This window comes from Poeciliopsis prolifica, unplaced genomic scaffold (assembly GCF_027474105.1).
Source record: "Poeciliopsis prolifica strain line A6 unplaced genomic scaffold, Auburn_PproV2 SCAFFOLD059, whole genome shotgun sequence".
In the NCBI taxonomy this organism is placed as follows: domain Eukaryota; kingdom Metazoa; phylum Chordata; class Actinopteri; order Cyprinodontiformes; family Poeciliidae; genus Poeciliopsis; species Poeciliopsis prolifica.
In genome coordinates, this window is record NW_026562434.1 from 2,388,315 (window position 1) to 2,676,672 (window position 288,358).

The 288,358-nt window shown below is 39.7% G+C and overlaps 2 protein-coding genes, 2 long non-coding RNA genes and 3 pseudogenes across 4 annotated transcripts; 6 read left to right on the top strand and 1 right to left on the bottom strand.

Moving 5' to 3' along the window:
- Positions 1-10,112: 10,112 nt before the first annotated feature.
- LOC129379612 (NACHT, LRR and PYD domains-containing protein 12-like) lies at positions 10,113-24,896 on the top strand. The gene is made up of 11 exons (XM_055060425.1): positions 10,113-10,127; positions 10,887-10,990; positions 12,998-13,154; positions 14,086-14,151; positions 14,313-14,535; positions 14,677-16,468; positions 16,916-17,089; positions 17,293-17,466; positions 18,809-18,855; positions 18,999-19,513; positions 24,795-24,896. Exons 1-11 carry the CDS (start codon positions 10,113-10,115, stop codon positions 24,894-24,896), a joined length of 3,369 nt encoding a protein of 1,122 aa, XP_054916400.1.
- Positions 24,897-33,618: 8,722 nt separating this feature from the next.
- On the top strand, positions 33,619-45,840 carry LOC129379613 (NACHT, LRR and PYD domains-containing protein 12-like; annotated as a pseudogene).
- Positions 45,841-50,248: 4,408 nt separating this feature from the next.
- On the top strand, positions 50,249-182,507 carry LOC129379580 (NACHT, LRR and PYD domains-containing protein 3-like; annotated as a pseudogene).
- A 10,341-nt stretch (positions 182,508-192,848) lies between these two features.
- On the top strand, positions 192,849-194,975 carry LOC129379581 (ribonuclease inhibitor-like; the record flags this gene model as incomplete). Its single annotated transcript, XM_055060401.1, has 3 exons — positions 192,849-193,018; positions 193,226-193,399; positions 194,780-194,975. Coding segments are annotated over 3 exons (501 nt in total), but the record flags the coding sequence as incomplete, so codon positions are not given.
- Positions 194,976-211,431: 16,456 nt separating this feature from the next.
- On the bottom strand, positions 211,432-212,387 carry LOC129379659 (uncharacterized). The gene is made up of 5 exons (XR_008608224.1): positions 212,319-212,387; positions 212,155-212,236; positions 211,941-212,053; positions 211,657-211,698; positions 211,432-211,514 (listed from the first exon to the last, which is right to left on the bottom strand). It is a non-coding gene; the product is annotated as an uncharacterized LOC129379659 (long non-coding RNA).
- Positions 212,388-217,117: 4,730 nt separating this feature from the next.
- On the top strand, positions 217,118-221,627 carry LOC129379614 (NACHT, LRR and PYD domains-containing protein 3-like; annotated as a pseudogene).
- A 55,481-nt stretch (positions 221,628-277,108) lies between these two features.
- LOC129379645 (uncharacterized) lies at positions 277,109-279,785 on the top strand. Its single transcript, XR_008608217.1, has 3 exons — positions 277,109-277,209; positions 279,371-279,502; positions 279,637-279,785. It is a non-coding gene; the product is annotated as an uncharacterized LOC129379645 (long non-coding RNA).
- Positions 279,786-288,358: the final 8,573 nt, after the last annotated feature.

Consider the following 288,358-nt stretch of genomic DNA (forward strand, 5'->3'; position numbering starts at 1 on the left):
GGTGAATAATTAATACAACTGATGCGAAGAGGTTTGTTGATACTGCTATTTATTGCAGTGGCAATAATAATAATAATAATAATAATAATAATTCCAAAACAACAGGGAAAAAAAAATAAAGTTCTCAAAAGAAACAGAAAAAGAGAAAACAAACCAACAAAACAATTATACTAATAATCAGTGACACTTCAAAACCTAATAGAGTCCACAAGAGGTCCAAAAATGAAGGGAGAATAGTTATTTTCCCTTTTTAATACTCCTTAGAGCACATGTGTCAAACTCAAGGCCCGGGGGCCAAATCCGGCCCGCCGTAGCTTTTTATGTGGCCCTCCACAGTCTATACTAAACACTAAGTGTGATTAAATATTATATTATCAATCATATCAATGCAGTTTTTATTTGTTTACTGCCAATTTATATCAATCAATCCCTCCAGTTTCTTGAGAATTTAGTTGATGTATGATTATAGTCCATGATTTATACAGCAAGTAAATAAACAGTCGCATTTATTATTAGTTCCTGAAGGGACTGAAAAAATGTTCAGAAATATGATGTAATTTTAAGAATTCATTGACATATTAACAGTTTGTGAACAGGTTTTATCAACATGTTCTGGCACAACCGGTCCTTTAAGAGCCTTCATGATCTTGATTTGGCCCAAAACAAAAATGAGTTTGACACACCTACCTTAGAGTCTGTTCAGTTCCTATATGGAAAGTGTAGTTCTGATTCCTACCACCAGATGGTGGGTGGGTAGCTCGCCATCTTCCGTCATCCAGTGTGTCCGTGAAGGGGTCCGGAAGAAAAAAAAAACCTGACCTAAAAGGCCAGCAAACACACATTAAGTTCATATATAAAAGTTATATTTATATGAAAAAAATAAATACATACTTGCTATGTTTTGACAACTTCATAATAAGAAAAAAAAAAACCTTTTAAAAAGTGCACTTCATAATTAAAGTTCAAATTTGCTTAATTGACATAATTAGCAGTCGTTAAACAACAACTAATTGAATCAAATCAATCAATTTAAAAATGTGATTGATCAGTGTAGCTACAAACAAGATCATGTTGGATACCAAACTTCATTGCTGCACCAGCATAGAAAGCAACACCAACAAAAAATCCTGAAAAATAGTCAAATCTAAAGTTAAAGCCCTTAAGTATTAAAGGTTTGGTCTTTAATTTGGCTGCAACAGTTTGACTTTTCCTTAAGTCAGTAATTCATAAATAGACTAAACTGATGTGGCCGCTGATTGTGGAGTTGGTAGCTAATGCTAACTGTCGGGGCGTAGCAAAAATAATGCCCTACTATATATAATACTAATATACTACATATAACTGATATTTACTCTCCGTCGAGTAACGGATTGTCTGAGGAGGTAGATGCAATGGTAACTTGTTCAAATCAAGTTACCATTGCAGCTGTTAATGAATCAACCAGGCAAATGTTGCAATGGGAGGGAAATATTAGCGGCGCTATTATTGCAGATACAACACAACGTCAAGTCAACATGGTATTTAACAACTCACCGCAAATCTTCAAAGTTTAGGGATTAAATGAGTGATGAATCGATTTAGAACTTCAAGTTGTTTGATCAACAACTGACGCGTCAACCAACAGTGAGCAGCAGCCAAACAGGTGTTATGCCGAGAAATGCATGCCTGCCGAGAATTCCATCCCCTGTCGCGGGAGCGCGCATCGCTCTAAACTCTCGCATCCGACCGAAGAGGAAACTTGTATAGATATTCGTAACATTATTACGTTTGTTAATCATGTAAGCCCTGAAATGGTGGGTTTTATTAAGCAAATTAATTGAAATACACACTGATTTTTTTCACGTTTATTGAGCCATATTTGTCGAACGTTCTTCAGTGTCTGATGAACAAGTTCTCCGCAGCTGGTTAGAAATTCCCAGATTTTTCTTTTAACACCATAATAGCTTAAAGCTTTACAAAACCGAGGCCCAATTAGAACATTTTATATCACGCTTAACTGTCTAGTGTATTGATGTAGGGGAGATGCATTTTAATTTCTGAGCCAGCTAATATTTGCATCCCCTGTCTATTGTCCTGTTCATATGAAACTTATAGTGGTAACTCAGGGAACAAGTGTCATTATGTAGAAAAAGTGTAGGCTAATTTCCAAGTTAGCAGGGGATGCAATTTTTGGCAATATGGATTTCTAGCTTGCCAAAATTTGCACCCCCCCTGTTTTCATCAAATATGATCCAATTGAGGTGAAACTCATACCAGCAGTTCTTACAACTACTCTGGTCATGTAGAAAAGGTCATTTCACTCTTAACTCGTTATTTATCCAAGTTAGCAGGGGATGCAATTTTTGGCAATATGGATTTTCAGCTTGCCAAAAATTGCATCCCCCCTGTTTTCATCAAATATTTTTGAAATGATATTAAACTAATACCTGTAGTTCAAAGAACTACTCTGGTCATGTAGAAAAACGTATTTCACTCTTAACTCTTTATTTCTCCAAATTAGCAGGGGATGCAATTTTTGGCTATATGGATTTTTAGCTTGCCAAAAATTGCATCCCCTCTATTTTTATCAAATATGATCCAATTGAGGTGAAACTCATACCAGTAGTTCATAGAACTACTCTGGTTATGTAGAAAAGTTGTTTCACTCTTAACTCTTTATTTCTCAGAGTTAGCAGGGGATGCAATTTTGACAATATGGATTTTCAGCTTGCCAAAAATTGCATCCCCTCTATTTTCATCAAATATTTTCAGAATGATATTAAACTAATACCAGTAGTTCAAAAAACTACTCTGGTCATGTAGAAAAACATATTTCACTCTTAACTCATTATTTTTCAGAGTTAGCAGGGGATGCAATTTTTGGCAATATGGATTTTCAGCTTGCCAAAAATTGCATCCCCCCTGTTTTCATCAAATATGATCCAATTGAGATGAAACTCATACCAGCAGTTCTTAGAGCTACTCTGGTGATGTAGAAAAAGTTATTTCACTCTCAACTCTGTGTTTCTCCAAGTTAGCAGGGGGATGCATTTTCCGGCAATATGGATTTTGCTCCTGCCAAAATTTGCATGTCCTCTCTATTTTTCTCAAATGTTATGCTAATAACATGGAACTCATAGCAGAAGCTCATACAACTATTCTTCTTATGCAGAAGATGTTATTCCACTCTTAATTTTTTATTTGTACACGTTAGCAGGGGGATGCGTTTTATGGCACAGCCTATTATCAACCTGCCAAAATATGCTTTCCCTCTCTTTTTTCCTCAAATGTTATCCTATTGATATGAAACTCATACCAGCAATTGAGGGAACAAATGTGATTATATAGAAAAAGTTATTTCACTCATAACTGTTTGTTTTTTTAAGCTTGGGGGGATGCATTTTTTGGCATAGCAAATTATGAGCTGCCAATATTTGCATGCCCTTTTTTCAGCTCAAAAGTGTCGTACAGATTTGAAAGTCACTCTAGTAGCTCAGAGCATACGTGTCATTGTCTACAACATTTCATATAACACATTACTATCCTAATTCTCCAAATTGCAGGACATGCATTTTCTGACAATTTTCATTTTGAGCACATTCTCAGATGCATTCAATAATATTTGATGACAATAGCGGGGATGCAGATTTTGGCAACCTGAAATTCCACATTGCCGGAAAATGCATCCCCCTGTTAACTTGGAGAAACACAGAGTTGAGAGTGAAATAACTTTTTCTACATCACCAGAGTAGCTCTAAGAACTGCTGGTATGAGTTTCATCTCAATTGGATCATATTTGATGAAAACAGGGGGGATGCAATTTTTGGCAAGCTGAAAATCCATATTGCCAAAAATTGCATCCCCTGCTAACTCTGAAAAATAATGAGTTAAGAGTGAAATATGTTTTTCTACATGACCAGAGTAGTTTTTTTGAACTACTGGTATTAGTTTAATATTATTCTGAAAATATTTGATGAAAATAGAGTGGATGCAATTTTTGGCAAGCTAAAAATCCATATTACCAAAAATTGCATCCCCTGCTAATTTGGAGAAATAAAGAGTTAAGAGTGAAATACGTTTTTCTACATGACCAGAGTAGTTCTTTGAACTACAGGTATTAGTTTAATATCATTTCAAAAATATTTGATGAAAACAGGGGGGATGCAATTTTTGGCAAGCTGAAAATCCATATTGCCAAAAATTGCATCCCCTGCTAACTTGGATAAATAACGAGTTAAGATTGAAATAACCTTTTCTACATGACCAGAGTAGTTCTATGAACTACTGGAATTAATTTAATATCATTTCGACAATATTTCATGAAAACAGGGGGGATGCAAATTTTGGCAAGCTAGAAATCCATATTGCCAAAAGTTGCACCCCCTGCTAACTCTGAGAAATAAAGAGTTAAGAGTGAAATAACTTGTCCTACATGACCAGAGTAGTTGTAAGAACTGCTGGTATGAGTTTCACCTCAATTGGATCATATTTGATGAAAACAGGGGGGATGCAAATTTTGGCAAGCTAGAAATCCATATTGCCAAAAATTGCATCCCCTGCTAACTTGGAAATTACATTTTTTCTACATAATGACACTTGTTCCCTGAGTTACCACTATAAGTTTCATATGAACAGGACAATAGACAGGGGATGCAAATATTAGCAGGCTCAGAAATTAAAATGCATCCCCTACATTAATACACTAGACAGCTAAGCGTGATATAAAATGTTCTACGTAATTGGGCCTCGGTTTTGTAAAGCTTTAAGCTATTGTGGTGTTAAAAGAAACATCTTGGAATTTCAAAGCAGCTGCGGAGAACTTGTTCATCAGACACTGAAGAACGTTCGACAAATATGGCTCAATAAACGTGAAAAAAATCAGTGTTTATTTCAATTAATTTGCGAAATAAAACCCACAATTTTAGCGCTTACATGATTAATAAACGTAATAATGTTACGAATATCTATACAAGTTTCCTCTTCAGTCGGATTTCAGCCTGTTTACTCATCAATATGCGAGAGTTTAGAGCGATGCGCGCTCCCGCGACAGAGGATGCAATTCTCTTCAGGCATGCATTTCTCGGCATAACACCGGAAACACACATGATAATGAACTTAAAGGGATGGGCTTAAAGGGAAGATGATTGGGTCATGTCGGTCACATGGGTTACAACAATGCGCAAAAATCAGCACAAACTTAACCACAAGAGCAGGGGACTTTTTTCCAGACGATGCTAAATAATAAAGACATGGAGGCGAAGCCTCCCCATGTGGTTCAAGGAAAGAGGTTCAGGTGTTGTGATGTGCGCTACGAATAAAATGTTTTGGCACAATTTATTTATTTTTTTCTTCACATTTTTTAAATAGTAAATATGGTTAAGTAATAAGAACTCCAGAAGTTATTCTTTTCTTTCTTTACTTAAAGAAAAATGTGAAGGTACGCAGAGTGCAGCTGCAGGCGCTGCTGCCCTCTGATAGTTTCCTGCAGGCGCTTGCACGCAGTTCTGAACTTTAACTGCAGGAAAGAGTTTTATACCTGTGAGGACAGATACAATGTGAGCTCACTGGCTTCCATGGATCTACAGAATCCATTTTAAAATCCTCTTTATAACATCCAGGAGAGGATCCCACATGGACACACCCACATATTTCAGACCTCCTCCATGTGTAACCTTTTTAATTATTATGCCTTTTCGTCATTACTCTGCGTTGTGTGAATATGGACCAGGAGACAGGATGATACAAGATGAAGTTTATCTGGATGAAACAGGATATAAAATAATCAGGGACCAGGTTCATCACCGGCAGTACAGCACCTTGCGACCATCTCTCATGAACTGGCCAACGCCGTATTTTATACAATAACATTAGACAGAATTACAAGGAAATAAAACAATAAATAAATGAAACAATATGTACCTGGATGAAACAGGATATAAAATAATCAGGGACCAGGTTCATCACCGGCAGTACAGCACCTTACGAGGAATAGTACTTTATGTTAGCAACAAACTAACAGAACATTCCACAGGACTGTTACAATGTTCCCAGCGAACCTACCTCGCGCCCATCTCTCATGAACTGGCAACGAGATATCTATGTTCACTATAGTTAACGTTGCCAACCACCAGGAGGGGGTGCTGTTTCACCCATTACATCTGAACCCAAACTTGGAAGTAAAGACAAGTGGAATTCTGTACAATATTAACTATGTTACACTCCCTCCTGCCGAATTCCACTTGCCCCATTACAACAAACAAAACTACACAACAATAGAAAAAAAAACTAGAAAGAGAAAGAAGAAAAAAAAGTACAGTAACACTGGGCAAGGTCCAGGTACAAAAGCACAAAATCGGCTAAGACCACTATTCAAATGCACAGGAAACCATTACACAACCACCGTTTCCAAAGTCGCTTGTGAGGTACAATCACATCAAATTCACAGTTACAAATATCCAGTCACTTAGACTATCCCATGGGGATCAGTATGAGAAAAGGTTGGCCAAACCCTCCCTACATACATAGGAAAAAATAATATGCCCATTTACATATTTTGTTAATAAGCAACTGCAAATGCACCTCCCAAATAGCAAAACAGACATGACATATCAAAGTTGTTACAACACATCAAGGTCAAAATTGAAACAAACAGAATTGTAGTTTTACCATGAAGAACTCATCAAACTAATGCTGTTCTTTGGTGATCATTTCAATTAGTCTAGTCACTGGCTTCAACAACCGCCCAGCTCTAGATCTACGGGTAGTCGCACTGTCAACTACTGCCACTGTAGCAGTACGAGTAACAGGTACATCAGTAAGAGTGTCAGGAATAGGATTCAGAGAGGTCTCTGGGCAAGCCATTCGGACTGCTGTGCAACCGGGGTCTGCTGAACTGCTGCCCATCGAAACAGATCCATCAGAGGGTTGTAACTTATCAAGGATTGGCTGGGCTAATGGCAACACCCTGCCCTCTGATAGGGCATTAGTAGGTTCCACGCCTCCCTTCGGCACAGTGCCCTCCACCTGCTCGGCATTTTCTGCATCTGTCTTGCTGCTTGCTCTCAAAGGTAGGTCAGATACCCACGCTCTTGTTCTAAACTCTGCTGAGTCAGAAATGACATCACTGATTGGTGACCTCCCAACACTTAGGTCAAGTGAACTTGATGTTGGAGACAGAACAACCTCCTCCTGGTCATCCTGAGGTAAAGGCAGAAAGTTTATTGGCATTAGCAGGTTGCGGTGGACCACTTTTACGTGGCCTGTAGTGGGATTCTGGATCCTGAAGGTGTGACTCTCATCATCCTTTCCAACCACCACATAGACCGTGCTATCCCAGCGATCAGCAAGCTTCCTTTTTCCACGTTCTCCTTTGTTGGCCAGCAGCACTCTGTCGTTCACTTCCAATGGTACACCTCGAACTCTCCGGTTGTATAGCTCAGTGTGACGCTGGAGCTGTTTAGTCACTGTTGACTGAGCTACAGCCATAGCCTCTCTCATGTCCCTTTGCAGAGACTCAACATAGCGGTCATAGTCCACCACCTCCGGATCACTGAGCACTGAGCCAAAGATGACGTCCACCGGAAGACGTGGCACCCTCCCAAATATGAGCAGGAATGGTGCATATCCTGTCGTCTCATGCACTGTGCAATTGTAGGCAAATGTCAGAGATTTTAGGGTCTGAGGCCAACAATGTTTAGCTCTTGGTGGCAGTGCTCGAATCATGTTGCCTAGAGTCCGGTTCATTCTCTCACACGAGCCATTCCCCATAGGGTGATAAGGCGTAGTGTGGGACTTTTGCACGCCCGCCACATTCAGCAACTCTGCAATCAGCAAACTCTCAAAACTGGCCCCCTGATCAGAATGCAGTCGCTTGGGAAACCCATAGATGCAGAATAGTTGTTCCATAGCTGGTGTGCGACTGCTTTAGCTGACTGATTGGGCACAAGAATGCATGTGCCATCTTTGTGAAGTGGTCAGTAACTACGAGCACATCCAGTGAACGGTTTGAAGAATCCTCAGCAGTCCAGAAATCAATACTGACAAGTTCCAGAGGTTCAGAGGTCCTTATGTTTGTCAAAGGAGCTCTAGCTTCTGGCTCTGGTGACTTGCTGACAACACACTGTGTGCAGTGTTTTACATACTCGGTCACATCGTGCATTAGGCCAAGCCAATAAAACCTCTGTCTTGTCAGGTACAGAGTCCGTTGCTGACCCTGGTGACCAGCCTCATCATGAACGCCTTGTAACACCTTCTGATACAGTGAGCTGGGGACAACAAAAAGATAGGACTTGTTCTTCGTGACAGGGTTTTTAGCTACCCGTACAGAACTCCATCTCTTATTGCAAACTTTTCCCAGCCTTTCAAAAGCTTGAGGACTTCTGACGACTCTTTGACACGTTCCCTCCTGGAAGGTCTCCATTTTCTTTCTACAAAGAAGATCACCCTACTTAGAACCGGGTCATTTCTCTGCCTCTCCTGCAACACTTTAAGGGAGAGCACCTCCGAGTTGACCTGTGGGGTTGTCAGAACAGTCTGTGAGAACTGTGGCAGGAGAAGAGCATGAGGGCACACCACAGGACCATTTTCACTGCATCCCTGGAGTACAGCAGCAACCTCTAGTGATGATACTGCTCCTGTCTTAACAACTGCCACACCCTGACATATCTGTGGGTCACACTCAGATGCTGCAGGAGGGTTGGCTGACCAGCGAAACACCTCCTGGATTCCATTAGCACCAACCACTGCAGCCTCTGCCAGCAGCTCGTCATAAGGCACTCTCGTCAAACGGTGAGACGTACTAGACTGTACGAAGGGCTCTCTGCTAAGGGCGTCAGCCACCACATTCTTTGTTCCAGGGATGTACTTGATGTCAAACTGGAATGGTGCCAATTTAGCAATCCACCTCTGCTCACACGTGTCCAGACGAGCTTTGGACAGGATGTAGGTCAGCGGATTGTTGTCCGTCCATACGGTGAATTTGTGACCTCTCAACCAGTGATGGAACTTCTCACACACCGCCCATTTTAAGGCGAAGAATTCCAGTCTGTGGGCTGGATATTTAGATTGGGCGTAGCTTAGCGCTTTACTTGCAAACGCAATCGGTCTGGCTGTTGAACCACCAGCAGGCACTTGTGACAGGACTGCACCAAGTCCGTTAGTAGAAGCATCCACAGATAGGAGAAAGGGCTCATTGAAGTTTGGGTGGGCCAGCACCACACGATCTAGCAAAGACTGCTTCAGTTGATGGAAAGCCTGCTGACAATCTGCAGTCCAATCTTCAGCACGGAGCTGTTTGCGGATTTGGCGGCGTTTTCTCCCACCTCCACGCGGACCTTTACAGCATGAGATCAGCTGAAACAATGGTTTGGCCATAGCAGAACACCCCTCAATAAACTGCTGGTAGTAGACTACCATGCCAAGGAAGGAGCGGATCTTCCTCTGTGAGGGAATATTCGTGCCAACCTCCATAAGGTCTGACTCAGTAATGGCGGTGATAGCAGTCACTTTATCAGGGTCAGATTGGATCCCATCAATGCTGATGAAATGACCGAGGAACTTCACTGACCTTCTCAGAAAGTGGCATTTCTTTGGGGCGAGCTTGAGGTTATGGTTCTGGAGTCTCTGGAAGACCATGTGTAGACGCTCAAGCGCTAGCTCTTCTGTTGGAGCAAACACCAGGACATCATCCAGATAGCACAACAAGCTCATGAAGTTCTGGTCACCGAAGATGTTTAACATCATTCTCATCAACGTCGCTGGGCTATTACAGAGTCCCTGAGGCATCCGATTATACTCGTACAATCCAAATGGCGATGAAAAGGCAGTGTACTTTCGGTCAGCCTCATGCACTTCCACATTGTAATAGCCAGAGGTCAAATCCATAGTTGAGAAAAAGGCATTGCCCCCCAGGGCTGCTAGAGCATCAGCTGGATGAGGGAGTGGGTGTGCATCCTTGACAGTGCGTGCATTGATCCACCGGAAATCATTACAGATCCGTAAGTCACCAGACTTCTTCCACACGATCACCAAAGGAGATGCAAACTCACTGCTTGACTTTTGTATGATTTCACGCTCCTCCATCTCATCCAATGCTTCTCTCAATTTTTCATACTGGGTTGGTGGTATGCGCCGACATGGCAATCGGAATGGTTTTCATCCATGACTCTGATGCGATGTAGAAAACCTGTGGCTTTACCACAATCCAGCTTGTCCCTTGAAAAGATTGACTGGTATTGGACAATGAGCTCAGCTAGTTTAGCCTTATATTCAGGGGCAACGTCACATGAATCAATGTCCACATCTGACAGTCCCAGTCCTCTCAGCTTTGCCTGAGGAGTGTCAACTGTGCACGGTGTCACAAAGTGAGGATGATCTGGCAAGGTGGAGTCCTCTGAGACGAGGCTGTGTTTTGTACTGTTGTCCAATGGCACTTGTATTTGTTGATGGATGCCGAGTTGAGAACCAGCAAACATCTCCACTGAATCACAAGTACACACATCAGCCAACTTAGCATTACGTCTCAAGGTAACCGGCTTGTCTGATGGGTTAATTACCTTTAATGGGAGCCACCCATCTGCTCTAAGAATCGACACCGACCTCCCCACTAAGACTGTTCTTGGTTTACATCTTACTGTTGTTGGCTCCACCACAACAGTACATCCAGCCAACAGATTATTCACTTGTGGCAACTTGCCCCAAATCAGATGCTCTGTCATGGGTTCAAGAGTAACAGCTCGCTTGATTTTGACAGTTCCAACTGCATCATGGATGTTTTCATCGGCAGCTTCCACCTTTGCCAACAAACCTAGCAGTTTCTGCTCTGCCTCACTACTGTCACAGAGTGCTGTGGGGCCCTGGTCCTGGAGATCTTGCCTTTGCTTAAACCTGTTAATAATGTATCTCAACAGGTTACTGCCAACAATCAGTTCTTCATTCTGATTTTCAACAATCAATGTCGGGACAATCACTTTGAAGTCATAAAGTCCCATCTCCAGATCGCACATGCCAGAAGGTAAGGTCCTGGAACCCCCACAACCAATCAACACAGTGGCTGTTTGCTCAAGAGTGGGGCTCCTTAAAACATGCTGATGTATCAGTTGAGGTATTACTTTAGAGCTCAGTGTGCATGCCATCGACCCACTATCCAGCAAAGCTCTGACTGTAACCACTCCTCCCAGTGTCACATCTTCATAGAACAAGTTGTCATGCTGTTTGAGTCTCTGAGTCTTTTGTAATATTGGTGTATATCCCATTTCTCTCACTTCACATGCACTTTGACAAATAGACTCCATGTCGTCTTCTACATTTAGAACAGGGGGATCACTTTTAGGCCAAACACTTGCCCCCACCACATGCAGGCCAGTCAGTTTTCCTGAGACTGCACTACCGGCTTGTCACTCCGAGGCTTCCTCACAACCCCTGGACACTCTGCTCGGGTGTGGTCAGGTGCAAAACAGCTGAAGCACAGGTGGTTGGACCTGCAGTGGTACTGAGTAGTGTGTCCGCCATCACTGCACACAGCACAAGGTCCAGCAGGCCTTACTTTCGTCTGTTAGGCCCTCTGGGTGGGTACATTGACCCTACTTTGAAACATGTGTTGTTGTGGTTGCTGCTCCAGAACACGTCCGAGCAGAGCGATGACCTGATCCAGGCGGTCCGGCGAGCTCTCAGCTGACATCCCAACAGGTGGTGGAACCACAGCAGCTGGAGGCAGTACTTCAGCACTAAGTGTCGCACTTTGCACAGAGGAGGTAACTTCCTGGTGTTGGGAATTCAGGAAACTTGACATTCTGTGTTTGGTTAGTCGCTTGCGATTTCTGCAGTGTTCAACAAGCTTCTCATGAATGTCAGCCACTGTCCAGTCTTTCAGCTGCCTACATTTGAATATGAGTGACAGTTCAGGGTCAGGGCAGTTCTGAATAAACATAGCGGCTAGATCACAGGACAGAGAGTCAAAAGCCTTATTTTGTCTCTTTAAAGAGTCCTCTGCCACATCCAAGGCTTTGTTGAGTCTCAGCCAATAGTCAAAGGGATGTTCATTTGGGTGGGGCACAGTAGCATAAAAGTCCGCTAAGAGCAAACTAGAGGACATAGTATCACTGAAGTGCTGCTTCAGTATTTCAAAAATGGGCTCAGGTCCTGTAGTCACATTTAAAACTGGCTTACTGCGTATGCCAACTTTAACTACGTCATGTGCCCTCCCGACCAGCTTAGACATCACCTCATCAGCCTGTTCAGCAACCGGAGTGCCTTTCTTTCTCATGTAAGATAACATCAAAACCTCCCACTCTTGGATTGAACATGAATCATGATCCCCTTTAAAACTCACAGGTTCTTTCACATCAGGGTGAACAATGACATTTAACATGGCAGACTCGTTAGCTTTAGCTCCACCCACCCCTGGACCCATTGTATTATTGAAACGGGTCTCAATGGATGATGCAATACTTTCACCTATAGAAACTCCAATTCGTGAAGCTATGTCATTCAAAAGTCTTCCATCAACATCACAAGGTGGAGCATCTACACTGTCGTTAACTCTTTCATCCAAATAAGCAAAGTTTGGTTTTGGTGTAGAGGCTTCTGGGGTATTCAAAAACCAACCCCTGCCTGTAGCAACTGCAGGCATAGGAGTAAACATTCTAAGACCTCTTCCTCTACCAAAATAATTGTTGCTTGCCATAACTCACAGTACTTACTGATCAAAAGCAAAAATCAATAATAAATAAATAAATAAAAACTTTTTTTTTTAAGACTTACAAATTAAACACAGTGGCAAAAGTGCGCCTTCAACAGATCAACAAGTAAAACCCGAGTAAAATAAAACTGTAACATTAAAAGTAACTTTGTTTCAAAGTGCTCTTCCTTCCGAGAGAGCGAAGAAAAAAAGAATTCCAGTAATAACCAGAGCGCAGCCTAACGTTAGCTCCTAACGTTAGCTCTCCTCGAGACACAAATGTTAAAGTAATAATAAAAATAATTCCACACTTTAAGACTGACCACCGCTACACCACCGAAGCGGCGAAGAGTTCACACGGAGCACCGTGTCTGATAACCGGGACCGATGCGCCGCTCACAATCCGTTGAGACGTCTGGAAGTAGACGCAGCCCACGTTCCGGGAAGTAGACGCAGCCACCGCGCTGGCGTAGTTGAAGAACGGGTCACGGGCACCAATGTAACCTTTTTAATTATTATGCTTTTTCGTCATTACTCTGCGTTGTGTGAATATGGACCAGGAGACAGGATGACACAAGATGAAGTTTATCTGGATGAAACAGGATATAAAATAATCAGGGACCAGGTTCATCACCGGCAGTACAGCACCTCGCGCCCATCTCTCATGAACTGGCCAACGGCCGTATTTTATACATTAACATTAGACAGAATTACAAGGAAATAAAACAATAAATAAATGAAACAATATGTACCTGGATGAAGCAGGATATAAAATAATCAGGGACCAGGTTCATCACCGGCAGTACAGCACCTTACCAGGAATAGTACTTTATGTTAGCAACAAACTAACAGAACATTCCACAGGACTGTTACAATGTTCCCAGCGAACCTACCTCGCGCCCATCTCTCATGAACTGGCAACGTTATAGTTAACGTTGCCAACCACCAGGAGGGGGTGCTGTTTCACCCATTACATCTGAACCCAAACTTGGAAGTAAAGACAAGTGGAATTCTGTACAATATTAACTATGTTACACATGTCCACATCACCTCAGATCTAGTCATCAGAACCTGATGGATGTCCCACACTGTCCTAAAGACCTGTGTGGACAGAGCCTTCACTTCCACTGTCCCCAAGCTCTGGGAAACTATCTCCACCAACATCAGATCTGCTGACAGTTTGGACTGTTTGAAATCCAAGTTCAAAATAAACTTTTTAAAATGTCTACTGGATTATTCTGGTGTTACTGGTATTCATCAGTATAGATCATCTTCCTCTTTCTAATTTTGAATTGTGTTCATGTGATGCTCTGTTTTTCTATGTTAACTTTTAATGTGAAACTCCTGGTGATTTCCTCTGTGAATACTGCTGGATGAATATTTCCTGACTTCCTAATTGTTCCTGGTTCCTCCACAGAGTGGACCAGCAGAGCTCAGAGGTTCCCAGGGGTCCATCTGCCCAGCAGCATCAAACACAGCTGGACTCCCTATTTATGGTCTGTATATGAACAACAACTAATTTTCTATGGGTTCTGTTCAAAGTCACCTTCATGCTGCACTTTGTAGACCAGAGGACTGTCAGTCTGTCCAACATCCATCTGGTGTTTGGCTCCATGATTTTACTCTGATGTTTCCTTCATCTATTATTCTGTTCCAGCATCTGGAGGACAACATTGTCACTTTTGTGAAGAAAGAACTGAAAATGATCCAGAAAGTTCTGAGTCCAGATTACCCAGAACATTCAGAGAGTCAGAGAGATGATGAGGTGTTGGAAGGTGATGATGAAGAGCAGAGGAGCAGCAGAGAGGCAGTGATGAAGATCACACTGAACTTCCTGAGGAGGATGAAGCAGGAAAAGCTGGCTGACCATCTGCAGATAAGTAAGAGAATTTCTTCAAAGATTTGATCTTTGTAGAATCAGACATTTCTTGATGTCTGAAGAGACATAATCATATTCACGCTAATCATCTTCTGAAGATGATTTTATTTAATTGCTGATTTTCATTTTTGTGTTAATTTAGGATATTTTGCTCCAGTTTGTCAACATCAACTTAAATCTGTTCTGAAGAAGAAGTTCCAGTCTGTGTTTGAGGGAATTGCTAAAGCAGGAAGTCCAACCCTTCTGAACCAGATCTACACAGAGCTCTACATCACAGAGGGAGGGACTGGAGAGGTCAATGATGAACATGAGGTCAGACAGATTGAAACAGCATCCAGGAAACCAAACAGACCAGAAACAACAATCAGACAAGAAGACATCTTTAAAGTCCCACCTGGAAGAGATCAACCAATCAGAACAGTGATGACAAAGGGAGTGGCTGGCATTGGGAAAACAGTCCTAACACAGAAGTTCACTCTGGACTGGGCTGAAGACAAAGCCCACCAGAACATCCAGTTCATATTTCCATTCACGTTCAGAGAGCTGAATGTGCTGAAAGAGAAAAGGTTCAGCTTGGTGGAACTTGTTCATCATTTCTTTAGTGAAACAAAAGAAATCTGCAGCTTTGAACACTTCCAGGTTCTGTTCATCTTTGATGGCTTGGATGAGAGTCGACTTCCACTGGACTTCCACAACAAGGAAATCCTGACTGATGCTACAGAGTCCACCTCAGTGGATGTTCTGCTGACAAACCTCATCAGGGGGAAACTGCTTCCCTCTGCTCTCCTCTGGATAACCACACGACCTGCAGCAGCCAATCAGATCCCTCCTCAGTGTGTTGGCATGGTGACAGAGGTCAGAGGGTTCAATGACCCACAGAAGGAGGAATACTTCAGGAAGAGACTCAGAGATGAGAAGCAGGCCAGCAGGATCATCTCCCACATGAAGACATCACGAAGCCTCCACATCATGTGCCACATCCCAGTCTTCTGCTGGATCACTGCTACAGTTCTGGAGGATGTGTTGGAGACCAGAGAGGGAGGAGAGCTGCCCAGAACCCTGACTGAGATGTACATCCACTTCCTGGTGGTTCAGACCAAAGTGAAGAAGGTCAAGTATGATGGAGGAGCTGAAACAGATCCACACTGGAGTCCAGAAAGCAGGAAGATGATTGAGTCTCTGGGAAAACTGGCTTTTGATCAGCTGCAGAAAGGAAACCTGATCTTCTATGAATCAGACCTGACAGAGTGTGGCATCGATATCAGAGCAGCCTCAGTGTACTCAGGAGTGTTCACACAGATCTTTAAAGAGGAGAGAGGTCTGTACCAGGACAAGGTGTTCTGCTTCGTCCATCTGAGTGTTCAGGAGTTTCTGGCTGCTCTTCATGTTCATCTGAACTTCATCACCTCTGGTGTCAACCTGATGGAAAAAACACAAAGATCTAAGAAATCTATTTTATTTAATAAACCTAAAGTAAAGTCTCTCCATCAGAGAGCTGTTGACCAGGCCTTACAGAGTCTAAATGGACACCTGGACTTGTTCCTTCGCTTCCTCCTGGGACGTTCACTGCAGACCAATCAGAGACTCCTACAAGGTCTGCTGACACAGACAGGAAGTAGCTCACAGACCAATCAGAAAACAGTTCAGTACATCAAGAAGAAGATCAGTGAGAATGTTTCTGCAGAGAAAAGCATCAATCTGTTCCACTGTCTGAATGAACTGAATGATCGTTCTCTAGTGGAGGAGATCCAACAGTCTCTGAGTTCAGGAAGTCTCTCCACAGATAAATTGTCTCCTGCTCAGTGGTCAGCTCTGGGTTTCATCTTAGTGTCATCAGGAAAGGATCTGGATGTGTTTGACCTCAAGAAATACTCTGCTTCAGAGAAGGTTCTTCTGAGGCTGCTGCCAGTGGTTAAAGCCTCCAACAAAGCTCTGTAAGGACATAGATTGTTATTGCATTTATTGTTGATCAAGTGAAAACATTTAATGATGTGCTAAATATTGATTCATGTTTTAGTTTGTTTATTGATGCCAGATGTTGCCCATAGGGATACATTGGGAAGAAAGTCTATTAATATGAAACATTATCACCATAATAACCCCATCATCATTATACATTGTTAGAGAAGTTAAACTCATCTTTCAGCTAAAGCTGGATGAATTTAGTTTTATTGTGAAATTTAAAAGTTTTGTTGCCAGCCTCTTTGTTCTCAGACCTTCAAAGATTGTGACCCAACCACTGACCAAATCAATTCACAACAAAAGGCAAAATAAATATTTGCAACAATAGATATTTCCTTCAATCATTCAAAAAAGAACATAATTGGAAAGTAACATATTTTTTATGAATTAATAACAAATTTTCCTCCCTGTCTCCTCAGACTGAGTGGCTGTAACCTCTCAGAGAGAAGCTATGAAGCTCTGTCCTCAGTTCTCAGCTCCCAGTCCTCCAGTCTCAGAGAACTGGACCTGAGTAACAACAACCTGCAGGATTCAGGAGTGAAGTTTCTCTCTGCTGGACTGAAGAGTCCAAACTGCAACCTGGAAACTCTCAGGTAACTCTGGGCTCTTGACAAGTTGCTGCATCTTAGGTGCAAAAAGAAGCATAATTACAGATCCATCCATCCATCCATCCATCCATCCATCCATCCATCCATCCATCCGTCCGTCCGTCCGTCCATCCATCCATCGGTTCAGACCTTGGTTTCTACCTCGATGTTCTCATTTTCTCATCATGTGATGAATTGTGTGTCTGCAGCTTATCAGGCTGTTTGGTCTCAGAGGAAGGCTGTGCTTCTCTGGCCTCAGCTCTGACCTCCAACCCCTCCCATCTGAAAGAGTTGGACCTGAGCTACAATCATCCAGGAGACTCAGGAGTGAAGCTGCTGTCGGCTGGACTGAAGGATCCACACTGGAGACTGGAAGCTCTCAGGTATGGAGGAACCTGCTGCAGGAGCAGAGAAGGTCTGATAGAGGAGGAAGAGGGAGAAATGTCTTTAGTCAGTCTGCTGGTTTTCCCAAGGTTTGTTCCTGGAAGCTGCCGCTGGTTCCTCCAATCCAGGCTCCGCCCCCTTTAGAGGAAATCTGTCCATATATGGCGCTAAGAGTCACCTTGATGCTGCAAAGCTTTGTTCAGGGATGAGATGTCAGGATGTTGGTGTCAGTCTGTTCGAGGCTTTAGTTGTTCTCCTCATGAGGAGCTAAAGTCTCTGACAGGAACGTGGAGCTGAACAGGAGAAGAACTTGAAGCTTCTTCTTGGCCTCTGATTGCAACAGCAGGACAATCCAACATTTTAGTCTGACTTCATCTGGAAATATTTCTTTGACCCTCAATCAGTGTGAAGGCAGGCCAGCTCCTCATCAGAGCTGAGATCTTCTCTGTCCTCCATGCTGGAAATGTAGAAGTCCAGCAGCTCCTGATCAGTGACATCAGAGCGTGACATCATCAGTAGAGTGATGATGTAATTTTCCTCTCAGAGCAGCTTGGAAATCTGAGAAGAAAGATGCAAACAAAGACTCTCTGGACTGTTGGATCTGCTGGTTCTGGTTCCAGATGCTCCTTGGACACTTTCACAAGCCATTACTGCAGCTGCTGGGTTCAGGATGCTGCTTCTTCTTCTTGGGCTCATTGTAAATGTGTGCAACGCCACCTGGTGGTGCTGGTTGGTAGAGGAAGTGCTGAAAGGTTGGAGGTGTTTGTCAGAGGTGTGTGATGATGGAAGCCTCTCCCTGGTTTGTGAGTCTGAGCTCAGAGATCAAATCTTTGATTCTTGTTGAATCTTTGTTGAATGTGATGCAGCTTCTCCTTTTTAATGTTTGTATTTCTGGATATTACAGTGAGGCCACAGCAGGTTTTCAGCAGCAGGGCTGTTTAGTGTTTCATTCCTTCATCTGTGTGTGGGAGTGTGGATGGATCAGGTATCCAGGTGTTGATCAGAGTTTAGATTGATTGTATTTTAATGCTGATTATTAAATCAGGTTGAGCTTCCAGAAATGTTTCCTTAGTTTCCTGATGTCCTTTTAGGCTTCAGTGAGTTTCTTCAGGTTGTTACTGAGGGATTTCCTTTCTCCTCTCTGTTGGAGCTTTTCCTGTGTTTGGAGAAATGAGTTGTGCTGCAGCAGCACCAACTGTCCTTCCTACATCCACTGCAGTTTGCAATCCAGATGTTGGACTGTTCCTGTCTCAGTGGAGGACAATGTGTGTCTGAGAGACATGTAATGTCCATATTTGCTGCTGAAAGAGACTGATGGTCTGACCCCCCTCCTCTTTTCAGCTTGGAGCCTGCTGGAGTCCAGTTCTTGACTCCAGGTCCATGGAGATGTAAGTGTGTTTTTCATTTGATTCATGACAACAAAGCAGCTCACATTCAACCATCTTCAAACTGTCACATCACTCATTCAGGAGTCAAAGTGTCAATAAATGATCAATAACTGCAGCTGGATTGTGTTTGTTCTCTCCATCAGATTCCTGTCAACTCACCATCGACACAAACACAGTGAGCAGAAAACTCAAACTGTCTGAAGACAACAGGAAGGTGACATGGGAGGAGCTTCAGTCATATCCTGATCATCCAGACAGATTTGATCTTCCTCAGCTGCTGTGTAGAACTGGTCTGACTGGTCGCTGTTACTGGGAGGTCAAGTGGAGAGGATATGTTGATATATCAGTGAGTTACAGAAGAATCAGGAGGAAAAGAGGCAGTGAAGACTGTGTGTTTGGATGTAATAATCATTCCTGGAGTCTGAGCTGCTCTGATGTTAATGGTTACTCTGTCTTTCACAATAACATAGGAACTCGTCTCTCCTCCTCCTCTGTCTCTAACAGAGTAGCAGTGTATGTGGACTGTCCTGCTGGCATTCTGTCCTTCTACAGAGTCTCCTCTGACTCACTGATCGTCCTCCACACCTTCAACACCACATTCACTGAACCTCTGATTCCTGGATTTAGGCTCTTGTGGTTCAGTTCTGGTTCCTCTTCAGTGTTTCTGAGCTGATTTGAGTCTAAAAAGTCTAAAGTTTTTCCTCCTGTCAGAGAAACTCTCTCACTGTTGAACAGATAGTTCAGTCTCTACATCTATTTTTTGGTGAAACGATTCTAATTGAGTCCGTGGAAACTTTTCTTCTTCCAACCTTTTAAACATGGAAGCTGGGATTATTCCAGGATTATTCCAGGATTATTCCAGGATCCTCATGTTTTTCTGTCTGTTTCCAGTCAAAGCTTCACACTGAATATCAAGATGTTGTTTGTCTTATTTTTTTCTTTAATTCATCAGATTTCATTGAAATATTGATCAGTTTTTCTCAATCTGATCATTTTCTGTTCTATTGGCTCCTATTTTTCTCAACATGTCAGATTTGAATATTAAATCTTATTGTAAATTTGCTGCAGTTTTTCTTCATGTGTTTTAAATAAAAACATTTTTCTTCTGCATTTGGTTCATTTGCTGCTCATTCTGTTCTTTTCCTGTTCAAATTTAAATATTTGCATTAAAAAGATTTTTCATCAACTCTGCCTTTCAGAAAGTCCTAGTTAAAGTAAAACATTCCCATCCCACGAAGGTCAGAGGTCAATGCTTTGAAGCATAAAGTGGGAAAATCTTAATATTTTCTGTTTCATTCAGAACTTCTACCTGAAACTCAGAACCTGCAGAACATTTTTCTCTTTGGAGAAAAAATCCAAAAGCCAATCAGAACCAGCATTAATTAGCTAACTTACCAGAACCTGCAATAATCATTAGCTGCTCTCAGGAAGTTTTGATTCATTAACTTTTGATTGTTGATTTTGGTTCAACCTGCATTTTTACTTTGAATGAATGTTTCCCTGTTTTACTGGACATTATTTGATATAATAATGTTGTGAGATTTGGCTCATGTATAATTTATGCTACAGAGAACTTTACTGTTCATGTTGTTGAACTGGTTGCAGGTTTTTCACTTCTTTTGACTCAGTAGCTGCTGTTTTGTGCCTGCAAGTTTGTTGCATGTTTACGTTAATGAGGTGAATTTATAAGCAGATCCATTTTTAATTTTGCCACATCACATAGTATCATTTCTAACTAAGATGAAAAATAATCAGCGGATCCAGGCGATCAGCAAAGATGGGCCTCATGGTGATCGGTATCGGAATCGGCAGCAATAAACCGGATCTTTTCCTCCCTACCAAAGACCTTTCTAAAAAGTCCGTATTGACTTTTGGCTGGTATCAAAGCCAGTCGGTTCTGTTGCTGTTAATATTGATACGCACCCTGCTCCTTTCTCTGAACGTGAAATAATCCCGTTAAGCCTTTGGCTCTGGACGCCCGGCATTCCTAGAGCCGTCTGTTGGAAGAGGAACAACAGTCTTCTCTCATATGAGGATGTTACTGAAAGCATCAGATCCCTGATTAAATCCCGCTGGGAGGAAAAGCCTGGAGACAAAACCTTTAGTCCTTTTTGGGAACTGTTCAAATATGACAGAGGAAAATCCAGCAGATCCTTCAGCAGGAACCTTGCAGAAAAGAGAAGGCAAGAGGAAGAAAGTCTTTGCTCTCAGACAGCTTATTTATCCAGGATCAGCCATGATGACCTCCATGAGGATGACCTTTCTCTCCTTAGAGAAGGTCAAAACTAAACTGGATGAAATATAGAAACAGAAGCTGGAGGCGCGTTTGTCAGGTCTGGAGCCAGATGGTTGGAGGAAGGGGAGCAATGTTCTTCCTACTGTTTTGGTTCAGAACAATCTAAACTTCATGAGACTTTAGACTCACTTAAAGTTCATGACAAGATTGTATCAGACCATAAAACTCTTGGTTCATTTGGTTCCAGTTCCTACAACAACCTCTACTCCTCTGAAGACTCCCATGAAAAAGCTTCTTTTCTGATTGACTCCATGAAACATTGTGAAGTTGATCTGAGAGCAAAATGTGTGATGCTAACCTCACGCTACAGGAAGTAGAAGAGGATATTTGAAGCCTTAAAACAACCAATCAGCAGGTAGTGATGGGCTGTCAAGTAGCTTTATGAGAAATGTGTCAAAGATGTGAGTCCCTTTATTCTCAGGCTCTTTCAGAAAGTATTGATGGTGGAGAATTGCCTCCTACTTTAACACAAGGCCTTATTACTCTGATCCCAAAGGCTGGCAAAGACAAGTTACCCATTGACAACTGGAGACCTATTTGCTGACTGAAACAATGACTGGAAAGTTTGGATTTGGCCAGAAGAATGAAACAAACGCTCAGTTCTATTATTGATGAATCTCAATCAGGCTTCATGTCCCACAGACACAAACAACCTGAGGCTTGTGCTGGATCTACTGGACCCTTCAGAACCAATCAATGATAACAGCTTGATTTGCTTGTTGGACTTTTATAAGGCTTCTGACTCTAGAGGACGGCTTTACGTATGGGAGCTTAGAAACATTTGCTTTCAGGCCATATTTCATATCCAGCCTCTTTACTAGAAGGTAACTGCTGTGTTAAACTGGTTCCTGTCCCAGATTCCCAGTATCCAGAGGAGAGAGACTGGGCCGCCAGTTTCCCCTATTTATTCCTGATGGCAGCCCAACTTCTTGCAAACATTTATTCTGGAAAACAAAATGCGCCGCATCCCAGTTGCTGATGGAGAAATGTGTATCAGTCCAGTTGCTGATGACACGACTCTGTTTCTGAGAGATGCCGACCAAATTCCTGTTATCCGTCTCATCCAAACTTTCTCTGATGCTTCAGGCCTCAAACTCCATTTAAACTCATGTGAATCGCTTCCCATGTCATCCTGTCGCCAATCCCATCTTTACAACATTCCTGCTGCTGAAACACAAGTTCTCATCTTGCTGTAATTATCACAAAAGATGCCAAAGAAAGACGCTAGCTTGACCTTTGACCCTACAGCCGATGAAAGCAACAAGAAATGAAAGCAGTGGCTTCAAAGAGATTCATGTTTAAGAGGAAGAAAACTGTGATCTAAAGCTGCAGGAAGATCCAGACTAACTTGTGCTGCACTAGCATTAAATGTCCATATCAGTAAAACTATTGATAAAATGCTCCACAGTTTTACCTGGAGAATAAAACTCATGACATCAAAGACTCTGAGCTCCTGGACCCTGGAGACTCAGGAACTCTAAACTTTTTACATTTATCATCTTTAAATCAAACATTTCAAATCAACTGGACCAGAAGGTTTTTATTGAACCTCCACTCTTTGTGGAATTTGATCAATAATTAGATTTAAACTGGGTGGCCTTTCATTTACTAAAGTCTGACTATAATATAGTTAACTAACCTATAGTACTAGTTAGTCTAACTAAAACCAGCCCATTATCAGATGCTTCTTGCTTGGTCTCTAATTATAAACATTATTTCTCTCTCACACATTTCTCCTCTGGAATAACCAGAATATTCTTGACAAAAACCAAAACTCTGTTTGTCCCCAACTGGTTTTACAATCAGAGAACTTTAGTAAAACAATGACTAAACTCTGACGCTGCCTAAAGTCTTACTGGGAATTTCTATCCAGCTACTGGATCCCAGTTCCCTCCAGGGAATTTGCTCTTGTTCTGGACGCCGTTCCTAAAGACGTTCTCCTTTCTTTAAGGGCGTCGTGGTTCTGGGGAGGACAGAGCTGCAGACAGACATTGTTCTGTTTGTGAATCTGCTGTGGGTGAAATGAGTTCTGCTCTAAACCCTCCAGCAGAACCAGGAATATAAGATCCTGATTTCAGAAGGACGTTGCTGCTGCACCTTATGTGTCCCACTACTGGAGACACTTTGTTCTGGTATCAGATGGACGACGGTTTGGACTGCCCTCCAAATACTTCATGACCAACAAACCTGGCCAAAGCTTCAAACGCCTCCAGTGGCGCCGCCCTGCAGGACAGAACCTGCAGCAGCAGGATCCAGAACGTTGCTGCTCTTCCTGCAGCTTCTGGTCCAAACCAAGCTGCTCCTTTTAATTTAAGGAGGAACGATAAGGTGGTGATGGACGGCAGCCAGCAGCCATGATGCCTGGCGGCTCTCGCTGCCACCAGGGATCAGGGGCGCAACTACAGATTTCTGAGGTGGGGGCCAACATGCCCCCCCTGGACATAAACTGAAGAACAGCGCCACCTGCTGTCTCATGCAGCTTTCCTCCCTTAGTCATGCACTTAGAAAATACATATTATGGAACCTTTTTAATGCTCCATATTATATCTGGTGATCAATTGGATCCAATCAGAAGTTTAACAAGGAACAAAAATATAACAGTGATGGAACTCAGTGCTCAACATTTCCTGCAGCGGAAATATGAAATCTTAACTGTCTGGACTCCATGTCAGAGTTTTAACATGTATGACCTTTGAACCGTTACATCCCGTGACTTTGCACTCGCCCATTTGTCAAGTGCAGCATCAGATGAAATGGACCGGGCCACACTGGGTCCAATAGAGGTCCCTGCTAACTGAGACAGGCCGTCGTTGCTCATGTTTGAACCAAGGTGTGTTTGGATGAGCTTCAGCTAAATGATCTCTCTGCAGATGCCGCTGTCAGAGGCCTGGTTAAAATACTCTTAGGGCTACTGTCACATTTGGAAATACCAAATCCAGATTCTGCTGAGTCATGAGGAAATGTCCCTTTTCTAGAGCCTTGAACCTGTCAGTAGACGGCTTGCTGGCTAGATTTCTTGAATGATGTCTCTTGACACATCACAGCTGGTCAGGGCAAATGTGGTCACTGATTCCTGCAGCTTTTGCTCCATTTTAATGGTGAATTTCAATTCCTCAGACACCAGTTGGAAAAGCTCTCAGACAGCTCTTGCAGGAGTGTGTCAACAACAACATTGAAAACCTGAAGTGGCTTGTGGCTCCTTTTCATGATGAGCAGTGCATGAATTGCCATCTGGGAACTTGTTTTGCTTCCTGACTCGTTTCTCTTTGAGTTCAGGAGAAGCATCCATTTCCACGGCCATCTTGCCTGCAATGCCAAGTGTCTTCTGAAAGCCCTCTTCTCTATACTGGAGCAAAACCTCTTTCAGAGACTCCATCAGCCTAATGGCTGTGTCCATTCACACATCTGCTTCTTGTAGTGCCTTGCTTGCAAAGTTGATCTCACATAATAAGTCATAGCAAACTGTGAGGCACACAAGGAGCTCCATCCTAACAATGTGATCAGATAGTGACTTTGCCTCTGAGACAGTTTTGCTGTCTCCTGCCACTTCTCCAAGTGTTTGCAGTGCATCTAAAACTCCCCCCATCTGGAAACGTGGAGCTTTGACAGAGTCTAGCTTTGCTTCCCACCGGGTGTCACTCAGAGGTTTCAGTGTGACGGCGACAAACTCTGTGAGAACGTCCCGCCTCTTCACAGAAGACCCAAAGATGGTGTCCAATCTTTGGACAGTGCCAAAGACAGTTAGACTCTCTGCTAGATGAGGCTGCATCACATAACAAAAGGTTCAGGCTGTGGCTACAGCAGGGGATGAATGGAGCCTCTGGACATCTTTGTTGTATTAAAGCTTCAGCAACCTTGTTTATTGCCCTCATATTAGAGCCATTATGGTAACTTTGCCCTCTACAATCAGCCAAATCCAAGCCCAAACTCTCCAGTACCCTGTTAGTGTGAGGCCTTTCCCAGTTGTGTCCTTCACAGCAGTGAAACCCACAAAAGACTCTGCAATAGTGACTTTTTTCTTCCCATCTGTATCAATATATGGAATGATGACTGAGGCCTGCTCTTGCTTTGAAATATTCCAGTTCCACTGCAAAGTCCTTGGAGGCTTTGGTCTGGGCAGATATTTAGCCCAAACTCTCTGATATTGAATCCAGCAGTTCATTCTGAGCACCATGTCAGATATCCAGGGGTTTGTTTGGAGTTTGCAGCCTTTCTAACATGTTCTGCCAGTGTGACATCAGATCGTGCTCTGAGCTCCAGGTTTCACAGAAAAGCTCCAGTTTTAGGATTTCCTAGCTGACAATTTTCCCCCTTAGTGGCAAGTTTCTCTCTGCAAGGAAGAGGATGCAGCCAATAACTGGAGCCAACACACTTCTCCAGTTGCTTTTCCAGCTGCTGGTTCTCTGCAGTTCACTATCAATAGTCTTACCGAGGCGTAAGCCACATTTCTTTCCACATCAGAGAAGCGTTTATGTGACAACTACTGGTTTCATGGGGCTTCAGTGTTTTTGAAAGACATGGCCAGTTATTATTCCCTCCACAAGCCACGTGGCAGGAACTTTAGCTTCTCCAAAGAGCTTTCATGCAAAACAATAGACTTTGTTAGTATTTCTGGAATACAGTAACCAATCTCCTTCAACTTTCTCTCCATTAGACAGTAAACCAAATCAGTAAGCTTTGGGAAAACACCTGTTACTCTCCTCTGGTCTTGGATTTGGGCCATCAGAAACTTTCTGTGGGCCATTTTCAGCCATGATGCCTAAATGTGGCCCGTTTTGTGTGGTAAAGGCCATTAGATGGATCTTGTGAATAAAGCCTCGTCTCAACCCTCTCTGCAGCTCTGCTCCTCTCTCTCCATCATCTGCATAGAAACATTTCAAGATCAACATTTTTCTTCTCTTTCCTTTCTAAATGGGTTACATGTATTTGTAAAAATGATTGTTGGAGAATAATTGATCAAAAATGAATGCTGCATCCTGTAAGACATTAAAATGTATTTACCTAAACAGATATTATTGTCCTCAGCTTTATTTCAGCACAAAAACATGCACTAGCAGTGACATTGTAGGAACACGACTGATGATGATGATCAGCCCTTATCAATATGTTTTATTATTTTCTTCATACATTCTGCTGCAGGTGAATCTGTGGCTGTTATTTTGAAGATGCTATTGAATTGGTTGCATCTGTGTCTCTGCTAAAGGTGCAGGAACATGATGAGGTGCAGCTTGTGAAGATGTGTGTAATGGGGCTGGGTGTATGTTTGGCATATGTGCAGGAATGTGGCTGGCAGCAGCTAAGATGTGTGTGTGCATTTAAATTGTCTTTTTCCTGAGCTTCATATATGGCATTCATTATTTTCCTCTTGTCTTGTTTTTACCAAAGGGTTTGTAAAGGATTGCAGCTCCTCAGCTTCCTGATCTCCAAAGCAGCATCACTATCTGCATCATGTCTGCTTCTACCTGCCTGCAAAGTCGAGGACATCTGCTGCAAAATGTTTAATTTTTCCATTTCTACTGCATCTGCAGATTGTTTTTTTTTTTGTTGTTGTTGTGAAATTGGTTCAGTTGGAGAAAGATTATGGTCAGTATGAACTACAGATGATTCTTGTTCATGTTCTTTCACAGGCGTTTCCTCAGATACTTGACAGACAAACCTTGGGAACCTCTGGAGGAGAACATGGAGATGAGATTCCTGCTTTAATCAGTGGATTCATTGATAGAAAACATGAAATATCTGAGATCTGCAGCTCCATTTTCTACAGATCTGCTGGAACATCAGATAGAAATGAAGAATTTCATCATTTCACATCAAATCTGTTCATCTTCCACAGATACAACTGAATTATTGAGAGCTGAACTGGTTCTAAAGGTCTGGATGGTAAAAACATCCATTGTTTTTCTGTCTCATTAGTTTCCAGAAAGAGTTGAAATGTTTCAGAAGCTTTTATCCAGCAGCTCAGTAAAGATCTCTCCTCTTTCCAACCTGATTTAGTCCATGAAGCAGAACATCTCTGCTGCTGCAGCAACAGGAGGAAACTTCTCCAGATCTCAACTTCTACACTCTGACTGCTTGGAAACAGATCAGGGAGGATCAGCCTTTTCTCCAGGCTGCTCCTACTGACTCTAGCACCACCTACTGGCTGTTCACCTGACATGACAGCTGAGGAGAAAAGAAGAAACAAGGAAATAAAAACTAAAACAGCGACCGGTTCATCCAGTCTGAATGTCCAGGTTATGACTCAGGGACATTCTGTTCCAGTCTATGAGGGAATATTCAGTTTGAAAGCAGGAAGTCGTGTCTTTCCTCTCAAAACTTTTAATGCTTGAAATCAAAACTTCTGCTCTCTTTCAAATATTTACTGTTTTTTCCTCAAATCTTTTTTCTTACGCTCAAAACTTTTCTCTCCTTGGATCAAATCTCCCCTTGCAAAACTCTCTGCCTTCCTGCGAATCATTTTCTGATCCATCTTGGAACAGAATATTTGCAATGGGTTGGTTTAGATTTCAGAGGTTAGTTAAACTTTAAAGAGTCACAGGATTCTATCAAAAGAATGGATGTTGATTTTTATCAGCTTTTCTAACATTTATCTATCTAGATTGTTCCTGTATTGTTAGAATAGACAGAATCTCTCTATCTAGACAGATTCATCAGCACACAGACACACTCACTAGAAGGAAACAATGGGTTTTCTTTCAGCCCGTCTATAACACGTCTATAATCCAAGAGTTATAGAATCTAATGTAACGCTTGGATCCTATTGGCTGAGCGGTTGCTAGGCGACGGTTCTTTTCTGTGGGTCCAGCAGCAGTCGTGTGGTGATATTAAGGATACAGTTGAGTTTGTTCCTTTGTTTCAGTTTTCACATTATTTTCTGTTAGTTTATATTTTTAATAGATTCTTGTTTCTTATTTTTGTTTAGATATTTTTTTGATGCCATAATTGCATTAAACCATAAACTTTTAGTTATTTAGTGTCAAAGGGATAAAAATAGTTAGATTTCCATCTGACCAGCAGCTTCTTGAAGCTGATGACCTTTGACCTGCTGTGGAAGCAGAAAGGATGGACTTAGTTTTTCTCTCAATGCTTCAGAACTTTGGTTCTGATTCATTAAATAAATTATGATTGAATATCATGTTTACTGCTGTTGCATTGAGCTCATTTCAAAAGCTGCAGAGGAACAGATGATCTTTTATTAACATCCTGATTATTGAAACATTAGAACTGGTTCTGGTTCTGATCTGTTTTTACCATCACTGACATGTTTGGATCATTTAAAAAAGCTGCTTCTGGGTTTAATAATCAGATATCATGCAGGTTGTAGTTTCACCACCAGGGGGAGATAAATTTCCTACCACTGAAGAGTCCAGTTGGTTCCAAGTTTAAACAGGTTTTGGTTCCATTAGAGCTGAACAGAACCTGGATCAGAAAAATAAGAGGAGCAAAGTCTTTGTGTTCAAACTGGGAGTTATGAGAAGGGTTCATGTCTTCACAAGTCAGCAGGTAAACTTTCCTCTGACTCCCAGTCTGACCAGTTAAACCAGTTTGGGTTTGTTTCTAATCATAAAACTTTCAGTTTAAACTCACCTCTTCAGGTGTGGTACCAGTCTGGCTCTAATGTGGTTCTGTTGGGTCTTTTTTGTTGTTCATAAATTCTTATTCAGCTGTTTGGATCATTTGAACAAACTGTAAGTTTTATTTGATTTTTACTTGAAATTTGACTTCAGGAATTTTACTGATTCTTATTTTTCTCTCTGATGTTTAGAGAACAGAAAACTAGTGACAAGAACTCAAAGTTTAATATCTGCTGTTTGAAGGTTAATCTAAGGGATTATTACATTACTGACAATCTGAAATCCAACAGCTCTTGATGAAGAGCTGAATGTTCTTTGAGCTATCTGCTTTGTTTGTTTTCCTGGAGTCAGATTCTAGTCTTCACCATTAAAGTTAAACAAATAAGTTTCAAAATAAAATATTGTTCTTAATATGTGTTTAATTCAGTCAGATTATTAAATAGTTGAACTTTGATGGAGCAAATAATGGAGCAAATAATCCACTTGTATAAATTACTAATTGTGAACTATAAGACTTGTTCAGGTTGAATCAGTGAATGTAAATGTTGCTCCATGTCTCCATCTAGTGGACTGATAGTAGAAGTGCAGCAGCTGATGCAGCTTCCTCTGCCTCTCTGCTGTCTGACTGCATTCACCTGACACTGATATGAAGCAGAGAAGAAGAGCCAATCAGAGGAGGAGCAGCTGATCTTTTTCCAGCACTAATGATGTAAAGGATGATCAGAGTTGATGATGTGCAGATGAATGATGTGTGTTTCCTCTGCAGGTGAAGCTAGAAAGTGTGTGTGAGCTGATGTGGATTCAGCAGCATGGATCAGTGTGAGGACAGAGAGGAGGGAGTCCCTCCCTCTAAAACCACTCTGTGTGGGGAAGATGAGAGCCAGAGCAAAGGTCAGAGGTGAGGTCACCATCTCTAACTGTCCACAGCCCTTTTCACACAGCGTTCACTATATCAGGCCAGAACAGACGTGGTGATGAAGCTGCTGCTGCTCCTCTTTGCTGATTAAGTTTTTAATCATCATGTTTCTGTCAGGATCCATCAGAGATGCAAACCAGAACCAGAACCCAGCTGTGTGTCTTTTAAGAGCGTCTGGTCAATGTTTGAACCCATTCACTTTAAATCTGCTGGATCTCCACCATCAGAGAGGTGAGCTGTTTCTAACTGCTGTAACTTCTGTTTATATCTGTTATTGTGGCCATGTGATGATAAGTTCTGTTGGGTTCTGTTGTCATGAAAACATTGAACTGAATTTCAGGTTATTTTTCTTTTAATACGTCACATCAATGACATTGATGTCTCTATGCTTACATGGTCCAATAATCAACTTAGGAACTTTGTATCATGGACTTTATTGGTCTCTATAAGAGCCAAATATGAGTATTTTAGGGTTTTATTGAATAGATGGGACAATGGCCCCCAGTATGTAAACCAAGAGCTGATAGGTGTTGAACCCAGAAGCCCATACAAGTTATTGACTGCTATGGTTGAGTAATTCTTAATGCTGTTGCCATGTAACTGGATCAATTGGATTTTGTTCACAAATGGTTCATCTAACTGGAACAAATTTAAGAACAAAAATAAGATCTCTGGGATTGACTTTACATGCAATCAACAGGTATAAAATTAGCTGCTCACAACGTCTTAACAAAGCCGCAGTGGATTAACTATTAATTAACTATTACTTACTACAGCCAGTTTCATCCTGGCTACCAATGGCTGCAATGAAGTCCAACTAGATTGTTGGTAAATTAATAAAAGATCTTTTGAGTATTAATCAGGTTCGTTTAGATCCACAGTCTCTATCCATAGCTTTTCCAGGTCCATCTAGTTAACATAGGTCTAGAAATCTCATCTGATTTTCAGATGTTTCCTTGATATCAAATAAACAATCATTCATGTAGTGATAATCCTCCCTAGAGGCCAGAACTAAATCATTACTGCTGATGAATAACAGGAAACAAAATATCCAACCAGAATAAACTCACTTTTTTTGCTTTAACCTCTAAAATATAAAATATAAAGAACAAGAAAATCCTCCATCAGGACAAAAATTATGCTGACATGACCTTTGAACCTCACGTTTAACTGCATTTTATTCTATTTTTCAACTTAATTTTTCCAAATGAAACCTTTTACATTTATTTAATCAAATATTATTAAGACAAACAAAGAGGCAGAAGTGAATTTAATGTCAAGGTTGATATTAATATTGTTGTCCAAATCTGATGAATGATTAATGTTGAAAGAAAAATATTAACATGTATTTTGTGATTCCGATTTTAAACATCATCCAAAATTTTAGAAACAAATCTTTCTGCTCTTTAAAGAAGGCTGGACATTATTTAGGAGGATCAATGATCAGGAACATGTTGGAGGATTGGACCGGTTCTGATAGGAATCATTTAGAACATGAAGTTGATGAAGTTCTTTTGTGTCTCAAATATCTTTATTTTACAAGGAGACAAAATAAAAGTGATCTTTAAATTAAACCTCCACAGAAAATTTATAGTGGATGTTTTTCTATCAGGATCCATCAGGGAATAAATCGAGAACCAGAACCAGAACCCAGCTGTGTGTCCTTTAAGAGTGATGGGTCAATGAATCATCCCCCTGACTTTAAATCTCCTGGATCTCCACTATCAGAGAGGTGAGCTGTATCTAATTGCTGTAACTCTGGAAACTGAACCAGTAAGAACTCAGATGTTTCCAATTATATTTACAGAGTTTTGATCGATTATTTACAGAAATCAGCTGCTCTGTTCTCATGAAAACACCTTCATATCTTTATCTCTGGATGTTGATGATGATGTTCTGTTGCTTCCTGGCTCCATGTCAGACTAACAGTGGATCACATTTCCACTGGGAAATACCTGGTAAAGCCATTCTGGTCCATCAGGACTTGGTTCCTGTGTGCATTGTGAGAGCAGTTCAGCAGGGAAGGAAAGCTTCATGATGTGGTTGGTGAGATCTGCTGGAACTCAACCAAACTGAGCTGATGTGGACCATCAGAGGTTCTGCTGGTTCTTAATGGGATCAGCAGGAACATTAAATCTTTACAACAACTTAGACAACCTGGTTCACTGCTCACATCCAGATATCACTTCATGGACCTTTACCTTCTGATTGTCTCTGTGTGGACAGATACAATGTGAGCTCACTGGCTTCCAGGGATCTATAGGATCCATTTTAAATCCCCACTACAACATCCAGGAGAGGATCCCACATGGACACACCCACATATTTCAGACTTCCTCCATGTCCACATCACCTCAGATCTAGTCATCAGAATCTGATGGATGTCCCACACTGTCCTGAAGACCTGTGTGGACAGAACCTTTACTTCCACTGTCCCCAAGCTCTGGAAAACTGTCTCCACCAGCATCAGATCTGCTGACAGTTTGGACTGTTTGAAGTCCAAGTTCAAAATCAACTTTTTCAAATGTGTATTGGTTCAATCTGGTGTTAATATTTTTCGTCTTTGTGGTTCGTCTTTTTTCTCTTTCTAATGTCTTTGAATTGTGTTCATGTGAGTTTTTGTGAAACTTTTGATGATTTAATGTTAACTGCTGGATGAATATTTCCTGACTTCCTAATTGTTCCTGGTTCCTCCACAGAGTGGACCAGCAGAGCTCAGAGGTTCCCAGGGGTCCATCTGCCCAGCAGCATCAAACACAGCTGGACTCCATATTTATGGTCTGTATATGAACAACAAATACATTTCCATGGGTTCTGTTCAAAGTCTCCTTCATGCTGCACTTTGTAGACCAGAGGACTGTCAGTCTGTCCAAACTTCCATCTGGTGTTTGGCTCCATGATTTCACTCTGATGTTTCCTTCATCTATTATTCTGTTCCAGCTGCTGGAGGACAACATTGTTACTTTTGTGAAGAAAGAACTGAAGAAGATCCAGAAAGTTCTGTGTCCAGATTACCCAGAACATTCAGAGAGTCAGAGAGATGATGAGGTGTTGGAAGGTGATGATGAAGAACAGAGGAGCAGCAGCAGAAAGGCAGTGATGAAGATCACACTGAACTTCCTGAAGAGGATGAAGCAGGAAAAGCTGGCTGACCATCTGCAGCTCAGTAAGAGGATTTCTACAGAGATTTTGAATTTGAAACAAATTCAAAAGATGATTTTATTTAATGTCTGAATTTCATTATTGTGTTATTTAGAACATCTTGCTGCATTTTGTCAACATCAACTTAAATCTGGTCTGAAGAAGAAGTTCCAGTCTGTGTTTGAGGGGATTGCTAAAGCAGGAAGTCCAACCCTTCTGAACCAGATCTACACAGAGCTCTACATCACAGAGGGAGGGACTGGAGAGGTCAATGATGAACATGAGGTCAGACAGATTGAAACAGCATCCAGGAAACCACACAGAAACAACAACAAGAAGACATCTTTAAGGTCCCACCTGGAAGAGATCAACCAATCAGAACAGTGATGACAAAGGGAGTGGCTGGCATTGGGAAAACAGTCCTAACACAGAAGTTCACTCTGGACTGGGCTGAAGACAAAGCCCACCATCCAGTTCATTTTCACCTCTGAGAGGAAAGCTGAATTGCTGTGAAAAAAGTTCTTGGTGGAACTTGTTCATCACTTCTTTAGTGAAACCAAAGAAATCTTCAGCTTTGAACACTTCCAGGTTCTGTTCATCTTTGATGGCTTGGATGAGAGTCGACTTCCACTGGACTTCCACAACAAGGAGATCCTGACTGATGCTACAGAGTCCACCTCAGTGGATGTTCTGCTGACAAACCTCATCAGGGGGAAACTGCTTCCCTCTGCTCTCCTCTGGATAACCACACGACCTGCAGCAGCCAATCAGATCCCTCCTCAGTGTGTTGGCATGGTGACAGAGGTCAGAGGGTTCAATGACCCTCAGAAGGAGGAGTACTTCAGGAAGAGATTCAGAGATGAGGAACAGGCCAGCAGGATCATCTCCCACATGAAGACATCACGAAGCCTCCACATCATGTGCCACATCCCAGTCTTCTGCTGGATCACTGCTACAGTTCTGGAGGATGTGTTGGAGACCAGAGAGGGAGGAGAGCTGCCCAGAACCCTGACTGACATGTACATCCACTTCCTGGTGGTTCAGACCAAAGTGAAAAAGGTCAAGTATGATGGAGGAGCTGAAACAGATCCACACTGGAGTCCAGAGAGCAGGAAGATGATTGAGTCTTGGGAAAACTGGCTTTTGATCAGTTGCAGAAAGGAAACCTGATCTTTATGAATCAGACCTGACAGAGTGTGGCATCGATATCAGAGCAGCCTCAGTGTACTCAGGAGTGTTCACACAGATCTTTAAAGAGGAGAGAGGTCTGTACCAGGACAAGGTGTTCTGCTTCGTCCATCTGAGTGTTCAGGAGTTTCTGGCTGCTCTTCATGTTCATCTGACCTTCATCAACTCTGGTGTCAATCTGATGGAAGAAAAAGAAACATCTAAAAAATCTAGATTATTTAATAAGCCTAAACTAAAGTCTCTCCATCAGAGAGCTGTTGACCAGGCCTTACAGAGTCCAAATGGACACCTGGACTTGTTCCTCCGCTTCCTCCTGGGACTTTCACTGCAGACCAATCAGAGACTCCTACAAGGTCTGATGACAAAGACAGGAAGAAGCTCACAGACCAATCAGAAAACAGTTCAGTACATTAAGAATAAAATTCGTGAGAATGTGTCTGCAGAGAAAAGCATCAATCTGTTCCACTGTCTGAATGAACTGAATGATCGTTCTCTAGTGGAGGAGATCCAACAGTCTCTGAGTTCAGGAAGTCTCTCCACAGACGAACTGTCTCCTGCTCAGTGGTCAGCTCTGGGTTTCATCTTAGTGTCATCAGGAAAAGATCTGGATGTGTTTGACCTGAAGAAATACTCTGCTTCAGAGGAGGTTCTTCTGAGGCTGCTGCCAGTGGTTAACACCTCCAACAAAGCTCTGTAAGCACACAGAATGTTAATGAATTTATTTTTGACAGACATAAAATGATGTAAATGTATATTCATGTTTCAGTTTATATATTGGTGAATTGTCTCTTCAAAGTGTCTCACTGGGGGATATATAAATGAGATACAGCAACAGAGAATACTATTACATATTAAGGCAGCAAAACTCCTCTTTATACTAAAATGTATTGTATTAATTTAGTTAATTGTGGAATTTTATAATTCTCTTTCCACCCTCCTTGTTGGCTGTAGTTCTAAACTGTAAGGCTGGAGGACCAATTATAGAATGAACCATTTCACAATGAAAGGCATCATAAATTTGTATAAAATAAGATAGATCCTTCTCTGTCCACGAGAAACATTAAAAAATATTAATTTTTATGAATTGTTTAATAGCAGATTTTCCTCCCTGTCTCCACAGACTGAGTGACTGTAACCTCTCAGAGAGAAGCTGTGAAGCTCTGTCCTCAGTTCTCAGCTCCCAGTCCTCCAGTCTCAGAGAACTGGACCTGAGTAACAACAACCTGCAGGATTCAGGAGTGAAGCTTCTCTCTGCTGGACTGAAGAGTCCAAACTGCAACCTGGAAACTCTCAGGTAAAATGTTCTACATCCTGGTGAAACCAGATTTCTGTCCATTTCATTTTATCAGTTCTGATGCAAATGTTTTTTTCAATTGTAGAGTAAAATAATAATAAATGTCTTACTGTGAGATGGGTAATCATGCTAAGTCTCAACAAACAAACATGGCTGTTTTTCCTTTGCTGCAGCCTGAATGAACCAAGAAGAGAGAAATTTAGAAAGGTTGGGTTCAGGCTAATATTGATAGTGAAACTCTGGATATTTGACAGGTTGCTGCATCCTGGTGCACAAGGAGCATTATTGCAGATCCTTCCTCCCAGCAGTTGTTAGACTTCCTCATCCATTGTATATGTGACTGATGTTGATTTTTATTTCCTACTGAACTGGAAGCTCTCAGGTATGGAGGAACTTGCTGCAGGAACAGAGAAGGTCTGATAGAGGAGGAAGAGGGAGAAATGTCTTTAGTCAGTCTGCTGGAAACATTTAGTTTGAAGCTAAATTTGTAGTTTGACAATTAAATATTTAGTTTGGAACAATGGGATTTATAAGTGAATGAATAACATGGTGAAAATATAACTTGATATTCTGAACATCCTTTTGTCTCTTATTACAGTTGAATAACTAAAATTATTTCTATTAATTTTGACTGTGTAACTTTGCAAAGAACAGCCTATTATCACCTATTATCACATGGTTCTGAATGAACCTGGGAAACCAACCCATCTACTGGAACCACAATAACATAGTATTCAGAGCAGCAGGGGGCCAAATATAGCTCCATGTGGAACCAAGAGGTTGGAGAGAGAAAATCAGTTTAAACTGTTTCCTATCAGAGTTCAGTTTCACAACTCTTTAATTTAAATACTGGGTTAAATTTTAATGTTTGGCTAATGCTTGTTTTTGGATTAGTTTAGGAGCAAATTTTTTTGTTTTTTCCAACATTAGTTTTGTTGTAATTTTTCCTCAAACAAGAGGAGATTTCTTTATACAATTTTATTGAGTAATTTGATTCTTGTTCAAATAATAATTGTTGTCAGTCACTGCTCAGTTTTCCATCTCTGTATCCAACAGTTAAAACATGTAAAGATGAAACTGGAGATTTGCTCTGCTTTGATTCAAGCTGCTTTTTTCCCTCAAACCAGCTCTGATGCTGATCCTCAAACTGAGCCTGATGCTGATCTTCAGCCCAGCCTTGATTCTCAGGCTTCATTGGACTCTTTCTGTTGAAACTGACATGGATTCATTTAGTTCATAGAGGAATTTAATATTTCTCTTGCCAGCCTCCTTGTTGCCTTAAGTTCAGTCCTTCATGGCTGGAGACCCAAATATAGACTGAACCAGTTCACAACAAAAGGCAACATGATTATATATAAAACAGTCCATTAAATCAGTAAAGAGGAACATTGTTGACTGGAAAAAAGACATTTTTATGAATTGTTTAATAACAGATTTTCCTCCCTGTCTCCTCAGACTGAGTGGCTGTAACCTCTCAGAGAGAAGCTGTGAAGCTCTGTCCTCAGTTCTCAGCTCCCAGTCCTCCAGTCTCAGAGAACTGGACCTGATTAACAACAACCTGCAGGATTCAGGAGTGAAGCTTCTCTCTGCTGGACTGAAGAGTCCAAACTGCAACCTGGAAACTCTCAGGTAACTGTGGGCTCTTGACAAATTGCTGCATCTTAGGTGTAAAAAGAAGCATAATTACAGATCCCAGCGGTTGGTTGGATTTAATTTTTATTCCACATATAAATCCATCCATCCATCCATCAGTTCAGATCTTGGTCTCTACCTCAATGTTCTCATTTTCTCATCATGTGATGAATTGTGTGTCTGCAGCTTATCAGGCTGTTTGGTCTCAGAGGAAGGCTGTGCTTCTCTGGCCTCAGCTCTGACCTCCAACCCCTCCCATCTGAAAGAGTTGGACCTGAGCTACAATCATCCAGGAGACTCAGGAGTGAAGCTGCTGTCGGCTGGACTGAAGGATCCACACTGGAGACTGGAAGCTCTCAGGTATGGAGGAACCTGCTGCAGGAGCAGAGAAGGTCTGATAGAGGAGGAAGAGGGAGAAATGTCTTCAGTCAGTCTGCTGGGAAACATTGAGTTTGAAGCTGAATGTTTAATTTGATAATTAAATATTTAGACGCCTCATCTGGAGGCAGAGATCATCACCCAGTTTTCTGGAATATTCTCCAGACTAAGAACGGCTCACAAGGAAAATTAAAGAGTTGGATGGTTTAATCATTTAATAGGGACTCTGACTAAATTAATAACAGAAGTTCAGTTAGATTTCTATTACCATCTAAACTGTCACAGAGAGAAAACACAATAAAACATGATTTATCTGCAGCATTGATCATTAAATGGCTCATTACTGATGTATTAAAATTAAATATGATCAGTGCACTTAATGATATTATATTAGCCATTAGGTAATACATTCAGCAAGTACTTTTACTTTAATAACTTTAAGTATTTATAAAAGCTAGTGCTTCATTACTTTTACTCCAGTGAAACTGTTATTTGGTTCTTTTACTAGAGAACATTTTGTCTGTTTCTTTGTAGTTTTACTTCAGTTCATTGTTTGAGTTCTTTCTCCACCTCAGGTGAACAGCCAGTAGGTGGTGCTAGAGTCAGGAGGAACAGCCTGGAGAAAAGGCTGTTCCTCCCTGATCTGTTTCCAAGCAGTCAGAGTGTAGAAGTTGAGATCTGGAGAAGTTTCCTCCTGTTGCTTCAGCAGCAGAGATGTTCTGCTTCATGGACTAAATCAGGTTGGAAAGAGGAGAGATCTTTACTGAGCTGCTGGATAAAAGCTTCTGAAACATTTCAACTCTTTCTGGAAACTAATGAGACAGAAAAACAATGGATGTTTTTACCATCCAGACCTTTAGAACCAGTTCAGATCAATAATTCAGTTGTGTCTGTGGAAAATGAACAGATTTGATGTGAAATGATGAAATTCTTCATTTCTATCTGATGTTCCAGCAGATCTGTAGAAAATGGAGCTGCAGCTCTCAGATATTTCATGTTTTCTATCAATGAATCCACTGATTAAAGCAGGAATCTCATCTCCATGTTCTCCTCCAGAGGTTCCCAAGGTTTGTTCCTGGAAGCTGCTGCTGGTTCCTCCAATCCAGGCTCCGCCCCTTTAGAGGAAATCTGTCCATATATGGTGCTAAGAGTCACCTTGATGCTGCAAAGCTTTGTTCAGGGATGAGATGTCAGGATGTTGGTGTCAGTCTGTTCCAGGCTTTAGTTGTTCTCCTCATGAGGAGCTGAAGTCTCTGACAGGAACATGGAGCTGAACAGGAGAAGAACTTGAAGCTTCTTCTTGGCCTCTGATTGCAACAGCAGGACAATCCAACATTTTAGTCTGACTTCATCTGGAAATATTTCTTTGACCCTCAATCAGTGTGAAGGCAGGCCAGCTCCTCATCAGAGCTGAGAACTTCTCTGACCTCTGTGCTGGAAATGTAGAAGTGCAGCAGCTCCTGATCAGTGACATCAGAGCATGACATCATCAGTAGAGTGATGATGTCATTTCCCTCTCAGAGCAGCTTGGAAATCTGAGAGGAAAGATGCAAACAAAGACTCTCTGGACTGTTGGATCTGCTGGTTCTGGTTCCAGATGCTCCTTGGACACTTTCACAAGCCATTACTGCAGCTGCTGGATTCAGGATGCTGCTTCTTCTTCTTGGGCTCATTGTAAATGTGTGCAGCTCCACCTGGTGGTGCTGGTTGGTAGAGGAAGTGCTGAAAGGTTGGAGGTGTTTGTCAGAGGTGTGTGATGATGGAAGCCTCTCCCTGGTTTGTGAGTCTGAGCTCAGAGATCAAATCTTTGATTCTTGTTGAATCTTTGTTGAATGTGATGCAGCTTCTCCTTTTTAATGTTTGTATTTCTAGATATTACAGTGAGGCCACAGCAGGTTTTCAGCAGCAGGGCTGTTTAGTGTTTCATTCCTTCATCTGTGTGTGGGAGTGTGGATGGATCAGGTATCCAGGTGTTGATCAGAGTTTAGATTGATTGTATTTTAATGCTGATTATTAAATCAGGTTGAGCTTCCAGAAATGTTTCCTTAGTTTCCTGATGTCCTTTTAGGCTTCAGTGAGTTTCTTCAGGTTGTTACTGAGGGATTTCCTTTCTCTCTCTGTTGGAGCTTTTCCTGTGTTTGGAGAAATGAGTTGTGCTGCAGCAGCACCAACTGTCCTTCCTACATCCACTGCAGTTTGCAATCCAGATGTTGGACTGTTCCTGTCTCAGTGGAGGACAATGTGTGTCTGAGAGACATGTAATGTCCATGTTTTGCTGCTGAAAGAGATGGTCTGACCCCCCTCCTCCTTTCAGGGTGGAGCCTGCTGGAGGCCCATTCTTGACTCCAGGTCTGAGGAAATGTAAGTGTGTTTTTCATCTGATTCATGACAACAAAGCAGCTCACATTCAACCATCTTCAAACTGTCACATCACTCATTCAGGAGTCAAAGTGTCAATAAATGATCAATAACTGCATCTGGATTGTGTTTGTTCTCCATCAGATTCCTGTCAACTTATCATCGACACAAACACAGTGAACAGAAAACTCAAACTGTCTGAAGACAACAGGAAGGTGACATATGAGGAGGATTTTCAGTCATATCCTGATCATCCAGACAGATTTAATAACTGGCCTCAGCTGTGTAGAACTGGTCTGACTGGTCGCTGTTACTGGGAGGTCGAGTGGAGAGGAGATGTTTTATATCAGTGAGTAACAGAAGAATCAGGAGGAAAGGAGACAGTAGAGACTGTTTGTTTGGGGATAATGATCATTCAGAGAATGATCATTCCTGGAGTCTGCGATGCTCTGATATTTATGGTTACTCTGTCAGGCACAATAACATAGAAACTCATCTCTCCTCCTCCTGTGACTCTCACAGAGTAGCAGTGTATGTGGACTGTCCTGCTGGCATTCTGTCCTTCTACAGAGTCTCCTCTGACTCACTGATCCTCCTCCACACCTTCAACACCACATTCACTGAACCTCTGATTCCTGGATTTGGGTTCTGGTTTCATGGTTCTTCAGTGTTTCTGACCTGATTGGAGTCTAAAGAGTCTAAAGTTTTTCCTCCTGTCAGAGAAACTCTCTCACTGTTGAACAGATAGTTCAGTCTCTACAATCTATTTCTTAGTGAAACGATTCTGATTAAGTCCTTGGAAACTTTTTCTCCTTCCAGGCCTTTAAAGATGGAAGCTGGGATTATTCCAGGATTATTCCAGGATCCTCAGTTTTTTCTGTTTGTTTCCAGTCAAAGCTTCACATCAAGATGTTGTTTCTCTTATTTTTCCTTTCATTCATCAGAGTTTATTGAAATATTGATCAGTTTTTCTCAATCTGATCATTTTCTGTTTCTATCGGCTCCTATTTTTCTCAACATGTCAGATTTGAATATTAAATCTTCCTTTTGTAAATTTGCTGCAGTTTTTCTTCATGTGTTTTAAAAAAAAAACATTTTTCTTCTTCATTTGGTTCATTTGTTGCTCATTTTGTTCTTTTTCTGTTCAAATTTAAATATTTACATTAAAAAGACTTTTTCATCAACTCTGCCTTTCAGAAAGCCCTAATTAAAGTAAAACTTTCCCATCCCATGAAGGTCAGAGGTCAATGCTTTGAAGCATAAAGTGGGAAAATCTTAATATTTTCTGTTTCATTCAGAACTTCTACCTGAAACTCAGAACCTGCAGAACATTTTTCTCTTTGGAGAAAAAATCCAAAAGCCAATCAGAACCTGCATTAATCAGCTAGCTAACCAGATCCAGCATTAAACATTAGCTGCTCTCAGGAAGTTTTGATTCAATAACTTTGGATTGTTGATTTTGGTTCAACCTGCATTTTTATTTTGAATGAATGTTTCCCTGTTTTACTGGACATCATTTGATATAATAATGTTGTGAGATTATTGGCTCATGTATAATTTATGCTACAGAGAACTTTACTGTTCATGTTGTTGAACTGGTTGCAGGTTTTTCACTTCTTTTCACTCAGTAGCTGCTCTTTTGTGCCTGCAAGTTTATTGCATGTTTATGTTAATGAGGTGAATTTATAAGCAGATCCATTTTTAATTTTGCCACATCACATAGTATCATTTCTAACTAAGATGAAAAATAATAATTTTTGATTGACTCCATGAAACATTGTGAAGTTGATCTGAGAACAAAATGTGTGATGCTAACCTCACGCTACAGGAAGTAGAAGAGGATATTTGAAGCCTTAAAACAACCAATCAGCAGGTAGTGATGGGCTGTCAAGTAGCTTTATGAGAAATGTGTCAAAGATGTGAGTCCCTTTATTCTCAGGCTCTTTCAGAAAGTATTGATGGTGGAGAATTGCCTCCTACTTTAACAAGGCCTTATTACTCTGATCCCAAAGGCTGGCAAAGACAAGTTACCCATTGACAACTGGAGACCTATTTGCTGACTGAACAATGACTGGAAAGTTTGGATTTGGCCAGAAGAATGAAACAAACCCTCAGTTCTATTATTGATGAATCTCAATCAGGCTTCATGTCCCACAGACACAAACAACCTGAGGCTTGTGCTGGATCTACTGGACCCTTCAGAACCAATCAATGATAACAGCTTGATTTGCTTGTTGGACTTTTATAAGGCTTCTGACTCTCTGGATCAGTGTTTTTCAACCACTGTAAATGATCAAATTTCACGTAATTGGTCTAAAAAGACTTTTTGAAAACATTATCTGCAGGTGTCTGTGTTGTCATAGCGACTAGCGGTGTAGTCATGTAATGTCCTGAACTCTAGGGGGCAGTAAGTACATAGCGTTGCGCGTTAACACCAGAGAATTAGTGATGGATGCATGATGAGGGTCGTGGTGAGAACATTCTGTCCAGCAATACTGTGATGACAGTGATGGAGAAGTTTCTGAAAATGAAAAATCTAAACTCTGATCTGGTATCTGGACAAAACTCGGACCCAGATGAAGGCTGTAGTATGAGTAGAGATCAACAGAAGGCAAATCCTGTGAGCTGGAGACAGTATCGCGAGAGTTCCATTTCATTTGGATTTACTTTGACCGGTGTTAAGAATTAAAGAGGAATAACTTGATTTAGCTCGTTAATTTTCCTCTTTTGTCTCGGATTCTTGATTCTAAGCGTGCGCAGGGAGAAAGAGCAATCATACGACATCAGACTTCAGATTTCTAGAGCTTTTATCGAGAGAAAATCAATGCATACAGAATGTTACAATAGGCATCTCACCCAGATTATCAAAAGTCCAAGACGTGACAAAACAGAAATAACTTACACAAGTTGAAAGAAAGAAAGCACAGAAAATGCATTTTCCTGGAATTGCGGACTCGGGAGAAAGCAATTCGAATTCTCTGTTGCAAACGAAAACTTTTATAAGACTGTGCCTTTCTCTAAATTTAAATATAAGCATTAGGAAGTGTGTTTTTTCCCTTTGTGGGGGCTGTCTTAATGTTACTTTTATCACCTCTGGGGCCTGCTAAAACACCCAGCTCTTCTCGTACCAGCCTCTTGCCCAGGCCATGATTTATGACGTACATCTGGAGCGTTATCTCTGCCTCAAAATGATTCAACTATAAACTAGTTTGTATTTTTAAACAAAGTCGCACAAAATCTAATGCTAAATAATAACTAAAATGTTTGGATCTAAGAACTAAAATGTTTTTCCATTTAAAGAAAAAACTCTTTTTAGTCCTACTGAACTTTTGTACCATACTAAAGGAATTTGTTAATTGCCTAGCAGCCAAACTCCCTAGCAGTTAAGGGAGTTCCACTATAAATCCTCTCTATAGATTTATGGAAGTTCAGAGAGTGAGCAATTGTCCCAGTTTGGATCTTTATCTAAATTTATAACATAGTGTACTTTAACTTTCCATGGTATATTTCATATGCATCAAGGTTGTCCTGTGTACTATTGTGCTAATTTAAAATTCTTATTTTCAACACCGGGAAGCAACGACACCGACTCCGTTGTGCTCGGTGTGCGGTGAGAAGCGATCCAGCGGTTCTACGGTACCGAGCAGCTTAAAGTCCATCTCCAAACGAAACAGCCTTCGCTTCAAAACAAGAATAAAGACTATTTTACTCTCCTGCATAAACACACTGAGAAACAGGCACTTTTAATGAGAAAAAAAGAAGTAAATGAGAGAGCCTGAAAGCTAGCTAGCTAGCTAGCATGTAGCTGAACCTGTAGCTAAATCAAAAAGGTCCCACACTGTGGCAGAGACATTCATATTACCCGCCTGTAAAGCCATTGCAGATGAGATGCTCGGACCTGAAGCGGCTCCAGAAATAGCAAAAGTTCCTCTCAGATAATTTCTATTGATGACATGTCTGCACACATCCAAAGTGGTTCTGGAAAAGATCCACATCAGAGAGAAATTTACGTTGCAACTTGATGAATGTACTGATATTAGTGGACATGCTCAACTCTTGGCCAATGTGCGTTTTGTGGATGGAGACGCAATCAGAGAAAACTTCCTATTTTGCAAGGCATTGCCAGAAAGGACAACAGGAGAGGAAATGTTTCAGGTCCCATCAGAACATCTTGAACAAGGAGGACTTAAGTGGGAAACTGCAGAGTCTCTGCACAGATGGAGCTGCAGCCATGGTCGGGCACCAAAGGTTCTGTAAGCAGAGTGAAGGAAAGAAACCCAGATGTAATCATTATGCACTGTTTCTCACACCGTGAGGCCCTCATGTCCAACACTTTACCAGCAGACCCAACACCTGTGTTGAATGATGTTGTGCAGATAGCAAACTTTATGAAAGTACGACCTGTGAAAAACCACATATTTACATCTTTGTGTGAGGAAATGGGAGCGGAGCATCAAATCTTGCTGTTTCCTATGGAGGTCCGATGGTAACAAGGTACTGACTCGTGTGGATGAGCTGCAGGAGGAAGTCAGAGTATATCTGACAAATGAGGGTCCAATTACGCAAAGCTGCTTGCAAGTGATGAGTGGTGTGCAAAGCTGGCAAACCTGGCGGATATTTTTCATCATCTGAATGAACTGAAGACCCAAATGAAAACCTGCTCAGAAGTACGGATGAAATAAAAGGATTCTGCTCAAAGCTGCAGCTCTGGCAACAACATGTGGAAAGTGGCAACCTGGAAATGTTCCCACTAACCAAGAAATGGTAAAATGTTCACACTGTTGCTCTGTGTGAAATAGGGACACATTAAACATTCTGGAGGAGAAGATGTCATTTTATTTCAGCCTTCACTGAAGGCCTTGACTGGGTTAGGGACCCAAACAGCTCAGCAATTGTGGAAAGAACATGACTTTCCAGGAGCAGGAGGAACTAACTGAACTGAGACAAAATGGTGGTTTAAAGCTGAGCTCTGCTGATCGCCTTTGGACAGTTTTTGGTTCACTGCTGCCAAGGAGTTCCCTGTTCTGGCAAACAAAGCTACTTTGACATTGCTCCCATTTTCCACACCATATCTGTGTGAAGTGAGCTTCTCAAGCCTGGCTATTATAAAAACAGAGAGAGAGCTGTGGAGGAAGAGCTTCGTGTGTCTTTCTTCAACTCCTGCCAGGATTTCAGCCCTGTGTTCATCCCAACATGCACAGGTTTCACACTAAGTGACTAAAATATTCACATATTGACGTTTTGTGCTTCAACTCTTCATATGGAGTTATTTTCTGTATTCTGGCCAACAGAAAGCTTGTGGACAGAATTAGTTTGTAAAACACTGAAGTTTTCTACAGTGTTTTATAACTGCAGTTTAACCTCTTTAACTTTAAGACCACATTGTTGTGCCTCTGTTCAGCTGTATTTTTGAAGTGAACATGTTAAGTGCAATTTGAAATAAAAAATATAAAATATGACAAAACATAAATATTTGTGTTTATTTGATTTCTATTCAAGACACTTTGATAATAATTACTATAAATTTAATATCTGCGGCTATAGAGTATTATTTGTTTATGTTTTTGGTCGGTGGTTTGCCTCCTGATTCTTTCAATGAAAACAATGAACCTTGGCTCAGAAAAGGTTGAAAAACCCTGAGCTGCAGAACCGTCTGGGCCAGAACCATCTCAGAATCTAGCAGGTTCTGGAGGGAGGGAAGCCAGAAACAGGACATGATCGGCTTCGTAAAGGAATGAATCAGAACCTCGCTTCTTCTGCAGGAGGATTTCCGCATTGAAAAAGCAGACCGAGCGCCGGGACCGAGGCCCGCTGACACCAACCCGCCTCGCTCCATCATTGGCCGCTTCATGGATTACACCAGAAAAGAAGCGCAGCTGCAACGGGCCGGGTCACTAAAACACATCGTTCTCCAAGGGAAAACAATATACTTTGACTAGGACTTCTCTCCAGAGCTCCAAAAGAAGAGAGTGAGACTGCGAGCTTCATCAAGCAACTTAAAGGAAAACAGGCAATATGTGGTTTTCCGGCGCAACTCAGAATGGACTTGGGAACGAAAAGCTTCCCTCCTCTTGTGGACGCGGTACCGACGTTGGAGAGGTTGGACGTCTCGGTGCAGATGAGTGAGAGAGAGAGGATGGAAGCGGAGCCTCCAGAGAGGCCTGGACTCCAAGACATGGAAAAGGGGGACAACCTGATGCACATCTAAAAGTTTACATTGAAGACTGAGGAGAACAAAATGTTCATAAACAGAGGAACTCTGGAGGATATAAGGGATGTTTTAGCAACAATTATTAGGGGAGAAGAAGACGTTATGGAAACAGCCAATGTTACATAGTTATATAGTGAATCTGTATTTCAAATGTTTCTGATCTCACGGGTCGCCAATATCACCTGGTTACTATCGTTCTCCCAATTGGGTGGAGATCTCAGCAGGGAATTATTGCTGTTCTTTGTGATCTGGAAGCACTTAGTGCTTTTTCCCCAGAGCGACTACGGGCACACGGCGCTCTGCCTTGGTTACATCGGGGGCTGGTCAGGAGGCCACCACAGATTATATGTGGTCTTAATAGAACCAGGCGGGTTGATGGGAGTCCTTGGGGCTTCATGTGTTCAAACTATTTCTGTGTTACTATGTTCTTGTTCCTTGACATGTTTGTGGCCACACTGAGTGACCAACAGGAGGCAGAAACACATCAGATGCAACATCCAGAATTAAGGTCAAAGGGTCAAAAAGTAGAGGTCGAGGTTGACATGATTAAAACAACTATATATTATGAGTGATTTAAATATTGTGTGTTATCATGTGAGAGGACTGGGTCATCTGATAAAGAGGAAGAAAATATTAGCTGAATTAAAATGGCTTAAAAGTTCAATATCTCTATTGCAAGAGACTCATCTTAACGACTTGGAGCAGCAGAAATTAAAAAGAGAGTCGGTGGATCAAGGGTTTTTAGCCAGCTGTCCAAAAAGCAGAGGGAGGGGCAATTTTATTATAGAAATAGTTCAAATTACTGTTAATGGCAAGAATACAAAGTGTAGACTGAAAAAAGTCCAGATAGAAAAACAAACTTTTCAAACTTTCACTCTTTTCTACATAAATCATCCAAATCAAAGCAGCAAAATATTTCCTGTTTATTTTTCTAAAACATCTTCAAGGATTTCCAGCTAAGTTTGTAGAGAAACTAAAAAACATCATAAATCTTATTTTATTTGTTTAGCAAATATTTTAAAGAGAGAAAAACACTTTTATCTCCTCACTAAATTATTGCAAACTAGAAATCCCTCTAACTGAACTACAATTGTTTTAATATTCATCCTAAATAAATCATTTTCTATTAGTTTATAGTTTCTTTCATTTCTAACAATGTTTCTTTACACCATGAAAGTTTATTATAGACTTTGTAAATAATCAATGTTGTTCTGATCTCTACTAAATCATAACATTTTAAAGTTTGCACTTTCATTTATTTATTTTCTTGTTACTACATTAAAATGTTTCCATAATTTAGTGTTAATCTATTTTTGTCACATCATTAATATTTGTAATTCTCCTTCCATTAAACTGTTGCTGCTCCAAACTGACCAGATCAAAATAATGAATCAGCAAATAAAGTAAATGTTAACAAATTAGATTCATTGCATAAATCATTTATGTAAAGTAATAAAGTTTAGGATCCAGTTCTGACCCTTGTGGTTTTCCACAGGTAACTTCTAGTAAATTATAATTCATATTATTTGTACATTTTGATGTTTTGAGTAACTTTTACCCAGGAATGTGAAATGAATCATGATTTAGAAATAAGAGAATAATTATATAAATATATATTGGAGACAGTTTATATGAGCTATAGTAATAATCTGTATTATAATAATGTTATTTCAGCTGCAGTAGTTTGGTGATATCAGGAACTACTGATTATTTTGTTGGATCTTTCTGATTATTTTCAGTTTGTATTTATAGTCAGTTCAGTTACTGCTGCAGGAATCAGCTGTTATTTTTCTCTGGACTTTTTTCTCCTCATGATTCCATCATGAAACATTTTCATCAGAACTTCTCTTTTCCTCATGAAGGTTTTATCAACACGTCTCTAATTTCACTGCAGATTTTCTGCTGCTCTGAAAGAAGAAACTAAAAATCATGTGAGTTGTGATGTCATCAGTCCCACCACATCCCTCACATTTACTTTCAGTTTTAGAGTCAGACTGTTGTTCATATATTCTTCATCAACTCTTTGGATCATTTGATCAAACTGTAAGTTTTCTTGTTTTTTTCTAATTCAACTTTGATTTTCTTGTTTGTTTTTTCTCTCATGTTTTTAGAAAACATCCACTCTGATTTCTGGTCAAAGTTTCATCTCTCTTCCTTTTAAAGTTTAATCTTCAGGATTATTAGATTAGTGATGAACAGCTGATGTTTCTTTGGTTTTTCTCTGAACAAATTATTTCATGTTCTATTTCCTGGATTCAAACTTTGAGTTGTTTCCCAAAAAAGATAAAAGATTAAACCATGATTTATCAGATATCCTGACTTTATAACCCCTTGATTTGGTTTCTCAAAAGCAATAACACATATGTTACATTTATCCAATTATCCACATATGTGACAATTTATCCTCTGCCAATAACCTGGCAGAGGATAAATTGCTGTTCTTAGTTCATCCTGGTTCCCCAAACCCATCAGAAACCAAAGTGTTTATCAGTGATTCACCATCTTGTCTGCATGTTTTGGTCTTTTTTCCCTCCTGAAATAAAATGCTGCAAATTCATGTTGATATTCAGTCATGTACTATTATTATTTTTAACATTATGATGGTAGAAAATACTATTATCAGGCTTAAAAAGATTTATGTTACAGTTTGTTTCTGAAGACTGATGTTCTACCTTTGTCTAATTACACAATGAGGTTGTAAAAAACCTCTACATATGAAAAGCAACATGTTGACAATATAAAAAACAGGACATGTGGTAAGAGAGAGGGAGAAATGATGGAGAAATGAGGTGAGCAACGCAGCAACCTGGTGCATTGCAGCAACCTGGTGCGTTGCAGCAACCTGGGTTGCTCTGTGGGGGATGAGGGAGGGGAGCCGGCGACGCCAGCATCTCAGTGGGGAGCCAGATTCAGATGACAATAATTGTTCTCACTATTGCACCTCAATGCCAACTCCAGACAGACAAACTTATGATCGGTTCTGCTGAGCAGAGCTTGCAAATTCTCCAAGGTTTATTCCTGAGGTTTCAGGAACTGCAACTGAACTCTTCGTCTCAGAAAGAATCAGTTCTTGTTTGTGGTTCTGCTCACACAGCATCTGAGTCTGATTATTCACAGCAAGGCATTTCCTTGTATAAGACAGGCAGCCTCTCAATGGGCAGAACAACTGCCAATGTTTTCTGAATTGTATGATATACCAGATAACTGACAAGCCCAAAAAGCAGAAATCCTGTTATCATACATTTAATTATATAACATCTTAAAATACTGAACCAACAATATGGACAGACACAGGGCTTTTCACATTTTTATATTGTTGTTTTTCTAAAAAGGGAGAGGAAATGAGAAACCTGTAACAGGTGCTTTTTGCCGTTTGTTTATTGTTGACATGGTTATCTAGACAAGTCGCTGTTTGTGGTCAGTTTTGGTCACTTAATGTCAGTCAGCTGTCTGTAAGATGTTTCTTATGATTTGTGTAGATTAAAACAATTAGTTTGATATAACAGCAAACCTGAAGTGGACTGAAAGTCCATTAATCCATAGAGCAGCGCGGAGACGGAACCGGGGGGATTTCATCAGGACAGGTCCATAAGGACCAGAGCTGGAGCTGATTTTCTTCAGATTCCTGTTCTGCAGCTCATCTCACAATGACTGTGTTTAGATGCTGCATTAATGCTCCAATATGGTGAAGATATGTTTTATTTTCCTGAATGTGAATAAATCAGGGATGTATTTTCTTACGAAGAGACCATATTGACACCCTCATGACAAAATTTAATTGGTGGACTGATTTATAACCCTAATCATTAATTGCTTTCAATTTCCGGTGACCAAACTTTAATCTCTGCTGTTTGAAGGTTAATCTACAGGATTACTGATGAACTAAAATCAAACATGATGAACATCTGATGTTTTTTCTTCTCTGAACAAATTAATTCATGATTTTTATTTTTTTGTATCAAACACTGGTCTCCACCATTAAAGTAAGAAACAACAAGTTTGTCCTATATGCTGTTACAGTAAAATGTGTTCAATTCAGTCAAATTACTACATAGTTCATCTTTAGTGGCACATTTAATCCACTTGTATAAATTACTAATTGTGAACTATAAGACTTGTTCATGTTGAATCAGTGAATGTAAATGTTGCTCCATGTCTCCATCTAGTGGACTGATAGTAGAAGTGCAGCAGCTGATGGCAGCTTCCTCTGCCTCTCTGCTGTCTGACTGCATTCACCTGACACTGATATGAAGCAGAGAAAGAGCCAATCAGAGGAGGAGCAGCTGATCTTTTTCCAGCACTAATGATGTAAAGGATGATCAGAGTTGATGTGCAGATGAATGATGTGTGTTTCCTCTGCAGGTGAAGCTAGAAAGTGTGTGTGAGCTGATGTGGATTCAGCAGCATGGATCAGTGTGAGGACAGAGAGAGGGAGTCCCTCCCTCTAAAACCACTCTGTGTGGGGAAGATGAGAGCCAGAGCAAAGGTCAGAGGTGAGGTCACCATCTCTAACTGTCCACAGCCCTTTTCACATAGCGTTCACTATATCAGGCCAGAACAGACGTGCTGATGAAGCTGCTGCTGCTCCTCTTTGCTGATTAAGTTTTAATCATGTTTGTCAGGATCCATCAGAGACTCAAACCAGAACCAGAACCAGAACCCAGCTGTGTGTCCTTTAAAAGTGACTGGTCAAACCCTCGTCTCATTGACTTTAAATCTCCTGGATCTCCATCATCAGAGAGGTGAGCTGTATTTAATTGCTGTAACTCTGGAAACTGAACCAGTAAGAACTCAGATGTTTCCAGTTATATTTCCAGAGGTTTGATCCATTATCTACAGAAATCAGCTGCTCTGTTCTCATGAAAACACCTTCATATCTTTATCTCTGGATGTTGATGATGATGTTCTGTTGCTTCCTGGCTCCATGTCAGACTAACAGTGGATCACATTTCCACTGGGAAATACCTGGTAAAGCCATTCTGGTCCATCAGGACTTGGTTCCTGTGTGCATTGTGAGAGCAGTTCAGCAGGGAAGGAAAGCTTCATGATGTGGTTGGTGAGATCTGCTGGAACTCAACCAAACTGAGCTGATGTGGACCATCAGAGGTTCTGTTGGTTCTTAATGGGATCAGCGGGAACATTAAATCTTTACAACTACTTAGATCACCTGGTTCACTGCTCACATCCAGATGAATATTTCCTGACTTCCTAATTGTTCCTGGTTCCTCCACAGAGTGGACCATCAGAGCTCAGAGGTTCTCAGGGGTCCATCTGTCCAGCAGCATCAAACACAGCTGGAATCCATTTTTATGGTCTGTATATGAACAACAATGACTTTTCCATGAGTTCTGTTCAAAGTCACCTTCATGCTGCACTTTGTAGACCAGAGGACTGTCAGTCTGTCCAACATCCATCTGGTGTTTGGCTCCATGATTTCACTCTGATGTTTCCTTCATCTACTATTCTGTTTCAGCTGCTAGAGGACAACATTGTTACTTTTGTGAAGAAAGAACTGAAGAAGATTCAGAAAGTTCTGAGTCCAGATTACCCAGAACATTCAGAGAGTCAGAGAGATGATGAGGTGTTGGAAGGTGATGATGAAGAGCAGAGGAGGAGCAGCAGAGAGGCAGTGATGAAGATCACACTGAACTTCCTGAGGAGGATGAAGGAGGAAAAGCTGGCTGACCGTCTGCAGAGAAGTAAGAGGATTTGTAAAGACATTTGATTTGACGGATAAATTACACATTTACTGAAATTTGAAAAGATAGTATCACATTTATCTAAAACATTTGAGAAATGATGTAATCAAATTCAAAAAAGGATTTACTTTCATGTATGATTTTAATTATTGTGTAATTTAGGACATTTTGCTGCAGTTTGTCAACATAAACTTAAATCTGGTCTGAAGAAGAAGTTCCAGTCTGTGTTTGAGGGAATTGCTAAAGCAGGAAGTCCAACCCTTCTGAACCAGATCTACACAGAGCTCTACATCACAGAGGGAGGGACTGGAGAGGTCAATGATGAACATGAGGTCAGACAGATTGAAACAGCATCCAGGAAACCACACAGACCAGAAACAACAATCAGACAAGAAGACATCTTTAAAGTCCCACCTGGAAGAGATCAACCAATCAGAACAGTGATGACAAAGGGAGTGGCTGGCATTGGGAAAACTGTCCTAACGCAGAAGTTCACTCTGGACTGGGCTGAAGACAAAGCCCACCAGAACATCCAGTTCATATTTCCATTCACGTTCAGAGAGCTGAATGTGCTGAAAGAGAAAAAGTTCAGCTTAGTGGAACTTGTTCATCACTTCTTTAGTGAAACCAAAGAAATCTGCAGCTTTGAACACGTCCAGGTTCTGTTCATCTTTGATGGCTTGGATGAGAGTCGACTTCCACTGGACTTCCACAACAAGGAGATCCTGACTGATGCTACAGAGTCCACCTCAGTGGATGTTCTGCTGACAAACCTCATCAGGGGGAAACTGCTTCCCTCTGCTCTCCTCTGGATAACCACACGACCTGCAGCAGCCAATCAGATCCCTCCTCAGTGTGTTGGCATGGTGACAGAGGTCAGAGGGTTCAATGACCCTCAGAAGGAGGAGTACTTCAGGAAGAGATTCAGTGATAAGAACCAGGCCAGCAGGATCATCTCCCACATGAAGACATCACGAAGCCTCCACATCATGTGCCACATCCCAGTCTTCTGCTGGATCACTGCTACAGTTCTGGAGGATGTGTTGGAGACCAGAGAGGGAGGAGAGCTGCCCAGAAGCCTGACTGAGATGTACATCCACTTCCTGGTGGTTCAGACCAAAGTGAAGAAGGTCAAGTATGATGGAGGAGCTGAAACAGATCCACACTGGAGTCCAGAGAGCAGGAAGATGATTGAGTCTCTGGGAAAACTGGCTTTTGATCAGCTGCAGAAAGGAAACCTGATCTTCTATGAATCAGACCTGACAGAGTGTGGCATCGATATCAGAGCAGCCTCAGTGTACTCAGGAGTGTTCACACAGATCTTTAAAGAGGAGAGAGGTCTGTACCAGGACAAGGTGTTCTGCTTCGTCCATCTGAGTGTTCAGGAGTTTCTGGCTGCTCTTCATGTTTATCTGAACTTCATCAACTCTGGTGTCAACCTGATGAAAGAAACACAAACATCTAAGAAATCTTCATTATTCAATAAACTTAAACTAAAGTCTCTCCATCAGAGAGCTGTTGACCAGGCCTTACTGAGTCCAAATGGACACCTGGACTTGTTCATTCGGTTTCTCCTTGGACTTTCACTCCCAACCAATCAGAGACTCTTAAAAGGTCTTCTGACAAAGACAGAAAGTAGTTCAATGACCAATCAGGAAACAGTTCAGTACATCAAGGAGAAGATCAATGAGAATGTGTCTGCAGAGAAAAGCATCAATCTGTTCCACTGTCTGAATGAACTGAATGATCATTCTCTAGTGGAGGAGATCCAACAGTCTCTGAGTTCAGGAAGTCTCTCCACAGATAAACTGTCTCCTGCTCAGTGGTCAGCTCTGGGTTTCATCTTAGTGTCATCAAGGAAAGATCTGGATGTGTTTGACCTGAAGAAATACTCTGCTTCAGAGGAGGTTCTTCTGAGGCTGCTGCCAGTGGTTAAAGCGTCCAACAAAGCTCTGTAAGGACACACATTGATCATGCAGTTATTTAATAAATAGAAATCTGCTGATTATGAGGTAAATATTCATGTTTTAATTTTTTTTTGTGGTGCATCGTTTCTTCAAAGTGTCCCATTGGGGGGTTGTGCAAAGGGGAAACAGACTTTCTTCAGCAGCTGGACAAAGTGTTACATATTAAAGCAGCAAAACTCCTCCACTGTTAAGATAAAAATTGTATTAATAAAGTTAATTGTGGAATTATATAATGCTCTTTTCAGCATCCTTGTTACCTGTAGTTTAGTCCTTCAAGGCTCAAGGTCCTACTGTAGAAAGAACCCATTCACAAGAAATTCAAAGGTTGAGTAAAATAAGACAGTTCCAACTATAGAATGGACCAGTTTACAATAAATGCAAAGTTTTTATTGTACTTTTCTTTCTAATGAAATCTTTGTTTGAAAGATCATACATTTTATACATTTTTTGGAATTGTTTAACAACATATTTTCCTCCCTGTCTCCTCAGACTGAGTGGCTGTAACCTCTCAGAGAGAAGCTGTGAAGCTCTGTCCTCAGTTCTCAGCTCCCAGTCCTCCAGTCTCAGAGAACTGGACCTGAGTAACAAACAACCTGCAGGATTCAGGAGTGAAGCTTCTCTCTGCTGGACTGAAGAGTCCAAACTGCAACCTGGAAACTCTCAGGTAACTCTGGGCTCTTGACAAATTGCTGCATCTTAGGTGCACAAAGAAACATAATTACAGATCCATCCATCCGTCCGTCCGTCCGTCCGTCCGTCCGTCCGTCCGTCCGTCCGTCCGTCCGTCCATCCATCCGTCCATCCGTCCATCCGTCCATCCGTCCATCCATCCATCCATCCATCCATCCATCCATCCATCCATCCATCAGTTCAGATCTTGGTCTCTACCTCAATGTTCTCATTTTCTCATCATGTGATGAATTGTGTGTCTGCAGCTTATCAGGCTGTTTGGTCTCAGAGGAAGGCTGTGCTTTTCTGGCCTCAGCTCTGACCTCCAACCCCTCCCATCTGAAAGAGTTGGACCTGAGCTACAATCATCCAGGAGACTCAGGAGTGAAGCTGCTGTCGGCTGGACTGAAGGATCCACACTGGAGACTGGAAGCTGTCAGGTATGGAGGAACCTGCTGCAGGAGCAGAGAAGGTCTGATAGAGGAGGAAGAGGGAGAAATGTCTTTAGTCACGACAATGTGTCTCCAATTTGTTCATTACTGATTGTTCCTGTCTCAGTGGAGGACAATCTGTGTCTGAGAGACATGTAATGTCCATGTTTGCTGCTGAAAGAGACTGATGGTCTGACCCCCCTCCTCCTTTCAGGGTGGAGCCTGCTGGAGCCGATTCTTGACTCCAGGTCTGAGGAAATGTAAGTGTGTTTTTCATCTGATTCATGACGACAAAGCAGCTCACATTCAACCATCTTCAAACTGTCACATCACTCATTCAGGAGTCAAAGTGTCAATGAATGATCAATAACTGCAGCTGGATTGTGTTTGTTCTCTCCATCAGATTCCTGTCTACTCACCATCGACACAAACACAGTGAACAGAAAACTCAAACTGTCTGAAGACAACAGGAAGGTGACATGTGTGGAGGAGCTTCAGTCATATCCTGATCATCCAGACAGATTTTACTGGTATCAGCTGCTGTGTAGAACTGGTCTGACTGGTCGCTGTTACTGGGAGGTCGAGTTTAGAGGAGGAGTTTTTATATCAGTGAGTTACAGAAGAATCAGGAGGAAAGGAGACATTATAGACTGTTTGTTTGGATGTAATGATCATTCCTGGAGTCTGAGCTGTTCTGATATTGATGGTTATTCTGTCTGGCACAATAAAAGAGAAACTCGTCTCTCCTCCTCCTCTGACTCTAACAGAGTAGCAGTGTATGTGGACTGTCCTGCTGGCATTCTGTCCTTCTACAGAGTCTCCTCTGACTCACTGATCCTCCTCCACACCTTCAACACCACATTCACTGAACCTCTGATTCCTGGATTTACAGTCAGGCTCAGTTCTGGTTCTTCAGTGTTTCTGAGCTGATTTGAGTCTAAAGAGTTTAAAGTTTTTCCTCCTATCAGAGAATTATACTTGGATTATTCCTGGATTATTCCAGGATTATTCAGGATTATTCCAGGATCCTCATGTTTTTTCTCTTTGTTTCCAGTCAAAGCTTCACACTGAATATCAAGATGTTGTTTCTCTTATTTTTTCCTTCATTCATCAAATTTCATTGAAATATTGATCAGTTTTTCTCAATCTGATCATTTTTTGTTTCTATCGGCTCCTATTTTCCTCAACATGTCAAATTTGAATATTAAATCTTCCTTTTGTAAATTTGCTGCAGTTTTCTTCATGTGTTTTAAATAAAAACATTTTTCTTCTGCATTTGGTTTATTTGCTGCTCATTCTGATCTTTTCCTGTTCAAATTTGCATTAAAAATACTTTTTCATCAACTCTGCCTTTCAGAAAGTCCTAATTAAAGTAAAACTTTCCCATCCCATGAAGGTCAGAGGTCAGTGTTTTGAAGCATAAAGTGGGAAAATCTTAATATTTTCTGTTTCATTCAGAACTTCTACCTGAAACTCAGAACCTGCAGAACATTTTTGTCTTTGGAGAAAAAATCCAAAAGCCAATCAGAACCAGCATTAATCATCTAGCATCCCAGAACCATCACTAATCAGTAGTGATGGGCAGATGAGGCCTCATTGGGTGTATGGCACATTTCCCAAACTGTGTCAAAAGTGTGTTGAAACTGTGTTGTTGTATCACTCAATGGTGATATGGCTGGATTTAAAAAGTAATTGCAGGCAACTTCAATAAAGACTGGAAACAGACTGAACAAGGTTCATTCACACATTTTTATTTAGAAACATCAACTGCGTTAACATCTTTGGGCCAAGGTCGCCAATGCAATCAGCCAATTGCCAAGAAAAAACAAACAAAAAAAACGACTTGTATTTTTTATTTTTTTTTTATAACTGTTTACAAATCAGCCGAGATGAATGCAGCAGTTTCTTCCTTATGACGTATTTCTATCTTGAAAAATTGAAAGTGTAATTAGATCATACATAAATTCCTCATGCAGACATTCCCATCAGAGAAGCGACACATTAATAGTTTCTGCTCCTTTTTATGAAACTTGAATATAATGCGATTATTCACTTTAAAGCATTTTCATTTTGCCCGAAAGCTTTAGGGAATTATCTCTTGCACACACAGAGCCACTGCTTTTGCTAATCCATATTGGCTTTTCCTTCTTGACCTCAAACTGGTTTAAAAAAAAGTAGTTGCAGTAAAGCGTAATATAGTAAGACGTTCAAGAATGGACAATTTGAACCTTTTTGGTATTAAATTTTTTTTTTTTTTTTAGGACGACAGTGCAATTTTATACAACGTGTTGTATAATCACATTGCTGTATACATTTCACCTACAATAGAAATAAAAGTTAATCCATGTCAACTAATCAAAGTATTCTTCAGAAAGAAATTGGAATAACCTGACAGAAGAATGATCAATAGTGGAAACGAGAACGGAATAATAATTGATCTTTTACTCCGTGATAAGATCCAAATGATCCCACGGGAGAAAAACTTCCTCTTTATTGGTTGATTCATAGTTTTTGATGATGAGCCAAACACCACAAACTATCTCCATCCAACAAAACCCACAAACGTGTTGATTTATTTTCTGTTTATAAATACAATTTGGCGTGTTCGCAACCAAACGACACAGGAATTGTATCGGTCACATGGTTTTCCTTAAAGCGATACGCGCACCAACACGGAGCTTCACCTTGTTTGCTCGGTGCATGCGCCGAGGTTTCAGTGTCGTCAGACCCATCACTTCTAATCCGCTGGCAAACAAGAACCAGCACTAATCAGCATTAATCAGGTAGCTATCCAACACCTGCATTATTCAGCTAGTTATTGTTGACTTACAGGAATTAAATATACCTGGCTCGTTAATTTTACTCTAGTCTCCCAGATTCAGGGACTCCGTATGTACAGGGGAAATCATAAAGAAACAACCATTCGACATCAAACTTAAGATATATATAGCTTTATCCAGAGAATTCAATGCATACAGAATGTTACATCAGCATTACACCCAGATGGTCAAGTAGACCAACACATAACAAAACATAGAATTACCTGCAACGAGTTGGAAAGGAAAAACAAAAATGCATTTTTTGAACTGCTCGCTCGGCCAAAAACAAAGCAATTCGTTCTTCTGCTGTAAAACAGACCTTTATGTGGATGTGTATTCCCTTAATTTAAATATATGCATTAGAAAGTGTGTCCACCCCTTGTAGGGCTGTTTGAAGTTAATTTTATTACCTTCTCTGAGATATGTTATAAAACCCAAAAGCAAATATATGTAGAGGACAAAGGTCATCCTGAACCAGGGTCTTCCCGTACCAGTCTCCTCCTTTTTACATTCCAGACCAGAATTTATGACCTGGTAGTTTTCTGCCTCAGTGATTCAACAAGAAACTGATTTCTATTTTAAACAAACTGGCACAAAAATCTAAAGCCAAATTATAACTATGAGTTTTAATCTAAAAACTGCAGGGTTGTCTACTTTTAGAAAAGCTCTTTTAGAATACCTGAAATGTTTTAGAAGTAAAATAGTTTCCCTATCGTGTCCTATTTTAGTAATCTAAGATGCATGCAAATAGTATGGTTAGAGACTAATTCAGAACATGCTGATAATTATTCAAGGAACTATCTTCATACATTTGCTTATACTTTTAGAAAACTTGTCTTAAAGGTTTTAGTGTTTTACTGAACTTTTAAACAAAAACCAAATAATTTATTGATCCTGATAATAGTTTGACTCCCTGTGCCTACTGTTGAGAATATAAGTCTAGTTAGCATAACTATAGACATTACATCTAGCATAAACATTTTGGGTAGACTTTACGATAAGGTGACTCTGTGAACTTATATAAATCTCTAGGGAGGGATTTTAGATAAACAGTGTTGCACTCCCTTAGTCTGTCTGCTATTAGAACAATACAATCTTTGGTTCAATAGTTCAGTGAAACATTAAAACTTTAAGTCTTCTCCAAAGTATAATCAAACATACTAAGATATTTCCTTAAGCATTAAACAGCATGCTTTGAGTTAGTTACTTTTTAATCATATTATTTGCATGCATTTTATATTACTGAAATACCATAGAATTAAGAAACTATTTTACTTCTAAAAATTTCAGATTTTCTAAGAGAGCTTTTCTAGAAAGTGGATAACCCTGTTATTGTAGACCCAAACTTATAGTTATTATTTGGCATTATATTTTTGTGCCAGTTTGTTTAAAATAGAAATCAGTCTCTTGTTGAATCACTTTGAGGCAGAGACGACAGTCCAGCTGCACGTCACAAATCAAGGCCTGGAATGTAACAGGAGGAGACTGGCATGAGAAGAAGGTGTTTTAGCAGGCCGCAGAGGTAATAAAATTAACACTAAGACAGCCCCACAAAGGAAGAACACACCTACTAATGCATATATTTAAAAGGGAATACACATTCTTGTAAAAAGCTTTGTTTTACAGCAGAAGATCGAATTGCTTTTTGCCCGAGTGAGCAATTCCCGGAAATGCATTTCTGTTGTTTCTTTTCAACTCGGTTGCAGGTAATTCTGTTAGTCATGTGTTGGACTTTTTGATCATCTGGGAGTGATGCTGATGTAACATTCTGTATGCATTGAATTCTCTGGTCTTCTAGATATCTGAAGTCTGATGTCGTATGATTGTCCCCTGCGCACGAGGAGACTCAAGAACCTGGGACACAGAGGAAATTAACGAGCAAAGTGAAGAAATTCCTCTAAAACTTAACACTACATAAGGGAGTACAACACTGCCTGTCTGAAAACCGTCCTTAGAAATTTATGAAAGTTCAGAGAATCAGCAGTTGTTTTACTTTGGATCTTTATCTAAGTTTAACTTAACGTAGAATCTACTCAAAATGTTTATGCTGCATCTAATATTTCATATGCACAAAGGTTAACTTTTTCTAAAATTAATCTAACCAAACTTATACTCCCAACATTAGCTAACCAGAACCAGCATTAATCATTAGCTGCTCTCAGGAAGTTTTGATTCATTAACTTTTGATTGTTGATTTTGGTTCAACCTGCATTTTTACTTTGAATGAATGTTTCCCTGTTTTACTGGACATTATTTGATATAATAATGTTGTGAGATTATTGGCTCATGTATAATTTATGCTACAGAGAACTTTACTGTTCATGTTGTTGAACTGGTTGCAGGTTTTTCACTTCTTTTGACTCAGTAGCTGCTGTTTTGTGCCTGCAAGTTTGTTGCATGTTTACGTTAATGAGGTGAATTTATAAGCAGATCCATTTTTAATTTTGCCACATCACATAGTATAAAATATGAAATCTTAACTGTCTGGACTCCATGTCAGTGTTTCAACATGTATGACCTTTGAACCGTTACATCCCGTGACTTTGCACTCGCCCATTTGTCAAGTGCAGCATCAGATGAAATGGACCGGGCCACACTGGGTCCAATAGAGGTCCCTGCTAACTGAGACAGGCCGTCGTTGCTCATGTTTGAACCAAGGTGTGTTTGGATGAGCTTCAGCTAAATGATCTCTCTGCAGATGCCGCTGTCAGAGGCCTGGTTAAAATACTCTTAGGGCTACTGTCACATTTGGAAATACCAAACCCAGATTCTGCTGAGTCATGAGGAAATGTCCCTTCTCTAGAGCCTTGAACCTGTGAGTAGACGGCTTGCTGGCTGGATTTCTTGAATGATGTCTCTTGACACATCACAGCTGGTCAGGGCAAATGTGGTCACTGATTCCTGCAGCTTTTGCTCCATTTTAATGGTGAATTTCAATTCCTCAGACACCAGTTGGAAAAGCTTGTGTCTGACAGTTTTCTCACTGAAACTATGTTTTGTTCCGGTTCTTCATACAGGATAAAAATAAGTTGTACTTTCAGGGAATTCAGCTCCAGTCACACTTCACATCCACATTCATATAAACATTTGGACCTCATCAAGGTCAGGACTCCAACCCTTACTTTTATTAATTTTATATTATTTCATATTATTTTAGGGACTTCAACCCAATTTAGTAGCGCCATCTACTGACGTTTCTGTCGGTTGGTCTTGTCTGGTCGGATCTCGTCGATCCGTCATTGGCAGAATCAGGCGCTGGCCCGGCCAAGAATTCACTTCCCAGGACTTTGTAATCCAAGTCCTGTGGACTCTGGCCGTGTTCGGTTTCAGTGGGCCTTTCATCGTCTGTCAGCGAACGGATATGTTGGAGATCCAGGTCATGGCACCATTTGATAGGTCTTTTTTGATTCCCTAAATAAAAGAAGCAAAAGCAATGTTAATGTTGATCAGTTGTTCTGTTGAAGGAGACATAGAAGAGCTTCTTGTTCCAGCAGCTCTGCCATGTGTTCTGCCCTTTGTTTTCAGATCTGATCTTTTATTGAAGGAAAGAAAGGGGCTCTGCTGATAAGGAAAAGGGGCGGCACAGGAAGCAAACAGAGATTTACCACTGAGACGTTTCTCAGAAGTTCTCCTGAGACCAGCTGCTAAAACATGCTGGAGGTTAAAGGTCAAACACTTTAGCAAAATCCTTTTCTCTCTGGGCTGAGAGAAAACTAAACTAACATTTCAATAAAAAACAAACTGGTAGCTACTTATGTAAGAATGATAATAAAACATCATTATTGTTACAAACATGTTTCTCTTATTTTTTCCTTTCATTCATCAGATTTCATTGAAATATTGATCAGTTCTTCTCAATCTGATCAGTTTCTGTTTCTATCGGCTCCTATTTTTCTCAACATGTCAGATTAAATATTAAATTCTTCCTTTTGTAAATTTGCTTCAGTTTTTCTTCATGTGATTTAAATAAAAACATTTTTCTTCTGCATTTGGTTCATTTGCTGCTCATTCTGTTCAAATTTAAATATTTGCATTAAAAATATTTTTTTATCAACTCTGCCTTAAGTCCACAGCCAAATCATATTGATAAAAAAACTTCTAAAAACGTCTCATTTTAAAATTTAATTACAATTTCTGTGTGCACAACATTTCAAATGCTCTAATAATTGCAATGGATAAACACATTCTAACATGTTTAATTTCCCCTGATGGAAATCCTGATACATCAACGACCCTGAAACAGATTTTCCTCCAAAATCTCAGTGATTTCCTTTTCTTTCAGTCTTGCATCCACATCAGCAGAAAGAGGTTTTGAAACCACTGAAATATCATCAGTAGCAACAATTTCAGCATCTAAAAGCTGAACTCTGACTTCATCTAGTTGAGTATCAAGTCGTTGAATGGAGGTTTTAGACTCCTGGGTAGTTTGAGCAGTGAATGTAACAAACAGCCATTGATAGAAAAAGCTGCTGTTCCTGTAAATGACGTCAACATGACAGTTTGGTTTGATATGTCAGCCTCCTCTCCATCAGTAGAAGAGGCGATTGATGGATCTGATGATCCAGAGCAGTGCTTGCTTCAGATCAATACATTTAATCAGCTGGGATTTTCCACTTCCTGCTCCACCGCTGACATAGAAGTAAAATGGATGAGGGTTCAAAGCCCAGAAACACTGAATACACCAGTCTCTCACTGCACAGAACACACAGGCCTGGTTCTGGTTCCGGTTCTGATCCATTGTGCGTAACACAGCTGGACCAATTGAAGGCTGTTCCCTGATGACTCTGACTTCTGTTCCAGCATCAGACTGATGACTGGAGTCGGGGCAACATCCTGTTGTTTGTCATCATCAGATTATCTCAGATTCTCATCACACTGTAATCTCACAGCTTCAGATTCAGGAGCAAGAATCCACCATTCATCATCACATTGTCTCTGTTTGGTTCTGGTTCTTCCACTGCATCTGAATCTCCTCACTAAAGTTTCTCATGTTTGTCTGTCTTGATGCTTTTCACAGACTCAATGTCCTCAGAACCAGGAAGTTGTTTGCAGCCAGAATAGTAGAAGAACTGATGGGTTTGGACCATCATAGTGTTGAAATAATAATGGTGCCGACTGAATACCAAAATGAATCGGCAGCATTTTAATGCTGGGTGAAAAAAAGAGCCAACCAGCAGACAAGAAGGTGAAATCAGAGACAAACAGTTTCTCCACAGCAGAGAGATGGATCACGGCGCTCTTCCTCCACCTCCTCGCCACGCCCCATCCTCATCCTCCACCACCTCCACTGAGTTCTGATGGGTCGGTTCAGATCCTCTCTGGAGATCAGACACCAGAACAGAGGCGGATCAGAACCAAAGCCAGCAGCTCTGCTGAAGTTCAGGAGAACTCTGAGTCCAGATGTGGACCCTGGTCTCCTCCAGAACCTCCTCTGTTCTGCTGGAGGAACTGTGTGGCTCCAGTACTGCAGAAGGACCTTCTCAGCTGCAGCAGAAGAAGAAAGGACTTCCTGTGTTCAGGTTGGATAGAAACCTGGATATTTAGCTTGGGGTTCTGCTTTCAGCGTAGATGTTCTCCAGGGTTCTGATCTGGATCTAGTGGACTGTAGAGCTCATCAGGTTTCCTCTCATCCACTTTGAGATCTTCAGCCTCCTTTAGATTCAACCTGAAGCTTCTTCTGACAGATTAGCTGCAGCTGATATTTAGCATGATGTTTATTATTCTAGCCTCAGTGTTCTGTTCTTCGTGTGACTCCACTGAATCCAACTCTGATGTCGTCCACTTCACAACTGATGAAGATCCATTTTTCTTTCACTTCCTGCTGATTTCTTTCCAAAGCTCCATTTTGTCCAGGAGGATCTTCAATGTTCTCTTTATATGATGAAGGAACTCAGACTGACTCCACCCGGCTGGTGCTCCAGGTGAGCAGAAACAAACAAACCCTAAAGTCATTCATAATGAAACCTTAGAACTGGTTCTGGTTCTGATCACTTTTGACCGTCTCTGACATGCAGCTCTGGAAGAAATGAAGAGGCCACTGCACTGAAGCTCATTGAAAACCTCCTGGTTATTCAGCAAATATTGATTTGATCTGAGAGTTCATATTAGTATTGTTGTTTCTAAATCAACTTGTTTTCTTTGCATTATTTGAGGTCTGAAGATCTTTTTCCTTATTTTCACCATTTCTCATTTCTACTAATAAATACTTGGAATTTCTGAGAAATGTTGTCAGTAGTTCATAGAATAAAAGAACAAAGTTCATTTTATTCAAAGAGTTCATTTGGTTCCAAGTTAAAAAGGTTCTGGTTCAATTGGTGTTGAACAGAACTGGATCAGCAGAATAACAGCAGATCCAGTTTTATAAGAAGTGATTCTGTCTTCAGGCGTCAACAGAATAACTTTCCTCTGACTCCCAGTCAGTGAGACCAGTCCTGACTTGTTTCTTCTCTTAAGACTTTCAGTTTAAACTAACCAGTTTATTTGTGGCACCAGTCTGGATCTACCGTGGTTCTGTTGGGTCTCAGCTTGTTGTTCAGATTTCCTTCATCAACTCTTTGGATCATTTGAACAAACTGTAAGTTTGCTTTGTTTCCTACTTGAACTTTGACATCAGGATTTTCCTGCTTGTTTCTGCTCTGATGTTTGGACAAAATGTTTCTTCTGATTTCAGCTAAAAACTAAAATCTCTGCTGTTTGAAGGCTAATCTACAGAATTAATAGATTATTGATAAACTGGAATCAATCGACATGATAAACAGCTGATGTTTCACTGTTTTCTTCTCTGAACTGATTAATGTTTTTATTTCCTGGTACTGAACTCTAGTCTCCACCATTAATGTCAGGAAAAGTTTTGTCTTGCTTCCTTTCAAAATAAAATATTATTAAACTGGGTTTGATTCAGTCAGATGATTAAATAGTTCATCTTCAATTAAGCGAATAATCCACTTGTATAAATTAATACTGAACTATAAGACTTGTTCAGGTTGTATCAGTGAATGTAAATGTTGCTCCATGTCTCCATCTAGTGGACTGATAGTAGAAGTGCAGCAGCTGATGGCAGCTTCCTCTGCCTCTCTGCTGTCTGACTGCATTCACCTGACACTGATATGAAGCAGAGAAGAAGAGCCAATCAGAGGAGGAGCAGCTGATCTTTTTCCAGCACTAATGATGTAAAGGATGATCAGAGTTTGATGTGCAGATGAATGATGTGTGTTTCCTCTGCAGGTGAAGCTAGAAAGTGTGTGTGAGCTGATGTGGATTCAGCAGCATGGATCAGTGTGAGGACAGAGAGGAGGGTCCCTCCCTCTAAAACCACTCTGTGTGGGGAAGATGAGAGCCAGAGCAAAGGTCAGAGGTGAGGTCACCATCTCTAACTGTCCACAGCCCTTTTCACACAGCGTTCACTATATCAGGCCAGAACAGCTGCTGCTGCTCCTCTTTGCTGATTAAGTTTTAATCATTATGTTTCTGTCAGGATCCATCAGAGACTCAAACCAGAACCAGAACCAGAACCCAGCTGTGTGTCCTTTAAGAGTGACAGGTCAAAGGGTGAACCCATTTTCTTTAAATCTGCTGGATCTCCACCATCAGAGAGGTGAGCTGTTTCTAACTGCTGTAACTTCTGTTTATATCTGTTATTGTGGCCATGTGATGATAAGTTCTGTTGGGTTCTGTTGTCATGCAAACATTGGACTGAATTTCAGGTTATTTTTCTTTCATACGTTAAAGATGTAATACGTATGATGTCTCCACAGTAACATGTACCAATAATGAACATGTTACTATGAAACACAATAAAGTTCAACTGGATCCTTTGTATAAAAATCAAACAGGTCCGTTTGGATCCACAGTCTCTACCCAGAGCTTCACTAGTTAACAGAATCTCTAATCTGATCTGATGTTTACCTGACATCAATTTAACCATCATTCATTGGACAGTTATTGACTCCATACAGAAAGAATCTTATAAATCCTCAGTCAGGACTCACTCTTATAAACTATTATGTTGACATGACATTTGGACCAGAAACATTTAACTGTGTTTTATTCTGTTTTGTTTAAGCCTAATTTTTCCAAATGAAACACTCATTTATTTTGTCTGATATTAATATTAACACAAGAACAAATAGACAGAAGTGAATTTTATTTCTAGGTTGATATTTGCATCTTTCTCTAAAATCTGACAAAAGACAGATTCATTCTGAAATAAAACATTTTCTATGAATTATTTTTATGATTCCACCTCTGTTCAAACATCATCCAACATGGCAGATTATCAACCATTTCTACAGTGAAACTAAATATTTAGTGGATCTGATTGAGCAGTGGCTTCAGTGTCTCTAATGGACCATCTGGTTCTGATTGAAGCTCCATCAGATCCTCCTTGGATGGTGTTAGGGTTAACACCTGTTAAACATACATTAACAAAGACAGAAAAGACAAAAGAGTTAGATTCTTTTTTACTCGCGAGGAGAACGGACAGAGATGTGCTTCAGTTACAATCTCCTACCGCTCTGAAGCACATTTTGTCTGCTCCTCTATTTTATTGTTTCTAGGATCCCTAATCACAAGGACGCTGTAGCTCTAAGGGGGGGCAAACAGCTACAGCGTCAAATGTTATTCACTAACTAACACACAATCATTCTGTACTAGATAATGTCCTTCCAGGCACAAAGATTAATAAAATATGTAGTGATCTTAGCAATGATGGTTTTATTGGAGGCCAGCAAAAGGCAGAAGCAGAGCAGAGGTAAACCTGCAGGAAGATTTTGTTCTGCTCTCTGTCAGTGAGGCCTTCTGAGAAAGGAATCAGAGCAAATCAACAATACAAGAAACATTCTTAATTCTATAATGAGATTAACTTTAAGGAAAGCATCAATTAAAGATACATTATAAAGATCAATGAGAATAACAAATAATTGATTAATAATATCACAATTTCTCCAACATTTCCCCCCTGTTTATCAAATATTTGTTCTAATTCTCATATCTCTCCTAAACAGCCACTTCGAACAATTTTCAACTAGGAGTTCATTTTTAAGAAAGCAAACATGTTTACACTCAAGGTTTATACTCAGTCCAAAACTTAGAATCAGGATACAGATCTAGAGAGTCCTCATCAGAGCTTTCTCTGTCAGACTCAGGATCTTTTACTAGTAAAGGATACATCGGCGTCATCTGGTTCCCCATGGGCTAAATTGCTGTAGTGATGAGACGATTAAACAAAGAACGCAGGCAAGGAATACAACAGCATCCACACAAGGTTAGAATGGCAGCAAAGACAGCCATCAACACTAAAACAGAAGACACAAGGGTTCGGTTCTTTCCAAAAACATTCATCCAGTCGTCCCACCTGGAAGTATTCACTCCAGAGAACTCCTTCATCTTACCATTAAGGGTACGGAACCCCTCAATGGCCTTCGTCAGGCTGCCACCAGCTGCTATATTGTTGGGTAAAAAGTGCAGCATCTTTCACCAAAGACTGCACACACTCCCCCTCGTTCAGCCCAGCACCATGTCAAGTGCATTGCGGTTCTGGAAAGCCATCAGTGATGTAGCGGCCAGCTGCTCGTGTACCGCCTCGACGCCTGCCTGTGTCCAGTTGCCCAGGTTTTGTACATTGTAATGGATGTAGTTGATTCTGTCAACGTTTTTGTTTAATGTGCACCACCAACAGAGTGAAGATTCAAAACCTGCTGCAATTTGGTCGGCCAATTTATATTCATCAGGTACACCACGGGGAACACCAATGGCATCGATGTATGTAGGATCATTATTCTTCCAGGTCAGGTCTCGCTTCTGCAAATGATGCCACTGCTGAGGCACAACATCAGTTAAAGCATGAATTAAATGATCAGCAGTCATAGGATAAACAAAAACAGGCAATAATAAAGAAATTAATGCAGACATCCCTGTTACCTTCCTAGGTAATCTATTAAAGTTTTGTCACCACTGCACCACCAGACATCCGCACAAAAAGACAGGGTTAAATTCATTGTTCACAGAGAGAACAGTCCAGTGTTAAAACATCATTTGTCATACATCAAGTTTAATCTCTGTATTTTGCTGACGTCATACTTGCCCAGGAGACTAAAACAATGATAACAGAACTAGGTGGAAAACATACCTGAATACTCATCCTCATTCTGTAAACAGTGCTACAAGAATACATTTTCATTTATGACATGAATTGTTCCCAGATGAAAAACACAAAATAAACAAAGATATATTCGCTTGTTATTTTCATTAATGTGCAAGTCCGTTCTGCTCCTAAAGACACTACAGGGTTGTGGACAATCTTCACCAGTTTTGAGACGGAAAAACTATTTGGTTTAACCCCCTTTGTAACCTGGACTTTGCCCTGTAGGTCGGTGAGCGTCCTGAGCTTGCTTCCCAATTACTTTTGAAATTAAATTACTTTTTGCAGTGTGTTAAATGTATCCAAGTTGGCTTTTCCGCTGCATCTGGGTTTTTAGTGAAATGTTCAATCCATTAGAAAAGCATCAATTATTTCTAAACAATATTTCACTTTTATTCAATTCTATGAAGTCCATGTGCATTACTTGAAATGGATATTGCAGAGTAGGAAACTTTCCTCTAAGTGATCTTAGATTGCCCTGAGAGTTGTGTTTTGCACATATCAAACAGGTCCTACAGAATTTTTTTAAATAAGAAATAAATCCATAAGTAGTGTAATGTTGATGTATCCTAACATCCCCCCTGTTGAGACATGCGAAACGCCATGGCTCAATATTGCAGCCCACTTATACAGATTTTTTTCTTGGTAAAATAGGTTTAGTTTCATATAATTTTCCAATTTTGCTCCATTTTTTATCCATAAATCCTTTTCATTTTGAGGATTTAATTGTTGCATGTCTTAAAGTTTCTTTCATAAATTTAATTTTACGTCCACATGTAATACATTTATCTCTCCCTCAGCTGCTTTTTTTTAATTTTTTTTATTTGTCTTCGAAAGCATTCCCTAGGGACACCTTATCTGTCACTGCAGTGTGCGCCGCACATTTACAGATTGCTAGTTTGTTTTGGTAGGTGCACGACTTATAATAATTCTTTTAATAATTCTGCATGTGTTACTTTTGATGTTAATGGGTGAAAAAGAACTATAGGAGCTCTAACTTCTACTGCCATAGAAGCAGCAACTACAGCTCTCACACAATGTGGTAAGGCACACGCTACACTATCAAGTTTTGAAGAAAAATATGCTATTGGTCTCATTTTATCACCATGCTGTTAGACTAGCACCGAGGTCATGACATGACCTTTACAATCCACCATCTGAACAAAAGGTTTTTTTATTGATAATCTGGTAATGCTAACGCAGCGCTTGACACGAGGGCCTGTTTAGTTTCCAAAGTGCTTCTTCTGCTTCATCTGCCCACAACAAAGAAGAAGACATTTTAAAATCTTTTTTACATTAATTTATTCAGAGCTGCCACAATTTCTGCATAATTAGGCACCCAGTTTCGACAATAGTTAGTCAACCCCAAAAAGGACATCATCTGTTTTTTTTGTTTGTGGTTTGGGAGCTTGGAGAATTGTCGTTTTTCTATCCTCCGCTATGGTTCGTCCTCCTTCACTCAAATTATGACCCAAATATTTTACTTTTCGTTTACACAGTTAAAGTTTATTTGTTAACCTTATGACCTTCTTTAGCTAAATGTTACAGAAGCGCTAAAGTGTTTTGCTTACAGGTTTCCCTGTCTGGAGAAACCAATAAAACATCAACTATGTACAACAAAACTTGGCTCCCTCCTGGGGGTTGAAAAGTTGACATACTTGCACTCATTACTTGAAAGAGAATTGTAGGGCTTTCACAGTAGCCTTGAAGTAGTCTGGTGTACGTGTATCTTTTCCCTTCAAAAGTAAAAGCAAACCAAAATTGGCTCTCTTTCTCAATTGGTATTGAGAAAAAGGCATTTACTGATGTCTACAACCGTGAATACTTTTGCATCTGATCTAAGAGAATTCAACAATGTGTGTGGATCAGGCACATGTTTTGTGTCTGTGTACAGATAGGTCACAGTTATCTTGGCTGGGGTGACCTTGTTGAGTCTCGCTTCGTAGTTCCTATCAGGCCCAGGAACTGTTTTGAACCAAAGTGTGACATGCAAATCATCAGGAGACATTTGATCCTGTAGGGCAGAAATGGCTTTATGCCCCTCTGCCAGAAGTGTTTGTGCAGTGTTGTGTGGGGTTTGTTGGGCACATCCATGAATAAAAGTAATACAGTTCCCTGTGTCCCTGGACAACAAAGAAGTCCCCTTCTTTTATTCCTGTAGCTGATCTTGACATTTTCACCACAAATATTTTACCCCAAGAATGTTTTCTCTACATGTTGTTCTACATGCACCCGTCACAGAGGAAATTTACAGGTTTGCCATTTATTAGGAGAGTTATTTCAGGTCTTATGCTGTCCATAGAAAGTAAATCCTGAAGATTTAACTGGACCTCTTCACTCCCCAATTTCTCTGATCTTAATCATGCTGACTGTCCTGTGTTTTTTTGTTTTCTTTTCTTGGGCAATTTCTGGCTAAATGTCCTTCCTGCCCGCAACACCAGCACCCTGAGTAACTGTGCCTGTAGTTTCCTCTCCCCCGTCGCCCTTTTAAACCTCTAAGGTTCTGACCTCTGCCCTAAAGCCTTCTCTTCCTCTCCTCTCCTGATAGAACATTTGTTCCTCATCCTGGAAAAAGACTCCTAGATCCTTTTCCTTTTCTTTTGTAATTTCTTTCTCCCCACTATCTCCTTTTTGCGCTACTTCTAACCAAAATTGTACATCATCATACCCTTCCTCGTACAATTTTTATTTGAATTTGTTTTTTGTTTTATTTTATCCTGATCTTTAATAACCTTCCAGTTAATTGATTTTAGACTGTCTGTTGGCTTAGTTTTACTTATTCATTTCCCCATTTTTTTTTTTTATTTAAATTTGGACCAGTTTTTGCCGACTCCTAGGGAGTCCTAGAAACTGGAGATCTGATTCAGTAGGCCAGCAATTGAAAAGACCTGTTGTGGTAACTCTCACTTCAACTCTTTCGAGTGGAGAGTTCTTGCCTGTGCATCCACAAGAGGTTTGCTGCTCACAATCCTACTGTTTTACATGAGATAAAATACCAAGTGGTATTTATACCTCCAATCACGCTCACATACACACTTTTTTTTTGTTTCACGGATTTGAAGCGCCTGTTATCGCCGTCCGTTTAACCACGGGTATTCGTCGGGCCCCGTTCCCACAACAGGTGGGGTTCGTAAGATCTCAAACCACGTGAGGTTGCAAAACCCCGAACCAGGTGAGGTTTGCAAGTCCTCGTCCCAGTAGGGTTTTACAAGACCTCCAGCGAGGTAAGGTTTACCAACCCTTATTTTCTAGTTTATTTTATTTTTTTTGTCTTTCATTTTTAATTTTTATCTCTTACATACTGATACGGAACTTAAGCGCCTGTTTCGCCGGACTCCGCAATCCGTTTAGCCTGCAGGTACTAGTTGAGCTACTGTTACTGCTCACAATAGTACAATTAGTAATTGGGCTGCTGTTACTGCCCAAAACAGTGCAGGTATTTTGTTGGGCTACTGTTACTACCCACAATAGTACAATTGTTATTTGAGTTGCTGTTATTACCCAGAACAGTGCTGGTATTAGTTATTTGAGCTGCTATTACCCAGAACATTTCTAGTATTAGTTGGGCTGCTATCATTGCCCACAATAGTACAATTGTTGGTTCCCCAGAACAGGACAAGGCCTCCAGCCTTGAAGCACCAGGCTCCGTTAGCCTATCCACGGATTTTGTGCATTACTTTTACCTGTTAGAGTCTAGAATTGACAGGGTTTTCACTTGTGCGCGCAACAACCTTCAGTCAAAGAAGAAGCCACTCTTCTCTCACACAGAAGAATGACTTACTCTCTAAAACGTCATTCGCCACTTTTTAAAGAAGAATCACTCACCCTCTTGTCTTTCCCTGGAGTGTCGTCAACCTTCAGATCCCAGCAGGCAGGCCGAGCCCAGTCCTTTAACAGGTTCTCTTGCCGTGCGCACGGTCTTACTGGGATCCGCCACACCTGCCGGAATCTTTCCAGTATATGACATCCGGCTCGAAGGACCAAAATGTTAGGGTTAACACCTGTTAAACATACATTAACAAAGACAGAAAAGACAAAAGAGTTAGATTCTTTTTTACTCGCGAGGAAACGGACAGAGATGTGCTTCAGTTAACAATCTCCTACGCTCTGAAGCACATTTTGTCTGCTCCTCTATTTTATTGTTTCTAGGATCCCTAATCACAAGGACGCTGTAGCTCTAAAGGGAGGGGCAAACAGCTACAGCGTCAAATGTTATTCACTAACTAACACACAATCATTCTGTACTAGATAATGTCCTTCCAGGCACAAAGATTAATAAAATATGTAGTGATCTTAGCAATGATGGTTTTATTGGAGGCCAGCAACTCAACCGAAGCAGAGCTCTTCACCAAGAGGTAAACCTGCAGGAAGATTTTGTTTCTGCTCTCTGTCAGTGAGGCCTTCTGAGAAAGGAATCAGAGCAAATCAACAATACAAGAAACATTCTTAATTCTATAATGAGATTAACTTTAAGGAAAGCATCAATTAAAGATACATTATAAAGATCAATGAGAATAACAATAATTGATTAATAATATCACAATTTCTCCAACAGATGGTCAGAGTGGAAATGATTCCTGGTTCTGCTCCATGTCAGAGCTCAACACTAAGATCACCAAACTGTTCTCTCAGTCATTTCAAACCAACATGTTGGTCTCAGAAACAAATCTTTCTGCTCTTTAAAGAAGGCTGGACATTATTCAGGAGGATCAATGATCAGGAACATGTTGGAGGATTGGACCGGTTCTGATAGGAATCATTTAGAACATCAGGTTGATGATCTGTCTGGTTCTGGTTTTATTTTACAGTCATAAAAAATTATCTTGAAAGCAAAAAACAGAAAGTTTCTAAAGAGATTTTTTCTTTCAGGATCCATAAGAGATTCAAATTAGAACCAGAACCAGAACCCAGCTGTGTGTCCTTTAAGAGTGACAGGTCAAAGGTTATTGGGATTGACTTTAAATCTCCTGGATCTCCATCATCAGAGAGGTGAGCTGTATCTAACTGCTGTAACTCTTGAAACTGAACCAGTAAGAACTCAGATGTTTCCAGTTATATTTCCAGAGGTTTGATCCATTATCTACAGAAATCAGCTGCTCTGTTCTCATGAAAACACCTTCATATCTTTATCTCTGATGTTGATGATGATGTTCTGTTGCTTCCTGGCTCCATGTCAGACTAACAGTGGATCACATTTCCACTGGGAAATACCTGCTAAAGCCATTCTGGTCCATCAGGACTCGGTTCCTGTGTGCATTGTGAGAGCAGTTCAGCAGGGAAGGAAAGCTTCATGATGTGGTTGGTGAGATCTGCTGGAACTCAACCAAACTGAGCTGATGTGGACCATCAGAGGTTCTGCTGGTACTTAATGGGATCAGCAGGAACATTAAATCTTTACAACCACTTATATCACCTGGTTCACTGCTCACCTCCAGATATCACTTCATGGACCTTTACCTTCAGATTGTCTCTGTGTGGACAGATACAAGGTGAGCTCACTGGCTTCCAGGGATCCATAGGATCCATTTTAAAATCCTCTCTAAAACATCCAGGAGAGGATCCCACATGGAAACAGACATATTTCAGTCCTCCTCCATGTCCACATCACCTCAGGTCTAGTCATCAGAACGTGGTGGATGTCCCACACTGTCCTGAAGACCTGTGTGGACAGAGCCTTCACCTCCACTGTCCCCAAGCTCTGGGAAACTGTCTCCACCAGAATCAGATCTGCTGACAGTTTGGACTGTTTGAAGTCCAACTTCAAATCCAACTTTTTGAAATGTCTACTGGATTATTCTGGTGTTACTGGTATTCATCAGTGTAGATAATTTTCCCTTTATAACTTGGAATTGTGTTCATGTGATGCTCTGTTTTTCTATATTAAGGACATTTAATGTGAAACTCCTGGTGATTTCCTCTGTGAATACTGCTGGATGAATATTTCATAACGTCCTAATTGTTCCTGGTTCCTCCACAGAGTGGACCAGCAGAGCTCAGAGGTTCCCAGGGGTCCATCTGTCCAGCAGCATCAAACACAGCTGGACTCCATATTTATGGTCTGTATATGAACAACAAATACTTTTCCACAAGTTCTGTTCAAAGTCACCTTCATGCTGCACTTTGTAGACCAGAGGACTGTCAGTCTGTCCAACATCCATCTGGTGTTTGGCTCCATGATTTCACTCTGATGTTTCCTTCATCTATTATTCTGTTCCAGCTGCTGGAGGACAACATTGTCACTTTTGTGAAGAAGAAATGAAGAAGATCAAGAAAGTTCTGACTCCAGATTACCCAGAACATTCAGAGAGTCAGAGAGATGATGAGGTGTTGGAAGATGATGATGAAGAGCAGAGGAGGAGCATCAGAGAGGCACTGATGAAGATCACACTGAACTTCCTGAGGAGGATGAAGGAGGAAAAGCTGGCTGACCATCTGCAGATCAGTAAAAGGATTTCTTCAGAGATTTGGAATGAAAATTACACATTTACTGAAATTTGAAAAGATGGAATCACATTTATGCAAAACATCTTAAGTGATGTAATCAAATTCAAAAAAGGATTTTCTTTTGTATCTGATTTTCATTATTGTGTTAATTTAGGACATCATGCTGCAGTTTGTCAGCATCAACTTAAATCTGTTCTGAAGAAGAAGTTCCAGTCTGTGTTTGAGGGAATTGCTAAAGCAGGAAGTCCAACCCTTCTGAACCAGATCTACACAGAGCTCTACATCACAGAGGGAGGGACTGGAGAGGTGAATGATGAACATGAGGTCAGACAGATTGAAACAGCATCCAGGAAACCACACAGACCAGAAACAACAATCAGACAAGAAGACATCTTTAAATTACCACCTGGAAGAGATCAACCAATCAGAACAGTGATGACAAAGGGAGTGGCTGGCATTGGGAAAACAGTCCTAACACAGAAGTTCACTCTGGACTGGGCTGAAGACAAAGCCCACCAGAACATCCAGTTCATATTTCCATTCACTTTCAGAGAGCTGAATGTGCTGAAAGAGAAAAAGTTCAGCTTGGTGGAACTTGTTCATCACTTCTTTAGTGAAACCAAAGAAATCTGCAGCTTTAAACACTTCCAGGTTCTGTTCATCTTTGATGGCTTGGATGAGAGTCGACTTCCACTGGACTTCCACAACAAGGAGATCCTGACTGATGCTACAGAGTCCACCTCAGTGGATGTTCTGCTGACAAACCTCATCAGGGGGAAACTGCTTCCCTCTGCTCTCCTCTGGATAACCACACGACCTGCAGCAGCCAATCAGATTCCTCTTCATTGTGTTGACATGGTGACAGAGGTCAGAGGGTTCAATGACCCTCAGAAGGAGGAGTACTTCAGGAAGAGATTCAGAGATAAGAACCAGGCCAGCAGGATCATCTCCCACATGAAGACATCACGAAGCCTCCACATCATGTGCCACATCCCAGTCTTCTGTGGATCACTGCTACAGTTCTGGAGGATGTGTTGGAGACCAGAGAGGGAGGAGAGCTGCCCAGAACCCTGACTGAGATGTACATCCACTTCCTGGTGGTTCAGACCAAAGTGAAGAAGGTCAAGTATGATGGAGGAGCTGAAACAGATCCACACTGGAGTCCAGAGAGCAGGAAGATGATTGAGTCTCTGGGAAAACTGGCTTTTGATCAGCTGCAGAAAGGAAACATGATCTTCTATGAATCAGACCTGACAGAGTGTGGCATCGATATCAGAGCAGCCTCAGTGTACTCAGGAGTGTTCACACAGATTTAAAGAGGAGAGAGGTCTATACCAGGACAAGGTGTTCTGCTTCGTCCATCTGAGTGTTCAGGAGTTTCTGGCTGCTTTCATGTTCATCTGACCTTCATCAACTGGTGTCAACCTGATGGAAGAAAATCCACCTTCATTTTTTCTAAATTTTATTTCAAATCAAATATAAATGATCTCCATCAGAGAGCTGTTGACCAGGCCTTACAGAGTCCAAATGGACACCTGGACTTGTTCCTTCGTTTCCTCCTGGGACTTTCACTGCAGACCAATCAGAGACTCCTACATGGTCTGCTGACAAAGACAGGAAGTAGCTCAGAGACCAATCAGGAAACAGTTCAATACATCAAGGAGAAGATTAATGAGAATGTGTCTGCAGAGAAAAGCATCAATCTGTTCCATTGTCTGAATGAACTGAATGATCGTTCTCTAGTGGAGGAGATCCAACAGTCTCTGATTTCAGGAAGTCTCTCCACAGATAAACTGTCTCCTGCTCAGTGGTCAGCTCTGGGTTTCATCTTAGTGTCATCAGGAAAAGATCTGGATGTGTTTGACCTGAAGAAATACTCTGCTTCAGAGGACGTTCTTCTGAGGCTGCTACCAGTGGTTAAAGCCTCCAACAAAGCTCTGTAAGGACACACATTGTTAATGCATTTATTATTGATCAAGTGAAAACATTTAATGATGTGCTAAATATTGATTCATGTTGTTTTAGTTTATTTATTGATGCATTGTCTCCCAGATGTTGCCCACAGGGATACATCAGGGAGAATGTCTATTAATATGTAACATCACCATGACAACACCATCATTATACATTGTTAACGAAGCAAAACTCATCTTTCTGCTAAAACTAAAACTGGATGAATTTAGTTTTATTGTGGAATTCAAAAGTTTTGTTTCCAGCATCCTTGATCTTTTTAGATCAGACCTTTAAAGGTTGTGACACAACCATTGAACAAATCAATCCACAACAAACCAAAAGGCAATATAAACATGTGTAACAATATTTATCTAGCACTTTCTGGTATCTAAGGCTAGATTTAGCGCTCTGGGTTCTAATTATTTAATGTTACACCCCAAGAAACTGGTTTCACTAAATTTCCCATGAACCACCAGGAATTTTTTTGTCATTCAATTTAGTTGAACGGCCTATGTCTGGCCCATAAATGATGAGACTTTATTCAGGTAAAGTATTTATTTACCAAACTTCAGAGTGAAAATAATGTAAACTACATGTGAAAATATACCCTCACACTGAATATGGTCACCAGCAGACCTTATGTCTGGCTGTTAACCATCAAATAACCAAAACATATAAAAACAAATAAATAAAAATACCACGAACTTTCTCAACGACCTGGTTTATAAAAAGGGACTTTCCCTTTCTAGTCCCAAATTAGATTATTTTGAACAGTAGAACACATCGGAGTCCTTTAGTCAAACACAATAACATAAAATAATTGACAGTTTAATTAGTGGGCCCACCAAAAATAAAACAAATTAAATCCGGCAAAATAGTCTATAAACCCCGTTGCAGGCCTGATACTGAAGACACTCAGCCTTGGTCCTCAATCCACAGTGACGGGTATATGTGGGGTCCTGACGACTCATCTCATCAGACATCAGTCGGTTAATCCGCGCCCTTTTAGGTAGAGGCGGAGGAAATCGCAACCAAATCCAAACACAGTGGTTGAGTGGGTCTCCTCTCCACAGCTCCGGTGCAGACCTCCGCATCCAGCTCACCGCTCACTTCTTCCTCGGTCCATCTGCTGTTTCTTGGCGCTAGTGCACTGCTAAGTTGTGGCACTTTTTTAGCTGCTGTTCCACAAAACGGCTCACAAACGTTTCCGCTAACTCCACCGAGTCTCAGCGTCTTCTCTTCCTTGTTCTGCTCTTTCTCGGTACTCCCGTTAGTCCCGCCTCCCAGTAAATCAGAACTCAGGAAATCACCCAATAGTAACTGACCTTAGGCAGAACAACCAAAAAAACATACACAGCAGTCTAATCCGTCACACCTCGTATTGAACTGTACTTTCCATACAAACTATCCAATAATTGTTCGTTCTTAAAGTGACAGAACACAATATTTTAATAGACTTTTTACTTCAGCTGTTTTTCTTTTTAATGAACTCTTAACTCAGACTTTGAAATTATTATATCTTATTTCAAGATATTAAGTTGCAAATATTAAATTTGTTATTTTTCAAAACAACAATAATATATATATTTCTGGGAACCCAGGGGAATACATTAAAACAAAAGAACATAATTGATTGGAAACTAACATATATTTTCAGGAATTGTTTAATAACATATTTTCCTCCCTGTCTCCTCAGACTGAGTGGCTGTAACCTCTCAGAGAGAAGCTGTGAAGCTCTGTCCTCAGTTCTCAGCTCCCAGTCCTCCAGTCTCAGAGAACTGGACCTGAGTAACAACAACCTGCAGGATTCAGGAGTGAAGCTTCTCTCTGCTGGACTGAAGAGTCCAAACTGCAACCTGGAAACTCTCAGGTAAAATGTTCTCAATCCTGGTGAGACCAGATTTCCGTCCATTACATTCTATCAGTTATGATGCAAATGTTTTCTCAATAATAGAGTAAAATATTAATAGATGTCTTACTGTGTGAGATGGGTATTTCCCCTACATTGGGTTTCTCAATGTTTTTTTTGTTTTTGTTACCAAACATGTGTTTAGTTTTGGAGGAGTATTTAATACAATACTTTTACTGAATAATTCGATTTTTGTTCAAAGCATAGTTTTTGTCAGTTTCTGCTCAGTTTTCCATCTCTGTATCCAACAGTTAAAACATGTAAAGATGAAACTGGAGATTTGCTCTGCTTTGATTCAAGCTGCTGTTTTCCCTCAAACCATCTCTGATGCTGATCCTCAAACTGAGCCTGATGCTGATCTTCAGCCCAGCCTTGATTCTCAGGATTCATTGGACTCTTTCTGTTAAAACTGACATGGATTCATTTAGTTCATAGAGGAATTTAATATTTCTCTTGCCAGCCTCCATGTTGCCTTTAGTTCAGTCCTTCATGGCTGCAGACCCAAATATAGACTGAACCAGTTCACAACAAAAGGCAACATGATTATATATAAACAGTCCATTAAAAAAGTAAAGAGGAACATTGTTGACTGGAAAAAAGACATTTGTATGAATTGTTTGATAACATATTTTTCTCCCTGTCTCCTCAGACTGAGTGTCTGTAACCTCTCAGAGAGAAGCTGTGAAGCTCTGTCCTCAGTTCTCAGCTCCCAGTCCTCCAGTCTCAGAGAACTGGACCTGAGTAACAACAACCTGCAGGATTCAGGAGTGAAGCTTCTCTCTGCTGGACTGAAGAGTCCAAACTGCAACCTGGAAACTCTCAGGTAACTCTGGGCTCTTGACAAATTGATGCATCTAAGGTGCAGAAAGAAGCATAATGAAGCATAATTACAGATCGATCCATCCATCCATCCATCCATCCATCCATCCATCCATCCATCCATCCATCCATCCCCATCCATCCATCCATCCATCCATCCATCCATCCATCCATCCATCATCCATCCATCCATCCATCCATCCATCCATCCATCCATCCATCCATCCATCCATCCATCCATCCATCCATCCATCCATCCATCCATCCATCCATCCATCCATCCATCCATTCCATCCATCCATCCATCCATCATCCATCCATCCATCCATCCATCCTCCATCCATCCATCCATCCATCCATCCATCCATCCATCCATCCATCCATCCATCCATCCATCCATCCATCCATCCATCATCCATCCATCCATCCATCATCCCATCCATCCATCCATCCATCCATCCATCCATCCATCCCATCCCATCCATCCATCCATCCATCCATCCATCCATCCATCCATCCATCCATCCATCCATCCATCCATCCATCCATCCATCCATCCATCCATCCATCCATCCATCCATCCATCCATCCATCCATCCATCCATCCATCATCCATCCATCCATCCATCCATCCATCCATCCATCCATCCATCCATCCATCCATCCATCCATCCATCCATCCATCCATCCATCCATCCATCCATCCATCCATCCATCCATCCCATCCATCCATCCATCCATCCATCCATCCATCCATCCATCCATCCATCCATCCATCCATCCATCCATCCATCCATCAGTTCAGACCTTGGTGCCATCCATCCATCAGTTCAGACCTTGGTTTCTACCATCCATCCATCAGTTCAGACCTTGGTTTCTACCTCCAAGTTGTCATTTTCTCATCATGTTATGAATTGTGTGTCTGCAGCTTATCAGGCTGTTTGGTCTCAGAGGAAGGCTGTGCTTCTCTGGCCTCAGCTCTGACCTCCAACCCCTCCCATCTGAAAGAGTTGGACCTGAGCTACAATCATCCAGGAGACTCAGGAGTGAAGCTGCTGTCGGCTGGACTGAAGGATCCACACTGGAGACTGGAAGCTCTCAGGTATGGAGGAACCTGCTGCAGGAGCAGAGAAGGTCTGATAGAGGAGGAAGAGGGAGAAATGTCTTTAGTCAGTCTGCTGGGTTTCCCAAGGTTTGTTCCTGGAAGCTGCTGCTGGTTCCTCCAATTCAGGCTCCGCCCCCTTTAGAGGAAATCTGTCCATATATGGCGCTAAGAGTCACCTTGATGCTGCAAAGCTTTGTTCAGGGATGAGATGTCAGGATGTTGGTGTCAGTCTGTTCCAGGCTTTAGTTGTTCTCCTCATGAGGAGCTGAAGTCTCTGATAGGAACGTGGAGCTGAACAGGAGAAGAACTTGAAGCTTCTTCTTGGCCTCTGATTGCAACAGCAGGACAATCCAACATTTTAGTCTGACTTCATCTGGAAATATTTCTTTGACCCTCAATCAGTGAAGGCAGGCCAGCTCCTCATCAGAGCTGAGATCTTCTCTGTCCTCCATGCTGGAAATGTAGAAGTCCAGCAGCTCCTGATCAGTGACATCAGAGCGTGACATCATCAGTAGAGTGATGATGTCATTTCCCTCTCAGAGCAGCTTGGAAATCTGAGAGGAAAGATGCAAACAAAGACTCTCTGGACTGTGGATCTGCTGGTTCTGGTTCCAGATGCTCCTTGGACACTTTCATAAGCCATTACTGCAGCTGCTGGATTCAGGATGCTTCTTCTTCTTCTTGGGCTCATTGTAAATGTGTGCAGCGCCACCTGGTGGTGCTGGTTGGTAGAGGAAGTGCTGAAAGGTTGGAGGTGTTTTCAGAGGTGTGTGATGATGGAAGCCTCTCCCTGGTTTGTGAGTCTGAGCTCAGAGATCAAATCTTTGATTCTTGTTGAATCTTTGTTGAATGTGATGCAGCTTCTCCTTTTTAATGTTTGTATTTCTGGATATTACAGTGAGGCCACAGCAGGTTTTCAGCAGCAGGGCTGTTTAGTGTTTCATTCCTTCATCTGTGTGTGGGAGTGTGGACGGATCAGGTATCCAGGTGTTGATCAAGTTTAGATTGATTGTATTTTAATGCTGATTATTAAATCAGGTTGAGCTTCCAGAAATGTTTCCTTAGTTTCCTGATGTCCTTTTAGGCTTCAGTGAGTTTCTTCAGGTTGTTACTGAGGGATTTCCTTTCTCCTCTCTGTTGGAGCTTTTCCTGTGTTTGGAGAAATGTTGTGCTGCAGCAGCACCAACTGTCCTTCCTACATCCACTGCAGTTTGCAATCCAGATGTTGGACTGTTCCTGTCTCAGTGGAGGACAATGTGTGTCTGAGAGACATGTAATGTCCATGTTTGCTGCTGAAAGAGACTGATGGTCTGACCCACCTCCTCCTTTCAGGGTGGAGCCTGCTGGGAGGCCGATTCTTGACTCCAGGTCCATGGAAATGTAAGTGTGTTTTTCATCTGATTCATGACAACAAAGCAGCTCACATTCAACCATCTTCAAACTGTCACATCACTCATTCAGGAGTCAAAGTGTCAATAAATGATCAATAACTGCAGCTGGATTGTGTTTGTTCTCTCCATCAGATTCCTGTCAACTCACCATCGACACAAACACAGTGGGCAGAAACCTCAAACTGTCTGAAGACAACAGGAAAGTGAAACGTGTTGAGGAGCTTCAGTCATATCCTGATCATCCAGACAGATTTGATTACTGGCCTCAGCTGCTGTGTAGAACTGGTCTGACTGGTCGCTGTTACTGGGAGGTTGAGTGGAGAGGAGATGTTTTTTATATCAGTGAGTTACAGAAGAATCAGGAGGAAAGGAAACAGTATAGACTGTGTGTTTGGATGTAATGATCATTCCTGGAGTCTGAGATGCTCTGATATTAATGGTTACTCTGTCTGGCACAATAACAGAGAAACTCGTCTCTCCTCCTCCTCTGTCTCTAACAGAGTAGCAGTGTATGTGGACTGTCCTGCTGGCATTCTGTCCTTCTACAGTCTCCTCTGACTCACTGATCCTCCTCCACACCTTCAACACCACATTCACTGAACCTCTGATTCCTGGATTTGCTTTCAGTTCTGGTTCCTCTTCAGAGTTTTGAGCTGATTTGAGTCTAAAGTTTTTCCTCCTGTCAGAGAAACTCTCTCACTGTTGAACAGATAGTTCAGTCTCTACAATCTATTTCTTGGTGAAACGATTCTGATTGAGTCCTTGGAAACTTTTTCTTCTTCCAGTCCTTTAAAGATGGAAGCTGGGATTATTCCAGGATTATTCCAGGTCTATTCCAGGATTATTCCAGGATCTTCATGTTTTTTCTGTTTTTTTCCAGTCAAAGCTTCACTCTGAATATCAAGATGTTTTTTCTCTTATTTTTTACTTTCATTTATCAGATTTCTGAAATATTGATCAGTTTTTCTCAATCTGATCATTTTCTGTTTCTATCGGCTCCTTTTTTTCTCAACATGTCAGATTTGAATATTAAATCTTCTTTTGTAAATTTGGTGCAGTTTTTCTTCATGTGTTTTAAATAAAAACATTTTTCTTCTGCATTTGGTTCATTTGCTGCTCATTCTGTTCTTTTCCTGATCAAATTTAAATATTTGCAATCAAAATATTTTTTTATCAACTGTGCCATTCAGAAAGTCCTAATTAAAGTAAAACATCCCCATCCCATAAAGGTCAGGGGTCAATGCTTTGAAGCATAAAGTGGAAAAATCGTAATATTTTCTGTTTCATTCAGAACTTCTACCTGAATCTCAGAACCTGCAGAACATTTTTCTCTTTGGAGAAAAAATCCCAGGAACTGGAAGATCAGAGCAGAATGAAAACTGGAGATCAGTGTTGGACAGAAAAGGTCTGATCGCTGCATCTCTGCTATATTTTACATCTGATAACAAAAAGTAAACCCGTTTTTAGCTGAGAATAAATCAACATGGATATGACCCGCCACAGCGCCAATGTCACTGATTCAACCCAAAGTGGAAAATAAAGGATTTAATTGGAAATCCCAAAATACAGTAAAATCAGCAGCTGGTTGTGATTAAAATGCAGTTTGTTGCAGAGGTTCAAACTTCCTGATGGTGACCTCTCCTCCGTCCCTCACCTTGTCTGGCCGCTTTTAATCCTCACTGCAGTGTTAGACTGGAGCTAATCTCTCAGATTAAACAGATTAACACTGAGCTGCAACAGGAACCAAACGTCTCTCCTCCAACTTATTTCACTGATTAATAACAAGGTTGGATAAAAACATTGAGCTTCTCATTCCTTAAAGAGTCATGAAGAAAGTCTCACACTGTAACTGCAGGAAAGAAGTTAGAAAATTTTAAATAGATGGAAAAAACTTTGTAAATATATTCTAACAATTAATTTAATTATATGTTTTTGTATCTTCTAATGTATAAAACTGTATAAAAAGGTTTAAATGGTTCAATGAAAAATCTTCAGAATGAGACAATTTTTAAACATGATTAAACCTGACCCTAACCCAACCCTAACCTTAACCCTAACCCTAATCTTAACCCTAACCTTAACCTACTAATCCCAACCCTAACCCTGAAGAATTATTTGTTCTGAAGAGGAAACTTTAAACCTGTTTTAATGTAACCTTCTCTATGTCCTAACATTGAGATAATCTGAGAGAACAAATGGAGTTCCTCTGCCTCCTCCTTGTGTTGTGCTGAATTACTACTGGTTCAGAACCAACCCTTCAGAACCAGAACAATCACCCATTAGTTGCAAGTATTGTACATGTTTTTATCTAAATTAGGTGATTTTATGGTTCAATTTTTTTTTCAAGGAGCAAAAGAATAACTAAGTAAGTTAATAATAAGTAAAATTAATAAGTAAATGAAACCTAGAAATAAATGAAGTATTGATCCAACAAGACAGATTGAGAAACACAAAAACATCAGTTTACATTCCTCTTTAAACAATGGTTTAGAATATAAACATCACAGGTGTGTTTCAGCAAGTGTTTTGTTTTTTGGTGAGTTTAAAAACAGCGAAAACCTGAAAATGTTACAGTTCTTAACACTGCAAAACCATAATAAAAGTCAAAAGGAAGTATCAATTTTCTTGTACTTGGGATAATGAGAAAACCTTAGGTGCTGCAAAATAAAACTCAACCTCACGTCAGGGAATTTATGGGACCAGTGGAACTGGAATCATGCTATTGCCACACACATCAAGAGGAATAAAACCAGCACATTATGGCACCTCTCAGTGTCATAATGTGCTGTCTGGAGCACATTATGGCTCTCTGGATCTCTGGAGGCGCAGCCATCAACAAAGAGTTCCAAGTCCGGATCTGGCAAAGGTTCCTGCTTCAGATCAGGTAGGGAGGAGCAAAGGACGTCCAGTTCAGCCTCACCGACATGAGGTTGGCCTTCCTCAGGTGTGGGTAGGAAGGTTTGATGGATTCAGAATGTTGCAACGTTTGTAAGTAATATTGTGCATGTCCAATGAGGCTGAATGATACCTCAACCATCTGGCTGGTGACAGACGAGCTGTTTCTGTTCATTCAAAATTAGTGTGACAGTGTGGGGAACGTATAACGTCAGATTAGAATATCCCAGATTGACGCTGCCATCTTTAAAGGGCTGGAAATACCGGGTAGTGACTGAGGAAAAACAACACAGCCTTTAGCTTCATTTGGCCTGAGTGCAGTGCAGTGCAGTGCAGTGCAGCCTGTGGCCTTTTATTAACAGATTTCACACACCTGTGTAAATCCCCGTCCACAACAAGTAATCAGCAAGAACACCAACAATATTCAACACCCCCACTTGTTCTTATGCTGACATGATACATTTACATGTCATTGCTTTACATTTACATCCCAAAAATAAAACATGCAAATTTATCCATTCTCATTTTAGTTACAGGCTTTGTTAAAATATCAGCCACCATTTCTGTTGTTGGACAGTAAGACAGAGTTATTTTTCCATCACAAAGTGCAGACCGAATAAAGTGATACGAATATCAATGTGTTTGCACCTTTGACGATAGACCGGACTTTTAGAAAGAGCAATTGCACCTTGATTGTCCTCAAAAACAGTCACAGGTGTATATTCACATCCAAAGTCCATTCCATTCATTAGATTCACAAGATAAATACTTTCCTGTGTAGCAGCAGCCAAAGCAATATATTCAGCTTCACATGTAAACAAAGAAACTGTGGGTTGCTTTTTAGACTTCCAGGAAATAATGGGTCCAGTTTCAGATAGACTAAAACAGTAACCAGTCATACTTCGTCTGTCCTTCTGGTCTCCTGCCCAGTCTGCATCACAGTATGCCACAAGTTTAAGATTTAGTTCATTTTTCTTGAAGCATAATTCCTGATTTAGTGTACATTTCAAATACCTCAATACATGCTTTGCTGCAACCCAATGTTGTTCTCTTGGTTCAGACAAGTATTGTGACAACTTACTGACAATAAAACTCAAATCTGGTCTAGTGCTCATCATTACATAGATCAAACTTCCCACTACTTCACGATATCTTTTATGATCAGCAGGTTGACCTTCACTGTCAAACTTCATTTTATTTTCACAGGGGGTTGACCTTGGTTTGCAGTTAGTCATGCCAAACCTCTCCAATATTTTTATAATGCATATTTTCTGGTTCATTTTTACTTGACCATGGTTCTGTGTAAAATCAATTCCTAGAAAATATTTCAGTTTCCCAAGATCTTTAATTTTAAACGTAGCAGCCAACATTTTCTTCACACTTTTGAGTATTTGATCATTACTAGCTGCAATAATAAGGTCATCAACCCAAATAATCAAGATCACTCTCTCATGTTCATTTTCTTTACTGTAAACACAATAGTCAGCAGGGTTCTGCACAAAGTCATTTTCAATAAGGAAATCATGTAACATTTTATTCCAATTTCGTCCTGACTGTTTCAGACCATAAAGTGACTTGTTAAGCTTACAGACTAATTTTTCTCCTGTCTCTGTTACCACCTCAAATCCTTCTGGTTGTTCTAAAAATATCTCACAATCGATAGGGGCGTGTAAATATGCCATTTTGATATCCATTTGGTGCAATTCCAAATCATATTGAGCAGCAAGCTGCATCAGAACACGCACAGATGTCATATCAGCAGTCGGAGAAAAAGTCTCATTATAATCAATACCAGCAACCTGACTATAGCCTTTTGCTACGTATCTAGCCTTATAAAGGGTCTCCACAGGATTTTCTTTAATATTAAATACCCATCTACCCCCCACTGCTTGCTTACCTTCAGGTAATGTAGTTAGGGTGTAAGTATTATTCTCTATCAAAGAATCCATTTCATCCTTCATAGCTTTAGCCCATAGCTGTGATTGTGGTGAGCTCATAGCTTCTTCCACTGTCTTAGGCACATCACATGCAAGCCTATAACAATAGTCAATGTTCATGTGTGCTTGATCATCCTCACATTTCATTTCATAATCCTGATCTGTGTAATACTTAGGAGGTCTCCTGTCTCTTTTAGGATAACGTGCACCAGGGTTACCTCCACTTTGATCTAAGTTCTCATCATTATCACAAGACTCGGTTTTCACCTCTTGTGAGATAACTGTTCTCAAATCTGGTTGTAATTGCACACTTTCAACTTTCTTCTTGAGTAAAATATTTTCATTTATGTCATCATCAGTCTGAGTGTCACATTCATAGGTACTTTTTGTGGTAAACTTTACCAGCCTGTTCTTAAGTACTCGCCCTGTATTTGGATAAAAGATGAGATATGCAGGACTATTTTTGTCATAACCAACAAAAATTCCTTTTTCACAACGTGGATCCAACTTTTTCTTGTCATATTTATATGCATAACATTCCGATCCAAAAGTTCTCATTTTTGAAAGGTCTGGTTTCTTTCCAGTTAACATGTAATATGGAGTCTGCTCAACACGTCTGTTGTAACATTTATTACGAATAATAGCAGCCATTTGAACTGCATATGTCCATAAATCTTTAGACAGATTACTCTCAATTAGCATGCATCTTGCCATTTCAAAAATAGTTCTCCATGTTCTCTCAGCTGTCCCATTTTGATGGGGAGAATAAGGGGCTGAAGTTTCGTGTCTAATGGCATTTTGACTAAGCAATGATTGGAACTCTCTGGACATAAATTCAGTTCCATTATCGGATCTTATACATTTAATTTTTCCATGAGGTGCCACATCTGCAATAAACTTCTCTGTTCCCTTAACAGTATCACTCTTAGCTTTCAGAAAATAGATAAAGATAGCACCTGAAAAATCATCTGTAAAAGCTAAGGTATATCTAAGCCCATCTTTAGCAGCTGGTTCTATTGGTCCAGCCAGATCTGCCTGTACAAGATCTAATGAACCTTTACTTTTTTCATCAGGATCTCTATTTCTGGTCTGAGCAAATTTACCTTTTATGCATACTTCACATTTCAGATCAGGTTTTTCATTTTTACCTCTAATTTTCATTCCATCTACAACACTTTCTAACTTTGACACATCATCATAGTTACAGTGACCTAAAATTTCATGCCACGTTTGGATGTCATAGCAGCCATTGCACTTATCAACATCATCTGCAACAGTATTTAAATAAAACATTCTATCATAAACATCAATATCAAAAACCGTACCATTTTTATGGATGAGCCTGTCCTGTCCATCTTTGAAGATGACTGTCGCTCCTTGGGCAGTTGCGGCTTTAACCGAAAAGATGTCCTGAAAAAATGATGGCACGTATAAAGTGTCCATTAACATTATCTCTACAATTCGGCCGATGCTGTCTCTCAAATGAACTCTGGCGGTGCCCTTCTTCAGTGCGATGCCCCTGGTCCTCACGCCGTCAGCCAACTCCAAAATATGACTCTGAGGCTTAAAAGTCAAATCGAAAACCTTGAATTTAGCAGCGTCTGTCACAATGTACTTTGTTGCACCCGAGTCGACCATAAGGCCCTTCACCTTCATGCCATTGATCTGGGCATCAGCGATCTGCTTCACCTTGAAAGCGAATGTATGGTCCTCCTCATCCATTGCTTGCTTGATCTTGTCTCTCCTTTTCCGCCGACAATTTGCGTCCTTATGCGTGGCGCTCTTGCAAAAACTACACCACTGTTTCGGCTCTCTGCGCTCGCCCGAGGTTGAAGAACAATCCAGGGCTTTGTGCCCTCTCTGGCCGCAGTTGTAACAGGTGAGTTTCATACTCCAATTGTCTCTTCCTTTAACTTTCATCACACGATCTTCCGCTGAGCCAGCAACACATAACTTCTCTGTGCTCTCATAGCTTCTTAGCTTCGTTTTAAATTGGGAAAAAGTTAACTCTTCATCACTCTGTGTAACATAAACAGAGAATGGTTTAAACTCATCAGGCAGGCCTTTTAAAATCATTGCCGTCAGCAGGCCATCACTTAAAACTTCTCCTGCATTTCGCAGCGCTGTAAAATTTCTGCTCGGATAATATAGTCAGTGACGTTCTCATTGACACCTTTCTGAAGTGACGTCAGCTCCGTATACAGACTAATCACTCGTGGCTTACCCGAACCAGCATAGTGATCTCTGAGGATCTTCAAGGCTTTTCTGCCGTCATCCACAGCATCTCTCATGACAAGCAAAAGACTCTTATCGTCCAAGACTTGAATTAGTTCTGCACACGCCTCTTCATTTTTGGTAGCGTCTTTTTCTGCATCATCGGGTTCGTCCTTCAATAATATGGTGTTTTTCAGTTCAAGCAGACGTAAGTGGGCCAAAAACTTGGTTTCCCACAACTCATACTTCTTTTCATCTCCATCAAAGCATAATCAGTTCCATTGGCTTCCAAACTCCTTCCTGGGCCCATAACCTGTTGACGCTGCCATCTTTAAAGGGCTGGAAATGCCGGGTAGTGACGGAGGAAAAACAACACAGCCTTTAGCTTCATTTGGCCTGAGTGCAGTGCAGAGCAAGCTGTGGCCTTTTATTAACAGATTGCGCACACCTGTGCAAATCCCCGCCCACAACAGGTAATCAGCAAGAACACCAACAAGATTTAACATGATGAAATAACAGATTGTCCTCTCTGTCTCCTCAGACTGAGTGTCTGTAACCTCTCAGAGAGAAGCTGTGAAGCTCTGTCCTCAGTTCTCAGCTCCCAGTCCTCCAGTCTCAGAGAACTGGACCTGAGTAACAACAACCTGCAGGATTCAGGAGTGAAGCTTCTCTCTGCTGGACTGAAGAGTCCAAACTGCAACCTGGAAACTCTCAGGTAACTCTGGACTCTTGACAAATTGATGCATCTAAGGTGCAAAATTACACATCCATCCGTCCGTCCGTCCGTCCGTCCGTTCAGACCTTGGTTTCTACCTCCATGTTCTCATTTTCTCATCATGTGATGAATTGTGTGTCTGCAGATTATCAGGCTGTTTGGTCTCAGAGGAAGGCTGTGCTCATCTGGCATTAGCTCTGACCTCCAACCCCTCCCATCTGAAAGAGTTGGACCTGAGCTACAATCATCCAGGAGACTCAGGAGTGAAGCTGCTGTCGGCTGGACTGAAGGATCCACACAGGAGACTGGAAGCTCTCAGGTATGGAGGAACCTGCTGCAGGAGCAGAGAAGGTCTGATAGAGGAGGAAGAGGGAGAAATGTCTTTAGTCAGTCTGCTGGTTTTCCCAAGGTTTGTTCCTGGAAGCTGCTGCTGGTTCCTCCAATCCAGGCTCCGCCCCCTTTAGAGGAAATCTGTCCATATATGGCACAAAGAGTCACCTTGACGCTGCAAAGCTTTGTTCAGGGATGAGATGTCAGGATGTTGGTGTCAGTCTGTTCCAGGCTTTAGTTGTTCTCCTCATGAGGAGCTGAAGTCTCTGACAGGAACGTGGAGCTGAACAGGAGAAGAACTTGAAGCTTCTTCTTGGCCTCTGATTGCAACAGCAGGACAATCCAACATTTTAGTCTGACTTCATCTGGAAATATTTCTTTGACCCTCAATCAGTGTGAAGGCAGGCCAGCTCCTCATCAGAGCTGAGATCTTCTCTGTCATCTGTGTGTGGGAGTGTGGATGGATCAGGTATCCAGGTGTTGATCAGAGTTTAGATTGATTGTATTTTAATGCTGATTATTAAATCAGGTGGAGCTTCCAGAAATGTTTCCTTAGTTTCCTGATGTCCTTTTAGGCTTCAGTGAGTTTTTTCAGGTTGTTACTGAGGGATTTCCTTTCTCCTCTCTGTTGGAGCTTTTCCTGTGTTTGGAGAAATGAGTTGTGCTGCAGCAGCACCAACAATCCTTCCTACATCCACTGCAGTTTGCAGTCCAGATGTTGGACTGTTCCTGTCTCAGTGGAGGACAATGTGTGTCTGAGAGACATGTAATGTCCATGTTTGCTGCTGAAAGAGACTGATGGTCTGACCCCCCTACTCCTTTCAGGGTGGAGCCTGCTGGAGTCCAATTCTTGACTCCAGGTCTGAGGAAATGTAAGTGTGTTTTTCATCTGATTCATGACAACAAAGCAGCTCACATTCAACCATCTTCAAACTGTCACATCACTCATTCAGGAGTCAAAGTGTCAATAAATGATCAATAACTGCAGCTGGATTGTGTTTGTTCTCCATCAGATTCCTGTCAACTCACCGTCGACACAAACACAGTGAACAGAAAACTCAAACTGTCTGAAGACAACAGGAAGGTGACACATGTGGAGGAGCTTCAGTCATATCCTGATCATCCAGACAGATTTAATTACTGGTATCAGCTGCTGTGTAGAACTGGTCTGACTGGTCGCTGTTACTGGGAGGTCGAGTGGAAAGGAGATGTTTATATATCAGTGAGTTACAGAAGAATCAGGAGGAAAGGAGACAGTATAGACTGTATGTTTGGATATAAAGATCATTCCTGGAGTCTGAGATGCTCTGATAGTTATGGTTATTCTGTCAGACACAATGATATAGAAACTCGTCTCTCCTCCTCTGTCTCTAACAGAGTAGCAGTGTATGTGGACTGTCCTGCTGGCATTCTGTCCTTCTACAGAGTCTCCTTTGACTCACTGATCCTCCTCCACACCTTCAACACCAGATTCACTGAACCTCTGATTCCTGGATTTGGGCTCTGGTCCAGTTCTGGTTCTTCAGTGTTTCTGAGCTGATTTGAGTCTAAAGAGTCTAAAGCAGGGGTCACCAACATTTTTGAGACTGGAAGCTACTTCACGGGTACAGAGCAACACGAAGGGCTACTTGTTTGATACAGTCTTTATAAGTGCATATACACACACACACACACACACACACACACACACACACACACACACACACACATATATATATATATATATATATATATATATATATATATATATATATATATATATATAGCTGACTGGATAGCTCAATAGATAAGGCATCAGTATATCACCCGAGAGGGCGGGGTTTGAATCCAGTCTGGGTCCTTAGTCAAGACCCTTCAAGCTACTGCCTACCTCATACCATGAGAGATACCCAGTGAGGGGATACACGGCCCCAATGAGCGAAACAGAGCTGAACGAGACAGCTGCTGACCTGAGAGAGAGAATCATGACCCAAATGACAACCAGGCCTCCTCGGCGCCAATTACAACGGCTGAGTGAAGTACCATCAGAAAGTCTCATTGAGAATGTGAATGCAGCATTGAGAACGATCCCTACCAACACCATAACAGAAACCAATGAGCTGATCTACAACTCAGCATCAGTGATCCTTGAGATACTTGGCTATAAGAGCAACCATGAGACCCACCATGGAAAAGACGGTTAGACGCTAAAATCAAGGTAACAAGGAGGGAAGTCAGCCAACTGTCAGAGCTCCACAAGGGTACAATGAAAGACCAGTACCCAGAAAATACAGCCAGATGCCCATACCTGAAGCACTCGAGACTGCGAAACAGAGGCTCCAAGCCTTGGCCGGCTCTTCTCCACTCAACCAGCCATGGTGTACTCTCAATCGCAGGGTAATAACAACAGAGCAGACCCACCAAGGCTGGAGACTGAACAATACTGGAAAGGCATAAGGGAAAGGGAGGCGTCCCACAACAGCAATGCACAGTGGCTGATCTCTCTACGAGAGGACCACAGCAACCTCCCTGAGCAAGCCCGGGTAACCATCACTGTGACAGATGTCCAAGAAAGACTTTCAGGCATGAAAAATTGGACAGCACCAGGGCCTGACATGATCCATGCCTACTGGCTAAAGAAACTCACTGCTCTCCATGAGCGACTGGCAGCCCAAATGAACCAGCTGCTACAAAGTGGGACTCACCCTGAATGGTTAACTGAAGGGCGGACAATCCTAATCCAGAAGGATCCATCAAAGGGTCCAGTCCCACCCAACTACCGACCAATAACCTGCCTCTCCACAACCTGGAAGCTCATGTCAGGCATCATAGCGGCCAAGATAAGCAAACACATGGATAACACATGAGCACGGCACAGAAGGGTATCGGTGTAAATACCAGAGGAGCCAAACACCAACTCCTCGTAGACCGCACAGTTGCCCGAGACTGCAAAACCCGACACACCAACCTGTGCATGGCTTGAATTGATTACAAGAAAGCCTATGACTCAATGCCGCATACTTGGATCATTGAATGCCTAGAGATGTATAACATCAACAGGATTCTGAGAGCCTTCATTGCAGACTCGATGAAGCTGTGGAAAACCACCCTTGAAGCCAACTGCAAACCACTTGCACAAGTGTCCATCAAATGTGGCATATACCAAAGAGATGCTCTGTCCCTGCTACTGTTCTGCATAGGCCTGAACCCCCTCAGCCAAATTATCAACAAGACTGGCTACGGATACCGACTCAAAAATGGGGCCAACATCAGTCACCTACTCTACATGGATGACATCAAGCTGTATGCCAAGAGTGAGCGAGACATCGACTCACTGATCCACACCACAGGATCTACAGCACTGACATTGGGATGTCATTCGGACTAGAGAAGTGTGGTCGGCTGGTCACAAAGAGGGGGAAGGTCATCCACACAGAAGGGGTCTCACTCCCAGAAGGAACAATAGCAGACATAGAGGACAGTTACAAGTACCTAGGTATACCACAAGCAAATGGCGACCTCGATGAGGCCACAAGGAAAGGAGCCACAGCTAAATACCTCCAACGAATAAGGCAAATCCTGAGAAGCCAGCTCAATGGCAAGAACAAAATCCATGCGATAAACAGCTATGCCCTGCCAGTAATCAGATACCCTGCTGGAATAATTAGCTGGCCAAAGGAGGAGATAAAAGCCACAGATATTAAGACTAGAAAGCTACTAACCATGCATGGAGGGTTCCATCCCAAATCCAGCACCCTGAGACTGTACACGAGCCGCAAGGACGGAGGCAGAGGACTAGTGAGTGTGAGAACCACTGTCCAGGACGAAACAACTAAGATCCATAAATACATCAGGGACAAAGCCTCAACAGACAATGTGCTCAGTGAATGTCTCAGACAACAGGGAACGGAGGTTGAGGTGCCAGAGATACCATCATGGGAGGACAAACCCCTACATGGGATGTACCACCAGCAAATAACCGAAGTGGCTGATATCAGTAAATCCTACCAATGGCTGGAAAAAGCTGGACTCAAGGACAGCACAGAGGCCCTAAACACCAGAGCAATAGAGGCCCAGATCTACCACACCACACAAGACCCAACGTGTAGGTTGTGCAAGGAGGCCCATGAGACAGTCCAGCACATCATAGCAGGGTGCAAGATACTGGCAGGGAAAGCGTACATGGAGCGACATAACCAAGTGGCAGGCATAGTGTACAGAAACATCTGTGCAGAATATGGACTGGAAACCCCGAGATCAAAGTGGGAAACACCCCCAAAGGTGGTGGAGAACGCCAGAGCTAAGATCCTGTGGGACTTCCAGATCCAGACAGACAAAATGGTAATGGCGAACCAACCAGACATTGTCGTAGTGGATAAACATCAGAGGAAAGCCGTTGTGGTTGATGTAGCAATACCAAGTGACTGCAACATCAGGAAAAAGGAGCACGAGAAACTGGAGAAATACCAGGGCCTCAGGGAAGAACTGGAGAGGGCCTGGAAGGTGAAGACCATAGTGGTGCCTGTGGTCATCGGAGCCCTCGGGCAGTAACCCCCAAACTGGAGCAGTGGCTACAACAGATCCCAGGAACAACATCAGACATCTCAGTCCAGAAATGTGCAGTCCTTGGCACAGCCAAGATACTGGAGGACCCTCAAGCTCCCAGGCCTCTGGTAGAGGACCCGAGCTCAGAGGATAAGAACCACCCGCGGTGGGTGAGAAGGGAATTTTTTTTTTTTTAATATATATTATAATACTGCCTGATCATATTAATGTCAGGACCACTAACAATAGTTATCAGTAATAATTTACTATGGCAGCTATGGTTAATTGCTATTATGTGATTAGAAGTTTTTAGCTCACAGAGTTTTAAGTTTGATTCCCTTTGGAGTTTTTCTCTGTGATTCTAAATTGGCCACAAGTGACTGAAATAAACAAAAGCAAACTGATGGATTGTTGTAGTAACACCTGCAGCTGTACAGCACTGAGTACCTTGAAATTTGGGTCGGCAAAGTTGGGTCGGTCTCTGCAGTTCGGTGCTTGACTGGTTTGAATCATACATAAAGAACAGGGATTTCTTTGTTTCAATTGGAAACTTCTCATCAAAGAGGTCAAAAGTCACATGTGGGGTACCCCAAGGGTCAATCCTAGGACCGCTCTTCTTTGGTATTGTTGAAATAGAATTTTAAAGTAGCACAATAGTACATAAGTTAACTTTTAGGTTAAGATAAACTTAGATACAAATCCAAACTAAGACAACTGGTGACTCTCTGAACTTACATAAATTTCTAATCAGAAAGCAGTCTTATACTCCTTAAGGAACATTTCAGACAGGGAGTGTATTGGCTATCAGGGCAATAAATTATTTACTCAGGGTTGAATAGTTCAGGCAAACATTAAAAACTATAGAAGTCCATTATAACATATAATCAAACATATTGGTATATTTCTTTAAGCATTAAAAAGCATGTTTTTAATTAGTTAGTTTTCGATCCAACTTATCGTCATTATTTAGCATTACATTTTGTGCAAGCTTGGTTAAAATTACAAACTACTTTCTTGTGGAATCATTTGAGGCAGACAACTAAAACAGACAGAGGTCATAAATTTAGCTCAGGGAGAGTTTGCAGGAGATGCCTGGTACGGCAAAGACCCAGTTTGACAATCCATATATCTGCTTTTGGGGCTCTTTAGCAGGAGGTAATAAAATTAACATTTAAGACAGCCCACACAAGGAAGAAACACACCTCCTAATGCATATATTTAAATGAGGAGAATACACATTCTCATAAAATGGGTTGTTTCACAGCAGAAGTTCGAATCTCTTTGTGCTGAGTGAGAGTTTCCCGGAGGATGCATCTTCTGTTAATTTTTTCCCTTTTTACTCAGTTCTTTGTTTCTGTTTTGACATGTCTTGGACTTTTGATAATCTAGGTGAGATGCTTATTGTAACATTCTTCTTGGATTGATTTTCTCTGGATAAAACTCTGGATATCTGAAGTCTGACGTCATATGATTGCTCTTTCTCCCTCCACACGTATACAGACACAAGAACCTAGGACAGAGAATTAATTAAAGAGCTAAATCAAGTTAATCCTCTTTTTAATTCTTAACAGTATTTATATTATCCCACTAGCTCAGGTTATAACAGGAAATCTAGATCTATAGATCTAGAGTTACAGATCTACAGTTAAAGATCTAGAGTCAATGCACAGCTTCAGTTATTACAACTAAAAACTAGCGATCAGCCTGAAACCTGGGAGTAGTGATGGACTAGGACTTGAACCTTCAGAGTCACTTAAAGACAGTTACAAAGTCAGCCTTCTATCACCTGAAGAACATCTCCAGGATTAGAGGACTAATGTCTCAGTTAGATCTAGAGAAACTCATCCATGAGCCAGCACCAGTTCTAATCAGACGGCTGCTCAGCAGAAGGACATCCGATTCTTCATGTTTATACAATGATGGTGTTGATAGTTATACTGTTTGTAGTAAATGTTCTAGTTTATCTTATAAAAGGTGAATCACATTGCAGCTGACTGTTTTGATTAGAGCTGAAACCTGCATTGTAATCAGGGGGATGATTTTTAATAACAAGAGATGCAACAAAGATGTGCTTTCAGAGGAGGTGGAGATTGTGACTGAAGCAATTCTCTGTCTGTTCTTCTTGCAAGATAAAAGAAACTAACCCTCTCTTGTTCTTTCTTGTGTCTGTTTTTTATTATGCTCGGTAATTCAAACCTAACAAGCTGAAACACTGACTTCCTTTAAATCTAGACTAAAAACTCAACTGTTTAGAGCTGTATTGAAATGTAATCAATTATGAATTTAATGATGGAACTTGACTGAATGTAATGTTTTGATTGTTGATTCTTTGTTGCATGACTTTGTGTTTTTGTGTTTGTTAAGATATAAAGCACTTTGAAATGCCTTGCTGCTGAAATGTACTATGTAAATAAAATTTGATTGATTGACTGATTGATTGATTAATATGATGGTTTAGAAGTTCATTGAAATCTTTTCCCTTTTGAAAGAAGCAACATTTGGGGAACTTGTGAATGATTACATTATTGATCATACTTGGTTCTGCTTCAAATAATTATTTTTAAACTGAATTATTCTATTGTCATTATTGTTCTTACATTTGGGAGATAGGATATTTCTGTTTTTATTAAGTTTTTCAACTAAAACTTTAAAAAGTTCAGAAAATAAAAATTTACTGAACATTCTGATTTTATGAGGATCTGTTAGAAATGTTTGTTACAAAGTTGATACTGCATTAATCTTTATGTGAATTAAATTGGTGTGTTTAATTAGTGTTTATTGTAATGTACTGTCACTGGATGTTAAACAATTTTTATTTTTTAAAGGATTTTGACTCGTTTACTTGCCGACTTTTATTTTGTAAATCATGTGTGGGACTTCCGGTGGCGCCACGCTCCCGTGAGATTGATGATTGGTTGGCAAATTCTCTCATTTTCTGGATTCCCCCTTAAGAGAAACCGCCAATAATAAATGATGCCGACAAGAAACACCGTTGGTGAACACAAAGTGACCAAAAAGAGTCACTTTGTTGACTCTTTTTGGTCAACAAAAAGTCAAAAAGAGCCAGAAATGAAAGAGCCATTTCTGGCTCTTTCTGTCAGAAATGTTTTAACATGTTAAACATTTTAACTGAGAAAAAAAACGTTGCGTTGAAGGTTAAGTAAAATACTCAATGTCTATTTGAGTCCTTGTAGTAATGAAATAAAAATGACGCAGAACTTAAATGATCCAGTGGCAGCAACAAAACTGGCGTCATCCTTTTATGTGGATCCAAAGATGGACGTGACTCCAAGTGGATCTTTTTACTGTTTGCCTCCCACCATCTCACTGCTTGATACGACAGGCCCAACTATTTTTACATTTCAACTTTTGTTTTTTCTGAGCTGTTGAGGACGCACTGAAGCAGTTAGAAATGTAAAGCAGAATAAAACTATGTTTAATTTAAGCAGAGCAGTTGAATGTTATTTAATTTACTTTAAATAAATAAAAGTCTGTTGGTCATGTTAAATGACTACATATCAGAGTGATCTGGTTTGTGTCCAGGTTCATTTAAGTTCTATGGCAAACTAAATAACAGGCAGATTTTGTTTTCATGTTGACATAAATATCGGGGACAGCGTTCCAAGTTTCAAACACAAGTTTGTCTGGTTTGGGGAGGTTTTCAATATCACGCCATTTGTGATTCTGAGCAAGAACAGCCTTCTGACGTGAAACATCTTCAAGGTCCGCTGTCCAGCGCTTGAACTAGGACACCCACATTTCTTTGTGGGCCATGTCAGCCAGTTCCATCTCAAGATCCGGGACTCACACCCCTGGAGATGCTGTCATATTCATCAGGGATGGATCGATGCTTAGGGGAGAGACCGGGAAGGATAATGTGCTTTTTCCTCTCTGAACTCACTGAATCGTTTTCCCAAACGATGTTTGCATTGCGATGACTGCAGAATGTAAATACTTCAAATTCATCATGTGAGCTTCCCTGAACTCTCTCAAACTGGGGAAGTGTGACAGTGAACCTTTCTGTAAATCTCTGGCAAGCACTGTCAACTTGCGCTGGATGCCAAAACCTCCTCCAACATGTGCAGGGCTGTGCATCCTTTCCCCTGAAGAGCTGTGTTCAGCGTGTTCAGCTGCGCCGTCATGTCTACCAAGAAGTGCAGCTTTTCCAGCCACTCTGGCTGTTCCAGCTCAGGAAATGTGAGCCCATTGCTGCCCAGGAAGGTTTTCACTTCTTCCAGACGCCGTAAATCGTTTCAGCGCCTCGCCTCTGGACAGCCACCAGACTTTGTTGTGCAGCAAGAGGTCAGAGTTCGTGCTTTCCAGCTCGTCCAGTAATGAACGGAACTGACGGTGATTCAAACCTTTCGCCATTATTTTGTCACAATCTGAATGACAACATTCGTTACTTCTGTGCGTTCCGGAGGAAATGTTTGAGCACACAGTGCCTCTTGGTGCAGGATGCAGTGAAAAGTCAGCAACTTTCTGTCCAGCGACTTCTGCAATAAAGCACAAAGCCCTTGTGCGCTCCTGTCACACTTCGGTGCCCCGTCTGTAGCCACTGACACCAGGTGGGTGGTTTTATTCCTTTTGCTCTGAAACAATTCAAGACAGCCTCACAGACATCCTCCCCCGTGTTTGGCCTTTTAGTGGCATCAACTCCATCATTTCTTCTTGTGGCCCAGTAGAGTTTACATACCGGCAGAACAGAGCTATTTGTTCAATATCACCTTTGTCTTTAGATTCATCACAGGCCATTGAGTTGGCCACAGCTGAACTGATGTCTTTAATTTGCTGTCTGGTGATGCCTTCTGCCATTTTTATGGTTCTGTCTTTGACAGCCTTTGCAGAGAGGGGCATATCCCTGATTTTCTGCACAATTTCACTCTTGTTTTTAAAGTCTGTGAATAGATGTTCTGAAGTCTTAATGAAAGATTCTTTTATATATTCTCCATCTGTGAACGGTTTCCCGTGCCTCACTATTTCCTGAGCGGCAACAAAAACTAGCATATGCACTTGAATTTGCTGCCTTCATCCACTTCTTGAAGTGATTTTTGATCAGATCAGCCTTCCGTATCAGTTCCCAAACTGCTTTTTTCTTTCCTCTCCATCCGGATATTTTTGAGCAAAGGCTGCGTGTTTATTCTGGAAATGTCTTGCAACATTTGACTTTTGTTTTTAGCTAGTTTCTCATTGCATATTAAGCACACTGGTGAACCAGTCTCATCAGCAGTGAAAGCAAATGAATCTTCCTACGTAGCATTGAACGTCCTGTTTTCATGAGAAACTTTTCTTTTCTTTGAATTCTGCATAGTTGATAGAATAGAATAGAATAGAATAGAATAGAATAGAATAGAATAGAATAGCATTTATTGTCATTTATTGTCATTGAACAGGATTCAACGAAATGGGTGAAAAAGTTCAAGAGAAACAGGACATGATCGGCTTCGTAAAGGAATGAATCAGAACCTCGCTTCTTCTGCAGGAGGATTTCCGCATTGAAAGAGCAGACCGAGCGCCGGGACCGAGGCCCGCTGACACCAACCCGCCTCGCTCCATCATTGGCCGCTTCATGGATTACACCAGAAAAGAAGCGCTGCAGCAACGGGCCGGGTCACTAAAACACATCGTTCTCCAAGGGAAAACAATATACTTTGACTAGGACTTCTCTCCAGAGCTCCAAAAGAAGAGAGTGAGACTGTGGAGCTTCATCAAGCACTTAAAGGAAAACAGGCAAAATGTGGTTTTCCAGCGCAACTCAGAATGGACTTGGAAACGAAAAGCTTCCCTCTTCTTGTGGACGCGGTACCGACGTTGGAGAGGTTGGACGTCTCAGTGCAGATGAGTGAGAGAGAGAGGATGGAAGCGGAGCCTCCAGAGAGGCCTGGACTCCGAGAGTCAACAACAGGAGACATGGAAAAGGGGGACAACCTGATGCACATCTAAAAGTTTACATTGAAGACTGAGGAGAACAAAATGTTCATAAACAGAGGAACTCTGGAGGATATAAGGGATGTTTTAGCAACAATTATTAGGGGAGAAGAAGACGTTATGGAAACAGCCAATGTTACATAGTTATATAGTGACTCTGTATTTCAAATGTTTCTGATCTCACGGGTCGCCAATATCACCTGGTTACTATCGTTCTCCCAATTGGGTGGAGATCTCAGCAGGGAATTATTGCTGTTCTTTGTGATCTGGAAGCACTTAGTGCTTTTTCCCCAGAGCGACTACGGGCACACGGCGCTCTGCCTTGGTTACATCGGGGCTGGTCAGGAGGCCACCACAGATTATATGTGGTCTTAATAGAACCAGGCGGGTTGATGGGAGTCCTTGGGGCTTCATGTGTTCAAACTATTTCTGTGTTACTATGTTCTTGTTCCTTGACAGTTTGTGGCCACACTGAGTGACCAAAAGGAGGCAGAAACAGATCAGATGCAACATCCAGAATTAAGGTCAAAGGGTCAAAAAGTAGAGGTCGAGGTTGACATGATTAAAACAACTATATATTATGAGTGATTTAAATATTGTGTGTTATCATGTGAGAGGACTGGGTCATCCGATAAAGAGGAAGAAAATATTAGCTGAATTAAAATGGCTTAAAAGTTCAATATCTCTATTGCAAGAGACTCATCTGAACGACTTGGAGCAGCAGAAATTAAAAAGAGAGTCGGTGGATCAAGGGTTTTTAGCCAGCTGTCCAAAAAGCAGAGGGAGGGGCAATTTTATTATAGAAATAGTTCAAATTACTGTTAATGGCAAGAATACAAAGTGTAGACTGAAAGTTCAGATAGAAAAACAAACTTTTCAAACTTTCACTCTTTTCTACATAAATCATCCAAATCAAAGCAGCAAAATATTTCCTGTTTATTTTTCTAAAACATCTTCAAGGATTCCCAGCTAAGTTTGTAGAGAAACTAAAAAACATCATAAATCTGATTTATTTGTTTAGCAAATATTTTAAAGAGAGAAAAACACTTTTATCTCCTCACTAAATTATTGCAAACTAGAAATTCCTCTAACTGAACTACAATTGTTTTAATATTCATCCTAAATAAATCATTCCTATTAGTTTATAGTTTCTTTCATTTCTAACAATGTTTCTTTACACCATGAAAGTTTATTATTGACTTCATAATAATCAATGTTGTTCTGATCTCTACTAAATCAGAACATTTTAAAGTTTGCACTTTCATTTATTTATTTTCTTGTTACTAAATATTAAAATGTTTCCATAATTTAGTGTTAATCTATTTTTGTCACATCATTAATATTTGTAATTCTCCTTCCATTAAACTGTTGCTGCTCCAAACTGACCAGATCAAAATAATGAATCAGCAAATAAAGTAAATGTTAACAAATTAGATTCATTGCATAAATCATTTATGTAAAGTAATAAAGTTTAGGATCCAGTTCTGACCCTTGTGGTTTTCCACAAGTAACTTTTAGTAAATTATAATTCATATTATTTGTACATTTTGATGTTTTGAGTAACTTTTACCCAGGAATGTGAAATGAATCATGATTCAGAAATAAGAGAATAATTATATAAAGATATATTGGAGACAGTTTATATGACCTATAGAAATAATATGTATTATAATAATGTTATTTCAGCTGCAGTAGTTTGGTAATATCAGGAACTACTGATTATTTTGTTGGATCTTTCTGATTATTTTCAGTTTGTATTTATAGTCAGTTCAGTTACTGCTGCAGGAATCAGCTGTTATTTTTCTCTGGACTTTTTTCTCCTCATGATTCCATCATGAGACATTTTCATCAGAACTTCTCTTTTTCTCATGAAGGTTTTATCAACAAGTCTCTAATTTCACTGCAGATTTTCTGCTGCTCTGAAAGAAGAATCTAAAAATCATGTGAGTTGTGATGTCATCAGTCCCACCACATCCCTCACATTTACTTTCAGTTTTAGAGTCAGACTGTTGTTCATATATTCTTCATCAACTCTTTGGATCATTTGATCAAACTGTAAGTTTTCTTGTTTTTCCTATTGAACTTTGATTTTCTTGTTTGTTTTTTCTCTCATGTTTTTAGAAAACATCCACTTCTGATTTCTGGTCAAAGTTTCATCTCTCTTCTTTTTAAAGTTTCATTTTCAGGATTATTAGATTACTGATGAACAGCTGATGTTTCTTTGGTTTTTCTCTGAACAAATTATTTCATGTTTCTATTTCCTGGATTCAAACTTTGAGTTGTTTAACCAAAAAAGATAAAAGATTAAACCATGATTTATCAGATATCCTGACTTAATTACACCTTGATTCGGTTTCTCAAAAGCAATAACACATATGTTACATTTATCCAATTATCCACTTATGTGACAATTTATCCTCTGCCAATAACCTGGCAGAGGATAAATTGCTGTTCTTAGTTCAGCCTGGTTCCCCAAACCCATCAGAAACCAAAGTGTTTATCAGTAATTCACCATCTTGTCTGCATGTTTTGGTCTTTTTTCCCTCCTGAAATAAAATGCTGCAAATTCATGTCGATATTCTGTCATGTACTATTATTATTTTTAACATTATGATGGTAGAAAATACTATTATCAAGCTTAAAAAGATTTATGTTACAGTTTGTTTCTGAAGACTGATGTTCTAACTTTGTCTAATTACACAGTGAGGTTGTAAAAAACCTCTAGATATGAAAAGCAACATGTTGACAATATAAAAAACAGGACATGTGGTAAGAGAGAGGGAGAAATGATGGAGAAATGAGGTGAGCAACGCAGCAACCTGGTACATTGCAGCAACCTGGTGCGTTGCAGCAACCTGGTGTGTTGCAGCAACCTGGTGCTTTGCAGCAACCTGGTACATTGCAGCAACCTGGTGTGTTGCAGCAACCTGGTTGTTCTGTGGGGGATGAGGGAGGGGAGCCGGCGATGCCAGCATCTCAGTGGGGAGCCAGACTCAGATGACAATAATTGTTCTCACTATTACACCTCAATGCAACTCCAGACAGAAAAACTTCTGATCGGTTCTGCTGAGCTTGCAAATTCTCCAAGGTTTATTCCTGAGGTTTCAGGAACTGCAACTGTTCTGTTTTTGTCATTAGGAACCAGTTCTTGTTTGTGGTTCTGCTCACACAGCATCTGAGTCTGAATGTTCACAGCAAGGCATTTCCTTGTATAAGACAGGCAGCCTCTCAATGGGCAGAACAGCTGCCAATGTTTTCTGGATTGTATGATATACCAGATAACTGACAAGCCCAAAAAGCAGAAATCCTGTTATGAAAAACTGAGTTTTATAAACATCATAAAATCCTCAACCAACAATATGGACAGACACAGGGCTTTTCACATTTTTATACTGTTGTTTTTCTAAAGAGGGAGAGGAAATGAGAAACCTGTAACATCAGATGAATGTCTGATGTTTTTTTCTTCTCTGAACAAATTGATTTATGATTTTTCTTTCTTTGTATCAAACTCTGGTCTCCACCATTAAAGTCAGACACACCAAGTTTGTCCCACTTCCTTTCAGAATTAAATGCTGTCACACTAAAATGTGTTCAATTCAGTCAAATTAATACTTAGTTCATCTTAGTGGCACATTTAATCCAGTTGTAGAGTTTAATAATTAACTAAAATATTTCCTGTTCAGGTTGAATCAGTGAATGTAAATGTTGCTCCATGTCTCCATCTAGTGGACTGATAGTAGAAGTGCAGCAGCTGATGGCAGCTTCCTCTGCCTCTCTGCTGTCTGACTGCATTCACCTGACACTGATATGAAGCAGAGAAGAAGAGCCAATCAGAGGAGGAGCAGCTGATCTTTTTCCAGCACTAATGATGTAAAGGATGATCAGAGTTGATGTGCAGATGAATGATGTGTGTTTCCTCTGCAGGTGAAGCTAGAAAGTGTGTGTGAGCTGATGTGAATTCAGCAGCATGGATCAGTGTGAGGACAGAGAGGAGGGAGTCCCTCCCTCTAAAACCACTCTGTGTGGGGAAGATGAGAGCCAGAGCAAAGGTCAGAGGTGAGGTCACCATCTCTAACTGTCCACAGCCCTTTTCACACAGCGTTCACTATATCAGGCCAGAACAGACGTGGTGATGAAGCTGCTGCTGCTCCTCTTTGTTGATTAAGTTTTAATCATCATGTTTCTGTCAGGATCCATCAGAGACTCAAACCAGAAGCAGAACCAGAACCAGAACCAGAACCCAGCTGTGTGTCCTTTAAGAGTAACAGGTCACAGAGTCTTCCCCCTGAATTTAAATCTCCTGGATCTCCACCATCAGAGAGGTGAGCTGTTTCTAACTGCTGTAACTTCTGTTTATATCTGTTATTGTGGCCATGTGATGATAAGTTCTGTTGGGTTCTGTTGTCATGAAAACATTGGACTGAATTTCAGGTTATTTTTCTTTTCATACGTCAAAGATGTAATACGTATGATGTCTCCATGAAAACATGTTCCAATAATGAACATGTTACTATGAACACAATAAAGTTCAACTGGATCCTTTGTATAAAAATCAACAGGTCCGTTTGGATCCACAGTCTCTACCCAGAGCTTCACTAGTTAACAGAATCTCTAAATCTGATCTGATGTTTACCTGACATCAATTTAACCATCATTCATTGGACAGTTATTGACTCCATACAGAAAGAATCTTATAAATCCTCAGTCAGGACTCACTCTTATAAACTATTATGTTGACATGACATTTGGACCAGAAACATTTAACTGTGTTTTATTCTGTTTTGTTTTAGCCAAATTTTTCCAAATGAAACAGTCATTTAATTAGTCCGATATTAATATTAACAGAAGAACAAAAAGACAGAAGTGAATTTTATTTCTAGGTTGATATTTGCATCTTTCTCTAAAATCTGACAAAAGACAGATTCATTCTGAAATAAAAACATTTTCTATGAATTATTTTATGATTCCACCTCTGAAGTTCAAACATCATCCAACATGGCAGATTATCAACCATTTCTACAGTGAAACTAAATATTTAGTGGATCTGATTGAGCAGTGGGCTTCAGTGTCTCTAACGGACCATCTGGTTCTGATTGAAGCTCCATCAGATCCTCCTTGGATGGTCAGAGTGGAAATGATTCCTGGTTCTGCTCCATGTCAGAGCTCAACACTAAGATCACCAAACTGTTCTCTCAGTCATTTAAACCAACATGTTGGTCTCAGAAACAAATCTTTCTGCTCTTTAAAGAAGGCTGGACATTATTCAGGAGGATCAATGATCAGGAACATGTTGGAGGATTGGGCCGGTTCTGATAGGAATCATTTAGAACATCAGGTTGATGATTTGTCTGGTTCTGATTTTATTTTACAGTAACATAAAAATTATCTCAAAAGCAAACAGAAAGTTTCTAATGAGATTTTTTGATTCAGGATCCATCAGAGACTCAAACCCGAACCAGAACCAGAACCCAGCTGTGTCTCCTTTAAGAGTGACATATCAATGGATCATCCTGTGGTTGACTTTAAATCTCCTGGATCTCCATCATCAGAGAGGTGAGCTGTATCTAATTGCTGTAACTCTGGAAACTGAACCAGTAAGAACTCAGATGTTTCCAGTTATATTTCCAGAGGTTTGATCCATATCTACAGAAATCAGCTGCTCTGTTCTCATGAAAACACCTTCATATCTTTGTCTCTGGATGTTGATGATGATGTTCTGTTGCTTCCTGGCTCCATGTCAGACTAACAGTGGATCACATTTCCACTGGGAAATACCTGGTAAAGCCATTCTGGTCCATCAGGACTTGGTTCCTGTGTGCATTGTGAGAGCAGTTCAGCAGGGAAGGAAAGCTTCATGATGTGGTTGGTGAGATCTGCTGGAACTCAACCAAACTGAGCTGATGTGGACCATCAGAGGTTCTGCTGGTTCTTAATGGGATCAGCAGGAACATTAAATCTTTACAAATACTTAGATCACCTGGTTCACTGCTCACATCCAGATATCACTTCATGGACCTTTACCTTCTGATTGTCTCTGTGTGGACAGATACAATGTGAGCTCACTGGCTTCCAGGGATCTACAGGATCCATTTTAAAATCCTCTCTATAACATCCAGTAGAGGATCCCACATGGACACACCCACATATTTCAGACCTCCTTCATGTCCACATCACCTCAGATCTAGTCATCAGAACCTGATGGATGTCCCACACTGTCCTGAAGACCTGTGTGGACAGAGCCTTCACTTCCACTGTCCCCAAGCTCTGGGAAACTGTCTCCACCAGCATCAGATCTGCTGACAGTTTGGAGTGTTTGAAGTCCAAGTTCAAAATCAACTTTTTAAAATGGTTCCTGGATTATTATGGTGTTACTGGTATTCATCAATGTACATCATCTTCCTTTTTCTAACTTTGAAATAGGTAGGAATATTATTTTCTAATGTTAAGAACAGAGAAATGTCTTCACTTTGCTCATTAATTTCCTGTGTTTCCCAGGTCCATCAGTCTCCACGTGCGCAGGAGAATAATAAAGAACAATCATTCGACTTCAGACATATCTAGAGCTTTATCCAGAGAATTCAATGGATACAGAATGTTACATCAGCATTACACCCAGATCGACAAGAAGTCCGACATGAAAACACAAAAAGTTACCTGCAACGAGTTGAAAAGAAAAGTCAAAAAATGCATTTTTGGGAATTGCTCACTCCAGCACAAAGCAATTTGATCTTCTGCTGTAAAACAAAGCTTTTCATAAGAATGTATATTCCCTTCATTAAAATATATGCATTAGAAGGTGTGTTCTTCCATTGTGGAGCTGTCTTAATGTTAACTTTAATACCTCTGGGGCCTGCTAAACCACCCAGATCTTCCAGTTCCAGTATCCTGGTTTTAGATTTATGACGTGCAGCTGGGCCGTCGTCTCTGCCTAAGTGATTCAACAAGAAACTGATTTCTATTTTAAAGAAACTGCAACAAAATCTAATGCCAAATAATAACTATGAGTTAGGATCTTTAACTGCAGGGTTGTCTAATTTAAAAAGCTCTTTTTGAAATACCTAAAATATTTTAAAAGTAAGAATAGTTTTCTAATCCTATTGTATTTTAGTAATATAAATTGCATGCACATAATATGGTTAAAACTAATTCAAAAGACGCTGTTTAATGCTTAAGGAAATCTCTTAATATGTTTAATTATACTTTGGAGAAGACTTAAAAGTTTTAATGTTTCACTGAACTCTTGAAACAACACCAAAGAATTTATTGATCCTGATAAAACATAGACTCCCTGCACCTGCAGACCACTTTAGGGAGTACAATAATGTCTATCTAAACAAAAAACCTCCTTAGAGATTTATGTAAATTCAGAGAGTCACCAGTTGTTTAGTTTGGATCTTTATCTAAGTTTACCTAACTTTAAATCTATTCTAATGTTCATGCTCCATCTAATATTTCATATGCATGAAGGTTGACTGTCTTTAAAATTATGCTAACCAAACTTATATTCTCAACACTAACCATTTCAAACAGTATAGGTGGAAATAACTGTACTGTTCATGTGATCCTCTTTTTTTCTTTATCAAAGACTTTTAATGTGAAACTCCTGGAGATTTCCTCTGTGAAAACTGCTTGATGAATATTTTCTGACTTCCTAATTGTTCCTGGTTCCTCCACAGAGTGGACCAGCAGAGCTCAGAGGTTCCCAGGGGTCCATCTGCCCAGCAGCTTCAAACACAGCTGGACTCCATATTTATGGTCTGTATATGAACAACAACTACTTTTCCATGGGTTCTGTTCAAAATTACCTTCATGCTGCACTTTGTAGACCAGAGGACTGTGTCGTGGCCATTTATGTTAAATTTTGTGAATTATAATTTGTAACAATTTAGTTTCTTTTTTTTGGGTAGTTAGAATTTATTTAAGTTGATTTAGAATTGACATTTGTAAGAATTTTGTATTTGGAATTGTTTAGAGTAAGACTATGTGAATTGTTAGACCCTCCCATTAATTTGAGTAATTAAAAACACACCAGGTGCTGGGTGCGGCAAAGAAATTTGTTTGGTAAATGTCTGGTGTGTTGAGGGGAGGTGGTAAAATGATTTTTTGACCACTTTCTGGAGCATTTTTGTTGGACACCCTTTTAAGATTAATTTTCAATTTGACTACGTTTTAAGACACTTTAATTATGTATTTTTTGTCACTATTTTTTCCAAGAAATAAATTATATTTTTTACAAACATTGAAGAAGTGCGTTCAAAATCACCGCCTCTTAACACCCACGGCCTTAGATGGAAATTTGGATTTTTTTGGAAAATAGAAGGCCGTGACAGACTGTCAGTCTGTCCAACATCCATCTGGTGTTTGGCTCCATGATTTCACTCTGATGTTTCCTTCATCTATTATTCTGTTCCAGCTGCTGGAGGACAACATTGTTACTTTTGTGAAGAAAGAACTGAAGAAGATCCATAAAGTTCTGGGTCCAGATTACCCAGAACATTCAGAGAGTCAGAGAGATGATGAGGTGTTGGAAGGTGATGATGAAGAACAGAGGAGGAGCAGCAGAGAGGCAGTGATGAAGATCACACTGAACTTCCTGAGGACGATGAAGCAGGAAAAGCTGGCTGACCATCTGCAGAGCAGTAAGAGGATTTCTAAAGAGATTTGAAATGATAAATTACACATTTGCTGAAGTGATGGAATAAAATTCAAAAGATGATTTTATTTAATGTCTGATTTTTGTTATTTTGTTAATGTAGGACATCTTCCTGCAGTTTGTCAACATCAACTTAAATCTGGTCTGAAGAAGAAGTTCCAGTCTGTGTTTGAGGGAATTGCTAAAGCAGGAAGTCCAACCCTTCTGAACCAGATCTACACAGAGCTCTACATCACAGAGGGAGGGACTGGAGAGGTCAATGATGAACATGAGGTCAGACAGATTGAAACAGCATCCAGGAAACCACACAGACCAGAAACAACAGTCAGACAAGAAGACATCTTTAAAGTCCCACCTGGAAGAGATCAACCAATCAGAACAGTGATGACAAAGGGAGTGGCTGGCATTGGGAAAACGGTCCTAACACAGAAGTTCACTCTGGACTGGGCTGAAGACAAAGCCCACCAGAACATCCAGTTCATATTTCCATTCACGTTCAGAGAGCTGAATGTGCTGAAAGAGAAAAAGTTCAGCTTGGTGGAACTTGTTCATCACTTCTTTACTGAAACCAAAGAAATCTGCAGCTTTGAACACTTCCAGGTTCTGTTCATCTTTGATGGCTTGGATGAGAGTCGACTTCCACTGGACTTCCACAACAAGGAGATCCTGACTGATGCTACAGAGTCCACCTCAGTGGATGTTCTGCTGACAAACCTCATCAGGGGGGAAACTGCTTCCCTCTGCTCTCCTCTGGATAACCACACGACCTGCAGCAGCCAATCAGATCCCTCCTCAGTGTGTTGGCATGGTGACAGAGGTCAGAGGGTTCAATGACCCACAGAAGGAGGAATACTTCAGGAAGAGATTCAGAGATGAGAAACAGGCCAGCAGGATCATGTTCCGCATGAAGACATCACGAAGCCTCCACATCATGTGCCACATCCCAGTCTTCTGCTGGATCACTGCTACAGTTCTGGAGGATGTGTTGGAGACCAGAGAGGGAGGAGAGCTGCCCAGAAGCCTGACTGAGATGTACATCCACTTCCTGGTGGTTCAGACCAAAGTGAAGAAGGTCAAGTATGATGGAGGAGCTGAAACAGATCCTCACTGGAGTCCCAGAGAGCAGGAAGATGATTGGTTCTCTGGGAAAACTGGCTTTTGATCAGCTGCAGAAAGGAAACCTGATCTTCTATGAATCAGACCTGACAGAGTGTGGCATCGATATCAGAACAGCCTCAGTGTACTCAGGAGTATTCACACAGATCTTTAAAGAGGAGAGAGGTCTGTACCAGGACAAGGTGTTCTGCTTCGTCCATCTGAGTGTTCAGGAGTTTCTGGCTGCTCTTCATGTTCATCTGACCTTCATCAACTCTGGTATCAACCTGATGGAAAACTCATTTACACTTCAGACAGCTTCCTTATTTAATCAACCCTAAATTAAAGTCTCTCCATCAGAGAGCTGTTGACCAGGCCTTACAGAGTCCAAATGGACACCTGGACTTGTTCCTCCGCTTCCTCCTGGGACTTTCACTGCAGACCAATCAGAGACTCCTACAAGGTCTGCTGACACAGACAGGAAGTAGCTCACAGACCATTCAGGAAACAGTTCAGTACATCAAGGAGAAGATTAATGAGAATGTGTCTGCAAAGAAAAGCATCAATCTGTTCCACTGTCTGAATGAACTGAATGATCGTTCTCTAGTGGAGGAGATCCAACAGTCTCTGATTTCAGGAAGTCTCTCCACAGATAAACTGTCTCCTGCTCAGTGGTCAGCTCTGGGTTTCATCTTATTGACATCAGGAAAAGATCTGGATGTGTTTGACCTGAAGAAATACTCTGCTTCAGAGGAGGTTCTTCTGAGGCTGCTGCCAGTGGTTAAAGCCTCCAACAAAGCTCTGTAAGGACACAGATTAATGCATTTATTATTGATCAAATGAAAACATTTAATGATGTGCTAAATATTTATTCATGTGGTTTTAGTTTATTTATTGATGTATTGTCTCCAAGATGTTGCCCACAGGGATACATCGGGAGAATGTATATTAATATGTAACATTATCACCACAAAAACCCCATCATCATTATACATTATTAAAGAAGCAAAACTCATCTCTCTGCTAAAACTGAGATTGGATCAATTTAGTTTTATTGTGGAATTCAAAAGTTTCATTTCCAGCGTCCTTGTTCTTTTTAGATCAGTCCTTCAAAGATTTTGACCCGACAATTGACCAAATCAATTCACAACAAAAGACAACATAGATATGTGCAACAATACGTATAATATGCATGTTCAATTATGTTCTTTTTCAAAAAAGAACATAATTGATTGGAAAGTAAAATATTTTTCCTCCCTGTCTCCACAGACTGAGTGACTGTAACCTCTCAGAGAGAAGCTGTGAAGCTCTGTCCTCAGTTCTCAGCTCCCAGTCCTCCAGTCTCAGAGAACTGGACCTGAGTAACATCAACCTGCAGGATTCAGGAGTGAAGCTTCTCTCTGCTGGACTGAAGAGTCCAAACTGCAACCTGGAAACTCTCAGGTAAAATGTTCTCAATCCTGGTGAAACCAGATTTCTGTCCATTATAGTCTATCAGTTGTGATGCAAATGTTTTTCCAATAATAGAGTAAAATAATAATAGATGTATTACTGTGAGATGGGTGTTTCTCCTGTACATTAGTTTTCTGGTTAACAGTTCACAACAAAAGGCAACATACAGACATTAAAAAAACTGTTCCTTAAATCAGTTCAAGAAGAACTTTTTTTACTGGACAGTAAAAGATCCATTTTGAAGAACTTTTTTTATATTCACATTTTTATTGAGAAAGCACATTATACAATGATATAATTATATTTAATTTGTTCTCATTTTTACACTCTGTTTTCACACTTTTTTCATTGACAAAAAAAACACACAAAAAAAAAGACAAAGCAAAACCAACAAAAACCAACCAGAGCTGAAGTGAGAGTGGCAGGTAGCCTGATTACCAACAATCATTGACATTGCATATCAAATCAAAACATCAGTCTGAATGATAACAAGGTTTATGAAACATCAGACATAACAATTTTGCCATATTCTGTCCACTTTGTCCATATCAATCAATCAATCAAATTTTATTTATATAGCACATTTCAGCAACAAGGCATTTCAAAGAGCTTTACATCAAAACACAAAACACAAAGTCATGCAACTTAAAGACTAGCCTCAGTCCGGTTCTTCACTTAGGATTCTAATTCCGAGGATAGAAAGTTTTACTCACAGAGAGAGATGAGCACCACTCACTCTTGTATGCACACACACACACAACAGCAATGACATGGCAATAAAAACCGCAGCAACAAACAATTTTCTATCAGTGCGAGGATTCTTCCTTATGGGAAGTCCTCATAAAATGAGGGACTCAAAACACCTCTCTTGTAGATTTTAGTTGAACCAACTGGGATTCTACACCCTCTGGGAATTTAGTCAAGTTGTTCTGACAAGGCCTCCAACCTGGGAATTTAGCTGAGAAGTATCAGCTGGGCCTCCAACCCTTTGGTACTTTAGTCAAAATACTATTTGACAAGGACTCCAACCTAGAAATTTAGCTGAGAAATATCAGCTGGGCCTCCAACCCTTTGGAATTTAGTCAAGTTGTTCTGACAAGGCCTCTAACCTGGGAATTTAGCTGAGAAATATCAGCTGGGCCTCCAACCCTTTGCTACTTTAGTCAAAATACTATTTGACAAGGACTCCAACCTAGGAATTTAGCTGAGAAATATCAGCTGGCCTCCAACCCTTTGGAATTTAGTCAAGTTGTTCTGACAAGGCCTCCAACCTGGGAATTTAGCTGAGAAATATCAGCTGGGCCTCCAACCCTTTGGAATTTAGTCAAGTTGTTCTGACAAGGCCTCCAACCTGGGAATTTAGCTGAGAAATATGAGCTGGGCCACCAACCCTTTGGAATTTAGTCAAGTTGTTCTGACAAAGCCTCCAACCTGGGAATTTAGCTGAGAAGTATCAGCTGGGCCTCCAACCCTTTGGTACTTTAGTCAAAATACTATTTGACAAGGACTCCAACCTAGGAATTTAGCTGAGAAATATCAGCTGGGCCTCCAACCCTTTGGAATTTAGTCAAGTTGTTCTGACAAGGCCTCCAACCTGGGAATTTAGCTGAGAAATATGAGCTGGGCCACCAACCCTTTGGAATTTAGTCAAGTTGTTCTGACAAAGCCTCCAACCTGGGAATTTAGCTCAGAAGTATCAGCTGGGCCTCCAACCCTTTGGTACTTTAGTCAAAATACTATTTGACAAGGACTCCAACCTAGGAATTTAGCTGAGAAATATCAGCTGGGCCTCCAACCCTTTGGAATTTAGTCAAGTTGTTCTGACAAGGCCTCCAACCTGGGAATTTAGCTGAGAAGTATCAGCTGGGCCTCCAACCCTTTGGTACTTTAGTCAAAATACTATTTGACAAGGATTCCAACCTACCAAAAAAAAAAATTACATTTCAAATACAGTTCTAAACAAGTGTGTTTTTAGTAGAGATTTAAAGGAAGTCAGGGTTTCCGCTGTTTTACAGTTTTCTGGAAGTTTGTTCCAAATTTTTGGTGCATAGATGCTGAAAGCTGCTTCTCCTCTCTTGGTTCTGGTTCTGGGGATGCAAAGCAGACCAGAACCAGAAGACCTGAGAGGTTGGGAAGGTTGATACAACAACAGCAGATCTTTACTGTATTGTGGTGCTAAACCGTTCAGTGCTTTGTAGACTGACAACAGTATTTTAAAATCTATTCTTTGAGCTACAGGGAGCCAGTGGAGGGACTTTAAAACTGGTGTTATGTGCTCTATCTTCCTGGTTCTAGTGAGAACGCGAGCAGCAGCGTTCTGGATCAACTGCAGCTGTTTGATTGATTTGTTGGACAGGCCTGAAGATGCTGTTGCAATAATCAATGCGACTAAAGACAAACGCATGAATGAGTTTTTCTAGATCTGGCTGAGACATTAATCCTCTAATCCTAGAGATGTTCTTCAGGTGATAGAAGGCCGACTTTGTAATTGTCTTTATGTGGCTTGCAAGGTTCAAGTCCGAGTCCATCACTACTCCCAGGTTTCGGGCCTGATCGCTAGTTTTTAGTTGTAATAACTGAAGCTGTGCATTGACTCTAGATCGTTCCTCTTTAGGTCCAAAAATAATGACTTCAGTTTTGTTTTTGTTCAGTTGGAGAAAGTTTTGGCACATCCACACATTTATCTGTTCTAAACATTTATTCAGTGATTGGATAGGTTCAGAGTCACCTGGTGACATCGTAATGTAGAGTTGTGTGTCATCCGCATAGTTATGGTAGCTAATATTATTTCCTTTTATAACCTGAGCTAGTGGGAGAATATAAATATTGAATAAGAGGGGTCCTAGGACTGAACCTTGGGGTACCCACATGTGACCTTTGACCTCTTTGATGAAAAGTTTCCAATTGAGACAAAGAAATCCCTGTTCTTTATGTAGGATTCAAACCAGTCGAGCACCGAATCGGAGTCCAATCCAACTCTCCAGTCGATTCAGTAATATGTCATGGTCGACAGTGTCAAAGGCTGCACTGAGGTCCAACAGAACCAACACCGTGGTTCTCCCACAGTCCGTATTTATATGGATGTCATTGAATACTTTTTACGAGGGCAGTCTCCGTGCTGTGGTGAGCACAAAAACCAGACTGGAAAGTGTCAAAGCAGTTGGTCGTCATGAGGAAATTATTTAATTGTTCACACACAGTTTTTTCAATAATTTTGCTGATGAATGGGAGGTCAGAGGTCGGCCTGTAATTCTGCAATAGCGATTTGTCCAGGTTGTTATTTTTTAACAGTGGTTTGATGACTGCTGTTTTCAAAGCTTGGGGGAAAACGCCTGATGTGAGTGATGAGTTTACTATTTGGATCAGATCAGTAGCAATAACAGGCAGGACTTTCTTAAAGAAACGTGTGGGTAGGACATCCAGACAGCAGGAGCTTGAACTTAATTGACTTATAATTTGTTCTAGAGTTTTATAATTAAGTAGTTGAAAATGGGTCATTTTTTCTGTATTTGTTTTGTTCTGGTACAGCAATGGTTCTGACTTTGAAGTTGATGTGCAGATTAATCCTCTGATTTTTTGGATTTTATCTGAAAAGAAATCAGAAAACTTATTACAGGCAACATTAGATTGGAGTTCAGGTGGTAACTTCACTGGAGGGTTTGTGAGCCTGTCAACTGTTGCAAATAAAGCTCGAGCATTGTTGATGTTTTTGTTTATGACATCTGCAAAGAAAGCCTCCCTTGCATGTTTTAGTGCTAAGTGATAGTTACGTAGTTTTTCTTTGTAGATGTCGTGATGAATGTGAAGTTGAGTTTTACGCCATTGTCGTCCTGCCCTGCGGCAGACTTGTCTTGCAGACCGAACTATTTGTGCTTTTCTCCATGGAGATTTCTTTCTACCAGTCAAAACCTTTACTTTAATTGGGGCAATGGAATCAATGATATGAGACTTTAGACTGAAAATCATCTGCCAACTTATCTACATCATTACAGCTTAAGGGTGAGGAGGAAGAGTAGATTTGATTAAATGTTTCTGCTGTGTTTTCTGTGAAAGAACGTTTTGTGACAGTAGCTGTTTGTCCAAGTGGGTCAAAGAATAAAGAACCTTCAAAGATAACAACAAAATGATCCGACAGGGCAACATCAGTTACAGAGACATTGGAAATATTCACACCCTTACTGATAACCAGGTCCAGTGTGTGTCCTTGAGTGTGTTGCTTGTTTGACATGTTGTGTTAATTTAACATTTATTCAGGGAAATCAATACTCAAGTTCAATTCATTTCCAACAGATGAGGATGCAAACTTAGAGTCTGGAATTGCTGAAGATTCAGATCTCAAGGAAGTTGTTTTCTTGCCATGATCAGTAGGAAACAATTTCCAAGGCAAAAAAGCAGGCTGATCCAAAATTTTCTAAAATATCAGAGAGCTTTTTTGCTCCTCTGTTTTCGGGTTTGTCCACATGAATGTGAAAATCACCAACAATTATTAAACAATCATAATCAATGCATATGAGAGAAAGAAGATCATTCAAGTCAGTAAAGAAATTTTCCACATATGTTGGAGTTTTGTATAAAGTTAGAGTCAAAGTTTGTTTGTAGCCTTTAACCTGAATTCCAAGATACTCAAAAGATGTGAAATGACCGAAAGAGATTTTACTACAGTTTATGGTATTTTTAAATATAGAAGCCACGCCTCCTCCTTTTTTATGTTTTCTATTCTCACTTAAAAAATTGTAGTCAGGAGGCGCTGATTCAATTAGTACAATTTGGTCATTATCGTCATTCAACCATGTTTCTGTCAGAAACATAACATCAACATTATACTCAGTGATGAAATCATTAATTAATAGAGCTTAACACAGAGTGATCTGATATTTAAAAGTGCTATTTTAAGTGACTTGGAGGCCAAAAGATTTTCAGTCTGAGGTTCCTTTAGACAGGGGATCAGCCTGAGGTTTGAATTAGGACCGCTGAATTTCATATTTCTATTTTTTGTAAATTTTCTTGTAGTGATCTGGACAGGTAATGTCCTGTTCTGCAGAACCCGGGGGCCAGATACATTCTGGATGGAGACAGGTGTAAAGATAATATCAGGTCCCAGGCCTCAGACCTCAGAAACACAGAGTGATGGATCCTGTGGAAAGTCAGGGGCAGGTTGCTTAAATGTATTGAGGTCTGCTACGTGAGTACTAAGGAGAGACGTGCCGAGGCGAACCTGTTTCATTCCATCTGTAAATTTAAGAAACTGTGGTCCGGAAGACATTTCTTCATTGGTATCCATTGAATCCTGTGAATGATTGGAGGAGCAGAGAGGGAGGGGGGGAAGGAGCGAGGGAAGCAGTCACTCCGTCTACAGTCGATTTATCAGCTCGTTTTGGAATATCGTGTTCCTGATCCGGGGAGCGTTCCATCCTAGTCAGACATCATATAGAAAGTGTCCCTCTGCAAATTAATGGAAAAAGACAGTCTCTCCAATAGTCTCTCTTTCACTACATTAATCCAGTCCTCGGTTGTTGGAGGTTCCTGTTTAAACCATTTTCTTGTGAGGCTCTTTTTGCTCCCCGCCAGCAAAATGTACAGAAGTTTCTCATCATTATAGTTCAGTTTGTCGGCCGGTATGTTACATAACAATATGCATTCAAAGGTTAAAGGAAAATTAAATGCAAATACGTTATGTAAATGTTCATGGATCCAACAATATTGCTGGATGGTTTTACAGTTCCAGGAAACATGTAAATGATTGGCAGCGTACCTGCCTCATCTCCAGCAGGTATCAGCCCTTCACTGACATCGTTTCTGCTCTGGGGTTGTGAACAATCTTCTAAGGCTTTTCCAGCAAAATTCACGCCAAACCTTCGATCTTGTAAGGTATCTTACAGATGTGGTCCCAATCTTCTTCTGGATTCGTCAGGCTGCTTTCTTTTCGCCACTTCATTTTCAAATAAGCAGTGTCGTCCTTCTAACACCACAGGATGGCGATGTTCAACCTGGAAAAAGTTTTTCCGGATTTTGATTTAAATACTAATATAAATGTTTCCACAAATTTGAAATTATGAAAATGTACTTTTATATCCTGATTAAAATAAGTTCTGCTCTGGAGATATTTGAAAAATTCATCTGCGCATAAATTGGAATTTCTTTTTAAGGTCTCAAAACATTGGAACGCCCTCTTGTGGACAAAAGAATAGTAACTAGTGAGGCCTTTTGAAATCCACTTCTTTAATCCATCATCATGTTGATTTGGGATGAAATCTGAATCGTAAGCGAACCATCTTAAACCTTTAGAGGCCTTTTCTAAACCACATATTCTAATTGCTTCATTCCAGGCTGATAACATTCCTTGTGATTTTGGTTCATCTGCCAAATGAATTTTGCTTTGCGATTTTGTCGGCTATTATGGCTTTAATCTGTGTTGTTTTGACTGTTTCCCCTTCCACATCTTCCATCCCACAGTGTAATCCGGACAGCAAAAACATATCAAAGGTCTCAATTGAGCTGCACAAAAATATTCTCATAAACAAGAAAGCCCACAACCTCCTTTGTCCTTTCTTAATGGTAAAGTTTTTATTTGACTCTGGCTTTTTTCCCTTTCCAAATGTATTTTGACAGCATCTTATCCCATTTTACAAAATGTCTTGAGGGTATGGGAACTGGCAGGGATTTAAATATACAACATTTGGGGAAGGATGTTTAATCTAACTGGAGTGTAGGTTGGAAAAGGTATTTGGGCATTCTATCTTTGATATCCGACTTTTGTTCATAATTGTCCTCAAACATTTTAGTAGGGTCACGATGTATCACCGCCCCGAGATACCTAACACCATCCACATCCCATTGCCATTGATAGCGATTCTTAATTTCAAAATGGTGAATCATAATTTAGCATTAGTACCTGTGTTTTCTCACATTAACCCTGTATCCTGAGAACAAACCGAATTCTGATAACATTTTCATTATTTTGGGAGAACCTGCATAGGATGAGATATAACAAGTAACAAGTAACAAATAGAGCCAATTGTTGATCCCCTGCTGTGGTTCTGACTCCACTGATATCCTGACTCTGTCTGATCCATCGGCTCAATGGTTCTATGAACAAGGTGAAGAGGACTGGCAACATGCAGCCACCCTGTGGAGGACCTCACTGCAGTATGAATTAATCACTAAGGTCTTTATAATAAATAGTATTTATTATAAATTTATCAAATCCAAATCTCTCAAGTACCTGATATAAAAGGACCACCTCACAGAATCAAATGCCTTTTCAGAGACTAATCTTATCACTAGAGTCTCTAGTTTTTGTCTATGAACCTGGTTCATTATGTGCAAAACTTTCCTAATGTTGTTCTGAACTTGATGGTGTTTGATAAAATCTGTTTGATCTTTATGTATTAGTCCTGGTGAAATTGTTTCCAGTCTCTGAGATGATGGAAATGAACAACTTATAATCAATATTTAATACACTGATTGGGCTGTAGTTACTATAATCTAGGTTATCTTTTCCTTCTTTCTGAATTATAGAGATTCTTGCTTCCCTCCATGAGGGGGATACAATTTTTCCTCCATTCCCCAATTAAATGTTTTCTGCAAGGTGGGAGTCAAATGATCCTTCATTATTTTGTTTCATTTTGGGCCAAATCCAAACACTATATTCACTCCTGCCATTTTCCCCCTTTTAGTCTTTTAATTCCTGAATGAATTTCTTTGTTGGTTATTAACATTTTATTTTGTTCCTCTGACATGGTTTGGGAATAAAGTTTCCTGTAACAATTCTGAAAATATTGTTGAATTTTCTCCTCTTTAGTTTCTATTTGACCATTTAGAGGATTTATTTTATATTCCTCTCTGTTTGCTGTTTTCTGAGTTAATACATAAGAAGTTTTAGTGATTTTCCCCCTGCATCACAGTGCTGCTGCTTGTTAAAAATTATTTATTCTCTGTACATCAATCATGCTTCGGTCACCTAATTCTTTTTAAAATTTTACAATATCAGATTTAATGCGTTCATAGTCACGGAGTGCTGGTGTTGAAGCTCTAGCTGTTTATCTTCCAAGTATTTACGTTTGTGTATATTTTCTCTTTTTAGGTTATTTTCCCTCTAATCACTGCCTTCAGTGCATCCCATAATATTGCTGGTGACACGTCGTCATTATCATTTTGAGCTAATTTTTTTTTCTTTCTTTAAATTCTCTTTATTGATTGGGTAGTTTAGAATATTTGTGTTTAACCTCCATAAGGTGGATCTATTTTTCCTGTTCAGACAAAAATCAGCATAAACTGGATTCTGATCAGAAATTGTTCAGGGACCAATTTCAAAGGTTTTGAATTTAAACAAATCCTTTTTGAATATAAGAATGTAATCTAACCTACATTATGTTATGTGGATACAAGAAGTGGGTGATTCTCTATTAGTTTGGTGATGTCAACGAATCCTAAATCGGATTCAGCCATATTACCTCTGTTGGTTCCTGAGTTTAAGTCAAAAGTTGCAGCAGAACTTCTTCAATTAGAGATGATTAGTGGTTAGCATTAGTCAACATGCTAGCAATATATTCTGAACTTTAAACATCTATTTGGCGATAAAAAGCATCAGTTTTGAAGTAATTTGCTCACCCCAGTTCTTTTTCACATTTATATATATGTTTTTCTCTTTTCAGTGGGTTACATTTTAAATTTCTTAGGATTTCAGGGAAACCATTTACAGCTAGGCCATCATGGTGACGTTCAAACCGGAACGTTTGAACATCTGGTGTGAATCGGACGTTTGAACCGGACTTAAACAGATTTTTCTCTTTAACAAACTTAAACAGATTTCTAATGAACTTTAACAAATTTTTCTCCCTGTCTCCTCAGACTGAGTTACTGTAACCTCTCAGAGAGAAGCTGTGAAGCTCTGTCCTCAGTTCTCAGCTCCCAGTCCTCCAGTCTCAGAGAACTGGACCTGAGTAACAACAACCTGCAGGATTCAGGAGTGAAGCTTCTCTCTGCTGGACTGAAGAGTCCAAACTGCAACCTGGAAACTCTCAGGTAACTCTGGGCTCTTGACAAATTGCTGCATCTAAAGTGCAAAAATAAACATAATTACAACTCCATCCATCCATCCATCCATCCTTCCATCTTTCATTCCTTCCTTCCTTCCTTCCTCAGTTCAGATCTTGGTCTCTACCTCAATGTTGTCATTTTCTCAATCATGTGATGAATTGTGTGTCTGCAGCTTATCAGGCTGTTTGGTCTCAGAGGAAGGCTGTGCTTCTCTGGCCTCAGCTCTGACCTCCAACCCCTCCCATCTGAAAGAGTTGGACCTGAGCTACAATCATCCAGGAGCCTCAGGAGTGAAGCTGCTGTCGGCTGGACTGAAGGATCCCACTGGAGACTGGAAGCTCTCAGGTATGGAGGAACCTGCTGCAGGAGCAGAGAAGGTCTGATAGAGGAGGAAGAGGAGAAATGTCTTTAGTCAGTCTACTGGGAAACATTTAGTTTGAAGCTGAATGTTTATCAGCTTCAAATCTTTGATTCTTGTTGAATCTTTGTTGAATGTGATGCAGCTTCTCCTTTTTAATGTTTGTATTTCTGGATATTACAGTGAGGCCACAGCAGGTTTTCAGCAGCAAGGCTGTTTAGTGTTTCATTCCTTCATCTGTGTGTGGGAGTGTGGATGGATCAGGTATCCAGGTGTTGATCAGAGTTTAGATTGATTGTATTTTAATGCTGATTATTAAATCAGGTTGAGCTTCCAGAAATGTTTCCTTAGTTTCCTGATGTCCTTTTAGGCTTCAGTGAGTTTCTTCAGGTTGTTACTGAGGGATTTCCTTTCTCCTCTCTGTTGGAGCTTTTCCTGTGTTTAGAGAAATGAGTTGTGCTGCAGCAGCACCAACTGTCCTTCCTACATCCACTGCAGTTTGCAATCCAGATGATGGACTGTTCCTGTCTCAGTGGAGGACAATGTGTGTCTGAGAGACATGTAATGTCCATGTTTGCTGCTGAAAGAGACTGATGGTCTGACCCCCCTCCTCCTTTCAGGGTGGAGCCTGCTGGAGGCCGATTCTTGACTCCAGGTCCATGGAGATGTAAGTGTGTTTTTCATCTGATTCATGACAACAAAGCAGCTCACATTCAACCATCTTCAAACTGTCACATCACTCATTCAGGAGTCAAAGTGTCAATAAATGATCAATAACTGCAGCTGGATTGTGTTTGTTCTCCAGATTCCTGTCAACTCACCATCGACACAAACACAGTGAGCAGAGATCTCAAACTGTCTGAAGACAACAGGAAGGTGACACGTGTGGAGGAGCTTCAGTCATATCCTGATCATCCAGACAGATTTGATAAGTGGGATCAGCTGCTTTGTAGAACTGGTCTGACTGGTCGCTGTTACTGGGAGGTTGAGTGGAGAGGAGAAGTTTTTATATCAGTGAGTTACAGAAGAATCAGGAGGAAAGGAGACAGTGGAGACTGTTTGTTTGGATATAATGATCATTCCTGGAGGCTGAGATGCTCTGATTTTAATGGTTACTCTGTCTGGGACAATGACAGAGAAACTCATCTCTATTCCTCCTCTGACTCTAACAGAGTAGCAGTGTATGTGGACTGTCCTGCTGGCATTCTGTCCTTCTACAGAATCTCCTCTGACTCACTGATCCTCCTCCACACCTTCAACACCACATTCACTGAACCTCTGATCCCTGGGTTTGGGTTTGTGGTCCAGTTCTGGTTCTTCAGTGATTCTGAGCTGATTTGAGTCTCAAGAGTCTAAAGTTTTTCCTCCTGTCAGAGAAACTCTCTCACTGTTGAACAGATAGTTCAGTCTCTACAATCTATTTCTTGATGAAACGATTCTGATTGAGTCCTTTGGAAAAGTTTTCTCCTTCCAGTCCTTTAAATAAGAAAGCTGGAATTATTCCAGGATTATTCCAGGATTATTCCAGGATCCACATGTTTTTCTCTTTGTTTCCAGTTAAAGCTTCACACTGAATATCAAGATGTTGTTTCTCTTATTTTTTCTTTCATTCATCAGATTTCTTTGAAATATTGATGGAATGATTATTCCTGGAGTCTGAGATGCTCTAAGTTTTTCTCAATCTGATCATTTTCTGTTTCTATCGGCTCCTATTTTTCTCAACATGTCAGATTTGAATATTAAATCTTCCTTTTGTAAATTTGCTGCAGTTTTTCTTCATGTTTTAAATAAAAACATTTTTCTTCTACATTTGGTTCATTTTATGCTCATTCTGTTCTTTTCTTGTTTAAATTTAAATATTTACATTAAAATAATGTTTTTATTAACTCTGCCTTTCAGAAAGTCCTAATTAAAGTAAAACATTCCCATCCCATGAAGGTCAGAGGTCAATGCTTTGAAGCATGAAGCAGGAAAATCTTAATATTTTCTGTTTCATTCAGAGCTAATTCATTAATTAAGCTGCTTAATCAAACACTAACTAATTTTAGTTTAGTGAACAATATTTATCAAACACAAAACACAAACATTCACTCCAACATGAAACAGACAAACAAATAGTCAGAATTTGGAACCAGTCAAAATTTCATCCCAGTTAATAATTTCCATTCAGTCCTCATTTTGTCTATTTTCTCAAATTGTAATTATCAAATTGACTGAAGCTTCAAGATTGTCTGATTTTTCTCCTTTTAACAACATATTTTAATGTTTGAATTGAACTCTAAACTACAGGATCCTGTTTTAAGTGTTGACAGTCAAAGCAGAAATCTCAATATAATTTAGGATCACAACAACAAATTGATCAAGTTTCTGCTGAAGCTTCACTAATTTCAGGTTTTGTGATAACAAATAGTTCCAGGAAAACAAAAGGTCTTTTTAACATCTTAGTTCAATTGTATCACAGCTCTATTTTATAAGAATTTTCTTCTATTCAATTTAAATGCCACAAATATTATCTGGTTTACCAAAATGTTATAAACACTGCAGTATTAATGATCTCTGATTCTTAACCCTGAAAGATGTTTTGTTTATTCCCATACTCATATGTAAATACAGCATAGATCTTCAACAAGGAGAAGAAAAATAAATCTCAACCATTTGAGGGTCAAATATATTATTTCATTGCAGAACTAAAGTGATCGCAGTTTCCCTTCACAGTTTCTCAATCTGTGGTTCATGGACCACAGAGGATCATTAGTGTTGGTTCTTCTGTTCAGGACTTAGAATTAACATGATCAATTGAAAGAGTTTCTCTATTTATTGAGCATAACAACTTTTGAAGTCATTTTTGTATGACTAAAGAATTTATAAATATGAACGGGGTTAAAAAGCCAGCAGTCTTCATGCAGTGGCAGTGTCTGTGTGTGTGTAGGTGTTTGTTGGTAAATGTGGTTTAGAAGGACATTTCGTCAGAATACACACCACACTAGAAGGACATTTAGACTTAACAGGACCTGAGCCATGTCCTGCTAATTTTAACAAAAATCTAAAAATGTAGAAAGGTTTTCTATTGGTCCGTTAAGGTAAAAAAAAACATTAAAAAAAACGAGATGAACTTTTAATTCACATAAACCTGATTTTGTGTATAATCTGTGTATCGCCACAGTGCCTCCTTTGGCAGGTTTCTGTAATAGCAAGACCTCATGAATATTCACACAAGGTCTTATTCTGATTGGTTGTCTGCCAGAAGGTTCTGCTGATTATTACAATGTCCTTCTAATTCATGTGTTTGCTCATTACACTTGGGATGAGTTGGCAATTTGATTACTTTGTGCTATAACACTGAATATTTTATAAAAGTTAGTTGGATTCCTAAACCCAACCTTTTGACCAACCTTGGAATGTATGTGGCACCTAAAATATACAGAAATTTATATTTTGACCAAATATTGCTAATTTGAAATATGAAAAATAAATGTGTGGAATATGTGCATGAATTAAAAGAAATATAAACCATAAGAGAGCCATATTTTTCCACCAAACTATTTTTGCACTCCACTGCTGAGATTTTGTTAATTCTGCTCTGTTCTGCATCCCCAGAGCCAGAACAAAGCATTTGAAAGCAGAATTTAGCTTCAATGCACACAAAATCTTGAATAAACTTCCAGAAAGTTTAATTCTTTTCTCGCTAAAGAATTTATACATATTAACGGGGCTAATAAGCCAGTAATCTTCATGTAGTGGCAGTGTATGTGTGTGTGTGTGTAGGTGTGCGTGTGTTTGTATGTGTGTATCTCATCTTAAATGTCTCCTTTTTCTTCTCTCTCTCTCCTGCTGTCGGCGTCGTTGCAGTGAAATCCTTCCATCTCTCTCCTTCGGCTCCCTGTCAGTCCAACTGGTTCTGGTCTTGGATCTTTGGGTCGTCCAGATTGTCCCTCAGTCGATGTCCATGTTGTCCACAGATGAAACAAGCGTCACCAGTTCAGAGTGGTGTCTTCTCTCTCAGCTCTGAATCCTGTTTATCTTTTCTTTCTCTAAGCTGATGCTGGACAGCAGACCAGCAGAGGTTGTTAAAGTTCAGTCACACAGTTTCAGTCCAAATGTCCAACAGGAGACCTGACAGTTGTCCCCTGGATGGAAATGTTTCATCAGTTATCTGGTGTCAACCATTAAAATTAGGATGTGATGTTATGTCAGTTGACATGCTACAGGTTATAAGATTTAAGCGTTCAATGTCGCCATCTAGTGGTGAAATTTATGTACATCACTTTAAGAGTCGGGCGTTAATGATGTTACTATAGAGCATACAGGTCAGGACAATGCAACGCATGGTTTTCGCAGTAACACGTCTACTGCTATACAGTGTGTCCTAGAAAGCACTGTCAGTACATATAAGAGTTATGTTAATATTCGTTGTATAGGCATAAGTTGATCATTTGTAGATGCAATGCCGCTTTGTGAGAACTTACAGCTTTGAGCTGGTGCTTTCGTTGTGGCGACTGAGTATACTTGTGAGTGCTGTATTGGCCGCTGCTGTGTATTATTCAAAGTTTGCATGTTTTTTCATAGTTTTACACCTACTCCATCTGGCTTCATTAAAGACTCAATGCAAGTGCTCCAGTCTGTGTGATCCTTTTGGAGAGGAGTTTAGCTGAGTTTCGACTCCGGCAAGGTGTTGGAGGTTGTGGACATGACATAGAATCAACAGACACTTCAGTGCCTGAAGGTGATGAAGATTTTCTTCATCTTCCTGATCTTCTTGATCCACTGGATCTACTGGATCACTTTCATCAGCTGGTGGTGTGAGAGGGACATCCTCTGGTCCATGAACCACCAGCAGGAAAAAAGACACTTTTCATACATTCATTCACACCATCCAGATGTTTTCCTCAATATTTCATGATTATATTGTGAAACAATTCACCCTGAGGAAGAGAAAAGAACAGGGAATTCTTCTGAATAAGTGGGATTTTCTCTTTAGACTGCAAACGTCTTGACAGAATCCAACCAATCAGCTTTGTGGTTGCTCTGCCTCTTCATCCTCTAAGAGGCTCTTTATTTCTGATAAAGGTCTTTAGGATTCTCTAAAGTTTGGTTCCCTGAATTTACATACCAAAACTCCAGTGAACACCTGCTTTATTCTCCGATAAGGACTTTAACTAGGACTCGTCCTAGAACCTGTGGTTCCATCAAACCTCTATGAAGGTTTTTTCTTCAGCTTTCCAAGAAAAACAATAAAATCTCTATAAGTTCTCAATTTCTTCAAGAAAATAATCTTATACTTTTAGAAAGATCTGTTTTCTCTTCTCTTACTTTTCTTCCTTCTTATTCTTTTCCTCTTTTTTAATTTATTTTTCTTTATCTTTGTAATCTCTATTAATCTGGTCAATCTCAATCCTCAGGGAGAAAGGTTTATCAGATCCTTTACTATATTAGATTCTATAATTTAGAGTTTTTAAGTGAATTTATTACCTGACTGAGAGTCTCACCAGATATCAGTGGATTGAATTTGTTGATCTCAGCGTTGGAGCCGTGGAGCCGACCAGCAGCCCTCGTCTCTCTTTAATCCTAATCCGGGTTTGAGGCTGGAGCCGAGTGTCCAGGTTGGCACCAAATTGTTGTGGAAGAAATTAATTTCCAAGCTCTGTTAGATGAAACTGGCAACAGCAGCTAAAAAAGATTAGCAGAGGAAGCTGCCATCACCTGCTGCACTTCTACTATCAGTCCACTAGATGGAGACATGGAGCAACATTTACATTCACTGATTCAACCTGAACAACAGGAAATATTTTAGTTCACAATCATTAAACTCTACAAGTGAAGAAGATTAACTATTTCATAATCTGACTGAATCAAACACATTTTAACAATATTTGTTTTATTTTGAAAGGGAGCAACAGGAAACTGTTGATTCTGACTTTAATGGTGGAAACAAGAATTTGATACCAGGAAACAAAAATATGAAGCAGTTTGTTCAGAGAAGAAAACAAAAAAACATCAGCTGCTCATCATGTTGTTTGATTCCAGTTCATCAGTAATCTAATAATCCTGTAGATTAACTTTCAGAAGGAAGAGAGATTAAACTTTTAGTTCAAATGATGGGGAATATTTTCTCCAAACTTCTTTGGTGATTTCACTGAATTTTTGTCCGTGATTTTCTTGATTTTGTTCTTATTGTTGGTGATTTTAACTTTCATATCGACGATCCATTGGATCAAAATAGTAAAGAGCTACATCAGATCCTGAATAACTACAGACTGCTCCAACATGTCCTGGAACCCAAACATAATCATGGACTCACTCTGGACCTTATTATTTCTAAAAGAGTCATTATATCTAAAATTGCAGTTCTTGATGTAAAACTTTCAGATCACTTTTGTATTTTCTGGGACAGTTTTCTCCCTGCTCACAAAGACAACTATAAACAAGTCATTTCAAAAAGATGCATTACAGAAACTACAGTTGATCAATTTATTCATCATCTGCTATAAACTCCTGTACTTCTGAGAGATCTAATTGTCAACTTATTTTTAAAATTGAGAAGGTTATTGACACCATTGCTCCTGTTTCTACAAAGGTAATCTCTGGGAAACGTGAACCACCTTGGAGAAATTTAGAGTCTGTTAGAAAAGGGAAGAAAGAATGAAGGAAAGCTGAACATCAGTGGCGTAAAACTAAACTGCAAACACATTTAGATATTTACAAAGATAAACTCAAAATGTTTAATTCTGAACTGAGAACTGCAAGAGAGAGTTTTCTCTCAAATGTCATTTCTACCTCTATCAACAACTCTCATGCTCTGTTCTCAATTGTTGACAGATTTATAAATCCACCTTCTTCTGTTAATCATAAATTTTTCTCCTCTGAGGTCTGTGACAAACTTGCCACCTATTTTGTAAATAAAATGGTGAAAATAAGGGAGACCATAAACTCCTTTGTGTCTGTTTTTAGGAAACAATTAACTGTTTTCCACCAATCAGGACTTACCTATGATGACCCACTTTAACCTGGTAACTCAAAAATATTTGAGTTACAATTTACATCATGAATTCATCCACCTGTTCCCTTGACATCATACCTACGAGTTTATTCTTAAAGGTCTCAGATGTTTTTGCTCCTGATCTTCTCCAAATAATTAATAATTCACTCTCCTCTGGAGTTTTCCCTCAGGCTTTAAAGACTGTGGTAGTTAAACTACTTTCTCAAAAAACAGAATTTGGACTCATCAATTCTAAGCGATTATTGACCAATATCAAACTTACTTTTTTTAGCTAAAATATTAGAAAAAATAGTTTTTCAACAGATAAATGTTTTTCTAGCCCTGAACTCTTTTGATGTTCATCAATCAGGCTTCTGTCAACTGAAACTGCTGCTGTGAAAATATTCAATGACCTCCATCTAAACACCGACCCTAATAAAATGTTAATATTACTTCTACTTGACTTTAGTGCTGCATTCAACACAGTCGATCACAATATTTTTATCTCGATTAGAAAATTGGGTTGGCATTCCGGTGTATTTCTCAGCTGGCTTAAATCTTACCTGTCTGGCAGAACCTTTTGTGTTTCAATATTCAGCTTTAAATCCAAGGTAAATGAAATTACCTATGGAGTTCCCAAGGGTCCATCCTGGGGCCACTTCTTTTTAATATCAATACGCTTCCATTAGTTCAAATCATATCAAATAATGAGATAGAAAACCACAACTATGCCAATGACACACAGTTATTCATTAGTCTTTCACAAAGCAGTTACAGGTTCAAATATTCACTACATGTATTGAACAGATTATTGTCTGGATGAGCAAAAACTTTCTCCAACTAAATCAAAATAAAACTGAAATATTAGTGTTTGGACCAAAAACAGATTAAAAACAATCACCCACCTTAAATCTGTTGGATTAAAATGCTCTGACAAAGCCAATAATCTGGGGATGATCATGAATCCTGATCTGAACTTTAATAACCACATCAAATCTATCATAAAATTATCATACTACCATTTAAAAGATATTGCTAAAATTAGACGACTCCACAAGACTCTGAGAAATTAGTCCCTTTGTTTTAGTAGACTCAATTACTGCAGTGCCGTATTTACTGGATTATCAAAAAAAGCAATAAGAGCTCCAGCTTCTGCAGAATGCTGCTGCAAGAGTCCTAACAAAAACAAAAAAAGATCAGCAGATCAGCCCAGTTCTGAGATCCCTGCACTGTCTGCCTGTTGCTCAAATAATATAATTAAAAATATCTTTAATAGTTTACAAAACACTTCATAATAGAAACCCAGACTACATTTCTGATCTTCTTCAATCATATATACCACTCATATATATATATCTACCAGAATCAAACCTATTAACTAAACCAAGAGTCAGACATAAACTTGGTGAAGCAGCTTTTAGTTTTTATGCTCCAACACTTTACAATAAACTTCCTGCTCATTGTAAGTAAATACCTTGAGTTTATTTAAAACAAGGTTAAAAACGTTCTTATTTGAAGTTGCCTATTAAACATTTCATTAACAGTAATTCATGAACTACATTTAAAATTTAATGTTTACTTTGTCTATTTTTAATCTTAATTTCTTAAAATTATTATTATTATTTTTACTATCTTCTTGTTCTATTTGTTTTAAACTTCCTTGAAAAAACACTTTGAATTGTCTTTGGCTGAAAGGTGCTATGTAAATAAAGTTGCCTTTCCTCTGACTCCCAGTCAGTCAGACCAGTCAGACCAGTCAGTCTGGGCTCTTTTCTCCTCATTTCAGTTTAAACTAACCTGTGTTAAGTCTAATCTTGTGAATCTACTGTGGTTCTGTTGGGTCCCAGCTTGTTGTTCAGATTTTCTTCATCAACTTTTTGGATCATTGAACAAACTGTAAGTGCTTTGTTTCCTACTTGAACTTTGTCATCAGGATATTCCTGCTTGTTTCTGCTCTAATGTTTGGACAAAATGTTCACTTCTGCAGTGTTGCATAAAGTACTGAAATCTCGGAGTCAAGTAAAAGTATAGGTACTGCTCCAAAATATGACTTTGGTAAAAGTAAAAGTCACTGATTGAAATGTTACTTGAGTTAAAGTATTAAAGTATCTGAAATGTCTTGTACTTAAGTATGGAAATTACTGTAAAAATGTATGTACTCAAGTAATGTAATGAAAAGTACAAGTAAAAAGTAAAACTAGGCAAATGCAGTTTGAATGACATTTTATATATTTTGGTAAACTTGTCAAATACACTTAAAATAACGTACACAACCAAGTGCAGGCAAAATGAAACCTGCTAATAGATCAACCTGCAGGCATCATTTAGTTAAGAAAATTAGGTGCTTTACTTAAATCACAAGGTTAACTTAACCTGCTTTAGGTTAACTTAACCTGCTTTACAACTGAAATAGCTTCTTAGTAAACCCTCCAGGACAGAAAATACAAAGTTTCTATAAGCCTCAAGTTTTCCCTTTCAGTAAGGTCAGTGCTGAAAATGAGAAAAAATAAATAGTCAGTACAGAAAATGCGGCCAACATGAAGAAAAAACCCCGTTACAATTACTCTATTTCACACACTATAGCTGCACACAACTGGTCATCATGCAAAAGAAAAAAAGAATTGGGAGGGAAACGCAGCTTATTTGGCATCTGAAGAGGGAGAGCTTTTTAGTTAACTTGGTGTTTAATGGGAGAAGCGAAACAGACGTGAAGCTGACACCCACCTACTCAAATAATCCAGCAAATACTCTGATTGGTTAGTGCTCCGTTTGTGCCATTAAAATTTTTGTTTGTGCAGCTTTGGTTTCCAAGATATTAAAAATTATTTTTTAAGCCATCCAAAACATATACTTTTTAAGATTACAATTACTGAAAATATTGAGTATGACTACTTCAAACTCAATATTTTGTGTCATGAATTTTGTGTCAGTTGGTCACAAGGCAAGAAATCTATTTCCATTAGTTTCTCAGGAGAGTTTGGATGTGAAATTTGTTGACTCTCCCTGATTGAAACTCCGACACCTTGAGAAAAGAGTAGAGAGAACGACTGGCCGAAATTAGCGTTCATGAATCGGATCAACCTCGAGTTAGGCGCCGCTTGCACCACATATTGGAATAGCCAAAATACAAATTGAAAACAACTTGCTGCGTTTATTTTAACGGCACAAACGGAGCACTAACGAACCAGCACACTTTGGTTTGTTTTGGAGGAAAATGCGGGGATGGTGAACTCTGGATGGCCTAAAAATCATTTTAATATCTCGGAAACCAAAGCTGCACAATCGAACATTTTAACGGCACAAACCTACACAAACGGAGCACTAACCAATCAGACTGTTTGCTGGACTTTTTGACGTAGGTGGGGAGGCAAGCAGGTTTTGTTGCAGTCAATCAGTAGGTGGGATCAAAACATTTGCGTTTCTCTCTCGCTTTTTTGTAACGAGTAACTAAACCACACATTGAAAATGTATCTGAGTAAAAGTATGAAATTAAGTTCGGAAATGTAGTGAAGTAAAAGTGAAAGTTATCAAAAATTTTGATACTCGAGGAAAGTATGAAGTACTCCAAAATATACTTAAGTAAAGTAGTGAAGTATTTTACTTCGTTACTATACAAGACTGCTTCTGATTTCAGCTAAAAAACTAAAATCTCTGCTGTTTGAAGTTCTCTGCTGAACATCTGGTTTTCTTTATTTTCTTATCTGGACAAACTGATTCTTGGCTTTATTTCCTGGCATCAAACTCTAGTCTCCAACATTAAAGTCAGAAAGTCCTGTCGCTTCCTTTCAAAATAAAAGAAGGTTATTTTTAAAATATGTTTTATTTAGTCGGATTATTAAATAGTCAATATTTGATAGAGCAGATAATCCACTTGTAGAGTTTAATTTATAGGCTCATAAACTAGTCCACCGATTAAATTTCTGTCATAAGGATGTCTATAATTTCTTTAATAAGCATCCTGAGACACCCTACCTGAAAACCAAACCTAAATGTGAGAAGAAAGTCGACAGAAACCAAATCGGCTCGTAAAAATGAGCCACTATCTAAAGTGCACTGAACCAGCAGGTGAAGGATTTAATGGACAGACCCAATCAATCAATCAATCAATCAATCAAATTTTATTTGTATAGCACATTTCAGCTACAAGGCATTTCAAAGTGCTTTACATCATAACACAAAACACAAAGGCATGCAACATAGAATAAAATACCAAGGTTTTTTTGTTTGTTTTGTTTTTGTTTTTTTTCCCTTTCTTTCTTTTTTTTTTCTTTCTCTTTTTGTCACGGAATTTAAGCGCCTGTTACCGCCGGACTTCGCCGTCCGTTTAACCACGGGTATTCGCCGGGCCCCGTTGCCCACAACAGGAAAAAAAAAAAGATTACATGCATATCCACAAAATCAAATCCATACATATTACATTTCAAATACAATTCTAAACAGGTGCGTTTTTACTTGAGATTTGAAGGAAGTCAGGGTTTCCGCTGTTTTACAGTTTTCTGGAAGTTTGTTCCAAATTTTTGGTGCATAGATGCTGAAAGCTGCTTCTCCTCTTTTGGTTCTGGTTCTGGGGATGCAAAGCAGACCAGAACCAGAAGACCTGAGAGGTTGGGAAGGTTGATACAACAACAGCAGATCTTTGATGTATTGTTCCATGTTCCATTATGAAGATGGTGGGAACCACAACTGGTAAAATCCAGGATGAAGAAAAGCTTCAAGTTTTCCAGCACTTTTTTAAAAGAGCTCTAATCAGTTGTACAGTGAATGGAAACATGAAATGGATCTCAAAGGTCAGGAATTTCTGCCTTACAAAAACTTAAGGAAGAACTGAAGAAATCTAAGTGTGTACAGGCAGAAGAGCGACGCCTCCTGGAGAAGATTGGAGCTTTGGGTGAAAATGTGAGCAGCATGATAGTCATGAGTGACAGAAAAGCAAATCCACCTGGAAGCCTCAGAATACCTGAAGTCACATTAAGAAAGACTTTAAAATATGGAACCAGACTGGAGAAACAGAACAGACAGACAAACTTTCTGTCACCAGTTTCAGTAAGCAGATGGAGTCAGGCAGAAAGAAGATATATCGTGAGGATAAAACCTTCATCTCGGAGATCTGCTGGAAGTGAAGTGGAACCTCACACTCCCCACTCTTACAATTACATTAAACTACAAAGTTGACTCATCATCTGACCTGCTGGTCAGGATCATGAACATCTCCCAAGACTGAATTTCCTGCAGTCTGACAGTTATTTTCCCTCATTGCTGAAACAAGGTGATCAGTCTCATTGGAAGAAGATGTTGTCCAGAGCATCTTGATAATGTAGCAGAGATTCATGGAGAAACATACAGAAAATCAGTCAGACATTCTTGGTGTCGAATGAAACAGTTAAGTCCATGCTCATGATTTTGAATACCCACAAAGAAGAAATGTTGGAACAGTTTCCACGGGAAAGAAGATTTTCCTGCCTGTTCATAAACACACCTTAATCTGGATTGTCCTGCTGTTGCAATCAGAGGCCAAGAAGAAGCTTCAAGTTCTTCTCCTGTTCAGCTCCATGTTCCTGTCAGAGACTTCAGCTCATGAGGAGAACAACTAAAGCCTGGATTAGACTGACACCAACATCCTGACATCTCATCCCTGAACAAAGCTTTGCAGCATCAAGGTGACTCTTAGCACCATATATGGACAGATTTCCTCTAAAGGGGGCGGAGCCTGGATTGGAGGAACCAGCAGCAGCTTCCAGGAACAAACCTTGGGAACCTCTGGAGGAGAACATAAAGATGAGATTCCTGCTTTAATCAGTGGATTCATTGATAGAAAACATGAAATATCTGAGAGCTGCAGCTCCATTTTCTACAGATCTGCTGGAACATCAGATAGAAATGAAGAATTTCATCATTTCACATCAAATCTGTTCATCTTCCACAGATACAACTGAATTATTGAGCTGAAACTGGTTCTAAAGGTCTGGATGGTAAAAACATCCATTGTTTTTCTGTCTCATTAGTTTCCAGAAAAAGTTGAAATGTTCAGAAGCTTTTATCCAGCAGCTCAGTAAAGATCTCTCCTCTTTCCAACCTGATTTAGTCCATGAAGCAGAACATCTCTGCTGCTGCAGCAACAGGAGGAAACTTCTCCAGCTCTCAACTTCTACACTCTGACTGCTTGGAAACAGATCAGGGAGGAACAGCCTTTTCTCCAGGCTGCTCCTCCTGACTCTAGCGCCACCTACTGGCTGTTCACCAGACATGACAGCTGAGGAGAAAAGAAGAAACAAGGAAATAAAAAAACTAAAACAGCGACCGGTTCATCCAGTCTGAATGTCCAGGTTATGACTCAGGGACATTCTGTTCCAGTCTATGAGGGAATATTCAGTTTGAAAGCAGGAAGTCGTGTCTTTCCTCTCAAAACTTTTAATGCTTGAACTCAAAACTTCTGCTCTCTTTCAAATATTTACTGTTTTTTCCTCAAATCTTTTTCTTACCCTCAAAACTTTTCTCTCCTTGGATCAAATCTCCCCTTGCAAAACTCTCTGCCTTCCTGCAAATCATTTTCTGATCCAACTTGGAACAGAATATTTGCAATGGGTTGGTTTAGATTTCAGAGGTTAGTTAAACTTTAAAGAGTCACAGGATTCTATCAAAAGATGGATGTTGATTTTTATCAGCTTTTCTAACATTTATCTATCTAGATTGTTCCTGTATTGTTAGAAAAGACAGAATCTCTATCTAGACAGATTCATCAGCACACAGACACACTCACTAGAAGGAAACAATGGGTTTTCTTTCAGCCCGTCTATAACACGTCTATAATCCAAGAGTTATAGAATCTAATGTAACGCTTGGATCCTATTGGCTGAGCGGTTGCTAGGCGATGGTTCTTTTCTGTGGGTCCAGCAGCAGTCGTGTGATATTAAGGATACAGTTGAGTTTATTCCTTTGTTCCAGTTTTCAGATTATTTTCTGTTAGTTTATATTTTTGTTTCTTATTTTTGTTTTGATTATTTTTGATGCCATAATTGCATTAAACCATAAACTTTTAGTTATTTAGTGTCAAAGGGATAAAAATAGTTAGATTTCCATCTGACCAGCAGCTTCTTGAAGCTGATGACCTTTGACCTGCTGTGGAAGCAGAAAGGATGGACTTAGTTTTTCTCTCAATGCTTCAGAACTTTGGTTCTGATTCATTTCAATAAATTATGATTGAAATCATGTTTACTGCTGTTGCATTGAGCTCATTTCAAAAGCTGCAGAGGAACAGATGATCTGTTATTCACATCCTGATCATTGAAACATTAGAACTGGTTCTGGTTCTGATCTATTTTTACCATCACTGACATATTTGGATCATTTAAAAATGCTGCTTCTGGGTTTAATAATCAGACATCATGCAGGTTGTAGTTCACCACCAGGGGGAGATAAATTTCCACCATTGAAGAGTCCAGTTCGTTCCAAGTTTAAACAGGTTCTGGTTCCATTAGAGCTGAACAGAACCTGGATCAGAAAAATAAGAGGAGCAAAGTCTTTGTGTTCAAACTGGGAGTTATGAGAAGGGTTCATGTCTTCAGTCGTCAGCAGGTAAACTTTCCTCTGACTCCCAGTCTGACCAGTTAAACCAGTTTGGGTTCATTTCTCCTCTTAAGACTTTCAGTTTAAACTCACCTGTTCAGATGTGGTACCAGTTTGGTTCTACTGCAGTTCTGTTGGGTCTCTGATTGTTCATAAATTCTTATTCAGCTGTTTGGATCATTTGAACAAACTGTAAGTTTTATTTGGTTTCTACTTGAACTTTGTCTTCAGGAATTTTACTGTTTCTTATTTTTCTCTGTGATGTTTAGAGAACAGAAAACTAGTGACTAGAACTCAAAGTTTAATCTCTCTGCTGTTTGAAGGTTAATCTAAGGGATTATTAGATTACTGATAAACTGGAATCCAACAGCTCTTGATGAAGAGCTGAATGTTCTTCTCTGAGCAAATTGTTTTGTGTTTTTATTTCCTGGAGTCAAATTCTAGTCTTCATCATTCAAGTTAAACAAACAAGTTTCAAAGTAAAATATTTTTCTTAATATGTGTTTAATTCAGTCAGATTATTAAATAGTTTAACTTTGGTGGAGCTGGTAGTTCAATAAATATGAAATAAAATATATTTTTGTTCATGTTGAATCAGTGAATGTAAATGTTGCTCCATGTCTCCATCTAGTGGACTGATAGTAGAAGTGCAGCAGCTGATGGCAGCTTCCTCTGCCTCTCTGCTGTCTGACTGCATTCACCTGACACTGATATGAAGCAGAGAAGAAGAGCCAATCAGAGGAGGAGCAGCTGATCTTTTTCCAGCACTAATGATGTAAAGGATGATCAGAGTTGATGTGCAGATGAATGATGTGTGTTTCCTCTGCAGGTGAAGCTAGAAAGTGTGTGTGAGCTGATGTGGATTCAGCAGCATGGATCAGTGTGAGGACAGAGAGGAGGGAGTCCCTCCCTCTAAAACCACTCTGTGTGGGGAAGATGAGAGCCAGAGCAAAGGTCAGAGGTGAGGTCACCATCTCTAACTGTCCACAGCCCTTTTCACACAGCGTTCACTATATCAGGCCAGAACAGACGTGGTGATGAAGCTGCTGCTGCTCCTCTTTGCTGATTAAGTTTTAATCATCATGTTTCTGTCAGGATCCATCAGAAACGCAAACCAGAACCAGAACCAGAACCCAGTGTGTCCTTTAAGAGCGACATATCAAAGGATTTTCTTTAACTTTAAATCTCCTGGATCTCCATCATCAGAGAGGTGAGCTGTTTCTAACTGCTGTAACTTCTGTTTATATCTGTTATTGTGTCCATGTGATGATAAGTTTAGTTGGGTTCTGTTGTCATGAAAACATTGGACTGAATTTCAGGTTATTTTTCTTTTCATACGTCAAAGATGTAATACGTATGATGTCTCAATGGAAACATGTTCCAATAATGAACATGTTACTATGAACACAGTGAATTTTATTTCTAGGTTGATATTTGCATCTTTCTCTAAAATCTGACAAAAGACAGATTCATTCTGAAATAAAACATTTTCTATGAATTATTTTATGATTCCACCTCTGAAGTTCAAACATCATCCAACATGGCACATTATTTTAATGAGTTTCTTTTTTTGGCAGAATCCATCAGAGTTTCACACAAGAAGAAGAATCAGAAACCAGCAACGATGAGTCAATAGATCATCCCATTGACTTTAAATCTCCTGAATCTCCATCATCAGAGAGGTGAGCTGTATCTAGTTGCTGTAACTCTGGAAACTGAACCAGTAAGAACTCAGATGTTTCCAGTTATATTTTCAGAGGTTTGATCCATTATCTACAGAAATCAGCTGCTCTGTTCTCATGAAAACACCTTCATATCTTTATCTCTGGATGTTGATGATGATGTTCTGTTGCTTCCTGGCTTCATGTCAGACTAACAGTGGATCACATTTCCACTGGGAAATACCTGGTAAAGCCATTCTGGTCCATCAGGAATTGGTTCCTGTGTGCATTGTGAGAGCAGTTCAGCAGGGAAGGAAAGCTTCATGATGTGGTTGGTGAGATCTGCTGGAACTCAACCAAACTGAGCTGATGTGGACCATCAGACGTTCTGCTGGTTCTTAATGGGATCAGCAGGAACATTAAATCTTTACAACTGCTTAGATCACCTGGTTCACTGCTCACATCCAGATATCACTTCATGGACCTTTACCTTCTGATTGTCTCTGTGTGGAAGATACAAATCACTGGCTCAGATCCAAACATCCTTAAAATCCCTCTCTATAACATCCAGGAGAGGATACATGGACACACCAATAACTCAGACCTCCTCCATGTCCACATCACTCAGATTAGTCATCAGAACCTGATGGATGCCCACACTGTCCTGAAGACCTGTGTGGACAGAGACTTCACTTCCACTGTCCCAAGCTCTGGGAAACTGTCTCCACCAGCATCAGATCTGCTGACAGTTTGGACTGTTTGAAGTCCAAGTTCAAAATCAACTTTTGAAATGGCAACTGGATTATTCTGGTGTTACTGATATGTATCAGTGTAGATCAATTTCCTATTTCTAACTTTTAATTATGTTCATGTGATGCTCTGTTGTTCTATATTAAGGACTTTTAATGTGAAATTTCTGGTGATTTCATCTGTGAATTCTGCTGTATGAATATTTTATGACTTTCTAATTGTTCCTGGTTCCTCCACAGAGTGGACCAGCAGAGCTCAGAGGTTCCCAGGGGTCCATCTGTCCAGCAGCATCAAACACAGCTGGACTCACTATTTATGGTCTGTATATGAACAACAACTACAACTACTCAAAGTCACCTTCATCCTGCACTTTGTAGACCAGAGGACTGTCAGTCTGTCCAACATCCATCTGGTGTTTGGCTCCATGATTTCACTCTGATGTTTCCTTCATCTATTATTCTGTTCCAGCTGCTGGAGGACAAGATTGTTACTTTTGTGAAGAAAGAACTGAAGAAGATCCAGAAAGTTCTGAGTCCAGATTACCCAGAACATTCAGAGAGTCAGAGAGATGATGAGGTGTTGGAAGGTGATGATGAAGAACAGAGGAGGAGCAGCAGAGAGGCAGTGATGAAGATCACACTGAACTTCCTGAGGATGATGAAGCAGGAAAAGCTGGCTGACCGTCTGCAGACCAGTAAGAGGATTTCTAAAGAGATTTGAAATGATAGATAAACATTTGCTGAAATTTGAAAAGGTGGAATCACATTTATGCAAAACATTTTGAGAAGTCATGTAATCAAATTGAAAAGATGGTTTTTCTTTCATATCTGACTTTCTTTATTGTGTTAATTTAGAATATTTTGCTGCATTTTGTCAACATCAACTTAAATCTGGTCTGAAGGAGAAGTTCCAGTCTGTGTTTGAGGGAATTGCTAAAGCAGGAAGTCCAACCCTTCTGAACCAGATCTACACAGAGCTCTACATCACAGAGGGAGGGACTGGAGAGGTCAATGATGAACATGAGGTCAGACAGATTGAAACAGCATCCAGGAAACCACACAGACCAGAAACAATAATCAGACAAGAAGACATCTTTAAAGTCCCACCTGGAAGAGATCAACCAATCAGAACAGTGATGACAAAGGGAGTGGCTGGCATTGGGAAAACAGTCCTAACACAGAAGTTCACTCTGGACTGGGCTGAAGACAAAGCCACCAGAACATCCAGTTCATATTTCCATTCACGTTCAGAGAGCTGAATGTGCTGAAGGAGAAAAAGTTCAGCTTGGTGGAACTTGTTCATCATTTCTTTAGTGAAACCAAAGAAATCTGCAGCTTTGAACACTTCCAGGTTCTGTTCATCTTTGATGGCTTGGATGAGAGTCGACTTCCACTGGACTTCCACAGCAAGGAGATCCTGACTGATGCTACAGAGTCCACCTCAGTGGATGTTCTGCTGACAAACCTCATCAGGGGCAAACTGCTTCCCTCTGCTCTCCTGGATAACCACACGACCTGCAGCAGCCAATCATATCCCTCCTCAGTGTGTTGGCATGGTGACAGAGGTCAGAGGGTTCGATGACCCACAGAAGGAGGAGTACTTCAGGAAGAGATTCAGAGATGAGGAACAGGCCAGCAGGATCATCTCCCACATGAAGACATCACGAAGCCTCCACATCATGTGCCACATCCCAGTCTTCTGCTGGATTACTGCTACAGTTCTGGAGGATGTGTTGGAGACCAGAGAGGGAGGAGAGCTGCCCAGAACCCTGACTGAGATGTACATCCACTTTCTGGTGGTTCAAACCAAAGTGAAGAAGGTCAAGTATGATGGAGAAGTTGAATCAGATCCACACTGGAGTCCAGAGAGCAGGAAGATGATTGAGTCTCTGGGAAAACTGGCTTTTGATCAGCTGCAGAAAGGAAACCTGATCTTCTATGAATCAGACCTGACAGAGTGTGGCATCGATATCAGAGCAGCCTCAGTGTACTCAGGAGTGTTCACACAGATCTTTAAAGAGGAGAGAGGTCTGTACCAGGACAAGGTGTTCTGCTTCGTCCATCTGAGTGTTCAGGAGTTTCTGGCTGCTCTTCATGTTCATCTGACCTTCATCAACTCTGGGGTCAACCTGATGGAAGAAACACAAAGATCTAAGAAATCCTCATTATTTAATAAACTTAAACTAAATTCTCTCCATCAGAGAGCTGTTGACCAGGCCTTACAGAGTCCAAATGGACACCTGGACTTGTTCCTCCGCTTCCTCCTGGGACTTTCACTGCAGACCAATCAGAATCTCCTACAAGGTCTGCTGAAAAAGACAGAAAGTAGATCACAGACATATAAGAAAACAATTCAGTACATCAAGAAAAAAATCAGTAGGAATGTGTCTGCAGAGAAAAGCATCAATCTGTTCCACTGTCTGAATGAACTGAATGATCGTTCTCTAGTGGAGGAGATCCAACAGTCTCTGAGTTCAGGAAGTTTCTCCACAGATAAATTGTCTCCTGCTCAGTGGTCAGCTCTGATCTTCATCTTAGTGTCATCAGGAAAAGATCTGGATGTGTTTGACCTGAAGAAATACTCTGCTTCAGAGGAGGTTCTTCTGAGGCTGCTGCCAGTGGTTAAAGCCTCCAACAAAGCTCTGTAAGGACATAAACTGTTAATGCAGTTATTTTTGGTAGAAATATAATAATGATGAGGTAAATATTCATGTTTCAATTTATATATTCGTGCATTGTCTCTTTTTTGCACAAAAAAGAAACAGACTTCTGTCAGCAGCTGGACAATGTTACATATTAAAGCAGCAAAACTCCTCCCCTGTTAAAAATAAAACTGGAATAATAAAGTCAATTGTGGAATTTTATGATACTCTTTCCAACCTCCTTGTTATCTGTAGTTCAGTCCTTCAAGGCTGGAGTTGCATCTGTAGAATGCACTAGTTCACAACAAATGCAGAGGATGTGTAAAATAAAATAGTTCCTTGTCTGTCCAATGAAAGCATCGTTTATGCAAAAGAACAGATTTGGAGGAATTGTTTAATAACAGATTTTCCTCCCTGTCTCCTCCAGACTGAGTGGCTGTAACCTCTCAGAGAGAAGCTGTGTGGCTCTGTCCTCAGTTCTCAACTCCCAGTCCTCCAGTCTCAGAGAACTGGACCTGAGTAACAACAACCTGCAGGATTCAGGAGTGAAGCTTCTCTCTGCTGGACTGAAGAGTCCAAACTGCAACCTGGAAACACTCAGGTAAAATGTTCTGAATCCTGGTAAAGCCAGATTTCTATCCACTAGCTGCTAGCAGAGACTGCCAAAAGCATTTGACCAGCCATCCAAATATTCAAAAATCAGTGTTGCAATAACTTAAATGGTCACATGTGTATGAAAGTAAGCACCTTGGCATCTAAACTGATTTTACAAACATTTGTGAAAGAATGGGTTGCTTTCAGGAACTCAGTGAATTCCAGAGTGGAACTGTGATAGGATGTGCTACAAGTACATGGTGGGTGGTGCAGGGGGTGGGTGATACAATTATTATATGTGTTATCATTCTTACATTAGTAGTTTATGTTATTATTATTAGTTTTCCATTTAAAGGTTAGTTTGGTTTTTTCTCTCCCCAGTGAGAAAAGGAATTTGCTAAAGTGTGTAACCTATTTAACATCGAGCATGTTTGCAGGTAGGCTTTGGAAAATAAAACTCTGTTCATTTTCGGTGTTTCTTTTCTTGTTATCAGGATAGTCCCGCTTTCTGTTTAAGCAAATAAAAAGACCAGCTCTGAAACAAAGGGCAGAACACAGAACGCAAAAGACTGGTTGAAACTTATAGATGTTGTCTGTTGTTCTTTTCTTTATGTTGGTTGAAAATAATACCTATCAGGGGTTTTATGTCCTGGACAACTGAGAAACTATTAATACATAGAAATTGAATATTTGGGAATTATGATAACTTGAACTTAAGGCTGAGCAACAGAGTTTCTTAGAAAAATATTCAGATTTTATTTTCTGGTTCTAAAGGCTCATCATTGAAGATGATACAATATGAAGACATACTTTATTTTGTATTACTATTAGCTTCAATAGCTCCTCTGCTCTCGGCTCACATACGGAGCTGTCGGCTAGTGGAAACACTCAGCCCCTCCAGTTTCAAACTCTTTTTTTTATTAAAGTAAGAGTCAGAGAGTTAAACATAATTTTTTGACAGAAAAAGGAGCTACGTCTATGAAAGCAATGTGGCCAGTTTTGAAACTTTTGATTTAAGGAACAATGCAGTTTATCATGATTCAGTTGAAGTAATGAAATGAACAAACTGCAATCTGATTTTTGTTAGTGTGTTTCTTCCTATTGAGCAGGGAAAGTAAAAAAATGTGTTACATGTCTTTTGCTTTCAGTATTTACTTAGTGGAGGGTTTTTTGTTTGTGCTGCAGAGTTACAGATAATAGCTAGCAGCTAAAGGCTAGCTCCTCCTTCAGAGGCTCTAATGGAGCCTGTGCTGTTGCTCCTCCTACAGTTTGGACTGAACCATTGTTCTATGAATGGAGGGGGGAACCTTAAAATTAATTCTTATTCTTTTCTTAGATAAATTTACTTTGTTCTTCCTTTGTATTGCATTTTTCTATCGATATTGTTTAAATTCTAAGGTTTCTTTCATGATTTATTTGGGGGAATAATTCCAAAATTCTGGGGTCCGGACCCCCCCGACCCATCTGGGATTTCCACCTATGTCCATTCAGGTGAGCCTGTGTACAGTTTGAGTGAAAAGAGGTACAGGTGATCCACACTTCAGAGATTAAGCAGTGGCAGCAGGAGGCAACATGTAGATTCACCAGCTGTGTAATTGGTCCATTCTCCTGGTTTTAAATACATCAACTATAAACCTATCAATAGGAAGAAATCTGCTCCACCAGGACAGCGAAACACTCAGAGCAAAAAAGACTCTTGCTATCCAGCTTTGTAAAAAAAAAAAAAAGAGCATTATTGCAGATGCGTTAGGTTGCTTATGTTTCTTATCTTTACTGTTTCTTATATTATTTAAAGGTGAGGTGTTTATTGTGCTCCAAGGAGTTGGGGTACAATAATAACACAAGCATTAGCCTATTCACTACCCACTTCCTAGTTCCACAAGCACTTTCACTGTCCTCTGCCTGATTAAGCTCAGGCCATTTAGTCACAGAAAAACATTATTATACAACATGCTATATCACATGACACTACTTTTTTGGGAAAAATACACGCAGAGAATACATTCAAACAATATTTTATTATTCACATATGTATATACATAATTTATGTAGACAAATGATTGCATCCTACACCTTTTGTGACGTCATTCCCAAGAGCAATAATAGACAAAAATTCAATGCATCACGTGTTAAGATACAGCTGGCTGTGATTATACACCTGGCCAGTAGGGGGTTTAATGAGCACATGAAGCTTCAAGAAATGAACCCTTTCTCGAACCAGTTGGCTCAAGTGGTTCAATGCCTCATGAGGCTTCATTTCACCATCACTACAAAAAAGCATTAATTATTTACATCTTGGCTGTTAGATGCAGTCTTTTTAAGTGCCTTTTAAATAATCTATTGCTATTTCAACATACAAATATACAGTACAGATCAAAAGTTTGGACACAACCTTCTCATTCAATGGGTTTCCTTTATTTTCATGAATATTTATAAGGCAAGAAAGCCACTTATTAACCTGACAGGGCACAGCTGTGAAGTGGAAACCATTTCAGGTGACGACCTTGAAGCTCATCAGGAGAATGCAGAATGTGCAGAGCAGTGATCACAGCAAAAGGTTAAGAAACTACAATATAAGCATGTTTTCAGTTGTTTTACACTTTTTTTGTTTAGAACATATTTCCTTTCATAGTTTGATGCCTTCAGTGTGAATCTACAACATCAATAGTCATGAAAATAAAGGAAACTCATTCAATATAAAGGTGTGTCCAAACTTTTGGTCTGTACTGTACACATCTTAAATATGATTATAAATTGCTTCACTTAGCTGTGCATTTTCTCAAACTTATTAGGCTTTTTTAATTAAATGTACAGTATTATTTTTCTTCTATTGTAATATGTCCTTACTCTACAGTCTCCTATTAGTTTTTTATTTTTTGTAATGAAATGGTGGTGTGGAGGTGAGGCAGGCGCTTGGAGACCCAGGGTAGCATGAGAATAATAAAGATTTAATCAAGACAAAACAGGTACAAAAATCCAAAAGTCCCAAACTCCTGGCAGTATAGCAGAGCAGAATACAGAGGCTCAGCACTAGATTTACGAAGGACCGGACAACGGACTGAGAGTAACATTAGACAAGAACCCGATGAGGAACGAAGGACACAGGTGGGGTTAAGAGGTAATCATGGAACAAGACACACCTGGGGAATAATCACAGGGAAGAGATTGGAGACTCAGGGAAACAGAAAACTCAAACACAGAAAAACACGGAACATGACATCTTAACCTTTTCTTGAATATCTGATTCTTCCATTTACCTTAAACTTGTTGCTGGTAAACCTGAACTCCCTGCTGGGGAACAATGAAGGATGTTTCTGTTCTGATTTATTATACATGTGACAAATGTTGCTTTTTATTACTCACAGAAACAAAATTAGAGCATTATTACTCTTTCATCTTATTGACAGGTTAATTACAATTTATTAACATTTTTTCTCACATTAAAATATCCAGTTCAAACCTTGGTCTCTACCTCAATGTTGTCATTTTCTCATCATGTGATGAATTGTGTGTCTGCAGCTTATCAGGCTGTTTGGTCTCAGAGGAAGGCTGTGCTTCTCTGGCCTCAGCTCTGACCTCCAACCCCTCCCATCTGAAAGAGTTGGACCTGAGCTACAATCATCCAGGAGACTCAGGAGTGAAGCTGCTGTCGGCTGGACTGAAGGATCCACACTGGAGACTGGAAGCTCTCAGGTATGGAGGAACCTGCTGCAGGAACAGAGAAGGTCTGATAGAGGAGGAAGAGGGAGAAATGTCTTTAGTCAGTCTGCTGGGAAACATTTAGTTTGAAGATTAATAGTTAACTTGTTGCTCAAAGGAACAGTTTTGTCTGTTGCTGTTCAGTTTTCCATCTCTGAATCCAAGTAGTTAAAAAGGGAAAGATAAGATCTGAGATTATCTCTGCTTTGCTTGACGTTGGTGTTTTTCCTCAAACCAGCTCTGATGTTGTTATTCAGACTAGATTTCCACTGGACTCTTTCTGTTAAAACTGACACTGGATTCATTTAGATCATAAAGGATTGTAATATTTCTTTTGCCTCCTTGTTGTCTGTTGTTCAATCTTTTAAGACAGGATGACCATCTACAAAATGATTCAGTTCACAATAAAACTCAGCATAAAAATATGTGAAATAAAATGTTCTTTCATTCTTTCCAAGAAGAACATTCTTGACTGGAAATAAAAATAAATATTTGAGATTTGCTGTATAACATATTTTTCTCCCTGTCTCCTCAGACTGAGTGTCTGTAACCTCTCAGAGAGAAGCTGTGAAGCTCTGTCCTCAGTTCTCAGCTCCCAGTCCTCCAGTCTCAGAGAACTGGACCTGAGTAACAACAACCTGCAGGATTCAGGAGTGAAGCTTCTCTCTGCTGGACTGAAGAGTCCAAACTGCAACCTGGAAACTCTCAGGTAACTCTGGGCTCTTGACAAATTGATGCATCTAAGATGCAGAAAGAAGCATAATTACACATCCATCCATCCGTCCGTCCGTCCGTCCGTCCGTCTGTTCAAACCTTGGTTTCTACCTCAATGTTCTCATTTTCTCATCATGTGATGAATTGTGTGTCTGCAGCTTATCAGGCTGTTTGGTCTCAGAGGAAGGCTGTGCTTCTCTGGCCTCAGCTCTGACCTCCAACCCCTCCCATCTGAAAGAGTTGGACCTGAGCTACAATCATCCAGGAGACACAGGAGTGAAGCTGCTGTCGGCTGGACTGAAGGATCCACACTGGAGACTGGAAGCTCTCAGGTATGGAGGAACCTGCTGCAGGAGCAGAGAATATCTGATAGAGGAGGAAGAGGGAGAAATGTCTTTAGTCAGTCTGCTGGGAAATATTTAGTTTGAAGATGAATGTTTCGTTTGATAATTAAATATTTAGACACCTCATCTGGAGGTAGAGAGGCGTCTAAATATTTCTGGAACATTCAGAGATCAAATCTTTGATTGTTGTTGAATCTTTGTTGAATGTGATGCAGCTTCTCCTTTTTAATGTTTGTATGTCTGGATATTACAGTGAGGCCACAGCAGGTTTTCAGCAGCAGGGCTGTTTAGTGTTTCATTCCTTCATCTGTGTGTGGGAGTGTGGATGGATCAGGTATCCAGGTGTTGATCAGAGTTTAGATTGATTGTATTTTAATGCTGATTATTAAATCAGGTTGAGCTTCCAGAAATGTTTCCTTAGTTTCCTGATGTCCTTTTAGGCTTCAGTGAGTTTCTTCAGGTTGTTACTGAGGGATTTCCTTTCTCCTCTCTGTTGGAGCTTTTCCTGTGTTTGGAGAAATGAGTTGTGCTGCAGCAGCACCAACTGTCCTTCCTACATCCACTGCAGTTTGCAATCCAGATGTTGGACTGTTCCTGTCTCAGTGGAGGACAATGTGTGTCTGAGAGACATGTAATGTCCATGTTTGCTGCTGAAAGAGACTGATGGTCTGAGCCCCCTCCTCCTTTCAGGGTGGAGCCTGCTGGAGGCAGATTCTTGACTCCAGGTCTGAGGAAATGTAAGTGTGTTTTTCATCTGATTCATGACAACAAAGCAGCTCACATTCAACCATCTTCAAACTGTCACATCACTCATTCAGGAGTCAAAGTGTCAATAAATGATCAATAACTGCAGCTGGATTGTGTTTGTTCTCCATCAGATTCCTGTCAACTCACCATCGACACAAACACAGTGAACAGAAAACTCAAACTGTCTGAAGACAACAGGAAGGTGACATGGGTGATGGAGCTTCAGTCATATCCTGATCATCCAGACAGATTTGATAACTGGCCTCAAATGCTGTGTAGAACTGGTCTGACTGGTCGCTGTTACTGGGAGGTCGAGTGGAGTAGGAGTTTATATATCAGTGAGTTACAGAAGAATCAGGAGGAAAGGAAACAGTAAAGACTGTAGGTTTGGATATAATGATCATTCCTGGAGTCTGAGATGCTGTGATATTTATGGTTACTTTGTCTGGCACAATCAGAAAGAAACTCATCTCTCCTCCTCCTCTGTCTCTAACAGAGTAGCAGTGTATGTGGACTGTCCTGTTGGCATTCTGTCCTTCTACAGAGTCTCCTCTGACTCACTGATCCTCCTCCACACCTTCAACACCACATTCACTGAACCTCTGATTTCTGGATTTGGGCTCCGGTCTTATGGTTCTTCAGTGTTTCTGAGCTGATTTGAGTCTAAAGAGTCTAAAGTTTTTCCTCCTGTCAGAGAAACTCTCTCACTGTTGAGCAGATAGTTCAGTCTCTACAATCTATTTCTTGGTGAAACGATTCTGATTGAGTCCTTGGAAACTTTTTCTTCTTCCAGTCCTTTAAAGATGAAAGCTGGGATTATTCCAGGATTATTCCAGGATTATTCAGGATTATTCTGGGATTATTCCAGGATCCTCATGTTTTTCTGTTGGTTTCCAGTCAAAGCTTCACACTGAATATCAAGATGTTGTCAGATTTGAATATTAAATCTTCTTTTTGTAAATTTGCTGCAGTTTTTCTTCATGTTTTAAATAAAAAGATTTTTCTTCTGTATTGGTTAATTTGCTGCTCATTCTGTTCTTTTCCTGTTCAAATTTAAATATTTGCATTAAAAATATTTTTTCATCAACTCTGCCTTTCAGAAAGTCCTAATTAAAGTAAAACATTCCCATCCCATGAAGGTCAGAGGTCAATGCTTTGAAGCATAAAGTGGGAAAATCTTCATATTTTTTGTTTCATTCAGAACTTCTACCTGAAACTCAGAACCTGCAGAACATTTTTGTCTTTGGAGAAAAAATCCCAGGAACTGGAAGATCAGAGCAGAATGAAAACTGGAGATCAGTGTTGGACAGAAAAGGTCTGATCGCTGCATCTCTGCTATATTTTACATCTGATAACAAAAGTAAACCTGTGTTTAGCTGAGAATAAATCAACATCGATATGACCCGCCACGGCGCCAATGTGGGCCACACCTGATTCAACCAAAAAGTGGAAAATAAAGGATTTAATTGGAAATCCCAAAACAGTAAAATCAGCAGCTGGTTGTGATTAAATGCATTTTGTTGCAGAGGTTCAAACTTCCTGATGGTGACCTCTCCTCATCCCTCGCCTTGTCTGGCCGCTTTTAATCCACACTGCAGTGTTAGACTGGAGCTAATCTCTCAGATTAAACAGATTAACACTGAGCTGCAACAGGAACCAAACGTCTCTCCTCCAACTTATTTCACTGATTAATAACAAGGTTGGATAAAAACATTGAGCTTCTCATTCCTTAAAGAGTCATGAAGAAAGACTCACCCTGTAACTGCAGGAAAGAAGTTAGAAAGTTTAAAATAGATGGAAAAAACTTTGTAAATATATTCTAACAAGTGATTTAATTTTCTATTTTTTATATCTTTTAATGTTTAAAACTGTATAAAAAAGGTGTAAATGGTTAACTATAAACCAATGAGCCAATTTTAAATCTGATTAATTGACACAATAACTGAATAATCAGCAGAATAATCAATTCATTGTCAAAATTATCTTCAACATTGGGTCATTTAAATACAGGTTTGTTGAACCAAATTAGTTTCCACCAGTTAATTGGGGTTTTTACTGGTTATTCTGCCAGCTTGAATGTTTCACTGCAGTTTATTTTGTTCCTGTTGCCTCCAAGCTGAACGTTGATCCCATGAATGTTTCCCCTCATGCAGAACCTGAGCAGAGACATTTATGACCTTTATAGAAAGAGAGCCAAGAGGTGGAGGACCGGCTGCTGGTGTCGCCGTCTCACGTTCTGATGTCTCCAACCAAACACTCCACCCTCAACATCAACATTTAAAACATGCTGCAGCAATGCAGTTTTCCTACTTTCCCACTTGAAACAATCTAGTCTGAATGTTACATACATGCATCGATATGAAGATTTGGGATGAAATATTGATGTATTGACTGATTACGGATATTTACACTTTTAAATTTGGTCTAAATTTATCAGGAATTTGGTCAATTAAAAGTGTTCATCTAAAACACTTTTAAATCTCATTTAATCTGATTAAAGTGATTTTTACATCAGTTAATTGAACTGATTTTGCCTCATTTATCTTGTATATCCAGTAAATTCATGAGCAATTAAGAAAGAGCTAAATTATTATGATGTCTTTTCTAGAAAACCCCTCAAAAATCTTCCATTGGCTCAGTAAGTCTGTAGTAGTAAGTGTCTGTAGTGTAAGTGATTGAAAAACCCAACAAAAAAATGCAGATTTTCCATGTGAAAGCAGGTAAAGTGTAGAAACAGGAGCACTGACAGTCTATCTGCTCAGGAGGATTGTTCAGCCTCCTGTCAGAACAGTGATGGTTCAAATCTTCACTCTCCACTTCGACCACTGGACCAGCAGCAGGTCTTTGGCTGCAGAGCCTTTCAGAAACATCTGAACCAGCTGTTGAACTGGACCATGTCCTCTTCGGGGTCAGAGGTTGCAGGACTTGATACTTGGTAGAGTGAAGTTTTCCTCCTCATCTGATGTTGTGGAGTTGGAGGTCTGATCTAGATGGACGTCACAGAGAGGCTCTGGTTCTCCCTCAGTGGCTGCTGGGGATTCAGGTTGTTCCTTCCTGGACTTTAGCAGTTGTGTTGGTCATGAGCAGCAGCTGGATTGGCCTCTGGATTGAACTCAGCCAGCATTTGGAGCTCCAGAGCTTCCTCTGAAAATCCTTCATCACGACCCGTCGCCTGGTCTGATGGAGGCAGCAGGCCTTTGGCAGGAAATGGTAGGAAGGTTTTCACTGTCTGTGGGGCTCGACAAAGCCTAGTGGACAGGTTTTCACAATAAGACAACACAGGAACAATCTTTTGTCTATTTCATTTTCAACCTTAGTTGGTGAGATTTGACAAAAATCCAATATTAAGTGGTCAAAATGTGAGTCACGTAGAGAAAGTGCAAAGGATTGAAGCATCTCAACGTCAGCAAGTGTGAAAGAAGGGGCAGTTACTGCCTGAGGCCTCTGGGCAGCTAGCTTAGCAGCAGCATCAGCTCTTGCATCATCATTGGAAACCGAGTCATCCAGCATCCTGTTACCAAACAGAACCTCTATTCATTATTTTACCCATCTACACTGTAAATTATAACATATTTATGTGAGAACGATGGTGAATCAACTGAATTTGGTCCAGATTTATTTTTGTGGTAAAACTCCAATTAAAGGAAGCCTAGTAAATGTTTGAGTTCATTGTAAAGTCCAATTTTAAGTTTAGTTTAAAACAGTAAGTGATAAATCTGTTTCCAATGGATTTAATTAATCCAAAACATTGTGTAGCATATTATGTGACATTGAGGATCAACCAACAAAGCATCCCATGATGCATTTCATCAAATTTTCATACATTATATTGTGCATTATCTCATAATAGAAGCCATTTGCTATTTCTAGTCAGTAATTTCCAAGAAAGAATTTAAAAGCTTCAGAAGCTTTGACTTTAATTGTTTTGTTTTTTAAGTAAAGAGGAAGGAATGGAATCTAAAGCAGCTAGAATGTTGGTTTTATTAAAAGTGTTTTATGTCAATATAAAAAGTAATTTATACAAATAAATCCCTTATTATTCTACAAAGTAACTAAAATATTTAAAACCCATTTAAACTGTTTTATTAATCTTTAATATGTAAATACTAACAATAAAAATAAATGCTCAGTTATTACATAAACATCCATTTGTTCTATCAAACATGGCAGGTTTTTTCTTTCTTCCTAAACTCTGTGAAACTCAAAGGGAGGGGTGATAACGATGAGGTTTGCTATGGAAACTGAAGGGGGAACAAATCCAGCAGGTGGGAGGAGCTAGGAGGTGTCAGTCTCAGACAGGTCAAAGGTCGACTGTACGCAGTCCTACTTCCTCCTTACACTGTTAGAATCAACAGAGCAAAATATCACTTTAGTTGCCAAAGTATGAAAAATTAAAAATTACCATCCTGAAGAAAAACTAAGATCTCAGATCATCTCATGCAATATTCCTTTAGACACTTAAGCTGTTTAATCAAACACTAACTAAATTTAGTTTAGTGAACAATATTTACCAAACACAAAACACACAAACATTCACTCCAACATGAAACAGACAAATAGTCAGAATTTGGAACCAGTCAAAATTTCATCCCAGTCAATAATTTTCAGTCAGTCCTCATTTTGTCTATTTTCTCAGATTGTAATGATCAAATTTACTGAAGCTTCAAGATTGTCTGATTTTTCTCCTTTTAACAATATATTTTAATGTTTGTACTGAACTCTAATCTACAGGATCTTTTTTTAAGTGATGTGTTCACAGTCAAAGCAGAAACCTCAATATAATTTGGAATCACAGCAACAAATTGATCCAGTTTCTGCTGAAGCTTCACTAATTTTAGGTTTTGTTATAACAAATAGTTCCAGGAAAACAAAAGGTCTTTTTCACGTCTTAGTTCAAATGTATCACAGCTCTATTTTATAAGAATTTTCTTCTATTCAATTTAAATGCCACAAATATTATCTGGTTTACCAAAATGTTATAAACACTGCAGTATTAATGATCTCTGATTGTTAACCCTGAAAGATGTTTTGTTTATTCCCATTGTAATATGTAACTACAGCATAGATCTTCAACAAGGAGAACAAAAATAAATCTCAACCATCTGAGGGTCAAATTTGTTATTTCATTGCAGAACTAAAGTGATTGCAGTTTCCCTTCACAGTTTCTCAATCTGTGGTTAATGGGCCCTTAGAGGATCATTAGTGTTGGTCCTTCTGTTCAGGACTTAGAATTAATAGGATCAATTGAAAGACTTTCTCTATTTATCAAGCATAAAAACTATTGAAGTCATTCTTTCTCGCTAAAGAATTTATAAACATGAACACAGTTAATAAGCCAGCAGTCTTCATGCAGTGGCCGTGTGTGTGTGTGTGTGTACGTGTGTGTGTGCGTTGGAAAATGTTGTTGAGAAGGACATTTTGTCAGAATACACACCACACTAGAAGGACATTTTGAATTAACAGGACTTGAGCGTGTCCTGCTAATTTTGACTAAAATCTAATGTTAGGGTTAACACCTGTTAAACATACATTAACAAAGACAGAAAAGACAAAAGAGTTAGATTCTTTTTCACTCGCGAGGAGAACGGACAGAGATGTGCTTCAGTTACAATCTCCTACCGCTCTGAAGCACATTTTGTCTGCTCCTCTATTTTATTGTTTCTAGGATCCCTAATCACAAGGACACTGTAGATCTAAAGGGAGGGGGCAAACAGCTACAGCGTCAAATGTTATTCACTAACTAACACACAATCATTCTGTACTAGAAAATGTCCTTCCAGGCACAAAGATTAATAAAATATGTAGTGATCTTAGCAATGATGGTTTTATTGGAGGCCAGCAACTCAACCGAAGCAGAGCTCTTCACCAAGAGGTAAACCTGCAGGAAGATTTTGTTTCTGCTCTCTGTCAGTGAGGCCTTCTGAGAAAGGAATCAGAGTAAATCAACAATACAAGAAACATTCTTAATTCTATAATGAGATTAACTTTAAGGAAAGCATCAATTAAAGATACATTATAAAGATCAATGAGAATAACAAATAATTGATTAATAATATCACAATTTCTCCAACATTTCCCCCTGTTTATCAAATATTTGTTCTAATTCTCATATCCTTCCTAAACAGCCACTTCAAACAATTTTCAACTAGGAGTTCATTTTTAAGAAAGCAAACATGTTTACATTCAAGGTTTATACTCAGTCCAAAACTTAGAATCAGGAACACATCAAAAGAGTCCTCATCAGAGCTTTCTCTGTCAGACTCAGGTTCTCTCGCCAATAAAGAATACATCGGCATCATCTGGTTCCCCATGGGCTAAATTGCTGTAGTGATGAGACTATTAAACAAAGAACGCAGGCAAGGAATACAACAGCATCCACACAAGGTTAGAATGGCAGCAAAGACTGCCATCGACACTAAAGCAGAGGACACAAGGGTTCGGTTCTTTCCAAAAACATTCATCCAGTCGTCCCACCTGAAAGTATTCACTCCAGAGAACTCCTTCATCTTACCATTAAGGGTACGGAGCCCCTCAATGGCCTTCGTCAGGCTGCCATCAGCCGCTGTGTTGTTGGGTAGAAAAGTGCAGCATCTTTCACCAAAGATTGCACACACTCCCCCTCGTTCAGCCAGCACCATGTCAAGTGCAATACGGTTCTGGAAAGCCATCAGTGATGTAGCGGCCAGCTGCTCATGCACCGCCTCGAAGCCTGCCTGTGTCCAGTTGCCCAGTTTTTGTACATTGTAATGGATGTAGTTGATTCTGTCAACGTTTTTGTTTAATGTACACCACCAACAAATTGTGGACTCAAATCCTGCTGCAATTTGGTCGGCCAATTTATACTCATCTGGTACACCACGGGGAACACCAATGGCATCGATGTATGTAGGATCATTGTTCCTCCAGGTCAGGTCTCGCTTCTGCAACTGACGTCACTGCTGAGGCACAACATCAGTTAAAGCATGAATTAGATGATCAGCAGTCATTGGATAAACAGAAACAGGCAATAATAAAGAAATTAATGCAGACATCCCTGTTACCTTCCTAGGTAATCTATTAAAAATTTTGTCACCACTGCACCACCACCAGACATCTGCACGAAAGACAGGGTTAAATTCATTGTTCACAGAGAGAACAGTCCAGTGTTAAAACATCATTTGTCATACATCAAGTTTAATCTCTGTATTTTGCTGACGTCATGCTTGCCCAGCAGACTAAAAAAAAAAAAGATAATAGAACTAGGTGGAAAACATACCTGAATACTCATCCTCATTCTGTAAACAGTGTTACAAGAAAACATTTTTATTCGTGACGTGAATTGTTCCCAGATGAAAACACAAAATAAAAACAAAAAGATATATTCACTTGTTATTTCATTAATGTGCAAGTTCGTTCTGCTCCTAAAGACACTACAGGGTTGTGGACAATCTTCACCAGTTTTGAGACGGAAAAACTATTTGGTTTAACCCCCTTTGTAACCTGGACTTTGCCCTGTAGGTCGGTGAGCGTCTTGAGCTTGCTTCCCAATTACTTTTGAAATTAAATTCCTTTTTGCAGTGTGTTAAATGTATCCAAGTTGGCTTTTCCGCTGCATCTGGGTTTTTAGTGAAATGTTCAAACCATTTAGAAAAGCATCAATTATTTCTAAACAATACTTTTGTCCTTCACTGTTATTCAATTCTATGAAGTCCATATGCATTACTTGAAATGGATATTGCGGAGTAGGAAATTTTCCTCTAAGTGATCTTAGATTGCCCTGAGAGTTATGTTTGCACATATCAAACAGGTCCTACAGAATTTTTTTTAAATAAGAAATAAATCCATAAGTAGTGTAATGTTGATGTATCCTACCATCCCCCCTGTTGAGACATGCGAAACGCCATGGCTCAATATTGCAGCCCATTTATACACATCTTTTTCTTGGTAAAGTAGGTTCAGTTTCATATAATTTTCCAATTTTGCTCCATTTTTTTTATCCATAAATCCTTTTCATTTTGAGGACTTAATTGTTGCATGTCTCTTAAAGTTTCTTTCATAAATTTAATTTTTACGTCCACATGTAATACATTTATCTCTCCCTCAGCTGCTTTTTTTTTTTTTTTTTATTATTTTGTCTTCGAAAGCATTCCCTAGGGACACCTTATCTGTCCCTGCAGTGTGCGCCGCACATTTACAGATTGCTAGTTGTTTTGGTAGGTGCACGACTTGTAATAATTCTTTTAATAATTCATGTGATGTTTGTTTTTAATGGGTGAAAAAGAACTATAGGAGCTCTAACTTCTACTGCCATAGAAGCAGCAACTACAGCTCTCACACAATGTGGTAAGGCACATGCTACACTATCAAGTTTTGAAGAAAAATATGCTATTGGTCTCATTTTATCACCATGCTGTTAGACTAGCACCGAGGTCATGACATGACCTTTACAATCCACCATCTGAACAAAAGGGTTTTTTTTATTGATAATCTGGTAACGCTAACGCAGCGCTTGACACGAGGGCCTGTTTTAGTTTGCAAAGTGCTTCTTCTGCTTCATCCGCCCACAACAAAGAAGACATTTTAAAGATCTTTTTTATACATTAATTTATTCAGAGCTGCCACAATTTCTGCATAATTAGGCACCCAGTTTCAACAATAGTTAGTCAACCCCAAAAAGGACATCATCTGTTTTTTTGTTTGTGGTTTTGTATGGTTTGGGAGCTTGGAGAATTGTCGTTTTTCTATCCTCCGCTATGGTTCGTCCTCCTTCACTCAAATTATGACCCAAATATTTTACTTGTCGTTTACACAGTTAAAGTTTATTTTGTTAACCTTATGACCTTCTTTAGCTAAATGTTGCAGAAGCGCTAAAGTGTTTTGCTTACAGGTTTCCCTGTCTGGAGAAACCAATAAAACATCAACTATGTACAACAAACTTGGCTCCCTCCTGGGGGTTGAAAAGTTGACATACTTGCACTCATTACTTGAAAGAAAAATGTAGGGCTTTCACAGTAGCCTTGAAGTAGTCTGGTGTATGTGTATCTTTTCCCTTCAAAAGTAAAAGCAAACCAAAATTGGCTCTCTTTCTCAATTGGTATTGAGAAAAAGGCATTTACTGATGTCTACAACCGTGAATACTTTTGCATCTGATCTAAGAGAATTCAACAATGTGTGTGGATCAGTCACATGTTTTGTGTCTGTGTACAGATAGGTCACAGTTATCTTGGCTGGGGTGACCTTGTTGAGTCTGGCTTCATAGTTCCTATCAGGCCCAGGAACTGTTTTGAACCAAAGTGTGACATGCAAATCATCAGGAGACATTTGATCCTGTAGGGCAGAAATGGCTTTATGCCCCTCTGCCAGAAGTGTTTGTGCAGTGTTGTGTGGGGGTTTGTTGGGCACATCCAATGAATAAAAGTAATACAGTTCCCTGTGTCCCTGGACAACAAAGAAATCCCCTTCTTTTATTCCTGTAGCTGATCTTGACATTTTCACCACAAATATTTTACCCCAAGAATGTTTTCTCTACATGTTGTTCTACATGCACCTGTGTCACAGAGGAAATTTACAGGTCTGCCATTTATTAGGAGAGTTATTTCAGGTCTTATGCTGTCCATAGAAAGTAAATCCTGAAGATTTAACTGGACCTCTTCACTCCCCAATTTCTCTGATCTTAATCATGCTGACTGTCCTGTGTTTTTTGTTTTCTTTTTCTCGGGCAATTTCTGGCTAAATGTCCTTCCTGCCCGCAACACCAGCACCCCGAGTAACTGTGCCTGTAGTTTCCTCTCCCACGTCTCCCTTTTAAACCTCTAAGGTTCTGACCTCTGCCCCTAAAGCCTTCTCTTCCTCTCCTGTCCTCATAAAACACTTGTTCCTCATCCTGGAAAAAGGCTCCTGGAACCTTTTCCTTTTCTTTTGTAATTTCTTTCTCCCCACTTTCTCGTTTTTGCGCTACTTCTAACCAAAATTGTACATCATCATACCCTTCCTCGTACAATTTTTATTTGAATTTGTTTTTTTTTATCCTGATCTTTAATAACTTTCCAGTTATTTGATTTTAGACTGTCTGTTGGCTTAGTTTTACTTATTCATTTCCCCATTTTTTTTTTTTAATTTAAATTTGGACCAGTTTTTGCCAACTCCTAGGGAGTCCTAGAAACTGGAGATCTGATTCAGTAGGCCAGCAATTGAAAAGACCTGTTGTGGTAACTCTCACTTCAACTCTTTCGAGTGGAGAGTTCTTGCCTGTGCATCCACAAGAGGTTTGCTGCTCACAATCCTACTGTTTTACATGAGATAAAATACCAAGTGGTATTTATACCTCCAATCACGCTCACATACACACACTTTTTTTTGTTTCACGGATTTGAAGCGCTTGTTATCGCCGTCCATTTAACCACGGGTATTCGTCGGGCCCCGTTGCCCACAACAGGTGGGGTTCGTAAGATCTCAAACCACGTGAGGTTGCAAAACCCCGAACCAGGTGAGGTTTGCAAGTCCTCGTCCCAGTAGGGTTTTACAAGACCTCCAGCGAGGTAAGGTTTACCAACCCTTATTTTCTAGTTTATTTTATTTTTTTTTTTTGTCTTTTATTTATTTTTTTTTATCTCTTACATACTGATACGGAACTTAAGCGCCTGTTTTCGCCGGACTCCGCAATCCGTTTAGCCTGCAGGTACTAGTTGAGCTACTGTTACTGCTCACAATAGTACAATTAGTAATTGGGCTGCTGTTACTGCCCAAAACAGTGCAGGCATTTTGTTGGGCTACTGTTACTACCCACAATAGTACAATTGTTATTTGAGTTGCTGTTATTACCCAGAACAGTGCTGGTATTAGTTATTTGAGCTGCTATTACCCAGAACATTTCTAGTATTAGTTGGGCTGCTATCATTGCCCACAATAGTACAATTGTTGGTTCCCCAGAACAGGACAAGGCCTCCAGCCTTGAAGCACCAGGCTCCGTTAGCCTATCCACGGATTTTGTGCATTACTTTTACCTGTTAGAGTCTAGAATTGACAGGGTTTTCACTTGTGCGCGCAACAACCTTCAGTCAAAGAAGAAGTCACTCTTCTCTCACACAGAAGAATGACTTACTCTCTAAAACGTCATTCGCCACTTTTTAAAGAAGAATCACTCACCCTCTCTTGTCTTTCCCTGGAGTGTCGTCAACCTTCAGATCCCAGCAGGCAGGCCGAGCCCAGTCCTTTAACAGGTTCTCTTGCCGTGCACACGGTCTTACTGGGGTCCGCCACACCTGCCGGAATCTTTCCAGTATATGACCTCCGGCTCGAAGGACCAAAAATGTTAGGGTTAACACCTGTTAAACATACATTAACAAAGACAGAAAAGACAAAAGAGTTAGATTCTTTTTCACTCGCGAGGAGAACGGACAGAGATGTGCTTCAGTTACAATCTCCTACCGCTCTGAAGCACATTTTGTCTGCTCCTCTATTTTATTGTTTCTAGGATCCCTAATCACAAGGACACTGTAGCTCTAAAGGGAGGGGGCAAACAGCTACAGCGTCAAATGTTATTCACTAACTAACACACAATCATTCTGTACTAGAAAATGTCCTTCCAGGCACAAAGATTAATAAAATATGTAGTGATCTTAGCAATGATGGTTTTATTGGAGGCCAGCAACTCAACCGAAGCAGAGCTCTTCACCAAGAGGTAAACCTGCAGGAAGATTTTGTTTCTGCTCTCTGTCAGTGAGGCCTTCTGAGAAAGGAATCAGAGTAAATCAACAATACAAGAAACATTCTTAATTCTATAATGAGATTAACTTTAAGGAAAGCATCAATTAAAGATACATTATAAAGATCAATGAGAATAACAAATAATTGATTAATAATATCACAATTTCTCCAACATCTAAAAATGTAGAAAGTTTTCTATTGGTCCATTAAGCCCAAAAATGCAAAAAAAAAAAAAAAAAAAAAAACCAAAACAAAACAAGATGAACGTTTAATTCACATAAACTTGATTTTGTGTATAATCTGTGTATCACCACAGTGCCCTTTTTGGCAGGTTTGTGTAATAGCAAGCTCTCATGAATATTCACGCAAGGTCTGATTTTGATTGGTTGTTTGCTGGAACGTCCTGCTAATTATTACAATGTCCTTCTAATTCATGTGTTTGCTCATTACACTGGGGATGAGTTGGCAATATGATTACTTTGTGCTATAAAACTGAATATAACTTTTATAATTTTATAAAAGTTAGTTGGATTCCTGAGGCCAACCTTTTGACAAACCTAAAAATATACAGAAATTAACATATTTTGATCAAATATTGTTAATTTGAAATATTATGAATAATAAATGTGTGGAATATACGCATGGATTAAAGAAATATAAACCACAAGAGAGCCATTTTTTCACCAAACTATTTTTGCCACTCCACTGATAACATTTTGTTGATTCTGCTCTGCTCTGTTCTAGAAACACATGTTGGTATTTTGTGTAGCTATTGTTAAGAATTAAAGAGGAATAACTTGATTTAGCTCATAAATTTTTCTCTTTTGTCTCAGATTCTTGAGTCCTGGTGTGCGCAAGGAGAAAGAGCAATCATACAACATCAAACTTCAGATATCTAGAGCTTCATCCAGAGAATTCAATGCATACAGAATGTTACAATAAGCATCTCACCCAGAAATCAAAAGTCCACAAAAATTACAAATAGAAAATAACTTCAACGAGTTGAAGAGAAATTCAAAGATGCATCTTTGGGAATCACTCAGCACAAAGAGATTTGAATTCTCTGTTGCAAACGAAAACTTTTATAAGACTGTGTATTTAGATCTGCCTCTGGGGCTCTTTAGCACGAGATAATAAAAGTAATATTAAAACAGCACCCACAAAGGAAAAACACACCTCCTAATGCATATATTTAAATTTAGAGAAAGGCACAGTCTTATTAAAGTTTTCGTTTGCAACAGATAATTGGAATTGCTTTCTGCCCGAGTCCGCGATTAACGGAAAATGCATTTTCTGTGCTTTCTTTTTTTCTTTCAACTCGTGCAGTTATTTCTGTTTTGTCACGTCTTGGACTTTTAATAATCTGGGTGAGATGCTTATTGTAACATTCTATATGCATTGATTTCTCTGGATAAAGCTCTAGATATCTGAAGTTTGATGTCGTATGATTGCTCTTTCTCCCTGTGCACACTGGGACTCGAGAATCCGAGACAAAAGAGGAAAATTAACGAGCTAAATCAAGTTATTCCTCTTATAATTCATAACGATAGATAGATAAATAGATAGATAGATAGATAGATAGATAGATAGATAGATAGATAGATAGATAGATAGATAGATAGATAGATAGATAGAAATTCCACTTTTGAATGGAGCTCTGTTAATAATAAAATGCTAAATGGTTTTTGTATATGCATTGCAATCCTGTTTTGTTCAACTAGGTGTAGTGGGAGAGACACATCTGTGCAGCATTGACTTTAGTTTTTAAGGTTAATAATTGTTCCATGAATTTCATTAGAAGAACGGTGTGGTTTTATAACAAGGCCTGAATTAAATATGTTAAAAAATTACCACAGTTACACTAGTAACAGTAATTCTGACTGGTTCAGTAATCAGAAGATAAAACAAAGTGAGCTTTACAGACAGAAAGACTGACAAAGAGAGCTAGCATTAATGTTACTTAAGTGAGATAAATTACAGTGTCTGATCTTTGCAGACAAGCAGACAAATATCTGTGTTTCCATCAGATGAGCCCATGTCAAAGCAACAACAAGGATCCACTGTCAGCTGGTGCAGAACAATGGGTGGGTGAATACAGCAGAAATTAACTTAATGTTTTTAGACATATTTACATCATATCATATCCCTGCCATACCTGTACAAAACAACACTGTTGTTTCAATGAATTTATTGGAACTATTAACAGTACATTTTTCAAATAAAATTTTACATTCTTGTCTCAATATATATTTATTGGACTCAGTCTTCATATATCACCTGGATACTTACTGATAATGTATAATTAATTCAGTAAACGGAATTAATTATACAACTATAATTAATTCCGTTAATCCAATAAAAATATATATAAATATATATTTATTGGACTCAGTCTTCATATGTCACCTGGATACTTACTGATAATGTATAATTAATTCAGTAAAACTGAAGAAAAAAATCCACAAATGCAGAACAGTTTGTATTTTCAGTCAAAGTTTATTTTGAAAGCAACAATAGATGAATTACTTAAACAGTTGTTTTGGAATTTTTCATAAATCTAAGAAACCCAGAAGAATGTGATAAAGTGAATATTCACTTTATCATATTTTGCCATCCTGAGCAAGCACATTGGCAACAGTGGAGAGGAAAAACTTCCTTTTAACAGGAAGAAACCTCTAGCAGAACCAGACTCAGGATGAGTCTGGTTCTGCCTTGACCGCTGGGTTTGAGAAACAGTCACATTTCAAAAATCAGTATGAAACTCAATTTACATGAACTACCGACATTGTGTCCTTTCCACTGAAGCTCCATAATGTAAACTATCAGCTTTCAGGCATGAAATGCTAATGCTCCGTTATGCGAGCTTCCAAAACACTGATGCTCCATTAAAGAAACTGTCAGCTTTCAGGGACAAAACATTGATGCTTCATAATATTTGTGATTATGTGAAAGAATACATGGTTCCAAGCATTTGCGCTGTCATTCTTGGCACAAAGTCCTCTTCACAGCTGTTATTTTGTTGTGTAGAAAATATTTCACAGCTTTCCAATTTCTCCCATTATCCCTAAGGATCTGATTGTCGTTCAAGCATCTCTCACAGTCTGCTTTCCCAGGGACCTTCATTTCTTTTAGGGAGTCCTTGAAATGGTGAATGAGAATCTTTTTTTCTGCCTCCGTCCATTGCCGTTTTGATTTTCCTGTAAAAAAATAAGAGAAAAGAATGAATAAATTGATTAATAAGAATCACCAACACCAAATTTAGGAAATAAAAGTCAAGTTTTTTTTGTAGACAGGATATTATGGAAAGGACTGAATAAACATACCCTTTTGACTTCATGGACATGATGCCTTTTTCCTGCCCTCAGTCGCTTTGAATGATGCAGTGATCAACCTTGGAAGTTTCTGAAAAAATATATGTGGCAATGAAAAGTTTACATCAGATTAAAACAATATAATTTAAAAACTTCATTAAATGCAGATGTTTTTCTTTACCACAGGAGTGGAAAAATTTACCTTTTTGACCGTTGTTAACCGTTCCCTCAGTTTGGACGTCTGCATCTGAGTCACTGGAGTCCATAGCTGCAACAAAATGTTTTCAAAAAATATTTAAACACATTTATTTTTTGCTAACAAATTGCATTATTTAATTCAATAGAGACATATTTTAAATTTTTTACTTACAGTTTATGTCTGGTGTAATCTCTTCTAGGGATTTTCCTTTAAATTTGCTCATCCCACCTTGGAGAGCAAAAAGAAGTTTGCTGACTTTTGCCAGTTGGAGTGTTTCTTCAGGCAGTCTGTAAAATTCCCTGTGGGTTTCCATGTCATGGCCCATGAATGTTGCCAGCTGGTCTAGTTCATGGTTTTGTAGGTTTAAGAGTTGTGAAACTGTAGCTACATGCTTCCGTAGTTTGGTTGACGTGAGATTCTGTGGTTGTTGAGCTCCACAGCTTTCTGCAAACCGTTTTAAGCTGTCACATCCACGAATGCTCTCTTGGGATCTGAAAAATAGACAAGCAAAAATGTAGGGATTGGTGGAGGAGATTCCAGTCTCTTCTCTCGTTTTAATCAGAAGATCCACAGACTCTTTTATATTTGTTGGGAACAGCACAGGCACTTTGCGGCCCCTTTTCCCCCGTATCTCTACTCTGGTGAGATTCTCACAAAGTTTTTTTTCAAATGCTGAAAGGCTCTCCAAACTTTATCGTGCTTACAGTATGTGCTCCTTTCTAAATATGTCTGGAGTTCTATTCTTGAGACTTCTCCTTTCACGACGGTGATTGAACAGTATTATCTGTGTCAGAGTGACTTGAGAGAGTTGACTCCATGAATGTTGTGTTGGCTGATCATTGAGATTTATTTTGTGGACTATCTCAAGGTTTCTCAGATGGTCCTGGAGCTTTTTGAAGTCTTCTGACAAAGGCAGTATTTGTGGCATATTCCATTTCTTCTGATACAGTGTTTTCAGGGCATTAGAAGAAACATGTGTTGACCATTCCAGTTCAATTAACTCGACAAATTGCTGTGCTTTTGATTTTAAATCAAGATTCTCTTGACGCAGCGCCTCTCCTTGCAAAATACATGACACTTTCACAAGAGAATGCCTCAGTTTCAGTGCAGTTGAGGGCACTGTGAACCTGTTGGAAACTGCATTAAAGCCTGTTTTACAGTCTCAAGGACTGTGTTGAATTTTCCTGGACAGATAAAGTCCTTCAAAAAGACAATGTCTTTAATATTTCTTGCTGTCAGAACAAGTCTGGCAAGTTCCCTCATCTTATTTCTGATGTCTGCTCGATGCCGTCCAACTTCTCCATTTTTGAGGAACATTCTCTCACCCAGTGAAATAATAAGGGAGTCAGCCTTTACTAATTGAGTTAAATTGTCGTAGTTCATTTCCTGGAGAACCGTCTGAAGTCCAGTGGAAATCACAGTGTCCGTGGGCAGCAACATGGAAGAACTTGCCTGAACACTTCTTGTGCCTTCTTTTGAGCGAAGTTTGCAGTACTTATGATGTCTCCAGAGATCTGATTTGACATACATAGCAAAGCAAAACTTGCAAGGCAAGTAGTCGGATGCAGCTGCTGGATATGTTGCCTGCCGTTTTGGAATGATTTGTCCTTTTCCAGACTTTGTAACAGAACAATTGTGTTGGAAGTTTCCCATGTTTCTTATTTTACTAAAAAGCAAGGACTGCTTTTTTGATCCTTGCTTTTGTGCAAGCGTCTTGGCCACATCAGGTTTGTCTGAGTGCCTCTGTTTTAAATGTCTTGTTATTTTTGAGTAAAGCTTCTCACAGTAAAGACAACAGATTTTCTTGTCATACACACGTTTATGTGCAGTGTTGGTTGACATTTTAACTATGATGTCAGTTGTCGAAGGTGATTTTCTGTGGGGTACTTCAGTTCCACTTTCTTCTCCCCTGGTGGTTGGTCATCATCCTCTGACATTTCCTGAGAAAGGGAACCTTGTTCTTGAGTCATTAAACCCTTTCTTACCTTTCCACAATCAGAAATTCCTCTTCTGTTGTCGGAGATGAAGGCAGCAGGTTACTGGGAGCAGTGTCAGCCAGATTTGTAGCCATACTCTGGTTGTTTGTGCCATCAGAGGATCAACACTGAAATTTGTTGAATGGGATCCATCCTGTATGTAATGATAACAAAAAGTAGTGAATAAATGTCTATATCAAGTAACAATAAATATATTTGGGCAGTGGAATACAAAGTAAGACAAAATCTCCACTGGAAAAGATATGTAGTCTCTTACATGAAATGATCATTGTATTGCTCTACCCTAAAGTAATTAAAAGAATTACTTACTTTATTTTGATTCTCAGACCCAGTGTTGTTTGTGATTTCAGTATATTCTACCTGATGTGTCAAACCTGTAAACAAAGTTAATCAGTTTTCATGAGTTAATAGGATTTTTAGCCCACAGCATTATATGGCATATTTAAAGCAATGGTACTCACACATGAATGCCTGAAGGGCTTCTTCAATGGTGGGACGATCTTTAAGTGATGTACTCAGCATCTGGGAAATAATATTTGTTTGGCTGCTCCATTTTTCATCACATAGAAGAGTGAATTTTCCCATTCTGACATTTTCAAATATCTGAAAGGGTTTCTCAAAGTATGGTGTTGTGGTTTGAAAGGGATGTTGGCCGTCTGTCAGGATGTAATGCAACAAGCATCCCGCAACCTAAAATAACAGATTACATTAAACGATGTTCTTTGCAGTCACAATAATAACCTTTCTTTAATAAACTGTTGAAAATTTACTTGCCAAACAAAGCATAGTGAAAAATAATAAGCAAAAAATAAAATAATATGCAGTTTTATTAGTATTTCAATGTCAACATACCTGGACTTCTGACCCCTTCTTGTATTTGTGTTCCGTAGCATACTCATAACTTATCCAGGATATAGTTACAACCATGTTGGAAAACGTGGTGCTTTGTGCTGGATCCAGTTTGCTTGCCCCAAAGTCTCCAATATATATCTTATTGTTTTTATCTGTAGACAAATAAAATATAATTTGTCATAAAATTATCACAACATAATGTTATCAAAGTGTGCACTTTTGTTTCACCCCATCCCCCAACCCCCACCCACACACACACACACACAGACACATATATATACCTTTCTATGTGTTTCAATGTGTGTAAATTAAAACAATAATAATAATAATAATAATAATACAGACCTTTGGGCATTTAAATAACTTTAAAACAACATAATATGTAGGAGAAAACATAAAATACACAGTACAGTACAATTTGCCCATTCAGCTTAATTCACCAAACAGGATGTTTTCAGGCTTCAGATCCATGTGCAAAATTCCATGCAAGTTGAGTTCCTGAAGTCCAAGCAATAACTCCTCGCAGATTTTCAGTCTCCACTGGTCAGTCAGGTTTTGTCGCTCCGGAAAATCCTTATTCTCGATCAAGTCCTTGAGATTATACTCACAAAGAGGGGAGAGAAAATAGACAAAGTCTGAGTCTTCCAACACAGCAAGGGGCTGCAACAAATGTTTCATCTGTAATTTTTCTGAACATAAAAAGTTTGCAATTTTCAATTCGTTTTTGGCAACATGTTTGACAACTCTCTTCACTGCGACAGCACGGTCAGACAAGAGTCCTACAAAGACTTCTGCTCCATTGCATCCATTTGCAATCTTAGTGTTCAGATTGTAGACAAGGTCATCAATTTTTTTCACGTCAGGCTCAGTCTGCAGATTTTCCAGAGAGCTCTTCCACCGGGATTCCTTTAATGTTGAGCAAAAAAAATCTCAATTAGTTGATAGAAAACCAATTAAATACATAGAACAAGCATGTAATATACTAGAAAAATGTATAGAATTTCTCCAGTGAATGTAGATGAAGAATGAAACTGCCACACATCTTTACCTTCTTTTCTGCTCTTTCCCAGATGATGAAGCGGGCTTCTAAAACAAATTACAATTACAGCATTAAATGAATTATGCAGGCTTAAAACAATGGTTTGTTTAACCATGGACAGTATTATGAAATTTTACTTTGAATTTTGAGTTTTCAGATGTTTAAAGGAATTTGTGAAGGTTTATATAGCACATAAATCAAATATGAAGGTATAATCTCTAAGATTCATGTTATTTGGGAAAACATGCTTTGAAGAAAATATAAATATATGTAAATAAAAGTTTCATACCTGTCGCCATTCACAGATAGGATCACCATAATCAAAGACCACTTCTTCCCCTGCATGTATTTTTGTGATAGCAAATGGACAGAGATGCGTTTTTTTTTGCTCATCCAACACCTCTTGATCACAAAGGCACAAACACAAATTAATTTCAGTCTGTTTTTTTTTTAAATGAAACAGATAATAAATTAACAAAGAGTGACTTCTGGCTATGATACTTACAATTTTAATTTTGCTGTTTGGTTTGACATGGTCATCATTCATGAATCTTCCAAGTCTTGCTGTATCTTTACTGCCGTCAATGCTATAAAAAAATGAATAAATAGACAAAATTATACTTTTTCCTGGACTTAGACTCATAGTTTGGAGGTTTATTTGTACTTACCAGTGGGTTTGTCCTTGGAATTTGTTAAAATACAAAAATGCTGCATCCACTTCTGAATACTGTTCAAACAGTTTCTCTCCCTCAGAGCCAGTGATGTGTCTTCCAACATATTCCAGCAAGAATTCTCCTGGCTCGATGTTTCTGGTAGCAAAAACCTCGCCGCGCCCCATCCTCATCCTCCATCACCTCCACTGAGTTCTGATGGGTCGGTTCAGATCCTCTCTGGAGATCAGACACCAGAACAGAGGCGGATCAGAACCAAAGCCAGCAGCTCTGCTGAAGCTCAGGAGAACTCTGAGTCCAGATGTGGACCCTGGTCTCCTCCAGAACCTCCTCTGTTCTGCTGTGGAGGAACTGTGTGGCTCCAGTTCTGCAGCAGGACCTTCTCAGCTGCAGCAGAAGAAGAAAGGACTTCCTGTGTTCAGGTTGGATAGAAACCTGGATATTTTCTAGCTTGTGGTTCTGCTTCCAGCATAGATGTTCTCCAGGGTTCTGATCTGGATCTAGTGGACTGTAGAGCTCATCAGGTTTCCTCTCAACCACTTTGAGATCTTCAGCCTCCTTTAGATTCAACCTGAAGCTTCTTCTGACAGATTAGCTGCAGCTAATATTTAGCATGATGTTTATTATTCTAGCCTCAGTTTTCTGTTCTTCATGTGACTCCACTGAATCCAACTCTGATGTCGTCCACTTCACCAGTGATGAAGATCCATTTTTCTTTCACTTCCTGCTGATTTCTTTCCAAAGCTCCATTTTTTCCAGGAGGATCTTCAATGTTCTCTTTAGATGATGAAGAAACTCAGACTGAATCCACCCGGCTGGTGCTCCAGGTGAGCAGAAACAAACCCTAAAGTCATTCATAATGAAACCTTAGAACTGGTTCTGGTTCTGATCACTTTTGACCGTCTCTGACATGCAGCTCTGGAAGAAATGAAGAGGCCACTGCACTGAAGCTCATTGAAAACCTCCTGGTTATTCAGCAAATATTGATTTCTGATCTCTTCCTGAGTTCATATATTAGTATTGTTGTTTCTAAATCAACTTCTTTTCTTTGCATTATTTGAGGTCTGAAGATCTTTTTCCTTATTTTCACCATTTCTCATTTTCTGCTAATAAATTAAAATGAAATGTTGTCAGTAGTTCTTAAAATAAAAGAACAAAGTTCATTTTACTCAAAGAGTTCAGTTGGTTCCAAGTTAAAAAGGTTTTGGTTCCATTGGTGTTGAACAGAACCTGGATCAGCAGAATAACAGCAGATCCAGTTTTATGAGAAGTGATCCTGTCTTCAGGCGTCAACAGAATAACTTTCCTCTGACTCCCAGTTAGTCAGACCAGTCCTGACTTGTTTCTCCTCTAAAGGAGGAGAAACAAGTCAGGACTGGTAAATTTAAACTGAAAGTTTAAACTAACCTGTTTATTTGTGGCACCAGTCTGGATTTACCGTGGTTCTGTTGGGTCTCAGCTTGTTGTTTAGATTTTCTTCATTAATTCTTTGGATCATTTGAACAAACTGTAAGTTTGATTTGTTTCCTACTTGAACTTTGTCATCAGGATATTCCTGCTTGTTTCTGCTCTGATGTTTGGACAAAATGTTCACTTCTGATTTCAGCTATAAAACTAAAATGTCAGTTGTTTGAAAGCTCATCTACAGGATTATTATGTCATTGATGAACTGGAATCGAACATGATGAAGAGCTGATGTTTCACTGTTTTCCACTCTGAACTGATTCATCATTTTATTTTCAGGAATCAAACTCCAGACTCAACCATCGATGTCAAACACAACAGTTTCTTGCTGCTTTGTTTCAAAATGACATGTTATTTTTCAAATGTCTTTGATTCAGTCAGATTATTAATTAGTTGAACTTTGATGTAGCATATAGTCCACTTGTAGAGATTAATAATTAACTAACTAAAACACTTCCTGTTGTTCAGGTTGAATCAGTGAATGTAAATGTTGCTCCATGTCTCCATCTAGTGGACTGATAGTAGAAGTGCAGCAGCTGATGGCAGCTTCCTCTGCCTCTCTGCTGTCTGACTGCATTCACCTGACACTGATATGAAGCAGAGAAGAAGAGCCAATCAGAGGAGGAGCAGCTGATCTTTTTCCAGCACTAATGATGTAAAGGATGATCAGAGTTGATGTGCAGATGAATGATGTGTGTTTCCTCTGCAGGTGAAGCTAGAAAGTGTGTGTGAGCTGATGTGGATTCAGCAGCATGGATCAGTGTGAGGACAGAGAGGAGGGAGTCCCTCCCTCTAAAACCACTCTGTGTGGGGAATGAGAGCCAGAGCAAAGGTCAGAGGTGAGGTCACCATCTCTAACTGTCCACAGCCCTTTTCACACAGCGTTCACTATATCAGGCCAGAACAGACGTGGTGATGAAGCTGCTGCTGCTCCTCTTTGCTGATTAAGTTTTAATCATCATGTTTCTGTCAGGATCCATCAGAAACGCAAACCAGAACCAGAACCAGAACCAGAACCCATCTGTGTCTCCTTTAAGAGTGACATGTCAAAGGAAGACTTCCTTGACTTTAACTCTCCTGGATCTCCACCATCAGAGAGATGAGCTGTTTCTAACTGCTGTAACTTCTGTTTATATCTGTTATTGTGGCCATGTGATGATAAGTTCTGTTGGGTTCTGTTGTCATGAAAACATGGACTGAATTTCAGGTTATTTTTCTTTTCATACGTCAAAGATGTAATACGTATGATGTCTCCATGGAATCATGTACCAATAATGAACATGTTACTACGAACACAATAAAGTTCAACTGGATCCTTTGTATAAAAATCAAACAGGTCCGTTTGGATCCACAGTCTCTACCCAGAGCTTCACTAGTTAACAGAATCTCTAAATCTGATCTGATGTTTACCTGACATCAATTTAACCATCATTCATTGGACAGTTATTGACTCCATACAGAAAGAATCTTATAAATCCTCAGTCAGGACTCACTCTTATAAACTATTATGTTGACATGACATTTGGACCAGAAACATTTAACTGTGTTTTATTCTGTTTTGTTTAAGCCTAATTTTTCCAAATGAAACACTCATTTATTTGTCTGATATTAATATTAACACAAGAACAAATAGACAGAAGTGAATTTTATTTCTAGGTTGATATTTGCATCTTTCTCTAAAATCTGACAAAAGACAGATTCATTCTGAAATAAAACATTTTCTATGAATTATTTTTATGATTCCACCTCTGAAGTTCAAACATCATCCAACATGGCAGATTATCAACCATTTCTACAGTTAAACTAAATCTTTAGTGGATCTGATTGAGCAGTGGGCTTCAGTGTCTCTAACGGACCATCTGGTTCTGATTGAAGCTCCATCAGATCCTCCTTGGATGGTCAGAGTGGAAATGATTCCTGGTTCTGCTCCATGTCAGAGCTCAACACTAAGATCACCAAACTGTTCTCTCAGTCATTTAAACCAACATGTTGGTCTCAGAAACAAATCTTTCTGCTCTTGAAAGAAGGCTGGACATTATTCAGGAGGATCAATGATCAGAAACATGATGGAGGATTGGACCGGTTCTGATAGGAATCATTTAGAACATCAGGTTGATGATCTGTCTGGTTCTGGTTTTGGTTTACAGTCACATAAAAATGATCTTGTAAGCAAACAGCAGAGAGTTTCTAATGAGAGTTTTTCTTTCAGGATCCATAAGAGATTAAAACCAGAAGCAGAACCCAGCTGTGTGTCCTTGAAGAGTGACGGGTCAAAGGATTTTCTCATTCTCTTTAAATCTCCTGGATCTCCATCATCAGAGAGGTGAGCTGTATCTAATTGCTGTAACTCTGGAAACTGAACCAATAAGAACTCAGATGATTCCAGTTATATTTCCAGAGGTTTGATCCATTATCTACAGAAATCAGCTGCTCTGTTCTCATGAAAACACCTTCATATCTTTATCTCTGGATGTTGATGATGATGTTCTGTTGCTTCCTGGCTCCATGTCAGACTAACAGTGGATCACATTTCCACTGGGAAATACCTGGTAAAGCCATTCTGGTCCATCAGGACTTGGTTCCTGTGTGCATTGTGAGAGCAGTTCAGCAGGGAAGGAAAGCTTCATGATGTGGTTGGTGAGATCTGCTGGAACTCAACCAAACTGAGCTGATGTGGACCATCAGAGGTTCTGCTGGTTTTTAGTGGGATCAGCAGGAACATTAAATCTTTACAACTACTTAGATCATCTGGTTCACTGCTCACATCCAGATGTATATTTCATGACTTCCTAATTGTTCCTGGTTCCTCCACAGAGTGGAGCAGAGCTCAAAGGTTCCCAGTGGTCCATCTGCCCAGCAGCATCAAACACAGCTGGACTCCATATTTATGGTCTGTATATGAACAACAAATACTTTTCCATGAGTTCTGTTCAAAGTCACCTTCATGCTGCACTTTGTAGACCAGAGGACTGTCAGTCTGTCCAACATCCATCTGGTGTTTGGCTCCATGATTTCACTCTGATGTTTCCTTCATCTATTATTCTGTTCCAGCTGCTGGAGGACAACATTGTTACTTTTGTGAAGAAAGAACTGAAGAAGATCCAGAAAGTTCTGAGTCCAGATTATTCAGAACATTCAGAGAGTCAGAGATGATGAGGTGTTGGAAGGTGATGATGAAGAGCAGAGGAGGAGCAGCAGAGAGGCAGTGATGAAGATCACACTGAACTTCCTGAGGAGGATGAAGCAGGAAAAGCTGGCTGACCTTCTGCAGAGCAGTAAGAGGATTTCTAAAGAGATTTGAAATGATAAATTAAACATTTGTTGAAGTGATGTAATCACATTCAGAAAATGATTTTCTTTCATATCTGAATTTTGTTATTGTGTTAATTTAGGACTTTTTGCTCCAGTTTGTCAACATCAACTTAAATCTGGTCTGAAGAAAAAGTTCCAGTCTGTGTTTGAGGGAACTGCTAAAGCAGGAAGTCTAACCCTTCTGAACCAGATCTACACAGAGCTCTACATCACAGAGGGAGGGACTGGAGAGGTCAATCATGAACATGAGGTCAGACAGATTGAAACAGCATCCAGGAAACCACACAGATCAGAAACAACAGTCAGACAAGAAGACATCTTTAAAGTCCCACCTGGAAGAGATCAACCAATCAGAACAGTGATGACAAAGGGAGTGGCTGGCATTGGGAAAACAGTCCTAACACAGAAGTTCACTCTGGACTGGGCTGAAGACAAAGCCCACCAGAACATCCAGTTCATATTTCCATTCACCTTCAGAGAGCTGAATGTGCTGAAAGAGAAAAAGTTCAGCTTGGTGGAACTTGTTCATCACTTCTTTAGTGAAACCAAAGAAATCTGCAGCTTTGAACACTTCCAGGTTCTGTTCATCTTTGATGGCTTGGATGAGAGTCGACTTCCACTGGACTTCCACAACAAGGAGATCCTGACTGATGCTACAGAGTCCACCTCAGTGGATGTTCTGCTGACAAACCTCATCAGGGGGAAACTGCTTCCCTCTGCTCTCCTCTGGATAACCACACGACCTGCAGCAGCCAATCAGATCCCTCCTCAGTGTGTTGGCATGGTGACAGAGGTCAGAGGGTTCAATGACCCACAGAAGGAGGAGTACTTCAGGAAGAGATTCAGAGATGAGGAGCAGGTCAGCAGGATCATCTCCCACATGAAGACATCACGAAGCCTCCACATCATGTGCCACATCCCAGTCTTCTGCTGGATCACTGCTACAGTTCTGGAGGATGTGTTGGAGACCAGAGAGGGAGGAGAGCTGCCCAGAACCCTGACTGAGATGTACATCCACTTCCTGGTGGTTCAGACCAAAGTGAAGAAGGTCAAGTATGATGGAGGAGCTGAAACAGATCCACACTGGAGTCCAAAGAGCAGGAAGATGATTGAGTCTCTGGGAAAACTGGCTTTTAATCAGCTGCAGAAAGGAAACCTGAGCTTCTATGAATCAGACCTGACAGAGTGTGGCATCGATATCAGAGCAGCCTCAGTGTACTCAGGAGTGTTCACACAGATCTTTAAAGAGGAGAGAGGTCTGTACCAGGACAAGGTGTTCTGCTTCGTCCATCTGAGTGTTCAGGAGTTTCTGGCTGCTCTTCATGTTCATCTGACCTTCATCAAGTCTGGTGTCAATCTGATGAAAGGAACACAAAGATCTAAGAAATCTTCATTAGTTAATAAACTTAAACTAAAGTTTCTCCATCAGAGAGCTGTTGTCCAGGCCTTACAGAGTCTAAATGGACACCTGGACTTGTTCCTCCGCTTCCTCCTGGGACTTTCACTGCAGACCAATCAGAGACTCCTAAAAGGTCTGCTGACAAAGACAGGAAGTAGCTCACTGACCAGTCAGAAAACAGTTCAGTACATCAAGAAGAAGATCAGTGAGAATGTGTCTGCAGAGAAAAGCATCAATCTGTTCCACTGTCTGAATGAACTGAATGATCGTTCTCTAGTGGAGGAGATCCAACAGTCTCTGAGTTCAGGAAGTCTCTCCACAGATAAATTGTCTCCTGCTCAGTGGTCAGCTCTGATCTTCATCTTAGTGTCATCAGGAAAAGATCTGGATGTGTTTGACCTGAAGAAATACTCTGCTTCAGAGGAGGTTCTTCTGAGGCTGCTGCCAGTGGTTAAAGCCTCCAACAAAGCTCTGTAAGGACACAGATTGTTAATGCATTCATTTTTAACAGAAATCTGCTTATTATGAGGTAAATATTCATATTTCAGTTTATATATTGGGGCATTGTCTCTTCAAATTGTCCCATTGGAGGTTTGCACAAAAGAAACAGACTTCCTTCAGCGTCTATATAAACTATAGAATGAAACAGTCCATAACAAATGCAAATGTCGTGTAAAATAAAATTGTTCTTTCAAATCAACAAAAAACATTGTTGATTTATGCATATAAATCAAAATTTATGTAAATCTTGAGGAATTGATTAACAGATTTTCCTCCCTGTCTCCTCAGACTGAGTTACTGTAACCTCTCAGAGAGAAGCTGTGAAGCTCTGTCCTCAGTTCTCAGCTCCCAGTCCTCCAGTCTCAGAGAACTGGACCTGAGTAACAACAAGCTGCAGGATTCAGGAGTGAAGCTTCTCTCTGCTGGACTGAAGAGTCCAAACTGCAACCTGGAAACTCTCAGGTAACTCTGGGCTCTTGACAAATTGCTGCATCTTAGGTGCAAAAAGAAGCATAATTACAGATCCGTCCGTCCATCCATCGGTCTCTACCTCAATGTTCTCATTTTCTCATCATGTGATGAATTGTGTGTCTGCAGCTTATCAGGCTGTTTGGTCTCAGAGGAAGGCTGTGCTTCTCTGGCCTCAGCTCTGACCTCCAACCCCTCCCATCTGAAAGAGTTGGACCTGAGCTACAATCATCCAGGAGACTCAGGAGTGAAGTTGCTGTCGGCTGGACTGAAGGATCCACACTGGAGACTGGAAGCTCTCAGGTATGGAGGAACCTGCTGCAGGAGCAGAGAAGGTCTGATAGAGGAGGAAGAGGGAGAAATGTCTTTAGTCAGTCTTCAAACATTTAGTTTGAAGCTGAATGTTTAATTTGATTATTAAATATTTAGACGCCTCATCTGGAGACAGAGATCATCACCCAGTTTTCTGGAATATTCTCCAGACTAAAAACGGCTCACAAGGAAAATTAAAGAGTGGGATGGTCTAATAGTTTAATAGGGACTCCGACTATATTAATAAAGAAATTCAGTTAGATTTCCATGATGATCTACTGATGGTAGAAAGACTTTAAAACAATATTTGATGGAGCTGCAGACCAATCAGCCCCAAGAAGCAAAGATGAGAAGAAAAGTAACTCCATGTTGGTCAGATGGATGTTTAAAGTTCTGGGAGAGAAAAATAAAGAACTTTATATTTTAAACAAAACTCACAGCTTTCAGGATTTAATAAACTATAAATTACATAAAAAGTGAAGAAAACAGCTTCCGGATTGGACGACCACCACAATGGTCACATAGCAAGAGCGCTCCTGGTGTAATTAGAGAAATTTCCCCCATGAAATCTGGGTAAATATGCCAATATAATAATTAAAAGAGGGGAAAATCGTACTAATGTTTTGAGAAATAAACGCCGACTAAAGAGACGCAGCAGGAAATAGCAGCTAACATGTTGAAGCTAACAAGCCACGAGGAGCAGCGCCTAAAAATGGCCGGCACTGAACTGATGTTGCGAGAACTAAAAGGGTTTCGCCAAGAAAATAAAGAACTGGAGATGATAAAAGAAGAAATTGTGAAGGTGAATACCAGAATGGAGGAGGTGGAGGGACGAATTGAGAAAGCAGAAGAAAGGCTCCTAAACACGGAGGAGGTCATAACGGCTATGCTAAAGCTACACGCTAAGCTGGAGGACAAGCTGACGGGTTTGGACAGTCGATCCAGACGGGAGAACAGAAGAATGTATGGGGTTCTGGAGGGATCCGAGAAGGAATCTACAATGATCCCTTTTGTCAAAAACCTACTCCGTCAAGGTCTTGAGCTGAACGAGGTTTCCCCTGAACATCATCGAAAGAGCTCATTAGTCAGTGGGGCCGCAGCCGCCAGCCGACACGCCGCCATGCTCCATTATTATCAAGTTCCTGAGCTTTAGGACTAAAGAGATGATTCTCCGCAAAGCCTGGCAGAGAAAGGGCTTTACAAGAAAATCATATCAACCTGGATAACGACTATCCACCTCTCATACTGACGAGACGAAGGGAATATGCAGAAATCCACAAAGTATTGAAGGAAAATAACATCCACTTCCAGACCCTCTTCCCCCCGAGGCTACACGTTAGGTACGAGGACGGATCCAAAACCTATGATCCAAAACCTACGATACGGTGGAGGAGGAATCAGAGGACCTGCTGAGATCAGGATTCACCGTGTCAACCATCAAACCTGTGGAGACGCTCATGGAGCAGATGCAGAGATTGTCCTGGACGAGAATGGACCGACGAGCATCTAAAGCCGGCTGGGGATCCAACTCCAGGGAGAAGCTGCAAACCTTCAGGAGAACCGGCGGCCCCTCCGGGATCTAGTGGCCCCTCCGGGATCTAGTGGCCCCTCCGGGATCTAGTGGCCCCTCCGGGATCAAGGGGATCTTCCCCAGACCGAAGATGGCAGGAGGAAATGTGAAATATCTTCAACCAAATCTGTAATTAGTGGTAGAAACAAACTATAAAAACTTCTCAAAACTATATGATATAAATTATGGGCCACTAAATTTGAAAATAAAATCTGATTTACACAGATGAAATGTTATTCCCTTTTTAAGTTTAAGCTCCCTGATAGAATCCATCAGGATGAATATCCTCCCACAGTTGCTGTATTTATTTCAATGTCTACCTGTCAGAATCCCACCTAAACAATTTTTAGGATGGGATAGATTAATAGCGAGGTATTTATGGCAGGGTAAAAAGGCCAGAATTAAGTTGATAACTCTGCAATTAAAAAAAGAAAAGGGAGGAATGGGCCTTCCCTGCCTACAGGAATATTACCAAGCAGCCCAACTGAGACATTTAGTCTGTCTGTGCTCACAGACAGACTAAATGTCCTTCCATACAGCGCAGCATGGAAGGACATAGAAGGAACCACAAGACAAGGAATCCCAATAACAGCCCTACTTAGTGATTATAAATTACAGAAAGAACAGCAGATCCCACAAGACTCCATAACAGGTCGCTTTCTTAAGTCCTGGCAGGAATTGGTTAAAATTTGCAGAATCGGAGACGTATCTAAAATTATGAGATGGTGTGTCTACGACTCAGATTTTGCACCAAACAGAACTGATAACAGATTCAAACTATGGACCTCAAAAGGATTAACTACATACTATTCATTTCCCCACAAAGGGATATTGCAGAGTTTTGAAACCTTACAGAAGGATCACAGATTGGGAAAAGATGATTTCTTTAGGTACCTGCAGGTGAGACACTATTTTAAAATAAATTTTAAAGAGCGATTGAGAGAAAGTGATTCAAGTCTCATAGGTGTATTCCTATCACTAATTAAGTCTGGGTCAGACAGCAAAATTATATCCAAACTATATAACGTTATACAGCTATCTAAACAGGAGAATACAGAATACATAAAGAGGAAATGGGAGAAAGAAATGAAAGGAACAATCAGCAGAGGGTCAGGAGGAAATATGTCAACTGCAGTGGGTCTCAACCGGATCAAATGCATGCTGGGAATTTTGCTGGAAAAACATTGCACGATTTTTTTGTTAAACCCAAACTCTGTTATTCTTATATCAATGTGATACATTAGAGCAGGGGTCCCCAATGTCGGTCCTCGAGGGCCGGCATCCTGCATGGTTTAGTTCTCTCCCTGATTTAAAGCGCCTGGATAATTTGATGGCTCGTTAGGCGCCTAAGAAGAACACTGACATGCTGAAAAGTAAGGTTGGATGTGAATGGCTAAGGTTAGGGTTAGTGTTGTGAAGGTGGAAGCTGATTCGGGTAGTTATAGATCAGCAATCACTCCAGGGTATCGGGTTAGGATAGACCAAGTATATGTCAAGGCGAGTTGATGTGTGATGTAACAATAAATGTCCAACTCCAGACTTTGGTTCCACTTGACTTTAATGAGCTCTTGAATTGCTCTGTACATCACATGTGGCTGAGCACACAGGTAGAAAGGGTGCGAGTGCAAGCAGCAGTGTGAATATATGTGGTTGTGTGTGTGTGTGTGTGTGTGGTTTCCTACAATGAGAAAGAAACAAATACAGATTGTAAGAATTACATGTACAATAATTCAAATGTCCACAATGAATAAACCTGGTTATGTGTAAACATTACGATTAACCAGCAACTGTGGAATATCTATAAATGTAAATAATATTTAACCGTACAGGTTATAGCGTTATATGTAAACACACAAGAAATAAGGCATGTGCTGCAATAGCAATCAGCACAACACCTGCACCTAATTAGCGGTCTTAATAGCGTGAGCTAACAGCTAACCGTAGCTCTCAACGATATAAGCACACCGCAGCAAGCGAATATAATATTAAACGTGGTATGGCACAACACAGACGTCCCGCATTTACATTCGAACTAACAAACTCCAGGATTACTTACATCCAAGGGACGGACGCGAGAGAAAGAAAATGACGAAGCCTGCTTTGAGAGCCACACTGCTTAACGCTCAGATCTAAAACAGTATACAATAAGCAAGCACGTGGATCCACCTAGTGGTCGAAATAAACACTATATCCAAAAACACCGTAACAATGAATAAAACCAGAGGGCTGAAACAGGTGATTAATTGTCTTTTGTACAGTACAGTTAGGGTTAGGGTCACTCCCGTGTCAGGGAGTGATCTCGCAGAAATGGAGGAGGGTTGTGATGGCGGGTAAAATGAAGGAACATGGAATATTCAAAAGCTAAAAACAAACGCAAAAAATCGAGACAACAAACAGAATCGTCTCTTTCTGAGGCAGAAGGAGAAACAATTGTGATGACAGACTTTAAAATAGTCTAGAAAACTGTTAAAGAGGGTGTGTCCTTTGGTATGTGGAATCTAATAAAAATTACTAAAGAAATTAACTCACTGGTTGGAAAAGTGAAATATGTTAAAGTGATGAGAGATGGATCTTTATTGATCATTTGTAATGATGTTAAACAAAAAGAAAGGGCACTGAATATTAAAAAAGTCTTAGGTGAGAATGTAAGGGGGAGAATGTTGGATAATAGGAAATGTTTACATGGCGTAATTTCAGGTATTTCTCCTGATGTGCCAGTTGATGACATTAAATCTAATATGTCAGGAGGGAAAGTAGTTGAAGTCAGATGGTTGAAAAGGAACCAGGATGGAGAAAGAAGTGATAGCTTTTCTGTCATGATAAAGTTTGAAGAGAAAACTCTACCAGACAAAGTATTTGTGGGATATATGAGTTATGATGTTGGACCATTTATTCCTCCACCTCTACAGTGTTTTAAATGTCAAATGTTTGGACATGTTGCAGTGGCATGAAAAGGGAAACAGAAGTGTGTGAGATGTGCTGGGGATCATGAGTATGGGAAACGTGAGGAGGGAGCTCCTTTAAAATGTTGTAATTGTGGAGGTGAACATAGTTCAGGTTTCAGGGGATGTCCTGAAACCTGTCCTCGGGTTTCAGGACATCCCCTGTCTACTAGAGCTTCTCCTGTACAAGAGCTCTAGTATAAGAGCTGCAGAAGTACAGAAAATTAAAATTACTAATGGGATCACTTATGCAGAAGCGGCTAAAAGTGCCTGTCCAACCAATGATGCATCCAAAGAAAGTGATGGGTAGAAGAAGGAAGTTCTAATTGTCTGGAATGCAATAAGATTAAAGATGACACTACTCATGAAGAAAGAGAATTTTGTTTTATTCATGGTGGAGGTTATAAATTGCACTGCTCAAACACAAAGGAAAACAGAAAAATTAAAATCATTGTGAAGGCAGCACAAAAGTATCTTAATTTTAAGAACGCTAGCTGGGAGTCAAATAAGGAAAAACTGAATGAGACACAATCTTCTCTATTTTCATCATCCAGTGGTGGCCCTTCTTCTTCATGTTAGTTATATACCATTGGAATGCAAGAAGTCTCATTAGTAATGGTCTGGAGTTCAAGAATATATTTCTGATTTGATAATTAAACCTCATTTGATCTGCATTCAAGAAACTTGGCTTAAAACCCAATTAGAGTTTGTAATCCCAGGATATTCAACAATTAGACATGATAGAAAGGAAGGACCAGGTGGGGGCAACTTTTGTACAAGATGGTGTAAAATATAAAGTGGAATCAATAGGACAGAAATATGAATTGATCTTTTTTTTTCCAGATCTTAATAAGAATCAGATTTCAGTGATTAATTTTTATAATTCTAGCAAGAAGTTGACCATTCAAGATCTTAATGAAGTAAATGTTCAGAATAAAGGAACGACTGTATGGTGTGGTGATTTTAATTCACATAATAGTTTATGGGGGAGTCTAAATACAGATTCAAATGTGTTAGTTATTGAAGAGTTTCTTGAATCATATTCACTGGTTTGTGTCAATGATGGATGTTCTACTAGGTATGATTGTAATAGGAATTTAGAAAGTGTGTTCGATCTAACATTGGTGCAAAGGGAATAGCAGGAATTACATGTTGGGAGGTGCTGAGTGATTCTCCTATGGGATCATTTTCCAATTATAATGACGGTTGGTTCTAAAGTAGTTAAAGAACAGGAAGTAATGATCCTAGATGGAGATTAAGTCAGGCTAATTGGGTTTTATTTAAATATTTTGTTAAAAAACAGTTTGAAAAATTAGATGAAAACTTGTTTTTTGATGTGGAATTATGTAATTCAAAGATTGTGTCTGTAAATATTAATGCAGCTGAAACTATAATTTCTAAAACAGGAGGAAGAAGAAATAAAAAATCTACTCCATGGTGGAATGAGCAATGTAGTATTGCTATAAAGGGAAGAAATAAAGCTTTTAAATTGGTAAAGAGATGGCATACTGTTGAAGCTTTAATTCAATATAAGAAAACAGGCTATAGTTAGAAAGACAATAAGGTGCTAAGAAGGTTTGTTGGAGGCAATATTGTAATTCTGTTGGAGGAGAAACTAAGTTAGCTGATGTATGGAGAGTTATTAAGAAAATTAATGGTGTTAAGAAAAATGTTTCCTTATCTGAACTAGAATTTAATGGGAAAATTGCTGTTAGTAATATAGAAAAGTTAGTTTTTAGCAGAAATGTTAATTAAAGTACATAGTTCAGAAAATGTGTCTGAAGATATAAAGAGTTAAAAAGAGAAGATTTTAGCTGAAAATTCAGGAGTCACTAATAAGAAAATCATCTCAAATCAAGAGCTGGATTTGCCTTTTACTATGTATGAGCTGAAAAAAGCTCTTTAATGCTAAACAGTCAACAACAGCAAAAGATGGACTTTGTTATATAATGCTTAAACATTTAAATGATATGTCGCTTACTGTTATTTTAAAATGTTTTAATCTGATTTGGGAGACAGGAATAATTCCTGCTGCATGGAAACAGTCAGTTATAATTCCTGTGTTGAAACCAGATAAAAATCCTACAGACCCTTCAAACTATAGACTTTTAGCTCTTACATCTCAATCTGAGAAAATAATGGAGAGGATAGTAACAGAAAGGCTATCATATTTTCTTGAAAGTAAAAATGTATTCTGTCCATATCAAAGTGGTTTTTGTGCAGGAGGAAATATGATGGATGCGATACTTTGCCTGGAGTCAGAAGTAAGGAAAGCTAAAACAAATAAAGAAATGGTGACAGCTGTGTTCTTTGATATAGAAAAGGCATATGATATGTTATGGAAAGACGGATTATTGATTAAACCAGAAAAACTTGGTTTTAGGGGAAGGTTTTTAACTGTTTTAGATTTTCTGTTTGGTGGAGAAATGGAAGTTAGAGTCGCTTTTTCCTCTAGATACACAAACTACCACACAAGGTCGTGTGTGTAGTCCAATTCTGTTTAATATTATGGTAAATGATATTTTTGATGAGATAGATAGAAGTATAGGGAAATCTTTATTTGCTGATGATGGGGCTCTCTGGGTGCATAATCTCATATATTTACAGAAAAAGATGCAGGAGGCCATTTTGAAAGTTGGGCAAATAAATGGGGATTTAGGATGTCAGTGTTAAAGTCTCAAGTGATGTTTTAATAGAAAAGGGTTAATTTAAAACTCTATAATCAGAAGCTTGATCAAGTGAATAAAGTGAGATTTTTAGGTGTCATCTTTGATGAAAAATTAACCTGGAGAGTTTATAGAATTAGTTCAAAATAAATGTAAAAAAGTGAATAATTTGTTGTCTTTATGGACAGGAATGTGGAGCTTCAAGAAGTGGCTGTTGGGAGTTTATCAGGCTCTCATGAGATCTTCCTTAGATTATGGAGGTGTAGCATATATAGCACCTGCTGACTGTCAGTGGAGAAAACTTGATAGCGAACAAACACAAGGGTTACGGACATGTTGTGGAGCTTTCAGATCATCTCCTTTAGCTGCTTTGCAAGTTGAAACTGGTGAGCTTCCTTTAAGATGAAGAAGACTGAAGCTGATGAATGTGTATTGGGTAAATCTACAGGGACATAATGACCATCATCCAACTAAGGCTGAGCTGCAGGACTGTTGGGAACATCATGAATCTGATTGTAATAGCTTTGGATGGATTGGGGACTTAAAAGCTCACAATTTCAGTCTGAACCAGTTCCAGTTTAGTTTTACGGTTCCACAGTCACCAATTCCACCTCAGTTATTTATCACAGCACAGCAGCGTCTCCTGCCATGAATGTCCCAGTAACGTTAAACTCCTCCACATCCTGTTACTGGATTAATGTCAATAATCTCATATTTACAGTCATATTCAATAAATTAGAATATGGTTCCCATGAGGCTCATTTGTCAGGTTTTAAAACAACTTTAGCAGACATTAAACATATTTTTCATTAGGCCCACATTTCTGCATTCATTGTTTTTATTGATCTGTAATCTGATCAGAAATGTTTTCATGAGCTGTAAGCAACAAATCATCATCATTAACAAATAAAAGCTTTAAAACAGTTTGTGGGGAATTAATCTGCATGATGTGTTTAACTTGTGAGCCGAGTTACTAAAATACTTTTCATAAATATTGTAATTTATTGAAAACGACTGTAGTTAAGGATGCTAGAGAGACGCAGGTCATCCTGAAATTCTGATGCATAGAATCAGAAATTTAATCTAAACTGTCACAGAGAGAAAACACAATAAAACATGATTTATCTGCAATTTGTTCATTACTGATTGTTCCTGTCTCAGTGGAGGACAATGTGTGTCTGAGAGACATGTAATGTCCATGTTTGCTGCTGAAAGAGACTGATGGTCTGACCCCCCTCCTCCTTTCAGGGTGGAGCCTGCTGGAGGCCGATTCTTGACTCCAGGTCTGAGGAAATGTAAGTGTGTTTTTCATCTGATTCATGACAACAAAGCAGCTCACATTCAACCATCTTCAAACTGTCACATCACTCATTCAGGAGTCAAAGTGTCAATAAATGATCAATAACTGCAGCTGGATTGTGTTTGTTCTCTCCATCAGATTCCTGTCAACTCACCATCAACACAAACACAGTGAGCAGAAAACTCAAACTGTCTGAAGACAACAGGAAGGTGACATGGGTGGAGGAGTTTCAGTCATATCCTGATCATCCAGACAGATTTGATTACTGGAATCAGCTGCTGTGTAGAACTGGTCTGACTGGTCGCTGTTACTGGGAGGTTGAGTGGAGAGGAACAGTTTATATATCAGTGAGTTACAGAAGAATCAGGAGGAAAGGAAACAGTGGAGACTCTATGTTTGGATATAATGATCATTCCTGGAGTCTGAGCTGCTCTGTTATTGATGGTTACTCTGTTTGGCACAATTATATAGTAACTCATCTCTCTTCCCCCTCTGTCTCTCACAGAGTAGCAGTGTATGTGGACTGTCCTGCTGGCATTCTGTCCTTCTACAGAGTCTCCTCTGACTCACTGATCCTCCTCCACACCTTCAACACCACATTCACTGAACCTCTGATTCCTGGATTTGGGTTCTGGTGGTCCAGTTCTGGTTCCTCTTCAGTGTTTCTGAGCTGATTTGAGTCTAAAGAGTCTAAAGTTTTTCCTCCTGTCAGAGAAACTCTCTCACTGTTGAACAGATAGTTCAGTCTCTACAATCTATTTCTTGGTGAAACGATTCTGATTGAGTCCTTGGAAACTTTTTCTTCTTCCAGTCCTTCAAAGATGGAAATTGGGATTATTCCAGGATATTCCAGGATTATTCCAGGATTCTCATGTTTTTCTGTTGTTTCCATCAAAGCTTCACACTAAATATCAATATTTTGTTTCTCTTATTTTTTCCTTTCATTCATCAGATTTTATTGAAATATTGATCAGTTTTTCTCAATCTGATCATTTTCTGTTTCTATTGGCTCCTATTTTTCTCAACATGTCAGATTTGAATATTAAATCTTCCTTTTGTAAATTTGCTGCAGTTTTTCTTCATGTGTTTTAAATAAAAACATTTTTTCTTCTGCATTTGGTTCATTTGCTGCTTATTCTGTTCTTTTCCTGTTCAAATTTAAATATTTGCATTAAATGATTTTTTCATCAACTCTGCCTTTCAGAAAGTCCTAATTAAAGTAAAACATTTCCATCCCATGAAGGTCAGAGGTCAATGCTTTGTAGCATATAGTGGAAAAATCTTAATATTTTCTGTTTCATTCAGAACTTCTACCTGAAACTCAGAACCTGCAGAACATTTTTCTCTTTGGAGAAAAAATCCAAAAGCCAATCAGAACCAGCATTAATCATTAGCTGCTCTCAGGAAGTTTTGATTCATTAACTTTGGATTGTTGATTTTGGTTCAAGCTGCATTTTTACCTTGAATGAATTTTTCCCTGTTTTACTTATGGAAGCCCGTTTCCGCCACTCTGTTTAAAAAAAAAATCTCATTATAATGAGATAACTTGAGTTGGCCCTATAGTTTGAGATATGCTCAGCTTGATAGAAAGAAATGGATATTGATAACATTATTGATTAATACTTCAGAAGTGGTTTTACTAATCTTGAAATCTTGCGAGTTTTGGAAGAAGCCCATAATGTCAAATTAAGTCTCTGGACGCTGGAGAGAAGACTGCAGAAGAAGAGCCTTTGGCGTAGAAAAAACAATCCAGATGTTGCAGAAGTGGCCTCTTTTATTGAGCAACAACTGCATGGCTACAGGTAGAAGCACCAGAAATGTTGGATGGCTGGCAGAGTCACAGACAGGGAAACAGAACGTCTTTTGATGCACCTATTGGATCCCAACGGGGTTGACCTGCCTGCACAAAATCGCTTGAGACGACGCTTATATGTCAGTCGGGGACCAAACTATGTCTCGCACCTCGATGGTACGACAAAGCCTTATGGGATATGTATTAATGGATGCATAGATGGCTTTTCAAGGAAAATGATCTGGCTAGAAGCACATAAGACTAATAGTGATCCTCACATTATTGCTGGCTATTTCATTGACGCTGTGATGGAGTAAAATGGATTTCCTCTAAAGATACGAATGGATCATGGCACAGAGAACACTTATGTGGCAGCGATGCAAAGATTTCTGCACAACACCGAGAATGACAATGGTTTAGACTCTGTTATTCTGGGCCCAGTGCAGGAAATCAAAGGATAGAGCGATGGTGGTGCACTTTAAGAAGTAAATGTTCCCAGATTTGGATGGAACATTTCGACCAGCTTAAAGCCGACGGCCATTTTGTTGACAGTTTTCTGGACAAATCACTGATCCAGTTTTGCTTCTTACAAACAATACAGGTACTATAAATTTACTGCTTACTTTCAGCACACAAATTTGAAATAAGTTACAAATAATACAAAAGCATAAATTTTTTTTGACAACTATTTTTTTTTTCCATTTTTTATCCTACAGATGGAGCTGGATGAAGTTGTCCATGCATGGAATGACCATCGAATACGATCTACAAATAATCCTCGGGTTCCTCCTGGTCGTCCCACATTAATGCCTGGTCTTCCCAACCTGTATGGGCTTCCAAACCTTTACAGTCTGCTAATCTAACAAAGCTGGAAATATGTATAGAAGAATGACATTTCAAGGACTTTCCCTGGGATGTATTTCACTTATGCACTGAACTCAGAGCACAGACTGGTAATGACAGACGATGTTTATGAAATTACTAATCTTTATGCAAGACTCCGCCAAATGATCCGTGATGGGCTGAGGGAATAGTTTCTCTAAATCGCCCAGGTCTACAAAACATCCAACAAGTCAGATATTATGTCAGTATGTCCTGTGTAAACACTGCCATTGTAAAACTAAAATGCATGAATGAGTTACAATTTGTTTCTATGGTTTATTTAAAAACACTAATACATTTTAGTGACCTTCAATGTTGAGGTCAAGGTCAATCTATTAGTTTCTATGTATTTAATCTTCTTTATTATTGCAAAATACTAGTCTCTTCTTCAAAACAGCAATAAATAGTGCCAGCATTTGCAGCTTCTCCGTTTTCTTACCCTTACTTGGTCAGGGAAACTGTTGATGTCTGGACAGGAGTGTTACATGTACAAGGCAACGTTTTAATCACGTTATTACTAAGATCACCATTTGTGACAGTTTTCCTACCAATATGATTGTTTGCGGTTGGTATTAATTCGATAAGAGAACAAATGTTGTCATCACTCTTGACATTCAGTACAGAGCAAAAGTTTGGACTCACCTTTTCATTCAATGAGTTTCCTTTATTTTCATGACTATCGACACTGGAGATTCACACTGAAGGCATCAAACTATGAACTAACACATGTGGAATTATGGACTAAACAAAAAGTGCAAACCAACTGAAAATACACCTTATATTGTAGTTTCTTCAAACCTTTTGCTGTGATCACTGCTCTGCACACTCTGCATTCTCCTGATGAGCTTCAAGGTCGTCACCTGAAATGGTTTTCACTTCACAGGTGTGTCAGGTTCATAAGTGGCTTTCTTGCAGGTTGTGTCCAAACTTTGGGTCTGTACTGTATGTTTTCCAGTATTATGGCCAATACATTTATTTACAGTGCAACAGCAAATCATAAACAGACCCGACACTTTACTCAAAATATATTTATTTTGTATTCTGCCAACAGAGAACAATCCATTATTTTGACATTCCACTGACAGTCAACAGATCTGAAATTGCAGAACTTGTGCATGTATGGTAGAGTTTGTCCCTGTTGACTTTTGACAATCTACCCTTAAACAAACCAACTACTGTGCTGCACAAACAAGCATTCACCTTTCACAAATAGGTGATCCCTTTTTATAACATCTGTAGAAATTTGGGAAGGGTAACATCACCCAGGGAAAATGTCTAAAACCTTCAATTCTGACAAGGAAAGTTTGGGGGAAAACGTCGACTTAGATCTTGATAGGCAACTTGTTACTTAAATAGCCACCTTAATGTCTTTTTCCCTCTTCCTCCACCACTTTCAAATCTTTAAATAATGTCCAGGAGCCAAATATTAGAGTCCAAAACCTTGTTCATTTCAGCACTGAAATCTGGATAGCTATCATAATAGATTGGCAGCTCTAGGACACAGCTACATGTGTGAGCCACAGGTCTTCTGAGAAACCCTTGAATCTTTGTAAAATCAATCAGAATATTCTTATCCAGGAACAGGTCTGAACCTGTGCAGAACCTTAGAAACAAGGACAGATGCTGCAAATCTGCATTCCTGATGTATGTGCTAGCGTACTTTTCAATGTCCTTCTGATGAAAACTCATTTCCTGAGGAAAGACAATGGACTTCAAGGTTTTTCTTGCATTTGGTTGTAAGTTTTCATACAGTGAAGAAAGGTCCTGGAAGCTGTTCTCGGTGATCCTGAGTGTTTTGGCCCACTGTTCAATAACATAAGCAGCTCTTGGACAAGCGCTTTGTGTGCAAGCTCCTGGAGGATTTCATTTACGTCGCTGGCAGTGGGCATTCGTCTGCAACTGTGCTTATCAAGAATCTCTATCAATTCCTCCTGGTCAACACTGCTGAAGTCTGACTGCCATGACTGAAACACAAAGCGCTCAGATTCAGGCAAGCACTTCAGGAAATTCTCCACTACGTCACTTTTTACCTGTCCAAAGGCTGCTTGCTCTAGTAGGACAAGTGCAATCTTCATAGGAAGACATTTCTCTCTTGTCCATCCAAAAACAATTATTCGGCCTACACTCTCCCACTGGCTCTGTCCATAATCATGTCTCAGAAAAGCCACTCTGTAAGTGTTTCCTGCAATACACTGGTCACACAATTCTTCCCAGAACTCAGAAAAACAGTCTCTAACGACTCCGCCGTCATCATAACCCATCTCAGGGGTCCATCTGGCAGGACAAGCTGGATTTTGAAGTCTCTATCTAAAAGTCCGTCATAACAGAAGTGAGCTATGAGCTCAGGAAGTACCTGTCCTCGGTGAACTATCAGTATCTCCTTCACTGCCTTGGCAGATGATGTGGATTGAGGGGATATTGGCAAAGTGTCGTCCAGAATCTGTGGCTCAGTGTCAGAAACGGTCCTAGAAACACGATGCCACTGCTATCCAAATCCTCCTCCTCCCTAAGCTCTGCAGAATGAAGTGAAAAGTTTATACTGTCATGATTTGTTCTGTTTCCAATAAATAGAAAGTCAGGAGTTCCTTCTGTGGACATTGTGGATTGGCTGGTCATTGCAACATTAACAGCAGATGAAGAGGAGGGTCGACTCACAGAACTGTCTTGATCCTGAAAAAATGCTGAAGGCAAAACTTCATCTTGACTGACTGACTGGTCAGCCTTCTTTTTATGGGTGGTCAGGTAAAACCTGACAATAGTCAGTTTGGTAACATGAAACATTTGTCCAGCAGTGATTTTGTCATCAACTGCCACTTCCTGATAATCATCCTCCTTGGATGGTCAGAGTGGAAATGATTCCTGGTTCTGCTCCATGTCAGAGCTCAACACTAAGATCACCAAACTGTTCTCTCAGTCAGTTAAAACCAACATGTTGGTCTCAGAAACAAATCTTTCTGCTCTTTAAAGAAGGCTGGACATTATTCAGGAGGATCAATGATCAGGAACATGTTGGAGGATTGGACCGGTTCTGATAGGAATCATTTAGAACATCAGGTTGATGATCTGTCTGGTTCTGTTTTTGGTTTACAGTCACATAATTATTATCTTGAGAGTTTTTCTTTCAGGATCCATCAGAGATTCAAACCCAAACCAGAACCAGAACCAGAACCCAGCTGTGTCTCTTTTAAGAGCGACATATCAATGGATCGTCCTTTTACCTTTAAATCTCCTGGATCTCCATCATCAGAGAGGTGAGCTGTATCTAATTGCTGTAACTCTGGAAACTGAACCAGTAAGAACTCAGATGTTTCCAGTTATATTTCCAGAGGTTTGATCCATTATCTACAGAAATCAGCTGCTCTGTTCTCATGAAAACACCTTCATATCTTTATCTCTGGATGTTGATGATGATGCTCTGTTGCTTCCTGGCTCCATGTCAGACTAACAGTGGATCACATTTCCACTGGGAAATACCTGGTAAAGCCATTCTGGTCCATCAGGACTTGGTTCCTGTGTGCATTGTGAGAGCAGTTCAGCAGGGAAGGAAAGCTTCATGATGTGGTTGGTGAGATCTGCTGGAACTCAACCAAACTGAGCTGATGTGGACCATCAGAGGTTCTGCTGGTTCTTAATGGGATCAGCAGGAACATTAAATCTTTAAAACTACTTAGATCACCTGGTTCACTGCTCACATCCAGATGAATATTTCTTGACTTCCTAATTGTTCCTGGTTCCTCCACAGAGTGGACCAGCAGAGCTCAGAGGTTCCCAGGGGTCCATCGGTCCAGCAGCATCAAAAACAGCTGGACTCCATATTTATGGTCTGTATATGAACAACAAATACTTTTCCATGAGTTCTGTTCAAAGTCACCTTCATGCTGCACTTTGTAGACCAGAGGACTGTCAGTCTGTCCAACATCCATCTGGTGTTTGGCTCCATGATTTCACTCTGATGTTTCCTTCATCTATTATTCTGTTCCAGCTGCTGGAGGACAACATTGTTACTTTTGTGAAGAAAGAACTGAAGAAGATCCAGAAAGTTTTGAGTCCAGATTACCCAGAACATTCAGAGAGTCAGAGAGATGATGAGGTGTTGGAAGGTGATGATGAAGAGCAGAGGAGGAGCAGCAGAGAGGCAGTGATGAAGATCACACTGAACTTCCTGAGGAGGATGAAGGAGGAAAAGCTGGCTGACCATCTGCAGATCAGTAAGAGGATTTCTGCAGAGATTTGAAATGATAGATAAATTACACATTTGCTGAAGTGATGTAATCAAATGCAAAAGATGATTTTTGTTCAGATCTGACTTTCATTTTTGTGTTAATTTAGGACATTTTGCTGCAATTTGTAAACATCAACTTAAATCTGGTCTGAAGAAGAAGTTCCAGTCTGTGTTTGAGGGGATTGCTAAAGCAGGAAGTCCAACCCTTCTGAACCAGATCTACACAGAGCTCTACATCACAGAGGGAGGGACTGGAGAGGTCAATAATGAACATGAGGTCAGACAGATTGAAACAGCATCCAGGAAACCACACAGACTAGAAACAACAATCAGACAAGAAGACATCTTTAAAGTCCCACCTGGAAGAGATCAACCAATCAGAACAGTGATGACAAAGGGAGTGGCTGGCATTGGGAAAACAGTCCTAACACAGAAGTTCACTCTGGACTGGGCTGAAGGCAAAGCCCACCAGAACATCCAGTTCATATTTCCATTCACGTTCAGAGAGCTGAATGTGCTGAAAGAGAAAAAGTTCAGCTTGGTGGAACTTGTTCATCATTTCTTTAGTGAAACCAAAGAAATCTGCAGCTTTGAACACTTCCAGGTTCTGTTCATCTTTGATGGCTTGGATGAGAGTCGACTTCCACTGGACTTCCACAACAAGGAGATCCTGACTGATGCTACAGAGTCCACCTCAGTGGATGTTCTGCTGACAAACCTCATCAGGGGGAAACTGCTTCCCTCTGCTCTCCTCTGGATAACCACACGACCTGCAGCAGCCGATCAGATCCCTCCTCAGTGTGTTGGCATGGTGACAGAGGTCAGAGGGTTCAATGACCCACAGAAGGAGGAGTACTTCAGGAAGAGATTCAGAGATGAGGAACAGGCCAGCAGGATCATCTCCCACATGAAGACATCACGAAGCCTCCACATCATGTGCCACATCCCAGTCTTCTGCTGGATCACTGCTACAGTTCTGGAGGATGTGTTGGAGACCAGAGAGGGAGGAGAGCTGCCCAGAACCCTGACTGACATGTACATCCACTTCCTGGTGGTTCAGACCAAAGTGAAGAAGGTCAAGTATGATGGAGGAGCTGAAACAGATCCACACTGGAGTCCAGAGAGCAGGAAGATGATTGAGTCTCTGGAAAACTGGCTTTTGATCAGCTGCAGAAAGGAAACCTGATCTTCTATGAATCAGACCTGACAGAGTGTGGCATCGATATCAGAGCAGCCTCAGTGTACTCAGGAGTGTTCACACAGATCTTTAAAGAGGAGAGAGGTCTGTACCAGGACAAGGTGTTCTGCTTCGTCCATCTGAGTGTTCAGGAGTTTCTGGCTGCTCTTCATGTTCATCTGACCTTCATCAACTCTGGGGTCAACCTGATGGAAGAAAATCCACCTTCATTTTTTTTTTTTTTTATTTCAAAACAAATATAAAGTCTCTCCATCAGAGAGCTGTTGACCAGGCCTTACAGAGTCCAAATGGACACCTGGACTTGTTCCTCTGCTTCCTCCTGGGACTTTCACTGCAGACCAATCAGAGACTTCTACAAGGTCTGCTGACAAAGACAGGAAGTAGCTCACAGAATCAGGAAACAGTTCAGTACATCAAGAAGAAGATTAATGAGAATGTGTCTGCAGAGAAAAGCATCAATCTGTTCCACTGTCTGAATGAACTGAATGATCGTTCTCTAGTGGAGGAGATCCAACAGTCTCTGAGTTCAGGAAGTCTCTCCACAGATAAACTGTCTCCTGCTCAGTGGTCAGCTCTGGGTTTCATCTTAGTGTCATCAGGAAAAGATCTGGATGTGTTTGACCTGAAGAAATACTCTGCTTCAGAGGAGGTTCTTCTGAGGCTGCTGCCAGTGGTTAAAGCCTCCAACAAAGCTCTGTAAGGACACACATTGTTTATGCAGTTATTATTGATCAAGTGAAAACATTTAATGATGTGCTAAATATTGATTTATGTTGTTTTAGTTTTTTTATTGATGCATTGTCTCACAGATGTTGCCCACAGTGATACATCGGGAAGAAACTCTATTAATATGTAACATTATAACCATTACAACCCCATCATCATTATACATTATTAAAGAAGCAAAACTCATCTTTGTGCTAAAACTGAAACTGGATTAATTTAGTTTTATTGTGGAATTCAAAAGTTTTGTGTCCGTTCTCCTTGTTCTTTTTAGATCAGTCCTTTAAAGATTGTGACCCAACCATTGACCAAATCAATTCACAACAAAAGGCAACATAAATATGTGCAACAATAGATAGTTCCTTCAGTCTTTATAAAAAGAATATAAATGATTGGAAAGTAAAATATTGTTTTATGCATTATTTAATAACATATTTTCCTCCCTGTCTCCTCAGACTGAGTGGCTGTAACCTCTCAGAGAGAAGCTGTGAAGCTCTGTCCTCAGTTCTCAGCTCCCAGTCCTCCAGTCTCAGAGAACTGGACCTGAGTAACAACAACCTGCAGGATTCAGGAGTGAAGCTTCTTTCTGCTGGACTGAAGAGTCCAAACTGCAACCTGGAAACTCTCAGGTAAAATATTATCAGATATCTTACTGTGAGATGGGTAATCATGCTAAACCTTGACTAACAAACATGGCTGGTTTTCCTTCCCTGCAGCCTGAATGAACCAAGAAGAGAGAAATTTAGAAAGGTTGGGTTCAGGCTAACATTGATAGTGAAGCTCTGGATATTTGACAGGTTGCTGCATCCTGGTGCAAACAAGGAGCATTATTGCAGACCCTTCCTCCCAGCAGTTGTTAGACTTCCTAATACATTGTACATGTGACTAATGATTTTTATTACCTTCTGAACTGGAAGCTCTCAGGTATGGAGGAACCTGCTGCAGGAACAGAGAAAGTCTGATAGAGGAGGAAGAGGGAGAAATGTCTTTAGTCAGTCTGCTGGAAACATTTAGTTTGAAGCTAAATTTGTAGTTTGACAATTAAATATTTAGTTTGGAACAATGGGTTTATAATGAATGAATAAATGGTGAAAATATAACTTGATATTCTGAACATCATTTTGTCTCTTATGACAGTTGAATAACTAAAATTATTTCTGTTAATTTTGACTGTGTAACTTTACAAAGTACAACCTATTATCATATAGCATCATTTTTTACATGGTTCTGAATGAACCTGGGAAACCAACCCATCTACTGGAACCACAATGACATGTTGGTCAGAGCAGCAGGGGGCCAAATATAGCTCCATTACATCAACAGATATTACTGGTATTGGAGAGAAATAACTGAGATCAATTGCAGATTCTAGAATAAGTGGAAATGTTTCAGTAACAGGAAGAGAATGAGCAACATGTTGAAATAATCATCTATATTCAGAGAAACAAGTAGAGGAATTTATTTGGAATATATATAATACTGAATTGGTATTAGGGTTAGGGTTATATCATAACAGTGAATTCTTGAAAATCACTGTTATTCAGACCACAAGAGATTTTATAAGCTAAACGGTCATTAATATCTAAAATAACCCTTTGAAGGATCTGAATTAATATGAGTCACAAGAAGATTTTAATTTCTTTTGGGAGCAATAAGATGCTTTTTAATTTGAATTAAAATATAGCAGTAGAAAGAATAATAAATAATTAGAAATTACAGAAGAGATCATTATTATGAATGGTAGATTAGAACTGTATTTAATTTCCCTATATTTAATGTTTGTCTCGTGCTTGTTTTTGGATTGTGTTTGGAACTAATTTATTTCTATTAATTTCTATTTTTTCCCAGAATAGTTTTGTTGTAATTTCTGTTTAAAAATAGTTTTTGTGAGTTGCTGCTCAGTTTTCCATCTCTGTATCCAACAGTTAAAACATGTAAAGATGAAACTGGAGATTTGCTCTGCTTTGATTCAAGCTGCTGTTTTCCCTCAAACTGAGCCTGATGCTGATTTTCAGCCCAGCCTTGATTGGCCTTGATTAAATTTGTAGTTTGACAATTAAATATTGGACTCTTTCTGTTAAAACTGACATGGATTCATTTAGTTCATAGAGGAATTTAATATTTATCTTGCCAGCCTCCTTGTTGCCTTTAGTTCAGTCCTTCATGGCTGGAGACCCAAATATAGACTGAACAGTTTACAACAAAAGGAAACATGATTACATATAAAACAGTCCCTTAAATTATTAAAGAGGAACATTGTTGACTGGAAAAAAGACATTTTAATAAATTGTTTAATAACAGATTTTCCTCCCTGTCTCCTCAGACTGAGTGACTGTAACCTCTCAGAGAGAAGCTGTGAAGCTCTGTCCTCAGTTCTCAGCTCCCAGTCCTCCAGTCTCAGAGAACTGGACCTGAGTAACAACAACCTGCAAGATTCAGGAGTGAATCTTCTCTCTGCTGGACTGAAGAGTCCAAACTGCAACCTGGAAACTCTCAGGTACCTCTGGGCTCTTGACAAATTGCTGCATCTTAGGTGCAAAAAGAAGCACAATTACAGATCCATCCATTCATCCATCCATTCATCCATCCATCCATCCATCCATCCATCCATCCATCCATCCATCCATCCATCCATCAGTTCAGACCTTGGTCTCTACCTCAATGTTGTCATTTTCTCATCATGTGATGAATTGTGTGTCTGCAGCTTATCAGGCTGTTTGGTCTCAGAGGAAGGCTGTGCTTCTCTGGCCTCAGCTCTGACCTCCAACCCCTCCCATCTGAAAGAGTTGGACCTGAGCTACAATCATCCAGGAGACTCAGGAGTGAAGCTGCTGTCGGCTGGACTGAAGGATCCACACTGGAGACTGGAAGCTCTCAGGTATGGAGGAACCTGCTGCAGGAGCAGAGAAGGTCTGATAGAGGAGGAAGAGGGAGAAATGTCTTTAGTCAGTCTGCTGGTTTTCCCAAGGTTTGTTCCTGGAAGCTGCTGCTGGTTCCTCCAATCCAGGCTCCGCCCCCTTGAGAGGAAATCTGTCCATATATGGAGCTAAGAGTCACCTTGATGCTGCAAAGCTTTGTTCAGGGATGAGATGTCAGGATGTTGGTGTCAGTGTTCCAGGCTTTAGTTGTTCTCCTCATGAGGAGCTGAAGTCTCTGACAGGAACGTGGAGCTGAACAGGAGAAGAACTTGAAGCTTCTTCTTGGCCTCTGATTGCAACAGCAGGACAATCCAACATTTTAGTCTGACTTCATCTGGAAATATTTCTTTGACCCTCAATCAGTGTGAAGGCAGGCCAGCTCCTCATCACAGCTGAGATCTTCTCTGTCCTCCATGCTGGAAATGTAGAAGTCCAGCAGCTCCTGATCAGTGACATCAGAGCGTGACATCATCAGTAGAGTGATGATGTCATTTCCCTCTCAGAGCAGCTTGGAAATCTGAGAGGAAAGATGCAAACAAAGACTCTCTGGACTGTTGGATCTGCTGGTTCTGGTTCCAGATGCTCCTTGGACACTTTCACAAGCCATTACTGCAGCTGCTGGATTCAGGATGCTGCTTCTTCTTCTTGGGCTCATTGTAAATGTGTGCAGCGCCACCTGGTGGTGCTGGTTGGTAGAGGAAGTGCTGAAAGGTTGGAGGTGTTTGTCAGAGGTGTGTGATGATGGAAGCCTCTCCCTGGTTTGTGAGTCTGAGCTCAGAGATCAAAGATTTGATTCTTGTTGAATCTTTGTTGAATGTGATGCAGCTTCTCCTTTTTAATGTTTGTATTTCTGGATATTACAGTGAGGCCACAGCAGGTTTTCAGCAGCAGGGCTGTTTAGTGTTTCATTCCTTCATCTGTGTGTGGGAGTGTGGATGGATCAGGTATCCAGGTGTTGATCAGAGTTTAGATTGATTGTATTTAATGCTGATTATTAAATCAGGTTGAGCTTCCAACCTGATTGGAAGCTCAACCTGCAACCTGATGCAACCTGAGCATCAGTTTCCTTAGTTTCCTGATGTCCTTTTAGGCTTCAGTGAGTTTCTTCAGGTTGTTACTGAGGGATTTCCTTTCTCCTCTCTGTTGGAGCTTTTCCTGTGTTTGGAGAAATGAGTTGTGCTGCAGCAGCACCAACTGTCCTTCCTACATCCACTGCAGTTTGCAATCCAGATGTTGGACTGTTCCTGTCTCAGTGGAGGACAATGTGTGTCTGAGAGACATGTAATGTCCATGTTTGCTGCTGAAAGAGACTGATGGTCTGACCCCCCTCCTCCTTTCAGGGTGGAGCCTGCTGGAGGCCGATTCTTGACTCCAGGTCTGAGGAAATGTAAGTGTGTTTTTCATCTGATTCATGACAACAAAGCAGCTCACATTCAACCATCTTCAAACTGTCACATCACTCATTCAGGAGTCAAAGTGTCAATAAATGATCAATAACTGCAGCTGGATTGTGTTTGTTCTCTCCATCAGATTCCTGTCAACTCACCATCGACACAAACACAGTGAGCAGATTCCTCAAACTGTCTGAAGACAACAGGAAGGTGACATGGATGGAGGAGCTTCAGTCATATCCTGATCATCCAGACAGATTTGATTACTGGGCTCAGCTGCTGTGTAGAACTGGTCTGACTGGTCGCTGTTACTGGGAGGTCGAGTGGAGAGGAAGAGTTGAGATATCAGTGAGTTACAGAAGAATCAGGAGGAAAGGAGACAGTAGAGACTGTGTGTTTGGATGGAATGTTCATTCCTGGAGTCTGAGATGCTCTGATGATGATGTTGGTTACTCTGTTTGGCACAATAACATAGAAACTCATCTCTCCTCCTCCTCTGTCTCTAACAGAGTAGCAGTGTATGTGGACTGTCCTGCTGGCATTCTGTCCTTCTACAGAGTCTCCTCTGACTCACTGATCCTCCTCCACACCTTCAACACCACATTCACTGAACCTCTGATTCCTGGATTCTGGTTCTGGTCCAGTTCTGGTTCCTCAGTGTTTCTGAGCTGATTTGAGTCTAAAGAGTCTAAAGTTTCCTCCTGTCAGAGAAACTCTCTCACTGTTGAACAGATAGTTCAGTCTCTACAATCTATTTCTTGGTGAAACGATTCTGATTGAGTCCTTGGAAACTTTTTCTTCTTCCAGTCCTTTGAAGATGGAAGCTGGGATTATTTAGGATTATTTCAGGATTATTCCAGAATTATTCCAGGATCCTCATGTTTATCTGTTTGTTTCCAGTCAAAGCTTCACACTGAATATCAAGATGTTGTTTCTCTTATTTTTTCCTTTCATTCATTAGAATGTATTGCAATATTGATCAGTTTTTCTCAATCTGATCATTTTCTGTTTCTATCAGCTCCTATTTTTCTCAACATGTCAGATTTGAATATTAAATCTTCCTTCTGTAAATTTGCTGCAGTTTTTCTTCATGTGTTTTAAATAAAAACATTTTTCTTCTGCATTTGGTTCATTTGCTGCACATTCTGTTCTTTTCCTGTTCAAATTTAAATATTTGCATTAAAAATATTTTTCATCAACTCTGCCTTTCAGAAAGTCCTTGAGAAAGGAAAACATTCCCTTCCCATGAAGGTCAGAGGTCATTGCTTTGAAGCATAAAGTGGGAACATCTTAATATTTTGTGTTTCATTCAGAACTTCTACCTGAAACTCAGAACCTGCAGAACATTTTTGTCTTTGGAGAAAAAATCCCAGGAAACTGGAAGATCAGAGCAGAATGAAAACTGGAGATCAATGTTGGACAGAAAAGGTCTGATCGCTGCATCTCTGCTATATTTTACATCTGATAACAAAAGGTAAACCTGTTTTTAGCTGAGAATAAATCAACATGAATATGACCCACCACAGCTCCAACGTGGGCCACACCTGATTCAACCCAAAGTGGAAAATAAAGGATTTAATTTGAAATCCGAAAACACAGTAAAATCAGCAGCTGGTTGTGATTAAAATGCAGTTTGTTGCAGAGGTTCAAACTTCCTGATGGTGACCTCTCCTCTGTCCCTCACCTTGTCTGGCCGCTTTTAATCCTCACTGCAGTGTTACATGGAGCTAATCTCTCAGATTATACAGATTAACACTGAGCTGCAAGGAACCAAACGTCTCTCCTCCAACTTATTTCACTGATTAATAACAAGGTTGGATAAAAACATTGAGCTTCTCATTCCTTAAAGATCATGAAGAAAGACTCACCCTCTAACTGCAGGAAATAAGTTAGAAAGTTTAAAATAGATAAAAAAACTTTGTAAATATATTCTAACAAGTGATTTAATTTTCTATTTTTTATATCTTTTAATGTTTAAAACTGTATAAAAAAGATTTAAATGGTTAAATGAAAAATCTTCAGAATGAGCCAATTTCAAATCTGATTAATCGTCACAATAACTGAATAATCAGCAGAATAATCAATTAATTGTCAAAATAATCTTCAACATTGGGTCATTTAAATACAGGTTTGTTGAACCAAATTAGTTTCCAGCAGTTAATTGTGGTTTTTACTGGTTATTCTGCCAGCTTGAATGTTTCACTGCAGTTTGTTTTGTTCCTGTTGCCTCCAAGCTGAACGTTGATCCCATGAATGTTTCCCCTCATGCAGAACCTGAGCAGAGACATTTATGACCTTTATAGTACGAGAGCCAAGAGGTGGAGGACTGGCTGCTGGTGTCGCTGTCTCACGTTCTGATGTCTCCGACCAAACACTCCACCCTCAACATCAACATGTAAAAACACGCTGCAGGAATGCAGTTTTCCTACTTTCTCACTTGAAACAATCTAGTCTAAATGTTACATACAGGGAAGCATCGATATGAAGATTTGGGCCGAAATATTGATGTATTGACTGATTACGGATATTTACACTTTCAAATTTGGACTAAATTCATCAGGAATTTGGTCCATTAAAAGTGTTAATAATAAAAGCAAAAGCTTCTGCTGTTAATTGAGTAAAGTCTGTTTCCACTAAGAACTGTGAGCGTTTCCTCCAGTCTGTGTTCGGCTTTAATCTCCTGCAGGAAACCAAACCTCCACGTCTCCACTGGAGTCGCCGTGGCAATGCCTTTCAAACATCAGGATATTGGGTCGAGACCGGACGAGAGCCGATGATTTGTTTTATTTAGAGCCGCATTCATCCATTCATCATCCCAGATTTCCTGCCATGCAGATTAATCTCCACTAATCTGACAGTTTGGAGACCAAATGTCACAAACTGGGATTAAGATGTTGAGATGTTGAAATCTGTCACACAGAGAAAAGAAACTTCATGATGCTGTGATTTATTAATCTGAAAAACTTTTTAATCTCATTTAATCTGATTAAGGTGATTTTTACATCAGTTAATTGAACTGATTTTGGCTCATTTTATCCTGTTATATCCAGTAAATTCATGTGCAATTAAGAAAGAATTATTTTGATGTCTTTTCTAGAAAACCCCTCAAAAATCCTACATTTGCTCAGTGAAGGTGTAGATAAGTGTCTGTAGTGTAAATGATTGAAAAAACACAACAGGAAAATGCAGATTTTTCATGTGAAAGCAGGTAAAGTGTAGAAACAGGAACACTGACAGTCTATCTGCTCAGGAGGATTGTTGAGCCTCCTGTCAGAACAGTGATGGTTCAAATCTTCACTCTCCACTTCGACCACTGGACCAGCAGCAGGTCTTTGGCTGCAGAGCCTTTCAGAAACATCTGAACCAGCTGTTGAACTGGACCATGTCCTCTTCGGGGTCAGAGGTTGCGGTCTTGATACTTGGTAGAGTGAAGTTTTCCTCCTCACTCTGTTGTTGTGGAGTTGGAGGTCTGATCTAGATGGACGTTACAGAGAGGCTCTGGTTCTCCCTCAGTGGCTGCTGGGGATTCAGGTTGTTCCTTCCTGGACTTTAGCAGTTGTGTTGGTCATGAGCAGCAGCTGGATTGGCCTCTGGATTGAACTCAGCCAGCATTTGGAGCTCCAGAGCTTCCTCTGAAAATCCTTCATCACGACCCGTCGCCTGGTCTGATGGAGGCAGCAGGCCTTTGGCAGGAAATGGCAGGAAGGTTTTCACTGTCTGTGAGGCTCGACAAAGCCTAGTGGACAGGTTTTCACAATAAGACAACACAGGAACAATCTTTTATCTATTTCATTTTCAACCTTAGTTGGTGAGATTTGACAAAAATCCAATATTAAGTGGACAAAATGTGAGTCAGGTAGAAAAAGTGCAAAGGATTGAAGCATCTCAACATCAGCAAGTGTGAAAGAAGGGGCAGTTACTACCTGAGGCCTCTAGGCAGCTAGCTTAGCAGCAGCATCAGCTCTTGCATCGCCATTGGCAACCGAGTCATCCAGCATCCTGTTACCAAACAGAACCTCCATTCATTATTTTACCCATCTACACTGTAAATTATAACATATTTATGTGAGAACGATGGTGAATCAACTGAATTTGGTCCAGATTTATTTTTGTGGTAAAACTCCAATTAAAGGAAGCCTAGTAAAGGTTTAAGTTTATTGTAAAGTCCAATTTTAAGTTTAGTTTAAAACAGTAAGTGATGAATCTGTTTTCAATGGATTTAATTAATCCAAAACATTGTGTAGCATATTATGTGACATTGGGGATCAACCAGCAAAGCATCCCATGATGCATTTCATCAAAAGCTTCATACATTATATTGTGCATTATGTCATAACAGAAGCCATTTGCTATTTCCATTCAGTAATTTCCAAAGAAAGAATTTAAAATCTTCAGAAGCTTTGACTTTAATTGTTTTGTTTTTTAAGTAAAGAGGAAGGAATGGAATCTAAAGCAGCTAGAATGTTGGTTTTATTAAAAGTGTTTTATGTCAATATAAAAAGTAATTTATACAAATAAATTCCTTATTAATATAAAAAGTAACTAAAATATTTAAAACCCATTTAAACTGTTTTATTAATCTTTAATATGTAAATACTAACAATAAAAATTAATGCTCAGTTATTATATAAACATCCATTTATTCTATCAAGCATGACAGGTTTTTTTTTTCTTCCTAAACTAAAGGGAGGGGTGATAATGATGAGCATTGCTATGGAAACTGAAGGCGGGAACAAATCTAGAAGGTGGGAGGAGCTAGGAGGTGTTAGTCTCAGACAGGTCAAAGGTCGACTGTAGGCAGTCCTACTTCCTCCTCACACTGTTAGAATCAACAGAGCAAAATATCATTTTGGTTGCCAAAGTATGAAAAATTAAAATTACCATCCTGAAGACAAACTAATTTCTCAGATCATCTCATGCAATATTCCTTTAGAAACTTAAGCTGCTTAATCAAACACTAACTAATTTTAGTTTAGTGAACAATATTTACCAAACACAAAACACAAACATTCACTTCAACATGAAACAGACAAACAAATAGTCAGAATTTGGAATCAGTCAAAATTTCATCCCAGTCAATAATTTCCAGTCAGTCCTCATTTTGTCTATTTTCTCAGAATGTAATTATCAAATTTACTGAAGCTTCAAGATTGTCTGATTTTTCTCCTTTTAACATGTTTTAATGTTTGAACTGAACTCTAATCTACAGGATGCTGTTTTAAGTGATGTGTTCACAGTCAAAGCAGAAATCTCAATATAATTTAGGATCACAGCAACAAATTGATCCAGTTTCTGCTGAAGCTTCACTAATTTTAGGTTTTGTTATAACAAATAGTTCCAGGAAAACAAAAGGTCTTTTTAACGTCTTACTTCAAATGTATCACAGCTCTATTTTATAAGAATTTTCTTCTATTCAATTTAAATGCCACAAATATTATTTGGGTTACCAAAATGTTATAAACACTGCAGTATTAATGATCTCTGATTCTTTACCCTGAAAGATGTTTTGTTTATTCCCATACTAATATGTAACTACAGTATAGATCTTCAACAAGGAGAACAAAAATAAATCTCAACCATCTGATGGTCAATTTTGTTATTTTATTGCAGAACTAAAGTGATTGCAGTTTCCCTTCACAGTTTCTCAATCTGTGGTTCAGGGGCCCTTAGAGGATCATTAGTGTTGGTCCTTCTGTTCAGGACTTAGAATGAACAGGATCAATTGAAAGAGTTTCTCTATTTATCAAGCATAAAAACTATTGAAGTCATTCTTTTCTCGCTAAAGAATTTATAAACATGAACACGGTTAATAAGCCAGCAGTCTTCATGCAGTGGCCGTGTGTGTGTGTGTGTGCGTGTGCATTGGTAAATGTTGTTGAGAAGGACATTTTGTCAGAATACACACCACACTAGAAGGACATTTTGAATTAACAGGACTTGAGCCGTGTCCTGCTAATTTTGACTAAAATCTAAAAATGTAGAAAGTTTTCTATTGGTCCATTAAGCCCAAAAATGCAAAAAAAAAAAAAAAAGAAAAACCCAAAACAAAACAAGATGAACGTTTAATTCACATAAACCTGATTTTGTGTATAATCTGTGTATCACCACAGTGCCCTTTTTGGCAGGTTTGTGTAATAGCAAGCTCTCATGAATATTCACGCAGGGTCTGATTTTGATTGGTTGTTTGCTGGAACGTCCTGCTAATTATTACAATGTCCTTCTAATTCATGTGTTTGCTCATTACACTGGGGATGAGTTGGCAGTATGATTACTTTGTGCTATAACACTGAATATTTTATAAAAGTTAGTTGGATTCCTGAGGCCAACCTTTTGACAAACCTAAAAATATACAGAAATTAACATATATTTTGATCAAATATTGTTAATTTGAAATATTATGAATAATAAATGTGTGGAATATATGCATGGATTAAAGAAATATAAACCATAAGAGAGCCATTTTTTCACCAAACTATTTATGCCACTCCACTGATAACATTTTGTTGATTCTGCTCTGCTCTGTTCTAGAAACACATGTTGGTATTTTGTGTAGCTATTGTTAAGAATTAAAGAGGAATAACTTGATTTAGCTCATAAATTTTTCTCTTTTGTCTTGGATTCTTGAGTCCCGGTGTGCGCAAGGAGAAAGAGCAATCATACAACATCAAACTTCAGATATCTAGAGCTTCATCCAGAGAATTCAATGCATACAGAATGTTACAATAAGCATCTCACCCAGAAATCAAAAGTCCACAAAATGACAAATAGAAAATAACTTCAACGAGTTGAATAGAAATTCAAAGATGCATCTTTGGGAATCACTCACTCAGCACAAAGAGATTTGAATTCTCTGTTGCAAACGAAAACTTTTATAAGACTGTGTATTTAGATCTGCCTCTGGGGCTCTTTAGCACGAAATAATAAAAGTAACATTGAGACAGCACCCACAAAGGAAAAACACCCCTCCTAATGCATATATTTAAATTTAGAGAAAGGCACAGTCTTATTAAAGTTTTCGTTTGCAACAGATAATTGGAATTGCTTTCTGCCCGAGTCCGCGATTAACGGAAAATGCATTTTCTGTGCTTTCTTTTTTTCTTTCAACTCGTGCAGTTATTTCTGTTTTGTCATGTCTTGGACTTTTGATAATCTTGGTGAGATGCTTATTGTAACATTCTATATGCATTGATTTCTCTGGATAAAGCTCTAGATATCTGAAGTCTGATGTCGTATGATTGCTCTTTCTCCCTGTGCACACTGGGACTCGAGAATCCGAGACAAAAGAGGAAAATTAACGAGCTAAATCAAGTTATTCCTCTTATAATTCATAACGATAGATAGATAGATAGATAGATAGATAGATAGATAGATAGATAGATAGATAGATAGATAGATAGATAGATAGATAGATAGATAGATAGATAGATAGATAGATAGATAGATAGATAGATAGATAGATAGATAGATAGATAGATAGATAGATAGATAGATAGAAATTCCACTTTTGAATGGAGCTCTGTTAATAATAAAATGCTAAATGGTTTTTGTATATGCATTGCAATCCTGTTTTGTTCAACTAGGTGTAGTGGGAGAGACACATCTGTGCAGCATTGACTTTAGTTTTTAAGGTTAATAATTGTTCCATGAATTTCATTAGAAGAACGATGTGGTTTTATAACAAGGCCTGAATTAAATATGTTAAAACATTACCACAGTTACACTAGTAACAGTAATTCTGACTGGTTCAGTAATCAGAAGATAAAACAAAGTGGGCTTTACAGACAGAACGACTGACAAAGAGAGCTAGCATTAATGTTACTTAGGTGAGATAAAGTACAGTTTATAATCTTTACAGATAGAAAGACTGACAAAGAGAGCTAGTATTAATGTTACTTAGGTGAGATAAAGTACAGTGTCTGATCTTTGCAGACAGACAGACAGATATCTGTGTTCTTATCAGATGAGCCCATGTCAAAGCAACAACAAGGATCCACTGTCAGCTGGTGCAGAACAATGGGTGGGTGAATACAGCAGAAATTAACTTAATGTTTTTAGACATATTTACATCATACCATATCCCTGCCATACCTGTACAAAACAACACTGTTGTTTCATTGAATTTATTGGAACTATTAACAGTACATTTTTCAAATAAAATTTTACATTCTTGTCTCAATATATATTTATTGGACTCAGTCTTCATATGTCACCGGATACTTACTGATAATGTATAATTAATTCAGTAAACGAAATTAATTATACAACTATAATTAATTCCGTTAATCCAATAAAAATATATAAAATATATATTTATTGGACTCAGACTTCATATGTCACCTGGATACTTACTGATAATGTATAATTAATTCAGTAAAACTGAAGAAAAAAATCCACAAATGCAGAACATTTTGTATTTTCAGTCAAAGTTCATTTTAAAAGTAACAATAGATGAATTACTTAAACAGTTGTTTTGGAATTTTATAAATCTAAGAAACCCACAAGAATGCGATAAAGTGAATATTCACTTTATCACATTTTGCCATCCTGAGCAAGCACACTGGATACAGTGGAGAGGAAAAACTTCCTTTTAACAGGAAGAAACCTCTAGCAGAACCAGACTCAGGATGAGTCTGGTTCTGCCTTGACCGCTGGGTTTGAGAAACAGTCACATTTCAAAAATCAGTATGAAACTCAATTTACATGGACTACCGACATTGTGTCCTTTCCACTGAAGCTCCATAATGTAAACTATCAGCTTTCAGGCATGAAATGCTAATGCTTCGTTATGCGAGCTACCAGCATTGGAGCCCAAAACACTGATGCTCCATTAAAGAAGCTGTCAGCTTTCAGGGACAAAACATTGATGCTTCATAATATTTGTGATTATGTGAAAGAATACATGGTTCCAAGCATTTGCGCTGTCATTCTTACAAAGTCCTCTTCACAGCTGTTATTTTGTTGTGTACAAAATATTTCACAGCTTTCCAATTTCTCCCATTATCCCTTAGGATCTGATTGTCGTTCAAGCATCTCTCACAGTCTGCTTTCCCAGGGATCTTCATTTCTTTTAGGGAGTCCTTGAAATAGTGAATGAGAATCTTTTTTTCTGCCTCCGTCCATTGCCGTTTGGATTTTCCTGTAAGAAAATGAGAGAAAAGAATGAATAAATTGATTAATAAAAATTACCAACACCAAATGTAGGATATAAAAGTCAAGTTTTTTTGTAGACAGGATATTATGGAAAGGACTGAATAAACATACCCTTTTGACTTCATGGACATGATGCCTTTTTACTGCCCTCAGTCGCTTTGAATGATGCAGTGATCAACCTTGGAAGTTTCTGAAAAAATATATGTGGCAATGAAAAGTTTACATCAGATTAAAACAATATAATTTAAAATTTTCATTAAGTGCAGATGTTTTCCTTTACCACAGGAGTGGGAAAATTTACCTTTTTGACCGTTGTTAACCGTTCCCTCAGTTTGGACGTCTGCATCTGAGTCACTGGAGTCCGTAGCTGCAACAAAATATTTAAAAAAAATATTTAAACAGAACATTTATTTTTTGCTAACAAATTGCATTATTTAATTCAAAAGAGACATATTTTAAATCCTTTACTTACAGTTGATGTCTGGTGTAATATCTTCTAGGGATTTTCCTTTAAATTTGCTCATCCCACCTTGGAGAGCAAAAAGAAGTTTGCTGACTTTTGCCAGTTGGAGTGTTTCTTCAGGCAGTCTGTAAAATTTCCTGTGGGTTTCCATGTCATGGCCCATGAATGTTGCCAGCAGGTCTAGTTCATGGTTTTGTAGGTTTAAGAGTTGTGAAACTGTAGCTACATGCTTCCGTAGTTTGGTTGACGTGAGATTCTGTGGTTGTTGAGCTCCACAGCTTTCTGCAAACCGTTTTAACCAGTCACATCCACAAATGCTCTCTAGGGATCCGAAAAATAGACGAGCAAAAGTGTAGGGATTGGTGGAGGAGATTCTCTTCTCTCGTTTTAATCAGAAGATTCACAGACTCTTTTATATTTGTTGGGAACAGCACAGGCACTTTGCGGCCCCTTTTCCCCCGTATCTCTACTCTGGTGAGATTCTCACAAAGTTTTTTTTCAAATGCTGAAAGGCTCTCCAAACTTTATCGTGCTTACAGTATGTGCTCCTTTCTAAATATGTCTGGAGTTCCATTCTTGAGACTTCTCCTTCACGACGGTGATTGAACAGTATTATCTGTGTCAGAGTGACTTGAGAGAGTTGACTCCATGAATGTTGTTGGCTGATCATTGAGATTTCTTTTGTGGACTATCTCAAGGTTTCTCAGATGGTCCTGGAGCTTTTTGATGTCTTCTGACAAAGGCAGTATTTGTGGCGTATTCCATTTCTTCTGATACAGTGTTTTCAGGGCATTAGAAGAAACATGTGACCATTCCAGTTCAATTAACTCGACAAATTGCTGTGCTTTTGATTTTAAATCAAGATTCTCTTGACGCAGCGCCTCTCCTTGCAAAATACGACACTTTCACAAGAGAATGCCTCAGTTTCAGTGCAGTTGAGGGCACTGTGAACCTGTTGGAAACTGCATTAAACCCAGTCATCTGTTTTACAGCCTCGAGGACTGTGTTGAATTTTCCTGGACAGGTCAAGTCCTTCAAAAAGACAATGTCTTTGTCAATATTTCTGGCTGTCAGAACAAGTCTGGCAAGATCCCTCATCTTATTTCTGATGTCTGCTCGATGCGGTCCAACTTCTCCATTTTTGAGGAACATTCTCTCACCCAGTGAAATAATAAGGGAGTCAGCCTTTACTAATTGAGCTATTGTCATAGTTTATTTCCTGGAGAACCGTCTGAAGTCCAGTGGAAATCACAGTGTCCGTGGACAGCAACATGGAAGATCTTGCCTGAACATTTCTTGTGGCAATGCCTTCTTTTGAGCGAAGTTTGCAGTGCTTATGATGTCTCCAGAGATCTGATTTGACATACATAGCAAAGCAAAACTTGCAAGGCAAGTAGTCGGATGCAGCTGCTGGATATGTTGCTTGCCGTTTTGGAATGATTTGTCCTTTTCCAGACTTTGTAACAGAACAATTGTGTTGGAAGTTTCCCATGTTTCTTATTTTACTAAAAAGCAAGAACTGCTTTTTTGATCCTTGCTTTTGTGCAAGCGCCTTGGCCACATCAGGTTTGTCTGAGTGCCTCTGTTTTAAATGTCTTGTTATTTTTGAATAAAGCTTCTCACAGTAAAGACAACAGTTTTTCTTGTCATACACATGTTTATGTGCAGTGTTGGATGACATTTTAACTATGATGTCAGTTGTCGAAGGTGGTTTTCTGTGGGGTACTCCAGTTCCACTTTCTTCTCCCCCTGGTGGTTGGTCATCATCCTCTGACATTTCCTGAGAAAGGGAACCTTGTTCTTGAGTAATTAAACCCTTTCTTACCTTTCCACAATCAGAAAATTATTCTTCTGTTGTCGGAGATGAAGGCAGCAGGTTACTGGGAGCAGTGTCAGCCAGATCTGTAGCCATTCTCTGGTTGTTTGTGCCATCAGAGGATTCAACACTGAAATTTGTTGAATGGGATCCATCCTGTATGTAATGATAACAAAAAGTAGTGAATAAATGTCTATATCAAGTAACAATAAATATATTTGGGCAGTGGAATACAAAGTAAGACAAAATCTCCACTGTGGAAAGATCTGTAGTCTCTTACATGAAATTATCATTGTATTGCTCTACCCTAAAGTAATTAAAATAATTACTTACTTTATTTTGATTCTCAGACCCAGTGTTGTTTGTGATTTCAGTATATTCTACCTGATGTGTCAAACCTGTAAACAAAGTTAATCAGTTTTGATTAGTTAAATAGTATTTTAGCCCACAGCATTATATGGCATATTTAAAGCAATGGTACTCACACATGAATGCCTGAAGGGCTTCTTCAATGGTGGGAGGATCTTTAAGTGATGTACTCAGCATCCGGGAAATCATATTTGTTTGGCTGCTCCATTTTTCATCACATAGAAGAGTGAATTTTCCCATTCTGACATTTTCAAATATCTGAAAGGGTTTCTCAAAGTATGGTGTTGTGGTTTGAAAGGGATGTTGGCCGTCTGTCAGGATGTAATGCAACAAGCATCCCGCAACCTAAAATAACAGATTACATTAAAACGATGTTCTTTAGCAGTCACAATAATAACCTTTCTTTAATAAACTGTTGAAAATTTACTTGCCAAACAAAGCATAGTGAAAAATAATAAGCAAAAAACAATCATGATTTGCAGTTTTATTAGTATTTCAAGGTCAACATACCTGGACTTCTGACTCCTTCTTGTATTTGTGTTCTGTAGCATACTCATAACTTATCCAGGATATAGTTACAGCCATGTTGGAAAACGTGGTGCTTTGTGCTGGATCCAGTTTGCTTGCCCCAAAGTCTCCAATATACATCTTATTGTTTATGTCTGTAGACAAATAAAATATAATTTGTCATAAAATTATCACAACATAATGTTATCAAAGTGTGCACTTTTGTTTTACACACACCCACCCACCCCCCCTCCCCCACACACACACACATATATATATATATATATATATATATATATATATATATATATACTGGATACTGGATAGCTCAATACATAAGGCATCAGTATATCACCGAGAGGGCAGGGTTCGAATCCAGTCTGGGTCCTTAGGCAAGACCCTTCAAGCTACTGCCTACCTCATACCATGAGAGATACTAAGTTGCATAACATGCCGGCTCAGACGTCGCCCGGCCAAACAAGGTCTGCGTCAGGTGTTGGGGAACCAGAGCACCTTGATGACAAATGGGCTACTGGAACAAGACGGAAATGGGCGAGAGATGAAAATGTGGATCTGTTGGAATGCTTCTACTCAAGTAACCCTAGTCAGAGGGGTTACATGCAAAGACTGGGGAAGGAATGGTTACTTCGACATCCCCAGTCAACACTAAGCGCTAAACTAAACTAGTAGCTCAATGTTCCAACATCCGCAAACGGCAACTGCTATCACAACTTGAGATTGACGAGATACAACACAAATGCTACGGCAAAAGGGAGGAACCCGGATGTCAGGACTGTGGGGACTTAACTACAAGTCCCCACCCAGTGAGGGGATACACGGCCCCAATGAGCGAAACAGAGCTGAACGAGACAGCTGCTGACCTGAGAGAGAGAATCATGACCCGAATGACAACCAGGCCTCCCCGGCGCCAATTACAACGGCTGAGTGAAGTACCATCAGAAAGTCTCATTGAGAATGTGAATGCAGCATTGAGAACGATCCCTACCAACACCATAACAGAAACCAATGAGCTGATCTACAACTCAGCATCAGTGATCCTTGAGATACTTGGCTATAAGAGCAACCATGAGACCCAATACCCACCATGGAAAAGACGGTTAGAGGCTAAAATCAAGGTAACAAGGAGGGAAGTGAGCCAACTGTCAGAGCTAAAGAGAGTAAAGAGCTAAAGACCAGTACCCAGAAAGTACAGCCAGATGCCCATACCTGAAGCACTCGAGACTGCCAAACAGAGGCTCCAAGCCTTGGCCAGCCGCCTAAAGAGATACACAAGGGAGAATGAATCCAGAAGGATTAACCGCCTCTTCTCCACTCAACCAGCTAAGGTGTACTCTCAATGGCAGGGTAAAACAACAGAGCAGACCCACCAAGGCTGGAGACTGAACAATACTGGAAAGGCATATGGGAAAGGGAGGCGTCCCACAACAGCAATGCACAGTGGCTGATCTCTCTACGAGAGGACCACAGCAACCTCCCTGAGCAAGCCCCGGTAACCATCACTGTGACAGATGTTCAAGAAAGAGTCTCAGGTATGAAAAACTGGACAGCACCAGGGCCTGACATGATCCATGCCTACTGGCTAAAGAAACTCACTGCTCTCCATGAGCGACTGGCAGCCCAAATGAACCAGCTGCTACAAAGTGGGACTCACCCTGAATGGTTAACTGAAGGGCGGACAATCCTAATCCAGAAGGATCCATCAAAGGGTCCAGTCCCACCCAACTACCGACCAATAACCTGCCTCTCCACAACCTGGAAGCTCATGTCAGGCATCATAGCGGCCAAGATAAGCAAACACATGGATAAACACATGAGCACGGCACAGAAGGGTATCGGTGTAAATACCAGAGGAGCCAAACACCAACTCCTCGTAGACCCGCACAGTTGCCCGAGACTGCAAAACCCGACACACCAACCTGTGCATGGCTTGGATCGATTACAAGAAAGCCTATGACTCAATGCCGCATACTTGGATCATTGAATGCCTAGAGATGTATAACATCAACAGGATTCTGAGAGCCTTCATTGCAAACTCGATGAGGCTGTGGAAAACCACCCTTGAAGCCAACTGCAAACCACTTGCACAAGTGTCCATCAAATGTGGCATATACCAAGGAGATGCCCTGTCCCCGCTACTGTTCTGCATAGGCCTGAACCCCCTCAGCCAAATTATCAACAAGACTGGCTATGGATACCGACTCAAAAATGGGGCCAACATCAGTCACCTCCTCTACATGGATGACATCAAGCTGTATGCCAAGAGTGAGCGAGACATCGACTCACTGATCCACACCACCAGGATCTACAGCACTGACATTGGAATGTCATTCGGACTAGAGAAATGTGGTCGGCTGATCACAAAGAGGGGGAAGGTGATCCACACAGAAGGAGTCTCACTCCCACAAGGAACAATAGCAGACATAGAGGACAGTTACAAGTACCTAGGTATACCACAAGCAAATGGCAACCTCGATGAGGCCACAAGGAAAGGAGCCACAGCTAAATACCTCCAACGAATAAGGCAAGTCCTGAGAAGCCAGCTCAATGGCAAGAACAAAATCCGTGCGATAAACAGCTATGCCCTGCCAGTAATCAGATACCCTGCTGGAATAATCAGCTGGCCAAAGGAGGAGATGAAAGCCACAGATATTAAGACTAGAAAGCTACTAACCATGCATGGAGGGTTCCATCCCAAATCCAGCACCCTGAGACTGTACACGAGCCGCAAGGACGGAGGCAGAGGACTAGTGAGTGTGAGAACCACTGTCCAGGACGAAACAACTAAGATCCATAAATACATCAGGGACAAAGCCTCAACAGACAATGTGCTCAGTGAATGTCTCAGACAACAGGGAACGGAGGTTGAGGTGCCAGAGATACCATCATGGGAGGACAAGCCCCTACATGGGATGTACCACCAGCAAATAACCCAAGTGGCTGATATCAGTAAATCCTACCAATGGCTGGAAAAAGCTGGACTCAAGGACAGCACAGAGGCCCTCATCCTGGCCGCCCAGGAACAGGCCCTAAACACCAGAGCAATAGAGGCCCAGATCTACCACACCAGACAAGACCCAAGGTGTAGGTTGTGCAAGGAGGCCCCTGAGACAGTCCAGCACATCACAGCAGGGTGCAAGATACTGGCAGGGAAAGCGTACATGGAGCGACATAACCAAGTGGCAGGCATAGTGTACAGAAACATCTGTGCAGAATATGGACTGGAAACCCCGAGATCAAAGTGGGAAACACCCCCAAAGGTGGTGGAGAACGCCAGAGCTAAGATCCTGTGGGACTTCCAGATCCAGACAGACAAAATGGTAATGGCGAACCAACCAGACATTGTCGTAGTGGATAAACATCAGAGGAAAGCCGTTGTGGTAGATGTAGCAATACCAAGTGATTGCAACATCAGGAAAAAGGAGCACGAGAAACTGGAGAAATACCAGGGCCTCAGGGAAGAACTGGAGAGGGCCTGGAAGGTGAAGACCACAGTGGTGCCTGTGGTCATCGGGGCCCTCGGGGCAGTAACCCCCAAACTGGAGCAGTGGCTACAACAGATCCCAGGAACAACATCAGACATCTCAGTCCAGAAATGTGCAGTCCTTGGCACAGCCAAGATACTGCGCAGAACCCTCAAGCTCCCAGGCCTCTGGTAGAGGACCCGAGCTCAGAGGATAAGAACCACCCGTGGTGGGTGAGAAGGGAATTTTTTTTATATATATATATATATATAGCTTTCTATGTGTTTCAATATGTGTGTAAATTAAAACAATAATAATAATAATGATAATACAGACCTTTGGGCATTTAAATAACTTAAAAACGACATAATATGTAGGAGAAAACATAAAATACACAGTACAGTACAATTTGCCCATTCACCCAAACTCACCAAACAGGATGTTTTCAGGCTTCAGAACCATGTGCAAAATTCCATGCGAGTTGAGTTCCTGAAGTCCAAGCAATAACATCTTGCAGATTTTCAATCTCCACTGGTCAGTCAGGTTTTGTCGCTCCGGAAAATCCTTATTCTCGATCAAGTCCTTGAGATTATACTCACAAAGAGGGGAGAGAAAATAGACAAAGTCTGAGTCTTCCAACACAGCAAGGGGCTGCAACAAATGTTTCATCTGTAATTTTTCTGAACATAAAAAGTTTGCAATTTTCAATTCGTTTTTGGCAACATGTTTGACAACTCTCTTCACTGCGACAGCACGGTCAGACAAGAGTCCTAAAAAGACTTCTGCTCCATTGCATCCATTTGCAATCTTAGTGTTCAGATTGTAGACAAGGTCATCAATTTTTTTCACGTCAGGCTCAGTCTGCAGATTTTCCAGAGAGCTCTTCCACCGGGATTCCTTTAATGTTGAGCAAAAAAAAATCTCAATTAGTTGATAGAAAACCAATTAAATACATAGAACAAGCATGTAATATACTAGAAAATGTATAGAATTTCTCCAGTGAATGTAGATGAAGAATGAAACTGCCACACATCTTTACCTTCTTTTCCATCTGCTCTTTCCCAGATGATGAAGCGGGCTTCTAAAACAAATTACAATTACAGCATTAAATGAATTATGCAGGATTAAAACAATGGTTTGTTTAACCATGGACAGTATTTTGAAATTTTACTTTGAATTTTGAGTTTTCAGATGTTTAAAGGAATTTGTGAAGGTTTATATAGCACAAAAATCAAATATGAAGATATAATCGCTAAGATTTATGTTATTTTGGAAAACATGCTTTGAAGAAAATATAAATATACGTAAATAAAAGTTTCATACCTGTCGCCATTCACAGTTAGGATCACCATAATCAAAGACCATTTCTTCCCCTGCATGTATTTTTGTGATAGCAAATGGACAGAGATGCTTTTTTTTTTTTGCTCATCCAACACCTGTTGATCACAAAGGCACAAACACAAATTAGTTTCAGTTAGTTTTTTTTTTAATGAAACAGATAAATTAACAAAGAGTGACTTCTGACTATGATACTTACAATTTTAATTTTGCTGTTTGGTTTGACATGGTCATCATTCATGAATCTTCCAAGTCTTGCTGTATCTTTACTGCCGTCAATGCTACAAAAAAAATGAATAAATAGACAAAATTACACTTTTTCCTGGACTTAGACTCATAGTTTGGAGGTTTATTTGTACTTACCAGTGGGTTTGTCCTTGGATTTTGTAAAAATACAAAAATGCTGCATCCACTTCTGAATACTGTTCAAACAGTTTCTCTCCCTCAGAGCCAGTGATGTGTCTTCCAACATATTCCAGCAAGAATTCTCCTGGCTCGATGTTTCTGGTAGCAAAAACCTCACCGCGCCCCATCCTCATCCTCCACCACCTCCACTGAGTTCTGATGGGTCGGTTCAGATCCTCTCTGGAGATCAGACACCAGAACAGAGGCGGATCAGAACCAAAGCCAGCAGCTCTGCTGAAGCTCAGGAGAACTCTGAGTTCAGATGTGGACCCTGGTCTCCTCCAGAACCTCCTCTGTTCTGCTGTGGAGGAACTGTGTGGCTCCAGTTCTGCAGCAGGACCTTCTCAGCTGCAGCAGCAGAAGAAAGGACTTCCTGTGTTCAGGTTGGATAGAAACCTGGATATTTTCTAGCTTGTGGTTCTGCTTCTAGCGTAGATGTTCTCCAGGGTTCTGATCTGGATCTAGTGGACTGTAGAGCTCATCAGGTTTCCTCTCATCCACTTTGAGATCTTCAGCCTCCTTTAGATTCAACCTGAAGCTTCTTCTGACAGATTAGCTGCAGCTGATATTTAGCATGATGTTTATTATTCTAGCCTCAGTTTTCTGTTCTTCATGTGACTCCACTGAATCCAACTCTGATGTCGTCCACTTCACAAGTGATGAAGATCCATTTTTCTTTCACTTCCTGCTGATTTCTTTCCAAAGCTCCATTTTGTCCAGGAGGATCTTCAATGTTCTCTTTATATGATGAAGGAACTCAGACTGACTCCACCCAGCTGGTGCTCCAGGTTAGCAGAAACAAACAAACCCTAAAGTCATTCATAATGAAACCTTAGAACTGGTTCTGGTTCTGATGACTTTTGACCGTCTCTGACATGCAGCTCTGGAAGAAATGAAGAGGCCACTGCACTGAAGCTCATTGAAAACCTCCTGGTTATTCAGCAAATATTGATTTCTGATCTCTTCCTGACTTCATATATTAGTATTGTTGTTTCTAAATCAACTTCTTTTCTTTGCATTATTTGAGGTCTGAAGATCTTTTTCCTTATTTTCACCATTTCTCATTTTCTGCTAATAAATTAAAATGAAATGTTGTCAGTAGTTCTTAAAATAAAAGAACAAAGTTCATTTTACTCAAAGAGTTCAGTTGGTTCCAAGTTAAAAAGGTTCTGGTTCCATTGGTGTTGAACAGAACCTGGATCAGCAGAATAACAGCAGATCCAGTTTTATGGGAAGTGATCCTGTCTTCAGGCGTCAACAGAATAACTTTCCTCTGACTCCCAGTCAGTGAGACCAGTCCTGACTTGTTTCTCCTCTTAAGACTTTCAGTTTAAACTAACCAGTTTATTTGTGGCACCAGTCTGGATCTACTGTGGTTCTGTTGGGTCTCAGATTGTTGTTCAGATTTTCTTCATCAACTCTTTGGATCATTTGAACAAACTGTAAGTTTGATTTGTTTTCTACTTGAACTTTGACATCAGGATATTCCTGCTTGTTTCTGCTCTGATGTTTTGACAAAATGTTCACTTCTGATTTCAGCTAAAAAACTAAAATCTCTGCTGTTTGAAGGCTCGTCTACAGGATTATTAGATTATTTATGAACTGGAATCGATCAACATGATGAAGAGCTGATGTTTCACTGTTTTCCACTCTGAACTGATTCATCATTTTATTTTCAGGAATCAAACTCCAGACTCAACCATCGATGTCAAACACAAGAGTTTATTGCTGCTTTGTTTCAAAATGACATAATATTTGGCACCAGTCTGGTTCTGTTGGGTCTCAGTTTGTTGATCACATATTCTTGTTCAACTCTTTGGATCATTTGAACAAACTGTAAGTTTGTTTTGTTTTCTACTCAAACATTGTCTTCAAGAATATTAATATCTGTTTATTATTTTTCTCTCAGAAGTTTGGAGAAAATGTTAACATCTAATTTCAGATCAACCTTTAATCTCTGCTGTTTGAAGGTTAATCTACAGGATTATTGATGAACTAGAATCAAATGAGATAAACGTGATGTTTTTTTCTTCTCTGAACAAATTGATTCATGGTTTTTCTTTCCTTGTATCAAATTCTGGTGTATATGTCTGACACCATTAAAGTCAGACACAACAAGTTTATCCTGCTTCCTTTCAGAATTAAATGCTGTTACAGTAAAATGTGTTCAATTTAGTCAAATTACTACATAGTTCATCTTTAGTGGCACATTTAATCCACTTGTAGAGTTTAAAAATTAACTAACTAAAATATTTCCTGTTCAGGTTGAATCAGTGAATGTAAATGTTGCTCCATGTCTCCATCTAGTGGACTGATAGTAGAAGTGCAGCAGCTGATGGCAGCTTCCTCTGCCTCTCCGCTGTCTGACTGCATTCACCTGACACTGATATGAAGCAGAGAAGAAGAGCCAATCAGAGGAGGAGCAGCTGATCTTTTTCCAGCACTAATGATGTAAAGGATGATCAGAGTTGATGTGCAGATGAATGATGTGTGTTTCCTCTGCAGGTGAAGCTAGAAAGTGTGTGTGAGCTGATGTGGATTCAGCAGCATGGATCAGTGTGAGGACAGAGAGGAGGGAGTCCCTCCCTCTAAAACCACTCTGTGTGGGGAAGATGAGAGCCAGAGCAAAGGTCAGAGGTGAGGTCACCATCTCTAACTGTCCACAGCCCTTTTCACACAGCGTTCACTATATCAGGCCAGAACAGACGTGGTGATGAAGCTGCTGCTGCTCCTCTTTGCTGATTAAGTTTTAATCATCATGTTTCTGTCAGGATCCATCAGAAACGCAAACCAGAACCAGAACCAGAACCCAGCTGTGTGTCTTTTAAGAGCAACAGGTCAAAGGGTCAGATCATTGGCTTTAAATCTCCTGGATCTCCATCATCAGAGAGGTGAGCTGTATCTAATTGCAGTAACTCTGAAAACTGAACCAGTAAGAACTCAGATGTTTCCAGTTATATTTCCAGAGGTTTGATCCATTATCTACAGAAATCAGCTGCTCTGTTCTCATGAAAACACCTTCATATCTTTATCTCTGGATGTTGATGATGATGTTCTGTTGCTTCCTGGCTCCATGTCAGACTAACAGTGGATCACATTTCCACTGGGATATACCTGGTAAAGCCATTCTGGTCCATCAGGACTTGGTTCCTGTGTGCATTGTGAGAGCAGTTCAGCAGGGAAGGAAAGCTTCATGATGTGGTTGGTGAGATCTGCTGGAACTCAACCAAACTGAGCTGATGTGGACCATCAGAGGTTCTGCTGGTTCTTAATGGGATCAGCAGGAACATTAAATCTTTACAACTACTTAGATCACCTGGTTCACTGCTCACATCCAGATATCACTTCATGGACCTTTACCTTCTGATTGTCTCTGCGAGGACAGATACAATGTGAGCTCACTGGCTTGCAGGGATCTACAGGATCCATTTTAAAATCCTCTATAACATCCAGGAGAGGATCCCACATGGACACACCCACATATTTCAGACCTCCTCCATGTCCACATCACCTCAGATCTAGTCATCAGAACCTGATTGATGTCCCACACTGTCCTGAAGACCAGTGTGGACAGAGCCTTCACTTCCACTGTCCCCCAAGCTCTGGGAAACTGTCTCCACCAGCATTAGATCTGCTGACAGTTTGGACTGTTTGAAGTCCAAGTTCAAAATCAAATTTTTAAAATGGTTACTGGATTATTCTGGTGTTACTGGTTGTAATGAAGACTGAAAACTGAAGTTGGTTTAGTTATGGGTTTGCAATCAATCCATGGTGTCTAGTTAGGACCGCTGATATATAAGTTCAGGTGAGTGAGTTAATGTTAAACAGCTAACTTTAGCTCACAAAAATAAGAGTAGACCACAACAAATGATCATAATATTCAACAGGACAAAGTGCAAATACAGCTCTTAGAAATTAAGGAAACTGAACTAAACCACCAAAAGTATTACTTTGATTCAATGGACGGACACATTAGAAAGAGGTAATAAACAAAGTTTATTAAGAGCCGCCACTCAATGTTCAGATCTTTAAGCAAGATGTAGCAAAAATGAACAAGAAGCCACCCAGTGGCTGAAATGAAATACTACATCGAAAACACAAAAGAAAAAACTCAACTAGAGGGCTGAAAATAAACAGTTAACAGTCTTTTGTACACTGATATTCATCAATGTAGATCAAGTTCATCTTTCTAACTTTGAAGTGTATTCATGTGATGCTCTGTTTTTCTATATTAAGGACTTTTAATGTGAAATTCCTGATGATTTCCTCTGTGAAAACTGCTGGATGAATATTTCCTGACTTCGTAATTGTTCCTGGTTCCTCCACAGAGTGGACCAGCAGAGCTCAGAGGTTCCCAGGGGTCCAACTGTCCAGCAGCATCAAACACAGCTGGACTCCCTATTTATGGTCTGTATATGAACAACTACTACTTTTCCACAAGTTCTGTTCAAAGTCTCCTTCATGCTGCACTTTGTAGACCAGAGGACTGTCAGTCTGTCCAACATCCATCTGGTGTTTGGCTCCATGATTTCACTCTGATGTTTCCTTCATCTATTATTTTGTTCCAGCTGCTGGAGGACAACATTGTCACTTATGTGAAGAACGAGCTGAAGAAAATCCAGAAAGTTCTGAGTCCAGATTACCCAGAACATTCAGAGAGTCAGAGAGATGATGAGGTGTTGGAAGGTGATGATGAAGAGCAGAGGAGGAGCAGCAGAGAGGCAGTGATGAAGATCACACTGAACTTCCTGAGGAAGATGAAGCAGGAAAGGTTGGCTGACCATTTGCAGATCAGTAAGAGGATTTCTAAAGAGATTTGAATTAATAGATAAATAACACATTTGCTGAAATCAAATTCACAAGATGTTTTTCTTTCATATCTGATTTTCATTATTCTTTAGGACATTTTGCTGCAGTTTGTCAACATCACCTTAAATCTGGTCTGAAGAAGAAGTTCCAGTCTGTGTTTGAGGGGATTGCTAAAGCAGGAAGTCCAACCCTTCTGAACCAGATCTACACAGAGCTCTACATCACAGAGGGAGGGACTGGAGAGGTCAATGATGAACATGAGGTCAGACAGATTGAAACAGCATCCAGGAAACCACACAGACCAGAAACAACAATAAGACAAGAAGACATCTTTAAAGTCCACCTGGAAGAGATCAACCAATCAGAACAGTGATGACAAAGGGAGTGGCTGGCATTGGGAAAACAGTCCTAACACAGAAGTTCACTCTGGACTGGGCTGAAGACAAAGCCCTGCAGAACATCCAGTTCATATTTCCATTCACCTTCAGAGAGCTGAATGTGCTGAAAGAGAAAAAGTTCAGCTTGGTGGAACTTGTTCATCATTTCTTTAGTGAAACCAAAGAAATCTGCAGCTTTGAACACTTCCAGGTTCTGTTCATCTTTGATGGCTTGGATGAGAGTCGACTTCCACTGGACTTCCACAACAAGGAGATCCTGACTGATGCTACAGAGTCCACCTCAGTGGATGTTCTGCTGACAAACCTCATCAGGGGAAACTGCTTCCCTCTGCTCTCCTCTGGATAACCACACGACCTGCAGCAGCCAATCAGATCCCTCCTCAGTGTGTTGGCATGGTGACAGAGGTCAGAGGGTTCAATGACCCTCAGAAGGAGGAGTACTTCAGGAAGAGATTCAGAGATGAGAAACAGGCCAGCAGGATCATCCCACATGAAGACATCACGAAGCCTCCACATCATGTGCCACATCCCAGTCTTCTGCTGGATCACTGCTACAGTTCTGGAGGATGTGTTGGAGACCAGAGAGGGAGGAGAGCTGCCCAGAACCCTGACTGAGATGTACATCCACTTCCTGGTGGTTCAGACCAAAGTGAAGAAGGTCAAGTATGATGGAGGAGCTGAAACAGATCCACACTGGAGTCCAGAGAGCAGGAAGATGATTGAGTCTCTGGGAAAACTGGCTTTTGATCAACTGCAGAAAGGAAACCTGATCTTCTATAAATCAGACCTGACAGAGTGTGGCATTGATATCAGAGCAGCCTCAGTGTACTCAGGAGTGTTCACACAGATCTTTAAAGAGGAGAGAGGTCTGTACCAGGACAAGGTGTTCTGCTTCGTCCATCTGAGTGTTCAGGAGTTTCTGGCTGCTCTTCATGTTCATCTGACTTTTATCAACTCTGGAGTCAACCTGATGGAAGAAACACAAAGCATTGCACTTACCCAACCATTGCACTTACCCACCCATGCCTATTAGGGATGGGTGGTGCTGGTGTACATCTCATGCTATTGTTCGAAACGAGAAGCGCGGTACACCCTGGACAGGTCGACAGTCTGTTGGAGGGCTCCAAGAAGTCTTCATTACGTAATAAATCAAACCTAAAATTTCTCCATAAGAGATCTGTTGACCAGGCCTTACAGAGTCCAAATGGACACCTGGACTTGTTCCTTCGCTTCCTCCTGGGACTTTCACTGCAGACCAATCAGAGACTCCTACAAGGTCTGCTGACAAAGACAGGAAGTAGCTCACAGACCAATCAGGAAACAGTTCAGTACATCAAGAAGAAGATCAGTGAGAATGTGTCTGCAGAGAAAAGCATCAATTTGTTCCACTGTCTGAATGAACTTAATGATCGTTCTCTAGTGGAGGAGATCCAACAGTCTCTGAGTTCAGGAAGTCTCTCCACAGATAAACTGTCTCCTGCTCAGTGGTCAGCTCTGGGTTTCATCTTAGTGTCATCAGGAAAAGATCTGGATGTGTTTGACCTGAAGAAATACTCTGCTTCAGAGGAGGTTCTTCTGAGGCTGCTGCCAGTGGTTAAAGCCTCCAACAAAGCTCTGTAAGGACACACATTGTTAATGCATTTATTTGATAGATATAAATCTGCTAATTATGATGTAAATATTCATGTTTCAGTTTATATATAATTGTGCATTGTCTCTTCAAAGTGTCCCATTGGGAGGTTGCATAAAAAATCGAGACTTCATTCAGCAGCTGGGACATAGTGTTACATATTGAAGCAGCAAAACTCCTCCACTGTTGAAAGTGAAATTGGATTAATAAAGTTTATTGTGGAATTGTCACCTTTCAAGGTGAAATGGTTCAATTCACCTTGTTGTGAAATGAACCATTTCACAACAAATTCAAAGGTTGTGTAAAACAAGACAGTTCTTTCTCTGTCCAAAAAAAAAATTGTTGATTTGAAAGAACATAGATTTTCATGAATTGTTTAATAGCAGATTTTCCTCCCTGTCTCCTCAGACTGAGTTACTGTAACCTCTCAGAGAGAAGCTGTGAAGCTCTGTCCTCAGTTCTCAGCTCCCAGTCCTCCAGTCTCAGAGAACTGGACCTGAGTAACAACAACCTGCAGGATTCAGGAGTGAAGCTTCTCTCTGCTGGACTGAAGAGTCCAAACTGCAACCTGGAAACTCTCAGGTAACTCTGGGCTCTTGATAAATTATTTACAGATCCCAGCAGTTAGTTGGCTTTCTGATTTATTCCGCATGTTTCAAATCCATCCATCCATCAGTTCAGACCTTGGTCTCTTTCTCATCATGTGATGAATTGTGTGTCTGCAGCTTATCAGGCTGTTTGGTCTCAGAGGAAGGCTGTGCTTCTCTGGCCTCAGCTCTGACCTCCAACCCCTCCCATCTGAAAGAGTTGGACCTGAGCTACAATCATCCAGGAGACTCAGGAGTGAAGCTGCTGTCGGCTGGACTGAAGGATCCACACTGGAGACTGGAAGCTCTCAGGTATGGAGGAACCTACTGCAGGAGCAGAGAAGGTCTGATAGAGGAGGAAGAGGAAGAAATGTCTTTAGTCAGTCTGCTGGGAAACATTTAGTATGTTGAATGTGATGCAGCTTCTCCTTTTTAATGTTTGTATTTCTGGATATTACAGTGAGGCCACAGCAGGTTTTCAGCAGCAGGGCTGTTTAGTGTTTCATTCCTTCATCTGTGTGTGGGAGTGTGGATGGATCAGGTATCCAGGTGTTGATCAGAGTTTAGATTGATTGTATTTTAATGCTGATTATTAAATCAGGTTGAGCTTCCAGAAATGTTTCCTTAGTTTCCTGATGTCCTTTTAGGCTTCAGTGAGTTTCTTCAGGTTGTTACTGAGCGATTTCCTTTCTCCTCTCTGTTGGAGCTTTTCCTGTGTTTGGAGAAATGAGTTGTGCTGCAGCAGCACCAACTGTCCTTCCTACATCCACTGCAGTTTGCAATCCAGATGATGGACTGTTCCTGTCTCAGTGGAGGACAATGTGTGTCTGAGAGACATGTAATGTCCATGTTTGCTGCTGAAAGAGACTGATGGTCTGACCCCCCTCCTCCTTTCAGGGTGGAGCCTGCTGGAGGCCGATTGACTCCAGGTCTGAGGAAATGTAAGTGTGTTTTTCATCTGATTCATGACAACAAAGCAACTCAAATTCAACCATCTTCAAACTGTCACATCACTCATTCAGGAGTCAAAGTGTCAATAAATGATCAATAACTGCAGCTGGATTGTGTTTGTTCTCCATCAGATTCCTGTCAACTCACCATCGACACAAACACAGTGAACAGAAAACTCAAACTGTCTGAAGACAACAGGAAGGTGACATGTGTGGAGAAGCTTCAGTCATATCCTGATCATCCAGACAGATTTGATATTTTTCAGCTGCTGTGTAGAACTGGTCTGACTGGTCGCTGTTACTGGGAGGTCGAGTGGAGAGGAAGAGTTGAGATATCAGTGAGTTACAGAAGAATCAGGAGGAAAGGAGACAGTAGAGACTGTTTGTTTGGATAATTACAATTCCTGGAGTCTGAGATGCTCTGATCGTAATGGTTACTCTGTCAGGCACAATGATATAAAAACTCGTCTCTCCTCCTCCTCTGTCTCTAACAGAGTAGCAGTGTATGTGGACTGTCCTGCTGGCATTCTGTCCTTCTACAGAGTCTCTGACTCACTGATCCTCCTCCACACCTTCAACACCACATTCACTGAACCTCTAATTCCTGGATTTGGGTTTTGGTTCGGTTCTGGTTCTTCAGTGTTTCTGAGCTGATTTGAGTCTAAAGTTTTTCCTCCTGTCAGAGAAACTCTCTCACTGTTGAACAGATAGTTCAGTCTCTACAATCTATTTCTTGGTGAAACGATTCTGATTGAGTCCTTGGAAACTTTTTCTTCTTCCAGTCTTTTAAAGATGGAAGCTGGGATTATTCCAGGATTATTCCAGGATTATTCCAGGACTATTCCAGGATCCTCATGTTTTTCTGTTAGTTTCCAGTCAAAGCTTCACACTGAATATCAATATTTTGTTTCTCTTATTTTCCTTTCATTCATCAGATTTCATTGAAATATTGATCAGTTTTTCTCAATCTGATCATTTCTGTTTCTATCGGCTCCTATTTTTCTCAACATGCCAGATTTGAATATTAAATCTTCCTTTTTTAAATTTGCTGCAGTTTTTCTTCATGTGTTTTAAATAAAAACATTTTCGTTTGCATTTGCATTCTGTTCTTTTCCTGTTCAAATTTAAATATTTGCATTGAAAATTTTTTTTATCAACTGCCTTTCAGAAAGTCCCAGTTAAAGTAAAACATTCCCATCCCATGAAGGTCAGAGGTCAATGCTTTGAAGCATAAAGTGGGAAAATCTTAATTTTTTTCTGCTTTATTAAGAACTTCTACCTGAAACTCAGAACCTGCAGAGCATTTTTCTCTTTGGAGAAAAAATCCAAAAGCCAATCAGAACCATCATTAATCATTAGCTGCTCTCAGGAAGTTTTGATTCATTGACTTTTGATTGTTGATTTTGGTTCAAGCTGCATTTTTACTTTGAATGAATGTTTTCCTGTTTTATTTATGGAAGCCCGTTTCCGCCACTCTGTAAAAAAAAAATTATCTCATTATAATGAGATAACTTGAGTTGGCTCTATAGTTTGAGATATGCTCAGCTTGATTAAAGAAATGGATATTGATAACATTATTGATTAATACTTCAGAAGTGGTTTTACTAATCTTGAAATCTTGCGAGTTTTGGAAGAAGTCCATAATGTCAGATTAAGTCTCCGGATGGTGGAGAGAAGACTGCAAAAGAAGAGCCTTTGGGTAGAAAAAATAAGCCAGATGTTGCAGAAGTGGCTTCTTTTATTGAGCAACAACTCCAAGGATCTGGGAGACAGCATGGCTACAGGTGGAAGCACCCGAAATGTTGGATGGCTGGCAGAGTCACAGACAGGGAAACATCTTTTGATGTGCCTATTGGATCCCAACGGGGTCGACCTGCGTGCACAAAATCACTTGAGACGAAGCTTATACGTCAGTCGGGGACCAAACTATGTCTCGCACCTCGATGGTACGACAAAGCCTTATGGGATATGTATTAATGGATGCATAGATGACTTTTCAAGAAAAATTATCTGGCTAGAAGCACATAAGACTAATAGTGATCCTCACATTATTGCTGGCTATTTCATTGACGCTGTGATGGAGTATAATGGATTTCCTCTAAAGATACGAATGGATCATGGCACAGAGAACTCTTATGTGGCTGCGATGCAAAGATTTCTGCACAACACCGAGAATGACAATGGTTTAGACTGTTATTCTGGGCCAGTGCAGGAAATCAAAGGACAGAGCGATGGTGGTGCACTTTAAGAAGTGAATGTTCCCAGTTTTGGATGGAACATTTCGACTAGCTTAAAGCCATGGCCATTTTGTTGACAGTTTTCTGGACAAATCACTGATCCAGTTTTGCTTCTTGCAAACAATATAGGTACTATAAACTTACTTCTTACTTTCAGCACACAAATTTGAAATAAGTTACAAATAATACAAAAGCATGAATTTTATTTGACAACTATTTTATTTTATTTTTTTCATTTTTTATCATACAGATGGAGCTGGATGAAGTTGTCCATACATGGAATGACCATCGAATACGATCTACAAATAATCCTCGGGTTCCTCCTGGTCGTCCCACATTAATGCCTGGTCTTCCCAACCTGTATGGGCTTCCAAACCTTTTACAGTCTGCTAATCTAACAAAGCCTTTCCCTGTGATGTATTTCACTTATGCACTGAACTCAGAGCACAGACTGGTAATGACAGACAATGTTTATGAAATTACTAATCTTTATGCAAGACTCCGCCAAATAGTTCCTCTAAATCGCCCAGGTCTACAAAAAACATCCAACAAGTCAGATATTATGTCAGTATGTCCTGTGCAAACACTGCCATTGTAAAACTAAAATGCATGAATGAGTTACAATTTGTTTCTATGGTTTATTTAAAAACACTATACATTTTAGTGACCTTCAATGTTGAGGTCAAGGTCAATCGATTAGTTTCTGTGTATTTAATCTTCTTTATTGTTGCAAAATACTAGTATCTTCTTCAAAACAGCAATAAATAGCGCCAGCATTTGCAGCTTCTCCGTTTTCTTACCCTGACTTGGTCAGGGAAACTGTTGATGTCTGGACAGGAGTGTTACATGTACAAGGCAACGTTTTAATCACGTTATTACTAAGATAACCATTTGTGACAGTTTTCCTACCAATATGATTGTTTGCGGTTGGTATTAATTCGATAAGAGATCAAATGTTGTCATGACTCTTGACATTCAGTACAGAGCAAAAGTTTGGACTCACCTTTTCATTCAGTGAGTTTCCTTTATTTTCATGACTATCGACACTGGAGATTCACACTGAAGGCATCAAACTATGAACTAACACATGTGGAAATATGGACTAAACAAAAAAGTGTAAACCAACTGAAAACACACCTTATATTGTAGTTTCTTCAAACCTTTTGCTGTGATCACTGCTCTGCACACTCTGCATTCTCCTGATGAGCTTCAAGGTCGTCGCCTGAAATGGTTTTCACTTCACAGGTGTGTCAGGTTCATAAGTGGCTTTCTTGCAGGTTGTGTCCAAACTTTTGGTCTGTACTGTATATATGTTTTCCAGTATTATGGCCAATAAATGTAAAGTTGCTGATGACACAACTCTGTTTCTGAGAGATGCCGACCAAATTCCTGTTATCCGTCTCATCCAAACTTTCTCTGATGCTTCAGGCCTCAAACTCCATTTAAACTCATGTGAATCGCTTCCCATGTCATCCTGTCGTCAATCCCATCTTTACAACATTCCTGCTGCTGAAACACAAGTTTCTTATCTTGCTGTAATTATCACAAAAGATGCCAAAGACGCCGGCTTGACCTTTGACCCTACAGCCGATGAAAGCAACAAGAAATGAAAGCAGTGGCTTCAAAGAGATTCATGTTTAAGAGGAAGAAAACTGTGATCTAAAGCTGCAGGAAGATCCAGACTAACTTGTGCTGCACTAGCATTAAAGTCCGTATCAGTAAAACTATTAATAAAATGCTCCACAGTTTTACCTGGAGAATAAAACTCATGACATCAAAGACTCTGAGCTCCTGAACCCTGGAGACTCAGGAGCTCTAAACTTTTTACATTTATCATCTTTAAATCAAACATTTCAAATCAACTGGACCAGAAGGTTTTTATTGAACCTCCACTCTTTGTGGAATTTGATCAATAATTAGATTTAAACTGGGTGGCCTTTCATTGATACTAAAGTCTGCCAATAATATAGTTAACTAACCTATAGTACTAGTTAGTCTAACTAAAACCAGCCCATTATCAGATGCTTCTTGCTTGGTCTCTAATTTATAAACATTATTTCTCTCCTCACACATTTCTCATCTGGAATAACCAGAATATTCTTGACAAAAACCAAACTCTGTTTGTCCCCAACTGGTTTTACAATCAGAGAACTTTAGTAAAACAATGACTAAACTCTGACGGCCATTAGATGGATCTTGTGAATAAAGCCTCGTCTCTCTGCAGCTCTGCTCCTCTCTCTCTCCATCATCTGCATAGAAACATTTCAAGATCAACATTTTTCTTTTCTTTCCTTTCTAAATGGGTTACATGTATTTGTAAAAATGATTGTTGGAGAATATCTGATCAAAAAAAATGCTGCATCCTGTAAGATATTAAAATGTATTTACCTAACAGCAGGTCAATAGTGGTGGAACCAAAACCAGCTCTGTCTCAACTGTTTGCTGAAAGAACATGGAAGATGGTGAGGAATGTTTTAATAGAGAGCCTCCATCCTCATGTCGTGGCCATTTATGTTAAGTTTTGTGAATTATAATTTGTACCGATTTAGTTTCTTTTTTTGTGTGTTAGAATACATTTAATTTGATTTAGAATCAACATTTGTAATAATTTTTGTAGAATTTCTGGGGAAATAAGAAGTTCCCAACTGCATCACTTTTGTGACGCCAGTGAAAGTGGGTTTGGTGCTGTATCTTATCTCAGGCTATCTAATTGCAAACATGAAGTGTGTGTTTCCTTTGTCACTGGTAAAGCAAGGGTAGCACCATTAAAACAAGTGACTAAACCACGACTTGAACTTGCGGCCGCAGTTTTAGCTGTGCGTCTGGACAACATGCTGTCATTTCAACTTGGACTCAATCTGAGTGAATCAATCTTCTGGTCTGACAGCACAACCGTCCTGCAGTACATTGCAAACACATCGACACGGTTCAAAACATATGTAGCTAATAGAGTGTCCATCATTGGTGATTTCACAAAGGTTACTCAGTGGAGAAACATCAGCTCAAAGTGAAATCCAGCTGATGCAGCCTCTCGAGGCAGGAAGGTTGGCTCTTTTTTAAAGTCTTCCACCTGGATCAATGGGCCAGAATGCCTCACAAAACCTGAGATCCAATGGCCAGCAGGGATTAAGGAATTACCTGTCCATTTAAAAACTGATCCAGAGGTTAAAGATGGGGTCCTGACATGTGCAGCTGTCCTGGAGGAAGTGTGTCCCATCTCTAAGCTGCTCATGTACTTTTCCGGTTGGACAAAGCTAAAAAGATGTGTAGCATGGATCCTGAAAATAAAAGAGAGGCTACGAACAAAGAAGTTGCCAACAGCACATTGTGGAAGTCAAATGTGTGATAAACAGGACAATAAAACGGATGCTCAACTCACAACTGATGATCTATCCAAGGCTGAGGAAGCCATAGTGAGCATTGTGCAGACAAAACATGATGGCAGTGAAATAGCTGCCCTGAGCTCTGGTGCAGTGAAGAAGTCAAGTCATCTGTACAAGCTTGATCCTATTGTTACTGATGGTGTGTTAAGATTTGAAAAGATTCAAGGGTCATGAATAGCTTTGCAAGACACTCTGTTATGTAATGTTGTTCTTTATGTGTCTCAATAGAGCTGCATGAGGACCGACGGTTCATGCCTTACACAGATCATGCTGCATTGAGATCTGCTAGCTTCTCACAAGTCAGGTTCCAAGATGAAGCTTTTTCAGCTGTTTAGCTAAAGAAAACCTGAATGGAAAGGATAAATATTGAAAATTATTCTGCTTTACCAAACTGTTTTGGTTTATTAGCAAGTACTCTGAAAGTTTTTCTTTTTTTAATTTGTTTTTTGCATTTTGAAAGTACTTTCAAAGAGAATTTCATTCCAGCTGCATTACAGGGAGAGTCATAATACAGCTGAATGGATTCACTGGTGCTGAACTCTGGAAAGGCCATGCTTTAAGGATCACCAAACATAACATTTCCAACCACACAATGCATTACAATGGCCTTCACACAACAGAAACTTGTTTTTTGTTTTCTTTTTCTGACAAAGGCCATGCTGCAATGCTGCACTTTTTGAAGACTTAATTAAAAGCTGGACCAGCAGCATAAATAAATAAATAAATTCAATTGTGAGTATCTCCGAAATTAATATTTAGTTTTATTGATAAGTTTAAATGAGAGAGTGGGCGGACAAAAATAGAAGAAGTTGGAAAGTTTTTTTTTTTTTTCAGGAGTCTTCAAGAGAGACAGGACACATAGTTAGTGAATATTACTCAAAAGACACCATAGGCTGTATTAAAATATACTGTAACAGTGATGGAACTCAGTGCTCAACATTTCCTGCAGCAGAAATATGAAATCTTAACTGTCTGGACTCCATGTCAGAGTTTCAACATGTATGACCTTTGAACCGTTACATCCCGTGACTTTGCACTCGCCCATTTGTCAAGTGCAGCATCAGATGAAATGGACCGGGCCGCACTGGGTCCAATAGAGGTCCCTGCTAACTGAGACAGGCCGTCGTTGCTCATGTTTGAACCAAGGTGTGTTTGGATGAGCTTCAGCTAAATGATCTCTCTGCAGATGCCGCTGTCAGAGGCCTGGTTAAAATACTCTTAGGGCTACTGTCACATTTGGAAATACCAAATCCAGATTCTGCTGAATCATGAGGAAATGTCCCTTTTCTAGAGCCTTGAACCTGTCAGTAGACGGCTTGCTGGCTGGATTTCTTGAATGATGTCTCTTGACACATCACAGCTGGTCAGGGCAAATGTGGTCACTGATTCCTGCAGCTTTTGCTCCATTTTAATGGTGAATTTCAATTCCTCAGACACCAGTTGGAAAAGCTTGTGTCTGACAATTTCTCACAGAAATACAAAACCAGTTTTAAACTGACACTATGTTTTGTTCCGGTTCTTCATACAGGATAAAAATAAGTTGTACTTTCAGGGAATTCAGCTCCAGTCACACTTCACATCCACATCCATATAAACATTTGGACCTCATCAAGGTCAGGACTCCAACCCTTACTTTTATTAATTTTATATTATTTCATATTATTTTAAGGACTTCAACCCAATTTAGTAGCGCCATCTACTGACGTTTCTGTGGGTTGGTCTTGTCTGGTCGGATCTCATCGATCCGTCATTGGCAGAATCAGGCGCTGGCCCGGCCAAGAATTCACTTCCCAGGACTTTGTAATCCAAGTCCAGTGGACTCTGGCCGTGCTCGGTTTCAGTGGGTCTTTCTTCGTCTGTCAGCGAACGGATATGTTGGAGATCCAGGTCACGACCCCATTTGATAGGTCATTTTTGTTTCCCTAAATAAAAAGAAGCAAAAAACAATGTTAATGTTGATCAGTTGTTCTGCAGAAGGAGAAGACACAGAAGAGCTTCTTGTTCCAGCAGCTCTGCCATGTGTTCTGCCCTTTGTTTTCAGATCTGATCTTTTATTGAAGGAAAGAAAGGCGGCTCTGCTGATAAGGAAAAGGGGCGGCACAGGAAGCAAACAGAGATTTACCACTGAGACGTTTCTCAGAAGTTCTCCTAAGACCAGCTGCTAAAACACGCTGGAGGTTAAAGGTCAAACACTTTAGCAAAATCCTTTTCTCTCTGGGCTGAGAGAAAACTAAACTAACATTTCAATAAAAAACAAACTGGTAGCTACTTATGGAAGAATGATAATAAAACATCATTATTGTAACAAACATGTTTCTCTTATTTTTTCCTTTCATTCATCAGATTTCATTGAAATATTGATCAGTTTTTCTCAATCTGATCAGTTTCTGTTTTATTGGTTCCTATTTTTCTCAACATGTCAGATTTGAATATTAAATCTTCCTTTTGTAAATTTGCTGCAGTTTTTCTTAATGTGTTTTAAATAAAAACATTTTTCTTCTGCATTTGGTTCATTTGCTGCTCATTCTGTTCAAATTTAAATATTTACATTAAAAATATTTTTTTATCAGCTCAGCCTTAAGGCCACAGCCAAATCATATCGATAAAAAAAACCTCTGAAAACGTCTCATTTTAATATTTAATTATAATTTCTGTGTGCACAACATTTCAAGTGTTCTAATAATTGTAATGGATAAACATATTCTAACATATTTAATTTCCCCTGATGGAAATCCTGATACATCAACGACCCTGAAACAGATTTTCCTCCAAAATCTCAGTGATTTCCTTTTCTTTCAGTCTTGTATCCACATCAGCAGAAAGAGGTTTTGAAACCACTGAAATATCATCAGTAGCAACAATTTCAGCATCTAAAAGCTGAACTCTGACTTCATCTAGTTGAGTATCAAGTGGTTGAATGGAGGTTTTAGACTCCTGGGTAGTTTGAGCAGTGAATGTAACAAACAGCCATTGATAGAAAAGCTGCTGTTCCTGTAAATGCGTCAACATGACAGTTTGGTTTGATATGTCAGCCTCCTCTCCATCAGTAGAAGAGGCGATTGATGGATCTGATGATCCAGAGCAGTGCTTGCTTCAGATCAATACATTTAATCAGCTGGGATTTTCCACTTCCTGCTCCACCGCTGACATACAAGTAAAATGGATGAGGGTTCAAAGCCCAGAAACACTGAATACACCAGTCTCTTACTGCACAGAACACACAGGCCTGGTTCTGGTTCCGGTTCTGATCCATTGTGCGTAACACAGCTGGACCAATTGAAGGCTGTTCCCTGATGACTCTGACTTCTGTTCCAGCATCAGACTGATGACTGGAGTCGGGGCAACATCCTGTTGTTTGTCATCATCAGATTATCTCAGATTCTCATCACACTGTAATCTCACAGCTTCAGATTCAGGAGCAAGAATCCACCATTCATCATCACATTGTCTCTGTTTGGTTCTGGTTCTTCCACTGCATCTGAATCTCCTCACTAAAGTTTCTCATGTTTGTCTGTCTTGATGCTTTTCACAGACTCATGTCCTCAGAACCGGGAAGTTGTTTGCAGCCAGAATAGTAGAAGAACTGATGGGTTTGGACCATCATAGTGTTGAAATAATAATGGTGCCGACTGAATACCAAAATGAATCAGCAGCATTTTAATGCTGGGTGAAAAAAAGAGCCAACCAGGCAGACAAGAAGGTGAAATCAGAGACAAACAGTTTCTCCACAGCAGAGAGATGGATCACGGCGCTCTTCCTCCACCTCCTCGCCGCGCCCCATCCTCATCCTCCACCACCTCCTCTGTTCTGCTGTGGAAGAACTGTGTGGCTCCAGTTCTGCAGCAGGACCTTCTCAGCTGTAGCAGCAGAAGAAGAAAGGACTTCCTGTGTTCAGGTTGGATAGAAACCTGGATATTTTCTAGCTTGTGGTTCTGCTTCCAGCGTAGATGTTCTCCAGGGTTCTGATCTGGATCTAGTGGACTGTAGAGCTCATCAGGTTTTCCTCATCCACTTTGAGATCTTCAGCCTCCTTTAGATTCAACCTGAAGCTTCTTCTGACAGATTAGCTGCAGCTGATATTTAGCATGATGTTTATTATTCTAGCCTCAGTTTTTCTGTTCTTCATGTGACTCCACTGAATCCAACTCTGATGTCGTCCACTTCACAAGTGATGAAGATCCATTTTTCTTTCACTTCCTGCTGATTTCTTTCCAAAACTCCATTTTTTCCAGGAGGATCTTCAATGTTCTCTTTAGATGATGAAGGAACTCAGACTGACTCCACCCGGCTGGTGCTCCAGGTGAGCAGAACCAAACAAACCCTAAAGTCATTTATAATGAAACCTTAAAACTGGTTTGGTTCTGATCACTTTTGACCGTCTCTGACATGCAGCTCTGGAAGAAATGAAGAGGCCACTGCACTGAAGCTCATTGAAAACCTCCTGGTTATTCAGCAAATATTGATTTCTGATCTCTTCCTGAGTTCATATATTAGTATTGTTGTTTCTAAATCAACTTGTTTTCTTTGCATTATTTGAGGTCTGAAAATCTTTTCCTTATTTTCACCATTTCTGCTTTTTTCTAATGAATTAATTTCTGAGAAATGTTGTCAGTAGTTCATAGAATAAAAGAACAAAGTTCATTTTACTCAAACATTTATGTATAAAAAGTAAAATCAGAGAAACTGATCATTTTAAGGGGTTTCTTAATTTTTTCAAGAGCTGTATTTGGGTCATTTAAAAATCACTTAATCTGTTATTAATAACCAGACAATATGCTGGTAAGAGTTTCACCACCAGAGGGAGACAAACCCCACTAATGAAGAGTTCAGTTGGTTCCAAGTTAAAATGGTTTTGGTTCAATTGGTGTTTGTTGAAATAAAATTTTATATTAGCGCAATACTGCACAGGATAGTTTTGATACATATGAAATATGCCATAGAAAGGTAGAGTACACTCTACGTTCACATAAATTTAGATAAAGATCCAAACTAAAACAACTGCTGAATCTCTGAACTTATATAAATTCTTAGGGAGTATTCTACAGAAAAAACAGGCCTAGAATCTCTTTAGACAGGGAGTCTTCTACCAGGCAATTAACAAATTCCTTAGCGTGGTTCAAAAGTTCATTAGGAGCTTAAAACTTTTACAAATAATTTTATCCATACTAGAATTAAATATATATAAGGGATGTTCTTTAAGTATTAAGACAACGTGTTTTAAAGTAGTTATTTTGTAATCATACTATTTGCATGCATTTTATATTATAATAGATTTAGAAAACCACTGATATTTCAGTGATATTTCTGATATTTACAAAAACAGTTTTTCTTTAAGAAGAAACACTTTAGTGCTTAGATCCAAACTTAAAGTCATTATTTAAAATTAGATTTTGTTTCAGTTTGTATAGAACACAAAACACTTTCTAGTTGAATCACTGAGGCAGAAAACCAAAGCAGGCCCAGGTCATAAATTCTGGTCTAGGAGGGTCTGCAGGAGACGCCTGGTACGGCAAGACCCAGCTTGACAATCTATATATCTGCCTTTAGGGGCGCTTTACAGTGATGGAGCTAGACTTTTTTTCAAGGGGTGGCCAAAGGGTGAGCAAGGCTTTATCAGAGGGGTCCATATATAAATGATGAACAAAAGGAAACAAATATTTTCTCACACACACTCAAATTAAAATGGTTTATTTAACAAAGATTTGCCATGACCACACAAGACGTTAAACGGCTCTAGGAACAGTGAACATGTAAATGTAAACTGAATATGACCAAAACAAATTCTCAAAAATAAATAAATAAATAAACTGGTGCTTCTGGTGTGCAATAGGTTGTACTGGGTGGGGCAGTTCAGTGCCATTTCCTTCTGCTTCACTGTCTTCCTCCCCAAAGTCTGACTGAATCTGTATCACCCTCATCTCTCTCTGGAACTTAATTGGAAATGCATAAACAGACTCAAAATGCAAAAAGCATCATGCTAACCTTTAGAATTAGGCTTATTGGATTTTACTACTTAATACTCTCTGTCACAGCCTCTAACCTGCTGGTGATGTTTGGGCCTGGAGTCTCCTGGCTGGATTCTCCAGGTTGGTCACTGCTGCAGGGTTCTGTCTGGTCCTGGTCACTGCTGCAGGGTTCTGTCTGGTCCTGGTCACTGCTGCAGGGTTCTGTCTGGTTCTGGTCACTGCTGCAGGGTTCTGTCTGGTTCTGGTCACTGCTGCAGGGTTCTGTCTGGTCCTGGTCACTGCTGCAGGGTTTGTCCGGTCCTGGTCACTGCTGCAGGTTTCTGTCTGGTCCTGGTCACTGCTGCAGGGTTCTGTCTGGTCCTGGTCACTGCTGCAGGGTTCTGTCTGGTCCTGGTCACTGCTGCAGGGTTCTGTCTGGTCCTGGTCTGGTCCTGGTTTTTGCCTCTTTAAGAAGAACTGGGAGATCTTCCCTTCTCTCTTCATTTGGGTTCTACACAAAATAAGAGCCTGGTATTTAGACTCTATGACTGTTTGGCAGAGACACTATTTTAACTATTATTTAAACTATAGTTTTTAGTTTTCTGTAGCTAGCTAAACTAATACTAAATTAAAAATACATTATTTAAAATTAATTAATATGACTAGTTAGGTTATAATTCAAAGCTTTCATATGACATAGCCTACTTACATTTCAGTCATTATAAAACTTAATGGTTTTTCTCATATTCTTTCCACACACATTTCAAGCAAGAGCTGGGAGATATAAAACATTACAGGGCAGCATGTCACTAAAACATGTTAAAAGAATCTGTCTAAAACACGACCTACCAGCATTAGCATGGCTAATATAATAAACGAGGCACTATGCAGCGGTGCACAACCATTTTTATTCTTTTTAGAAATGTATGACAAGTGCCGCCTCTCATTAGGAAGGTAACAGCGGTTACAGCTGAGCGGTAAAATGTAAATACCTGCAACTCCTCGACGGTGTAACTCTAAAGCCGTTGATGTGTTTTGGATCAAGCAGGAACCAACATGTCAGTTTAACCAATGAACAGCGTCGGGCATCGGGCTGCCTTCAGGGACAGTCGGGAATTACAGTTTTCCTGGCAAATCTTTGCCGATCTCATAAGTATTATATTTTAAAATGACCATTTCCAGTGGGGTGGCACTAGGGGTGGCCAGGGCTCTGTTGGGGGTGGCAGGTGCCACCCCGGCCACCACTCTGGCTCCGCCAATGGCGCTTTAAATGAGGTAATGAAATTAACATTTGGAACAGCCCTGCAAGGAGAGGGCACACCTTCTAATGTTTATTCCCCTCATATATTTAAATGAGGGGAATAAACATTCCTATAAAATGGTCTGTTTTACAGCAGAAGTTCGAATCTCTTTGTGCTGAGTGAGTGATTCCCAAAAATGCATTTTTGAATCAGGTAATATTCTGTTTTGTCATTGGGTGTTGACTTCATGATAATCTGGGTGTAAATGGTGGTCTGTTATTCTGTATGTATTTGAATTCACTTTTGGATAAAACTCTAGATTTTGAAGCCTGGTATCTTATGATTGCTCTTTCTCCCTGCGCATATTGAGGCTCAAGAATCCGGGATCAGAGGAATGAATTAACGAGCTAATTTAAGTTATTCCTCTTTTTAATTCTTAACATTTTGAACAGAATAACAGCAGATCCAGTTTTATAAAAAGTGATCCTGTCTTCGGACATCAACAGAATAACTTTCCTCTTACTCCCAGTCAGTCAAACCAGTCAGACCAGTCAGACAAGTCTGAGCTCTTTTCTCCTCATAACACTTTCAGTTTAAACTAACCTGTTTATTTGTGGCACCAGTCTGGATTTACCGTGGTTTTGTTGGGTCTCAGCTTGTTGTTCAGATTTTCTTCATCAACTCTTTGGATCATTTGAACAAATTGTAAGTTTGCTTTGTTTCCTACTTGAACTTTGTCATCAGGATATTCCTGCTTGTTTTTGCTCTGATGTTTGGACAAAATGTTCACTTCTGATTTCAGCTAAACAACTAAAATCTCTGCTGTTTGAAGTTCTCTGTTGAATATCTGGTTTTCTTTATTTTCTTCTCTGAACAAACTGATTCATGTTTTTTATTTCCTGGAATCAAACTCTGGTCTCCAACAGTAAAGACAGAAAGTCGTGTTGCGTCCTTTCAAAATAAAATAATGTAATTTTAAAATATGTTTAATTCAGTCGGATTTTTATTAGTTAATAGAGGAAATATTAGATAATCCACTTGTAGAAAATTAATAATTAACTAACTAAAATACTTCCTGTTCAGGTTGAATCAGTGAATGTAAATGTTGCTCCATGTCTCCATCTAGTGGACTGATAGTAGAAGTGCAGCAGCTGATGGCAGCTTCCTCTGCCTCTCTGCTGTCTGACTGCATTCACCTGACACTGATATGAAGCAGAGAAGAAGAGCCAATCAGAGGAGGAGCAGCTGATCTTTTCCAGCACTAATGATGTAAAGGATGATCAGAGTTGATGTGCAGATGAATGATGTGTGTTTCCTCTGCAGGTGAAGCTAGAAAGTGTGTGTGAGCTGATGTGAATTTAGCAGCATGGATCAGTGTGAGGACAGAGAGGAGGGAGTCCCTCCCTCTAAAACCACTCTGTGTGGGGAAGATGAGAGCCAGAGCAAAGTCAGAGGTGAGGTCACCATCTCTAACTGTCCAGCCCTTTTCACACAGCGTTCACTATATCAGGCCAGAACAGACGTGGTGATGAAGCTGCTGCTGCTCCTCTTTGCTGATTAAGATTTAATCATCATGTTTCTGTCAGGATCCATCAGAGACTCAAACCAGAACCAGAACCAGAACCCAGCTGTGTGTCCTTGAAGAGTGACAGGTCAAAGGGTAAATTCATTAACTTTAAATCTCCTGGATCTCCACCATCAGAGAGGTGAGCTGTTTCTAACTGCTGTAACTTCTGTTTATATCTGTTATTGTGGCCATGTGATGATAAGTTCTGTTGGGTTCTGTTGTCATGAAAACATTGGACTCAATTTCAGGTTATTTTTCTTTTCATACGTCAAAGATGTAATAAGTATGATGTCTCAATGGAAACATGTTCCAATAATGAACATGTTACTATGAACACAATAAAGTTCAACTGGATCCTTTGTACAATAATCAAACAGGTCCGTTTGGATCCACAGTCTCTACCCAGAGATTCGCTAATGTAACTGGGTTCTGCTTCATTCCACTGTACCAAGCTGGCCCAAGAAACCCCTCGACTCTGTGTTGTGTAGTTTTTTTTCTTTTTAATGAAGGCAAGGAGTTTCCAGGTGAATAGGCAGTTTATTTCCTAAATGAGAACATTCAGATCAAGCACATCATGTGCTTTTAACTTAGCACATCCACAAATGTGTTTTACAATATTAACAAAACTAAAAGTAAAAAATTGGTGCCAGTCATATATATATTAAATAGTCATTTCACACTATTTGTCTAAGTCAAATTATGTTTTTGTGTTGCTAACACATTTCTACACTGTGTGCTGAAAGATGCAACTCATCTCTCATGCAGCTTTTACAGAGGCCAGCAACATACAAATTGCGACACAGGGTGGCACTATTTCCCCATTGCACTGACACATATAAAGCAAGTGGGATTCTACAACCTAAACACTGTTAAAAGTCTCAAAATCTGATCTGATCTGATGGATGACGTCAATTTTTCCATCATTCATGTAGTGATACTGCCCCCTATTGGCCAGTCTCTACCCAGAGCTTCACTAGTTAACAGAATCTCTAAATCTGATCTGATGTTTACCTGACATCAATTTAACCATCATTCATTGGACAGTTATTAACTCCATACAGAAAGAATCTTATAAATCCTCAGTCAGGACTCACTCTTATAAACTATTATGTTGACATGACATTTGGACCAGAAACATTTAACTGTGTTTTATTCTGGTTTGTTTAAGTCTAATTTTTCCAAATGAAACACATTTATTTTGTCCGATATTAATATTAACACAAGAACAAAAAGACAGAAGTGAATTTTATTTTTAGGTTGATATTTGCATCTTTCTCTAAAATCTGACAAAACACAGATTCATTCTGAAATAAAACATTTTCTATGAATTATTTTTATGATTCCACCTCTGAAGTTCAAACATCATCCAACATGGCAGATTATCAACCATTTCTACAGTGAAACTAAATATTTAGTGGATCTGATTGAGCAGTGGGCTTCAGTGTCTCTAACGGACCATCTGGTTCTGATTGAAGCTCCATCAGATCCTCCTTGGATGGTCAGAGTGGAAATGATTCCTGGTTCTGCTCCATGTCAGAGCTCAACACTAAGATCACCAAACTGTTCTCTCAGTCATTTCAAACCAACATGTTGGTCTCAGAAACAAATCTTTCTGCTCTTTAAAGAAGGCTGGAAATTATTCAGGAGGATCAATGATCAGGAACATGTTGGAGGATTGGATCGGTTCTGATAGGAATCATTTAGAACATCAGGTTGATGATCTGTCTGGTTTTGTTTTACAGTCACTTAAATATTATCTTGAAAACCAACAATAGAAAGTTTCTAATGAGATTTTTTCTTTCAGGATCCATAAGAGATTGAAACCAGAACCAGAACCAGAACCCAGCTGTCTGTCCTTTAAGAGTGACTGGTCAAAGGATCCTCCTATTACTTTTAAATATCCAGGATCTCCATCAGAGAGGTGAGCTGTTTCTAACTGCTGTAACTTCTGTTTATATCTGTTATTGTGGCCATGTGATGATAAGTTCTGTTGGGTTCTGTTGTCATGAAAACATTGGACTGAATTTCAGGTTATTTTTCTTTTCATACGTCAAAGATGTAATACGTATGATGTCTCCAATGAAACATGTTCCAATAATGAACATGTCACTATGAACACAATAAAGTTCAACTGGATCCTTTGTACAAAAATCAAACAGGTCCGTTTGGATCCACAGTCTCTACCCAGAGCTTCACTAGTTAACAGAATCTCTAAATCTGATCTGATGTTTACCTGACATCAATTTAACCATCATTGGACAGTTATTGACTCCATACAGAAAGAATCTTATAAATCCTCAGTCAGGACTCACTCTTATAAAACTATTATGTTGACATGACATTTGGACCAGAAACATTTAACTGTGTTTTATTCTGGTTTGTATAAGCCTAATTTTTCCAAATGAAACTCATTTATTTAGTCTGATATTAATATTAACACAAGAACAAATAGACAGAAGTGAATTTTATTTCTATGTTGATATTTGCATCCTTCTATAAAATCTGACAAAAGACAGATTCATTCTGAAATAAAACATTTTTAATGAATTATTTTATGATTCCACCTCTGAAGTTCAAACATCATCCAACATGGCAGATTATCAACCATTCTACAGTTAAACTAAATATTTAGTGGATCTGATTAAGCAGTGGGCTTCAGTGTCTCTAACGGACCATCTGGTTCTGATTGAAGCTCCATCAGATCCTCCTTGGATGGTCAGAGTGGAAATGATTCCTGGTTCTGCTCCATGTCAGAGCTCAACACTAAGATCACCAAACTGTTCTCTCAGTCATTTCAAACCAACATGTTTGGTCTCAGAAACAAATCTTTCTGCTCTTTAAAGAAGGCTGGAAATTATTCAGGAGGATCAATGATCAGGAACATGTTGGGATTGGACCGGTTCTGATAGGAATCATTTAGAACATCAGGTTTATGATCTGACTGGTTCTGATTTTGGTTTACAGTCAAATAATTATTATCTTGAAAGCAAACAACAAAAAGTTTCTAATGAAAGTTTTTCTTTCAGAATCCATCAGAGATTCAAACCAGAACCAGAACCAGAACCAGAACCCAGCTGTGTGTCCTTTAAGAGTGACGGGTCAATGGAAAATCCTTTGGTTGAATTTAAATCTCCTGGATCTCCATCATCAGAGAGGTGAGCTGTATCTAATTGCTGTAACTCTGAAAACTGAACCAGTAAGAACTCCGATGTTTCCAGTTATATTTCCAGAGGTTTGATCCATTATCTACAGAAATCAGCTGCTCTGTTCTCATGAAAACACCTTCATATCTTTATCTCTGAATGTTCATGTTGATGTTCTTGCCCCTGAGTCAGAAAGACGTCCAGTCAATCAAACATCTCCTGGCATGTCTAGGTGATATTAAAGCTCTGTTGGCTTTGAACTTTTTAAATTTTAACGAAAAGAAAACAGAGGTGATTTTGTGTGAGTCCTCTTCTGTTGACCTGGGACCCTTGGAGGTGTATTTTAAACCTGTTATTACAGATCTTGGTTTTAAGGTGGACGGTGATTTCCAATTGGACAGCCAAATTAGAGCCGTGGTTAAGTCCAGTTTTTATCACTTAAGGCGATAGGCATCAGTAAAATCTTTTCTTTCCAGGTAGCATTTTGAAACAGTGATCCACGCTTTTATTTCGACTCGACTGGATTATTGTAACTCTCTATATCTGGGAGTCAGTCAGTCATTGCTCTCACGTCTGCAACTGGTTCAGAATGCGGCTGCATGACTTTTGACAGAAACTCGAAAGAGAGCGCATGTAACCCCTGTCTTGGCTTCACTTCACTGGCTATTTATTTTAGAATCCGTTTTAAAATTCTTATGTCTGTTTTTAAATCACTGCACAATCTTGCCCCGGCTTACCTCACTGAGCTTCTTCACCCTTACATACCTTATCAGTCTCTTAGGAATTCAGATCAGTTGCTTGTGAAAGTACCGGGATCTAGACGGAAGCTCAGAGGGGGACAGAGCTTTCTCTGTCGTGGGTCCTAAGTTATGGAATGACCTGCCTTTGCAGGTCAGAGAGGGTTCATGATGTGGTTGGTGAGATCTGCTGGAACTCAACAAAACTGAGCTGATGTGGACCATCAGAGGTTCTGCTGGTTCTTAATGGGATCAGCAGGAACATTAAATCTTTACAACTACTTAGATCACCTGGTTCACTGCTCACATCCAAATGAATATTTCCTGACTTCCTAATTGTTCCTGGTTCCTCCACAGAGTGGACCAGCAGAGCTCAGATGTCCCCAGTGGTCCATTTGCCCAGCAGCATCAAACACAACTGGACTCCATATTTATGGTCTGTATATGAACAACAACTACATTTCCATGAATTCTGTTCAAAGTCACCTTCATGCTGCACTTTGTAGACCAGAGGACTGTCAGTCTGTCCAACATCCATCTGGTGTTTGGCTCCATGATTTCACTCTGATGTTTCCTTCATCTATTATTCTGTTCCAGCTGCTGGAGGACAACATTGTTACTTTTGTGAAGAAAGAACTGAAGAAGATCCAGAAAGTTCTGAGTCCAGATTTCCCAGAACATTCAGAGAGTCAGAGAGATGATGAGGTGTTGGAAGGTGATGATGAAGAGCAGAGGAGGAGCAGCAGAGAGGCAGTGATGAAGATCACACTGAACTTCCTGAGGATGATGAGGAGGAAAAGCTGGCTGACCATCTGCAGACCAGTAAGAGGATTTCTAAAGATTTGAAATGATAGATAAATTACACATTTACTAAAATTTGAAGAGATGGAATCACATTTATGAAAAACAGCTTCAGAAGTGATGTAATCAAATTCAAAAGATGATTTTCTTTCATATCTGATTTTCATTATTGTGTTAATTTAGGACATTTTGCTCCAGTTTGTCAACATCAACTTAAATCTCTTCTGAAGAAAAGGTTCGAGTCTGTGTTTGAGGGGATTGCTAAAGCAGGAAGTCCAACCCTTCTGAACCAGATCTACACAGAGCTCTACATCACAGAGGGAGGGACTGGAGAGGTCAATGATGAACATGAGGTCAGACAGATTGAAACAGCATTCAGGAAACCACACAGACCAGAAACAACAATCAGACAAGAAGACATCTTTAAAGTCCCACCTGGAAGAGATCAACCAATCAGAACAGTGATGACAAAGGGAGTGGCTGGCATTGGGAAAACAGTCCTAACACAGAAGTTCACTCTGGACTGGGCTGAAGACAAAGCCCACCAGAACATCCAGTTCATATTTCCATTCACATTCAGAGAGCTGAATGTGCTGAAAGAGAAAAAGTTCAGCTTGGTGGAACTTGTTCATCTTTTTTTACAGAAACCAAAAGAATCTGCAGCTTTGAACACTTCCAGGTTCTGTTCATCTTTGATGGCTTGGATGAGAGTCGACTTCCACTGGACTTCCACAACAAGGAGATCCTGACTGATGCTACAGAGTCCACCTCAGTGGATGTTCTGCTGACAAACCTCATCAGGGGAAACTGCTTCCCTCTGCTCTCCTCTGGATAACCACACGACCTGCAGCAGCCAATCAGATCCCTCCTCAGTGTGTTGGCATGGCAACGGAGGTCAGAGGGTTCAGTGACCCTCAGAAGGAGGAGTACTTCAGGAAGAGATTCAGAGATGAGAAACAGACCAGCAGGATCATTTCCCACATGAAGACATCACGAAGCCTCCAGATCATGTGCCACATCCCAGTCTTCTGCTGGATCACTGCTACAGTTCTGGAGGATGTGTTGGAGACCAGAGAGGGAGGAGAGCTGCCCAGAACCCTGACTGAGATGTACATCCACTTCCTGGTGGTTCAGACCAAAGTGAAGAAGGTCAAGTATGATGGAGGAGCTGAAACAGATCCACACTGGAGTCCAGAGAGCAGGAATGATTGATCTCTGGGAAAACTGGCTTTTGATCAGCTGCAGAAAGGAAACCTGATCTTCTATGAATCAGACCTGACAGAGTGTGGCATCGATATCAGAGCAGCCTCAGTGTACTCAGGAGTGTTCACACAGATCTTTAAAGAGGAGAGAGGTCTGTACCAGGACAAGGTGTTCTGCTTCGTCCATCTGAGTGTTCAGGAGTTTCTGGCTGCTCTTCATGTTCATCTGACCTTCATCAACTCTGGGGTCAACCTGATGAAAGAAACACAAAGATCCAAGAAGTCTTCATTACTTAATAAATCTGACCTAAAGTCTCTCCATCAGAGAGCTGTTGATCAGGCCTTACAGAGTCCAAATGGACACCTGGACTTGTTCCTCCGCTTCCTCCTGGGACTTTTACTGCAGACCAATCAGAGACTCCTACAAGGTCTGCTGACATAGACAAGAAGTAGCTCACAGACGATTCAGGAAACAGTTCAATATATCAAGAAGGTGATCAACGAGAATGTGTCTGCAGAGAAAAGCATCAATCTGTTCCACTGTCTGAATGAACTGAATGATCGTTCTCTAGTGGAGGAGATCCAACAGTCTCTGAGTTCAGGAAGTCTCTCCACAGATAAACTGTCTCCTGCTCAGCGGTCAGCTCTGGGTTTCATCTTAGTGTCATCAGGAAAAGATCTGGATGTGTTTGACCTGAAGAAATACTCTGCTTCAGAGGAGGTTCTTCTGAGGCTGCTGCCAGTGGTTAAAGCCTCCAACAAAGCTGTAAGGACACAGATTGTTACTCTTTTTTTATGCACAGAATTCTGCTAATGATGAGATAAACAAATACTCATGTTTCAGTTTATAAATTGGAGCATTGTCTCATCAAAGTGTCCCAAAAGAGATACAGACTTCCTTCAACAGCTGGACAGCAGGTCTGTTCAGAGGCCTTTGGATCGGTGGGGGCTCAATCTTAAAAAGGAACACAATAAACAAGATCTTAAACGCCGTACAACATAGCAGAACCCATATTAATCTAGAATTAATTGGATCCTACTGTATTATTGCCATCACGAAGGGACAATGCAAACCAAATGTAGTATATCTTCCCCAACAGGTATAAAGTTGTTGTTTCTGCTGCTGACAGTCCTGGAGGGCTGATTTGATCTGAGACTGTAGCTGTTAAACAGACCAGAGGAGAGAAGGTCAAAGGTTATGAAGTTATGAAATAGCAAATTTGCTGCAGTTTTACTAATTAAGCCCTAATAATATCTTTTTAATCTATATAACAACTTGTCTACTTTATAGATCAAAAAAGCTCAAAGGGGTTAACTGAATTAAATTTTTTTATCTTGGCACCTCTGAGATCTAAAATTGTAAGACTGGGATATCAAGTCAAAGAAAACTCAGTAGCTGCTGGTAGTGGGCCTCCAGACATTCAGTGGTTTAATTTTAACACAGACCATAAACCTAAATTTGTAGCATTATGTATAGAGAATGACAATGTTAAATTTTACTTAATGTATTTATCTGAGAAAAACAATTACATTTAGGATTCAATTGGGAAGTTTATTTTGTAAAAGTTTAAAGAATCATCTTGATAGTTCATTGTTGTTTTACTATGGCTACAATATGGTGCATATTTTGTCTTTGAATTGGGTTTGTTTATACATCACTTCAAATTACCAATAATCAGTGATTGATGCTAAACTGGGCTGCACATTGGCGCAGTTCTTCTTGCAGCAAGAAGGTCCTGGATTTGATTCCCGGCCTGGGGTCTTTCTGCAAGGAGTTTGCTTGTTCTCCCTGTGCATGCATGGATTCTCTCCGGGTACTCCTGCTTCCTCCCACAGTCCAAAAACATGACTGTTGGGTTAATGGGTCACTCCAAATTCTCCCTCGGTGTGAATGTGAGTGTGCATGGTTGTTTATCCTATCTGTCTCTGTGTTGCCCTGCATGTTGGCAACATAGATGTGGTTCTTACTAGGAAGAGTTTCAGGGGGCAGGCGGTTCTGTCTAAGGCCCCATACTACCTTGGGCTTGCCCTGCATGAACAACCACTGCGATCTCTGGAATCTACCTGAATCCCCAATGATCTGGGGACGTTTTGATTCGTTTAATTGTGGCATGTTTGGCTTTTGTGCTGCAGGTGAGCGGCTCCAGCCCAGATCACCTCCAGCCCGTCAGTCGGTGGTACCAGATGGTACTGGAGCTTTAAGGTACATTGCGACAGTCGCAGTACTGTGCCTTATATCAGGATGTCTAATATAAAGATAGACATTCTTTCTATTTGTCGGTGGTACCGACTCACACTGCCTGTAGCGAACCGGGCCTTTAGCAGAATGATGAAGTTAAAATAAGAAGTTTCTCTGCGGCTGAAGCATTGCTGTGTTTAGGCGGGTTTTGTCCCGCTCTTGCGAGGATAATTTTGAAAATATAAATAGAAACAGTTTTTCTAACGTCAACATTAGACCTACATTTTTATTCTCAAACCAGTGTATAAAAAATATTTTTGCTCATAATTTGATATTTAGAAGCACAGATCCGCCCCCCTCCTCCTCACCATGGACCTGGAGTCTGAACAACATGGAGGCACAAACTGAGAGTCACGTGAAGAGGTTTCATTTGTGTTAAATGATGTTCCTTTAGGTGTCATATAAATGTAATGTTTATTGAATCACAGTCAAGGAGTTTTTTTCTGTGCAGCTGGAAAAGGTGTACAAACTAATGAAACATGATGTGTCTACTGAAGTAAGTTTCCAGGGTTGCTGAACTTCCCCAGACAGTTATTTGGGAACTCGCTGTTTTTCCCGTGGCTGTCCCTGCATGGAGACAGAGTGTTTAGTTTTCACCTCCCATAGACATTACAGTGAATGAGCATACAAGGTTTTGTATGTTTTCTTTTGTTTCTTTTGTTTGGTCTTCGAAGATTGAGTCTCCGCCTCGGTAGTAAAGAGATGAATAAAGTAACTATGTAACTCTGAGTTCCTCAGAGCGGATCCTAATTTGTGCCTAATGCAGTGTATTTCTTGCTCTCCGTCTGCAGATGTATTAAAGATTGTTTTTGCTCCCTGACTTTTGTCTGGACCTCAGTCTCTGAATTGTGCACTTCACAGTCATTATTAGACCGAGGGCATCCAGACTAGTTTATTGTGATAAATTATTATATGTAGCTAAGTATTATTGCACAAGCAGGCCTTCTGACATTAAACTAAAAAAAAATATTTAGAAAAAATGTTTTTGGAAAAATAAAAAAAACTAAAAGCGCACTAGGAACATCAAAGATAAAAGGGGTTGAATATGTTGAATATTAAAGGAGCAAAATTCATCTTTATGTTAAAATTGAAATTGGATTAATTTTGTTTGTTGTGCAATTTTTTAAAGTATCTTTCCAAACTCCTTGTTGCCTGTAGTTCTGTCCCTTAAATTTGGAGGCCCATCTATACAATGAATAAGTTCACACCAAACACATAAGCATGTGTTAATGAGAAAGTTCTTTTGTCATCTAAGAAAGACATTGTTGATTGGGAGAAATTTTAATTTTGTAGAATTGTTTAATAACATATTTTCCTCCCTGTCTCCTCAGACTGAGAGACTGTAACCTCTCAGAGAAAAGCTGTGAAGCTCTGTCCTCAGTTCTCAGCTCCCAGTCCTCCAGTCTCAGAGAACTGGACCTGAGTAACAACAACCTGCAGGATTCAGGAGTGAAGCTTCTCTCTGCTGGACTGAAGAGTCCAAACTGCAACCTGGAAACTCTCAGGTAAAATGTTCTCAATCCTGGTGAAACCACATTTCTGTTCATTTCATTGTCAAGTATTGTTAGGTTTGAATTACTGTGCGATGCCCACTTCAAAGGGATAGTCTATACTGTGGAACATAACTGGATTTCATTCAAGGAGTCTTCATTTTAATTAGTCCATCTTTATTTTTATACAATGGTCCTAATTTTTAGCCTCCAAACTACATACTTGAAAATCCTCAAAATAAACAGACACATAATTTCATTGTGAACTTAACAATCAATTTTAAATAATCCTAAAGTATAACAAAGAGCAAATATCCCACAGCAAAATTCAACACCAACAAATAAATTAGAACATTTATGAACATTTACTTTCCACTTTCTGATTTAACCAATAAACACCAAGTGTATTATTGGTTTTGTTATTTTTTTTTATATTATCAAACAGTCTATCAGAGTCCATGTGAATGAGCAACAGTATTGTGAGCTTACGGCTGTCCTTCACAGTTTGTAGAAACATTTGCATAGTTTGCAGTTGCATGAGCTACCAGCACTGTTTGCCTCACAATCTGTACCACTTCCTCAACAGGAGTGACACGTCAGCCACACCAAAAGTACCTGCACTCTCTGACTGCCAGGTGAGGACTTTACTGAGCCTGCGCAATGCGACAGGCTCCATGGAGCTGCAGGAAGAGCTGGTGTGGGCGCAAAGACAGAAAAGTTTGGAACTTAACTTTTGCTGATAAATGCGACCTAAAATAGAATATGGCAGTGATGGATTTAGAGAAGTGACTGGAATAGTGTGGATTGTAGTGACGAGGAAGGAATTGGTGGTCAAATGAAAAACAAGAGTGGGAAAAGGTGGGGAAGGGTGGTAAGAAGCAGTGAGCTGCTGAAGAAAGAGGAAAAAGCTAAATGAGGAAAGTACAGAAGACATTGATAGTGAAAGCACTGAGGAAAGAGCAGAAGAAATGAAAAATCCAACTATGAATATTATAGTAAGATTTGATGAAGAACTGGTTAAGAAGACTGATCCACTTAAGTAAACAAAAACACTTAAAGTGCATGTTGGAGATATTAAATATGCTAAAATACTGAGAGACAGAAATCTTCTGATTGGATGTAATTCGGAAGTTCAGGTGGAAAAGGCGAGGAACTTGGGGGTGGGGGTAAAATCAAAGTTAGAACAGTTGTTAGAGTTGATAAAAAAAGAAATAATGAAAGTAAAGGAATTATCACAGGAGTGCCTTCAAGTGTAAATATGAAAGATTTAGTTGGTAATTTAAAAGAGAAAGTTGAAACAGAAACTGTCTTGGTGGAGTTTGAAACAAAAGAGGAGGTTTTCTTTGGTTCGATAAGATTTAGTGTCAGGAAATTTGTACCTAAACCAGTAAGATGTTTCAACTGTCAGGAATTTGACAATGTTGCAAAAATGTGTAAAAGAAAAAGGAGATGTGCCCGATGCTCTGGTGACCATGAATATGGACAATGTGGAATTGGAGTAAAGCCAAAGTGCTGTAGTTGTGGAAGAGAACATAGTGTTGCTTTTTGGGGCTGTGAAGTGATCAAATGGCAAACATTTATACAGAAAACAAAGGTTATGCAGAAATAAACATATGCAGAAGCATGTGAAATGGTTGAAAAAGAGAAACAAAATGGGAAATCTTTGACAATAGAAAAACCAGTAATTCAAAAGGTTATGGAAAGGTTGAAAGGAAAATAGAGGAAAAAAAGAAAATGGTGACTTTTATTGCAGGAGTAATAAATGCAACCTTCAATATGAAATCAAAGATGGAAAGGATTCAGATTATTGTTAAGAATATTCTATGGAAATATATAAGGGGACAAGTATGTAGCCAACCATGTCAAGAAGGATAATTTTAATCTTACAGTGGAATGCAAGGAGTCTTTTGTCAAACTGTCAAGATTTTAAATAGTTTATTTATGAGCAGGAAGTTAAACCTGATATAATTTGTGTACAGGAAACATGGCTGAAGCCTTTTTTTGGACTTCAGAGTACCAGTATATGGATATATTGCAGTAAGATGTGATAGAAAAGAAGGGAATGGGGTGGGTGTCTTTCTCTGATTAAGGAAGGTATTGCATAAAAATAATTGAGAGGAAGGGGATTTGGAGTATGTAACAATTGAAATATGGGTAGAAGAGAAGGTAATTTTGATCATACTTTTTCTTACGTAATCCATGGAAATTTTTTCTTGATCCATGGGGAGGTTTTTACTTGATGTAGTGGTGATTGTTTGTCAAACCAAAAATCCAATAAAGGTTCTATCAGCCACAAAAAGGCACGAGGGTCAAGTTTCATCACACTGGCAAAAGAAGTTTAATGTCCAAACTTGTTGACTATCTTGCTTGTATTTTCCTTTTCAGCAAGCAATTACAATGTTCAAACTTCCCTTTGTTTCCCGTCTACTTCTCTTGCAACATAGGCCCCAAACCCAAATGCCTGCTTGTCCTTTACCAGGCCCCTACATTTATGGGAAGTGGACTGACCCACATTACTTCCTGTCTTACTTAGAAAACAAAACATGAATAAGAAAAATAGTAAAACAAAAAATAAATAATATCAAAAATTATTAATTTGCAAATGATCTCTGTAAATAATACATAAAATAGAAAGTTAAGGATAAACTAACAAAATTCAAATGGGTAAAGAAATAAAGAATAAATAGCTCCAACACTGATCTTCAGCCCAGCCTTGATTCTCAGGCTTCATTGGACTCTTTCTGTTAAAACTGACATGGATTCATTTAGTTCATAGAGGAATTTAATATTTCTCTTGCCAGACTCCTTGTTGCCTTTAGTTCAGTCCTTCATGGCTGGAGACCCAAATATAGACTGAACCAGTTCACAACAAAAGGCAACATGATTATATATAAAACAGTCCATTAAATCAGTAAAGAGGAACATTGTTGACTGGAAAAAAGACATTTTTAAGAAATGTTAAATAACAGATTTTCCTCCCTGTCTCCTCAGACTGAGTGGTTGTAACCTCTCAGAGAGAAGCTGTGAAGCTCTGTCCTCAGTTCTCAGCTCCCAGTCCTCCAGTCTCAGAGAACTGGACCTGAGTAACAACAACCTGCAGGGTTCAGGAGTGAAGCTTCTCTCTGCTGGACTGAAGAGTCCAAACTGCAACCTGGAAACTCTCAGGTATGGAGGAACCTGCTGCAGGAGCAGAGAAGGTCTGAATGAGAGGAAGAGGGAGAAATGTCTTTAGTCAGTCTGCTGGAAAACATTTAGTTTGAAGCTAAATTTGTCATTTGACAATTAAATATTTATTTTGTAACAATGGATTCATAAATTAATGAATAAAAGGGTGAAACTATAACTTGGTATTCTGAACATCCTTTTGTCTCTTATGACAGTTGAATATCTAAAATAATTTATAGTAAGTTTGACTGTGTAACTTTGCAAATAACAGTTTGTTATTGCGCAATAGCCTGTCCCGTCCTAATTCTCACAATTTACACAGAGCGACTACTGACCAGCTCTCCGTTTAACGGGTCCAGAAAATCTCTAAACCCCTGAGTCTTACTGTGAGATTAGTCTAAGAGAGATAATCTATTTGAGCAGGTGTCGAGGGAGACTCATATAGCGCTAACTACCTTCGATCCAAAACTTTTTCAGTTAAGAAGCAATCAGTTAAGTAGACCTCATAATTGCATTACTTCAATAACCACTTTTTTTTTAGCACTAGCTCTCTCTAATAATAACGTGCACTTGTTAAAGGCTAGATTAATTTTAGTGGCTCAACATAAGCCCCAATGTCATTATTTTACAAATACTAAAGGAAAGTTTGAAGTCACCACATTTCTAGAATCATGTTCACAGGCTTTGCACTAATTAGAGGAACCAAGATTAACAATTGACTCAATTAATTTCACTGTCCACAATTTTTGTTAAAATTTTAATACTTCTTTATTAAGCAACCGTTTAGCAGGGGTAAATGACATACAGATTAATTATCGACGATGCAATTCAAAAATAGAAATCAAATTAAGGAATAATCAAATCAATTTCCTTTCCTAACCTCTTTCCCTAAACCATGTCATTACTGAGAGAGACTTCTGAGAGGCAGTTCAACTCATACCCAAATGGTAGATGATATCGGCAACAGAAAGCTCAGCATCGTTGGTCACAGTCTTGTCCCAGTATAGCAAATCCTCTTTTAAATAGAAACAAAGCAGAGCTGGTTGTTGTATTCCCAAAAACTCAGATCTTCATCTCTCCTGTCTGTGACCTTTGTCTGATCCCAAAGTCCATTGCAGTAAACTTGAGATCCTAGGGTAGAACACAGACTGGCAGTCAAATCAGGGTCCAGGGATGAGGGCGGATGGGTCTTGTCCCCTTTTTAGTGATATGAAGTCTTCGCCTCCCCTGGATTCCAGGGCACGGCACTTTACTAATTTTTCTGTCTGCATCGTCTTTGTTAGTTTGACTTCGCACCGGGAACAAAGAACACTTTCTCTTCTCTCTCATGAGCTTATATCCCTTCTCACCCCCTGACTGCACCTGGGGAGGAGAAATGGTGTACGTGAGTTCTTCGAACATTCGATTACCTTATGGAAGGTCCCATATCTTCCCATATTCGGTAAACCCCAAGCTCACTTCTGCTCCTGGTGATTACTTGACTCGACCATCTGGGCTCAATTTCCAGTTCCACTTCCCTTATTTGCTATGTAGGACAGAACCTGCTCAGACTTGCCTCAAGACATGTCCAGACCTGTCTCTGCACCTACAAGTCTCCTCTATTTCCCTATCTGTTTGATTATACCCAGTTACATTAAAACACAATCATAAAATCATCTTGTAATATATTTCTTTAATCATAACTGCTGGTACTAATCGTCACCTTTCAATATTTGTCATTATTATTTATGTTTTAGTTATGTCAGAACTTCTTATGTAATCATTTCATCAAATCATATTTTAAGTATCTCAAAATGTAATCAATGTTTGCTTATATCAAAATGTAAAAGTACTCTCTTCATAATCATCAGTACATTATAAGATGAGATATATTTTTCTTTTATGATCATCTTTAATCAACATGCAAAATTACTTCAGTCTCTCTGGCCTTTATGATCAGTTTTCTGCATGAACCTGGAAATATCAAGCACCATTTTTCACATGGTTCTGAATGAACCTGGGAAACCAACCCATCTACTGGAACCACAATAACATGGTGGTCAGATCAGCAGGGGGCCAAATATAGCTCCATGTGGAACCAAGAGGTTGGAGAGAGAAAACCAGTTGAAACTGTTTCCTATCAGAGTTCAGTTTGTCTCTCTGTCTTCACAAACCAGGAGCATCATGGGCTGGGCGGGGCTTCCACTGATGGATCTACCAAGGAAATACAAGAAGCTGATTGGCTGATGGACAGGAAGTTAGACAGTTCAGATAAATTACAACAGATATTATTGGCATTGAAGAGATATGACTGAGATAAACTGTAGATTCTAGAATAAGTGAAAATGTTTCAGTAACAGGAAGAGAATGAGCAACATGTTAAAATAATCATCTATATTCAGAGAAACAAGTCGAGGAATTTATCTAGAATATATATAATATAAAGTCAGAACCTTCTTGAAAATCACTGTTATTCAGACCACAAGAGATTTTTTTAGCTAAACAGTCATTAATATGTAAAATTATCCTTTGAAGAATTTGAATTAATATGAGTCACCAGAAGATTTTAATTCCTTTTGTGGTCAGTAAGATGCTTTTTAATTTTAATTTAAATATATCAGTAGAAAGAATAATAAATAATTAGAAATTAAAGAAGAGATAACTATTATGATGGTTATATTAGAATCAGTTTGAGTCCCACAGCCTGAATCTGATGACCAACTGCTGCCTTATTTGTTCGTCTCTCTTTTATTTCACCAAGACTGTCAGAACCACTTTGGGTCCAGATTGGGTTTACTAAAACCTCTTTGTTAAAACATCATCTGGTCTGGACTTTGTATTTAATGAGTTCTGTGTGATGACATGAGGATCGTAACATATTGGTGGCCCATCCAATTGCAACTAAATGTTTAAAACATATTTGGAGATTCGTTCAATGTTGATATTTATGAATGTAATTTTAATTATGTTTAGTGACCTTTAGTGTCAAGTAGCTGGGGTATTTTCAGAAGTTTTTCATTTAAATACTGGGTTAAATTTCCCTATTTTTAATGTTTGGCTAGGGCTTGTTTTTGGATTGCTGTAGGAGCAAATTTGTTTCTATTTGTTCCCACATTAGTTTCATAATAATTTTTGTTAAAAAAAATAGTTTTTGTGAGTTGCATCTCAGTTTTCCATCTCTGTATCCAACAGTAAAATATGTAAAGATGAAATACTAGATTTCTCTGCTTTGACTCAAGCTGCTGTTTTCCTCAAACCAGCTCTGATGCTGATCCTCAAACTGAGCCTGATGCTGATCTTCAGCCCAGCCTTGATTCTCAGGCTTCATTGGACTCTTTCTGTTAAAACTGACATGGATTCATTTAGTTCATAGAGGAATTTAATATTTCTCTTGCCAGCCTCCTTGTTGCCTTTAGTTCAGTCCTTCAAGGCTGGAGACCCAAATATAGACTGAACCAGTTCACAACAAAAGGAAACATGATTATATATAAAACAGTCCATTAAATCAGTAAAGAGAAACATTGTTGACTGGAAAGTAACACAAACATTTTCAGGAATTGTTTAATAACAGATTTTCCTCCCTGTCTCCTCAGACTGAGTGTCTGTAACCTCTCAGAGAGAAGCTGTGAAGCTCTGTCCTCAGTTCTCAGCTCCCAGTCCTCCAGTCTCAGAGAACTGGACCTGAGTAACAACAACCTGCAGGATTCAGGAGTGAAGCTTCTCTCTGCTGGACTGAAGAGTCCAAACTGCAACCTGGAAACTCTCAGGTAAAATGTTCTCACACCTGTTCAGATAAATTATATTAACAGATATTATTATCATTGAAGAGATATGGCTGAAATCAATTGTAGATTCTAGAATAAGTAGAAATGTTTCAGTAACAGGAAAAGGATAAGCCACATGTTAAAATAATCATCTATATTCAGAGAGAAACAATAATATAAAGTCAGAACCTTCTTGAAATTCACTGTTATTCAGACCACAAGAGATTTTTAAGCTAAACAGTCATTAATATGTAAAATAACTCTTTGAAGAATTTGAATTAATATGAGACACCAGAAGATTTTCTTGTTTTTGGGATCAATAAGCTGTTTTTAATTTGAATTTAAGTAGAACAGTAGAAAGAATAATAAGTAATTAGAAATTAAAGAAGAGATAACTATTATGATGGTTATATTAGAATCAGTTTGAGTCCCATAGCCTGAATCTGATGACCAACTGCTGCCTTATTTGTTCGTCTCTCTTTTATTTTACCAAGACTGTCAGAACCACTTTGTGTCCAGATTGGATTTAATAAAACCTCTTTGTTAAAACATCATCTGGACTGGACTTTGTATTAGTGAGTTCTGTGTGATGACATGAGGATCGTAACATATTGGAGGCTCATCCTATTGCAACTAAATGTTTAAAACATATTTGGAGATTCGTTCAATGTTGATATTTATGAATGTAATTTTAATTGTGGTGATTCTGAAAGTGTGATTTCCATGCGTTTAGTGACCTTTAGTGTCAGGTTGATGTTTTCGGAGCTCTTTAATTTAAATACTGGGTTAAATTTCTCTGTATTTAATATTTGGCTAGTACTTGTTTTGGATTGTTTTCGGAGAGAATTGATTCTACTTTTTCCCATATTAGTTTTGTCATAATTTGTTTTCATACACAAAAAGATTACTTTATACAATTCTTTTATTGAGTAATTTGCTTCTTGTTCAAATAATAGTTTTTGTCAGTTGCTGCTCAGTTTTCCATCTCTGTATCCAACAGTTAAAACATGTAAAGATGAAAACTGGAGATTTGCTCTGCTTTGATTCAAGCTGCTGTTTCCCTCAAACCAGCTCTGATGCTGATCCTCAAACTGAGCCTGATGCTGATCTTCAGCCCAGCCTTGATTCTCAGGCTTCATTGGACTCTTTCTGTTAAAACTGACATGGATTCATTTAGTTCATAGAGGAATTTAATATTTCTCTTGCCAGCCTCCTTGTTGCCATTAGTTCAGTCCTTCATGGCTGGGAGACCCAATATAGACTGAACCAGTTCACAACAAAAGGCAACATGATTATATATAAAACAGTCCATTAAATCAGTAAAGAGAAACATTGTTGACCGGAAAAATACAAACATTTTCATGAATTGTTTAATAACATATTTTCCTCCCTGTCTCCTCAGACTGAGTGGCTGTAACCTCTCAGAGAGAAGCTGTGAAGCTCTGTCCTCAGTTCTCAGCTCCCAGTCCTCCAGTCTCAGAGAACTGGACCTGAGTAACAACAACCTGCAGGATTCAGGAGTGAAGCTTCTCTCTGCTGGACTGAAGAGTCCAAACTGCAACCTGGAAACTCTCAGGTAACTCTGGACTCTTGACAAATTGCTGCATCTTAGGTGCAAAAAGAAGCATAATTACAGATCCATCCATCCGTCCGTCCGTCCGTCCATCCATCAGTTCAGACCTTGGTCTCTACCTCAATGTTCTCATTTTCTTATCATGTGATGAATTTTGTGTCTGCAGCTTATCAGGCTGTTTGGTCTCAGAGGAAGGCTGTTCTTCTCTGGCCTCAGCTCTGACCTCCAACCCCTCCCATCTGAAAGAGTTGGACCTGAGCTTCAATGATCCAGGAGACTCAGGAGTGAAGCTGCTGTCGGCTGGACTGAAGGATCCACACTGGAGACTGGAAGCTCTCAGGTATGGAGGAACCTGCTGCAGGAGCAGAGAAGGTCTGATAGAGGAGGAAGAGGGAGAAATGTCTTTAGTCAGTCTGCTGGGAAACATTTAGTTTGAAGCTGAATGTTTATCAGTTTCAGATGTTTGATTCTTGTTGAATCTTTGTTGAATGTTTGTATTTCTGGATATTACAGTGAGGCCACAGCAGGTTTTCAGCAGCAGGGCTGTTTAGTGTTTCATTCCTTCATCTGTGTGTGGGAATGTGGATGGATCAGGTATTCAGGTGTTGATCAGAGTTTAGATTGATTTTATTTTAATGCTGATTATTAAATCAGGTTAAGCTTCCAGAAATGTTTCCTTAGTTTCCTGATGTCCTTTTAGGCTTCAGTGAGTTTCTTCAGGTTGTTACTGAGGGATTTCCTTTCTCCTCTCTGTTGTAGTATTTCCTGTGTTTGGAGATATGAGTTTGTGCTGCAGCAGCACCAACTGTCCTTCCTACATCCACTGCAGTTTGCAATCCAGATGTTGGACTGTTCCTGTCTCAGTGGAGGACAATGTGTGTCTGAGAGACATGTAATGTCCATGTTTGCTGCTGAAAGAGACTGTTGGTCTGACCCCCCTCCTCCTTTCAGGGTGGAGCCTGCTGGAGGCCAATTCTTGACTGCAGGTCTGAGGAGATGTAAGTGTGTTTTTCATCTGATTCATGACAACAAAGCAGCTCACATTCAACCATCTTCAAAGTGTCACATCACTCATTCAGGAGTCAAAGTGTCAATAAATGATCAATAACTGCAGCTGGATTGTGTTTGTGTTTCTCCATCAGATTCCTGTCAACTCACCATCGACACAAACACAGTGAGCAGAAAACTCAAACTGTCTAAAGACAACAGGAAGGTGACATGTGTGATGGAGCTTCAGTCATATCCTGATCATCCAGACAGATTTGATTACTGGAATCAGCTGCTGTGTAGAACTGGTCTGACTGGTCGCTGTTACTGGGAGGTCGAGTGGAGAGGAAGAGTTTATATATATGAGTTACAGAAGAATCAGGAGGAAAGGAATCAGTACAGACTGTTTGCTTGGATGGAATGATCATTCCTGGAGTCTGAGATGCTCTGATGTTGATGGTTACTCTGTCTGTCACAATAGAAAAGAAACTCCTCTCTCCTCCTCCTCTGACTCTCACAGAGTAGCAGTGTATGTGGACTGTCCTGCTGGCATTCTGTCCTTCTACAGAGTCTCCTCTGACTCACTGATCCTCCTCCACACCTTCAACACCACATTCACTGAACCTCTGGTTCCTGGATTCTGGTTTGGCCCAGTTTTGGTTCCTCTTCAGTGTTTCTGTGCTGATTTGAGTCTAAAGAGTCTAAAGTTTTTACTTCTGTCAGAGAAACTCTCTCACTGTTGAACAGATAGTTCAGTCTCTACAATCTATTTCTTGGTGAAACGATTCTGATTGAGTCCTTGGAAACTTTTTCTTCTTCCAATTCTTTAAACATGGAAGCTGGGATTATTCCAGGATAATTCCAGGTTTATTGCAGGATTATTCCAGGATCCTCATGTTTTTCTGTTTGTTTCCAGTCAAAGCTTCACTCTGAATATCAAGATGTTGTTTATCTTATTTTTTCCTTTCATTCATCATATTTCATTGAAATATTGATCAGTCTTTCTCCATCTGATCATTTTCTGTTTCTATCGGCTCCTATTTTTCTGCTGGCAAAAAAATAGATGCTGTGTAGAACTGGTCTGACTCGCTGTTACTGGGAGGTCGAGTGGAGAGGAAGAGTTTATATCTGGAGACTGGTTTGAGTATATCAGTTTTTTCTCAATCTGATCATTTTCTGTTTCTATCGGCTCCTATTTTTCTCAACATGTCAGATTTGAATATTAAATCTTCCTTTTGTATATTTGCTGCAGTTTTTCTTCATGTGTTTTAAATAAAAACATTTTTCTTCTGCATTTGGTTTATTTGCTGCTCATTCTGTTCTTTTCCTCTTCAAATTTAAATATTTGCATTAAAAACATTTTTTCATCAACTCTGACTTTCAGAAAGTCCTAATTAAAGTAAAACATTCCCATCCCATTTTCATTTACTTCTCTGACTAGCACCAATGCTATGGAAGTATATCTAAAAAGAAGTTGGGCCGGATCAAAAGACTCTAAATTCTAAAAAGCCTAGGTGTGAATGACAACACAGGAATGAACAAATTGTCAACAAGGAAGAGTAAAATTTAATAATAAAACAATTGAGGATCCACATATACAATTGTAACAAAAAAGCACGCATTTTTGTTTAGAACAGAAAATAAAATAAATTAGTCCTTTCAAGGTGTCAGTCGATTTAGTGTTTGTCCAGTCTGTTCCAGTGTGTTAGTCGATCCTCTCAGTATTTCAAGGATAGTGACCAGTCGGGTCACTCTCTACAATCTCACTGGGTTCTCAGGGTTGGGGCTCGCCATCCAAATCCAGAAGTTGGTCTTGAAATCTCAGGGCACTCTAGGCCAAAGGTGCACCGTAATTAGCAGTTCCTCACCGTCTTCAACTGTGCCAAATGCCGACTCAAGCAGCCTAAGATAGTCATCAGGGGATGCGTCAGGCCTAAGAGGCCGAATGACATCTGAAGCTGGAGTGAGAAGGCTCTCAAGAATTCTTTGGGTTTTCTCCATGTCAGAAAGAGATGCATCTCCCATCATTAAGTCAACATGGGAATGCCATGTTTCATAGTCAGTTTCGGTATATGGTCTAGGGTTCTTTCCAGAGAAAGCTCTCAACCTCAGGGTGGAATGAGTATTGGAAGTCTTCTCTGTAGTTTTGACAACATGATCAACACCAAACCTCTGTACTTCAAGTGAGACTAGATCGGTTTGGCTTAACATGTGAGGTTTCTGGTTAAATTTCAAAGAACTGGGATCAGGGCTCTGAACAAGCTTAGAATAGTGGGGGTTATCAATGTGATATGGAGGGAAAATACACTTTGTGTAGGTTCTGGGTCATTATTGGACATGGGCTTGCAGCTGCCTCAACAGGTCCCATGATATCTTCAAACTTTGACATCACCTCCCTCAAAACTTCTTCAAAATCCTTCCCACTTAACTTAGCTAAGGTCTTTAGTTCAGTGAGGTAGGTATTAGTAACACTGCCCCGACGGTTTTTGTGTAAACATCTGTTAGGGCGCGGACACAGTACATCTGGATTATCAGCTGATGGATACAGGTAAGGCAATGCAGGGTTAGTTGGTGAACAGCTAAAGCAGAGCTAAACTCCACGACACAGTTCTGATAAAACTCAGATGAGCTGTCATCGACTGTCAGTGTCCTATTTATTGTACGACATTGTCGCAAAAAGTAAAAAAAAATCACCATCCTTTTGGGATCCAGTTAAACCGCTAATAATGACTGCATTTGGTATCTTAATTCCTAATCTTGCAATGAAATCCATTGTACCAATGTGTTAACAGACAATATTCAAATCGTAATTCCACTGTTATCACACAACGCTAAGCTCCTGGCTGGCTCGCCAAATTTTTCCTTATTATATAAAACCCACAAGTTACTTTAAATACACTTAATAATAGCAAAAGGCAGCCAATTTAATTTACTTCTCTGACTAGCACCAATGCTATGGAAGTATATCTAAAAAGAAGTTGGGCTGGATCAAAAGACTCTAAATTCTAAAGAGCCTAGGTGTGAATGACAACACAGGACTGAACAAAGTGTCAACAAGGAAGAGTAAAATTTAATAATAAAACAATTGTGGATCCACATATACAATTGTAACAAAATAGCACGCTGTTTTTGTTTAAAACAGAAAATAAAATAAATAAGTCCTTTCAAGGTGTCAGTCGATTTAATGTTTGTCCAGTCTGTTCCAGTGTGTCAGTCGATCCTCTTAGTATTTCAAGGATAGTGACCAGTCGGGTCACTCTCTACAATCTCACTGGTTCCTCGGGGCTGGGGCTTGCCACCCAAATTCAGAAGTGGGTCTTGAAATCTCAGGGCACTCCAGGCCAAAAGTGCACTATAATTTAAAAAAAAAAACCTGACCAATGCTCTGACATGTCTGACTCTGCCGGGGTTTTTTTTCCAGTCTCAGCTGCTCTCAAAGAAACGTTTTGTCCAGATTTAATAATCTCTCTCAGGCTCTTAACGAAAACAACGGTCAGCTGTTCGTTTTTCAACTGCGTCTGACGCGTTCTGAGTAGAATCACAGCGCAGTAGTGAAAGGGGCGGGACAATCAACCCAATTGGCTGATGTAATGTCAGACCACACCAGCCATTGGTTGCCGAATCCATCAGCGAAACAATCATTAAAGGCCTATTTCACAGTTTTTAACTATGTTTTTAGCACATTTGGATACATCTTTCTAACCAAAATAAAACACAAAATCTATTTATACTTTCCAATCTTGTGAAAGGAGGAAAGGAAAATGTATAGACTGTGTGTTTTGGATGGAATGATCATTCCTGGAGTCTGAGTTGCTCTGATACTTATGGTTACTCTGTTTGGCACAATAACAGACAAACTCGTCTCTCCTCCTCCTTTGTCTCTAACAGAGTAGCAGTGTATGTGGACTGTCCTGCTGGCATTCTGTCCTTCTACAGCAGGGTCACCAACCTTTTTGAGACTGGGAGCTACTTCACGGGTACAGAGCAACACGAAGGGCACTCACAATAGTTATCAGTGATAATTTACCATGGCAGCTATGGTTAATTGCTATTATGTGATCAGAAGTTCTTAGCTCACAGAGTTTTACGTTTGATTCCCTTTTGGAGCTTTTCTCTGTGATTCTAAATTGGTCACAAGTGACTGAAATTAAAAAAGGCAAACTGATGGATTGTTGCAGTAACACCTGCAGCTGTACAGCACTAAGTACCTTGAAATTTTCCTTTAAAAAAAAAGAAAAGAAGAGTTATTGTTTTATTATCTAACCATCCGTTTTATTAGCAAAATTGTGTAAAATAAAATATCTTTTGTGTCAAAACGTATACACACACAGCTGTCAGTCTGAGGGTTGAGGTGGGGAACGCCAAAGCCTCAGTCTTATTGGTCAGTTTGCTTTTATTTATTTCACGGCTTTGCGTTTTTCTGCAAGCTAAAAATGAACAAGTTGGGTTTGAACCTCCCATTGTTCTACGTTCAGCCTGAGCTTCTGACAGTCTGCGCGGTTCTGGCGGGTTGCTGTTTTATTCGCTTTTTTCGTTTATTTTAAATCATTTCGTTTATTTTAAATCACTTTTATTTTAAAGGTTTTTATCATTTCCCTCTATTGAACTATAAATATAAACAAATGTCATTACTTCAATGTAAAAATATTTAATTAAATTATTTTTTGGTAGTGCTCCCTAATGATAATGGCTACTTTTAGAAGTGGCTCCGTGGGCGCCTGAAAAGGTCCCTGCGGGCACCAGGTTGGTGACCCTTGTTCTACAGAGTCTCCTCTGACTCACTGATCCTCCTCCACACCTTCAACACCACATTCACTGAACCTCTGATTCCTGGATTTGGCCTCTGGACCAGTTCTGGTTCCTCTGCTGCCTCTGAGCTGATTTGAGTCTAAAGTTTTTCCTCCTGTCAGAGAAACTCTCTCACTGTTGAACAGATAGTTCAGTCTCTACAATCTATTTATTGGTGAAATGATTCTGATTGAGTCCTTGGAAACTTTTTCTTCTTCCAGTTCTTTAAAGATGGAAGCTGGGATTATTCCAGGATCCTCATGTTTTTAAGTTTGTTTCCAGTCAAAGTCACACTAAATATCAAGATGTTGTTTCTCTTATTTTTTCCTTTCATTCAGATTTCATTGAAATATTGATCAATTTTTCTCAATATGATCATTTTCTGTTTCTATTGGCTCCTATTTTTCTCAAATGTCAGATTTGAATATTAAATCTTCCTTTTGTAAAATTTCTGCAGTTTTTCTTAATGTGTTTTAAATAAAAACATTTTTCTTCTACATTTGGTTCAATTGCTGCTCATTCTGTTCTTTTCCTGTTCAAATTTAAATATTTGCATTAAAATGTTTTTTCATCAACTCTGACTTTCAGAATGTCCTAATTAAAGAAAAACATTCCCACCCATGAAGGTCAGAGGTCAATGCTTTGAAACATAAAGTGGGAAAATCTTAATATTTTCTGTTTCATTTAGAATTTCTACCTGAAACTCAGAACCTGCAGAACAATTTTCTCTTTGGAGAAAAAATCCCACAAACTAGAAGATCAGAGCAGAATAAAAACTGGAGATCAGTTTTGGACAGAAAAGGTCTGAACGCTTCATCTCTGCTATATTTTACTTCTGATAACAAAAAGTAAACCTGTTTTTAGCTGAGAATAAATAAACATGGATACGACCCACCACAGCGCCAACGTGGGCCACACCTGATTCAAAGCAAAAAATAAAGGATTTAATGGGAAATCCGAAAACAGTAAAATCAGCAGCTGGTCGTGATAAAATGCAGTTTGTTGCAGAGGTTTAAACTTCCTTTCCTTCTCCTCCGTCCCTCACCTTATCTGACCTCTTTTAATCTTCACTGCAGTGTTAGACTGGAGCTAATCTCTCAAACTAAACAGATTAACACTGAGCTGCAACAGGAACCAAACTGGAAATGCAGAGCAGACCAGAACCAGAAGACCTGAGAGGTTGGGAAGGTTGATACAACACAGATCTTTAATGTATTGTCATGCTAAACTGTTCAGTGACTTGTAAACTAACAGTATTTTAAAGTCTATTCTTTGAGCTACTGGGAGCCAGTGGAGGGACTTTAAAACTGATGTTATGTGCTCTATCTTCCTAGTTTTAATGAGAACACGAGCAGCAGCGTTCTGGATCAACAGCATCTTCACAGGCCTGTCCAACAAATCAATCAAACAACTTTGGAACAAACTTCCAGAAAACTGTAAAACAGCGAAAACCCTGACTTCCTTTAAATATCAACTAAAAACGCTCCTTTTTAGAATCATATTTGAAACATAATATGTAACAATGTATTATTTATTCTGTGTTGCATGATTTTGTGTTTTGTGTTTATGATGTAAAGCGCTTTGAAATGCCTTGCTGCTGAAATGTGCTATACAAATGAACTTTGATTGATTGATTGATCTGAAAACTGCTATCAAGTCAAGTTTATTTGTATAGCACATTTCAGCTGCAAAGCAATTAAAAGGGCTTTATATCAAAAATCACAGAACTAACATCATAAAATAACACATTTACCTTAAAAAAGAAAAACAAAGAAATTAAATTCAAAGTAAAATCAAAATTAAAATAATACATTAAATATATTGATACATGTGCCATTGATTAAGATTCAGAAACAACTGTATCAGAATAAGACCTTGTGTGAATATTCATGAGGTCTTGCTATTACACAAACCTGCCAAAGGGGGCAAAGTGGCGATACACAGATTATACACTAAATCAGGTTTATGTGAATTAAATTGACATCTCTTTTTTTTTCCTTTTTTTGTTTTTCATTTTTGGGCATAATGGACGAATAGAAACCTTTCTACGTTTTTAGATTTTTGTCAAAATTAGCAGGACACGGCTCATGTCCTGTTAATTCAAAATGTCCTTCTAGTGTGGTCTGCATTCTGACAAAAATGTCCTTGTAAACCATATTTACCAACATACACACACACGACAACACAGGAACTATCTTTTATCTAATTTCATTTTCATTTCAGTTACTACCTGAGGCCTCTGGGCAGCTAGCTTAGCAGCAGCATCAGCTCTTGCATCGCCATTGGCAACCGAGTCCTCCACCATCATATCACCAAACAGAACCTCTATTTTACCCATCTACACTATAAATTATAACATAGTTATGCGAGAATAATGGTGAATCAACTGAATATGGTCCAGATATATTCTTGTGGTAAAACTCCAATTAAAGGAAGCCTAGTAAATGTTTAAGTTCATTGTAAAGTCCAATTTTAAGTTTAGTTTAAAACAGTAAGTGATAAATCTGTTTTCAATGGATTTAATCCAAAACATTGTGTAACATATTTTATGACATTGGGGATCAACCAGCAAAGCATCCCATGATGCATTTCATCAAAATGTTTATACATTATATTGTGCATTATGTCATAACAGAAGCCATTTGCTATTTCCATTCAGTAATTTCCAAAGATAGAATTTAAAAGCTTCAGAAACTTTGAGTTTGATTGTTTTGTTTTTTAAGTAAAGAGGAAGGAATGGAATCTAAAGCAGCTAAATGTTGGTTTTTTAAAAGTGTTTTTATGTCAAATCAAAAAGTCATTTATACAATTAAATCCCTTATTATTCTACAAACTAAAATATTTAAAACCCATTTAAACTGTTTTATTCATTTTTAATATGTAAATACTAACAATAAAAAATAATGCTCAGTTATATAAACATCCATTTATTCTATCAAGCATGGCAGGTTTTTTCTTTCTTCCTAAACTCTGTGAAACTCAAAGGGATGGGTGATAACAATGAGCATTGCTATGGAAACTGAAGGCGGGAACAAATCCAGGAGGTGGGAGGAGCTAGGAGGTGTTAGTCTCAGACAGGTCAAAGGTCGACTGTAGGCAGTCCTACATCCTCCTTACACTGTTAGAATCAACACAGCAAATATCATTTTGGTTGTTGAAGTAAGAAAATAAAAATTACCATACTGAAGACAAACTAAGATCTCAGATCATCTCATGCAATATTCCTTTAGAAACTTAAGCTGCTTAATCAGACACTAACTAATTTTAGCTTAGTGAACAATATTTATCAAACACAAAACACACAAACATTCACTCCAACATGAAACAGATAAAAAAAAATAGTCAGAATTTGGAATCAGTCAAAATTTCATCCCAGTCAATAATTTCCAGTCAGTCCTCATTTTGTCTATTTTCTCACATTGTTTCCCTTCACAGTTTCTCAATCTGTGGTTAATGGGCCCTTAGAGGATCATTAGTGTTGGTCCTTCTGTTCAGGACTTAGAATTAATAGGATCAATTGAAAGACTTTCTCTATTTATCAAGCATAAAATCTATTGAAGTCATTCTTTTCTTGCTAAAGAATTTATAAACATGAACGGGGTTAAAAAGCCAGCAGTCTTCATGCAGTGGCAGTGTGTGTGTGTGCGTTGGAAAATAAGGTTTAGAAGGACATTTCGTCAGAATACACACCACACTAGAAGGACATTTTGAATTAACAGGACATTAGCCGTGTCCTGCTAATTTTGACTAAAATCTAAAAACGTAGAAAGGTTTATATTGGTCCATTAAGCCCAAATATGCAAAAAAACCACAAAAAAAACAACAACAAAAAAAACAAAACAAAACAAGATGAACATTTAATTCACATAAACCTGATTTTGTGTATAATTTGTGTATAACCACAGTGCCCTTTTTGGCAGGTTTGTGTAATAGCAAGCCCTCATGAATATTCACGCAGGGTCTGAATTTGATTGGTTGTCTGCTGGAACGTCCTGCTAATTATTACAATGTCCTTCTAACTCATGTGTTTGCTCATTACATTGGGGATGAGTTGGCAATACCATTACTTTGTGCTATAAAACAGAATATTTTATAAAAGTTAGTTGGATTCCTGAGGCCAACCTTTTGACAAACCTAAAAATATACAGAAATTAATGTATATTTAGATCAAATCAACAGAGCAAAATTAGAAATATTATGAATAATACATGTGTGGAATATGTGCATAGATTAAAAGAAATATAAACCATAAGAGAGCCATTTTTTCACCAAACTATTTTTGCAGTCCACAGCTAACATTTTGTTGATTCTAGTCTGCTCTGCATCCCCAGAGCCAGAACCAAGCATTTTAATGCAGATTTTAGCTTCAATGCACACAAAATCTTGAATAAACTTCCAGAAATTCCATTTTTTTCTCGCTAAAGAATTTATAAATATGAACGGGGTTAATAAGACAGCAGTCTTCATGCAGTGGTAGTGTGTGTGTGTATCTCATCTTAAATATCTCCTATCTCTTCTCTCTCCCTCCTGTTGTCGGCGTCGCTGCAGTGAAATCCTCCCCGTCTCTCTCCTCTGGCTCTCTGTCAGTCCAACTGGTTCTGGTCTTGGATCTTTGGGTCGTCCAGATCGTCCCTCAGTCGATGTCCATGTTGTCCACAGATGAAACAAGCGTCACCAGTTCAGAGTGGTGTCTTCCCCTCTCTCAGCTCTGAATCCTGTTTATCTTTTCTTTCTCTAAGCTGATGCTGGACAGCAGACCAGCAGAGGTTGTTAAAGTTCAGTCACACAGTTTTAGTTCAAATGTCCAACAGGAGACCTGACAGTTGTCCCCTGGATGGAAAAGCTTCATCAGTTCTCTGGTGTCAAACATTAAATTTAGGATCAACAGACACTTCAGTGCCTGGAGGTGATGAAGGTTTTCTTCATCTTCCTGATCTTGATCCACTGGATCTACTGGATCACTTTCATCAGCTGGCGGCGTGAGAAGGACATCATCAGAGGTCAGATGCACCTCAGCGAGGCTCAGAAAGAGGGAAGAAGAAGCCAATAGAAATCGATTTGGGTTCTTTTTTTTTTCTAGATGGAGGCCTATAATTTATAGACTAAAGATTCATGTTCAGAAATAGAAGCATTTCCATTTGTTTAGCATTTTTCTGTCTTTCTCTTTGTTTTCTCTCTTTCACCCAACCTTCCAAACTTTCCTTGTGTTTCTCCAGATTGGACAAACAAACAGTTTGTCCAATCGCATTCCTTCTAAACTTCAATCAGTGCTTTCAATGCTTTTGATGCATTCTTGTCATTCTGTGATATAAAATCAACAAGCTACAGAAACACATTATTCTGTGGCCTTTAGGAATCTACAATTGTGCATTATATGCATTCAGAAGCTCAGTTCTGTTTTTACTCAGTCAAGTTATGAAAAGTGAAAGAACCACATCTTTCTCTCTGAACATTTTCCTGCATGTTCTGTGTTTGTGGCTGAACTAAAAACAACCCCAACCTGTCGCATAAGCAAGTGCAAATTATTGATGGGCATATTTGCATTTGCATGAATTTAGTGCCATCTGCTTTCTGCTCTGATTTGGATTATTTTGTTTTACCAAATCACAGATTAGTCATCATTGACGGCTCAAACATGAATGAAGACAATCTTCCTTAATCTGAACAAACATTTTATGTCGACCACTAAAGCTTTTAAACGGCCATGGCAACATCACTGACCAGTTAGATTCATATTGTCACCCACCTGCCAAGAACCTTTGAGTATCTTTTGACAAAAAGTGAAAAACAGGTTAGCAATGTTTTAAAGACAGACTTTTATCAACTTTGTGACGTCATGTGCTGCTATTTTCAGTTTGACTTTGTAAATTAAAACCAGACCCAATCAGTTTATATTTCAAAGACTCCATGCCTGATGGTCGGTACATGTCATGCTCTTTCTTGCATGTTATTCTTGCATGATTTCTTAGTCTTGTGCCGAGTGTGAAATACATGTGGATATAAACAAGAATATGCCAGAGCTAAAGTCCACTCTATAAAACTTTGGCAGAGTGAGCCATCCCACAAAGGGCTTTTATTTCTGCTTCAGTGGCTTTGAAGGATTTTGTCAAAGAGGGATATTTGAAAGACAAAAAGACACGGCCAGAAATAAAACACCTGCTGCTACGTTTGAAAAAGGTGCAAGGACTGAGATCTGTGGACAACTTCCGGAGCCTTTGAGACAAGAAACTACCTTTCACAAGCACCAAGTAAATAAATTTGTTCATTGGTTCTATCAGCTCACAATTGCCGTCCGAAAAGGCAGTTATCAAAGACAACATCACACATGTCAAGTCTTTTGTGTTTTGAGACCCACGAGAAAGCAGAAAAAAAGAACAGATCAATGTGGGGAATTATTGACTTTGACTGCCTGTCCTATTGGACCTTGGTGTTTTGTTCAGCTAAATTGTCCAGGTGGAGGGCGATGGTGAACCTGACAGCCTTGTGCCACCATGTTTTAAACCATTCTGAAGTAGTGTGCCTTACAAAAGATTACTTATCCTTGAATTATTTTTAATAATTTGTCTCATTACAGCAGCAAATGGATGTTACATTATCTACAACACAAGACAATGTATAATTTCAAAGTGGAAGAAGATATTTCTATGGTTTTTCAAGTTTTCTTAAGAAAAAGATAAATCTAAATATGCTGTAGTTTGATTCCTCAAAATAAAATGATTTTTAGATGTCAGAAAGCAGTCGACTGATGTACTCAGATGTTTGTTAGAGAACAAACCTCAGACAACATCCCTAGACACGCAGTCAAAACTACTCATTTACTTAAACCATGTCCTGATTTAGAATGAGGCAGACAAAATCCAAACCTCAATTCAACATCTCTTAAAAGACTTGTAAATCAATACTCACAGGCAGTCTCCATTCACACTGGATGAGTTTGTGTTTTTTATTTGTCAAGAAGAATGGCAACAATGTTGCCTATCAGATGTGCAAAGGTGGTAAAAACAAAACCTGAAAGACTTGCAGCTTTACCTGATGCAGGAGACACGTTGACTCGCACAAAAGCATCTTACTTTCATTTGTAAAGTATTTAAAACCATCAATCGCTTTCATTGATTTCACAAAGGTTCTGGACCTTGTGGTGGTCTGTTCCTTAACATCTCAATGAAATACAATGAATCTTGTGGTGTATTTATTTGATTCAGTGTTGTATAGTAACAAAGTAAAAATACTTCACTACTTTACTTAAGTATATTTTGGAGTACATCATACTTTCCTCAAGTATGAAAATTTTTGATAACTTTCACTTTTTCTTGCTGTTCTCTATGTTTTCAGTGTGTTTTCTGATTTGGTCACATGATCTACAGACAGAAAGACTTTTAATAAAACCTTCAATGGTGGCTAAAGCAGCAGGTCAATAGTGGTGGAACCAAAACCAGCTCTGTCTCAACTGTTTGCTGAAAGAACATGGAAGATGGTGAGGAATGTTTTAATAGAGAGCCTCCATCCTCATGTCGTGGCCATTTATGTTAAGTTTTGTGAATTATAATTTGTACCGATTTAGTTTCTTTTTTTGTGTAGTTAGAATACATTTAAGTTGATTTAGAATCAACATTTGTAATAATTTTTGTAGAATTTCTGGGGAAATAAGAAGTTCCCAACTGCATCACTTTTGTGACGCCAGTGAAAGTGGGTTTCGTGCTGTATCTTATCTTAGGCTATCTAATTGCAAACATGAAGTGTGTGTTTCCTTTGTCACTGGTAAAGCAAGGGCAGCACCATTAAAACAAGTGACTAAACCACGACTTGAACTTGCGGCCGCAGTTTTAGCTGTGCGTCTGGACAACATGCTGTCATTTCGACTTGGACTCAATCTGAGTGAATCAATCTTCTGGTCTGACAGCACAACCGTCCTGCAGTACATTGCAAACACAACGACACGGTTCAAAACATATGTAGCTAATAGAGTGTCCATCATTGGTGATTTCACAAAGGTTACTCAGTGGAGAAACATCAGCTCAAAGTGAAATCCAGCTGATGCAGCCTCTCGAGGCAGGAAGGTTGGCTCTTTTTTAAAGTCTTCCACCTGGATCAATGGGCCAGAATGCCTCACAAAACCTGAGATCCAATGGCCAGCAGGGATTAAGGAATTACCTGTCCATTTAAAAACTGACCCAGAGGTTAAAGATGGGGTCCTGACATGTGCAGCTGTCCTGGAGGAAGTGTGTCCCATCTCTAAGCTGCTCATGTACTTTTCCGGTTGGACAAAGCTAAAAAGATGAGTAGCATGGATCCTGACAATAAAAGAGAGGCTACGAACAAAGAAGTTGCCAACAGCACATTGTGGAAGTCAAATGTGTGATAAACAGGACAATAAAACGGATGCTCAGCTCACAACTGATGATCTATCCAAGGCTGAGGAAGCCATAGTGAGCATTGTGCAGACAAAACATGATGGCAATGAAATAGCTGCCCTGAGCTCTGGTGCAGTGAAGAAGTCAAGTCATCTGTACAAGCTTGATCCTATTGTTACTGATGGTGTGTTAACATTTGAAAAGATTCAAGGGTCATGAATAGCTTTGCAAGACACTCTGTTATGTAATGTCATTCTTTATCTGTCTCAATAGAGCTGCATGAGGACCTACGGTTCATGCCTTACACAGATCATGCTGCATTGAGATCTGCTAGCTTCTCACAAGTCAGGTTCCAAGATGAAGCTTTTTCAGCTGTTTAGCTAAAGAAAACCTGAATGGAAAGGATAAATATTAAAAATTCTTCTGCTTTACCAAACTGATTTGGTTTATTAGCAAGTACTCTGAAAGTTTTTTTTATTTATTTGTTTTCGCATTTCGAAAGTGCTTTCAAAGAGAGTGTCATTCCAGCTGCATTACAGGGAGAGTCATAATACAGCTGAATGGATTCACTGGTGCTTGACTCTGGACTTGAGCACCTCTGCTTCAGACCATTCCATAAGCAGATCTTGAACTCCCTCCTCTTTCCACCTCTCTGAGTAAAGCCTCTCTGACATGTGCTTGATTCAGCACATGTCAGAGAGTTGGCTCCCTTACTGACACTCTGCATACAGACTATGCTTCGCAGTGATCCACCTGCAGGTCTTGAACTCAGACCCATCAGAAACACAACACGCCTTTATGCAGTGCGCCAACCGAGCACTGACCCATCAATCCGATCGAACTCCTACAAGTACCTCAAAGTCGGTTTTCTGTGTTAAACTTTAAAACTCCAGCTGTCACTCTGGGTAAAGAGTGTGCTTCAGACCATTCCGCACACGGGTCTTGAACTCTCACTTTAGACCCAGTGAGAGTCTAAAGTTGTCCATTGTTGCTCTCATGGACTGAGAACTTTCACTTCCTGCTCCTTCCAACTCTCTTACATGTACATTAGTACACTCTGGATGCAGCGTATGCTTCAGACCAGGGGTGCTCAAGTCCAGTCCTCGAGAGGTACCATCCTGCAACTATCAGCTGCTCCAACACACCTGAATCAAATGAATGACTTGTTACCAGGCCTGTACATAGCTGAGCCTGGTCTACTGGATTAAGGCTGCAACTTAAAGTTGCAGGATGGTAGCTCTTGAGGACTGGACTTGAGCACCTCTGCTTCAGACCATTCCATAAGCAGATCTTGAACTCCCTCCACTTTCCACCTCTCTGAGTAAAGCCTCCCTGACATGTGCTGAATCCAGCACATGTTAGAGAGTTGGCTCCCTCACTGACACTCTGCATACAGACTATGCTTCGCAGTGTTCCGCCTGCAGGTCTTGAACTCAGACCCATCGGAACCGAACCCATGTCTTTACGCAGTGTGCCAACCGAGCAACTACCCATCTTTCCGTTCGAACTTCTACAAATACCACAAAGTCAGTCTTCCATGTTAAAGTTTAAAAGCATGCCTTAAGCAGGCTTTGAACTAAGAACCACACGGACAGCAACCCAGTCTCGATCCACTGTGCAAACCAAGCATCTGCCGATCTTGTCGTTCGAACTTCTACAAGTAGCATGCCTTAAGACCTGCTTAAGGCATGCTTTTAAGTTTAACATGGAAGACTAACTGTTCTTTAAAGAGGTTGTGCTCATAAAACGAAGACAAGTTCCACACTGATTTTGTGTTTTCTTTTTGAAACCTTAGCTGGCTATGTGTTATGGGTGAGTCTAAGTTCCCGCGTAAGGCAGACTGTGCTCCGAAGCACAGTCTGCATCCAGAGAGACAACTGGAGTTTTAAAGTTTAACATGGAAGACTGACTTTGTGGTACTTGTAGAAGTTTGAATGGTAAGATCAGCAGGTGCTTGGTTGGTGCATTACATACAGACCGGGTTTTGTTTCAAGGCCTGCTTCAGGCATGGTTTAAAGTTTAACATGGAAGACTAACTGTTCCGATGGTTCTTGGGATACTTGTAGAAGTTCGAACTGAAAGACCAGCAGGTGCTCGGTTGGCGCACTGCGTAAACACGTGCGTTGCGGTTCTGATGGGTCTGAGTTCAAGACCTGGGTGAGGAACGGTCCGAATCACCCTCTTTATCCAGAGTGACAGCTGGAGTTTTAAAGTTAAACACGGAAGACCGACTTTGAGGTACTTTTAGGAGTTCGAGCGGCTTGATGGGTGAGTGCTCGGTTGGCGCACTGCGTAAAGACATGCGTTGTGGTTCCGATGGGTCTGAGTTCAAGACCTGCAGGCGGAACACTGCGAAGCATAGTCTGTATGCAGAGTGTCAGTGAGGGAGCCAACTCTCTAACATGTGCTTTATTCAGCACATGTCAGGGAGGCTTTACTCAGAGAGGTGGAAAGTGGAGGGAGTTCAAGATCTGCTTATGGAATGGTCTGCACCATACACTGCATCCAGAATGTACTAATGTACATGGAAAGAGCACGAAGTTAAAGTTCTCAGTCCATGGGAGCAACAATGGACAACTTTAGACTCTCACTGGTCTAAAGTGAGAGTTCAAGACACGTGTGCGGAACTGTCTGAAGCACACTCTTTATCCAGAGAGACAGCTGGAGTTTTAAAGTTTAACATGGAAGACTAACTGTTCCGATGGTCCTTGGGGTACTTGTAGAACTTCGAATGGAAAGGTGCTCAGTTTACGCAGTCCATAAGAGCAACAAAACAAACAAAAAAAAAAAAAAAAAAAAAAAGCTGTGTGACTGACTCTCAGCACTGAGAGTCACTCAGAGTGCCTCTCAGTGCTGAGAGTGAGGCACATTTAAAGATCACCAAACATAACATTTCCAACCACACACACAATGCATTACAATGGCCTTCACACAACAGAAACTTGTTTTTGGTTTTTGGTTTTCTGACAAAGGCCATGCTGCAATGCTGGACTTTTTGAAGACTTAATTAAAAGCTGGACCAGCAATATAAAAAAATAAATAAATTCAATTGTGAGTATCTCTGAAATTAATATTTAGTTTTATTATGTTTAAATGAGAGAGTGGGCAGACAAAAATAGAAGAAGTTGGAAAGTTTTTCTTTTTTTTCAGGAGTCTTCAAGAGAGACAGGACACATAGTTAGTGAATACTCAAAAGACACCATCGGCTATATAAAAATATACAATCATATGAAAAAGTTTGGGCACTCCTATTAATCTAAATTATTTTCATCTCTAATATTTGGATGTTTGCAATAACTATTTCAGTTTGATATAACCAATAACTTATGGACACGTAACATTTCAATATTGAAATGAGGTTTATTGGACTAAAAGAAAATGTGCAGTACACATAAACACAAAATTTGACAGGTGAAAAAATATGGGCACCTCAGCAGAAAAGCGACATTAATATGTAGTAGATCCTCCTTTTGCAACAATAACAGCCTCTAGTCTCTTCGGTAGCTTCTAATGATTCCTGGATCCTGGATGAAGGTATTTTGACCATTCTTCTTTGCAAAACAATTCCAGTTCAGTTAAGTTTGATGGTCGCCGAGCATGGACAGCCCGCTTCAATCATGTTCAATATATTCAGGTCTGGGGATTGGGATGGCCGTTCCAGAACATTGTAATTGTTCCTCTGCATGAATGCCTGAGTAGATTGGAGCGGTGTTTTGGATCTTTGTCTTGCTGAAATATCCATCCCCGACGTAGCTTCAACTTCATAACTGATTCTTGAACATTAGTCTCAAGAATCTGTTGATATTGAGTGGAATCCATGCGACCCTCAACTTTAACAATATTCCCAGTACCAGCATTGGCCACACAGCCCCAAAGCATGATGGAACCTCCACCAAACTTCACAGTGGGTAGCAAGTGTTTTTCTTGGAACGCTGTGTTTTTTTGCCGCCATGCATTACGCCTTTTTTTATGACCAAACAACTCAATCTTTGCTTCATCAGTCCACAGGACCTTATTCCAAAATGAAGCTGGCTTGTCCAAATGTGCTTTTGCAGACCTCAAGCGACGCCGTTTGTGGCGTGCTTGCAGAAAAGGCTTCCGTCGCATCACTCTCCCATACAGCTTCTCTTTGTGCAAAGCGCGCTGAATTGTTGAACGATGCACAGTGACACCATCTGCAGCAAGATGATGCTGCAGGTCTTTGGAGGTGGTCTGTGGGTTGTCCTTCACAGTTCTCACCATTCTTCTTCTCTGCCTCTCTGATATTTTTCTTGGCCTGCCACTTCTGGGTTTAACATGTACTGTCCCTGTGCTCTTCCATTTCCTTACTATGTTCCTCACAGTGGAAACTGACAGTTTAAATCTCTGAGATAACTTTTTGTATCCTTCCCCTAAACAACTGTGTTGAACAATCTTTGTTTTTAGATCATGTGAGAGTTGTTTTGATGCGCCCATGATGCCACTCTTCATAGGAGATCCAGACTGGAGAACAACTTGCAATCGGCCACCTTAAAAACCTTTTCTCATGATTGGATACACCTGGCTATGAAGTTCAAAGCTTAATGAGGTTGCCAAACCAATTTTGTGTTTCAGTAAGTCAGTGAAAAGTAGTTAGGAGTATTCAAATCAATTCAATGATAAAGGTACCCACATTTTTGCACATGTCAAATTTTGCTTTTATGCATATTGCCCATTTTCTATTAGTACAATAAACCTCATTTCAGTACTGAAATATAACTGTGTACATCAGTTATTAGATATATCAAACTGAGATAGCTGTTGCAAACACCCAAATATTTAGAAATAAAAATAATAAAGATTAATGGCGGTGCCCAAACTTTTTTATATGACTGTATCAGTGAATCTGTATTTCAAATGGTTCTGATCTCACGGGTCGCCAATATCACCTGGTTACTATCGTTCTCCCAATTGGGTGGAGATCTCAGCAGGGAATTATTGCTGTTCTTTGTGATCTGGAAGCACTTAGTGCTTTTTCCCCAGAGCGACTACGGGCACACGGCGCTCTGCCTTGGTTACATCGGGGGCTGGTCAGGAGGCCACCACAGATTATATGTGGTCTTAATAGAACCAGGCGGGTTGATGGGAGTCCTTGGGGCTTCATGTGTTCAAACTATTTCTGTGTTACTATGTTCTTGTTCCTTGACATGTTTGTGGCCACACTGAGTGACCAACAGGAGGCAGAAACAGATCAGATGCAACATCCAGAATTAAGATCAAAGGGTCAAAAAGTAGAGGTCGAGGTTGACATGATTAAAACAACTATATATTATGAGTGATTTAAATATTGTGTGTTATCATGTGAGAGGACTGGGTCATCCGATAAAGAGGAAGAAAATATTAGCTGAATTAAAATGGCTTAAAAGTTCAATATCTCTATTGCAAGAGACTCATCTTAACGACTTGGAGCAGCAGAAATTAAAAAGAGAGTCGGTGGATCAAGGGTTTTTAGCCAGCTGTCCAAAAAGCAGAGGGAGGGGCAATTTTATTATAGAAATAGTTCAAATTACTGTTAATGGCAAGAATACAAAGTGTAGACTGAAAAAGTTCAGATAGAAAAACAAACTTTTCAAACTTTCACTCTTTTCTACATAAATCATCCAAATCAAAGCAGCAAAATATTTCCTGTTTATTTTTCTAAAACATCTTCAAGGATTTCCAGCTAAGTTTGTAGAGAAACTAAAAAAACATCATAAACCTGATTTTATTTGTTTAGCAAATATTTTAAAGAGAGAAAAACACTTTTATCTCCTCACTAAATTATTGCAAACTAGAAATCCCTCTAACTGAACTACAATTGTTTTAATATTCATCTTAAATAAATCATTTTCTATTAGTTTATAGTTTCTTTCATTTCTAACAATGTTTCTTTACACCATGAAAGTTTATTATAGACTTTGTAAATAATCAATGTTGTTCTGATCTCTACTAAATCAGAACATTTTAAAGTTTGCACTTTCATTTATTTATTTTCTTGTTACTACATTAAAATGTTTCCATAATTTAGTGTTAATCTATTTTTGTCACATCATTAATATTTGTAATTCTCCTTCCATTAAACTGTTGCTGCTCCAAACTGACCAGATCAAAATAATGAATCAGCAAATAAAGTAAATGTTAACAAATTAAATTCATTGCATAAATCATTTATGTAAAGTAATAAAGTTTAGGATCCAGTTCTGACCCTTGTGGTTTTCATCAGGTAACTTCTAGTAAATTATAATTTATATTATTTGTACATTTTGATGTTTTGAGTAACTTTTACCCCGGAATGTGAAATGAATCATAATTCAGAAATAAGAGAATAATTATATAAATATATATTGCAGACAGTTTCATAACTTAATATTCAGAAATTAGCTTCCATCTCCTCAGGTTTGGTCAGAATCTCCTTCAGTCTAATTTGGGTCAAATGTTCTGGTTTCCTTCCACAAGGTTCTCATGATTCATTGCTGGAGTTCTGGTCCATTCCTTCTTACAGAACCGGTGACGGTCTTTACTAAAATATGAACTTTTTATGAGCAAATTGATAATAAAATGACAACCATCAGAAGGCCTGTTCTTTAGGTCAGAGCAGCAGAATATTTTCCTCTCTTCTTTCTCCAACATGGTTCAGAAATGGCGCATTAAACTGTTGTTGGCAACAACAGCTAAAAAAGATTAGCAGAGGAAGCTGCCATCAGCTGCTGCACTTCTACTATTAGTCCACTAGATGGAGACATGGAGCAACATTTACATTCACTGATTCAACCTGAACAACAGGAAATATTTTAGTTCACAATCATTAAACTCTACAAGTGGAGAAGATTAACTATTTAATAATCTGACTGAATCAAACACATTTTAACAATATTTGTTTTATTTTGAAAGGGAGCAGCAGGAAACTGTTGATTCTGACTTAAAGGTGGAGAAAAGAATTTGATACCAGATGAAAATCTGAATCAGTTCAGAGAAGAAAACAAAGAAACATCAGCTGCTCATCATGTTGTTTGATTCCAGTTCATCAGTAATCTGATAATCCTGTAGATTAAAAGGAAGAGAGATTAAACTTTGAGTTCAAATGATGGGGAATATTTTCTCCAAACTTCTTTGATGATTTCACTGAATTACTGTCTGTAATTTTGCTTGATTTTAATTTTGTTCTTATTGTTGGTGATTTTAACTTTCATATCGACAATCCATTGGATCAAGACAGTAAAGAGCTGCATCAGATCCTGAATAACTACAGACTGCTCCAACATGTCCTGGAACCCAAACATAATCATGGATTCACTCTGGTCCTTATTATTTCTAAAATAGTCATTATATCTAAAATTTCAGTCCGTGATGTAAAACTTTCAGATCACTTTTGTATTTTTTGGGACAGTTTTCTCCCTGCTCAAAAAGACAACTATAAACAAGTCATTTCAAAAAGATGCATTAAACTACAGCTGATCAATTTATTCAGGCTTTTCCTTCATCTGCTATAAACTCCTGTACTTCTGAGTGATCTAATTGTCAACTTTATGTTTAAAATTGAGAAGGTTATTGACACCATTGCTCCTGTTACTACAAAAGTAATCTCTGGGAAACATAAACGACAGTGGAGAAATTTAGAGTCGGTTAGAAAAGGGAAGAAAGAATGAAGGAAAGCAGAACATCAGTGGCGTAAAACTAAACTGCAAACACATTTAGATATTTACAAAGATAAACTCAAAATGTTTAATTCTGAACTGAGAAATGCAAGAGAGAGTTTTTTTCTCAAATGTCATTTCTACCTCTATCAACAACTCTCATGCTCTGTTCTCAATTGTTGACAGATTGATAATCCACCTTCTTCTGTTCATCATGAATTTTTCTCTCTGAGGTCTGTGACAAACTTGCCACCTATTTTGTAAATAAAATGGTGAAAATAAGGGAGACCATAAACTCCTCTGTGTCTGTTGTTAGGAAACAATTAACTGTTTTCCACCAATCAGGACTTACCTATGATGACCCACTTTAACCTGGTCACTCAAAAACATTTGAGTTACAATTTATATGAATTCATCCACCTGTTCCCTTGACATCATACCTACGAGTTTATTCTTAAAGGTCTCAGATGTTTTTGCTCCTGATCTTCTACAAATAATTAATAATTCACTTTCCTCTGGAGTTTTCCCTCAAGCTTTAAAGACTGTGGTAGTTAAACCACTTTCTCAAAAACAGATTCTGGACTCATCAATTCTAAGCGATTACTGACCAATATCAAACTTACCTTTTTTAGCTAAAATATTAGAAAAAAATTGTTTCTAAACAGATAAATGTTTTTCTAGCCCTGAACAACTGTTTTGATGTTCATCAATCAGGCTTCTGTCAACTGAAACTGCTGCTGTGAAATATTCAATGACCTCCATCTAACACCGACCCTAATAAATGTCTATATTATTTCTACTTGACTTTAGTGCTGCATTCAACACAGTCGATCACAATATTTTATTATCTTGATGAAAAAATTGGGTTGGCATTTCCAGTGTATTTCTCAGCTGGCTTAAATCTTACCTGTCTGGCAGAACCTTTTGTGTTTCATATTCAGCTTTAAATCCAAGGTAAATTAAATTACCTATGGAGTTCCCCAAGGGTCCATCCTGGGTCCCCTTCTTTTTAATATCAATATGCTTCCATTAGTTCAAATCATATCAAATAATGAGATAGAAAACCACAACTATGCCAATGACACACAGCTATTCATTAGTCTTTCACCAGGAGATTACAGTCAGGTTCAAATATTCACTACATGTATTGAACAGATTAATGTCTGGATGAGCAAAAACTCTCTCCAACTAAATCAAAATAAAACTGAAATATTAGTGTTTGAACCAAAAGAACATAGATTAAAAACAATCACCACCTTCAATCTGTTGGATTAAAATGCTCTGACAAGCCAATAATCTGGGGGTGATCATGGATCCTGATCTGAACTTTAATAACCGCATCAAATCTATCATAAAATCATCATACTATCATTTAAAAATATTGCTAAAATTAGACCACTCCACAAGACTCTGAGAAATTAGTTTCTTTGTTTATAGTAGACTCGATTACTGCAGTGCCGTATTTACTGGATTATCAAAAAAAGCAATAAGAGCTCCAGCTTCTCCAGAATGCTGCTGCAAGAGTCCTAACAAAAACAAAAAAAGATCAGCAGATCAGCCCAGTTCTGAGATCCCTGCACTGTCTGCCTGTTGCTCAAATAATATAATTAAAAATATCTTTAATAGTTTACAAAACACTTCATGATAGAAACCTAGACTACATTTCTGATCTTCTTCAACCATATATACCACTCATATATATATCTACCAGAATCAAACCAATTAACTAAACCAAGAGTCAGAACTAAACTTGGTGAAGCAACATTTAGTTTTTATGCTCCAACACTTTACAATAAACTTCCTGCTCATTGTAAGACTGCGCCTACTTTGAGATTATTTAAAACAAGGTTAAAAAACTTCTTATTTGAAATTGCCTATTAAACATTTAATTAACAGTTAATTCATGAACTACATTTAACATTTTAATGTTTATTTGTCTATTTTTAACCTTAATTTTTTAAAATTATTATTATTTTTACTATCTTCTTGTTGTATTTTGTTTTAAACTTTCTTGTAAAGTCACTTTGAGTTGTCTTTGGCTGAAAGGTGCTATATAAATAAAGTTGCCTTTCCTCTGACTCCCAGTCAGTCAGACCAGTCAGACCAGTCTGGGCTCATTTCCCCTAATAACACTTTCAGTTTAAACTAACCTGTTTATTTGTGGCACCAGTCTGGATCTACTGTGGTTCTGTTGGGTCTCAGCTTGTTGTTCAGATTTTCTTCATCAACTCTTTGGATCATTTGAACAAACTGTAAGTTTGCTTTGTTTCCTACTTGAACTTTGTCATCAGGATATTCCTGCTTGTTTCTGCTCTGATGTTTGGACAAAATGTTCACTTCTGATTTCAGCTAAACAACTAAAATCTCTGCTGTTTGTAGTTTTCTGTTGAACATCTGGTTTTCTTTATTTTCTTCTCTGAACAAACTGATTCTTGGTTTTATTTCCTGGATTCAATCTCTGGTCTCCACCATTAAAGCCAGAAAGTCCTGTTGCTTCCTTTCAAAATGAAATAATGTTATTGTTAAAATGTATTTAATTCAGTCAGATCATTAAATAGTTGAACTTTGATGGAGCAGATAATCCACTTGTAGATTTTAATAATTAACTAACTATAATCACTTCCTGTTCAGGTTGAATCAGTGAATGTAAATGTTGCTCCATGTCTCCATCTAGTGGACTGATAGTAGAAGTGCAGCAGCTGATGGCAGCTTCCGCTGCCTCTCTGCTGTCTGACTGCATTCACGTGACACTGATATGAAGCAGAGAAGAAGAGCCAATCAGAGGAGGAGCAGCTGATCTTTCACTAATCACTAATGATGTAAAGATGATCAGATTTTACATCATCAGTGTAAAGTTTCTACCTTGATTTGCAGTGGAATCTGCAGACCTGCTCAGATCCAAAATCCCATTTTCCAGGAGTCACTGGTTTCATGTGTGTCGTTGTTTCTGCTGCTGATGTCAGAATCCAGCTGTAAAACCTGGAGGTTGAACTTTCAGCTTCTCTCCTCCAAACATCCAACAAGCTGCCATCCCTTAATTCTTGTTTCTTAGATTTTCTTTTTGTTTGCCATAATTCCACAAACCCGATAATAATTGCTTTTTAGTGCTAAGGAGAAAAGTTGTTAAAGTTGATATTTCTATCAGATCAGCAGTTGCTGACCTTTGACCTGCTGTGGAAGCAGAAAGGATGGACTTAGTTTTTCACTCAGTCTTTTGGTTCAGGTCAATTAATAATAATTCAATATAATCTTTACTGCTGTTGTTTTGAATTCATTTTAAGACCTGCTGAGGAACAAATGATCTTTCATTCATGTGCTTGTCAATGAACAGCAGAACTGGTTCTGGTTCTGGTTCTGGTCACTTTTTTAAAACTATTTGGAGAGTTTAAAACCCTTCATCTGTTTAATAATCTGACGTCATTCAAGTTGTAGTTTCTCCACCAATGAAGAGTCCAGTTGGTTCCAAGTTAAAACAGATTCTGGTTCCATTGGAGCTGAACAGAACCTGGATCAGCAGAATAACAGCAGCAGAACATTTGTGTTCAAACTGGGAGATATGAGTAGATTTTATGTCTTCAGACGTCAACAGATAAACTTTTATCTGACAGATCTCAGTCAAACCAGTCAAACCAGTTTGGCCTCATTTCTACTTAGAATAGTTTCTGATTAAACTCACCTGTGAAGGTTTGGCACCAGTCTGGTTCTGTTGGGTCTCAGTTTGTTGATCACATATTCTTGTACAACTCCTCAGATCATTTGAACAAATTGTAAGTTTGCTTTGTTTTCTACTCAAACATTGTCTTCAAGAATATTAATATCTATTTCTTTTTTCTCTCAGAAGTTTGGAGAAAATGTTCACCTCTAATTTCAGATCAACCTTTAATCTCTGCTGTTTTGAAGGTTAATCTACAGGATTATTGATGAACTAGAATCAAATGCGATGAACGTGATGTTTTTTTCTTCTCTGAACAAATGATTCATGATTTTTATTTCCTTGTATCAAACTCTGGTCTCCACCATTAAAGTCAGACACAAGTTTGTCCTGCTTCCTTTCAGAATTAAATGCTGTTATAGTAAAATGTGTTCAATTCAGTCAAATTACTAAATAGATAATTGTTAGTGGCATATTTACTCCACTTGTAGACTTTAATAATTAACTAATTAAAATACTTCCTGTTCAGGTTGAATCAGTGAATGTAAATGTTGCTCCATGTCTCCATCTAGTGGACTGATAGTAGAAGTGCAGCAGCTGATGGCAGCTTCCTCTGCCTCTCTGCTGTCTGACTGCATCAACCTGACACTGATATGAAGCAGAGAAGAAGAGCCAATCAGAGGAGGAGCAGCTGATCTTTTTCCAGCACTAATGATGATCAGAGTTGATGTGCAGATGAATGATGTGTGTTTCCTCTGCAGGTGAAGCTAGAAAGTGTGTGTGAGCTGATGTGGATTCAGCAGCATGGATCAGTGTGAGGACAGAGAGGAGGGAGTCCCTCCCTCTAAAACCACTCTGTGTGGGGAAGATGAGAGCCAGAGCAAAGGTCAGAGGTGAGGTCACCATCTCTAACTGTCCACAGCCCTTTTCACACAGCGTTCACTATATCAGGCCAGAACAGACGTGGTGATGAAGCTGCTGCTGCTCCTCTTTGCTGATTAAGTTTTATTCATCATGTTTCTGTCAGGATCCATCAGAGACACAAACCAGAACCAGAACCAGAGCCAGAACCAGAACCAGAACCAGAACCAGAACCAGAACCAGAACCAGAACCCAGCTGTGTGTCTTTTAAGAGTGACAGGTCAATGGGTCGTCCCATTTACTTTAAATGTCCTGGATCTCCACCATCAGAGAGGTGAGCTGTTTCTAATTGCTGTAACTTCTGTTTATATCTGTTATTGTGGCCATGTGATGATAAGTTCTGTTGGGTTCTGTTGTCATGAAAGCATTGGACTGAATTTCAGGTTATTTTTCTTTTCATACGTCAAAGATGTAATACGTATGATGTCTACATGGAAACATGTTCCAATAATGAACATGTTACTATGAACACAATAAAGTTCAACTGGATCCTTTGTATAAAAATCAAACAGGTCCGTTTGGATCCACAGTCTCTACCCAGAGCTTCACTAGTTAACAGAATCTCTAAATCTGATCTGATGTTTACCTGACATCAATTTAACCATCATTCATTGGACAGTTATTGACTCCATACAGAAAGAATCTTATAAATCCTCAGACAGGTCTTATAAACTATTATGTTGACATGACATTTGGACCAGAAACATTTAACTGTGTTTTATTCTTTTGTTTAAGCCTAATTTTTCCAAATGAAAACACTCATTCATTTATCTGATATTAATATTAACACAAGAACAAATAGACAGAAATGAATTTTATGTCTAAGTTGATATTTGCATCTTTCTCTAAAATCTGACAAAAGACAGATTCATTCTGAAATAAAAACATTTTCTATGAATTATTTTATGATTCCACGTCTGAAGTTTAAACATCTTCCAACATGGCAGATTATCAACCATTTCTACAGTCAAACTAAATATTTAGTGGATCTGATTGAGCAGTGGGCTTCAGTGTCTCTAATGGACCATCTGGTTCTGATTGAAGCTCCATCAGATCCTCCTTGGATGGTCAGAGTGGAAATGATTCCTGGTTCTGCTCCATGTCAGAGCTCAACACTAAGATCACCAAACTGTTCTCTCAGTCATTTCAAACCAACATGTTGGTCTCAGAAACAAATCTTTTGCTCTTTAAAGAAGGCTGGACATTATTCAGGAGGATCAATGATCAGGAACATGTTGGAGGATTGGACCGGTTCTGATAGGAATCATTTAGAACATCAGGTTGATGATCTGTCTGGTTCTGTTTTTGGTTTACAGTCACAAAAAAATTATCTTGAAAGCAAACAGAAAGTTTCTAGTGAGATTTTTTTCTTTCAGGATCCATCAGAGATTCAAACCAGAACCAGAACCAGAACCCAGCTGTGTGTCCTTTAAGAGCAACAGGTCAAAGGATGACATCATTGACTTTAAATCTCCTGGATCTCCACCATCAGAGAGGTGAGCTGTATCTAATTGCTGTAACTCTGGAAACTGAACCAGTAAGAACTCAGATGTTTCCAGTTATATTTCCAGAGGTTTGATCCATTATCTACAGAAATCAGCTGCTCTGTTCTCATGAAAACACCTTCATATCTTTATCTCTGGATGTTGATGATGATGTTCTGTTGCTTCCTGGCTCCATGTCAGACTAACAGTGGATCACATTTCCACTGGGAAATACCTGCTAAAGCCATTCTGGTCCATCAGGACTTGGTTCCTGTGTGCATTGTGAGAGCAGTTCAGCAGGGAAGGAAAGCTTCATGATGTGGTTGGTGAGATCTGCTGGAACTCAACCAAACTGAGCTGATGTGGACCATCAGAGGTTCTGCTGGTTCTTAATGAGATCAACAGGAACATTAAATCTTTACAACTACTTAGATCACCTGGTTCACTGCTCACATCCAGATATCACTTCATGGACCTTTACCTTCTGATTGTCTCTGTGTGGACAGATACAATGTGAGCTCACTGGATTCCAGGGATCTACAGGATCATTTTAAAATCCCCACTCTAACATCCAGGAGAGGGTCCCACATGGACACACCCACATATTTCAGACCTCCTCCATGTCCACATCACCTCAGATCTAGTCATCAGAACCTGATGGATGTCCCACACTGTCCTGAAGACTGTGTGGACAGAGTCTTCACTTCCACTGTCCCCAAGCTCTGGGAAACTGTCTCCACCAGCATAAGATCTGCTGACAGTTTGGACTGTTTGAAGTCCAACTTCAAAATCAACTTTTTAAAATGGCTACTGGTTTATTCTGGTGTTACTGGTTGTAATGAAGACTGAAGACTGAATCTGGTTTGGTTATGGGTTTGCAATCACTCCAAGGTGTCTGGTTAGAACAGCTGATATACACTACCGTTCAAAAGTTTGGGGACACCCCATTCAGTACTGTAGCTTCTGTGAGGAGCTAAACTGTTTTCAGATGTGTGCACATGGTTGCACAAGGGTTTTCTAAACATCAAATAGCCTTCTGAGCCAATGAGCAATCATTGTACCATTAGAACACTGGAGTGATAGTTGCTGGAAATGGGCCTCTATACACCTATGTAGATATTGCACCAAAAACCAGACATTTTTAGCTAGAATAGTCATTTACCACATTAGCAATGCATAGAGTGTATTTCTTTAAAGTTAGGACTGGTTTAGAGTTATTTCATTGAAAAGTACAGTGCTTTTAGTGACATTTCAATGTGACCCCAAATTTTTGAACGGTAGTGTATAAGTTTAGGTGAGTTAGTGAAATGAATTTCCGAGTCCAGAATTGAGCTTTACTTGAGTTTAATTAGCTCTTGAGGTTCCTCCATACATTTAAAGAAACGTGTGGTGTGTTTGTGGTTTTCTATAAAGATGAACAAATACAAATTATGAGAACTTGCCTGTAAATACTATGACATATAAACCAAATGTCCACAAAATGAATAAACATGTTTAAAGATTACTAAAGACAAGCAACTGATTAATATGTGACTCTGAGAATGTAAGCAATACTTATAAATCAATAATAATCAACCCTGCAAATTATAGCATCACACAATAAAACACACAAGAGAAATAAGGCATTTGAATTGGAAATGGTAACAGGAATAACAACTGCATCAAATTATTGGAGCCTGATAGCTTAATGTTAAACAAACAACTTTTAACTCACATTAAAACGAGTAAACCACAATAAATGATCATAATATTCAACAAGACAATGTGCAAATACAGCTCTTAGAAATGTATGAAACTGAACTAAACCACCAACAGTATTAATTTGATTCAATGGACGGACACATTAGAAAGAGGTGATAAACAAAGTTTGCTGTAAGAGCCAACAGATCTGAACACTCAATGTTCAGATCTATAAGCAAGACGTAGAAAATATGAATAAGAAGCCACCCAGTCGCTGAAATGAAATACTACGTCTAAAACACCTTGATAAAGAAAAAACTAGAGGCCTGAAAATAAACAATTAACAATCTTTTGTACACTGGTATTAATCAATGTAGATAATCTTCCTCTTTCTAACTTTAAATTGTGTTCATGTGATGCTTTGTTTTTATATATCAAAGACTTTTAATGTGAAACTCCTGGTGATTTCCTCTGTAAATACTGCTTGATGAATATTTCCTGACTTCCTAATTGTTCCTGGTTCCTCTACAGAGTGGACCAGCAGAGCTCAGAGGTTCCCAGGGGTCCATCTGCCCAGCAGCATCAAACACAGCTGGACTCCATATTTATGGTCTGTAAATGAACAACAACTACTTCTATACGTGTTTTTTCAAAATCACCTTCATGCTGCACTTTGTAGACCAGAGGACTGTCAGTCTGTCCAACATCCATCTGGTGTTTGGCTCCATGATTTCACTCTGATGTTTCCTTCAATCTATTATTCTGTTCAGCTGCTGGAGGACAACATTGTCACTTATGTGAAGACAGAACTGCAGAAGATCCAGAAAGTTCTGAGTCCAGATTACCCAGAACATTCAGAGAGTCAGAGAGATGATGAGGTGTTCGAAGGTGATGATGAAGAGCAGAGGAGGAGCAGCAGAGAGGCAGTGATGAAGATCACACTGAACTTCCTGAGGATGAAGCAGGAAAATCTGGCTGACCATCTGCAGACCAGTAAGAGGATTTCTTCAGAGATTTGAAATGATAGATAAATTACACATTGCTTAAGTGATGTAATCAAATTTAAAAGATGATTTTTTTTGTTCATGTTTCGTTATTGTGTTAATTTAGGACATTTTGCTCCAGTTTGTCAACATAAACTTAAATCTGGTCTAAAGAAGAAGTTCCAGTCTGTGTTTGAGGGAATTGCTAAAGCAGGAAGTCCAACCCTTCTGAACCATATCTACACAGAGGTCTACTTCACAGAGGGCGGGACTGGAGAGGTCAATGATGAACATGAGGTCAGACAGATTGAAACAGCATCCAGGAAACCACACAGACCAGAAACAACAATCAGACAAGAAGACATCTTTAAAGTCCCACCTGGAAGAGATCAACCAATCAGAACAGTGATGACAAAGGGAGTGGCTGGCATTGGGAAAACAGTCCTAACACAGAAGTTCACTCTGGACTGGGCTGAAGACAAAGCCCACCAGAACATCCAGTTTATATTTCCATTCACGTTCAGAGAGCTGAATGTGCTGAAAGAGAAAAAGTTCAGCTTGGTGGAACTTGTTCATCATTTCTTTAGTGAAACCAAAGAAATCTGCAGCTTTGAACACTTCCAGGTTCTGTTCATCTTTGATGGCTTGGATGAGAGTCGACTTCCACTGGACTTCCACAACAAGGAGATCCTGACTGATGCTACAGAGTCCACCTCAGTGGATGTTCTGCTGACAAACCTCATCAGGGGGAAACTGCTTCCCTCTGCTCTTCTCTGGATAACCACACGACCTGCAGCAGCCAATCAGATCCCTCCTCAGTGTGTTGGGATGATAACAGAGGTCAGAGGGTTCAATGACCCTCAGAAGGAGGAGTACTTCAGGAAGAGATTCAGAGATGAGGAACAGGCCAGCAGGATCATCTCCCACATGAAGACATCACGAAGCCTCCACATCATGTGCCACATCCCAGTCTTCTGCTGGATCACTGCTACAGTTCTGGAGGATGTGTTGGAGACCAGAGAGGGAGGAGAGCTGCCCAGCACCCTGACTGAGATGTACGTCCACTTCCTGGTGGTTCAGACCACAGTGAAGAAGGTCAAGTATGATGGAGGATCTGAAACAGATCCACACTGGAGTCCAGAGAGCAGGAAGATGATTGAGTCTCTGGGAAAACTGGCTTTTGATCAGCTGCAGAAAGGAAACCTGATCTTCTATGAATCAGACCTGACAGAGTGTGGCATCGATATCAGAGCAGCCTCAGTGTACTCAGGAGTGTTCACACAGATCTTTAAAGAGGAGAGAGGTCTGTACCAGGACAAGGTGTTCTGCTTCGTCCATCTGAGTGTTCAGGAGTTTCTGGCTGCTCTTCATGTTCATCTGACCTACATCAACTCTGGGGTCAACCTGATGGAAGTAACAGAAAGAAAGAAGTCTACATTACCTAATAACCCTAAACTAAAGTCTCTCCATCAGAGAGCTGTTGACCAGGCCTTACTGAGTCCAAATGGACACCTGGACTTGTTCATTCGGTTTCTCCTTGGACTTTCACTGCAGACCAATCAGAGACTCCTACAAGGTCTGCTGACAAAGACAGGAAGTAGCTCACAGACCAATCAGGAAACAGTTCAGTACATCAAGGAGAAGATAAATGAAAATGTGTCTGCAGAGAAAAGCATCAATCTGTTCCACTGTCTGAATGAACTGAATGATCGTTCTCTAGTGGAGAAGACCCAATGGTCTCTGAGTTCAGGAAGTCTCTCCACAGATAAACTGTCTCCTGCTCAGTGGTCAGCTCTGGGTTTCATCTTAGTGTCATCAGGAAAAGATCTGGATGTGTTTGACCTGAAGAAATACTCTGCTTCAGAGGAGGTTCTTCTGAGGCTGCTGCCAGTGGTTAAAGCCTCCAACAAAGCTCTGTAAGGACACAGATTGTTAATGCAGTTATTTGATGGGTAAAAATCTGCTAATTATGAGGTAAATATTCATGTTTCAATGTCTCTTCAAAGTGTCCGATTGGGGGGTGTGCAAAAAAAAAAAAAAACATACTTCCGTCAGCAGCTGGACATAGTGTTACATATTAAAGCAGCAAAACTCCTCCACTGTTAAAAATGATATAGGAATTTTGTGGAATTTTGTAATGCTCTTTCCAATTTCCTTGTTACCTGTAGTTCAGTCCTTTTATGCTGGATGTAGAAAAACTATAGAATGAACCAGTTCACAACAAATGCAAAGGTTGTGTAAAATGAAATGGTTCATTTTGTGTCCAATAAAAACATTGTTGATTTGAAAGAACATAGATTTTCAGGAATTGTTTAATAACAGATTTTTCTCCCTGTCTCCTCAGACTGAGTTACTGTAACCTCTCAGAGAGAAGCTGTGAAGCTCTGTCCTCAGTTCTCAGCTCCCAGTCCTCCAGTCTCAGAGAACTGGACCTGAGTAACAACAACCTGCAGGATTCAGGAGTGAAGCTTCTCTCTGCTGGACTGAAGAGTCCAAACTGCAACCTGGAAACTCTCAGGTAAAATGTTCTCAGATGTCTTACTGTGAGATGGGTAATCATGCTATATCTCAACACAAAAACTTGGCTTACAGATCCATCCATCCATCCATCCATCCATCCATCCATCCATCCATCAATCAGTTCAGACCTTGGTCTCTACCTCAATGTTCTCATTTTCTCATCCTGTCATGAATTGTGTGTTTGCAGCTTATCAGGCTGTTTGGTCTCAGAGGAAGGCTGTGCTTCTCTGGCCTCAGCTCTGACCTCCAACCCCTCCCATCTGAAAGAGTTGGACCTGAGCTACAATCATCCAGGAGACTCAGGAGTGAAGCTGCTGTCGGCTGGACTGAAGGATCCACACTGGAGATGGAAGCTCTCAGGTATGGAGGAACCTGCTGCAGGAGCAGAGAAGGTCTGATAGAGGAGGAAGAGGGAGAAATGTCTTTAGTCAGTTTGCTGGTTTTCCCAAGGTTTGTTCCTGGAAGCTGCTGCTGGTTCCTCCAATCCAGGCTCCGCCCCCTTTAGAGGAAATCTGTCCATATATGGTGCTAAGAGTCACCTTGATGCTGCAAAGTTTTGTTCAGGGATGAGATGTCAGGATGTTGGTGTCAGTCTGTTCCAGGCTTTAGTTGTTCTCCTCATGAGGAGCTGAAGTCTCTGACAGGAACGTGGAGCTGAACAGGAGAAGAACTTGAAGCTTCTTCTTGGCATCTGATTGCAACAGCAGGACAATCCAACATTTTAGTCTGACTTCATGTGGAAATATTTCTTTGTCCCTCAATCAGTGTGAATGCAGGCCAGCTCTCATCAGAGCTGAGATCTTCTCTGTCCTCCATGCTGGAAATGTAGAAGTCCAGCAGCTCCTGATCAGTGACATCAGAGCGTGACATCATCAGTAGAGTGATGATGTCATGTCAGCTTGGAAATCTGAGAGGAAAGATGCAAACAAAGACTCTCTGGACTGTTGGATCTGCTGGTTCTGGTTCCAGATGCTCCTTGGACATTTTCACAAGCCATTACTGCAGCTGCTGGATTCAGGATGCTGCTTCTTCTTTTGGGCTCATTGTAAATGTCTGCAGCGCCACCTGGTGGTGCTGGTTGGTAGAGGAAGTGCTGAAAGGTTGGAGGTGTTTGTCAGAGGTGTGTGATGATGTGTGATGAAACCAGCCTCTCCCTGGTTTGTGAGTCTGAGCTCAGAGATCAAATCTTTGATTCTTGTTGAATCTTTGTTGAATGTGATGCAGCTTCTCCTTTTTAATGTTTGTATTTCTGGATATTACAGTGAGGCCACAGCAGGTTTTCAGCAGGGCTGTTTAGTGTTTCATTCCTTCATCTGTGTGTGGGAGTGTGGATGGATCAGGTATCCAGGTGTTGATCAGAGTTTAGATTGATTGTATTTTAATGCTGATTATTAAATCAGGTGGAGCTTCCAGAAATGTTTCCTTAGTTTCCTGATGTCCTTTTAGGCTTCAGTGAGTTTCTTCAGGTTGTTACTGAGGGATTCCTTTCTCCTCTCTGTTGGAGCTTTCCTGTGTTTGGAGAAATGAGTTGTGCTGCAGCAGCACCAACTGTCCTTCCTACATCCACTGCAGTTTGCAATCCAGATGTTGGACTGTTCCTGTCTCAGTGGAGGACAATGTGTGTCTTAGAGACATGTAATGTCCATGTTTGCTGCTGAAAGAGACTGATGGTCTGACCCTCCTCCTTTCAGGGTGGAGCCTGCTGGAGGCCGATTCTTGACTCAGGTCTGAGGAAATGTAAGTGTGTTTTCATCTGATTCATGACAACAAAGCAGCTCACATTCAACCATCTTCAAACTGTCACATCACTCATTCAGGGTCAAAGTGTCAATAAATGATCAATAACTGCAGCTGGATTGTGTTTGTTCTCTCCATCAGATTCCTGTCAACTCACCATCGACACAAACACAGTGAGCAGAAAACTCAAACTGTCTGAAGACAACAGGAAGGTGACACGTGTGGAGGAGCTTCAGTCATATCCTGATCATCCAGACAGATTTGATAACTGGAATCAGCTGCTGTGTAGAACTGGTCTGACTGGTCGCTGTTACTGGGAGGTCGAGTGGAGAGGAAAAGTTTATATATCAGTGAGTTACACAAGAATCAAGAGGAAAGGCGACAATGCAGACTGTGTGTTTGGATGGAATGATCATTCCTGGAG

What these genes read in the sequence shown, in the direction of transcription:
- LOC129379612 (XM_055060425.1), top strand. An exon ending in CAGATCGCACATGCCAGAAG is followed by an intron (nt 10,991 to 12,997) that starts GTAAGGTCCTGG and finishes ACACCACCGAAG; the next exon opens with CGGCGAAGAGTTCACACGGA. An exon ending in GACTCCAGGTCCATGGAGAT is followed by an intron (nt 18,856 to 18,998) that starts GTAAGTGTGTTT and finishes TCTCTCCATCAG; the next exon opens with ATTCCTGTCAACTCACCATC.